The sequence below is a fragment of the Centruroides vittatus genome, unplaced genomic scaffold (genome assembly GCF_030686945.1).
Source record: "Centruroides vittatus isolate TY-2023 unplaced genomic scaffold, ASM3068694v2 contig_3020, whole genome shotgun sequence".
Taxonomy (NCBI): domain Eukaryota; kingdom Metazoa; phylum Arthropoda; class Arachnida; order Scorpiones; family Buthidae; genus Centruroides; species Centruroides vittatus.
In genome coordinates, this window is record NW_027121935.1 from 137,002 (window position 1) to 425,359 (window position 288,358).

Consider the following 288,358-nt stretch of genomic DNA (forward strand, 5'->3'; position numbering starts at 1 on the left):
CAGATCATCCGCCGAAGACCCAGAAAGAAAATCATCCGGCAACTAAACCGAATCGAGAAAATTACACAGGATCCCAACACTTTGCCAAAAACCAGATACTGTCATGGCCGCACACAAAGAAAACGACGCCATCTTGGATTCCACCACGGGGTCAACCCCAGTACAGAAATTTGGTACATCACATGAGCAGACCGCCATCCCCTTGCCGTTTTTGCTATCAGCAGGGATTACCAGCACAGCACTGGAGAAGAGACTGTCCCCAAAGATATTCAGCTCCTATTCACAGAGACGTCCACAAGGTATCTGAAGCAAATGAGGCAGAACCAACTTCACCATCTTGACTACTACTAACTGTTTCAATGGAGAACAAGACGATGCCTGCGCTCATCGATACAGGAAGTTCCATCAGCCTTATATCCCAAAAACTATTAGATACTTTATCCAAATACTTTCAATACCAATCGGATGTGAAGATTATCACTACAGCTGCAGGATCTACCACAAGCATGGCTAATGTATCAATCCCTCTTAAGATTGGAAACCTGACAAAAAACATTACTTTACATGTAGTATCCAGGTATTTCCCTTATTTAATTTTATCTTATCCAGACATTAGAAAATTTAGTCTTGTCATAGATTCTAGTCTTAATCAGATCTCCCAAAATCAGACTATCCTAGCATTAGATCCTAATACTTTTGAAGTACGTTCAAATCACTCTAGTTCCACAAATAGTTACTATAGTAGAGACATTAATCATTTTTGTAATAGAATAAGTAAAAATAGTAATAGCTTATATAAGATAGATCAGAAGGAGACCCCTCAGGCTCCTAACCTTGTCTTCCCACCTCCTTTGGCTCAAAATGCAGCAGGAACTTGTAGGGGTAGGAATAGTTCTACTTCCTTAAAGGAATCTCTGTTAAATATTTTTAACATTAGGGATGTTGTTAACCCTAATCTGAAGGATGATCAGAAGCAGAAGCTAAAGAGCATTGTTTTAGGATTTCGGGAAGTTTTTTCTGCTGAGAAGTTTTCAGTGCCAGCCCTAAAAATAGCTTCCCCTAGAATATTACTTAAAGACGAAAGACCCATAACTTTAAAACCTTACAGAGCATCTTACCGTGATAGGGAAGAGATTGATAGACAGGTGGAACTATTGCTAAAGTCGGGATTGATTGAACCATCGTCGTCCCCTTACGCTGCCCCAGTCACATTAGCCAAGAAAAGAGATGAGGGAAAAACTAGATTATGTATGGACTATAGGAAATTAAACGAGAGGATTAAAGTTAACAATGAACCTATTCCCAGAATAGATGAGCTACTGGATAGACTTATAGGTGCGAAAATATTTTCTACGGTAGATATTCTGTCAGCCTATTGGCAGGTTCCTCTCCATTCTGAAGACAAAGAACTAACTGCCTTTGTAACGAATTCTGGTCATTTCCAGTGGAATCGTTTACCATTTGGCCTAAAGACTTCACCCCAGATTTTTCAGCTAGTTCTAAAAAATATCCTAAATAAATATAGATTTCCTTTTCTCATCAATTATTTTGATGACTTGTTAATTTTTAGTCAGAACGTGGACGAACACCTAAAACATTTAACACAAGTATTTGAATTATGTTCAAGGGAGGGTCTCTACTTAAATCTTAAAAAATGTCAGTTTGTTAGATCTGAAATTAATTATCTTGGGTTCAACATCAAACCAGAAAGTTACTCCCCCTCATTACCAAATATAGAAACAATACAAAAGTTAAAATGTCCAACCAATATCAAACAATTACAGGGCTTTTTAGGGTCCATAAACCATTACCATCGATTTATTCCAAATTATGCAAATTTAAGAGCTCCTCTAAATAAGCTCCTAAAGAAAAATCAAAACTGGGTTTGGACGACTAAATGTCAAGAATCTTTTGAGAAATTAAAACGAGCACTTATCACCAGACCCATCTTAAACATGTATAACCCTTTGCTTCCTACACATCTTTATACAGATGCTAGCGGAGATGGTATAGGGAGTATCTTGAAACAGGAACACCCTGTTAAAGGATTACTTCCTATTGCCTATTTCTCCAGGTCCTTACGTGAATATGAAAAAAGCTACACCATTAGTGAGAGAGAATGCCTTGCAATTGTAGCATCTATTGAAAAGTTTCACTTTTATCTTCATGATATCTATTTCACCATACACACTGATCATCAGGCTTTACAGTGGCTGAAAGGTATAAAAAACCCATCTGGAAGGTTATTTAGATGGTCTTTGAAACTAAGCATGTATCAGTATGATATTAAACATCAGAAGGGAAGCCAGAATGTAGAAGCTGATTATTTATCCAGAGCCCCCGTGAGCCATTTTGTTACCACTGAGGAAGTCCTTTCCAACCAGGATACCTCATTACTCACCTCACCCAAATTCTTCCGAGATCGTGAAGATGTAATCTGTATCAGAAAGAAGGGATTTACAAAGAAAGTCATACCTCCATCGCTTCAATACAAGGTGCTATCCAGGGCACATGCACACTATGGTCACCCAGGTATAACACAGATGCTGAAACTAATTAGTCCACGTTACTATTGGCCGAATGTCATCAACGATGTTGTAGAGTTTGTTAAACATTGTGATGCTTGTCAGAAAGCAAAGACATACAACCATAAAAGGTTTGGCTTGTTAGGTGATTTACCTTCATCAAAAGCTCCATTTGACATGTTATCTATGGACACTGTCTCTGGAATGCAAAGATACGGATCTACTAAAGGCTACCTTCATGTTGCCATCGATCACTTTTCTAGGTTTGCTTGGTGTTTTCCATCCAAATCTACTTCTATAAACGCCTACATAGATTGTCTAGGCAAAATATTACAGACAGGCAGCCCGAAACGTCTACTAACAGATAGAGCACCTTCATTTACCTCCTCTAGATTCAGAAGATATTTAGAAAAGAATGGAATCAAACAACATCTAACAAGTACTCAGCGACCTCAGCACAACGGGATAGTTGAGAGACTAAACGCCACACTTGTCTCTAGACTAAGAATAAAATATTCAGAGAATCCAAAACGATCCTGGACTCAAATGTTACGTGACGTTGTGAAAGAATACAATCAAACGCCTCATACTATAACAGGATTCCCTCCAATGTTTTTAATGTACGGAGAAATCCCCGATTCACCTGACAACTTGAATTATCCCTCTCTCAGCGAAGCACGTAAGATTGCCACCGAAAGAACTGAAATAGCTCATGAAAGAAACAGAGATAAATATAATAGTCAACACCAAACTCCAAACTTCAAAGTAGGAGACCAAATACTACTACAAACCTTTTTCCATCCCGACCAAGGAAAACTTGCTCCAAAGTATCATGGACCTTTCACCATATTAAAGATAGTATCTCCTTGTAACGTAGAAATAGACAGACCTGTCCAATCATTAAATAAATTAACTGATATTGTAAATGTAGATAAAATTATACCGTATTATAATCCAACCAACTTTAGAGTTCAAGCCGATAAATTGTATAACACCCAGCCCAACCTCCCTGAGGCTCCATGATGTCGCCTTTTCAGGAGGGGGGCATTTAACATATTTTAAATTTTGTATATATTTTTGTATATTTTTCTGTAATTTACTTTGTTAATCTCGCCCCTTTTGGAATGAGGTTAACAACACCAATAAAGAATAAAGGAGAGTTCGAGTGAGGACCTGAAAGTGAACGGACGTGTTTTTATGGTCTCCAATTTTCTTTTGTCTTGCTAACCCTACACTCGACCCCACGACTACGACTGCAAAATAATACGACATATATATATATATATAAACAACGTTTTCTTTTTCCCATTATTATTTTATCTTCTTTATTTGTACTTTACTGGCTCTGTTATATATAAAAGAGAAAAAGTATGGCAATCGGTCAAAAATGACCCCCAAGATTTTTTATATTTTTGGACTCAGGAGACCTTGAAATGTCGAGAAATGCAAAATATTCGGGGTTGTTTTTTGTATGTATGGATGTTAGTGTGTGGGGAGATAGTATCTTGTTCATCATTTGAAGCTTAATAACTCCTGTAATTTTGTCGAAAATTTCTGAAATTTTGCAGGAAGATTTGAGTGTTAGGAAGGTTGATACCGTTAAATTTTGGTGGTTAAAGGTCGACGGGGTAGGGAGATAGAGGAGGTGGCGTGTCGTATCTCAAGTAGGGTCGGATTTAATGATGATTTTACTCGTTATTAGCATTTATAATTTTTATTATAAAATCCATTTCTAATGTCAAACTTATGCTTTTTGACATTTTATAATAATTAGAAATATAAAAGTTTTTAAAATAAAATATTATAACAGATGGCGCTGCTAAATTTTAAATGTTACGGGGAAAGTTAAGCAACTCGTTGCTTGATTTATTTTTCTTATTTTATAAATGGGGTAAGCGCTGTTTTAATGAAGAATAAATTTAAAATGTTCGTTTATTAATTAGTTTATTTTAATTTATAAAAATATAATTATTACTGTATTTTTTACAGAGAAATATAATTTTAGGTGCATATATTTGTCAAAATAACCGATTTTAAAGTCTTTGATTTCATTTTACACTTAGTCACGAGGTATAATTTTAAATTACACATAAAATGTTACTATTCTGAGAAAATGCTGATAAATTTTAAAAGTATTACGCAACCAGGAAGCAATAAATACATTCAAGTGTAATTTTTTTTAAAAATTTATACGAGCTTTTATTTTCAAATACTTTTGGTCTTTTAATTTATTTTTACGTATTATTTTACTGTTATTAAATAGTTTCATGTTGTAGGTAATTGTGCAACGTTAGTATTGAATAGTTAGAAGTAAACTGTTTATGTTTAATGCATAAACAGTTTACTTATAACCATTTACAATGTGCAAAGATGAAGAGATATTCGATAAAACTCGACAGGCATGCTTTATCACATGAGAAGATATTGGTGGAATATTCTTTTACATCTGAAAATCATCATTAGAGAAGTAAGGTGGCACGAATGACAAGAAAAATATTAATTATGCGGTTTAAACTGATTTTTTACATTCAAAGAAATGAGCTACTAAACTTTGATTAAAAGCAATGTTCGTGAATTTATTTGTGAAAACGAGCAATTATTTAATGTAACATAGTCACAATGCTGTGCTGCAAATTTTTAATCATATTTTTAATATATTTAATTTAAAATATATGCTCTCCACTTCAAATTAATATTAGCTTGCCCCTGTACATCATACTTTTCCTCACAATAACAAAGTCGTGCCGGTAAGCCATGTAACTCTGTTTGGGGGAAAATATTTGAATTGAAATCACGTAACTTGTGGTCCAAATGTAAAAAATTCGTATATAGTTAATCGAGGTCTTTTTTACCTAAGCTTTTCATATCTGATCTTGACATTCTTGTATCTAACATCGTTCTCGGAATTAAGGAAGGATAATCAGACAAACTGACAACAGTGGAATTTATAGGTATACATTTGTTCAAATTGCGGTCCGATCACCCGATAAAAATACATACATTAATTAACACATTAGAAATATATAAGTCAAAGATCTTTCGAAATATGGATAAATTGGAAATAATGAACATTAAGTATTTATAAAGCTAAAGAAGTATGTTAAAAATATAAAAAAAATAAACTTCAATTTTAGAACGAGAAAATAACGCGAGAAAGACAAGTAAAAAGACATTAAATATAATTTTTCTAACTAAAAATTTCGGTATTTAGATAAGACGTGGGCAAATTTCCTACAGGCGGAGAAAGATGAGCAATTGATTGAGGAATAATTTTTCAAAATCACAAATGATTTTTTAATATCTAAAACGCCATGACTTTAAAAAAATTACACGAATTTTTGTACTAACAGGAATTATATTATGTGTAAAAGTATATCTCGTGTTAGTTTATAAGATAATTATAAATATATATTATCTTTATTATTATTATTTATGTTTGTAATTTGTATGTAAATTAATAAAATTTATTAGAATTTTCAAATAAGACAACATATGAGAAGCTGTAGTGTTAGATAGTATGATGTTCTTATAACGATTTATTTATCATTTATTATTAGAATGAAATTCTTCAAAAATAACATAGGGTATCTTCAAATAGTAATGTTGAATTTATCTTGAGAACGATTAATTTTAATAATGTCATACGAAACAGACTTTAAGATTTATGGCTCGAACTGGTATGTAGTATATATATTAAGGTGTAATTACTTGTTGGATGTTAAATGTTTATCAACAAATTAATTAATCAGTCTTTTTATCTATAAATACAAGGTGACTGTAAAGTCAGGATTGATGGAAATGCTGCTTAATGCAGCTTTCTATAGCCAGTGCGATTTTGTACATCATTGTATTGAACACATCATGTATTGCTAATAAGAAACCACAAATTGAACATCTCATGTAATGCAAATGAGGGACAGCCGTTGAACATAATACGTAGTGTAATATAATATTAATAAAAGCATTTATTATGTATATTCGCCCACGTTTCAAGACTACCCTTGTGTATACATTTTAATATCTCTAAAATTTATTTTTATTTAAAAATATCTAAAAATAAAAACATGTAAAGCTACAGATTATATTCTTTAATACCAAAATGTATAGAAAAATTTAACTTGATGTTTGTATAATATTTGCATATAATATTAACGGGGCCAAAGAAAATTTTTCCAGCTTGAAATATATTTTATTTCATTGTACGTTTTAAAAATATATCAAAAATAAAAAAATATATATAATATAATTTTTTCACCATAATATTTTTATTTCGAAAAAAAAATTAAATAAAAAAACTAAAAATGAAATTTTAAAAAATATTTTTCGTTATAAAGTTAGAAAATATTTTTTTTTTTATTTTAAGAATATGAAAATAAAAAAATTCATATTTTATTCTATTTCTCACAATCAAAATATATTTTGTTTTTATGTATATTAGAATAAATGATGTCATATTTTCTTTCATTATTTCTAATATAAATATTTTTCTGGAATAGCAAAATGAATATAGGTACCAGATTTTCCCATTTTTCTTTCTAGTATTTTAACATAAAATTTTATATATATTTTTTTATTTTTTATTTTCACTGGAATAAAAACATTTGTATTATATCAGCTAAATGCATGTTGTTATATCAAAATTATATAATAATTACTTAGGAATATTTACGTATATACTTTTTAGAAAAATTGCTTATTAACTTTGCGATGAATTAAAATTATTTTTATTTATCGAAACTAAATTTTAATATATAAAGAGCAATATTAATAATTAAAATTTTATAATTTTTTTAGATTATCTGGTTTCTTTCAAGTCCAAGTTAATTATAATCGCTGCCCTTTCTCAGTGGTTTCTCTAAGGTAAATAAATACTGTTCTTTGTTATTAAAGTTAAAGTAAATTTTCTTTATTACTGATCATATCGGATTTAAACTTTTGTATGTATTTTTATTTATAGTATGACAGTTATGAGGAATAACAATTATCTTCTTTAATAAATTAGACGGCTACCAGTGGCACTCTAGTGGCATTACCTAGAGAAACAATGCCATTAGAGTGCCTTAAATCTGATAACCATGTATCCTCCAAAAAAGTCACGCTAAGGCTTACTGTAATTATTTTTTGTAAACTGTACGGAGATATTAGAGAGTGTGGATACATGGACAGAGTACATGTTCACTAAACACATACATGATGGGCACATACATGATGGGTAGGCTCTGAACTAAACAGACTACTAAACACACAAGAGAGATGATTGTCTGATCCTGAAACAAGCACGAACGTCTTTGTCCATCATTCAGAGACATGTAGAATCTTTACCATAGGACTATCTCTTCTCGTTTCATTGGCATGCACTAGCAAGGCGAATTTACATGCATGGCAACTCTGTGCGTCCTTACCGTTAGCTCTCCACCATTGTGGGTTTCGGTTGCAGTGATGTTGTGACAAAAGCATGCACTGCTATGAACTGGCAGTAGATCGTCTATCGCTATGAATCCAGTTTCTGTTTCAGAACGGACGACCACTTTGTTATAGTGTGGAGGACCGCAAGTGAGAGATTCAATCCCACCTTTAGTGTTGAGTGACACACTGGTCTGGGGAGCCATCTCATACGACAGTCGGTTACCCCTGATAGTGGTAATTTACGAGGTACATGCCATCGTGTGGTGCTTTTTTATGGCAGGTCTGCAAACTTGCAACCAGCCGTTTTCCAGAAATATAATAGTCTGCCGCATACACTAGGGTTTCCCAGGAATGTCTCCATCACGTTGTCAGACATCCTTGGTCTGTTCGATTCCAGATTTGTCGCCTATCGAGCATTTAAGAGACCAGATGGGATGCAGTTTCGGCGATCCACGAGTGTGAGGGATCCGGAAGGCAGTTAACAATATCCGTGAGCAAATCTCTCACAGGATAGCTTATGATACCTCTATGCTTTCATGCCGTGTCGTCACATGTATTTCGAGTAGATAAGAGGACATTCTAAAAGATTCTGAAGGTTCCTTTAAATTATACTGTTGTTGTAGAGGGAATTGACCCTTTTCTACAATATTGTAAATGTATGTTTTCATCGTCATTTAGTTCTCAATAATAAAGTTTCATTTGATTTCAACTATTTTTTCTTAGTAAGTATCCTTTGTGAATGAGCGTATTTTACATGAAAACAATTAAAAAATTAAATATTTTAATGCACTTCCAATAAGATTTTTAAAAGTAATTTAAACTCTTTTTCTTTAAATTATAAAATTATTCTGTAAGTATTAAAATTTCTTAACTGAATGAACAGAAAAGTCAATAAAGTGAAGAATATTAAACTGAAAACGTTAACTTGCCATAGTTTAAATTTGAATTTCATTCAAAACTCCTTAAATTACATCAAACCAACATAAGAAGTGCAAACGACTGTCATTTTATTTCGCTATATTAAAATGGAATATTTTATAAAGTGTACTATACAACTTGATACTCCGTATTCCTACCTTTAATATGAAATGTCGTATTAATTAAATTCTATCTTTAAAATATCTTATAAAACCACTCTATTTTGTGCATATAATTTGAACTATAAATTTATTATATCATTGACATGAAATTCATATTCAAATTTTAAGAACATTCCAAATTTATGAAGTGTTCATTATAAATAATTACAGCATAATTAATAAATTAAAAGTAAATTTTGAACAGACGAATATTTTAATTTAAGAAACAGGCTATACTCAGCTTGTTCTGCGTAGGCTATTCTTTTGCGTAGAGTAATAATAATAATAATAATAATAAGTTTTTAAAATTTTGAGAATAAAATGAGAGTAATTGTTGAAATTATAGCGTGGATAATAAAAATAAACCTCTTCGCACGCACCTACCTACAATAATAAATCAATATAATAATAATAACACATCAATCTTCACTTTACAATATTTTATCAACACAGCAATCGACGTTGCTACTCTCACAAGTAGCAAGTTTTGCAAACTTCACCACTAACTTATTCATTTAGTTTCGAATCCACTTTACTGATCCTACCAGACCACAATGTTATTACACTCCTCGACTACATAGCAATACCATTCGACTTCCGCTGCTGTATCATTTATTATCCAATACATTTAAATATAAAAGAACTAATTCAATAAAATTTGTTCAATGTTTAATATATTCCTACCAATTCCATATACAAGTAGTTAACTTAAACTTTGATTTTATTTCCTCTCCTCCTCTTTTTTCTCCAAATATTAACGAGAACAAGATATTTTTATTACTCTTTCTACGTATATATATTATCTTTTTTCTTTTTATTTTAATATAAAGAAACTTTGTTTTTGATAAATGTATCAACACAAAGTATTTGTGTGAACATCCGAATCTATACGTATTTTATTTTAATATTTTTACATTTTGATGTAGTAAATGTAGCATTTTTTAAGCATCTGAAGGAGTAAATATATAAAACAATGGTAAAAATTTTATATTATTCGGGCAAATTTTATTTTCTGGGCATAACAAAACATGTTGATTCGTGTCATATTTTGATATTGTCACCAAGCAATACAAGATATAGTTTAGGGAAGTAAAGATATGGTATCTGAGGAATGTGTCAATAATACTTGCAACATACTTCTTCCTTGCAAGTTACACACCTCTAGCTTGCCATTATGGTATCCTAGCAACGCTTTTCTAAATCCACTCTTTCTCTCCTTCACGGTCCACCACCAAACAATTTCTGTTGCTTAAATGTTGAAAATATTGCTTTCACTCTTTTTATATTTCTTGCAGGATATGAGTTGTCGCATCCACTCGAAAATAACCTGGATGAAAGACCAGATGTAAATATAGCAAAGTGTTTCTGGAGTAAGAAGAAAAAGAAGAAGACGGGGAAAAATCTTTTAAATATATTAAGATACAACAATACAAAAAAATATATACAGAATCTTCTTTAACGTAAGAAAAAATTATTTTATAATTATATTACGCTTTTTAAAAAGTCCACTTAAAGTAATTGCAACTTACAATTCAACAAAAAATGTTTGTTAATTGTAGCTTCTAATTTGGAATTAATTTTTTTTGAAGATCTTTTCTTTGAAATTTCCGAATATTAAATGTTTTATAAGAAGAATTATTAATTTATTTTTTAAAAATTAAGTTTTTATGTTTTCTACGTCTACAGCTGCGTTTAATAACAACGAGGTAATACAAGAGATTAATAATTTATATATTTTTTTCTATATTATTGGGCTACAATTTGAAACGTGCAAATCAATAATTCTCATTAATTCCCTATAAATTTCCACTGTCTTATGTCTGTCCTTCTATAATGTTGAGAACGGAGTTAGATAGACAAAACTGAGACTATGTATGGAAAGAGAGGAGGAGGCCCCGATTTAATATATAAAAATTTCCAGTATAGACCAGAAGGCACGTGATTTTAATTCTAAAATTTTTTCCAGAACAAAGATACACAGATGACCGGCATGAATGTTGTTATGTGGAAAAGTATGATGTACAGGGGCGAGACACTATTAAAATCGAGAGCATATATTTTAAATTGAATAAATTAAAAATATTATTAAAAATTATAGCCCAGCATTGTGACGATGTCATAGTAATTTTTGCTCGTAAAAATAAAACAAATTTATATATTTAAATATATCTTTTATTATAAACTATAAATTAATAAATTAAATAATTAAATGGATTTTATCACGTGGTATTTCAGCAATTGGAAAGATGCTACTTACAAAGTAAATGATGCTGTATAGATGATGATAACATTTAATAGTTTTACTTAAAAAATAAATAAATAAATGCAATTACTGAAAGTAAAGATTTTAATATATTTTTTAAAAAGAGATATTCTTTTAATTTTTAAATTTACAAACTGAACACACGTATTACAAAATAAGCTATTAAAGTTGATTAAACTTTCAACTTTGCATCCCATTGTTTCAATATAATTTAATCAAATTCTATTTGCAATTTTAGAAAATTGTGATGTGAGAAGAAAGAAATGTTATTTTCGAGATTTCCAGATAAATATTTTAAGTTAAAAAATTTAAAAATTCAATTTTATTTATTTAAAATTTCAATATCGATCAAGAATTCAAAGTTAAAAGTCTATTGTCACTCTTGAAAATAAACTAAATTATACATTAAAAAGAAAAAAAAATAGAATTTGGAAAGTGATTGCTGTAAAAACCAATTTTGAGCTTAAAATTGAGAAAAATTTCTTGTAAAAAATTTATAAAGTTCTAATAATATCTAATACTTATGTACAGTGTATCACGTAAAATTCACTAATCGAACTTTCTTCTTAGAAGGAACTTGTAGTAAGTTAAGATACCATTATATTAATCATTCCAATTGCTTAAATGTCAAATCCAAAGAAAAATTTTTACGAGTAATAAAAGATATTATTAAGTCAGAGATATATTTTTTTATATACTTTTCTTTAATTTTTTTATATTTTGTCATAACTTGTTAACTTTGCTTCACAGAACAAGAACAACTTTGATGATGGATGGAGGGAGGGTTTTGTTGAATGCTTGGATCGAGTTATATCATGTATGGTCACACAAACCAACCAGTCAGAAAACATCTGTTTCTTTTTCTATATTTGTCTCTCACACTGCGATTACGGCTAAAGTAATCGATATAGATCAATGTAAGTGACATTATGATAAAGATAGGAAAAATTAGAAAGGAAAAATAAATATATCAGGTTTTTAAGACGGTAATTAATCGTAGTGATTATTATAGAAAGGAGTAAATAGAGATATAGTAAATATTTTATTATAGATTTTTCTTTCCTTGATAATATTAGCACAAGTTAAGGTTATGGACAGCCTTTAATCAGAAAGAAGAGCAGCTGCTTAATTAAACCAATGCTACTGCATCTAACTTGGTAATTGGAGAACTTGCTGAACAGGTTCTAAGTTTATTAATTTAGTTATAACTAAATAATTGACTGTTTTAATCGCTTTAATAATTACCATTAACTTTGAAGTTCGAAATTTTCATTAAACTTAAAACATTTATGCTGGTTTTATTTTTAAAAAAGGATTAAGTGTTTAATTGATTTTATATTTTAAATATTTTACAAACTGAATTAATGATTTAGTTTTTTTGAAAAGCTTATTAAATTTTAATTTTTTTAAACTTCTTTGACAATTAAGTTAAGGTTTTTGCATAAATTGAAACAAAATTTTAAAATAAACGAGAAAAAATTATGACATCGTCACGCTGCAATCATATTATTATTTTATAAAATTTAAAATATATGCTCTCGATCTCAAATTAGTTGTTTTGTCCCTGTAAATCATACTTTTCCTGTTAACAAGTGAATATGCCGGTCATCTATCTAACACCATTCTCGAGATTAAAAAACAACACACAGACATACAGACAGACGATAGTGGGAATTTATAGATCTACAATTTTTTTTAAATTGCAACCCAATAAAATTAGAATTTTTTTAATTAAATAAAATTATAACTGATTTTTGTATAATTATTTCTTAAATGTAAATTTAATATAAGTTAATTTATATGTTTTGCAACTGAAAATTAAGAGGGAAAAATAATAAAATTTAATATTTTAAATTATTATTCTTACGTTTTCTTCAGTGATGTATATTTTCAAATTTTACATTTTCTTTTATTTTTACGAAAGGAAAAAAAGTAAAATATTTAAATTACCAAGAGCTAACACCCAGTACAAATGTGCTGCTATAATAACAATCCTCATATCTGTCAATTACAGAGAAAAAAGGGAGGAAGAAGATAAGTTTCATTAAAGCAATTCATAAGAACGAAAGAGAGTTGTTTAGTGATTCCAAAGCATTAAGCTAATTACTTTGATACCCAAGCTTTAGTTTCCAGTTTTATATCCCGTTGATTGTGACAAAGAAAGACTGTTCTTAACAGAACAAAGAAGACAACTTTCAACAATTCGCACGTGACGAAGTGTGAAGAGTACAACGGCAGATGGTGAAAGTGGTCAAAGAAGGTCACTCCGATAAGTGCTCTGCCATCTGGAGTGTCGAAGTAGTTTGTTCAAATGACAAACGTTAAGTTTACTGCTACTACAGAGACAAAACGGTTATCTTAATAAAGCTCGTAGACGAAATTTGTAGAGCCGTGTAGTGTAGTACAATTTATACTTACTCCTGTTAATGGCCAGGCTTCTTCTTAATTAACAAATTTTCTTTTCTCTGCCGCCGTAACAGCAAAAGTAAGATTAAGTACTTAGTGTTATTTTTTTAGGATTTTTCTTAATATTCGAGTCGTTTACATAATGAGTCTCTCCATCATTAAAATGTTATAGTATTCGTAGGAGGGTGTACTTGAATGTAGTTTAAAATAATACATAACGCTCTCCAAAATTAATTTTTCGTCTTCTTCTTTATCTTCGCCCGTAACCCAGTGGATTCTGAGTTGGGTTGTGGATTAAAAACCTCCATTTCTTTTTATCTGTCCATCACTCTCTGCAAATACCACTCTTACACCATCAGTCCTTTTTATTAGGTCTTCTGCAAACTTTTTTATTCACCTCTTTTTGGGTTTTTCCCTAGGTCTTCTCCCCTCCATCCTATTTTTCAAAACCAATTTTGGTACTCTACTTCTTCCATTCTCTTGGTATGCCCAAACCATCTCATCCAAATTTCTACTGTCATTCGACTGTTGTCTGTCCTTCCCTAATTCCGAGAAAGGTATTAGATAGATGAAAATCGAAAATATATGTGGAAAGCTTAAGGGAAGGAGGTCCTGATTAAATATACAAGAACGTCCGCTATAGAAAGTTATGTGATATCACCCAAAACAAAGGTACATAGATGACAGGCTTGACTATTGTTATCGGGATAAGCATGATGTACAGGGACAAAATTACTAAATCTTAAAATTAAATAAATTAAAAAAATATGATTAAAAATTGCAACAGGCTTGCGCATGAATTGCAAATTAATATCAGTACGAAGAATTAGCATTAGTACCGAAGAATTCGCATCGGTATTAATTTGTAATCCACGATATTTGTCCAGCAATCTTTACAAATTTAAAAAGTTTAAGCAAGCAAACTGATTATATCTCTGTTCGTGTCGTCTCTACAAGAGCATAAAATTAACCTCTTTGCTCTTAGTATCTTATGCATAACTTATTAATCGATGTTTGATAATAAAAGAGTTTAAAACTTATTTAGTAATTTTTCCTAAGTTTTATGAATAACAGGATCACTTAAACCTCTTAATCTTGAGGTAGCATCTAGAAATATATTACTTATGTTTCGTGAAGAGTGGTACTTTGTCTTTTGTCATGGATAAGAGATCATTGAATACTCTCTCGAAGCGAATGAATGAATTATTTACTCTTAAATCATATTGCTCAACTATCTTTCCAAAATGATTATTTTGTAGTGCTAGAATAAATTAAAATGAAAAGTAAGAATTTATTACTTTTCTACATTTTTCCAGATTTAAACTTTCAAAATATTTAAAATTTTAACGAATATTATAATATATTTTTTAAAAAAGTAAGAAAACACTTTTGAAATTAATTTTAAAGTGTTTTTTTAAAGAATTTTTTAATAAAAAATGTGTTATTTTGATTATAATTTTAATTAAATTTTTGTAATATTTTTGTTTATTAATACAGTTTTTTAAAGATCGTTCTTGGAGATTATGTAACTGTGTTCGGTTCGGTATGCAAATTTCATGTAATATAACCATTCCTTCTTACCTAGATTTTTAAATAACTAAAAAAAATATCGTTAATATACTTTTTCCCTGAATGATTTTTTAAAAAACTTATGTTATTTGAGTATAAAAACAGAAAAGAAAACAAACTTTCCTAAATTAAATGGATTAGGAACGGCTTTAGTGTACTGTTAAAGGTAAAAATTAATTAACGGCTCAATGCTGATGCTTTGATTAAGTTCGTCAACTGAGATCGTAACTTCAGTTAACAACCTTTTTATGATTTAATGTGATTCATGTGTAACATAACAAGCCATTATCCTTCGTATCGAGCATCACGCCAGCATAAAAACAATATACATATTGTGGTATGCATGACGTCATAATGCAAAAAGTGTTCTGTGTTGGATGGTGTTGATGATAATTATAGGCCCAAATTATTTATTACCTGTTAGTATGATTGTTCTGTACTAAAAAAACACAAGATCTGGTACTGTAATAGTAACGGTGGTAAATTAAGTACCTAGTAACTACAGCTGTGTTAATTGAAATATGGCAACAATACTATGCTGTTTAGTTACATTAAAAGCTATTAATATGATAATAGCATCGTCGCTTTTGCAATTGTTAAATGTTGCATATACAGTATACTTATATATTAAAAGCCAAGGATTGTTACTATTAAATTGTTGTTAACTTTATTAAGTTAATTTGCTTTTTTTAATATTTTAATACTGTAGCAATTTTATTTCGTAACAATAGTGTACAATTTTACATCACTTTGACGTTATTTATATATGTTTTTGTAACGGTAGGTGTAAAATAACGTGAAATTGACGTAACAGTACGTACTATTCTCAGTTTTGATGTAGTTATTGAACGTTATTATAATAATAAAATCGATTTTATTAGAATAATATTAAATTTAATTTATATATGTATAATTTTCTGAATGTATTTATAAATTATGCGATTTTAATAATTTTAAAATCATAAAAATAGACAGACTTAACGGTTTAAAATTTTCTTGATCGTGCTAATTTATACGAAAACGGCAATTTTCTTTATTAGTTTTGAGTAACTTAATTTATTTCTCTCATTAAACTTTTATATATTTTAAATATTAAACCGTGTTTTTTTCGTAATTTAAACAAAATTATGACGAAAAAATACAGTAAAAATAATAAAGTTCAATACTTTTATAACTCAGTTTCCTAAGATCGAAATGAAATGATAAATTTAATGCCTGAAAGCAACAAGATAGAAAGTATATCACGTTTAAATTTTATCCTAAAATTACAGTTAAAGTTATAATTATTCCCATTAGTCCATCTTAAGATCATGTAATATTAATAAATCATTATTAATTTTATTAAAAAAAAGTCAAGAATATTAAATGAAGGTACTAATTAAGGTAAATATTTTTTCGTTACTTTCATTCATTGATTATTTATTTATTTTTTATCAAGTAAACTAAGAATTATAGTTATTTTCTTTGTTTATAGACTATAAGAACAGCAGCTGTTATGTGTATTTTAAATAAAGCCTGGCAGAATTTGTATGGTTTTCAAGGATTACACTCGTTTCATGGTCAGTTTTTTTTCCTTTATGTTTTCTCGTTCTCCTTTGTATTATATATTAATCTTAAATTATTAATTTATACACGTCACAAGTGCGATTTTTTTTCTAGTAGAATTAACCCTGTTACATGCAATATTTGTCAGTGCTCGTGACTCACGCACTGATGATAACTGACAAAACTGTGTAAATTAATCATTATATATTTTTTATTTATAAAAGAAAAAATAAGTAAAAGATGCTAAAATTAATCTATAAATTGTCCAACGAAATCTTAAGAGAGTTTTTTTTAAAAAAATTTATATTTAAAAATAATTCAGCAACCAATCGCTTAGCTTTCCTGCAAAATTTAAAATTTTTGTGGCTCAATCCGTTCTGATATTTTATTAAATTTTTAAAAAATATTTTTTAATTGTTATAATCAAAACGCTTAATTTTAAGGGTAGGGATGGGTTTTATAAAAAATTGTAAATGCTAATAACGAATAAAATCGTCATTAAGTCAGACCCTACTCCAGATACGACAGACGACCCCTTTTCTTTCTCCATCCAGTCGACCTTTAACCACCAAAATTTAACACCATCGACCTCCCTAATACACAAATCTCCTTGAAAAATTTCAAAAATTTTCGACAAGAAACGCAAAGGTTACTAAGCTTCAAAGGGGGTGAACAAAATCGTTTCCTCTCACACACACACTAACAACCATACGTACAGAAAAAAACCACCATTTTTAAAAATTTCTGGACGTTTTCCGAGTCGAAAAATGTAAAAAATCTTAAGGGAGGGTAATTTTTTGACCGATCGCCACACTTTCCGTATGTAAAAATATGGCCGAGATTGCCACGCTTTACAACGGCGAGAAAAGAAACAATATGTAGTAAACAGAGCTTTTTAGATTACAGCATTCATTTTTAATAGGGAAGAAGTTGTGGCATTTCTTAGAAAAACAAAAAAAAATAATAGCACTATTCCTTAGGATTGTATGGCATAAATCACAATCCCGTTGGGAAATTGGTCACAGTCGATAAGAGAGACACCAACTGATCCGCCAGCATCGGAACATTTTTTATTCAGATAAGGAATACTCATTAGTTGGGTGCTTGTGGCGATGGTGGTGAAGAAATTACCACGAACTGCTCAATATTCTCATCGGTGCAGGACAATGAGATAAGAGTTCATCTAAGATAGCATAGGTATTAAGAAAATGTTGTATAGTTTTTCTTCTATGAGGATTTACGACAAATCCTTATGCAAGGAGGGATGTCAAAGGTGAATGATCTGTTATCTCCTTCGTGCTTCAGGAAATAAGATGAAGTATTAATTCGTCTTAATAACACGATGATCGGAATAGGAAAAAAAATCGTTTAATTAACTTTAAACCACGTTTACATTGATGATAAATTAATTATTAATTTTTAATTGATGATTATTGTAAAATTAAATTTCTCGATTATTTAAGTATCGATTTAACTGTATCGTAACTAACTGGATAATTGTTATTAAATTCGCCGTGTTAAATTCGATTAATAAATGTTGTCTTTTGCCACCGAATGATTGATATTATTAATAAACAAACGGCATTTTAGTGTATAAATTTATGACTATTAATGTCAGAAATTTGCACTCGAATAGGGGGGAAGATTCTGGTGGGGACTGAACCCAGTCTTTAGTTAACACGTTAAGTAATTTCATCATTTAAGACATCCAGACGTTCTGCCTTACCTTGCTTTTGTTTCAGTGTGTGTATTTATATAGTGACGTTTTCTCTTCTGTTAATTAACAATATTAGTCACTCAGTACGTGAATGTACTAAGTGACTAATATTTTCAATTGTGTTATAAGTGTAGTTAAGATTCTCCTTCAACAACCGGAACAAGGCAATTTAAGTGTCAGAGTATTCCGTGTGTTATTAAAAATGATGTTTGATCAGATCTCATAAGAATCTAAATGCAGTTTCTTTTCTTTCGGGAACTTTATTGTTTTAATGAATGGAGGTGCTTTATACGTGGAGCGTGTGACGTTTCTTTGTAAATTTAGCTCAAATTTTACTCAAAAATAATGTTATTCTAAACTAGTTAAGGTCTAAATCTATATCTTATGATGCAAAACGTATTTACTATTTAAAAGAATAATAAAAAAAAAAAAGAATATTTTCAATTTTACCGTAATATTTGTCTAATAACCGAGTTAAATCAGTTTTACATCATTAAACGCGGTCGTAATAGTGATTCGAATCGATCAATCTGAATTAAACTAAACAAGTTTTATCTGAAAAGTCCACAAAATTTCCTACTTCCACAGCAGGATTGATCTCCAGCATGGAATTAATTTGTAAATGTACTTCCTTCATTTACTGTATTTATTCATTAATGAAGTTAAGTTTCGCATTTCAAACTTTTCTTTTCATTCTATTTAATATATGTTAAAGAGTTTCCAGATAATGTTCGCCTCTTATATACACACACATATATATATATATACCCAATTCATCAAGGAAAATGAGGATTTTTAATAATAAATTAATTGGAGAGGCAGAGAGAGGTGTATTTTTAAATAAAACGAAGAATTAAATTCTCTTTATTAAATCCATTATCAATGTAATTAGTAATTATTATTTAAAAAACTTATTTTTTTGAAATCGTGTTTTCTGTCGAGTATATTAAAAATGATTTAGTTAGAGTATAATTGGAAATATGATAATTACCCTCATTATCTTGTTAATCACAGGATATTGAAATAAAGTTTTCATATTTTACTTGATAGCTTTATCGAATATTTAAATTTTTAATCAAATTTACTCGTTGATACTATTGTAAAATTCGTTAGATAAGGCAATAATTACTTCAGATAAGTTGAAAAATTCTTCTCGACAAAAGGGAAATTTTGGAAATAAATTTAATAGATAAATATATATAATTTTTATCAGTTTTACTGAATAAAATAAAGAGATTTACTTAACAAACGTGATTAAATTTATTGCTTTCCACTACTTGTTTAATGCTACGATTAACATTATTTATTCAGATTTGTTTGCTTAATATTACTTTCTGTGAAGATTAGTCGCGCTGTTTTAATTAATTGAAACTTGTATCATAAAACAATAATATTATTTAACTAATTACTAAAATCTATTATTATTATTAATACAGTAGCAACTTAAAATATTTAATATAGTATCATTTATAGCAGTATTTAGAGTCTATCACGTGTTGTATTTAACACTGTTTATTCACAATTACTGCATTTGCCGGTGTGTAAGACAAATTCCATTTTAAGACGTCTTTTTCCCGAAAAACACCTAAACAGCACTTGTATCATACGGAAAAATAATATATTAATAATATGAATGAGTCGTTGAAATGAACTAATTTATCTTACTGGAATTTCTATAAGAACATCTTTAAAACAAAAGAATAATAAATAAATTCTCGAAGGGCATTATTTTGTAATCCAAAATAATAATTCTTTCGACGAAAGCCATTTTTGTTTAATGTCCACGTCAGAGGTAAACTGACTTATAACCTACATTAACTTACGAATTCAAGCCGTATCATAAATAGAAAATAGCAAAGTTAATAAAATCACCATCTAAACATTAATACTGAGTTCTAGTGCATTATTTATGAAATAATATATTAAAAAATAAATGCGCGAAAGGGAAAATAGACAGAAAAGAGAAAGAATCTTTTAAATAAATTGAAGAAAGTAAAGACAATTTATTCTTTGTTTTCTCTCCTTTCTGTTTCTCTAAGTACACACTAATGAAATCAGAATGCGGTAGGTCTTGTGTGGCACCGACTGTGTCATTAGCTCACCCTTAGTATAACGAGTTCTACGGCTTACACAACTAATAGGACGGTTTTCTTTTCTTTGCTTCTCTCTTTCTCTTGCTTTAAACTTTCCCTTTGAAGAAAATCGATACATGGAATAAACACATCTTTATTGTATGGTCGTTCTCCATAAAAATAATTTACAAAATTGATCATCGTTATATGGTAAAGACATCGTTCCTTTCCTTCTCCCTCCCTATTAAAAAAAGTCTATAAATATGCTTTGTCGAGGAAATAAGTTTGAAAAGTTCAATGATACTCATTTTTGTATATTTTTCTCTTTAAATTTATAATTGTTTCCTTAGTTTCCTCATTAATTTTCGATAATATTTATCTGAATGGATCTAACTCATTGTCTTGCTTCATCGATAATATTAATGAAGTGCCAATTCAAACATTTTTTCCAGTGTTTTTACGTTAAGTTCTCAAGTGATATTTCTTTTTAAATCGAATTTAATAACGCAGCTTCGTAGCTTTTGATGTAAATATAAAGTAAAATAATACGTTTATTTATCGCTCATAGTTCTATCTAGAATTTCAAAATAGTAAAAATGATATAGAAATAATTTAACCTATTTGAATTGACAATGCAAATGCGGAGTGGCCAAAAGTTGTTTAACTATTGTGAAAGCTAAATTGCTATTTTATTAAACTCATTTATTATTTAGAAATTTAAAGAAAAAATTGTCCGAAACGATTCACTTCTCGGTCCATGTTTTGGCACAATTTAGCAATTGCTGACTATCTTGCAAGGGGTAGGAATTTCCGATTTTTGGGCCACTTTCTCTGTCACAATTCACATGAAATTTCAAATTAAGACTTGCTTTTGTTTAATGTCCATGTTTATATCTCAATTAATATTAAAGTTATTTTAAGATAAAGTGAGAGGTTTTAAGTATCTACACGTTATTTTTATTATCTTTTATATAAAAATATGTACAACACAAACGTAAACTTGATTAAATTATGCTGTTGAATGCTTCATCCCTTTACTCTCATCTCTCTATATAATAATATAAGATAGTAGATATTTCTTATTGAAAAAGATGAGATTAATAAAATAAAAAAATTAATCTTAAAAAGTATGAAAAAAACCTGAAAATTGTTAAGCTGAATTTAAATTTTTGCAGAGTAACCCCCAAGAGATAATCTAATATTTGAGTTAAAAGTAAGATATTTATTTAGATGGAGCTGTTAGCATCCTTATTGCATTTAGGAAGAGGAAGAGGAGACATTATCTGTACGACAGGCTTCCATCCTATTAAAGATAATTGCAATTTTCTTTAATAGGCTTATACAAAGATAAAAAGATATTTTTCTTCACGTTATTCATTCATTTAATTAATAGAGTTTCTTTTAATTAATAGTAAATTATCCACATAAGTTGATTTATAGTTTAAATGTTAATTAATTGCAAATGGTTTCTTTATATGAAAATGCATTTACAGTAAAAAAAAATTATCTGGAAATTATAACATATCGTTATTTTACGCTCTTTACTGAGGACATTTTTTTATATTATTTATATAATATTCCATATAAGAATTGATTCGTGTATCTGTTACAGCGTGCATCAATGCTAGTGCGTTAACGAGAATTTCGTTACATAGCATTTGCTACAGAATAATCTTGGAAAACATCTGATGAAATGTATGAGGGTAGAAGGACGTGTAGCAGTCCAAATCGTAAATTGTGCACAGTCACAAAATCCAGACAAGAAAGAATCCGGATTGTAATCACGAGAGAAAGGATACCCTAAGGGAACATGTTACTATCAACGTTTCATCATTGGAAATTGCAGTGTTTGAGTATAAAGTTAAATTCGTTCCTCTTTTTTTCCATCCCTCCTTTTTACCTAAAAGGGTATCATCCCCTAAGAGCTTAAAAGGGAAAAGACAGAGAAAGAGGATTTTCGCTTTTTTATGAAAGGCGCAATATTGAGAATTGAATAAAAATGTCTGATTACAAAGGGTTTAATCTCCATTAGTTTTTCAGTATTTGAGGATTTTAAAACAAAAGTAAAATAGTGTAAGAGGGGAGACCAGGGTCTTCTATTGCTTTTACTGAAATTGTACCGTTCGTCAATGTCATCCTTGTTGCTTTTTGTCCTTCTTGGGGTGGAGCTTCAGTCACAGGCGACAGATGTAAACATTTATTTTGTCATTAAACAGAATTGGAGCAGAAGTGAAAGAGTCTAGAAGAAGAAGAAGAAGAAACAAAAAGAAGAGGCACGATCAGTTTCTTTTTGAATATCTTTCGATTTTATATGGTTTGTTCTGTTCTGCTTCATTAAATACACTCGAGAAAACAATAGTCAAGTGAATTTATGGTTGTAAACTATTTAAACTTTACCTTTTAATGGCATTAACTTTACTAAAAATAGACTGTCAATAATTACTCGATTGATTTTAACTTATTAAAGATAAATAGGCCCTTGTCATGTAGTAAAATATGTAATATATTTTTAAGAATTATTGAAAAATTCAGAAATAGGTCAAAGTATATAAATAAGCGAGACTGTGATTAATTTCAACATAAATTCAATATTTCAATAAGTAAGAATTTTTCCATTATTCAATAAGATTGTAATCAACGTTTTACAGGAAAAAACATTATGAATCCGGTCGAATAAAATTTATTTATTAAAACTGAATTTAATATCTGTTTAACAATAAATATATTGCAATTCAAAATACATATTGCATTGTCTTTCATGATATTAAAATATATGTAAATAATTACATTTAAAGTTTGTATATATAATGATAAATATAATAAATCAGTTTGTATGTAATTTAAATTGAATATTTTTAAAAACTTCTTTGATAAATTAATTCTGATTCAAGATTAGAAACAATACTTTCTTCCCACGTCTTATATTTTAAAAAATAATATAAATAGTTATTATTTTCCAAGTGTTTTAAGTGAATTGTAACAACATAAACAATTTCAGAGAAATCTTTGCAGATTATTACCAGTGGCACGTCATCCTACGGGCAAAAAAGGGAAATTGCCTGGGCCCCGAACTTTGAGGCTCCCAAACCAATCTTTTAAATGAAAATATTCCCCAAAAAATTTCCCTCGAAGAAAAAGTCAACACTGTACTGTACGTGGGGCCCCCTAATTTAAATTTTCCTGGGCCCCACGAAGATATAACACCCTGCTGATTATTACTCTAGACCTGGGTAGGCGAATCTATGACACGCTTGCCCAAAGTGGCACGTCAGGAGAGATCATCTGACACGTAACTTATCACGAGATTCCGGTTGGCATCTGTTTTTTCAATTATCCTTTTGGTCTATCATCCGATTATCCTGTTTTTCTAACATCTTCTTTATATTTATTCTGAGTAAGGTATATTAATTTCATTTATCTAAATATAATTATTAAAAGTTTAAAGTTTTTCGACATGCATAAACATATTTAATACTATGTTCACTAAGTGGCACGCGGACTCAAAAACATTCACCATCCCCACTATAAATCATCAATTTTAAAGTAATAATTAATATTTAATGAAATTATTATAATGAAATGATATATTTACAAAAGTTAATTATGATTTATCAATTTACTGTATTTTGACAGTCCTCTCTTCTTGTATAAATCTCAAATTTAAATTAATTGGTCTAAAATTTAAAGAAATTGTAGACCTATGAATTCCTATATAGACCTATAAGTTTTAGGGAAAATTTTTGGATTGAAAATTTCAAATTTCCCCCAGAACTAAGTTACATAGATGACCGGCGTGACTCTGTTATTATCAGGAAAAGTATGATGTACAAGGGCAAGACTCTACTAATTTGAGGTGGAGAGCATATATTATAAATTAAAAATATGATTAAAAATTGCAGCCCAGCATTGCGACGATGTTACAACAATTTTTGCTCGTTATTATTATTTTTAATCTGTAAAATCAGTTTCAATCGAAGCAAGAATTGCTATAAAGTGTTACTTTATATAATAGTTCTTTGATTGAGCGAAAAAAATCAAACTTATAAATCACGGTTAAAAGGAGGTAATTGATATTTGCAGCAGTCCATCGTTCTTATTTGCAGCTTGATATATAATTAGTTTCAATACTAGAAACCAAACAAGAAGAAAAATAGAAGTAAAAACATCCACGATGTTTTGTCATTTATTCGATTTGCTAATTGTCCATTTGCCTGGAATCGCCGTGGGAAAAACAATAACAAATCCCCTAATGGAAGTGCAAGACCAAGAACTTGCAGAAGGAGATCACTTAGAACCTCCGTAATAACATTATATGTTGTCACTCTTGTTTTGGAACAAAAATAAACACACTTTGTTATCACATTTATCAACTTATGTTATTTATCTTTCTTCATTTTTCGTTAATGATTAAAAATCTGGAAGGTTTCAAACTAAGATTTCAGCAACATTATATAGCTTCTGGATAGAATCAGTTGCTGGATCATATAACACTGTGTCTTAGTGGAAGGTATCATAAGTCTGAAAATGATATATAGCCCCTGTCTAGTATTGTAAGACAAAAGAAAGAGAGAAAAAGACACACACGGAGTCAAAAATATAAAGCTTTTTCAAGCCAACACATCTGTCTTCTTTGTTCACAGGTGCGTGACCAAGTCAAGAGCCTTGTCAGTGGAGAGATAGTGGACAACATGAACATGATTTATGCACGTTGACTATAGTAGTGTGTATGATAAGGACTGGACAACTGGTGTTATATCCGGAAGGTATCAAGATAGGAGAGGTGCCAGAGCTAATATATCCATCTTCTTAAGTGAAGAAAGTGCAGACACTGAAAACAAGATTATTGTTAGTAGGGTATAAACTCAATATAAATAAATATAAAATCTAAATAATATAAGAGAATTTAATTAAGCTTGTGTTTGTGATTTGTTTAAGTATAGAATCCAATAAATAATAAGCTTAAGAATTTATAGTTTTCTATACTTTAATATGGTTATTGCTAAATTAAATTGCTTTACATGGGAGAAATCAATTGACAATTTAATAATTTATTAGAAAAAATGTTCTAAAATAGATTTAAAATAAAACAGTTGAGCGTTATAGCTTCATAAAGCCCAGGGCAAATTTGAATTAAGTGACCAAGTACAGTGTTGAATTCAGACATTTTTCTTTCGAGGAATTTTTGGGGGAGATATTTTTTATTAAAAGATTGAGACCCCTGTTAGTGGGTTCCCAGGCAATTTTCCTTTTTTTCTCATAAGATAACGCGCTACTGATATAAAATGATAATTTAAACACTATGAAACGAATCAAGACTTTAATTTTTTAAAGATTTATCGATTAATAATCAATTTGAATGGATTTTTATGATATTTTATCTGCATCCAATTACATTTAATATGATATTTTAAAAAATAAACTATTCATTTAAAAAAAATAGTTTACCACTCTCTCTCTCTCACTTCCTCATCTCCATATTTCTTTCCCTTAAACAAAGTACATAAGATAAATAAGAATTTCTAAAAATATTTTTCTTCGATATTAATAACTATGGATGAGATTCAGCTGTCAACAATTTTTAAAATAGAAAATTTTCAAAACACAATAAAAATGTATAGAAAATAAAAGAAGAAAAGAAAAGAAAAATAATAATATGGTATTAAGTTGAGGATGATATAGGAGAAAAGCAATATTGGTTAACATGATTTGGTGCTGAAAATAAGTAGATTATACGAAACTGAATCCAATATTAATTTTTTTTTCACTTTTCAACTATTTTCACTTTCACTTTTATCTATACATATAAAGGAATTGGTAATTCGCACGGCGTAGCTGTAGATTGATATGAATTCTAGTGAGAGTTATCATCGCAGCATTTCAACTATATTATTTCCCTTAAGAAGACAATAAGTTTCGGAAAGAAACGAGGAATTTATTAAGACAAATGGCACTAGCTGATGAAAGCAGTTGTTGTGCAGTTGACAAGAGTTTTCTAGAGAAAATTGCCTTGTTGTAATGCCGAAGACGCAACTTTTTCTTTCCTCCTTCTTTCTCTTCTTTTTATTATTATTTTTTTTATCTTAAAAATTTCATCTGTCAGATATTAAGCCAGAAGAATACAATCATTTTATAAGGAGAAGTTGGAAAGTCGTTAAAATAAATACTTTATATGTATATAAAATTAATATGTACTAGCAATTATTTATTGTGACATCGTCAAAATGCTAGACTGGAATTTTTAATTATGTTTTTTAAATTTATATAATTTAAAATATATGCTTTCCACCTCAAATTAGTAGTGGCTTGCCCCTGTAAATCATACTTTTCCTTTAGCAATCGTATCGTGCCGGACTGACGATAGTGGAAATTTATAGGTCTTCAATTTTTTTCAAATTGCAACCCAATAAGAATATCTTTATTAATATGTAAGTGAAAAAGTATGGCGATCGGTCAAACAATGACCCCTTAAATTTTTTATAGTTTTGGACTCCGGGGACCTTCAAACGTCGAGAAATGCAAATAATTTGGAGATTTTTCTGTACGTATAGATGTTAGTGTGTGTGTGTAGGGAGACGAATTGTTAATCCAATTTGAAGCTTAATAACTCCTTTGTTTTTTGTCAACAATTTAGGAAGTTTTGCAGAGATTTTTGTGTATTAAGGGCATTGATGCTGTTAAAATTTGGTAGTTAAAGGTCAATCGGGTGAGAGATAGAGGAAGTCACGTGTCGGACTTAATGACTATTTTACTCGTTATCAGCAATTAGAATTTAAATAAACTCATTTCTACCCTGGAAATTAAGCTTCTTGTTAGTTTATAATAATTAATAATATAAAAAGTTTTTAAAATAAAATCTCGTAACAGATGGCGCCACACGAAATTTTAATTATTTTGCCAGGAAAGTTACTCAATTAGTCGCTGTATATTTTAAAAAATTTTTTTGGTGTATTTATATAGGAAAATGAAGGTGAAATTACGTTTTAGCGAATTAAGATGTGAAAAAGAAGAGACGAACATAAGTTTTGTACGATCCAAATAACTTAAAAACTAATTAAATTCTATTTCAATATTTTAAAATATTCGTGTATTAACTCTTTAAGTTGTGAAATTATGCAAACATCATTCATTTATCTATTTAAAAATGAATTTTAAATTATTCTGATAGTTTGACAGCTTAAATGAATTTCATGATAGGTTAGATAGATGTTTTTTTCTCGTATAGAAGAAAAAAATTTATATATCAGAGACAAAATTGCATCCTCTGAGTAAAAATAAAATGAGAGAAAATGTAATTAAAATTGGTACTAAACACGATTTTAATGTAGTTTTTGATATCGCTTTGTTTTTAATAATAATATATAAAAAGTATGATTAATAATAGGAAAACTGATTAATGCTAGAAGATTGATTGAAGTATTTTTAACAAAAATGATTCTTATTACTTTCTTAATTTTATATTTTAAAAAGTTTACATGAATCATGTTGGTTGATTATTATACGAGATAATTAATAAATCAGAAAACACTGTTGATGATACTGAAGTTAATGAATCACAGTGTAACATACGAGAAATGAAATCAAAGTAGCAGTAGATAAAGAGATATTTGGATTACGAAGTGAAGTACTAATAAAAACCAATAATAAAATAATAGCTTGAAACATTTTACAGTAGCTATACACTGTATATAGGCCCTATGTTTACACGAAACTATACCACATATGCAGTGTATATGCTACATTATTTTCTGGTGTTATTATATAATAATGTGATAATGAAAATTTAAATAGTAAAATATAAAATAACCGCTAAATAAAGTATTCTACAAACGAAATTAATCTGATATTTGATGCGTGACGAAACAGAACGTATCACACCGCACATCTGTGACGAAATAAATATTAGAAAATGCGTATTATAAAAGAAAAAATCAAGCAAAATTTCACTTTAAGATCAGTTACATACAGTTTTTAAATAATCCTATAAGAATTAATAGGTATGATTATAGTTTATTTGATTATAGAATTTTTCTACGACACACAACGCATATCGCAATTAATAAATTAATTACCCGAAAGTAACGAAACTAATACTAGAAAAAAAATTAATTAACACACGTGAGGCGAAATAAACGAAGAAAAAAAAAGGGTTACAACGGCAACAAATCGAACAACTAAAGAACACGTAAGCGACTCAATTAACAAACAGAACAGAACAGAATAGTGAAACGAACAACTAAAGAACACGTAAGCTACTCAATTAACAAACAGAACAGAAGAATAGTGAAACGAACAAATAGAGCAACACATGCTTTCGATGAAACAAGATATAAATAGTACAGACGGGAAATAAACACAAGACAACACAACACATGAACGATGGAATAAAGCACATGGGAGCCGAGTGAAGAAAGATGAAGTAAATAATAAATAAAAGATGGTAAGCGAAAGAAATGACTGGAAGACAAGCGAATGAAAGGGCAATATCCAGGGATCAAACATACCGAAAATTTTCTAAAAGAGTGTATTAAATTATAAAATTGAGAGCGGATTAAACACCGTATTAATTAAAATGTGTAAAACTATAATTAAAATTTAATCGCTAACCTCGGTATGTATTATCAATTAATCCTCTCTTGTCGTAAAAATATTAAAAATAACAATAATCGCATGCTAATTTAAATCCAGTTTAATCATTTCGTAAATTATTTTAATCCAACTAGCAAAAAATTGTTTCATTAACCGAAAATTAATCAAAAATTAAAAGAAATTTTTTTTTCGTAGCTAACTGCTATTAATCCATTTTTTAGAATTTTTTATTATTAACTTCTTATTTTCAATATCCTTGGAGAGAATCTTAAATTCATCTTCCTCTTTCTCTTTCTTTACTTTTTATCTTTTTAATTTTGTTTAATTTTGTTTTTATAATATAAATTTTCCAAAGTTCTCTTTTAATTAATATAACTTAATTTTGAACTTTCTTAATTCTGTTCGTCCTCCGAAGATATTTTCTCTTCCCCTTCGCGATACAAGAAATGGTTATATATATATATATATACATACACGTTACCAGTTGTATCTCTCAACTCGTTGGACGTTTGACCGCCAAAAATTAACTGCATCAACTCCCTTAATACACGAATCTTCTCGAAAAATTTCAGAAATTTTGGACAAAAAGCACGGGAGTTATTAAGCTTCAAATTGGGTGAATAAAATCGTTCCCCCGTATATACATGGAAAAAAATATCCCGGAACATTTCGCATTTCTGGACATTTCAACGACCCCCACGTGAAAAAGTTAAAAATTTCGCGGACGATTGCTGTACTTTGCCTCTGTTATATATGTATATAACAGATCCTGGAATGTAAAAAGTGGTTAATACAATTCTTTGAATGTATTAACCATTGAAAGATGCATTAGTCTAAGTGTAATCGAGTTACGCTCTTTCGAGGTTAAATCGAAATGATTTCGATGCAACCAGGCATGATTTAACACATCAAAAACAACGACTAAATCATTTGCATGTTTTCTTTAACGAAAACTGGTCTGAAAGCTAATCTTCTTGATGTTAATTAGAGTTGTTCTGTTGTTTATCTCGTTGAGGACGTATCGTTCAGTCGTTTTGGTTAAGCATTCCCAAGACTGTGACTTTTAATGTTTACATTTTTCAGACAAATCGATGACAAATTTACTTTTGAGATTCACTATACTCAAATTAGTCGAATGAGGAGTAAAATATTCATGCTTACTAAATAATACAAATTATTATTATTATTATTTTTTTAATAAAACGAAGTCTAGAAAATAATTTAAATTTATGTGTTAGAGAAGAGGCAATCATGCTTTTCGTTTAGTTTTAGCCAAATTAATTTTGCTTTATAACCTTTATAAAATTTATTTTATTTTTCTTTATTCTATGATACGGATATTTTTTAATCGTTCCATTTATTATTATTTTTCTCTACCAAAAAATAATTATATCTACGAGAAACACTGCATTTTCTGTGTAATTAAGGCCATTTACAGTTATATTAGAAAATTCCAAGAAAAAAAATTAATTAAAACGCTTTATTAATGGCCAAACCTCTAAACAAAGGCCACTGACAAACCTAAAAAATAGCCGTTGTTCGCAGATTGTTTCGTATGCAAAATTGAATACAAAATATCCATCGAACTATATTTCGGTAGAAAACTTAAGTAATAAAGTATATAAGATATTGATTGGCGTGTTAGAAGCAGACATAGCTCTACCCATTTCAATTTTTTTCAACCAATCAACGTTAAGATAAACATATTTATGTGCAAATACGTAAATTATCTGGAAATTTTATACAGAATGTTATTTAATAAAACGTTTAAATTATTTTATTTCAGCCATTATTCACATTCTTCATTTAAGACGAAAAAATTCATGAATTTAAGTAACGTTCTTCTTTTTCTCTGAAAAAAAAAACATTTTTCTTCTTTTATTACTCTTTTGAGAATTTTTCTAATTAATCATCCTTCGCGCCTATTCTTTTACAAAACACCATTTTTATAGTATACCAGTATCAATATAAATGAAACAAACTACATTTTCACGCTGCAAACTATAAAATCACGATTTAGACATCCGATCATCTTTAATGCATTGACATATATAAAATTTTCAAGAATTCTTCCCACCTTGCCTTTTTCTCTTTTATTTCTGGCAACTCTTTTAAAATTTAAGAGAAAGGGAAGAAAATAACAAGGGGAAAAAACCACCCCAGAAAATGCAGTTAAAATTTTAAAATAGAAGAGTTCAGTATAACATTGTTGAAAGCTTTAATCGAAACAATTTAAATTATTATTATTTTTTATCGTTTTTAATTTTGCCAATATAAAATCAAATAACGAAGTTAAATCTCCTACAAATTAATAAATTTATTATTTAAAATTTAATTAATTTTTTATACAGTTTTATCCTTAAGATATAACTTTTCATTGTCAAATATTTAAGGAAAAATTGAATTTAAAATTATAAAAAATTTATTTCTCGCGTTATAAATATTTTAATAAAATTTATAAAATTACGAACTATTTTTAATGAATTTTTCAAGTAATTTATTGATTTTAAACACTTAAAAACGATAAAGAACGTTTTCTTTTATATCTTTTCAACCTTAAAAAATTTTTCAAAATTATATTTTTAATATTTATTAATTTAATTTATAAATGCAGAATATTGCAAAAGGTAATATATTAAATTAAGTATGGTATCTGTAATTAAAATCGTGTCTATGATGGAAGCAAATCCTTACAAATCCTGGCACTGATTACCACATATTGGAATTTCTCTTGATTCATGTCGTGATAACCGAGATAATGCTTTCCTGAATCCATAACATGTAAGATTAGAAGGAAAGTTACTGTTTTAATTATAAGTTGATACCGAGGGTACTTTATAAAAATAAAAACTTTAAGATTTGCATTAGAAAAAGCGTATCCATTGTTTGCTTGTCTGAATCTTTATCGTGACGGCTAAAATATGAAATGTCTGTTTAAATAGTGTAGTCGCTTATTATGTGCATTAACATATTTTTGGATCTTGCAGTTGTTCTTTGCTGATTTTTCTTGTGAATTTGCTTGTAAACTAAAGTTAGAATATGGAAGTGTAAGAACGTTTTTAGGGATATAGAGAGCCTGGGGCAAAGAAGTCCCTGTTTTTTTTGCAGGACTCTTTATCTATCTACAGCCACAGATAAAATATATAACATGTTTCTTAATTAATAAAAAGCAATCATAAGATTTTATCTTCTGTTAGTATAAATAACGTTAATTTTACAGGGGTGTCGAGAAATAATCCCTAGCATTCCTCCCACTCTACAGAGTGGGAGGAATGCTAGGGATTTATTATTATGCCTTTGTGTCCTTTTTAACTCTATTTAAAATTTATTTTGTATACTAGTACTTTCTATATATTTCCAATATAATAAGTCTTGTTAATATATAAAAAGTACTAGTATACAAAATAAATTATAAATAGAATGCTACGGATTTTTGTCACCATCTCTCATCATTTTAGAAAGAACTTATTTTGAAAATATAACGTTAGAAGCTCAAATTTATAAAATTTCAATCACTTAGTATGATTTTTAGTTATTGAGCTGCAATTTTAAAAAATTGTGATCTATAAATTCTCATCTGTCCTTACTTAATCTCGAGAACGGAGTTAGATAGATGAAAGCGAAGACCAGATATAGAAAGAGTATGGGGCAAGAGGCCCTTATTAACTATATACAGTACAAACTTCCAATTAAAACTGGAAGTTACACAATTTCAATTCAGAATTTTTATACTGAAAGGAGTTAGATTGATGATCTCACGACTCTGTTGTAACAGGAAAAGTATGATATACAGGGGCAAAACACTACTAATTTGAGGTGGAGAGCATATATTTTAAATTTAATCAATTTAAAAAATATGATAAAAAATTGCAGCCCGGAATTGTGATGATGTCACAATAAATAATTGCTCAGTTTTGTATTTGAAAGACTAGAAAATATATTTATAGATAATTTTAACTTCCTCCTCTTCAAGAAAAATATGGATTTTGGATGCTAATAACATTTGTATTCCGTAAAATTTGAATGTTATTTAACTATAAGAATTCAGAATATATTTAAGAAGAAGTAAAAATAATAATAATTTTATATGGTGTGTTCGGGATTTTATGGGAAAAATTCCTAGTACTCCTCCTCCCTCTTCATAGTCCTGTTCTAGAAAAAAATTGTTTTGAAAATATATAATTACAAGTTCAAATTATATAATATTCCAATGAATTAGAACAAATTTTAATTAGTTTTAAATTTAAAAAAAAACCAGAAAAAAATTTATTGATAATTTTATCTTTTGCCTCTTCGAGAAAAATATGGATTTTGGATGCCAGCAACACTCGTACTCCTTAAAATTTGAATTTCATTTAACTGTAAGATTTTAGAATGGATTTTTGTTTCTTCATTTAAGAAGAAACGTGTCTTCTATTAGTAAAAATTTTATGAATCGAACATGAGTTGAAAATCACGGATATTATTGCATGCTTTCTATACACATACAAGAGGAAAAACTAAGCTGTAACATTCTAAATAAAATTGATACTATGTTAAATTTATCAACGTCCTAAATATTGAAGAATTTTGTATAGTATAAATATTAAGATTTAAGCTTATATATCTGGATAAAATTTAATTATTACGCAAGTTCTGTAATTACTTGAAAAGTGATGACCTTTCAGAATTGGAATATTCAAAATTTGTAATGCCGTTACTTGTTTCCGGTTCTCATATTCTTCATCCGGTTAACCGAGTTCTCAGATAATTGTCATAACCAAAATAAAAATAATTTATTACTATTTCTCCATCACTTTCCAATCATTTTTTAAAATAATAATTAATAACAACAGAATATTAATAGAAATGGATGAAGGTTTTGCAGTTTTCAAATTACATATCTATAGATTTCCACCGTTGTCTGTCAGTGTGTCTGTTCGTTCTTCTTTAACATTAAGAACGGAGTTAGATAGGTGAAAATCGAGACCAGATATGGAAAGCTTATACTAATATATGTGAACTTCCGGTGTGAACCGGAAGTCATGTGTTTTTTAATTAAAACGTGACAAAAAATTTTATCTCGGCATTGTGATGACGTTATAACAATATACATTCAATTTCTTTTATTTATTTATTTTTTTCATTAGGTTATCTTCTTTTAGAAAAGAAGAAATTTTAATTATAATTCTATATTTTTCAATGAACAAATATAAAATTATAATTATAGAATATTCTATAATTATAATTAATATAATCTTATATTAGAAAGTATAAAACTGGCATATTTTACGGAATACGCCATACTTTTACCGAAAGCGTGGAAAATATTTCCAATAAAACACATTACAGTTCCAGTAATAATTAAAGATTTGATGCGATTACAAGAATCCTTCATACCAGAAAAAGAATAGGAAAAACTTAAATGGCTAAATTTGAAAAAATTATAGACCTGTAAATTCCTACCATCGTTTCGAGAACGAATCAGATAGATGACCGGCACGACTCTACTGTTAAAGGAAAAGTATGATGTACAGGGGCAAGAAATTACTAATTTGAGATGGAGACCATATAATTTAAATTAATTTATTTAATTTAAATATTACATTCCGGCATTGTGACGATTTCACAATAAATAATTGCTCGTTAAGCACTAAGAATTTAATGAAATCACCCAATTAACATATATTAAGATTGTAGAATAAGTATTAGAAAAATAGATAAGCAAATAAACAAAGTTAGAAAAGAAAGTTGTAAAAAACATACGGAATTGATTTTCAGAGATAATATATTAAATTTTGTTCGGTATATAAATTAATTACAGTTTTTCATCTGAAGAAGAAAAAAAGAAATATATATATATATAAGAAGTAGAAAAAGTTGTCAAAGTCTACAAGAAGGGTTCATCTTAATATATATTGTGTTTATTTCTTTTGTCCAGAAAATACGTCTGAATGATTTCTCGAGGGATTCCATGTCTTTTCACGTTTGCAACATCGAATGTTTACTTTTGAGAATTCCAATCTCTTTTATCGTATTGGCACTTTTCTTTTTTCTTCCTCATCTGAAAGTTCTTTTAGATAATTTTATGACTCTTATGCAGATTATATATAATTCATAGACCTTTTATAATATTTGTCAATATTGTGAAAAGGATTTTTTTCTCTCCCCTTGTTAAAAATATTTTCACTAAGAGCAAAATTAATTATAAAATAAGAAAGGGAGAAAAAGAAGCTCGTGGTTTTATAGAGTGGGAAAAAATAGAAGAGTATAAAATTCTGTTTTATTCTAGATTGCTTAAGGGAGTTGCTTTTGTGGTCGAAGAGATGAGAACATGGATCTGTGCTGTTTTCTTCTTCATTACTCGTGGGAATTACCATAATATCCTATGATCTCGTGATATAACGATTGCCAATTTTCCACTTGTAAAGTCGTAGAATTTATGGTGAATATTTATGAATTTTTCTTTATGTAATACGCATTAAGGTCTTGCTTTTGATATATGTTTTTTTTTTATTATTTTTCTTTTCTTCCTCCCTTTTCAAGAGATGTATATTATGAAAATTACGAATTATTTTCCCCTCCTTCCATGTTCAATATTTGATAAATGCGTTTTATATATATTTTTAATGCTGCTGAAAGCGTGAAATTCTTATTAAAAAAACCAAGAAATTTTTTTAAAATTTACAAACGAAGTTTATGCGAAATTAATAATTTAAAAAATATTAAAAAATACAAGAGCGTGACTTCTCCTATCATATTTTTCTATTGAAAATATTATTATTATTATATATATATTTTTTTAATGTTCAAGGAATGAAATTTATATTATTTTAAAAAGAGTTTTTAAAAAAATAGATATAAATTTTTAAATGTTTTCAATAACTTAGGAAATTAATGCATTGTTAAGGGTGACTTTGATACTTGTATATTTAAATTTAAACTTTATAAGATTTTTATAAATAGAATTATAATTTTATATATTAAAGTAGTTATTAATTAAGCAATTTGATATTAAGAATTAATAATTAGGGAGTTGTAAAATCTTTTGTAAATTGTAAAAAAATTGTACAAAATTATTATAAAATTTATTACAAGAAATAAAAACTAAAAAAGTAAACATAAAAATAAAAAATATTACAAGTTTAAATGATTTTTAATTAAAAAATTTATAAACTTGTAATATTTTTTCTTCTATTTTTTAAATAATTTTTTTCTTGTAAAATAAATTAATATTATTTTAATTTGTATTTAAAAATTAAAAAAAATTATATTCTACACAAAAATATTTTTTTCTACACTTCATAATAAGGTTTTGTTTATAGAAAATTATATTTTTGATTTTTGTGCTAATGAAGATTCCTTGGAGGATTTTCAGATATTTTCTATAGAAGAAAAGAGGATTATATATAAATAACAATGGTATTATATATAAAAATTCATTTAAAAATAATAATATAGTTTACTATTTTTTTCAACTCAAATGAGATTGTTTTGAAGTCAAGAAACAAGGGTTTTATAAAGTATTATATGACATTATTTTTATTTATTATACTAATACAAATATAATTTTGTATTGGTATAATAAATTTTTAATTTAAGATATATGCTCTCCACCCCAATTAGTAGTGTCTTGCCCCTGTACATCATACTTTTCCCGATAATAACAGTCATTCTGGGAAAATATTTTGAATGGAAGTCACGTGACTTCTGTCCAGACTGAAAGTCACGTTAATGGGGTCTCCTGCTTATCATCTATCTATCTCTGTTTTCGAGATTAAGGAAGGACAGACAGACGGACAAACACCAGTAGGAGGTTTATAGGTCTGCAATTTGAAAATTACGCCAAAATTGTTCTAATAGACTAAAGAGTATGCAATGGCCACTAACGGGAACATAAAATATGGCCATGGTTTGGAGGTGACCGTTATTGGCGACTTCCTGTATATAGTTGAAGAAATGTGTTAAATAATACTTTAATTGTAACTTTAGAAGGCTTTAATAGAGTTACTGTTACCCAACACTGTAATATTGAGATATAATAATTGTTATTGTAAATTACAAAACTAATTCTAGTATAGCAGTGTTATACTATACTATATAGGTATTAGAACAGAAACACCACATGAAAATAGTATAATATAGTATCTATATAGAAATGTATAGTATAATTTAATTTCATGTAAATATATATGAATACTGTAGCAGAAACACTACACTTCACGGCCCATATTTAGGTAGTGTTTCTGTGTAGTATCTGTATTATATAGTATAGCCGACTGCGCTTCACAGATACTATAAAACACAGTCCATTTCTAGATAGTGTCGTATAGACCAGTGGACTATACTACACAATACAGATACTACACAGAAACACTACCTGAAATAGCCGTAGGTAGATACAAGTAAGGTAATATTATACGATTTGTTAAATACATTTTAACACGCACGAAAAGATTTAAATCTTATTTAATAAATCATTTAACATGATAACGAATGATTTTGTATTCTTATAAACAATATTTACTATAAATAAATTTCAATTTAAATAACATTATTTATACAAAAAATAATAGAAAATAGAATAATCTTTCTGGAATGGTTTTCGTGTATATATATATATATATATATAGATGTGACTTGTATAGTTGAACTTGCAATCTCCCAATCGAAACTGAACAATACTGTTTATCGATCAGTTCCTTTGGACAATACAAAAATTCAGTTTCCATTCTTTTCTCTGTTAGTGTTACAATTGCTTGAGTTAAGAAAGTTTGAAAGAAAACAACAACGTTTTAGTAAATATTCTCTTATATCGTGGAATTCGATGTGGAATGTAACCCTTAAAAAAGAAAAAAAAATTTATGATGGAACTGTTGCGGTAACAAAATTTTCAGAAACCAAAGGAAATGGAAGCTCGTAATGTTTATAATATGAAACGAAAGAAATCTTTCCTCTTTGTTTTATCTACTTTTTATTGTTTTTCGTATTCTTCTATAATGATTAACATATCTTCGATTCTATTTTATTTAAATTTTTTAGTGTTGTAGGGTATCTACTATAGAATTTTGACAAATAAATTGATTTTTCATACAGGATGATACTCATTCTACATAGCTTCTGTGTTAAATTAGTTTAATAGAATAAAATTTTGAAAAAAGCAACCGAAATCGTGGCGTATAATAGTTTTAAGATTAAATGAAAGAAAGGTTTCCTGTTTGTTGAATTTTTATTTTTGCATCTTTACTGCCCTGTGAACACTAAGAGGTCCTTTTAATTATGCTCATCGTATGCTCGGCCAAGACCAGAATGGGGGTGGCCGAGTGACAAAGCAAGATCCACAACATATCTGTGACAGACAAGTTTTTTTTCATTAATTGTGATTCAGACTATTATTCTTCGATGAAAAATTCTTAACTGAAGCTTAACATTTTATAATTTTCTGCATAATTTTTATGACAGTTTTTCAATTTTATTGTTACAAATTAAATTAAATAAGAGAAAAGTTTATTGTCTAGTAATTCTAAAAGTTTCATCACTACAAAAACACTATAAATATGTCACTTTTCAGACTTATTATTTCTCAATTTCCACTTCATCCTTCCCAGTTTTTTTTTCCTTTCTAACCTTTACTTTGCTCCTATTTTTCAACTTCAACCTTAAACTTTTTACTAAACCACACTCCTCCATTTCACATTTCTTCAACTTCAATGTACAATTTTTCTAATCTTCATCCCACTCCAATATCGACCTACAGACTTTTACCAACATCCTCGCCCTACTCTTACATTTATCTCAGTTTAATTTAATAGTATATAAATTCAATTTTAATTAAAATTATACAGAATTATACTTCGTTTTTCTGGTATTTAATATTGAAAAAAAATTCTTAAAATGTTAAGAATGAAGGTAAAGCTTTGGAAATAATAGAACTTTACATATTATCGATCGATAAATTAATAACATCTTTGAAATTTTCTACATTAATTTTTGTTCTCGTCTTATTCTTGACAATAGAGGAAGGGAAGGAAAGGGAAAAAAATCATTAAAGATATAAAAACGAATACATGATACTTTCATTAATATACATACCATAATTAGCATACCCATTATACTTTTTAAAAGTTTTGGCCCAAAAAAAAATTTATAAGGAGTTAATTTGAACAAAAATGTTGGTTGATATAGAAGAGAGATGAACACCTACAATTGTCAAAAATAATAAAAATAATTTCCTGACAACTGAAATATTATTATTGCTGTCAGAAACACCATTACTATCTCTGTCCTCTGTCAACCAAATTATCTCTTTATGCTAGATTAGGCTATAAAAGGAATTCTCTTGTATCTCGTTACTTACAGCGATAGAATGGGAATGATTCTAAGAGACATCGATTTATATATATGTTTCCCCCCTGCCTAACATAACAATTATTAATTTCCAATTAGATAAAATATTAATGCATATTTAAAATTAAACAATAAAAATAATTAAAATTCAGAAATTTTACATTAGCAAGCTCCATTTTACTGTATATACTCAATGGAATTTCTCAAATCTCTTAGATAGTTAGCTAATAACTTAATGGAGAAACAAAGTATTTACTCTTTAATCGCATATATATATATATATGGACTTGTTACATATTTTCTTAATTAAATAAAATGCCAAGCTAAAGTTATTATTTCCAAAACGTTACCAGCGCATATAACTCATTAAATTATGCATATTCTCTCATTTAAGTTTAATTAATAATTTTACAATTGACAGTTTTCTATACATAATAGATGCTTGTAAGGTTAAGTTGTATTTCCTTAGAGGTAATATAGAGCTATACGTATAGGAAATAGAATTTTACATTTTAAAATTCATTGGGGAGAGAGAAAGAGAGAAACGAAACTCTTCTTCATCTTCCATTTGATATATTTGACAGACAAACAAGGGTAAAAGAATTGTTTTTCCTTCATCTAGACTAAAGGGAATTCTTAAACAATGATCAAACATTTCTGATTACTATTATTCTTAAACTATGATAATTCTATTATAAATGAATCCAAAGAAAACTAAAGAGAAATTTCTCTTTCAGTCTGACTTTTAAACTTAATTTGCAATTTTTCTATACCAGCTTTCGAAACTGTGTATTAAGCTATTTAAAGTTTAACAGTCGCTCAGCAATTATTAAATAAAACTCGATCTTTTTAATATTAATTTTAATGATTTTATATAAAATTAATAGAAAAAAATCAGTTTTTATCTAATTTCTCCTGTCTGTATTGGTTTTAATGTTGGTATTAACTGTCAGTTCCTTTCAGGTGTTAAGATATGGATTATGTGCCATGAAGACGTGCCTTTCGGGTGGATTTTCTGACCCCTGCTTAGGTGTTAGACACGTGAAGAAAACACGGAATACTCCACGTAACATGCCTGTTGGTAGGGTGCGAACCCGTGACTAACTCAGTATTTGGTGGTTTTTACATACTCGGTCAGTGGCGAGTTCCCCTAAATGCGAAGCCTGGAATAAATTTAAAATTAGTATTAAAATTAAATTTTTCAGACGAATATTATTGTAAAAACAAACATTAATTAATTCTAAATTCAGTTTATAATTTTATTTGCTAGACACTTAAAAATAGTTCAATAGGAAAAAAACAATAAAATGAAGCAACTTATATTGATCTTTTAATCATTTAAAAATCTTAAATTAATGTTCGAAATTTTAATAGACGTGAAGAAAATAATTAACGTAAAAAGTATTTAATTAATTAAAAAATCAAATTAGATGATTTATATCTACAATAATAAAGTGCATAATCACAATTAAAGGCATTATCTACCTATTTGACATTTATGTATATAGTTTAACTGAGGAAATAATAATAAATCGTTTAGTATAATGGTAAAAATGCATTTTTGGTGTTTGAAAATGCATAGATTTGTTATTTTATCTAACTATAGAAGCACATAAAGCAAGTACTGTGCACCAGTACAGTAGCAGCATTAAGCTTCCCCCTTCTTCTTCCTCCGTATCTTATTACTATAAAAGCATGTTGAGGCTATCTGCTTCAATAATTTTCCTCGATCTTTTGATAAATTTATAAAGAGAGTTGTTAAAATGACACTTTTAAATCCAAGTAAAAGCAAATTTTGTAAAAGTCTTTGTGAGTTATGGAATCTCCTTCGATTCTCTTATATCTATTTTTTTGTGGATTGGATCGAAGATTTATGGAAGAATGGTGGGTTAATGTTTTATACATGTTGAAGATGTTCATCGACATCATTCATCTTTGTTGGTGATGTTCGATGCTTGACTAAAGATTAATTAAGTTTATATCTCGAAAAAGGGATTTTCTTTTTCCTAAGATTTACTTAAAATTGGCACGGCTAAATTAATGTGGAGATTTCTTTAAAACTTAAGAGAAAATATTTTTATAATATTCAAGGAAGAAAGTTTGATTTAAAGAAAATGTTAATTAATCAAATTTTATTTTGATTATTTTATAATAGAAATTATTAAGTGTGGTGGAAAAATTTCCATTTAAATGTTTTAAATTTTTATGAAAGGTTTCTACATGTTTTAAGAAGTCGGGAGCTGTTCGATCTAACGACCTTTCTTTCTCTTCGATAGAATTTTAATTAAATTAAGAACTAAGCTTGCTGTGGTCTTCTAAGCTTCGGATCAGACTTCAGGAGCCAATTTCTCTTCAAGTTTTTCTCTTAACAGAGAAGAAACTTTGAAGGTAAAATTTTAATTATATAAATAACTTAATTCAATCTGTATACATATTTTTTCCCTCTTTAATTATTGCAAATTGTGTGTTTTTCTAACGTTTTATAAACTTTAATTGTTAATAAATCGTTAATTTAACTCGTAAAGAACCAGATTATTATCCGCTACCTCCTTTTGAGGAGGTAACAAGGGGAGACTCAAGGGGATGCAGAAAGATAAGGGATGCTGGAAGAGAAGGAGGAAAAATTCATTTTGAAACAGAAAATATAGCTTCATGGGATCCAGGAAAATTTCAATTAGGGGCCACAGTGTTGAATTCAGACAAAAATGTCTGAATTCAACACTGCACATGGGGGAAATATTGGTTTGGGGCTGCAGTTAGAGGCTTCCAGGCAATTGTTTTTTTTTGGCCATAGGATAACGTGCCAGTTTAGGCTTATGTATATAAGGAATATATGCACTAAAACGGGGTAGTAATTCGAAACGTTTGGTAAACAATTGCTATAACATGTTCCTATATCAGATCTACGTACATGACTTTTAAAAGAGAGGATTTAAAAATGGAAACATCGTTTTATATTTCATTTTTAATTCCTTCTTAAAGAAGAGTTAAAATTCCAAACCCCCGTATGTACGACCTTCCTTTTATACAATTTACAAATATTTAAATTGGTAAACGATGTGCTCCACATCTTTACACAATGAATTTTTTATAACTACATTACATAGAATTATATATATATATACATATAAAAACAATTTCATTTTAAAATTATATTCGCATCTATTGATTTTATTTGCACAATTCTTAAAATTGTCAGTAAAACTGAATAAAACTTTGATTTTACTGTAATTTATTGAGATATTTGCATATATTACGCGCTACGAGATAAGACATTCGGTTAGAGTGATATAAAATAGAAAATCGTTTCAATATTTAAACTGTTATAAATCTAAAAGTTTTGCATATATCTGTACTAAATTTCGACCCTATGAATAGATTTTTTCAGCTAAACAATATGTTATAAAGTGTTTCTTCTCGCCAATATTATACAAAATGCTATGGGCTTGTGTTAACATTTTAACATTGCAATTTTTGGGTTTATCACACGTTATACCTTTGATTTAATTAGTAATTTAAGATTATTTTCATAACAAATTTTGTAAATAAAGAAAATTGTTATGCAAATGATGCTAAAGTCGTAATTAAATGAAAGGTACAACCACGTATGATAAGCCCATAAATTATGTTAAAATGGAAACAAAATTTAAACATACAAAACGTTTATTGTCGCAATTCGAAAGAATTATAAGTATAGAAATATAGATAAATATTTTTGTTTTAATAAAGAAAAAAATACAGAAAATTTTCTGTTAACAATTGGTGTACAGAACAATTTAATAATATCTATATATAATATAGATATATGTTTCCAGCTTACGTAACTAAACCAAAGAATAAAAACTTTACTTCTGTAGTTACAATTCTCTGCGGTAGTTATTTGAGAAGCAATATAATCCAAAACAGTAAGCAGTTTTGTTTTCTTTGTATACCAGAAAATCTACCTTAATCCTGTGTTCTTGGATGTCCTTAGAGAAAACGCAACAATAACCACCGAAAACAATAGAAAAATGTCGGATTTCTTTTGAAAAAAAAATTATAAAATATTTTAATAATATTAACTTTATATTATAAACTTTAAGAATAAAAAAAAATACACGGAAACTGGTTTAATTTGTATAGCGGTATTAAATGTACATATATTATAACGCCTCTCTGCATAATTTACAAATTTTTGTGGCCCATTTGTCACGGCGTATATATGTTAGACAGCTAATAATCATTTTCGAATAGGGAGTATGTTCGAATGCCATGTTTAAATCCCTCATGGATCATTTCACTCGTCTGCTTTCACGATTAAAGACTGTCTACAGCTAGAACAGACGGACAGGCTAAAAGTTTTCCAACCAAACTTGGCTTTTCGATTCTGACAGTCCTCAAGAGGCAGTCAACACGTGGCTAGGGACTACAATAGCTCTGGTGTGGCAACATAGCAAACATTAGACTGACAACTTTATCAGTGACTAGCAGTCAACACTCTAGTGGTAAAGGTAGTCTCCCAACCGAGTCTCCCCCTTGTGAAGTACCTTTATTGTCCACTAGGGGGATTTGCTTCTAGATGCCATATTGATTTTGTCCGATAACAATAGAATTACAAGGGGAAAAAAAGAGACAGAGAGAGACTATATCCTGTTTAAAGATATACAAAAATAGAATTGTTTATACATTAAAAAATTACATTTAATAGAATTTAGCTAATTTTATTAAATTAATTATTGAATTATTAATTTTTTATAAATCTAATATAAAAAGAAAATGATACGTTGAAGTTACTTAATGGGGGTTCAGCATGGTTCTACGAGTTTTAAGAGGGGAAAAAGTTAAAAAATTGTTCGTTTTCCGATTATTTTTTATTTTATAATAATGAAATAACTTTTGCCATAGGCTAATATATAAACTAGATTATTTTTCTATTTCAATATTATTATATTTTCTATTTGTTTAAGCAGGGTCTTAGGAATGTCTTTGCACTCACATCTCTCCATATTTCTGGGGCCCTATTCATTATTATTATTATTATTTTAATTTTTTATTATACTGTATTTATTCTCTGTGATTTATATACAAGAATATATATTTTTTTCCTGTACATTTTCTTCAAAATAAAAGCTCTATACCTACTTCTGTATGCCATGTATTAAAGCTCGTTCGAGTATACGAGCGAATGATTTAATTTCTTTTAATGTTTTAAATTAATTCTCCAAACTCTAAAGTTAAATTAAAAGAAAATTCTATAAAAATCTGTAAAAAATAATTCATAAAAAAATTACTATTTAACAGAGATTAACTCACTCTAAAGTAATTATAAAATGCTCTTGTTAAATTCAGTCATAATTTAAATTTCAATTTGACGAACTGGGAATAATTATATTGAATAAAAGATTGGGATAAAATATTTTATATATATTGAAATCTATAATTAAAAAAAACTGTAAAATTAGTTGAAGTTTAATTAATATTTAAATTTAAAAGAAAAACTGAGTAAATTGAATATTATTTGTTATTTTTAATTAGAACGAAACAATAAAAGAATTTATAGAAGAAAAATAAACTTAAATTATATTGTTGAAGTAATAAAAATAACAAGAGATTAATTTAAACAGGAGCAAACACTGTCTTTATATTTAAATTTTCTATTATAAAATTAAATAAAAATTTAAAAAGTATATTAATTTCAACGTAACTAGTGAAGATTTTTGAAAATTTTAAAAAAGAAAAATCAAGCGAAAGAGAGGATTAAATTAATCAAAAATAAACAAGAAATTAAAGTGAAAAAAAAATCATTTAATTTTAATTAGAAAGAGAAATTTAACATAGAATATATTTATTGTAGTTTGTAATTGGATTAAATTTATAATAAAACCAAGTTTTACATCTTTAAAATTCACTCTCCTAGTCATTTAAACAATAATATAAGAAAAAAGGTTCTCATCATTGTTAGTTTAGTTTACTTTATAATTTCAATAGAAATTAAACTTTGAATGTTGAAAAAATTGTTTTTTTTTTTCTTTTTAATCCAACATTCAAAATGTTGAACTGTTTTTAAGCATTTAATTGATAATGATGATAGGCAAGGAGGGAAAAATAAGGAAAAATTAATCATTATTCTAACGAAGAAAACAATCGAAAGCGAGTTTTGGAGCCGAAAAAATTAAAATAAAAAAATATTGAAAAAAAACGATATTTTCTCGAACAGTTTTATAAATTGTTGTCATTTCTATAAAGAAAATTTTCTAGAAAATATCGTTTATTTATATTACCAAATTCGGTTACGTTCAATTTCAATAGAAAGGAAATTTTATTCAAGAAGGAAATAATAAAAAAGTCGAAAATTGTTTCCATTTTCTTAATAGTTTTTCAACATTTCGATAAGAATTGATGATTTTCATTTATTTATTTATTTATTATTTATCTTAGAATTTAGTTTTCGATCATCATTTTATTCAATTTTGTTAAGAGGATGCTCCCTCATCCTTCTCCTCCTTCTCCTCCTCCTCCTCCTCCTCCTCCTCTTGCTCTTCCCCTGTCTCAATTCGCTTAAATCAGCATTTTGTGTAGTTTGTTTGCTAGATAAACAGATTAAGTCAAAATTCGATTAGAAAGTCGTTTCATCTATATTATATTTTATTAAATTTTAAGATTAGAAAATGATAATTATTTTAAATTTAAATATATTCTCTTCGTCTTAACTATTGTAAAAATCATTTTCTAATCATTATCATTAAAGGCGAAGACAATTAAACTTTTAATATCGTTTTCGGTCTGATTAATTGTCTTATTATTAAATTTTCTAAATGTTAAATTAGAGAGCGATAATTAGAAAAATGTTACATTAGAAATTTACTATGAGAAGAGAGCAAATTGAACTTAATTCTGACATATTAAATCTGGTTTATTTAATAATTTTTAAGCTCGTAGATTTAAATTAGAAAAGATCTTTTCAGTAATTAGAGGAATAAACACGTTAGAATCAATATCCAACTGTAGAATCAATAAATTAATTGTCGATTTTGTAAAATTCTAAAGTCACATCAGTAAAGATCTTCGCGGTAATTTGATAAATAATTACGTCTAGGAATGAATATTAACTTTATATGTAATCAATAATTGTGAATAACTCAATAATTTTGAATTTGTTTAGATAAATTAATAGCTGGCATGCTAAGATTCTAAAGTTTGATTAGAGGAGAGCTTCGTAATAATTAGAGATTATATAATCCTTTAGAATTAGTTGATAATATAATGAATTAATGTTATTCGTTTCAAGAGCGAGTAATGTTAACTTATTATATTATCAGTAAATCTGAGTAATTTAATCAATTTTAATTTGTTTTGATAAATCAATTGTTAATTTTCTAAGATTCTAATGTTAGATTAAAATAGATCTTTAGAATTATTAGAGAAATAAATTTTAAAATTTTTATATGGCTACCTTCAGTGGTCGAGTGAATAAAAAGCTACTGAATCGTGGGTTCGCACCTCGTAACGGGCTGCCACATGATGTTTTCTGGGTTTTCTTCACGTTTGTAACACTTAAATAGAGCCAATTTTCTTAAAGATAACAACTAAATTGTGACCCATAGAAAATCCCCAGGAGACACCCCCTTTGTAGATCGCCCGTGTCTGTACTGTACAAATAAACCCGAACCACTACACTACTACAGGAACGAATTCTACGAAACAGTACAACAGTAAATCTGAATAAATTAATAAAGTTTTACTAAACTTTAACTTTAGAAACTCAGCAAATAATTAAAAAAAATCTTTAAAATAATTAGAGAAATAATTCATTAGAATCACTACAAACGAGCAGTAGTAACACGCTGTAATATCAATAAATCTGAATAATTTAATAAATTTAACTCGTCTCGTTTAAATAAATTAATTATTGATTTACTAAGATATCATATTTAGAAATAGGAGAAACAACTTTACAATAATTAGAGAAAAATAATTCATTAGAATCCCTCCTAGTGCTAGGAACGAGTTATATTACCTCAATGTAACATCAATATATCTTGAAAGGAAAAAAATATATTAAATAATTCAATTACTAAAATTTCGTTTATGATAAACAGCAATAGGACATTATGTAAAATGAAAACAGGAATAGCTTCAATATAGAGAAAGAAAATATTTTTAATATACAAAAATAAACTTTACTGATTCGAAAATAAAGTTATACCAGACGAATTGGAAGAGACATAAGTTATAAATAAGTAAAAAATCAACGTGGGTAAAACATATATTAATATCCTCATTCAATAACTCACAGATGTGGCTTGCAACAACCCACTTACTACGTTTATGCCTTCCATAAATTCTTTTATGGAGGAAATATCCAATGCGAGCAAATACTATAAATATGTCAATAGAGCACTTGAGTTTTTAATCTTACTAAAAGAAAGTATTTTATATTCTACACCCGACTGTACTTATTTACAAAATTATATTCGTTTATATATTTATTTATTTACCTTCACGAAAATTTATGTACAGTACAGTACATTCAAGAGAAAATTTTGTATCTAGTGATAATCGCATCTCCGTTCTGTTCCCTTTCTTCCCCCTTAATCTTTTGATAGTCAAGTAGGTGGGGAAGTTGGGCATCTGGTGTTTATACTCACAGATCAGTATAAATACTGTTGATTTGATGAGCTAAAATGGTTTCCTTCAAGACCGACTTAAAGCATTGGGACTTGTAAGCGATTTCTTCTTTGCTGTTATCGACTAAAATAAAACGTTACTTCTTCTTTTCTTTGGGCATTTCCGAGAAAACATTTCACTGCTTTTTAAAATAACTATTTTTTTCCATTATCTGTTATGCATTTATTTTTATTTTTATTTTTTTTTATTTTTCCATTGTCACACATGACCATTATTTGGCAAACTTCTTGGTCGTCGCCATCAATACACAATGGGAAATTATGCAGATTTATATATTTTTTCAAGTATTCGTTTTATTTTATTACAGAAGACTTTTTGACGTTTGGCTTACTGTAAAAAATATATTTAAAAAATTAATCGATAAATTTCCTCTTTGATATTTTATTATTTTTTTTAATTCTTGAAAGGTTTCGGAAATCGCAGTTAAAATTTGTAGAAGTTCTCTTAATTTTTATTAATTAAAATGGAAATTTTAATAATGAATAAACGCTTCAAAGTCATCATTTAATTTTCTACTAGAGTTAAAAGGAAATGAATAATTTTACTTTCGACGAAGCGATAGAAACTAACTTAGTTGTAACGACACGATGTTAATTGTTTGAAATTAAAAAATAATAATAATAATAATTCGAATTAAAGTTGAGAATAAGCTTATACAGAGTACCCCAAACGTCAGTCAACTGCAAATTTATGTCAAGCTTTACAATTTGTAGTATTTAACTAAGAGAAATCTCGCTCTAAACGAGGACCAAAAACAATAGTCGCGGGTTCGCACCTCACTGGCGGCTGGCACGTGAAGTTATCCGGTTTTTCTTCGCGTGCCTAACACCTAAATAGTGGCAGAAGTAGCAATGTATATCGCCCATGTGTTTCTTTTCCTTATTCCATCAATCCAATTCGTTCCAAATAATATAATATAAAGTATTCGAATATGACAACAATTTAGTCTTTACAACGGCCATCCTATAGATTTTAAAACTCTGCCAAATTAAATCGTAAGTAGAACATCGAAATAGAGGTAGGGTGGTCCAAAACCGTGTTAGGTTTCTGTGTTTCAAATACATTTGCAAACATAAATCATACGCTGAGTTAAGAACAATATGTTTTTCTCATTCAGTTCCGAAATACAGAAAATCAAAAATAATTAATAATGAGTTAATTTAAATTCTTGAAGAATTTCAGGAAGTTAGTTTAGTTTTAAATATTTTAAAAATAAATAATTAATTAATAAAGAAACAATCTATCTATTTTATTTGTACAAAAACGGGCCCTCAAACAGACAATACATGCCCACTCGACTAGGGCCCCATACAAGCTTCCGTGTGGTTATAAATAATTTAATTTCAGTAATTAACACTGTAGAAAAATACAAAAAACTAATTTTTAAAATGAATAAAAATAAATCTTTTCATACAAAAAATAAAACAAATGGAAAAAATATTAGAAATTTTTAAAAGTATATAATGGTGCTTTTATCAGAAGAAGTTGCCTTCATCAATAAAACAAAACTGTTGATAACCTTTCAACAACTATGCGATAGCCGATAGTTTATAGACGGGTCCTACTACTAAGAGAAGAAGATGACTCTTTCAATAGTACAATCTTTGTCTTCTTGTAGTTTTGCTTTTAATTTCCCAAGAGAAAGTACACAGTTGAATGTTAGAATTGGACCCTAGCATGTTCTGTACAGGGAGTATATCTTGTATCTTAAATTATCCCAACTAGCACTAGATGTCGTGTAGTATACTGTTTGACTTCGATAAATCCCCTTTCGACCTCGTAATACTGTTTGTTTTTTCTTTCTTTTATTTCTAGTTTTGTATGTGCGTGTGTGGCTTTGTATCGACTGTGTATTCTGTCCACGAAGGACGAGTAAAGAATTGTCAATTGTTAGGTATAGGGAAAACACGCGAGAAAAATCATTTCAACTTTAGTAATGACCATACTATTGATTTTTTTCGGACGTCCCTCGAGAATCACACTAACGTGGGTAAAGTCCGATGAAATTGGTTTTACAATCTTCTTTCTCGACTTCGATAAGGTGCGTTTATCCATTCATTTTGTTTACATGATTTGAAAATAAAATAATTATTTCTCGTTTTTATTTTCATGTAATAATGTTTTTGTTGGAAAGAGAATTAAATTTTTTTATTTTCTCTCTCTTTCTCATGTGTTGTGAACATTTTAAGTTCGTTCTTTTCTACATCCCCCTTTCGCCTATCACTAACCAATTGGATAAAACAGTTAAACATTGATAGTTTGTTAAGTGTTCGCACCTCACTAACGGCATTCTCCACCCATCGAGTGCGAACCCTCGAGATTTCCGGATTTTTTCACGTGTCTAACACCTAAATAGGGGGCAGTTTACTACAAAAATTACCTATCCATATTCCACCAAATCAGACTCTCCCCCTTTTTAATCGTTAAGAGAATTTTCATTTTCTTCTTTTCTACTTCTCTTTCACGTATTAAGAAACACGTAACGTAATTTTTATAAAATTTTATCTATACTTTTACTGTTTGTAACGACGATATTTGTAGATTTCTATCTCTTAAATGGGTAGAGAAAAATAAGAGATTAAAAAAGTCTGCTACTATAATAACAATGATTACGTTTATAAATTTCCAAAGTTTTTAAAATGCAGAATAATAAAACGAAAATGTCTTAAATAATCGCAAACTTTAGTGTATATATATAAGGATATTAAGATTAAAATTTTAATTTTCTTTTTAGTGCTATTATAGTAGTCGTGTTTTATAAGTTTAAATTCTTATCATTATAAAATGGATATTTTTATATAAATATTTCTACTTTAATTATTTATTGTGACATCACCACAATGCTCTCAATTTTAATAGTGCCTTGCCCCTGTAAATCACACTTTTCCTGTTAACAATAAACTCATGCCAGTAATCTATATAATGCCAAATAATTTAAATATTTCGTATATAAATTAAAATTGGTGTAAATTAAAACTTGTTAAAAACGGAACCTTAACGTGCGAGTCCGGTTTACACAGGTTTTACTAAATATTTTAATGGGTTTTGTTGATTTGTTGTATTGAATGGTAAATATTACATTGCTCGTTACATTGCTTGTATTTCGAATAAATAAATAAATAATTAATTAAAATTGATATCTTTATAGGTTTTCCTTATTTTATTCTACAATTTTATCCATTTTAAATATATTATAATCATTTTTTTAGATTCACAGCTGTTAAGCTCTTGTCACAATTTCACGTTGACACTTCATTCTACAAATTATTTTTCTAGTAATAAAATTAAATGACAGAAAAGTAATTTTACTGTTTTTTCGTAATTTTAAGTTTTAAATTAATTAAAATTAACAGATATACATGTAAGATTTCATTATTGATGTTTATATTAACTTACTGTGATTAAATATATTTGTTTCTTCTACAAAAACTGTTGCGTGTTAATTAAAGGAACAGCAAATATTTACTTACAAAATTTTAAATTAATTTTATTAATTTCTTTTTCTTTTAACTAATAAACTCCAATGTTAATTTTTAAGCATTTTATTTCAATTTTATTCCTTATTATAATGGAATTATATAATTTAACTTTCTACTCTAACAAGAGTATAATAATATCCTATTTATTTGTTAATTTAATTATAAATTCAGATTTTAGTGAATAAAAATATTAGTTATATTAAGTTTCATTAAGTTTTTTATTTGTTTTATTTTATTTTTTTTATTTTAAAAGCATAAATTTAATAATAATCAGTCAAGTAATTGACCTAAATGCTAAACATCAGCACTTACTGGGCTGCAATTTGAAAATTGCAGACAATATGAATTCTCACTCTCATTTGTCTCTTTGTCGGTCTGTCTGTTTGTTGTCTGTCCTTCTTGTTAATCTCGAGAAAGAAGTTAGATAAATGACTGGCATAACTAGATTATGAGAAGTACAGGGGCAAGACACCACTAAAATCCAGACCAGATATGGAATTACCTGGTCTGGATTTTAGTTGTGTCTGTACATTATACTTCTTATAGTGGTGTTTTGCCCCTGTACATCATACTTCTCCTAGTAGTTTTTGCCCCTGTACATCATACTTCTAGTAGTGTTTTGCCCCTGTACATCATACTTCTCCTAGTGGAGTTTTGCCCCTGTACATCATACTTTTCCTAGTAGTGTTTTGCCCCTGTACATCATACTTTTCCTAGTAGTGTTTTGCCCCTGTACATCATACTTCTCCTAGTAGTGTTTTGCCCCTGTACATCATACTTTTCCTAGTAGTGTTTTGCCTCTGTACATCATACTTCTCCTAGTAGTGTTTTGCCCCTGTACATCATACTTCTCCTTGTGGTAGAAACCCCAATTAAGTATATACAAACGTGATTTTTCTAAATTTAAAAAATTATTAAAAATGCAGCTAGGCATTGTGACGATGTCACAATAAATAATTGCTGGTTTAAATTAAAAAGTATAACAAAAGTCGGTTTAATAAATATAAAAATACATTAAAAAGAGAGAAAATATCTTTTAAAAATCAAGCCATATCGAAATTTAAACTTTTGATGATGATAAAGAAAGAAATTTCTAACTTAATTTTCCTTCATAAACTTAATTATCTTAATTATTCCAAAGTGTATTTTTAAAGAAAAGTACAGAATTACGTTTAAGTAATAAAGCAAATTATAAGAAAATTACATATAAATGAAGTTTTCAAGTAATATTTATCAAAGGAAACAAGCAAGAGAAGAGGAAAGGATAATAAAAAAGAAATAAATAAATAAATACAACGATGATAAGACGTTTAAAATAAATTAACGATATCGAAAATTACAGAAATACATGTAATAAACTAAAAATGATATAATTTCTTGTAAGTATTTTTTTTTATTATCAAAATAATTACATTTGTAAGATTTTACAAATGGGGCAAAAGGGGAAGGGGGAGAGGAAAATGCAACATCAATGATCACAAAATTACTGATATTAATGGAAATTCATCCAACTTAATTACTCTTAAATAAAACTACATTTTAAATTAAGATAATTAAAGAATTTAAAAGCAGAAAACATAAGTAAAATTAACAAATTGACTTAATAATTTTTTTCTCCTTTTTTCTAAATAAAACCCTTAAACTTTTACAGCTTCTTAACATGTATACAAAGTAGAGAAGGTAGAGAAACCGTAAGTACTCTTTCTCTTCTTTTTTTTACTGTTACTTTTTTCTTAAATAGTTAATAAAATAAAATGGTAAGACGTTATCATCATTAAAAATTCTTAAATTAATTTTATGGAAAATAATTCTGTTATCTTTAATGATATCTTAATAGGATAAAGGGTAATAATGGTTATTAGTTGGTCGAAATGAGTTTATACATTTATTATAACACCACTCTACATTTTCATCCAAGTTTCATCCAGTTTAGCAAGGAAAAAAAACGAGTAAAAGATTATTGAAAATGCCATTAAACAGATGGTTCCACTTTAAATACGTATATAATTTTTTCTCTCTTCCTCTTCTTCCTCCTCCTCCTCTTCCTCCTTCTTCTTCTATTTTATAATCCGGTTACAACTCATAATTTAAAAATTATTCGAAACTTTGATACTTTTGCCGTATTAAAGAAGGCACGTTTCGATATTATGGTCATACCAATGGCTGCACATTTTAGTTTTTTTATTTTATTTTATTTTATTTCTCCTTCTTTTTAAAGCTCTTTACTGATAGATAAATATAGGATAGCGTGTTGATAAATGCCATTCTTTCATAATTAATTCAGCAGATGAATAAAACGTGATGTTAGAAAGATACTTGTACCTTTTGCCTCGCAGATTATTTTTGCATGTGTAAGTCTCTAGGGGATATTTTCCGATATTCAAATCTTCAACTCGATTACTCGACTGAGGTAAATGGTTTAATTTTCTACAGAATATTGGCAGGTTTAAGTAAGTAGGAATTTATTTTTAAAGAATTATGTTAATGGATAAAGTTTTATTACAATTATTAGTTAAATGAAATGTTTTAAGTTATTTTATATTTACTTTTAGGGGAGGTTGTTTTTATTGTATTGGGCTTCATACGAAGCTTTTTTGCGTGTTATTTTACTTATTTTAAGATGTTTTCTAGGTTTTTAGGATGTTTTACAGGAGGCCTTTAAATAGAATTTTTTCTAGAAGGCTTATTTGTAAGGTATTCTATAGGCTCTTTTAGGGTGTATCCGTATTTGCTTCTTAAATAAAACTTTTAACCGTAAATAAATTATTTAATTAATAAATACATAAATAAAAGAAATGCGTTTAAATACAGTGTTTAAATTTTGATTGAATTATTCATTAATTAATTAAGTTTAAGTTGGTAAATATGCATCATATGTTAATAACTTAACAGCAAAAAGTGAGGGGGGTTAAATTACCACGGAAGCATAAAAGATAGTACAAATTTGCATAGAAGCAAAAGGAATTGACTTATTACATTATATTCTCTTCAATTATTCACTTGATTTATTTCGAATAGCTGCTATCTTCTTTCAAAATGACTATTACTACAAATCTTATAGAAGATTTTGTAATGATCTTTATGCCTGTTCATGTATATTAAACTTCATTTACATCTATATCAAACTAAAATTATAAATTAAATAATTTATACATATATAAAGAATAAAAAGTGGATCTTCCTGCCATTATTTGTTTTTATCCTTAATAATTGCTACCGTTATCTTTAAGTCTTCGGATTGTTCCGAAGATATTAATTAAGAGTGTAGGATCATATCTCCCGAACCAATAGTCCAAAATTCCTGAAATTTTGTAGAATTATTTCGGCTGAATATCCACACCTCTTTGCTAAATTTCAGAAATTTTTGACAAACGGCACAGGAGTTATTAAGCATGAAATTGAGTGAGCAAAATTATACCCCGACATACATCCTTACATACAGGAAAAATCCCCAACTTTCTTTGATTTCTCTACTTTACAAGGTCCTCCGAGTCAAAAAATGTAAGTCTTGGGGGGTGGGTCATTTTTGTCTCTCTCTCTGTTATATAACAGCCGTGAATATAATTGTAGAAAAAAATGAAATAATAATGATTGAATGTAAACATGTAAGGCTCGAAGTATAAGGAAGTCAGTTTTACTTTTATTTATATATTTAAAAATGAATTATGCATATAGAAGATATTTTTATAAGACATTAAATAATAATAACAAGAAATATTAAAATAAGATTTCTTCATATTTACTTTAACTAGCAAATTTATTTATTACAGTAAAAGAAAAAAATAAGGCTAAAGTTTCTCTCAATAGGCTGAAAAATAATAACATAAATCCTAAGGCAATTTAAAAATGTATAGATTATAAATAAAAGTAAATAAATGAAACATGATTATTATTTAAATCCATAAAATTCAATAAAATATTAATAAAAATTATACTTATGTAAATAAAATGTAAATAACATTTTAAAGCAATTTAAAACAGAAAATTTGTATTAAAAAATTCTTCGAAATGTGGCAAAACCCAAATTAAACATTTTTAAATTTGGATTTTGCCACAAATTAATTATTTTTGTAGGTCACAAAGTTCAATATTTTCTGTTTTACCATTTTTCTGCATAAAAATTCAATATCCAAAGCCCAAAAATTACAATTTCTGTCACATATAACCTTTAGTGTATTCATAATATGAAGTACAGACAGAAAAATATTCTTTTAGTAAAAAAAATTCGATGACAAAATCTCCTCGACAAAATTTGACTAGCTTTGAAATGACATCAATGTGTCTGTCTGTAGATAGGTATGTCATATGCCATTGTAATGCTATCATTACTGCTTAACATAGGAAAAATAGTTTTGATATATATATATATGTATATATATATATATATATATATATATATATATATACAAAATCTTATTTTACACGACATCTTTTGATTTTCAGAATAATTTAATATCGGGAATGACAGCTATCGACTATCGATCATTTTTTTACCATCAAGAGTATTGCATTCACATTAACAGTGAGTTGTGTCGAGTCTCAATGGTATTGCTTTGTCTCTCGTCACATTCGAATATATCAGAGAAACTTTGTGGATATTTTATATAGAAATAAATAACTTATGACGCTATTTTATCTATATATATATATCTGGAAAAACAATGGATAAAGTATGAAACAACACGGCTTTGACTTATATATATATAATCTATACAAACGTTAAGATGGCAAATATTTAATACACGAAACTTGTAGAAAATAGAATTAAATAATATAAGTCATCGTAATATATCGAAATTAATATATTTGAAATGCAATTTATAGATTTCCACTTACGTATGTCTGTCTGTTTGTCCTTTCTTAATATAGAGAACTTAGATAAGTGAAAATTGAGACCAGATATAGAAAGTTTATGGGTCAGAAGTCATTAATATACACGAATTTTCAATCTGGGCCGGAAGTGACGTGATTTTTTAAATTAAATTATAATATAAAAGTTTTCCATAACAGAAATTATGGTTTTGAGTTTTACGAATTATACAAATTCGGGGGTTTTTCTGTATGTATGGATGTTAGTGTGGATACGTGGGGGCAGGATTTTTTTTTCATTTACTTTGAAACTTAATAACTCCTGTGCTTTTTGTCGAAAATTTCTGAGATTTTGCAGTCAGATTTGTACATTAGTGGGTAATGTTTCTGTAAATTTTCAGGAAAATCGAATTATTAATTCGGGAGATATGGCTCTATCTTCTTAATATCTCCCAAAACAATCTGATGTATAAAGGTAATGGTAGCACTTATTAGGGATGAAAACAAATAAATAACGCCAAGAAAGTGCAGCACCAACGTTGTCAGCTTTTTTATTTCTTGATCTGTTTTACTAAAATACTAACCTTGAACATATAGTTGGCGTGTTAAAAATATTATTCTTGATTTTCTATAACCCGAATATGCAAAGATAAAGCAATCCTAAAATGTGAATTAGAAATACATTTGAGTAGAATTAAACGCATTTTTCTTGATTTAAAACCTAGATGTACACAAACAAGTAATAAAAATATAAAAATCAACCTTTCAGTATTAATCTACTGGCATTTAAATTGTTAAATTATACGTTTTATATCATTCTATTCAGAATTTCGCATCTTCCACTTCACGCTTTTCATTTAAACTTTGCGCCATTTCACTTCACAGCTTATATCATCCAAAATTATTATTAACATTACTCTACTAGAACAATTTACATGGGTAGTAACAGTAAAGAATTATAATGCGCTAACACTTCTGTACAAATCGATGTGTACATTCATCCTTGTAACACTAATTGCAGCGGATTTTAAAGTAACAATTTCGATGTAGAAATTTTCAATTTAAAAAAATATTCAATTTAAAGATAACATCATCACATAGCCGGGCTGAAATTTTTAATTACCTTTAAATTTAAGAAAAAATCACGCAACTTCCGGTCCAGACCGGAAGTTACCTTATTTCGAATATATATAGTTCGAATATAGGTAAGCTAAAGATCCCTGAACTATCAGTAAAAGTACGAGGTACAGGGGTAATGCACTATTAGGAGAAGTGTGATGTACAGGGGCAAGACACCACTAAAATCCAAACCAGATATAGAAAAATCTGGTCTGGATTTCAGTGGTATCGTGCTCCTTTACATCACACTTTTCCTTATAACAACCAAGTCATGCCGGTCATTTATCTAACTACGTTCTCGAGATTAACGAAGGGCAAATATACAGACAGACAGACAGATTACAGTGGAAATTTATAGCTATGCAATTTGAAGAGTGCAGTCAAAAATCTAAAAAAAATTCTTACACAATTCCAAGAAAACATCTCAATTATTCAAAAGCTATTCACGGGAGAAAAATATCAAAAATATCCTCCAACAAATTAAATAATTCAATTTTTATAAAAATCAATTTATTAAAGAAAAAAAAGCGAATGAATAGACGTTCTAAATATTTATAAATCTGGAAAAATAAGCTAAGAAAGAACTTACATATCTATAAAGCTTATAGAAGGGCCATAAAATTTACATAGCTTTTAATAAGTGCGTGTTTTGGTAAAGATAAAAATATAAGTACGATCTCAAGGGTAATTTGCATAATATCACCATATGCATTCTATCCATTAAAGAAATGATATTTTCGATGAAAATACCATCCTCCTGAATGGGTAATATGTCTACATCTTAAGCATTATCCTATTGATAACATCTTCCTCCATACATAATTTACATATTTAACATGTGAAAAGTAAAGCAACAAGTCTTATATCAACTTCAAAAATTATATCTAAATTTTATTTATGTTATTCAATACTCGAATAATATAATACTTTTTGTATAAGATATTATTAAAAATAAAAAAAAAAATTTCTATTTTTCTGATGTATGAAAGCGTAAACGAATAATAAATATTATCTTAAGCTTGTTTTCTTAGAAGAAGAGGAAGAAGAAAGGTAATCTGATATATTAAAATGAATTTTTTTAATATAAAATTTGCATAATTTAATTGATTTTATTAAAATTTTTCGGGTTCATAAACGTAAATTTAAAATTTCTTCCCCCTGATTTATTTATCTGGAATAATTTGTTTTTCACAATTTTTCCTGTTTACGTGTTGAATGCGTATATAATTTTAATTTTAAAAGAAATATGCCCGAAGTTTTGTTTTATTTAAAATCATTTTTAATATTTGTTAAGGAAATTCGAAATGTTTCAAGTTTTAGAAGTTGTTCCTGTTAAGAAGTTTCGTAGTTATAGCGAAGAGTGACTTAAGTAAACATCTCTATGAATAGGATGTTTATGTCTGCTGTAAACAAGACTTGTAATAAGTTATTATATATATGCGAATATGTTAATATATATATAAGGCTAAAACAATTTTTATGAAGTAAACAAGAATATGAATCGTCTAACTTAACATGAAAAGTACGTAAAAGTGAGTGAAAAGATGAATAATTTCGTAATTACTTACAGTAAAAATCATTATTTATTATATGATATATTAAATATCATTAAATAAATCACCTCAAATGTTAACTTTTTTATGTTTTATACACAAAACAAGAACCAAATTCTCAAAAATTTCACAAATTATATATGTAAGTATTAAAAGTATTGCGCCAGCATAATTTTACGTCGACAAGAAAACGAGACGAAATATAAAGACTTAATTAAAAATAAAGCTTCGGTCAACAGAGTAACGTTGGTCAACATTAAAAATTGAAACAGAAGAGGGGGGAAAAACGAAACTAATTGCAATCTCTATCCGGTGTAAAATGGTAAGCACTTCATTTTGTGGGAAGCAAACAAGAACATTAAAAGAGACTATCAGACGATGAGCTTTATTGTGCGAAGTACGACAGCTTGGGCCATATCTTGTCCCACCTCTTCAATTACTATACCCCAAAGGCGTTGGAGAGATGCTAGACAGACATTGAAGTCGATAGCCAATCCATTAATCTCTACCTTATTTCGTAGACTTGTCTTTCCAGGTGTGGCCAAATTTACAGGGGTTTAAGTGGCATCCCGCAATCCCCCGAGTACATCGGAGTAATAAGTGTAACCCCCATTTAATGGAGGGGAGAAAAAACTTTTTCTTGCTTTATTCTCAAAACTATTCTTTTGGATTGTTGTTTTTTTCCTTTCTTTAACGTAAAGTTTTAGTTATTTTGGTCCATAAATTTACTATATTTTATACAGTAAAACCTGTGTAAACCGGACTCGCATAGTTAGCAGATTTTCATATTGAACTTGGATTTTTTTAACACAGAAAATCGTTGTGTTTCGAAAAATTTTCCGTTTTATTCAGGTTTCGGTTTGAACAGGTTTTATTTTATATATATTGAAAGGCGCAGGGGCTTATTATTCTACTAGGTCCCTATATATATATATATACAGGTCAAACCTATGCATAAGAACAGCAGTTACTGACGAAAACATTAAAAAATGTCCGTCATTTAGAGGTTATTTTGAATGCATGTTTGTTTAAAAAAATTAATAATAAAGAATTTGTGAAAAACTAGCCGCTGTTTAGAGGTAGCCGTTGTTATAAGAAGTTCGACCTTATAACGATATAAATACTAAATTAACAATAATAATTTAATTAAACTCTTTATACATAAAACTAATTTAATAAAAATAAATTAATTTTATTAGTAATAAAATAAAATTATTTATAATTAAATTAAGAATTTATACATATTATCAGATTATTTTACAGAATTATTTATAATTGTAATAGTGTTGTTGAATTATAATTTATCATCTTAAAAGAAATGGAGGAAGAAAAGAGATTTTTAAAAATATTTTTTAATAAATAAACTCGTAAATTTTATATACGTTTATTTATGATGTAAGCATCTTTATATACCTTATAAATAACAGCTAAATCCATTAATTTCTGAATGTTTCTTCATCATTTAACCATTATCCATTTACAAATTTCATAACCCATTTCTTTAAAATGATGTAAACAATTTTATTAAATCAATAAATTAAAAATAAAAAATTTGAATTTTTTAAAATATTTTTTTATTGCTTAAAACTGCATTTTTTTTTCTTCTTCTTCTCAATTAAAAAACTTTTAAATTAAATTTTCTGTTTACCTTTTAATATGTCGCTTGATAAAGAGTAATAACAATAAAGTAATTTAATTTAAAAAATAATTAATTTTTAATTAAATAATTATTTATTGTGAAAATTTAATAAATTAAGATTTTTTTTCTTTTCTCTTTTTAAGAATTTTTATTGATTTTTACTTTACAAAAGAAAGAAGAAGGCGAAGAAGGAAAAAAATAGATAAATAAATTGTTGCCAGTTTTAATGATCTTATTTTAAGCTTTAAATCGGATATTAATATTAAATCTCCCAAAACTTGTGATATAAACTTAAACTTGTTGGAATATTAATTATATATTTTAGATTAATTTAGTTATAATTAGTGTCCTTCGCTTCGGGTAGGGATGCAAACCAGATCAAACAATGGTTACATTAAGCTTAGCTTTCATAGTTTAACCAAATTTAGAGGTTTAAATGACATTCCACAATACATAATTAAAGGCATGTGCTTAATAGCTAAATATTATAGGTTTATATAGTCAAATTTTGACATTTAGTGGTTTTTGGGGGGTTTATATAATGTATATAAGCATAACTATAGACGTGATTAAAGTGGTATGATTGCTTAAATCGCTTTATTTTTATATCTTTTGGTTAGATTTAACATGGTTCCTATCCTTAAAATGTTTAATTTCTTAGTAAGAATTTTATATTTAGTTGACATGACGTTATACAAATGTTGAGCAAATCATGGGCAAACGAGACACTTCTGGGACCGAATAGAAAATTACAGAAATCATAATCGTAAAAGTGATTGAGTTATGTAACCTTTGACCCATGACCATTGGACTCTCTGCCGGTTCTTTTTGTGTTGACGTATTCTATAATCTAAATTGTAAAAAGAAGCCCAAATAATTTATTGATGTAATTATTTGTCTTTAAGCTCTACTTTCCTGGAAAATTCCTGCGAATGCCCATGAACATACGGCTTAAACGATGAGACAATTTTCTAGCATGCTAGTTTTATACTGATTTCCAAGTTTATCCTAAATCGAAGTTTTATTTCTTTCTATAAATTACTTCTTCTCATACACATTTAATGTACTGTACTTTTGTACCATGGTTTCTTACTATGCATATAGTTCTCCAATCAATGCTGTATATACTAAATTAAAATCTTGTATCCACTAGTTATAGAAAAGTAAAACATATTTTGAAAGAATAAAGAATAAATATCCTTAAGCACGTGTACGAAAAGCACATTAAACAAATCAAAAACAATACTTTCATTTAATAAACAAGTAGCAAGTGCTAGAACGACCCCCTCCCCACATTTAATAAATTTTAATAATAAAAAAAATATATAATAATAACAACAAAATGCAAAACCGCAAAACACGAACGTGTTAGATTCTTTATCTTCTTCTTTTTTGGGGGGTTTAGCCCTGTTTGCTGTCTTGTAACTTTGTCAAAAATGTTTTCCTTATATTTCTTGTTAGACGTTTTCAAGCTCATTAGCGTTCTCAAGATCAATGTCTCGAAATGTCTTTGCCAGACATCCACAGACACCGATTTTTCCTTTCTTCCTGACTGGTTAATTAGAGAGAAAAGGAAAATGGTTTGAAAAAAAATCTTGACATGGAGACACGTGTAAAAGTTCAGGTTATAAACTGAAAAGCAGTCAGAGACATTATTGAAAAGCCTATATTAAAAAAAAATGTATTCTTTCTACAGATAAAAGAAACTCTCCTTTGATAACGAATGCTAAAGTATAATTTAAAAACTTACCTAATGAGGCTATTTTAAATTTTATATTCGTTTCTTCTGAATAAATACCCAACATAACATTTATTTTGAATACGTTTCGTTTGATTGTTGGATTTTTTAAAGTATTTGTAATCTTTTACAATGTTTTTTTCTTCCCTTCTTCTTCTTTCTTCTTACAATAACTTATTCAATAAAAGAGTCGCTGTATATTTTATATATTTAAAAAATAATTTTACATGCTCGTCAGCGTAATGCTCAGATAATACGGGACGTTTAACTCGGGCCCTACATACAATAGAAGGATCAAAATGTAATCGTTAACGTAGAAGAAAGGAAATAATACAAAGTTTTTATTAATGAGTGGCAAAAGGTTTGTTTTTATTGAGCTACAATTTTCAAACACATTCGTCTCGATGTCTGTCTTTCCTTAATGTCGAGAACGGAGTTAGAAAGTTAAATGTTGAGACTAGCTGCCGAAAGAATAAGAACCAATGGCTCTGATTAACTATATTTAAACTTTTGAACTGGCCCGGACGTCACGTTGTTTTAATTCAAAATTAGGTTGACCAGCATGAGTTTCTTGTTCACAGGAAGAGTATGCTATACAGGGGCAAGACACTATTAAAATTGCGAGCATTGTGACGAAAAATTGCAGCCCGATATCGTGAAGTTGTCACAATAAATAATTGCTTAAATTATTTATTGATATAAATTTTTATGGCTTACGAAGACGAGTGAGACCCAATTTTACCCGTTACAATAGAAAAAAGTCAATAATGTCTTCGTTCGTTTATATAATAAAATAACTTTAAAAATACTATAAAATCATTCATTCGATAGAGAAATACAGTTTTAAGTAATAAAAATGACACCTAATACCTTATTTTCTAATAAAAAAACTTTTAAAAATTTTTCTTTAATTCGTTAAATATGAATAATAATTTTGCATTTTTTTAGCTCAGAGCAATTTTCATATTTTACTAATGAGTGGTGTAAAGTTTCTTTAATTAAAAATTTTATACAAACTAAGCTTATAAATTTTTCCCCAATTAAAAATGACTTAAAACTTTTATAATTTTAACTTTTTCAACATCTACAAAATTTATTCTTAATTGAATTCCTTTCTTCTTACAATTTACATATTCAAACATTGCTTTGTACAGTAAAACCTGTGTAAACCGAACTCGCATGTTTCCAAATATTTTTCCGGTTTCCGTTTTAAACAGGTTTACTGTAATTGTCTGAACATAATTTTAAAAAACCCTTCTATTTTAATATTTATTAAAAATTTAAATATAATTAATTGAAATAATATAAAATTCCAAGCGAAATTCGAGCAAGGTATAGAAGCGGCTTTTATATTATTCATTATAATGGAAAGAATAAACGATTTATAGTGATATATAATAAATGAATTGTGATACAAGTTTCATTCAGATATCGAGGAAATTAAAAGAAATAAAAGATGAAAAGAAGAAATCCCTCGCTTGCTAGTTCATTTAATTAGGATGCCCGCTTCAAATCTCTTAGGAATTTCATCCTTACAATTGCTTTCTCTCAAGGATTTGAATACAGATCTAAATTTTCAGATGGAAAATCCAAAGGGAAATTGAAACAGAAGCAATATTGCTTTACTTTATCCTTTTAGGAAATAGCTCTCTTCAATATTCGTATATACAGAAATAGGATCTATGCCATTCTCCCCCTTCTCCTTCGTCAGTTTCGGATATAAAAAGCAATAAAAAATAATTAACGATCTCTTTTCCGAAAAATTACTGAGAAAAGTTATCTTATTATTATTATTTTTTGATTTATTTATTTGCAAATCAAATATTTTATTTTATTCATTTAACTTACGAATGAAAAAAGATATAGTATAAGAGACATGTTTAGAAAATTCTGCTGTTTTTATTTATTTATTTTTCTATCTTTTCTACCATAAAATATCTATAAATATAACTTGAATATATATATTTCATTTTTTATTTATTAAAAGTTATCAATTATTCCCCAAAAGTTTCTCCAAAAATGATTTTTTAAATCATGTTTTATATAAAAAATTAATATAATAATAACGTTCTATTTTAAAATGCTTCAAGTTAAATATTTTTTAACTAACTTTATATCTGAACAATGAGAATATTTTTAATTAATTTAACTTATTGGGCACAAATTGAAGACCTATAAATTCTCACTGGCATCTGTCAATCTGTCTGTCCTTTCTCACTCGCGAGAATTAGATAGATAGATGTAACTTGAGACAACATATGGACAGATCAGAGGCAAGAGGCCTAGACAAACTATACAGGAACTTCAGGTTCGTATCGGAAGTCGCACGATTTAAATTTAAAATATTATGAATATATAATATATTAATGAGCAATTATTTATTCCGACATCGTCACAATGCTCTCGATTTTAGTAGTGTCTTGCCCCTGTACATCATACTTTTCCTGCTAACAACAGTTAGCAGGAAAAGTATGATGTACAGGGGCAAGACACTACTAAAATCGAGAGCATTGTGACGATGTCGGAATAAATAATTGCTCATTAATATATTATATATTCATAATATTTTAAATAAAACCCTCACTTTATATTGAAGAACAAAATTCTTAAAAAGTAGCATTAATTCATCCATTAAAATAAATTTAATAATATATTTATAAATTAAGTTAATTTCTCTTATTAGATTATTATGAACGTAACAAAATTTAAATATAATTAATACTTTATAGCAGTCACTAGATAAAGATGAATCTTTTAATAAACAAATTTTTGCTTAAGCATGGAATAAGAATTCTTTTTTAAATATTTAATAAATTTTAAGCATTTAAATTAATTGAATTAAAGAAATTAAAACAATTTATTCATTTAATTTTTAATTATTATTTTATGTTTCTTCTTTTTGAAATCTAACAATGAACAATATATTATTGTAAATATAAAAATAATTATATTCTAATTTAATATTGTCATATTTTATAAATAAAGCAGTAACTCTTGAAACTCTCCTTAGAGAATAGATGCTTAGCATGCAGTTTCTATTTTATTTTTATAAAATGTTGCTGCAAAGTTTTCCCTTATGCTTAAGAATAAAAATTATTTCTAAAAAATCTTTTGCTTATTTTGCACTAAAAACGACGTTAAAACTGCGAATTAGTTGTTTAAAATATTCATTTTTATAATAAACTTAAACATCATTTCTCTTGAGTAAATGAGAGTGATTCTGACATTAACCAGAAGAAATTTTAAAAGATAAACATAAATACAATTAAAAATGTTTTTGAATTAATTTAATTAAGTTTGAAAGAAATTTCAGATTTAAAAGAATTTATTTATACTTTACGCTTATTATTATTATTTTTTTCTACTAAAATAAATGATATTATACAATGTTTACAAATGTTTAAAAGCACAATGACATTTTTATTACAATTAATTTAATACTATACATACAATTATTTTTATAATTAATATTTTATAATTTCCATGCCAAATTAATATAACACTAAAACATTTTTAATTAAATTAATAAATAAAATATTAAAAATAATCTTGTTTTTTTTATTATCTTTATCTAAATATAATTAAGTATCCAGTCGAGAATTATAAAAAAATTGTTATGAAATATTTATTAAATTTATGTTTTAGATAAAAATTTAATAATATAAAATAAATTTAGTTTTATATAAAATAAAAGACAAAAAAAAAATGTATTTCTCTGTGGAAATAATTGCATATATTTTTATCATTTATTATATTTTTTAATATATAAAAATGATAATTATATAATTTACATATAAATATATTTATGTGCTATTTTAATATTAATAAGTGAAATAAATATTATAAAATATATTTTATTTGAGTGTTTATTAATCTATAAAAGAGCGGTATTATTACGTACTGTACACGTACAGTTATTTAAATTTAAATCATTAAAATACAATTAATAATAAATACATTTTATGACATGAATATATAATTTTAATTATATAAATCATTTAAACAAGTAATTTAAATATGATTACAATTAATTGTCTATGTGACATATGAAATACACACTTAACTAATGTTTATTAGATTAATGAAGCAACAATTAATGAAAAAAATATAATGTAAAAAATCTATTTAAAATTTTATAACTTTAAGTAAATTTTGTATTAAAAAAGTTTTTAATTATTAATTAAATAAATTTTTTAAAAGGTTTTTTAAACATTAAAAATTTTTATTAATGAATTAAAATATGATTGATGATTAGCGTTTATCTCTTAATTTAATTCTTTAACTTTTATAAAATTAACTTTTTTCTTATAAAAAAAATTAAATATAATTTTATTATTTTTTTAAAATACAAATAACTTTTCCAACAATCTTAACCTAAAAAAAAATACATTAAAACAAATTTTAAAAAAGCAAAAATAAAATTAATATAATAAATTTTCAAATATGGCCAATAATTATTAATAAAATGAATATTTAAATGCATTTTTAGGTAATTTATAAAAATAAATGTATATTATTTACATTCGGATTTATGATTTAAATTACTTTTGCTATATTTTTGCTAGTTGATGCTGAAGAGGAGGAAGAGAAAGAAGAGGAAAAAAAAACTGTTAAAGCAAACGATATATCTTATTAACGCAAGGAATGAACTTAATCTCATTCAGATGGATACAGGATCTACACATCTATCTCACTTACATGAATTCTACAGGGAAAAAATATCATGAACTTTCAATAATTCAGCATTTCTAATGTTAGAGATGGGTAAAGGAATGGAAAAAAAATAAACAACTAATGAAAAATTAAGTGGTCAGTATCTTATAAAAGTTTTAAGCTTTAATTTTTAAGTTTTTATGCATAAATCAAGCCGAAAAATTCAATATTTTCAATTCAATTTTGTTACTTAAGTGCGTGTCTGTCGTTGAAAGTATTATCCGGAAAAGTTTGTTTTGAATGTAGGATTATTAATAATTCAGCCATAGAATTAAAACCTGAATAAAACGGAAACCTGTCAAACCGGAAAAATATATTCGATATCCGGTTTACACAGGTTTTATCGTATTATTCAGGCTGAATAATAATAATAATAATAATAGCTAAATGTATATATTATTAGATAAAATTTGTATTATTATATTATTGTAATTTTTTAATTGAGTTTTATAAAGTAAAAATTGAATTATTAAAATAAATTTACTTTATAATAATTACAATTAGTTTTTTGCTGTATTAATTTTAATTTTTAAGCTGTATCAAAAGTAAAACATATCAAATTTTACAAAATTTGTATATTTTTTTATTATTTGTTGTTGCATAAAATATTAATAATTTGATGATTCAATTTTTTTGTATTAGAGATTTATTGTTGAAAGTCTTAAAGTAGCTTGCAACATTTAATTATTATTAATATCTTAAAAAATGTGATTAATTACGATTTAAATAATTAAACTATATTGCATGTTAGTTAAATATTTATTTAAATCAGTTTATTTCGTAGTTAAAATACAAACTTATAAGGAGAATTTGTCACAAAAGCCATATAAAAATATAAGAAATAAAACAAATGAAAATAAATTGATTTTTTTCGAAAGGAACTTTAATTTATATAAAGTTCCTATCATGCTTTACGAATAAAATTTAAATTTGGATTAGGCCCGGTTCCATTTGGATTAGTTAAATTAAAAATTAAATATTTTAATATGTTATTACAACGCTTACAAAAGAAAGTAAAAACATTCAAGGGCCTTTTATCTGCATCATATAAATATTTCTACAGAAGAAAAATCACAATCAGTTTCCATTTTCTTTCTTAATTTAATGTTTAATTATTTAAAATCTAGTCCAGTAAAACTAGAGCTTCGGATCCTAGTTCTGTTGCACTAACAGGAGCCGAATTCCTAGTTCTGTTGGGTTGACAGGAGCCGAAGTCCTAGTTCTGTTGGGTTAACAGGAGCCGAAGTCCTAGTTCTGTTGGGTTGACAGGAGCCGAAGTCCTAGTTCTGTTGGGTTAACAGGAGCCGAAGTCCGAGTTCTGTTGGGTTAACAGGGTGCGAAGCCCTAATTCTGCTGGACGAGTAGCGAACTAAGGCCTAGGGCCCACTAGAGCTTCAGGCCTGTACGAAACGGAATATCTCGCACCCCCCAATTTTCACCATTGCTTATAAACTAAATTATAATTAATTAATTTCTGTTTTTTGATATTGTATATGAAATTATACAATGAAAAATATTCTTTTATAATAATTTCAAACTACAAATTTAATAATTAATTCTCTCTCGCTCACTTTTATAATTAATTTAAGAAAAATTAATTACGCGTACTTAGAAAGGAGAAGAAGGGAAAAATAAATAGAAAAAAAATAAAATAAAATACATATTTTTGTGTGGTAAGTATTCTTTTATCAATTGAAGATAATGAAATAAATGATTATGAAGGAAGAAATTACGTTTAATAAATGAATAAAATGCAAGTTGAAGTACGGTACATGAATATTCATTTGCAAAAAGTTTTTATTTTTATACATTAAAATAAATTAGCGTATAATCATTTAAAATAATTCCCGGTTTTAAGTATTGTATTTTATGAATTTCTATATTTTTAAGTTAATTATGAATCATTTTAAAAAGGCAGAAAAATTGAATGAGATTGCTGTTTTAATTGAATCACTTCTACTTATCTGGCAACTTAATTCAATTAATCGAAACGGTATTAAATCAAGAAACCGCTTTATTTACTACATGACAAAAGTTTCATTGATTATTCTTTCGGATGGTGCATTATCTTTGATTTATGCCATTCATTCTTACTTATACTTTATCATATTACATTGCTTTAATTTTTCATTAAGATTTTTGACTCATTATTCAAATCCTAAACTATTTCTAGAATTCTCTTTCTTTTGATTAATTAACTATATCCGCTTATAATGGAATTCTTAGATATGTGGATATTAACTAAAACTAAACGAATTAAAGGTTTCGTGTCCGCTTTCTGATTTCGGTAATTTATATATTGGCCCATCGTTTAAGAATTGATTAGGCATGAAGTTATATAAAGTGAAGCTTTATCGAGCTTTGTATGAAGCTTCAAGCTCGTATAAAGTGAAATTCATATAAAATTCTTGCATAAAATTAAGGTTTACTAAGCTTTAGTTGAGTTTTCATGATGCTTAAAGTAATACGAATGAAGCTTTACACGAGTTCTACTTAATTAAATTATATAAAATATTCAGAGAAATAAAATTAAAATTTAGTTAATTTATTAAGTTAGATTATATAGAACTTGTTAAGCTTCTAAACTTAAAATTAGGAAGAGAAATTAAACTAAACTTTCATAAAACTATTTTATAGAGTATTATTATACAAAAAGTGGTTAATAATGATAATGATAATATTAAAATATACTACTGAAACGTATTTAAATTGAATTTTCTCAATTAGAAGATTGACTACGTTCTGCCAAACTTACGTAAACAGTAATTATACCAATACAAAATTATGAAAGAATATACATAAGAATGCGCGTGTTTCCCATAAAAAATAATAATACATATATATAATATATATATATACTGTATACGTGGTCCTATACAAAAAAATCTTGATGTTGAAATTGGCAGAATTTCGAAAAAAGGCATTGGATTCGGAAGGTCAGCGACTAGTTGGGAATGATGACTCAGTGTTGACAAATCGTCAGAGAAAAACTTCTAGGAATGGTTGAAGAACGAGTCGGTTAGTGCAAAAGTGTCAACTTTACTTAGTTAAGATAAATGACTTTTCCTTGACAATTCCCTGTAATACGTCCGCATTGGTGCTGATAGTTGTCAAGACAATTGCCATTCGTAGGTTATTTGGTTGTGTAAGAAGTTTTCTTGGTGTGCAATAACTCGACTCTCGATGCAGCAGTCGAGACTACACCCGCTTCTGTATCGGCTGTAACATGGGAAAATCTGTTACTGTTCTGTTGTTAGAGGTTTCCGGTTACATTCGAGGTTGTGTGATATATTGATGACAAATCATCTTCAACTTCTGTTATTTGGTCTGAAAAAATGGCTGCTTCTTCCACCCCCTTTTAAATTTTTGATTGAGTCAGTATTTTGGTTCTAAATTGTAAAACTGTTTCCTTTAATTCTTAAATATTGTTTTAGATTTTATTTCATTGGGGTGCAATTTGAAAAAATTGTAAACCTATAAATTCCCACTGTCTGCCTGTCCTTCCTTAATCTCGAGAACGGTGTTAGATAGATGAAATTCGGGACGGAATGTAGAAAGCTTAGGGGCAGGAGACCCAGATTAACTATAATGCTGTATTGTTACCAGGAAAAGTATGATGTACAGGGACAAGACACTACGAATTTGAAATGGAGAGCATATATTTTAAAGGGAAAAAAAGGAAGTAAATCAAAAAAATTTTATTTTATGATAGTAAAGACCTGTCTAATATGGAACCTGTTAAAAACAAAAACTTCACTGGTACCGCGCGATTCCGGTTTACGCAGGTTTTACTACATAATACCCAAGAAAGCAAATAATATACATTTAATCAAGCAAAACAAAAATGTTTTAAAGTTTAATATAAAACAATTTGAGCGAAATTGAAATACAAAATTTACTCAAAAAATTAATTTTCGTAAACTTTTAAAACGTAAGAATTCGTTTATATTTATTTTATCCAATTAAAATTTCCTTTATAAAAATCCATAAACTCTTAAAATAAGACGTAAGATAAGAGTGGACGGTATAAAAGTAAATAAATAAAATAAAATAAAAACACTACACTTCTAAATTGTAAAAGCAGTTGGCAGTCAGAGCAAAAACTTCATCAGGAAAACTAATCCGATTTTTTTTTTTACTTAAAAAAAGCGAAAGAGAAGGGAGAAAAGGGGAAAGAATGAGGGGAAAAACGGATAAAGAAAGAAAACAACAATTGCTTCTTTCAATATCAAACCACTTCTAAAATATAAATCAGTTAAAGTAGCGCAAAGAACCATCTTTTGGCAATAAAATATCCAAAGTAAAGAAAACAGTTTGGGTCTCATTCCTCATAAAATTCAATCGATGAAGCAAAGTTGCAAAAAGATTCTTCCTAGTCGATACTAGATTGTGGCTTTTCTTAAGAATATATTGGTCGTATGGCAGGATATAATTTCCTTTTAGCGGTAACAAGGAAACCGTCGAAAACAATCGAAATTCGTCTTTTCCGAGTTTTGACTGCATGCTGCAGTTTTCTCTTGTTGTCTCCCCCTTTTTTTCCTTTCTTTTCCTTCCTAGTGGTCAATGCTATCGACTTATTTTGACTGTTTCCTCTGATCAATAAGATACTTTACTTGAGCCATTCTATATAATCCTAACTATCCAACTGCTGTGGGTATTCTCATGGTGTATAACCGTTAAGAACTGAAAAGTTGACAGACAATTGCTGTTCTGAAGAATTTTCCTTTCGATCCTTGTTTTCTATTTAATGGCTATGGATTGAGTTTTGAATTGTTTTCTCTATAACTCCGCTTGATTACCGGATTCGAGCGGTTAAGTTAAACGATTTCGGTGAAGGATTTTCATCATTTTTTTCCTTTAATTCTTTTTTTACGGGAGATTCGAGGGAATTTTTTATCCCCACAAATTAATTTTACAGTCAAGTTTACTCTCTCGTATTTTTTTAAAAATTAAACTAGGATCTTTGTTAATTTTTAATGGCGTAAAAAGTCGTTGCAGTTGCGAGTAAACACTCAATTTGCAAGGGTGTGCGGGTCAAAATCCTTATAAAAATCACTAATTTCAAATCTGGAATCATTTTTTTTTAAATTATTATTATAATATTCTACAAATTCGATTTTTCATCTAAATATTTGTAAAATTAAGCGAATTTTACAGTGTTTTATTCGTTAAATTTGCGCGTAAGCCTTCACTGTAAATTGATAATTTGATACGGTTATTCATCGATTATTTAATAATAGGAGTATTCAATTTATTCACCGAATAACTGATAAATCGCTTTTATACTTATTTAATGAATAATAAAGTTTTTAATTAACTTTTAAGTTTAAGGAAACCAATTTATAATTGATTTTATTTTTATTTATTTAACTTTTACGTTTCATAAAATGAATTTATTAAATCGAAATCAACTAATTAAGATGATTTAACAATAAGAATTTTATATATTCAGCGAATAAACTAAATATTTTATTAATAAATAATTAAAAAATAATGATGTCGATTAATCAGTTATTATTAATAACATAAAAATCGATGAAAGTTTACATAATTATGATCGAATAAATATTTATAAAATACCTAAAAAATCATAACTTATCAATAATTAAAGTTTAATGTGAATACAGTATAAATATTAACTAATTAATTAACATTAATGTTAATAAAAATAAGAATAAACCTACGAGAATGAAGATAATAGAAGAAGATGAAGATTTATCCTCATCCTTAGAAGAGGATGAGGATAAATCATTTCTTAGTTAGAGTTTAAAAGGTACGATTAAAATTAATTTTAGTTTATTTAAAGTAAAACAAAATAAAATTATTTATTACACACAAATAAATAAATTTTTAAGTAAATTATATTCAAAAATAAAATATAACCTTTTAAACTTTTAAAGCATTTAAAATGTTAGGATTATTTTTTTTATTTTAATTTTATCTCTGTACGTTTTAAAAATCTCGTACTGTACGAAAGTTTTAAGATAAAGTAGGGTTTATATAAGTTAAATTATTAAATTTTAGATCTAATTTAAGTTTTTTAAATTATAAAAGTCTTATATTGAATTTTTTTGAACATTTATTTTAGAAGAGGAGGAAGGAAAAAGAGGAAAAAAAACATCAAAATTTCAATTTTGTATGAGTAGAAAAACTTTAAAAAAGTTTTCCTACGCGAGTTTCATAATAAAAAAAATTTATTATAATTTTAAATTTTAAGATTTAAATAAATAAATAAGCGTAATTATGAGATTCATCAAACAATAGATTTCGATCTCCTCGTTTGTGAACTTAATTAATCAGCGTAATTGTATGATATTTGAGAGATTTTCAAGTAGTAGATTGCGATAAACTTGTGTGTAAATGTATAAATATTCTTTATAAGGGGGTGGCGATCTACTACTTGGTAAACCATATATTGTTTAATTAATATACAGAAGACCCAACAGAGAAAAAGTTTGTTAAAAAATCAATTTTTAATTTTGAGATAGAGAACAATTTAAAATTCAATATATACACAAGAATAGATCACTTAGAAAGATTATTTTTAAAGGATATTTAAGGAAAATTAGTTTCATTTAGCGTTAATATGAAAACTTAAATATCTTTTACGATTTTTCAACTGATATAATACATCATTTACAAGATATTTCCTTTACACTTTTACAACTAAATTTGTAATTAACCTTGGTATATATATATATTTTTATCTCTGCATTAATATTAATAAATTTTTATACGAAACTAAGTACAGAAAAAAAAAGTTTATATATTCGACCGGTTGAAATCATTTAACGACGTCATTCCATACGTACCAACATCCAACATCCATTCTCACAGTCATTTCTTTTTATCATCACAACTCGCGTGACTTATGACCATTCAATGACGTCATAGACGGTAGATCAGTATAATCTACGAGGACGGTGCAGTTTGACAAATTCTACTAGCGGGGCTAATGGGCCATGCCTAGAGATCCAGTACCACGCTTGACGTCCCTACATAATTAGATTCTAGTTTCTTTCGTACCGTCTTCGGTCTCATTAGAAGGACAGACAACCAGGACTTTACCTCCAAATCTTATCTTTTATACACCAGAAACTAGTACAGAAAATCGCCTGAAATGTTCTGATTACGGGTAGAATATGAAGGTTTTTTTGGTCTGTGTGTGTCTGTCTTTCTTCATAGGAGCAGACAGACTTTTGTTGAGTTGCAATTTGAAAAAATTGTACACCTATAAGTACCTTAATCTCAACGAATTCAAGACCAGGTATAGAACGGTTGGGGAAAGCAGGCCTCGATTAACTATATGCGAACTTCCGGTCTAGACCGGAAGTCACGTGATTTCAATTCAAAATTTTACCCAGAATGGAATTAGATGACCAATACGACTCTATTGTTATCAGGAAAAGTATGATTTACTGGGGCAAGACACTACTAAATCGAAATCGAGAGCATATACAGTATTTTAAATTAAATAAATTGAAAAATATGATTCCAATTTGAAATCGAGAGCATATATTTTAAATTTAATAAGTTTAAAATACGATAAAAATTGAAGCCTGGAATTACGCAGATGACTGGCACGACTCTGTCGTTATCAGGAAAAGTATGATTTACAGGGGAAGACACTACTAATTTGAGATCGAGAGCATATATTTTAACTTATTTAAGTTAAAAAATTCGATCAAAAATCGAAGAGTGGAATTGTGACGGTGTCACAATCATTTATGCTCGTCATATTATATATTCTAATGGTATTGTTGGATATAGTAATGTATATTTATACGATACGGAACGGTCCCCGCATACGAGGTCATCCTTGTTTTTTATTACTGAAATTTATAGTATAAGAGTTTCTTTAAAGATGTATAGAAATATATCTTTTGATGTGTGTGTGTGTGTTTTCCTGCACGAAATAGAACAATAGAAAGTAGGAAGAAAGTTTGAAAAAAAATTGTCTCCTTCACTTTTAAATTGTCTGGAATAAATTTCTTGTTATAATAGACAATTCACGTTAAAATGATTTATATCATCCTCTTCTTTATCATGATTCGAGTCTTGAACGATGATTTGGAGTTTCCCTCCTCATTTTTTTTCTTTTCGTTTACAAATCTTTGTATTTTTTACGCTTAAGATATTGAATCTTAACGCAAAAATACCTTACTAAAATAATGAATTTTTTAAAATAAACCATTATAAACTTCATCTTTATATCAAAAATTCCATTAAAAGTTAAATTATAGAAGAACAGTTAACTTTATTTTTAAAAGTCTGCTCGTCAGTTTACTGATAGCCACTCTATCATTTGACAAACCCAACATCTCTATCGCACATATCACTTGACAGCACGAAACGTTTTGTTCTACAAAGTTTTACAAACTAGGAATTCCCCTGGTCTTTTTTTTTTGCTTTAGAAATTCAATACCTTCCGAAAAAAAGGGTATTTTCATGCCTCGACTATTCTAGAAAATAGCAGAGGTCGAGTGAAGATATCTCTATTTGTAAAATGATAGAGTGCAAAGGTAAGAACCTTTATACTTTTATAAACAAGAATTTCATTTATCCCTTTTACAGACAGACACCCACGTGACAATAAGTTCTAGAAAGAAAGATATCAGCAGATTTTTGCTATCTTTTTTTCCTTCTTGTAAAATGGCTCTAGTATCTGCGGATTTTTTCCCCCTTTAAAGCGATTGAAGTACTCAAGTTGAGTGGTCTTTTATCAAAAGAGTTCGAAGTATATTCATACTTACTTTATAAATATCCACATCTGTTATGTCGTAACAATGATATTATTTACTGACAATAACATAAGAATACTTCTCCTTGATCTATAACCCATAGGTTATATATCAAGTGTTATTTTATTATGTTTTATGGAGGGGTTCTGACTCATACAGCTCTATCTCCATTTCCCTGCTTTCACATAACTATATTTATAGAAAGAATTTATAAGCATCTACATCCGTAATATTTTAAAAATGTTTCATATATATATATATATATATATAATATAATATAATTTATATTAATTTGTTTATACCACTGTATCACATACTGTTCTTTCTATTAACACTCGAGTTCTTGGCCACCCTCTAGATTTCGACTTATTAAAGAAATATTCGCATAAACATGGCAATAAATCTGGAAAAGCAGGTAGAGACGATTTTAAAAACCTAAATTATTTAACAAGTAAGAATATAAATAATTCTAGAGTTAGAGATAGTGCTATAATTTCGCCATTAGCTTTTAAAATTTATACAGATATGGCCATTAGAAAATCTGTAGCAGCATTGCTTATTATAAATTTTATATCCATTAACAACATTTATAGTGAATTGAGCCTTACCATTGTAGATAATTTGAGTGGGAAGTTGTTCGGATGTTAATTCAAATCCTTATAATCCTTTATCCCCAGTTAATGGATCACGTACATAGAGATAAATGGATCGACCATATTATTACATCAGTTCAAACGTAAATATAGAGTAACGTCATTAACTGATGTTAGTATTATTTACGGATCAATAAATATTCAAGTATATATATTTTTAATTTATATATTTGATACAATGATGGAATCATTTAGAAACACGCTATTAAATTTTCACTAGCATCAGTTTAGCTTGCTTCAATTTAACGTTACTGTCGTTTGAACATTACAGATTTATTGGCTTTATGTTGTTATCAGCAAAGTATATTCTAGAGTAAATTAAATTGCAAGAATTTTCATAAATTTCCGATTTTATTTTTATCCTGTTATGTGTACAACACAGGGAAAGTATGGAGATCGGTTCAAAAGTAACCTCTTTCCCCAAAATTTTTACATTTTTGGACTCTTAAATGCCAATTAAATGTAAAAAATTAGGTATTTTTATGTATGTTTAGATGTTAGTCTGTGTGTGGGGGGAATACACACTAACACACACACACACACTTTGGAGCTTGTGTTCTTGAAGCTTAATAACTCCTATGTCTTTAATCGAAAATTTCTGAAATTTTGCTGAGAAGTTTGTGCATTAGGGGATTTAATGCTATTAAATTTTAGGGGTTAAAGGTCAATCTTTTGCAATAAACCAAACATACAGTATTTTATATGTTTCATTAGTTATAAAACTACGTTAATAAAACAAATATATAAATATATAATTTTTTAAACGGTAAGTAAAATAGAGGAAGGGGAAAAAATCAATAATTGTCAACTCGAAAAATTTCTCGCCTGCTGATTTTTTCTTTAAGTTTAAACGTTATAGACCATTTCAATATATTGGAGAATCCTTATCATTGCTCGTTTATCCGTATCTCACTCTGGCAGACCGTTGTCAAATGAAAACTTTAAAAAAGAACGAGAAGAAGAAGTGGAAGCGGAAAAATAAGGAAAAGAAAAAAAAAGAGGTTCTTTCTGTGCAAACGTAAACAGTGAAATCGTAGTTGATAGGGGAGTATGAAGTGTTATTCATTAATGTCCAGAGTACATTCCTAAAGGATGCGTGTATCGACCGTTTCCTTAATCTTTGATGGAATATTTCCGCATCTGAGAATTAACATATAAATTAAGACATCTCATCAAAATTCCTTTATGGCTACCTACATACAGTTGAAAACTAGGTGGAAGTAGAAATCATCTTACAAAATCAATTTCCTCTATCTAACATTTTGCACTCAAAGCTACGATTTTCAAATTTTTACCTAATTACTCTAGGGACAATGCAGATAAAAAGTTTCACTACTTTATTTTATTTTATTTTTTCTTTTTTTACTTTAAATTATAATCTATATTTAATGGGAATTTTTCTTTTTCCTTTTATAATTTCTTTTTTTTTCGGTTTTCTTTATTAAATTACTTAATTATTATTAACATAAACTTTCATAATTATTTATTGCATTGTATTTTGTTTGTTTTATTTGGAAATAATTTAAATTTATACGTTCTTATTGTTTAGAGTAAGATTTTATTAAAGACGTTAATCAAGAAGATAGCCGGAGGAACCTGTTTAAACAAAAGTAATTGTTTAATTTACTACGTTATATACTGCCAAACCTATAATAAAGTCCACCTGTAAACGGCGGCCATTTTATCAGAATAGTTTCTTTTGAAGTGCATATAAAATAACCTTCGAACAACGGCCACTCTTTATGTTTCCTTAGTGGTCGTTGTTTACAGGTTATCCCATATCTGTGTAATTGTGTATTCCACTTATAACATAAAAAATCGTGGAAATAACACAATGGCTCCTATTTTAGCTAAAATTCAGTTGAATCTATGAATCATATAAATCAATAAAATAATTATGAAACAACTAAAAGTCACTATTTTACGCTAAATATTAATAAGGAATACGATCCAAGATAATTCCTTAATTACTTAAATTATTATATTAACACTAGAAAACACAATAAAGATTCAATTATAATAGAAAGCATACCACAATTAAAAGTACACTTACACATAGAATGCTTTCTCGTGTTTCAATTGTTGAGAAAATAACACTAAAGGTAAACAGACAAACAGACAACACAAATGTCCCTATAGACACTTAATTCCACCAGGAAAAGCATTGTATAGATAGGGGGAAAAATAATTAAAAGTATCTCACCATTATCATCATCGAGGGAGAGGAAATAATCGTAATAATAATTGGAATAAATAACAATACGAACCACACAAAAAAATTCTGATGAGTGTTTATTCTCAAGAATAGCACCAGTTGTAAGAAGAGCAACGTGAGCAACTCTTAGAAATGTGTTTGTACGTTGCCTAGTTAGGCATACAAATGAGAAAACGTATCTCGAGTCTTGTAAACATTAGGAAGTTGCAACGTTTGCGAGAAAGAGAAGATTACACCGCATCCACGTCCTTCTCCTAAAAGAGCAAATTTTCCTGATTATCTACGATAAACCCAAAAAAAGGAAGGCAAAGTTTCCATAGTATTTTGCTTGCAAATTACAGAATTGTGCAATTTTTTCTCTCCTCCCCCTTCCATGTCAATAATGTTGCGATTAAATTACTCCTGCAGGATTAACTGACCCAGTTAGGAGAAGAATAAAGAAGAATGGTATCGATCGACTTTACAGTTCATTATCTAAACTTAATGAATTATCAACAGTCTGAAGCTCTTTCACACATACACAACACACAGACACACACACACACACACCTCTTTGTACATGACCCAATTCCTAACAGAATCGAAATCCTCAAAGTAATCGATGAAAACGATAACATTCAATTATTACTCCTGCTTTTACAGGAATAACTTCATTTCTAGAAGATTTTTTTCTACAATCTTTTTGAATAGAAAAAAATCTATAACTGTCGAGCATCTTGTTTCTTAATTTATCTTATTTAATAAAGTAATTAGTATTTCTTTGATACTTTATTTATTTATTCGGAGAGGAGCAGAGAATCTTCTTTCTAGACATTCTTTCATTTGTTTCGCTAATGAAGTATCCGCTCCACTGAGAAATGCTTAATTTAGAAAAATCCAAGAGAAATGAAGAATGGAAGATTTAGTACATTGAATGAGACCAGTCTTCACAGTAAACTGAAAAGTTATAACTGGATATTGAACAATTTATATCTTGCTATATAAATTGAACAATTTATACAGCTGAACTGTTTACTTCTAAATATAGCAGGAGTCAAGATTTAAGTTCTATTAATATTTCTACTTGTCTGGTAACTGATTTAGACTTGTAGGACTTAAGGCCTCAATATCGTGAGGCCTCTTTACGGCCTCAGATAAGCATAAAGTCGATACTCGTTCAAGCCTAGAAGACAGTGTCAATAAGCTTATCTTATGATGTCTTGGATCTTAAGCTAAGATATAAGGCCTTGTTCTGTTTAAATCTTGCATTTGCTAGGGCCTCCCACCATCTAAAATTTTATATGAGGCAGTTAAAAACACGAGGCCTTACACCTCAAGCTACCAGCATGGTTTCTAGACTTATCAGTATCACTTATCAAGTGATATGGTTTTACGTAAACTTTAAAAGGGCCTCGCACCATCTTTTAAGATATGAAATCGCAATAAAATATCGATAAAATGAACAGAATAAAACCCCGAAATATTTAGAAAATTTAGAAAAAATTTACTTAATAACTTTTATGTATTTCAACTCCTTGAAAACAATCAAATTATTTTAAATTTAGCTTAGATTAATTTTTAATTATTACAATATAAATTCGATTATATTTTATCGAATGAATTACGTTCTATTTCTAGAGAAAATCAATTATCTATTTAAGAAACGAATGACAAAAATCACATCGTGATTAACCTCATCATTGATTTTCTCAGAAATAAATTTTTCTTTTATAACTCAATAATAAATAATTCTGCATATATTAATAAATCAATTAACCAGAAAAACCGGAAAAAATTAAGTAAAATGTCGTATCATCTTCACTATAAATCGTCAATTCTTCATTTCAGGATAATTTAAAATTAAGCTTATAATTTTTTAAAATTATCTTCGAAAAATAAATTATTAATTTAAAATAAATATACAGCGAAACCTGTGTAGAACGGACCTATTCGGTACCGAATATCTTCCGGTTTCCGTATAAAACAGGGATTTAAACACAAAAAAATCGCTGCGCTCTTAAGAACTTTTCCGGTTTAGGCAGGTTTCTTTATTATTCAGGTTCCGTTTTAGACAGGTTTTACTGTATATAATAAATTCCCTCGCTTAGCAATTAACACCGAAAGTAAATATCACAAATATTTCCTTACAAAAGAATAAACATACATAAATTAAGAGCCATGATGTATGTTGTTTTAACATTATAAATGTGTAATGTGCAGCATCAGCACATGTTTAATTCAAAGAAACCGTGGTTTTATATTGTTTTAGCAGCACTTCTAGTTATTAGTTTTTTTAAAGAAAATAACTGCGAGATTATGTGCAAATCAATAACAACACACGATAGTTTAAGTATAAAGCATAAAGTACTTTTTCCATTAAATTTAGAAAATAAAAATGTATCCATAGAAAGTTAATTGAAATGATGAAAGTGATATTCCTTCTTATAGTAGAGTATTTATTACGATTTATTTATTTATTTTCTTTTTTATTTCTAGCTGCATCAGTATGAGAGCCTGATGCTGTTTACCATCTGTGTCTCTTTACTGATCTCTCTTTCATTATCCTTTTGCTTCTTTTCTTTACAGATAACTTATTTTCTTTACTAGATACATACAATAATGTAGGTATTTATTAAAATAATATTTGTTTTTCTTATATTTTGTTTATATTAATCAAGTTTTTTTACTGATGTATATGTATGTATATATATATATATATATATATATTAAAAAATTGATTTAGAAAAATAATAAAATAAAAATACTCTTAATCTTAGTTGAAATATAGCTCTAGAGATTAAATTTTGATTCGAATCGGGTTTTCTATTCTATATTGCTGGCATTTTACAAACAGGAAATTTGATTTTACAACTTTTTACTGTTAGAAAAATTTATATCAAAAGTTTTTTTGCTTCATTGAATTTAAGAAATTACATTTCTTGATTTTTTTCACGTGTATTCTTTTATTAATAGCGGTTTTTCAACCTTTTCCCTGTGTTTTACACGCTTTTTAAGTTATGGTTTCGTGTAATTTTTGCTGTTTCTTTTTTTTAAAAAAAATATTCTGTTATTAAATTTACTCGAGTGATTCACTCCTTTTTTTACAGTTATTAATGCAAACAAAAGCAGATAATTTGGAATAATTTAAGGATTAATTTTAACCGACTAAATGACAATTTTTTCTTTATTAGTTAGCCAAACGACAATAGAGTAAATTAAGAAATAATAGGATTAATTTTTGGCTGACTAAATGATAATTTCTTTTGGTTAATTAGCCATAAGGCAATAGAGTAAATGAAAAATTCCTAGTTTAATTTGTGACTGGTTAATTGGATTACTACTTTTGGTTAGTTAGTCAAAAGATTTTTGAAAAAAAAAAGAAAGAAAAAAAAATGTCTTCTGATTAACTAAACTACAAGACGATGAAAGTCGTTGAACTCATTGAAATATTTAAATCTTTGCTTGATTGAAATATTTTTATAATTTTAAATTATGAAAATCTTGTTTAATAACTTAATAGTCACGCGTTAAATTAATTTATTTGATGCATTATCTTGTATAATGCTGACTGTAAGTAAATAGAATAACGTTGAGACGTTACAGAGAAGAGAAACTTTAGCAGAAGATAGGCGGTTCTTTGTAATCTTTATAAGATATAATGCATAAAAACTTCTTATAATAATTGGCAGTAATTTTAAAGATGATTGGTTGGAAAATTATTACCTCGAAGGTAATTGGTTATTGTCTTGATGACGTTATTTGTTAAAGGAGAAGAAAAAGATAAACCACGCCTATTTTAATTTATCTATCCAATCGTTGTTAAAATGATCATATCATCATCCAATTGAAGTTAAAGTTTATATGCATAATATTTTACATAATTTCAGAGAAGATTTATTTAAATTCAGAGATAAATTTCTTTTTTCATTTCGTCTTCGCGATTTCTTGAGATTTGTTTTTACATAATTATAGTTAATATTATAAAAATGGGTATTTACTCTTAAACAGGAATATTAATTTGTTAATGTTTATTTAATCATAGTTTACATAAACAGTCTCAGCAAAGATTGACACAGTCAGTGGTAACTTTCCCATTAAACATGCTTCTATCTTTACAAATTCCCTACTTTATCACCAAACTCGTGTAGAGATGAAACAGTCGAGCGATACAATAAGCAGTTCATCTTCTTAATATTTTTGTTAACTGATGGCATTTAATTAAAGTTACTTCCATAGGGTATAATCGAGGGTGCCAAATATGTAAGTGTTTGATTTGTCGGAAAATTCGCCTGCAGAAATTTAGTTGTTAACTTTATCAGGTGGACGAAACGAAAATGAGTTGATGATTTGTAATTTTAAGATAATAGTTATAGAAACTGTATTTCCAACTAATTAAATGTGAATATGGTCCAATAGTTACTGGAATGATACCAATTTAATTTTCGAGAGGGCATACCCTTAAATAAATAAGTTGTAAATTAGGTATTTAAAAGTTTATATAAAGATTTCGAATGGCTAACTGTTTTCTGATGCACTTGATTTCCTTTTGTGTTAAGCATTATGCTTTATTATGCATAAATACTTAACGTTAATTAATTAAATCTCTGCAACCTGCAACAAATGCTCGCAGCACAAAGGTTGAAGTGGATGGCTTACCATTGTAAGGAAGAAGGGAATGTTGTTGTAACGACAAGCACTACTGAATGATGTCCTATCTATTGCTTCGGGTTATATCGAGGTTTATTATTGCAATAACTAAAATTGGATGATATATTACTGTTTAAATAATCGAGATTGAATATATTAGCCTATAACAATAGTTAAAAATGAAGTTGAATAGGATAATTAACTATAATTAATAAATAGAGATGAATAACTCACGATTATACTTTGTATGATATGTTGTTGTTATGTCAACTAATTTAAGGAAATTATAGAAAGCCGAATGTACTGGTAGTCGTCTTGTCAATAATTTATAATAAAAGCATTTTGGCTTATTAACTAGAAGGATTAACATTAATATAACTTGCTAAATGTATTTATTATAAAGATGGAATGAATACAGTCAAAACATTTTAAAATTAATATCTCGATACAACACAAAAAGCATCGAGTAATTTGCTGCTATGGAAATATAGAAGCTGAATAATGTAAGAATGTAGTAATAAACACAATGACTTCATGTTATTGTAGCAATAATCTAGAAATCAATAATGTTTTAGGAGTTGAATAGAGTTGAATTATAATAATTCCTAAGGTTTTGTAGAATAAGAAATTTAACAATGTAGCATATTGCAGATGTGGGTAAGTGTTCGTTAAATATTTTAACAATAAAAGATAGTATAATAATATTTTTCATATTTAATAACGATCCTTTAAATCTTACACGCGTTTTTCTACGAAAAAGGACTATTTTGTGTGCTAAAATTAGCATCATTCGTTTATTTTAAGTATACTTTTCTAGCAGTTACATACATCATATTAATATATTTTCATAAAAATAAAAGAAAGGTTATGTTTTGACACTATTAAAATCTTCAGAATTTTCTTACATATAAAACATGTCTGAAGTTTTTCAATGTTTTTCAAGCATGCAAAGCGAATATATGTATATATAGTTTACAATTCATGCAATTCAACTATAGTCCTACTGTTGCTTTTTTTTAAAGTTTGTAGTCAAGGAGCACCGAAAGGATTATAAGGTCAGTGAAGATTTTAAGATCCTGAAACAGTAACATGATTTAAAATTGTGCTGCTATAGCAATAAAACCCAAAACCGAATTTCTAAAATTGCAGATCTAAGGAAAAACGGAATAAAGATTTAAAAAAATAAGAAATAAAAAAGTTAAAATAATAGATTTGTTTATGTCAGTTAGAAAATAGTGACGTTAGCTTCTAGAGAAGAAAAAAAAATCTATAAAAAGGAATAAAATTTTTAATTACGTAATCAAAATTACAAGCAGAAATTAGATTATATGGACAAGTTATCTTTATTGGTCTGTTTTAAAATTTAATTATCCAATACAAAAATAAAGGCGTGGCCAGATTCGCACGTTAATGATTAATTAAAGTTTTGGGAAAGTTTAATACGTTTTCTAGAAGAAAAATAATCTCTAGATTATCTCATTTGAATCTTCTATATGGTAACATCGAATCTTGCTACTTAACTTAAATATAGCGAATAGTTTTACGATGAATATTTAGTAAAATTATTAAAATTAATCTTAAGGGATTTAAAGTTTACTTCGAAAGAAAGTCAAATTATCCTTTTTTAATGGATTTTACTCTATAAGATGAAATTATGCATTTTAACATCATAACCCGAGGTATCTTAGCATCTTGTCTGATGATATAATTGACGGTTCGCCTTAACGTCATGTCCACTTCCACCATCTGTTTAATTAAATTTCCTAAAGGATTTTAGATGTTATCTATCCAAGCTTATTCTCATTCCGTGCTCCTGGCTAATTTTGACACATCAGATGTCAGCTTTTAAATGGATAATTAGCCGCGGTATTGTTTTTACAAGATTTTGCATCGATTAAAGAACTGAACATGTTTCAATATTCATTTCTCCAATGTTCATTAGTATCATCCAATTTTATTGAAGCTTCCCTTTAATTACAATTTTAATGAAGATGTAACAGAAAACGAAAAGATCGCTGAAAATGCCAAGATTAAAAATTTTGTTTTTTAATTTATAAATTTCTCTACTAGGCCTACTTGTTTAGAAATACGTAGAAAAGTCGATAAATAAAATTATAAAATAGGATACTAAATAAAAAACAGATAAAGTAAGGCCTATGTCGCTAATTAAAGTATTAAAAGTCTGATTCGATTATTCGAATTTAAACTGGCCAATTAGGATTAAAGAACGGTTATTTTCGCCTCTGTGTTTGCTTATTGGTTTATTTAAACTTTATTCATTCAATTGGGAGAAATATTCTATTTTTAAATTAATTAAACAATAATAATTCACCGTTTTTTTCTCTATTTATGTTATTGCATATTACTGGTTTGTAATTTTAATATTTTAATAAATCTTAATTGTTTTAAAAAAAATAAAACTTTCATATAAATTTTAAAAAATTGTCACATAATCTATAGAATTTTTAAAATATTTCTAATTAAAACTTAAATTTATCCGAACATTTCTGGACTTATTCAGATTAATTAAAATGATTTATTATAACATGAATCAGAGTAAGTTACATCACATTAATCATAATTAATTAATGAAAAAGTAAATTTAATAAAATTATGCGAATTTAAATGTCTTCTTCACGCTACTAAATAACCTCTAATGTTATTTATATTTAATATTTTATAAAGTTTACCAACACATTAATTAGTAAAATTGATAAATTTAAGATGCTATTATCTTCGTGTTTGGAGTGGACAAGTCGAAGAATAATATCCGTAGGTCACAATATGGATATTACGTTACAAAACTGATGAGAAAATCACAGCTGATACAGATTAGTAGAGAATTTCTGTATTATAAACATCAGTATGGTCAGTAACTAGAGATATAAGTCTTTAAAGTAATTATACAGTCAAGCGATTTCCATCTTGGCATCTTCTTTCTTTTCACTCCTTTTAAGTGTTTGATGGATTGCCAATCCTCGCCATCTAGAATGTTCTATTAATTAATACAACGTCGAGATAAAATCAGATGAGCCTGGCTTTGAAGCCAAAATGATTTATCAATCTTATTAATTCAGCCCTTGACCCACAAGTTTTAAAAAAATCATTGAAAGATAGAAAAATTCCTCAGGCATATTTGAACCTTTTCCATTAATCGATAGCGTAAAAATTATTAATGACGACAATGCCAAACTGGATCGGTTGACTTTCAACCAGTTCGGAAACATTTACTTAATAAATGATTAATATTCTCATGGGAGGGAGTATTATTAATGTGCATAATATAGAAGAGTGACACTCGAGTATCTAAGAAAAAAAAATTGTTTTTTTTTCTTTCATTTCTTTGTTAGAATCTTTCTTCTTCTGCTTCAAAAAAAAAGGTGAGAAGATATCAAACTTAACTTTCTCTTTCTCTTTTCCATTTCTCTTTTTAAAAGGGAAGCTAAAAAATTGATGAAGGGGCAAACTTTCTTTTCTGATTCAATGCAATATTTAATCAAAACCAATAAAATTTCTTAAAAAATATCCTTACTAAAACGACAGCCATTAAGCATAAAAGAGAATAGCTTTGGTTATCCGAACAGATTTAGCTGGAAGTAGAAAGGAAAAAAATTACATTGTTGGTAAAGTTTCCTTATTTTGTAAAGTTCGACGAAACGAGCTTAGAGAGAAAATTGGAACAAACTACATCAATATTTTTATATAAGATTTGTACTACTTTTGGAATAAAGCTTGTAAAAATCTACTTTCTTCTGTATAATGCAATTGCTCTTAATCTAATCCACACTTCGAGTTTACTCGAAATACATTTTATACTCTACATTACCTGTCAAAAATTTACTAAACTATGATCTTTAATAAAGAAATCATGTCCACCGAAATTTTAAAATAATAAATACCAAGATTAGATCATCTGTGCTTGAATACCTTTCATAATTTTGATCAATTTTATTATTATTTTTTAAACAATTTGACGGGTTTAAAATACTGTAGAGTAATATTAAACTTATTCTGTGGGCGAATAGTGTTTCTTTTTTTTAAGTTAGTAGATTTATTTACTGAAGTTTTCAGTCTATATTTTTATAAAGGGATATTTTCTGGTAGGTAACTGCTTTCAGAAAGAAAAATGTAGAAGTTATTGAGCAGGAGTAGAAAGTGTTCTTAGTGAGCATGAAAGAATAGATGCTACAGAAACGTTTAACTGAAGAGAAAATTGTTTGGTAAGAAAGCGTATAAAAAGTTTTTAGCGAACAAGAACCAGAAACGTCTTTAGTAGACTGAAGAAAAATGTTTATGGCGAGTAACAGTAAAGTCTTTACTTGGATAAGAAGAAAATGATAGTTCAGTGATGAAGATGACGAAAATAGTCAACACAATATTTTAGAAACCAAATAGAAAAGCTTTGTATCGAGTAAATAGTTATTTTAGTTAATACAATTAAAATTTATAGTTTTTTACTTAATATATACAAAAATTGTTGCTAATGTAAATAAACTTAAGAGGAAATATACATAGGCCTATATATTAATAAGAAAGAGCGATTATTTTATTTTGAGATCGTCACAATGCCAGGCTGCAATTTTTAATCATATTTTTAATTTATTTAATTTAAAATATTAATATTAAATATTAAAATATACAGGAACAAGACATTACTAATTTGGGATGAAGAGCATCCCAAATTAATAATGTCTTTCTTCTGTATATAATACTTTTTCCGTTAGAAACTGAGTCGTGCCGGTCATCTAACTCTCTTTATGGAAAATTTTTAAAATTAAAATCGCATGCTTTCCGGTCTATACTGGATGTTCGTATATAGTTAATCGGGCCTCCAGTTACTAAGCTTTTCATACCGGGTCTCGACGTTCATCTAACACCGTTCTTGAGGTTAAGGAAGGATGGACTGACAGACGGATGACTAAAATATCAGAATAAAAAATTTAACGATGATTGGCTAGTGGTACAGTGAATCTGAATGACTAATGGTTAAAAATATGAAAATGAGCGGAGTTTTATTCAAATTATCATCCGAATGTAATTACTATACAAATTTAATTTAATTAAAAAATATTCTTTATGCATTTCAGTACAAATTAAGGTGATATATTAGATAATAAATATGAGTTATTATTTATTGCATAGGGAGGACCTAATATAAGTAAAATGAGTACGCTACAGTTATCGTGATAGTTGAAAATATAAAAATAGGCGGAGATATCAATTTCAAATTCATTCAACCAATAATGAAGAAGAGAGTTATCGTACAAACCAATCATTTTCTACGTGTTTTTTCTATCTTACGCATGTAGCAGAGGACGACATACGTTCAGTATAAAACATTTTTTACTTAACTTTATCTCTTTAAAATATTTCTGACATTATTTTACTTTACAACTCGATAATATAGCAAATAATAACTGGGACTTAATTGTTTTAATGTACAAAAGTTAATTTTCACTGAAAAAAATGCGATAATAAGTAAGAAACATGTTATTAAATCAGTATAAAATAGAAAATGAGTCATAATTATACAAAAGAAAGTTAGAGAATAGCATAAGTAGGATAAGGAAATATACTTTAATGCGAAAAAGAGCGATAAGTTTTATAAGAGTCTTTTAATGAGCATAGAAAAAGTTTAAGAAAGATTAAGTTAATGTAAAAGGTTGTTTTCTAAATTAACTCAAATAATTAAAAAAACATTTTTATATTAATTAAACGAGAAATGATTTAAAGGGAAAAAATTCTTGATAAGTTTTATCTGGATTAATTATAGTTTATGAAAAAATTCTATGCGAATAATGAGGTACAAATTATTTATAAGTAAGGTATAATTAGCATCCGGATTAATTATAACTTGTAATTGAACAGATAACAAGAAATTATAATTGTTAAAAATTTTTGATGCTTTGGATAAAGGAATAAGTCTAGAAGAAGAAAAAAAAGAAATAAATTTTGTTGTTTTTTTTATTAGAAATTATTTTATAATTATCTAAATTCGTGCAGAAAGGGGGATATTTTTACTTTAAAATCTAATTATCGTAGATAACTTAGTACTTAAAATTATTATAATAGATTTTAAAATAAATTTATGGAATTGTAACTTATTTTAGTAAATTAAAAACAGGCGAAGGAATGCTTTTTTTGTCGTTAAATATTTTATATTAATAAAAAATAATATGGAACCCATCCTTATCATAATTTAAGCATCTCGTGTCGTTATAGGTAATAATAATAAAATCTAATTTATTCGAAATTATAGATATATTAATAAATATGTTCGTGTGGATAATTGATAACTCGATGAGAGATTAGGATATAATAATTCTTTTGCATGAAATTCTTTTATAACGAGTGTAGTTATAAAAAAAAAGTTAAGTGTGAAGATTCGATTTAGATAACTGAAAAGCCTACATTTAGGAAATATTGTTTAACTGGAGCCAGTTCAATTAGCGAGTAAAAGGAAAAGATTGCTTAACAACGCTTCTAAGACATTAAAGAGTACGAAGCAGTCTTTCGATTTTGTGCTTGTCGATATACCTTGACCGTAAAAATCGATTTGTGTGCCCATCATATCATGGTTACACTATTAAGCAGTTAATGAATTGAATACTTGAAGAAGAATCATGGAAGTTTGACCCATTCTCTACCATTATTGTATCCTTCAACCTAAATAGCTTGCAATTGAAACGTTAGGTTATTTCTACAAAACAAATTTCCAGATTGTTTGTAAAATTACCTTCAACTTTAGATAAAGATAGTAAAGGAAACAATTCGTTTTTTAATTTAATCACTGGAATTTTATTTGTTTAACAGAGTTTTAAATCTTGTTTTAAAAAAGGATTTAATCTATACAAATGGTTAAAAATAAGTATAGTCTAAGTATACTACATTTTTAAAAGTTTTTATTTTAGTTTAAATTTAAACTTCTATATGTTTACATATACAAACAATTATCTATTGTGACATAGTTACAATTCCGGGCTGAAATTTTTAATCATATTTTTAATTTATTCAATTTAAAATGTATGTACTCCATCTAGTAGTGTCTTGCCCCTGTACATCACACTTTTTCCTTATTACAACAAAGTCATGTCGGTCATCTATCTAACTCCGTTTTAAGGAACAGATTTGAATTTAAATCACATGACTTCCGTTGTAGACCGGAAGTTTGTTTATAGTTAATCGAAGCCTTCTTGCTCCTAAGTTTTTCGTATTTGAACTTGATTTTCAACTGCTTAACACCGTTCTCGAGATTAAGGAAGGAAAAACAGACAACAGACAGTCGGAATTTATAGGTCTATAATTTCTTTTTCAAATTGTAGCTCAATTAACATTCGAACGAACTAAATAACAATACTATTAATTAGCATAGTTCATGTTCATATCGGCGAGATTTTTATAATAAAATTTAATATTTTTATTAGAAAATAATATTTTAACAGGTTTAAATCATTTTTTTCCTCTAATATTTTAAGTTTCCTTTACATGATTTATAAATATTTTGTGAAGAATTCACATGACGTGACATACATTTTCATTAATCACGCTTACACCAGGCACTCGCCTACTCATTTGTCATGCGATTTGTCAAAAGTATTTAATTAAAAACTGATATTTCATTATCAGTTTTATCTAATAACATGATCTATAAGACTACCTGTCAAATTATATTTGACAGGTAGACTTATATAGATCATGAACGACCATCATATATTTTTTATTTTTTCTTTAATGAAAAATTCAATCGACGTTGCAAGGTAGGAGGGATTCAAAATGTTGATTATTTTACGAGTTATATTCACAAGTTTGTTTACTTTTTATGGCATTTTTATTCGTCTACGACGATAGTTTAAGGAGTGAAATAGGGTTTTTTTTCCTGTTATTCAATCAATCGTGATCAAAAATAGCTCACGCCACGATGTAGAGAAGAAGTTCGTGTTGGAAACGAAGACCGATCACACGACAGATTGACATTAATAAACATATCAATGTCTCACGATATAGTGAAAGTTCGATCTACAAAACTGTCACGTCAAGCTTAAGCCCGACAACATGAACGTAGTATACGTTAAAAACAAAAACGATTATCGTGCAATTTATCTGGGTTGACTTATAAACGAAATTATCTGTAATAATGTCATTTTAGATACAAACCTTCTGTTACGTGGTGGATACGTCACGATATTTTAATTTCGCATCACCTGCTCAGAATTTCAAATAGGCCACTTCATACAAAACTGATTTCATTTTCTTAAATTCATTTTAATTCCAAATCTCCTATAAAATTTTGAGTGAAGATGTAGACATTAAAGGCGTGAGACGTGATAGAATCTCCTATAAAATTCTATCATGTCTCGTGTTTTTAGTGTCTATATCCTGGGATTTTATAGGAAAAATTTTTGTTATTTTATGGATTTTTTAAAATACTTTTTGGGGAATAAATTTGCTCTTTCGATTATTCGGAATTAAATCTTAAAGTTATTAAATTAAATTTTGATCTGTCTAATAGTTTAATAACGTAAAATTAATATATTTTGGATACGGAATAGTTTAAAATTAGATTCTGACTTATAATGGTAACGAAATTTCGAAATATTTAATATATTTGGATACAACTAAGTTAAAGTTTAAATTTCGTTTTATCCTCCCAACCTTCTTAAATTAAGATTAATTTAGCTTATTTTTAAAAAGTAATTGTGCCATAAACATAAAGTAGGGTTACATTTTATGTATTCAGGAATAAAGTTTGAGTAGCATAAAATTTACCCGTTGTCTATCTGTCTGTCCTTCCTTAATCTCTAGAAAGATGTTAGATGGATGAAATTGAAGAACGGAAATGAAAAGATTTGGGGCAGGAGGTCCCGATTAACTATAATAAATATGATTTTAATTCAAAAGTTTCTCCTTGAACGTAGTTGCAACGGCATGACTCCGTTGTTATTGGGAAAAGTATGATATACAGGGGCAAATAGTACTAATTTGAGATGGAAAGCGTATATTGTTAATTTTAATATAATTAATTTAAAAATAAAATTGTTTGAGCAGATTTGCCTATATTCTTTAGCTTTCTTGGCTTCTCCAGTGTAGTAGATGATGTGCAAAGTGTACAAAAATACAATATTTTTTTACATTACCGTTTATTAAACATTTATAATCCTTTTAAAAAGATTTAAAAACAATAAATAGCTATAAAACCAATATCTTTATCCGAAAATGCATTCGATTCTATAATTTATAAGCAGCTTTCGTAAACCGTTGCTTTTTTAGTAAATTTAATGCATTTAATTTTTTATTTTTCCAAAATACTTACTGCTGATTTCTAAAAATCAGCAAAAAATATTGCTGATTTCTAAAATTTCCTAATAAAATACTCCAGTTTTTATTAATTCTTTCACTCTTTTAAAAAGTTAACAGACAAATTACACTTGTAGATTTTGTACAAGGGGGAAAAAACAATTTAAAAACAGATTGCATTCAACATAATAGCCATAGAAAATAAATATGCCACTAAACAAATTACTGTAACATCAAAACTTTGCATCTTACGACATTCGATTATTTTACTTTGGAAAAGGAAACATTCGAAAATTGTTGGGATACATTTAGCAATTGAATTCGGCCATTGAACTTTCTAGTTTGACTCGATAAACCCAACTGTTTAAATAGATTCATTTGAACTTTGCTCTATGGCACATCAGAGACACAAGGAATTTTATACAAACTTAATTTTTAAAGTATAAATTTTTTATATTTTTATGGTCGGACGGTTTTAAAAAATAAATAAAAATCTATTCAATTTTAACTTTATTATTTATTTATTTACTTTTAAAGTACCTACTATTTTATCCCATTTTGTTATTGTTAACCGCATTTATATGATTTCTTCTTAATTATTAAAAACCTTATTTTTATTTCTTTTTTCAAAGAATTAAATTGTATGTATCCTGCATTTCAAATTTTATAAGATTAAAAAGTTAATTTAAGGAATTAAATAAGTAAAAGCTAATTCACTTCAAGCCGACAAACGTGATATTTTTTCTTTACTTTTTTAAGTCAATATTTATTTTATTAAGCGAGTCTACTGTCTATAAAATGAACTTGTTTATTAAAGGAATAACTGAAAAGTTTGGAATAAATATAATATTAAATATAAAAGTTACATTGTTTGAGTTTAAATATAGTAGGAACTTTGGCAAGTACATTACTGTATATGTTATATAATATAAACCTAGATCGATTGGTCTGTAAGGCAGTGTTTCTTTGTAAACACTCCTAAAGAATTTATATTAATTGGGCTGCAATTTAAAAAAAAATTGTAAGCTTATAAATTCCCACTGCCGTTTGTCTGTTCTTTTTTAATCACGCAAAGAGTGTTAGATAGATAAAAGTCGAGACATGATATGGAAAGCATAGGAGGCTCGGATTAACAATATAGGAACTTGGGGTCTAGACCGGAAGTCACGTGATTTAAATTCGAAAATTTTCCCCAAAACGGAATAAGATAACTCTATTATTTAGTAACACGACTCTATTGTTGTTAGAAAAAGTATGATGTACGAGGGAAAGACAATAATTTAAGATCGAGAGCATATATTTTAAAGTATGATTAAAAATTAATTTCAGTGAAGATGTCACGATAATTTTATTAAAGTTAAAAGACTTTTTGAAATGTCTGTCTAAAAAAATGTATATAATAGCATACTTTACATTATATATACTGTACTGTGTAGTATTATTATTTATATCTGATAATTAAAATTAAGTGTTTATTATTTACTTATTTGTTATATATGTCTATTATATTTTATCTGGCAGTGTCTGTTGTATTCCTGGCCGGTGTTATTTCCAATATTTTTTTGCACTTAAAACTAATTTTTTATTCTGGTCGAGAAGTATTGGTCTAAACGATGACTTGTTAGGAAAAAAATAAGTAGGCGGAGAATCTGTCGTTGTTATCTATACATTCGACCAATCGTCATTAAGATAACTTCACCCAATTTTTATTGAAGTCTGTTAGACTTTTTGCATTTATATTTGGCAAGGATCCTTTTATATGTTACTAAATTTTCTTTTTAATACTATTTTATTTAAAAATAATTTATTTTTATACGATTTAAAAGAATTTGACTTTTTTTTACGAAAATATCATGCTCTATTCTTTTCAATAATATGGGTATTTGTGGCCAAGTTTTGGAGGATATTTTAACTAAAATGTCCTCCAAAATTTAATTTAATTATAAAATTAAATTTTAGTAACGAAAATTGTTTAGAATTTTTTGAATTACTTAAATTAAAACAAAAATTTGATTTCGTTTCAATTAGTTTAAAAAACGAGCAAAAATTGGTAAATAATACAAATAATTTTAAATGAAATCAGATTAAAATTATTAAAAATATTGATTAAAAGTATTATTATTTTCTTCTTAAAAGTATTATAAATATTGTTTTATTATATATAAATCATAGTAAACGTAAATCCGATTTAAAATGTAACGTGTATTATTTATAATACAAAGTAAGAATGTAGATGCACTGTATATTATGCAGACTGGCCAAAAAGTCATTTAACAATTGAGTAATGTTCAAAATAACCACTCAGTCGGTTTGACGAAAAATACAAATTTTATATTTACAGTAAATGTACAAAATAATCCAAATTAGAGTTACAATTAATTATGCACAAACAATAATCCAACGACAACCGACTATTCCCGTACAAATTCGTCGAAAGAACTCCTTACGAACAAACAGACTTGTAATTAACAAAACCTCCGAGTCAGGAACAAGTTCATACACAAACACGTAACTTCCAACGAGAGAGTTAGTTAGCACCTCGATAACGACGATCTCCCTTGATCCGATACGATCCGATCACCTCCGATACGATGCCAGCCGATCGCGATACGAACTTAAATAGTCGACGGCGTTCGAACCCTGCTCCAATCAAATTTGAATGTTCCCGCAACGGCCGCCAACGGTCACTTCCCGCCGGCCAATCGTCCGATGGTCGACGATTTGAAACTTAACGGTTCTTCCCACGGAAGTTCCTAACGGTCGTTTCTACCGGCCGATCCTAACGACTTTTCCGTTATGAAAGTTCGTTATAACAAACAGGTGGGAATCGCGCGTCTTGGCGATTCCATACCTTACACCTCCGCGGCCAAGGATCAAACTGAGCTTAGCCCAAGCCTGTTTGATCCAACAACACTCAGCAATTTTACAAATGTCCGTTGGTGCGGACTGACCCTTACCTCCGGTACAACCGGGCAAACTCGCTATAACCCGCGCACAGAGATGCATTATCCGACCGATGTCTGACGGTCTACTTCGTCCTCCGTTTCCAACCGGGATAGAGCGTCTGCATTTCCGTGCAGCTTCCCCTTACGATATTCTATCTGGACGTCATAGCCTTGTAGGGCCAGAGCCCAACGCGTGAGTTTAGCGCTTTGGGGTGTTGATAAGGTTAAGTATTTCAAGGGGTTGTGGTCAGTAACTACTTTGACCGGCCTTCCGTAAACCCAATAATTGAATTTCCTGAGGCCCCAAATAATGGCGTATGCTTCCTTTTCTATGGTGGCCCAGTGGACCTCGGCCCCCTTTAGTTTCCTACTCGCGAACGCGATTGGCTTTTCTTGGCCCTCCGGTGAGATCTGGGCCAAACATACCCCGATGGCTTGGTTTGATGCATCGGTAAATAAAACGAAGGGTTCCCTCGGGTCCGGAGCGAACAATAGCGGGGCTCGTTCCAGCCGGCCCTTGGTTGCTTCGAAGGCTTGCTCGAGCTTCCGATCCCACTCGATTACTCTAGGCGCTCGCCTTGCGAGTAGGCTGGTGAGGGGATTCGTTAGCTCCGCGTAATCGGCAATATAGTCTCTGTAGTATCCGCATATGCCCAGGAAGCTTCTAAGTTGATCCTTGGTCTTAGGTAGCGCCAGCGTGGCTATCGCCTTCACTCTTTCCGGGTCCGGCGCATGCCGCCCCGAGCCCACGACGTGTCCAAGGTATAGTATGTGCGGTTTAGCGAACTGACATTTGTCGACGTTTACCGTTAGCCCGGCCTTCTTTAATGCTCCTAAGACCGCCCGCAGGTGCGACACGTGTTCTCCCCACCCCCGCGAGTAGATCGCGACGTCATCAATGTACGCGACTGCAAAATCCTTGAATGGGGCCAGCACCGTATCCATAAGCCGTTGGAAGGTTGCCGCAGCGTTCCTCAGGCCGAAGGGCATGACCTCCCATTCGTATTGACCGCGGTGAGTGACAAACGCAGTGAGGCGCCTACTCTTCTCTCCTAAAGGCACTTGCCAATAACCCTTGCAAAGATCTAGCGAAGTAATGTATTTGGCCTCGGCCAATTGGTATATTAACTCCGCTGGGGGAACCATCGGGTAACGATCCGGTATCGTGGCAGCATTTAAGTGGCGATAGTCGACGCACAGCCGCATCCCGCCCCCCTTCTTGGCCACGCACACTATGGGATGTGCACATTCTGACACGCTGGGCCGTACTAGCCCTGCTTTTAGCAGTTCGTCTATGGTCTCGTCGACTTTGTTCCGGAGCGCTAATGGGATGCGATATGGCGCGAACCTCTTCGGGACCCATCCCTCCGTGACTGTTATTGTGTGACTCAAGACGTCTGTCCTTCCCGGCTCCTTCCCGAAGACCGACCTATACTCCCTCAGCAGTTCTTGTAGCTCGGCCCGTGCCAGTCCCGGGAGATGCGAGAAAATCTCCTCGTTTTGTCCGTCCCGTCGCCCGCGGTCGTGTGGCTGACGTGTCGGCGGCGTCTCTACTAACTCCCCAAAACTCGCGTCGGAATCGAACACCACTCCGACTGCGCGAACGAGCTTGCGATATTTTCGGAGACGGTCCACGTGAACCCATTTCGTCCTCCCGTCCTCCATTCTAACCCGGTAACTTCCCGCTCTTTCTCGTTTTTCCACCACCGCCGGACCCTCCCACCGGTCATCGGACTTGTTATCCGGGTACACCTTTCTGACAAGTACGGGGTCCCCGATGTCAAACTCTTTGGGGCGTGCCCGTAAATTGTAGTGCGCCACGTATTGCTTTTGTTTCGCCGCCGCGTGCCGGGACGCTATATCGTTAACCGCGTTGATTCGTTCGACTACCGTCTGTAGGTACTCCGCGGCTTTGCCGTTTAAGCTGTCGGGTGGGGTTATCGATCCCGTCCATAGTTTCTTTAAGATGGCCAGCGGACCCACCGGAGCCCTCCCATACAGTAATTCGAAGGGGGACATGCCAGTCGTCTCGTGTGGGACTTCTCTATACGCCCATAGCAGAAAGGGAACGACCTTATCCCACTTTCTCCCGTTCTCTGCTATTGCGTGACTCAACATGTTTTTAAATGTTCGGTTCCACCTTTCTACACTCCCGTTGCTCTGAGGGTGTTCTGGGGTTGAAAATCGGATTCGCACTCCTAACATCCGGGTCATTTCTCGTGTCAGCCCCGCCGTGAAGTTGGTCCCTTGATCGCAACAGATCAACTCAGGAAAACCCGTTCGAGTAAATATTTGTAACAGTGCCGTGCAGGTAGCCGTCGCGGACAGCGATCTTAGACATTCCACCTCGGCCCATCGAGTACATAGATCGATCAAACACAGAGCGTATCGATGGCCGCTAGATGACGGGGGGTCGATCGGTCCGATCATGTCAACGTTCACTACCTGAAACGGGATAGAGGGCCTCGTGAGGGGCGTGATCGGGGTCCTATCGAGAACCCGAACCGGCGCTCTAATTTGGCATCTATGACACGCCTGACAGTATTTCCGAATGTCGGTCGCCATTCCCGGCCAATAGAAAGCCTCGCGAATCCGACCGGCCGTCTTCCGGCTGCCCAAGTGCCCCCCCCACGGAGTTTCGTGCGCTAGGGCTAATACCTCAGCCCTCCGTTCCTGCGGGAGTATTACCTGCTTGATGGGTCTGCCGAACCAATTATCCCGGTGGTACAAGATCCCGTCCTCTACGACTAGCCCGTCCTTCTGGTGTCTAGCAGCCTCCCATAGTCGGGAGAGCGACTTGTCTCGGACTTGCGCGTCCCGTAACTCTGTCCCTTTCTCCTACTCATCATTACCACAGTCGCCTACCGCTCCCGGGCGATTATCCGGTTCCTCCTCCCGGAGGGTTTCATTCTTATCTACTCCTATGTTTCTCACATGTTTTTCCTCCTCTCTCTGCGGCCTCCCCTTTCGGTCTACTAGTGTACGGTAGTCCTCCTCTGACAGCAGGGCGTCCGCGGACTGTTGTAGCTCGTCCGTCACGGCACACGTCACCAGTTCCCTCGCCCGTGGTCCCTTGAGGTCTTCCTCCCACAACCCAAGTGGCACTGTAGCTAATACCGCTTCGACCCGGTGACCGAAGGCTCCCACTAACTGTATCTTCCCCTTCGTTTCTATCACCGCTGCCGGTACCTTTGACTCCCTTATGACCGAAATCTCGGTCCCCGTGTCAACAATAGCCGACAGGCAACGCCCGCCGCAAGCCAACTTAACTCTGTGTAGCGAACCGCCGACCTCCGGTTGGTCGTATGTTGTCACTCTCGCCACTAACCGATCGTCTGATCGGGGTGTCTCGTTCGTTACCGCGAACCTCGCCCGTTTCGGCTCGCCGGACGTCTTCCGTTTGGGGCAGTCTCTCCTCCAGTGTCCCGTTTTACCACAAGTGTAACAGCCGATCCTCGCGGGTTGCTCGGGCGCCCTCCGTGTCACGGGCTTCGATTCCCTTGGCAGTTCCCTCTGCTGTTCCCGCTGTCGTCCCGTTTTCCCGTCCATCGTTAGTTCACCCCCCGCCGCTTCCGAAAATTTCTCTATGTGTTTCACTAACTCCGCGGGTTTGCTCCACCCGCTCCCTTCCTGTAGTATGACGTATTTCCTCGCCTCGGGGGGCAATAACGTCTTTAGATGGTCCGCCACGGTCAATTCTACAAGGTCCTCTACCGTCCGCACCTCCCTACTGTCTACGTAGTAACCGTATAAATCCCTCAGGCGCGACGCAAACTGCGGCCACGTTTCTTCTGGGAAGCGCACTGCCCGCCTAAACCCCTTTAAGTATTCCGCGGGGGAGAGCCTCAGCTCCTCAAGGACAAATTCCTTCAGGGAAGGGTAATGTTTAATTTTCTCCGCTGACAATTTAGCCAGCGACGCTCTACACTTTTCGGACAATGCGCCCATCACTATCTGCCCCTGTGCTTCTGCCGGAACCTCGTAAGTCTCTAAGATTACCTCTACCAAGCGGAACCACGAAGGTACCGCCTCTTCTTCCTCCGGCATCTTTGGTAGAGCCCCCCTTACTCTACGGGCGTAATCGTCAAAACTCGCTTTGCCGAGACCGTCCTCACTATTCCGGGACCCCTGTGCTAACCTTTCCCGTTCTAATTCTATTTCTGCTCTCCTCACCTCGGACTTGATTCTCTCGATCTCGAGCTGTATCTTAAGCGCTTCGAGGTCGTCTCGCGACCCGCTTGTCCTACGCGACGTTTCCTGCTCGTCATCCTCCCAGTCCCTAGCCTCTAGCTGCCGCGATTTCGCGCGTCTGGGCATCTCTGTGTGCTAGCGAGAAACAAAAAATTTACCTGGGTCTAATTGCTGGTGATGCTCTGTACGTACGTCTGCTTCTCTGTCGTAGCTCAGTTCTTCCGATTCTTTGAAGTGTAATCCAGGATAATCCAACGTAATCCAAAGTATCCAAAATATCCTGTCGAGACTGCGCCAGTAATGTTCAAAATAACCACTCAGTCGGTTTGACGAAAAACACAAATTTTATATTTACAGTAAATGTACAAAATAATCCAAATTAGAGTTACAATTAATTATGCACAAACAATAATCCAACGACAACCGACTATTCCCGTACAAATTCGTCGAAAGAACTCCTTACGAACAAACAGACTTGTAATTAACAAAACCTCCGAGTCAGGAACAAGTTCATACACAAACACGTAACTTCCAACGAGAGAGTTAGTTAGCACCTCGATAACGACGATCTCCCTTGATCCGATACGATCCGATCACCTCCGATACGATGCCAGCCGATCGCGATACGAACTTAAATAGTCGACGGCGTTCGAACCCTGCTCCAATCAAATTTGAATGTTCCCGCAACGGCCGCCAACGGTCACTTCCCGCCGGCCAATCGTCCGATGGTCGACGATTTGAAACTTAACGGTTCTTCCCACGGAAGTTCCTAACGGTCGTTTCTACCGGCCGATCCTAACGACTTTTCCGTTATGAAAGTTCGTTATAACAAACAGGTGGGAATCGCGCGTCTTGGCGATTCCATACCTTACAAATTGTAAAGACACATTGAAAATCTTTTTTAGTTAATAATAGTTGTTTAAATGAAAAACACATTGTTCTCAACGCAATTTACCATATACACTTACAATTACAGCCTGTCAAAAAGAAACAAAAAACAAAACATGGTTAGCTGACTGTTGAGTCACTGTAATATATATTAAATTTAATCCTATTTAATTCAAAAGTATCATATATATACCTATATTGTAGACCTATAAATTCCCACTGTCTTCCTTTCCTTCTTTAATCCAGAGGACTGTGACAGATATATAAAATTCGAGACCAGATATAGAAAGAGTAGGGGCAGGAGGCTTTAATCATATACTCACTTCCAGTATAGACCGAAAGTCACGTGGTTTCAAGCGAAACTTTTTACCTAAACGGCATTACATAGATGACCAGCATGACTTTGTTGTTATCAGGAAAAGTATGATGTACAGGGGCACGGCAGAAATTTGAGATCGAGAACATATCTTTTAAATTGAATAAATTAAGAAATATGATTAAATATTGCAGCCCGTCATTGTGACAATGTCACAATAAATAATTGCTCGTTCAAATTAATTTTTTCCGTGATAAAAGGCATCTTAACTACAAGATCTATTACGATAATTATAAAAAATTACACAAGTTTATACTTTAAAAAAAATATTCGGAAATATCTACTTAGTGTAAGAAAACAAAAGTTTTCAGTTTAAGTAATTTCCAATTGAAAATGACAAATTTTATTTTGACAGATTTAAAAACAATTTACACGACAATAATGATAATTGATGTCGAAGTTAAGTCAAACGATATTAAGTAAGAACAAATTGAAGTCGGAAAAAAAGTTTTGACATGTTCAATCCCTTTAAGCTAGCATAAAGATCGGGTGAGCCGAGATTCCAAAATAAATCACTTTTTTCTTGTTTTTATTTTCTTTTTTTATTTATTTTTTAAGTCTACATCTCCCCTCCTGTAAAGAGACACAGACATACACGTATATATTATTTACATTGTTATCTTCTTGTCAAATTAAAACATCTTTGCTTCAATTAGAGTCAGTTAAAGATTACCACAATCGTGATCAATAAGATGCAACGACGTCACATAACAGCGAAAACGAAGAGAAAGAGGAAATTAAAGTCGTACAAGTGGAAAAAAGTAAGAGCTGTAGGCAAATATGGTACTAATTAAGGCTATTCAGTACTGGTTGTCTCCGTGGGATTTTCTGTCTTCTGTTTAAGTTGATTCAATGGTTTGCCAAGTCATGTAAATAGTCACACTCATTATCGAGTGTATGCTTCTCTTTCTCGACTCGTTCGCGAGATTTTTTTCTTTCATTATATAGATTATTTTTTTTAACTTTAGTATAACTCCTCCTCCTCTTTTTTTATTAATTTTTTTAGGTGCGACATTATGATTAAACCACGCTTAATTATCCTACGATCCATTTCAAAAGACGTCTATCTTTATTTAAATATTTTTACTTATTCGATTCGCCAATATAAAAAGAAAATATTTATTATTTTATGCTGGGATGAACTCCTAATTGCTGTTTTATGCCAGGATTTTAAGTAAAGAACCAACAAAAATTATTGTGACATTTTACGCCATGTGGTCTGCAATTTTTAATCACATTTTTAATTTAATTATCAATTTAAAATATATGATCCCGATCTCAAAATTAGTTGTGTCTTGCACCTGTAAATCATACTTTTCCTGATAACAACAGAGCCATGCAGGTCATCCGTTGGGGAGAATTTTTGAATTGAAATCACATGTCTTCCGGCCCAGACCGAAGTTCGTATATAGTTTCCAAATCTGCTCTCGATGTTCATCTATCCAACATTGTTCTCGAGACTAAGTAAGGACAGACAGACAGATAAGGGTGGGAATTTATAGGTCTACAATTTTTCAAATTGCGGTTCAATAACAAGATGCAAGGAATTTCTTTTCTTTCTGAGATTTGATTAGGATTTTAAAATTTGATTTTTTTTCTCTGAATTAAATTAAATAATTTTTTGTTATTTAATTAGAAGTTTGTTTTTTACATTTATTATATAAATTATTATGATTTTGAAAAATTTATTTTTAAAATGTTAATGCTTGAATAAAGCTCTTCAACATTAATTTGAATATGAAAGTACTGATTTTTTTTTCTTTTATTATGAAGTTTTATAGATAAATTTAAGTTGTAAAATTATTATTGAACATTCAAGTTTAATAATTATAGCTGAATTGATTATTTTATCGAGTCGACTTCAGTGAATAAACTCATTACGTGAATCAGATACATTATTATAGTTATTTAATGTACAGTACGTATAAACTGGCTAGAAATTCAATGTGAATGTGATTTAAAAAATAATAATAATAAGTATTAAAATATGTCATCAGATGAAAACATGTAATTACATTATCCAAAATGCATTTATAAAACCGAATTAGAACATTATAAAAGATATTTTAAAGAATTTTTTATATAATTCTGTCGATGTAAACTGCTACAAAACTATTGATTTAACATGTACAGTATTCTAATTATCATGTAAAAATAATTTAAAATATCTTTTTATTTACATTATTCACATTCGTCGAGAATAATATATGCATTTTTTTTTACCTCTTCATATTAATAAGGTATTGTATAATTATAGTTATTAATAAAAAAATAAGGGGGGGAGAAATATTATTTTTTGATGAATTCTTTCTTATCTAATCTTTGTTTTCAATCAATCTTTCCATATCACAATTTGATAAAGAAAGAAAAATAGTTCTTTACTTCGATACTACACAAGTGAAGTGATTGAGTGCAACAAAGAATCATTGCTCCTTTCACAAAAGTCTCAGACTGTAAGGTCTGGATAATTATCAAAGACAATATCTTTCCTCGTTGATTGGATGAAGGATAAGTTTTGTAGCAATATCTTACTTCTATTGACAGCTTGTACATGATCCCCCTTCATGAGGTGCATGATTAAGTGATTGAATATAAGTTACACCTCAGTGGACACTACCTCGTTATACTGCAATTAATCGAATAAAATTTTATTTTTACGCTATTCTTTATGTAAAAAATCATCTAAAACGAATAAAATTTTGAATTTTTTGTATAAAATTACAAAAATTACGAATCTCTAAGAAAAAAATAAACTGGTATTTTCCTCCAATATCAAGCACAAAATCAAGGGAATGGAATAAATAATCTTGTGTGATACTAACTTTTAACTGTAATTTATTAAACGTAAACGAATTTATCTATGTAATAAAATTTGGAAAATTTTATAATTCGATTTAATAATTAAACTATAAAGTCGTTTTAATTAATAAAATTAATTTAAAAATTCCTGAATTGATTATCTGATACGATATTTATATGTTGTGTATGCCTTATTATCTAAGAATTAGTTAAGGTAATTAATGAAAGGATAAATTTAAGTTGTATTATGTAGGAGCCGAGTTGGAAAGAATTGCTTCGATCGTTAACATGTCGACACGAGCTGTGATAATAAAATAAATGTATTCATAATTGGTGTAAGGAGAATTTATGATCATTGTTCAGATATCAAAAGACATATTAATATATATATAATTTAAATATTTATTAATATATCTCCTGATATTCATGGATTCTAAACACGAGCAACGTCGGAGGGAGGATTAATTTATGAGATATCAAAACGTAAAATTTTCATTAAGAAGAATTTCAAATTAATTTTTAATCCGTGACATAGCCAAAAAAAGAGAAAATAATATTGTAGACCTATAAATTCTAACCGTCTCTCTGTCTGTCCTTTCTTAATATCGAGAACGGTGTTCGATAGATGAAAAACAAGACCAAATATGGAAAGATTAGGATCAGCATGTCCCGATTAACCTTTGCTAACAGGAAAAGTATGGTGTGCAAGGAAAAGTTTTATAGATTTTATGTGAGATTTAAAATAAGCCTATACATTTAATTAGAAGAGAAGGTGAACCTGTTAAAATTGAAGCCACATTACATAATTATGGAGTACACATTAGCCTATGTGAATTATGAGAAATGATGAATTTAATCTAAGATAGATCGATTTTCAGAATTGAAAGTTATGAGCGAATCCATGAGAAACTTAAAGAGAATTTAACTATGAGATATTCTAAGATATGTGCCCAAAAAAGGGGGGAATTTTAATCCACAAGATAGCAAAAGAGATTTTAATGTATGAGATGTCAGAAACAAGATTTTAATCAGTTAGATAAGGAAGAAAAATAGGTTTTACTCTTGATATCAATAAAAAAGAGGCATTTTAATCCACGAAAATCAAAATTATCCTTGTACTTCTATATATACACATCCGAATTTTACATTTTTTTATCGTAGAAAATAGAAGAAAGTAAATTTTATAAAGGAAAAACGATCTTGATAATAGTTTGGATAGGGTAATTTAATTTAATCCCACACAAAAAAACAATTAAAAAATCGAACCGAAAATACACTTACGTAAACAATATCCGCATAATTAATACTAAACACTATTATATAATTAAAAAATATATTTATTTAAATAGGATCAAAATATTTTTCGCGTTATCTAATTACAGACAATTATCAAAAAAAAAATTCCTAAATGCTGGGAGACTTCCAACTGCAGATGGATAAAATCAATTATGGGTATAAGAAGATATACGACATTGCCCAACTAGTTAAGAAAGACAACTAAAACTAGACTGGTAGATGTATTAATCCAGTTATAAGCGATCTTGTTCCAAAGAAGTCTTTACTTTCACTTTTTTTTCCCTTACCTTTAATAACTTACCCCCTAATCGATTTTATATAAAGAAATTTTCTCATCCAGTTAGTGTCTCACAGCATTATGGAAACTGTTTCTGAGATTTGGAAAGCCAGAGGAGGAGGAGGAGGAGGAGGAGGAGGAGGAGGAGGATGAAAAAAAGGGGGAGTGAATATATTCTTTGATAAAGCTTCCGGGTCGTTCACGCATAAAAAGTCAAAATGGCAAATCAGTTTTATTGAGATTATTAAATTATCTTATTCAATATAACATCAAACTCTTTATTGTTTGAGTGAAATAATATTGCTTTTTTTAAAAGTTTTATTTCTTTTAAAAATATACTAGAAATTACTTTTGGCAGGATACGTCTTCATTATACAAATTTAAAAGTATCTTGAGTGATTGTAAACATTGAAAAGTAAGAAGAGAAATTTTTAAAAATTAGGTAGAGAATTCTAAGAAAATACAGTAAAATGTTTCGGAAGCAGAACCTGTATAAAGCGGAAACCTGTGTAAACAGAAAAAAATTCGTCGGGAACGAAGCGATGTTAAAAAGAAACCTTCCAGACCGCGCGATTCCGATTTATACAGGTTTAAAAACTGGTTCAAAACGAAACCCGAATAGAACAAAAACCTGTTTAAAACGGACATGTTCGAAACGGAGCAGTTTGCTGTTTTAAAAAACCTGTTCAAAACGGAAAGCTGCCAAATCGTAAAAATATTCGGTTCTGATTTACATACGTTTTACTGTGCAGCAAAACCTGTCTAAAACGTAACACAATTAAAACAAAAACCTGTCTAAACTAAGGAAATTCACTAGAAATGAGCGAATTTTCAGTTTAAAAACAAACCTGTTAAGAACGGAAAGCTGCCAAACCGTAAAAATATTCGGTTCTGGTTTACATACGTTTTACTATACAACAAAACCTGTCTAAAACGGAACACAGTTGAAACAAAATCCTGTCTAAACGGAGGAAATTCTTCATAAATGAACGATTTTTCTATGTTTAATTTTTTTTTAAACCTGTTAAGAACGGAAACTTGTCAAACCGTAAACATATTCGGTACATCGCGATTCCGTTTTACACAGGTTTTAATGTATTTAAAACTTGTACTTTTTGTATGAAGTGAATTTTACAAACTCAATTTATTATAAAATATTTGATGAATTTGCGGGTTAATTAAGATTAAAACGTTTTCTAATTAATGATTTTAATACGTTAGTGAAATTTAATTATTATAGTGAGGATTAATTTAAATTTTATTTTTGTTTTATTTTTAATTTCGAAAATATATTTGTACTCTTTCTTTATATTTTTTTCCCTTTCCTTCGTCGCTTTACTTTTCTACTTAATTAATCAAAGTTTATGTTACAATATATTTTAAGTTTTAGATTAATTGAATTTGTCCTCAACAACTTTCTCTTAATTAAATATTTTATCATAAAATTATTTTATATAATAATTTGTAAGATAATGTTATTTAAAAATTTTTATTATTATATTTTAAAGGTAAATTATATAATTAACGAAATTTCAAAGATTTGTGCTTCAGTTTATACGTTTTCTATATAATTTAATTATAAATATGATGGAATACAAGAGATAATCAGTTTAATGTTGAATTTATAATTTATTTATTTAAAAATATATAAAATTCTAAAGGAATATTGATAAATTAATTGATATTTCACGACAATAAATTTGCTTTCGTTTGATACGTAAAGTTGTATTTTATTTGTAGTAAACTCTATGTAAATTTCAAAAAATTAATCAATTTTCTATTTTAAAACATAATTTTTAGCGTATTTTTTAATAAATTTGAAAAATTTACAATAAATATTTTTGAAAATTCCCAGCTTTATTTGTCTTTACAGAATACTCTGCAATTTTACGTCACTTTGACGTCATTTCTGAGTTTTCTTGTAACGTAAAGGGGTAAAATGACGTCAAACTGACGTAATTATGTAGACTCTTCTGAATAAAAGAATACATCTTACATTTTCATTCTTAAATTGCATGTATAAATAAAAGTATATATAAATAAATTTACTTGTATATGTTTTGTATACATATATGTATAGACGTGCAACTGAACCTATACATATATAAACACGTGCTTAAATATAAAGTAATAATAGCAATTATACTATTATTACTTTAAGAAATGGCTGTTTAGTATGAAAAATTAATTAAAAAGAATAACTTTCCTAATTTCGATTAGCATATTAACAAAAGTATATGAGGCCACCATTGGCCGATTGAATAGAACCCGTGACCAGTCGCGGGTACTCACATCACCCACCAGTTTTTATATAGCCTACAGGCTAATAATGATAACAAACAATTATACTTATTGTTATTGTTAAATTAATTAATATATATATATTAATATTCCGTGCAATAATTATATATAATCAGTATGAACTATGCTGTCAACGACCAATTTAATATGAAAACTTTAAAAAAAAATGGTTATTCTACACAACTTATCTGAATTTGCTATTTTAAATCATAAACATAAATTCATGCTCACACATTATCATACACATGCAAGCGAAAACACAGCGCATTATCAACAACATTCAACCTCAACTACGTGCATTTCATGAAATTCCAACTCAATATGGCCGAGCCTCACAGATAAAAACACAGAAATGAAACCATTATTATGAAAAACCAATACAAAAATCGTTATCGAATACGAACCCGAAACCTTTCTAACTTACTATTAGAATTTCACAGTGGAAGAAGAAACGAAACAACAGAAATCAATAAACACAGTAGACATAGTGTCATATGATAAGAGCACCTCCTAGATAATACATTAGACTAAGTAATAATGCTTTTTCATAAATAATTTACAGAAAATATTAGTAAACACTTACGGAACGAATAAATTGTTAAGTATGTTTTCAAAATGAATGTTTTTCTTCTTTTTTGTCGTCTTCTTTTTCTTCTTCTTTGTCGTCTTCTTCTTCTTTTCCTTCTTTGTCTTCTTCTTTTTCTTCTTCTTTGTCTTCTTCTTCTTCTTTTTCTTCTTTGTCTTCTTCTTCTTCTTCTTCTTTGTCTTCTTCTTCTTCTTCTTCTTTGTCTTCTTCTTCTTCTTCTTCTTTGTCTTCTTCTTCTTCGTCTTTGTCTTCTTCTTCTTCTTGGGCATGTGTCAGATTAGATATTCTTTGATGAAATTATTACCAACGCCCATTACAATTTTTGCCTTTTATTCTTGTTACGTGTTGCTGCAGGCTGAAGAAAGAATATAAAGATCGATGATGAAGTGTAAAAGTAAAGAGGTAAGAAGTGTGATCCGTTTCTACTTAATGCATTGCATTAGAAGAGGAATTAAACAATTACGAAGAAAAACAAATTAAGAGTACACGTCTGATTTTCCTCATTTTATAAGCTTAAGAGTCAGAGGAAATTTTGTCAAATTTCTTTTATCATCATCGTCTAGACTAAAATTATAATGCACAATTCCTATATTAATAAGATGACGGATTTATCACGTATAACTTCCAACACCGTGGAGTAAAAGATGAATCAAATATTTATGCGTCAATGTTTCTTGAATTTATAAAACTTCAAGAAATATCTTCGACATGAGAAATTTCAACGATTTTTTAAGGTTAAAATGTTAAAATTTCTATTAAATTTTTAAAAAAACTTTCCCATTTCTTTGTAAATGTTTAAAGATCTTTAAAATTTACAGAGTTATGATATTTGTAGTAATAAATTTTCTGGTATCACGTTCAAGAGGTATCGAAATGAACTTATTAAATTCCAAATTATTAAAATTTAACTCCAAAAATTCTATTTTTTCCTCACTTCTTCCTCTGAAAATCCTTAAAACTTTATCATTTTACTCCACATAAATTCAGTTGTGTTTCTTGGCCATCTTCCATGATTTTTATACCTTTACAATAGAGTAAATTAGTAAATAAAAAAAAATGCAAATAATTTATGAATTTTTGTATTTTTAAACCGCAAAAATCGCAGTATTAACCACTTACTAATCGTACACCAACAAACAATACTGTGCGAGTGTTTAATTTACACGGATATAACACTATTATGATTTATTACACGGTATATATATTGTGACGTGGGGCACCACGTAATAAAGAAGAAAGGAAGGATAGGAATTTGGTTTTAACTGTATGGAACTAAATCCTATTCTTTCTGTCTTTTGGTGCAATAAATTTAAAATTGCTTCATACAGGGAGCCTTATATAAAGAAAAAAAACACCGTATCAACGAGATTACTCGGGAGTTTGTAGTCTGTACTTCCAGGCGTCACCCAGAGACACAACTGTCTCTGTCAATAAGACAGGGCATTTTACAGATGGTTCCCAACATTTTGATCTAGAGATTCCTAACTATATCTTCTGTATACGGGTGATATAGATAGAAAAGTAGATGTCTGTCGACTCAACCGTAATATAGCAGTAAAACTACCCGTATCATTCTTAGTTGGTCGAACGTGGCTTGGAAATCAGACACATTCCTCAATTCTTTCCCTCCATATTGCCGAGAGTGGAAAGGATTAAACCAAAACTATCTAACCCACTTCTTCTGTTATATTTTTTCCCCTCTTGTGCAAGTTTACTGCTGACTGAATTACATTTTTATTGCTTGTTTTCTCTTTGGAACAAGGATAGATAGCAAAACACGTTAAGTTATTGTGCTTTGGAGTAAAAACATGGCTCCATTAAAAGGATATTGAGGAGTTTTGCTTATTTTTCAGACGTTTGTGTGAAGCATATCGAGTAGTCGTAATTCGTTTCGTGCTGGTTTGTGGATTTGCTTACTACTTCCTTTTATATGATTCCGGGTTTTACGAGTGTTTTTTTACACCAGAACGAGCGGACGACGACTTACTGAATTAAAAAACAAATGCTTTTTTTAGAATTCCTCTTGCGTAAACTAAGAACAAAAGTTCATTGTTTTAATGAAAACTTATTATTGTTTTATGTGACACGCGAGCGATCTGCACCCTCAACAGATCGTCCACGTGGACAGATCCCCTTTTTTTATGGAAAACTGGAACCTATTTAGGTGTTACCTATTGGAAACTGGCATCTATTTAGGTGTTACCTATGGGAAACTAGGCCTCGTTTACATGTTAATTATGGAAAACTGGCTGTTATTCAGGTGTTATATATGGAAAACTGGCCCTTAGTTAGGTGTTACAAACGTCAAGATATACCCGAAAATTCCACATCTTGAAACTGTAAATTGTATTTCTGACATGAAAGCGGTATAAAATTCATTTCCACATTATTAGTTTATCGAATTTAAATTGAATTATCCGCAATTAATTTCGTTACTTTATACTAATAATAATTGTTCGATTATAGTGTTAATAAAATTAAAAGTGTGAGGCCCAGTGACGTAAGTAAAAACAATATTAGAGGGCATATTGTAAATACACACGTATAAATATGTTTTTCACATTTAAACCATTAACTCATTTACAAAAATAAGGGACCCGGACTTGTAGGCCCCTTTAGGAGGCCCTAATTTGCAGTTTGTTTAGCTTACACAAACTCAAAAATCTCGATTTTATTAGTGAAAAATCGCTGGTATTAACGCTTCTATCCTTCGATTAATTCATTAGTTTCAATCGAGGAATTGAAGGGAAAGTAAGAAAGGCAGACAAACAGACAGACAAGGAATTTATCAAACGAAAGTTAAAAGCGTAAATGGGAGAAATATCAAAGTTATTTCGATTGGTGGACACGTAGAAAATGCCATTCGGCTCACGTATAAGCAAATAGAACGCATCAGTAGATACTGAATGTTAGAAACTCCATCCAACGTCGAACTACTCCATCTGGATAGAACATGCAGACGGAATGTGAGACGTGATAACTGCAACTGGTAGGAGATTATAAGGCAAGTGCAACATCTATAATCACTATTTCACTTCGGCAACTCATAAGTATTAAAATTTAGAAAAGTGTCGAAGAAGATTTCTCATCCCCGCATCACCAGAAAAGAAGAGGAGTAAAAAAAAAGAAGGAGACGAGGGGGTTAAAAAAAAGTGTATTATCGATTAAAAAATTGTACAAGAAGTACAGCAGGGCGCCGTACAAAGAAGAAAGTTGTGACAGATTGAAGATAATCTGGCTGAAAGCAAACAAGAATTACTACTTAGGGGTTGTTTCATCTGCTGACCCTTCATCACCTTCAACCATTAAGATGATGTTTGTTGCTCACTCGCAAACACAAACACACATAGAAAGTGGGGAAGGAAGGAGATTTTATGTGTGTTTTGCAAACACGAAATGTGGCACAGATATTTATTCGAGTAATTAAAGATAATTATGGACGTAAATTGTATAATTTTAGTGATAAATTAGTAGGAATTTTACTATTACGAAAAATTTTAATGAGTTCAAACAAAAGAAGGATAATTAGATTTTTGGAGAAATTGAATAATTTATGAAAATTGGAGACGAGAGAGAAATATAACAATTGTTGATAATTGCCACCAAATTATACGATTCGAATAGAAAAATTGAAGCGAACACACAGAGAAAAATGATGATTTCAGGCAGTTAAAAATGGGGCCATAATGACACTAAAAGGGTGAAGTTTGATACTGACTCCCAATAAATAATAATAACGCCGTAAAATATGTAATAAATGTTAAGTAAATTGGTTAGAATTTAATGAGGTTGCAAAGCGGATTAAATTAGATTATGTTAATCCAGTGTGATAATATAAAAGTCTAGTGTAAGAAGAAGATAAAAATAATCGAATATGTAAAGTGAAGCAGTCAGGAAACTTCAAAAAATAAGACAAATCAATCAAAGAACATCAAGAAGTGAAGCGAACTATTCAAAAAAACAAACATCAAATAAATAAGTTGAAATATTCAAAAAATACCGAAAATTTAAAAGGAATTTCCGAAAAAAATGTCAAATGAATAAAGTAAAGAATTCAAAAAACTATATTAAATAACTAAAAAACATTGAATAAATAAGGAAAATCGCACAGACAAAAAAAATAAATATATATATATATATATATATATATATCAAATAACTAAAGTAAAGCGCTTAAAAAATATCAAATAACTTAAGTAAAACACTCCGAGAAACATCAAAAAAATAAGTAAACATATAAAATTATTAAATAACTTTTAAAAAAACTGTATAAAGTAAGATTAAACAATGTAAAAAAACAGTGCGGAGTAAAGTAACACGGAAAAGAAATCGAAGAACAACTGAAGAAACATTACTTGATTGTAATAAATAAGCAATTAATCGACATTAAGAAACTATATTTATAAATTTTAATTATTATTTAAGGATGTAAGAATGTAAATAAACCAACAACGAAGTAAGAACAAGGGGAAACAAAATGTTTTAAGTGCGTATATATGTTGGAAGAGTATCAATTGTAAATTATTAATTAAACTAAGTCTATGGATTTATTATTAAGGTATTATTAATTTAAGAATTGCGAGTAAGTTGTTAAAATTTTAAACGGGTGAAGTTATTTATTTTCCTGTAAACTGGAAAGAGTAATATCTGTGGCTTCTGTCAATGGATATATTTGTGGCCTCCTTCGATTTTCTTTCCCTATTACAAGAGTTGTTGTGTACACAAAGAAGCCGAGTATTGGATTGAAGTAAGTTCTTTTCGCACAACTTTAACTGATCACTATTGGAGAAGAAGGAGGAAGAGGAGGAGGAGGAGCAGGAGGAGGATAAGAATTAAGAGTAGGAATAGAGGAGGAGGAAGAGGAGGAAGAATAATCCTCTCCATACGACGTTACTAGACGTATCTGTATATACTAACTTTTATTTGTATATTGGAGAAGACAAAGAAATGAAGGAAGGAGGAAAATCTTTTCGCTTTAACACTATTAATCGTATCATATTATATGCTAATTTATTCGCATTAATGTTGTTAACATTTATAAAAGAAATACTATTACAGTAATAATAATATAAGTGGTTGCAATAGAGTTTGGTGTGTAACTGATCATTATCAGAAAAGAGGAAGAAAAGAAGAAGCAAGAAATACTAATTGGCGCATCGAATTATATAGCAAATCTTAGTTTTATTTTCAAAATGATATTGTTAACATCTATTAAACGATAACAAAAATGATTCGATTTGAAAGTTTGATGGATAAGTGATCATTAGTGGAGGAGAAGAAGAAGAGGAGGAGGAGCAGGAGGAGCAGGAAGCACAAGAATCTTTTTACTGATATACACAGTACTAATTCTTGTATTTATTTTCGAAATAATATTGTTAACAATTTGAAAAGAATGCTATTACATTAACAATAATAAAAGTGGTTAGAATTACAAACTTAATATATAACAGATCACTAGTGGTGAAGAGGAGGAAGAGGAGGAGCAGAAAGCAGAAGGATCTTTTCACTATGACTCCAAGCCTATCATATATGAATGAATTCTTATTTTTATTTTTGAGATAATATTTTTAACATCTATTAATCAATTTAAAAAATGATTCAATTTAAAAATTTGATAGACAAGTGATCATTAGTAGAGAAGAGAAGGAAGAAGAGAAGCAGGAAGCTGAAGAATCTTTTTATCACTACACTAATAGTAGCAGATTTATACACAACTAATTATTGCCTTTATTTCGAAATGATAATGTCAACATCTATAGAAACAATACTATTACATTAACAATAACGATAATAATTAAAAGAGAAGCTTAAAAGATAACTGATATCATCATTGGAGTGGAGGAAGAAGAAGAGCAGGAAGCAGAATGATATAAACTTATTTTTATTTTCAAAATTATATTGTTAACATCAATAGTAACAGTACCATTACAATGAGAATAGAAGCTTAAGAGATAATAGATCATTAATAGAGAAGAGAGAAAGAGGAGGAGGAGGAAGAAGAAGAATCTTCTCACTATGATTTGCTATTAATCATACTACATTATATACAAATTTATATTTTTCATTCTTGTTTGGAAGTGGCTAACATCTATTTTAAAAAATGCTATAATGGTAACAACAACAATAACAACAATAATAATAGTAATAATAATAATGGTTAGAGCTGAAGTTTTGTTAGATAATTTAATTTAACAAAACATTCTAATCTAATAAAGATAATGGATGTATTCTTGTGTGCCAAAAGAAAGTAGAATCACTGTCAATCTTTACAACAAAAATAACAAAAAAAAAACTTTTATATTTCTTTCCTAACTGTAAAAGTTGTACATTTTCTTATATATATAATCTCTTTTCAAAGTTTTACATTCAAAATTCATTGTGTTATACGATAAATTTTTAACCAAAAACACCAGAAAAATTCACTTTCTTGAATTAAAAATACACCAGTTTTAATTTAAACCTCGTTATTACGTTAGTAGATTCGATTTTACGTTTCGTTTCCTTGATTTTTGTAAAATTCCGTAAAGATAATTAAAACAATTTATGTCTACTTTTTCGATTTGTATTGAAAAATTTAAAATATATATATTTTTTCTTCATTAAAATCAGAATATTTCCGGATAAACAGCATCTTTCTTCACACGCGAAGAACCAATGCATTATATTTCCTCACGTACTGTACAATAACTTCGTTATAGCGCTTAAATTCTTCTACACCTCGATATTACGTTGTGTACAGACTCGTAACTACATCAATATAATCTTATTTACGTATCACATGTTTTACGATTCTCGTTATAACGATTAAATGTATTTAAAAATAGCTTGTATATTCTACACGAATCATTAAGATTAAAGAGTTTAAAGTAAAAAAAAATTAAATTATAATTAAAATTCGCTCAATTTAACAGTTTTTCCCTCCCCTCCTCCCAGAGCTTATCGCTATAACAAAGTAGTACTACACTTTGACGTTATAACGAGGGGCATTATAATAATTAACAAAAAAGTCGCAATTTAAAATAAACAAAAAATCAATTTATAAAATTACAATTTTAAAAAAAGAATTATGAATTAATAATAATAAAAATAATAATTTTTTTTAATTAACTGCATAAATTTTCTCTTAAAAGAGGGGAAAAAATAATAATTTTAAAATTAAATTCATTTTGATGTATTTCCTTTTTTTAATCAATAATATTATCATTAATTCTAAATTATTTTCATTAATCTAATGATCTTATTTTAAAAGGGGAAAAAAGGAAGAGGAAGGAAAAAACAGAAACCTGAAAGGGAAAGTGGATAACATCTTTACTTTCCCATCTTCCAATCAAACAAAAATTATTTTTAATTATCTAATTCTTTAATAAATTCAAATATATATATATATATATTTGTTTAAATTGCAGAAAAAATGGAAAAGGAGGAGAAGTAGAAAAGAAAAAAAAGATGATTTGATATTTAAAAAAATACAAGGAAAAAAACAATGGAAGATTTGTCTGCGATTTTCATCTGTTCTCTCCTTCCTCTCCTTTCTTCTGACGTGACTTTCTACACTTAACTTTCTATAATTCACAAAAATAAACTATTTTTTCTTGTTTTTAGTAAGGTAATATTAGTAGGGAGAGGCCCAATTAGAACGTGCAAATCTGCATTCATCCCTATACCGTACCATTGAGGCCTTAGCTCTGTGGATGTTAGATAAATTAAAGTCGAGATTATATACGGAAATCTTAGAGACGGAAGTCCTAGGTTAACTATATACGAACTTCCGGTCTAGTCCGGAAAACACGTGATTTCAATTCAAAAATTTTACTTCAGAATGAAGTTACATAGATGACCGGCACGACTCTGCTGTTATTGGGAAAAGTATGATTTACAGGGGCAAACCAGTACTAATTTGAGATGGAGAGCATATATTATTTCGAATTATTCTAGAATGTTTATTTATTTTATTCTAAATTATTCTAGAATTTATATTTGCTACTACAGATGTTTTTATATTTAAAAATAGGACTAAAAGTATTAATTTTGATGTATTTTTACTCAATTTCTTCTCTTTAGGTATTTAAATAATGCAAACATTTTAACTTTTATACTCGGTTTGTAGATTATAAAGTAAAGAATTCAAATATCTTACAGAATTGCCTTTTATTTTTATTTTTGATATGAAAATCAGGAAAAAAAAAGATTCTCTATCAAAAATCACAGAAAAAAAGGTGAAAGAAAAAGGCATTTGTAAGCGACTCTCCAACGAAAAAAAAGCATCAATTCCTTGGAAATACAATCTTCATTGATACCAAATCCGACCTTTTAGTGTGTAAAATGACCATTAAAGTGAATCCTAACTCCGGAAGGATCTCTATTGTAATCCAGTATGAAAAAACCATGAAAACATTCTATAAATAGGTTTCTAATGCTGGAGAAAAAAAATCCTTCTACTTATAAACCTTTCTAATAGCTCAACCGTGGAAGCTATAATTGTAAGAACTTACGTGTTATAAGTAAGAAAAGATTCCACCTATTCTACGTCACAATATGATATTTGTATTTTCTTTGTGTTACGTCGATCGCTTTCACAAACAACAAGTCTCGACGAATGGGTATGACACGTTCTTAAAATAGCACCTTTCTTATAGTATATATATACAGAGAGAGACATTTGGTGAGGTGGTGTATAAGGATGTTCGCCTTTGAAAATATCCTCCGACCGCTTCTATGTTACACAGATGGTTTTGTTTTGATAGAAAACGTGACTATCTGAATTTCCTCTAGGTTTCTGTAATTGTCATCTCAGGGCTTAAGTCTCCAATCGGATACGGTCACACATTATGCGTCTCTCTACTAACAAGGACAACGTTGCTATGGTTACGAGACACCATTTAAAATGAGAGGATAAAAGAGAAAGAGAGTCGAGGATAATGGCAAGGGGATACGGAAAATAAGAGAATAGTTGGGAACAAAGTTTGCTGAACAATCAACTGGAATGACTAAAGTATTACCGACTCAATGGACTTAGTCATAGCCATACTTGTTCCTTCCTGCATTTTAATGTCGACTATAACTTCTAGAAAAGTAAAATTTTTGATTAGAAAAGACTTAAATTTAACCTAATTTATAAAATAATACTCCCCTCTTTTGTAAATTTTCTTACTTTTCTAACTTTATCCTTGTTTATCTCGTCTCATCTTTGTTTTCATCTCCTTGATCATTCTCTTACTTAACATAATAAACAGAAGAATTTATCATAAAAAATTATTTTAATTATTTAAAATAATAATGCATATTAATTAATTTTAACAGTAAATTAATATTTCATCGATACAGTGAAACCTGTGTAAGACGGACTCGTACTGTACTCGTTTCCGTTTTGAACAGGTTTTACTGTATAATCTTCTGTATAATTATTATTATTTTTTTACGTTTTATAGCCGTATTTTATGGTATTTTTCTTATATTATCTTGCTTATTTTTACTATTTTTAGAATAAATCCTCTCTCTAGATCAGTACTTGAAGTTATTAGCTGGAAATTTCTTATATATTATTTAGTATATATGATGGTTTTCAGCACGAAAGATTATATAATAAAGATGCTAAATTACATTAAAATACTTCTATCCATCATTGATTTATGCTCCAGCATTTTGTTCTAATGCTTGAGTTAACGAGACAACAAGCAAAAATATATGAAATTAGGCCTCAAGATAAAGGAAAACATTTAATTTATTTTACTTTTTTAACAAGGATATTCACTTAATTATATCCAAAATTATCGAGGAATTAAGTGTTAATTGTAGAAAATAAGATTTGGCATACTTTTTATGGCTAATTAAATGTATTTTCTGCCCAAAAAATACAGGAAATGATCATTTCTCTGATATTTTAATACACAATAAACATGTTTATCTTTAAAATCTATATCTTTTTTTATATATATATCTAAAATTGAAAATAATGAAGGCATTTAACATAAGAGGAAATCATTAGAGGACATAATAATATATTAATAAATTTAAAAATAAAAGAAAAAAATCGACTTTAATTAATTTAAAAAAAAAGAAATAAATAAACGTAATTAAATTTGTAAATTTTAATTAATCTAATTAAATGCAAATTTTAAAGATTTCCGCATCACTTGCATGTTTATTAATGTTTTTAATGTAAAATATACAAATTATTTTTGTACATTTGTATTTTTTTTTTTACATTATATTTTTTTTTTTACATTGTATTAATTTTAAAGTGCTTTGAAATAAAGTAAATAAAATCAGGAAAGGAAAAAGTATATTTTTCTTTTTTTTCAGAAACAATATAAATGCGATGTTGGGATAAATAGTGATGAAATGGTTGGGGTAGCAGCCGGCAATGACAGGGGAATATCTTTATCCAAGACACTTCTTTTTCTTATTTTTTTTTATTTATTTTTTCAGGGGGTAGGACGAAGATAAAAATCTGTAGAAGGTTCTCTCTTAGCTTAAGAATTCCTTCCACCCCTACACTAGTGAATCAAACACCAGATGGAAATTGTGTCGAAGGGTCTGTGGCCCTTGGCTAGTTGCAACCTACTTTATGATATTTTACCAAAATACTATTTGGACAATATCGAAATGGAAAGTTAAGATAGAAAAGGGAAAAACTTACGAACTTTTTCCACAATTGAATGCCATTTCGCTTTTATAGAAGATCAAACACATTCTGCTTATGACGAATTCAAACATGTTTTATTTATTTGGCAGGAATCTTTCAAGGGTATCAATTGTTTATTTTAACATATTTTTATATATATATTGTAAAGGTTTTTTTATCGAGTTATTAACATATATATTTATATATAAAATCAATTTTATAATCCAATTTCAATTCTATTTTATAGTAAAACCTGTTTAAAACGGTACCGAATGTCATTTTTACCAAGTTTTACTGTATTAAAAATGGTTTGTTTTGATTAAAAATGTAAAAATTTTATACTTGATTCATGATTACATCTTATTTTACAGTCTTAAGACATTTAAGATGTAATAATTTTGAGGAAATTTTAGTGTTTTTATATATAATAAACTGTGTGATTGGTGTTGCGTGGGAATTTGAGGTGGTAAAGAACCATTTATGTAACATACATCGATCTATAACATACATAAATAAGTTACTCACGTGTAAATACAGTAAATTATACGTAAAATAATAATAATAAATACGATTTTCTTGCGTAAACTTAAAGATAAATCGTTAAGGAAGCGATTTCTTTATAAAATTTAACTGTTCAGTTTATTTATTAATATTAATTATGCACAAGAGACAAAATTTAATGATAGGAAAATGTGGATTTTATGTTTAAAAGAGCGAAAAAAATGGATATTTTTATGTAAAAGAAACGTCAGCAACACGATAAGAGAAGAAAAGGAGGAAGAAGAAATATATATATATATATATTGCATATAAACATTGAAGTCAACTATAAAAATAATGATAGAAAAAGTTACATAAAGTCTTCCATCTCATTAACAACAACAACAGAAAAAAAAACTTTTGACATATCAACCATTTTTACGTTGAAAAGCAATCATCAACTCTAAAAAATTACCCTCTTTGTCAAGCCTGGGGTAAGATTGTTGACAATGACAGATACAGTAAGTTGTTGGCTAGTTTACTCACTGTGTTGTCAATGAGATATTGTGCTATTCCTCTGGGCTGTGCACAAAAATCGTTGTGATAAGAACAACACGTCATACACACCACTGCAGTCGCATTGTGGTTCCATTAAGTTGTATGATTGCACCTCCATCCAAATTCCTCTCATTAGAGGCGAGTCTATTGAATGTGATGTAGCTGTAATGAAAGCTACAGACTGCTCTTTTCTCAATAATATAAATAAAATAATGTATATATATCTTTTATTAATATCATTTCATTATTATTATTGAAATTGTTAGCTTTTCTTCTATCTCCTTCTTAGGTTTGGAGGAAAAATTCTTTTATATATTATAAAAATATTGACTGGTGGTATACAGTGATTTGAATGTGATGTTGAAGGTAAAATACTTTGCCTTTGGCGAATATGTATATAAAATAGAGGGGTTGCGATGTTTGGCGTTAAGAGAAAACCCGAGGAGGAAGATGTGTTGATGCATCTTAAGATGAGGATGCTGTCCGCATCCAAGAAAAATATAGAAGTTAAATGATGAGGTTTGGGAAATATAATACGTGATTTATGTAAAAAAATAAATATCGCCTATGTTTAAACAAATAATCTTTTGTTCTAAGGTAAAATAATATCGGTTTTTATTTATATATATAAAAAAAGAGAAAAATATGAGGGCAAAGTAAATAAGTCTATCTCTAATACTATAAAAGAAAATCCCCATTTTACAGGAAATTCTTTGTTTTCATAGGGTATCTGGACACACTAATATGAGGATCCTTATTCTTTGTTACCAAAATTAATTACAGCTTTACTATAGTCTACACTCGATATAACGATTTCCTGATATACCAGTTAAAAATCAAAATATTCGCAAATCGTTCTAAATACAGTAAAAGAACGAAACGAGTTTAAGAAACATTAGAAAATTCTGCATAAAAATACACGAAAGAAGAACAAAACACGCCTATTTTAAAGAAGAAAAATGCAGTAAGAGGTTAAGAGAAATCTTGGAATTTATAAATTTAACAAGGAACTAAGGTGTGTAATTATACACAATTGTAGCCAAGTATGTGTATATATATATATATATATATATATATATATATATATACCTTTAAATTTTAAACTAGAAATTATATCATTAAAATAATAAGGAAAAAAAGGGGGGGTTGAATATCCGCAGTAAGCGGTAAGACTGCAATAAAAACTTAATAGCGAGCTTATCACCTCCTCTAGAACGAAAAATTGATTACATTCTTAAAGAAGTCTTTTAGATAAGTTTACGAACTTGACTTTTAAAAATAAATCCCGTGTAAATTATACCCGTCCTTTCGAAATTTAAATACACTACTTTATATTATATATTATTACTGGAAGGGAAATTTAAATTATTTAATGGATTAAACGGTAAGGAAATAAATAAAATAAAAAAAAACATTTATAATCATTTGTCTTTCCGACGACAGACTTTAGTTTCAGATAAAAGATTCTTTTAAACATCCTTCAAACATCTGAAATACAACATCAATCAAGTATGTTGTCTGTCCTAAGCTTGTGGGTAAACATAGCACATCTGCGATAAAGCGATATTGGTTACAACCCTGTTTGCTATGGATAAGATTTCAAACCCACACACTCTTTCTTGATTGATGCGAATCTTCAAAACACAAACACATTCCACAAAAAACTATACATAAAAAAAATTCTCATTGGATGACATTCGTTGTAGATCCCCCTATACGATAACACACTATCAATTACTACATGTTACTGTAGTAGCATTGCCTACATTTGAAATGGATGGATTGGATAGTTTATTATCCATTTAGATCTAATGGAAGTGTTTCCAGTCTTTGAAACTATTCTTCTCTTCCTCCTCATCCTTCTTTTTATTCCTCTGTAATCCTATAAATACACTGACAAGCTTAATAACCTGTTACTGTTATATATATATATTATAATATATATATATTTTATACTTGAAAAAGTGTTTATAAAAATTTGAATTTTTGTTAAAATGAATTGAATGTTTGTATATAATATAATGCATGTCCGTTTGTCTGTTTGTCAGCGCTTCTAAAACTCTTTTCAGTTACTTTCTGTGAAGCAGTGAAGCACTGTGAAGCAGTAATCTACTGTAAAACTTCACCCCTCTGTTAACTCCTAAATCCTCTGACCGACCTGGACCAAGTTAGGTCATCTTAAACTTTTTGGCTACTTCACGCTGATTATGAATTCCCTCTAAAAGGAACAAACAGAGACCAACGTAATTCCTATGCTTTCTGACTTGTGTGGCACCCTATATAACGATTTAACGGGTTTATAAGTCCTGTTACTATGGGATGGGTTTTATGTTTTGTTAGGAAAATAGTGTAGACACTATTTGGTTTCTGTAATAGGCTGTAGTGGCAACACTGACGCAATTGAGGGAGAGTGTACAGGTGGAGGAACTAAATATATCTTTTATTATACAATATAACACTTCCCCTATTCTTTACTAGTAAAAATTAATATAAACAGAGGATACTTTGTAGTCTATATACAGTACAGTCTGCATGTATAGGCCCCTGCTAGAAGAAATAGTAGGACATACTGTACAGTACAATCCCCAGACTACACGTGAAGAATACCTCAGAGAGGCTATTATATATAATACTTATCCTATTCCTCATTAGTAGAATTTACATACGCGACGTAATTTAAGGACTCGGAACGATGCTAAATACGGAAAAGGTTCATTACAAGAATACTATACCGGGATCGTACTGTATATTTATATTTTTACAAGAAAGTATCGTTCAGTACCATTGAAATGACATTAAACGATAATGTTACTTAATCATATAAATATTGCATACAGTAAAACCTGCGTAAACCGGAATCATACTGTACCGAATATTTTTCCTTCTTAGCAGGTTTCCGTTTTATTCACATCCCGTTTAGGCAGGTTTTACGGTATATTTATTAAGTAACAAATTCTACAATTACAAGAATATAAGTATCGTTTAATGGCACTTAACGATACTTATTTCCCGTAATATATATATATAGGGCCTATATTTATAAGTACATAGTCGGACCTCGATATAGCGCATTTTTCTTTTTTGAATTATTAAATATATATTATTTTTTAGAGCGGATATATGTCCAACTAGCGTTTGATTTATATTCTATTTTACTTCCTTCTGTTATCAAATAATACAAAAAAAATGACATTTTCTTGAGAAAACACGAGATATTTCGAGAAAGGAATGCGTAGGAACATTGACTTCAATGCATGTTGAAAGACAATTCTGAAAGCGGAAAGAGGGAAAAACAAAGTAAAAAATAAAAAAAAATAAAAAGGAAAATGCTAAAATGTCTGCAAAATACTTTTTTTCTAAACTCAAAGTAACAAGTTTTCTTTTCGTAAACAAATTCAAAACAGTTAAAAAACAATTTTATAAATAAATTAATGCGCCTATGATCCACTTGTTTTCCTGTTGTGTGTGTGTGGTGTGTGTGTGTGTGTGTGTGTGTGTGGTGTGTGGGTTACAGTGAAACCTGCCAAAAACGGCCACCCTTAAACAGCGGCCTTATTTTTTTAAAACAAGAATGCGTACATATAACCTCTAAATGAATTTGTGTGTACTGTATACTTCGATTTAGCGCTATAATTTGTTCGCCTACGGAATTGGCACTAAATCGAGTATGGCGCCGAACTGAAAAACCATTAATTTAAGACTTTTATGTAGTAGTGAGGTCTTCAGTTCTTGAAATTCTCAGTATTGTAGTACTTGCTTAATATCTATGAAGAAAAATGGCGCCTTTACGAGGGTGACGTTATACGGGAGTGCACCCAAGTATGCTTTTTAGTCGACAACGAAACAACTAAAATCAATTATAATTAACTAATTATTACTTCTATAAGCATATTTAAAAATCGTGCCTCGAAATAGCGCCAACGCTTGCTTTTTCCTCGAAAATTGGCGCTAAATCGAAGGACAAAATAACGAGGTGATAAGAACGTTAGGTCGCACGGTGTAGTTCACACGGGCTGAAACGTTCTCTATTTAATACGTAACGGGAAGAATGGCGCTCTACGGGGGTGGCGTTATATTGAAGGGCGCTATATCGAGGTTTAATTGTATTATTATTCTTTAGCTGTAGACTCGTGCTAATAAACAAAAATTAAATTAAATATTTCGTTATTATTTTTAAAAAATAGCTTTCTTATTCAGGATATTGTTAGCGAATACCGAATCCTTTTTTTTTTTTTGTATAAATATTTATATAAAATTGAAACTAAAATAAACAAACAAAGAATTTATTTTATTTTATTTATTTTTTACTTTAAAACTTCTACCCCGAAAAAAAAAAAATATTTCATTTTAAAACTATTCTATTAGAAGAGAACAAAATATTTTCTTTTCTTCTCTTCTTGTTTTGTTATAATATAACAAAGTAATATTGCTGTGACACTGTTAAAACTAGTAAATCTATATTAAAAAATGTTTACTGGTGGGATTTTTTAAATTATTTTTTTAATAAAAAACATAACAACAAAACTTTTATTTCCCTTTAAAACTGTTAAAATCAAACTTTAGATAATGCGCACCCCTGTTAAACCGTAAAAACACCCTTTGAATAATTAAACAATATAATATATATATATACATATATACACATTACTTATTGGCTATCGAACGAATTAAATGATATAAAATAAACTTCTGTGACGTAATAAAGTGTGTATAAATGATAGGGTGGGCAATCAGTTTGGAAAGTTGATTCCATAAGGGTTTCATGGTATTAATAGATGTTATATTCGTAGATAAGAGAATACATAATGTATAGATAGGTTGGTCGGGGAATGGAGTGTGATGGATAATGCGAAATTTATCATTGTTATCTGTTAGTTATTTAGCAGCTGCACATTTAGCTTCGGTGTCCTGGATTGTGAAAACGATGAAAATGTAATTAAGATGGTGTACGAATTAACACGTATTTTATACGTTATTTATTTTTGATTACACTGGTTTAAAAAAGTAGAAGCTTTGTGGAGTGTTAGATACGTTGTTTTTTTAATTGAATATCCTCGTTTGTACTCGGTAAAAATTCCTGTGTAATTCGGTAAATGTAACACGTGTATAAAGGGTGTCAAAAGTAATACATTGTCCACTTTTGCGTTATAATTTAATGCTATGGTATTATTTGGTGTGTAAAATGTGTAGGGAGTGTTAGAGGATGTATATTCTATGTGTAGAAACAAAGAAAAAATGTGTCCTTCTTGTGAGAGTCCTTTAAAGTTGTGTTTAAAAAACACAACGACGTTTACGAATTTAAACACCCTTTTTAAACGGAACTTTAAGGGACATTTATGACCTTAAACGAGGGATTTCAGGGTCCACGTGGACTAGATATTTTTCCTTTGTTTTTATGCGCAGGATACGTCTACCAACTTCGACTAAACTTTTTATATACATCCTGTAAAGATGCCTAAGAAAGACTGATGCCAGAGGGAATTTATAGGTATACAATTATTAAAAATTGCAGCTTAAAACATGTACAAACTTGATTAAATTTTCAATTGTTACCGTAATATATTTTTCTTTTCACAAAGGAACAATTATGCATTCGATTTATTTAAAAAACTTCAATTCAATCCATAGAGTAAATATCTATATATCTCCGCTTTATAGCTATATACATAAAATCGAATTCACGTAAATCACGTAAAAACGGCTGAACTGATTTCTATGAAATTTTGTACATACATTCAGGATTATATTGGGAAGGATATAGACTACTTTCGAATTGATGTCTGTCCGCTTGTCTGTCCGAGTAAAACTTAAATCTTTCTCAGTCTATAGAATGTATTTAGAAAAAGTTTCCATGTAAAATTGATTTTAGTCGGATCTATTCTTATTACTATACATATTCTTTTACCGGATATACATTTTATATGTATGTATTTTTATAGGAGTATATTATCTTCATTTACTAAACTATTACGTGTATATAACATCTGGCAAGTCAATTATTTGTTTAATTAATGATTGTACAAATGTACAAATTTAAATTTGAACCATTGTTTCAGTTTTTTTATACAAAAGTTTAAAACATTCTGTGATGGTTTTGATAGTCCGCCATCTTGAATATAAGACATTACCCGTTTATTTTTATTTAGGCGACTCAGCTCTCAAATTTGGATATATTTTATTATATTTTCTTGGAATCCACCCTGCTAAATATTGTAATTCATCATTTTTTAATTCCTATAATGGATTTTCTTCTACATTCCCCTCAGATAACTCACATAAATATTCATTATTTACATTTATACTTACACTGAATGGATTTTCAGATGTCTTATGCTATAAATCTGCTTCATAAAACGTCATTTATTAAGTTTTAACATTGTATATATCACCTCGAGTAAATTGAGATGATCATATAAACACCAATAGTTCGAATTTGGATTGGATGATGGGATAAGTCAATGCAACACGTAGGTGATCTGTATCCCCTATGGGCTAGTTTCCTGTAAAAAGTCCTCTAGGTAGGTACCTATCCCCTCTAGAGGACTTTCTACAAGAAACTGGCATCCTAGTTAGATGCTAGAAACGTGAAGAAAGAGAGGAAAACAGAACTTTTGTCTTTCTCTTTTAATAAACAATTCTTTCTTTGATTTGACTAACTAATAGTGACCTCTTTTGATCTTTCCTAAATTTATCTTTCCCATTAGGCAATTGAGGCACATGCCAAAGGGCACATACAGAATAAGAAATAGAGCCTATAACATAATGAAAGAACAGTCTCATTATTTCCATATAATTTTTAATTTATGCTTAATAATAGTAATAACAAAAGATAGGATAGACCTACAAACGTAAAAACTCGGAAAACACTTTTAAAAAAATGACAAAAGTTGTTAAATTTGAAAGTTTCTCTTCCCTTGTTTATCTATTGTAAAGCGGATGCTTGACATACGGATGACGTATATCCGCAATCCGGCAGGAAGTTCTTAAAACAACCTTACATTCTACGACCTTGGGGCTGCCCTCGTGGATCTTCAACCAAAAAATTTCGGTCCCCCTCTCAGCTTTTTCGGCCATCCCCTCCTTTTACACGCGCAATTTACAACGTTAAATACTTAGAAACGTGTAGGAAATTTAGAAAATTAAACTCGTAATTCGCGATCCGAGCAATTATTCGATAGTTTCCACGATTACTGAATGGCTTTTCTATCCTGTATCGTATCTTTATTCATCTCGAGATGAAAGAAAAATTTAAATATTTCATACTAAAAAAAAAAGCATACACACACAACAGAATTGGTTCCCCCTTTCTTCTTTTACTAAAGATAAATATTTAAAACTGCTTTATGCTTTTAAATCTTTATATTATTCAACAGGAAATTTAATCTGTATGTTTACTAGGAAAAGATTTCCTGTAGATGCCAAAGAAAAGATTAGATTGATTTTTTTTTCGAAATTGTAAGAAATATATCCCGAGAAAAAAAAATAATAATCGATAAAAAATACTTTCAAACAATCATTATTTTAAATCAAAATAATAGTAATAATAATATAATTTTTAAAAAAATTCGATTTTAATACACACATAATTTCAATCGCAATTTTTCTTTTAAATATATCGATTTATCGGTTCGTTCATTCATTTATTTAAAGAAACCATTTCTTTAGCGAGCAATCTATGAAAGTATATGAAATACTTCTTAAGAAAATCTGTTGTTTTCCGCAGCAGATATTAAAATCGATCTCCAAACTCAACCCCCCCCCTTCACACCATTGTAAATCAGTAAATCAACAATTCTAACTTTTAGAAATTATCTTATGTTTAAATGCGAATTTAAGCAAAAGGCAGGGTATAAAAATGATGTTTTTATCATAATGGATACACGCACGGACAAACACACTAACTCACTACACTACTACTAAGAGCTTTATTAACATCTTATTGATTTATCGATTAAGGTAAAGTTTTTTCCCTTATTTTTCTCCCTTTTCTCTTTATTATTATTCTTAAAATTGATCATTTTTATAATTATCAGCTAATTACCTACGAAATTATCAGTTCCTTTTTTTAAAACCGTGCATTAAAGTAGGGAGTAATAAAAACAAAAAAAAAATAATAATAATAAAAATAAAAAGGAGGTAACATACATTGATCATTATTTTCATTTTCATTGGAAATCTTCCAAGGAATAAACTTGTTTATTAATTGTCCAGAACGGATTTTTTTTTTCCCTATTATTTCTCTACTTTTTAATACTTTTTCCTCCCTTAATTTCGTCTTTTACTCCTTCCATTTTTGGTAATTTTGTAAATGATTGCTTAATAACTCTTAAACTTTTATGTGTAATTGTCTATCAAGATGATGTGATCGACAATAAGTGCAGATGTTACCTAATTAGTTTCATTCTACTGATTGACATTATAAAAAAAAAACGAAATTTATATATTAAAACATTAATTGATTTTAAATATCATTCTTCGTTAAAGTAAGAGAGACGATGGGGGAAAAATTGGCGCTGTTTTAGTTTCGAAAGGTAACGTTTAGTTAATTTACATAATTACATTATCGTGTGCTTGGTTTACAAATTTTGCTCGAGCTGACATTTACAAGAATGTTATCTAATAGTGTTGAATGGTGCGAAACTTGCTGATTGATCGAAAATTATAGGAAACTAAAATTATAGATTTAATACAGAATTAAATAGTTTCGTCAGAGTTATTTCTTTATTTTTTATATAGAAAAAGTTTGGCAATTTCCTTTTCCATTAAACTGTATAAAATTTGATGAATTTGAAACTAATTTTAACGAATATTCGTTAAATTCGTTCACTAGGACGATACGAAAATCGTATTAAAATTTTAAATTTACATAGTTAGAATATTAATTAATATACTGTACAGTAAAACCTGTGTAAGCCGGAATCGCATGGTACCGCCGGAATCGCATATTTTTTCCCCCCGTTTAGGCAGGTTTCCTTTCTGGACATGTTCATACAAGTTTTCTGTATATCTTTACCGTACAGATATACAGAAATTTAGAAATTTTATATTTAAAAAAATTCATATACTGAATAATTTGTGTCCTAAAAAGTTATAAAAAAAATTGCATGAAAAATTTTAATTAAAAAAATGGCGAAGAAATTCTGCAGTAATTATAATCAGCATTAATTATGTTTAATGATAACTGTAATTACTATAGAATTTTTTCGCCATTGTAATTATATTTACAATAAATTACAAGTTATTTAATAAGTAAACAGTTCAAACAGAGAAAAATGACAAAAGTATTTAAAAACATGATAAAATTTAATTAAAAAACCCAAAATATCTACAAAAAAGACAAAAAAAATCACACCAGAAGAACCCTCAAATATGCAAATTAGTAATTTTGGCACATAAAATCCACAAAACAGACCAAAGATTGAACCAAAAAACACCCCAAGTATGCAAATTACTAATTTTGTTTTTTAATAATTAATTAAGTTTTAAAAAATAATAATAATTAATAGCCATTTATAAGATGTCTACTATAAAAATTAATTAAATAATATAAATTATTATAGAAAAATTACTTATTTTTATAAAAATTTTACTACATTTTTAAAGATAACTTTTCATAAATTTTAAATGATATTTAGAAAAAAAAAATAATAATAATAAATTTAAATAGTAATTAATAAAATTCATTTGAAATTTTCAATTTTAATTAACATATTTTGTTTACAGTAATTCTAATTAAAGTTTTAATATAAATTAAAATTTTAAAATTAATTAATTTAGAATTTTTACATAATATTTAATTATTTCGTTTTTAGCGATAATATTTAATAATTTATGTTTTATTTTATTAGAAAAAATACTATCAAGTGTCTTCTAGGTTATAACTATTGAAAATTTAAAAGACATTAATTAATTGTTTATTTATTAAATTAATATTTTTTAAAATTTAATTAAAAATTAATATAAAAATTACAAAATTTATAAGAATTTAATATAAAAATTCTATCATTCGTTACTCTGTACAATGCAATTTTATATATTTGATAAATTTCAAATTAAAATCTTGTATAACTATCTTAAATTATTTAAAAGTTTATAATTAATTCTTTATTTAAATTAATAATAATAATAATAAAACGTTTAATTCTAAAAAATGTTATAGGAATTAGCAAATTTATAGCATTTTAATTTAAAAATATACAATTTTTTTTCTCTTGTATACAATTAAATCATGTAGAAACGAATGATGACAGTTTATAAGTAAATAATAGTTTGATTGCTTATTTAAATTAATAGAGAACTTAGTTAAGTAATTAATATAATAATTAATAAATTTAAATTATTTTTAATTACAATTCTTTCATCGTTTCTAACGTAGAATGAAGTTTAATGTCACGTTTGTTTTCACATGATTTAACTTTACAAAGTTACTACAATGTTGCTTTTATAACTAAATTATATTATATATATATATATTTATTATTTAATATTTTTATGTAAGTATAAAATAAAGTATATCATTTACCATAAAGTCGTCAAATGAATTGATCCAAATTTATCGATTATCTGTCAAGGAAGAATTTATCATTGGTAAAATTTGAAATTTTTTGAAGGATACTAAGTGAAAATCAATCTTATTTCCAATTTTGTTGAATAATATTTAATAATTTTTGTTTATAAATTTGTTAAATATTGTTTCATGATATTATAACAAGAATTTTTGAAAGGGTAAAAAGGAAAGAGAGGGAGGGGGACGTTACGATTAATGAAACATGAAATCATTTTAGTTTCTTGGCAGATTTTAGTACAAAAACAATTTCTTGTTTCATTAATCAAAAAACAAAAAATTCTATTTTTTCCCCCTTCATCTATTATGTCGGATAACAGATTTAGTGCCTTGTTTTTTGCTTGTTATTAAATATTTCTTGTTTAATACGGTGTAATAACATAAATTGCTTAGTAATAGCGATTTTTATAACTGATATATATATAAGTTATAGTGTCGAAAACAAGAGAAATTGTATATGTGATGTGATATAATATTATTTCAACACTGAAATTACACTTATGATTCTTCTCTTTCTATAAAAATATTAAAAATTTGGAGCCTTATCATATTGTGGAGCCATGATTTGTTTATATATCAACCCAATTCTTAATATGGAAAAAATTGACAATTTAAAGTTGAATTTACGTTCATTTTTCTATAAAATTTTAATAAATTTACTAGCTTCGAGCCTTAAACTGTAGCTCATATCGTGAGGCCTTGATTAACTTCTATATAAACCCACTCTTATATCAAAAATTAACAGTTACAAACAGTTATTGATGGCATATTAAGTTTAAATAACAATATCATGACAATACTACATCACTAATAACTGTATAAAGTTTTATTTTCTCCTGTATTAAATAATATAATTTAAATTTATGTAGAAGTGAAGTGAATCTGTAAGTCTTCTGCATTAATAACTATAAGTGAAATGCGTTTTTATTTAATTTTAGAATTGATATTTATATTAAAATAACATTAATATCAGTATCAAATTACATTACTACTATAGCAACCATTAGAAACATCAGCAATTGTGAACTATTCGAAGTATCAGTACTAAGAATAAACGTTTATAGTGACACATCATCAATATCAAAAGTTATTATGATGATATATAATAATAATAATAATAATAATAATAATAAGCTAAAATGGTTAGGAGACAATATCAATATTAGAGAATAGCTTTGCTGATAGCTTAGGCCTACACCTGAAAAGTCACTGTTACATTGATAAGTGAAAACATTAATATATTGCTATCAGCTAAAACATGGTATGAATAATTTACTGCAATGCTCGTCTTCTTATATCTAAATTAGTAATAACATCAAATAGAAGAATTTTTACCATTAGTAGAAGCATCATAATAAGAGAAAATGGAGTTACAATGGCTGCAAAAATAATAAATTTAACAAAAAAATATACGTATTAATTGTAGTATATTCTACAAATTATTGATATTAAAGCAGGAAAAAATGCGAAAAAATATTAAAATATAATAATAAATTAATGTTTACCCTCTAATTTTGTCATTTAAATCGTAAAAAAAAACTACGCAGAAAATCATCATTAAGACAATAAAAACAGTAAATTACAAGTGGAATAATTTTAAAATTTAAACGAAGATTAACGAAAATAGAATATTAAATATTTAAAAAAGAAAAAAAAGAAACATAATCAAATAAAATATTTGAATATAAAACTATTTCAAAACCGATAAATAGCATTAAAAAGCCACTTACATATCTCAATAAACACTAGCTAATTTAGCCAATCTTTTTTTCTATTTTCTTTTTTTAATATCAGAGGAGCGAATGGTGTATAAGTGGAACGTTGCTAAGCGACCAATCTTAAAGAGTGTTTACTTTGCTTCTAGAACTCTCACCTTGCTACAAAGAAACCCGATTAATCTGGAAAGAACTCTTTTGATTCTATTCAATACAAATCAGCAAAAACCATTCGGCAAACTTAAATGCTTCTCCATTCTATAAATACTATATAAAATTAATTTCAAAAGAATTTTTTTTCTTATTTTTCTAAGTAAAAAAGTAATAAGAATTCCAAGTATTTTACTTTGTTTCGTTACTTTTTTCGCTACACAATTTTAAAATTTACTCAATAGATGGCACGATGTATTGCATATTGTTAACGTTTTAATTAATTATGTTTTTTAATTTGAAAATCTTATTTACGCGAGCAAATTAAATAATTATTAAAATAATTCGAAAATCTTATACAAAATATCCCGATATTTTCGATATTAATATTATAAAATCCACAAAAAAATATCGTATTTAATAAAAATTGTAAGAATAATCTTATAAAAATTCATTAAATTCAAAGTAAAATATTAAAATATCCCTATTGGATAATTTAAATTTAGCATCCAATTAATCTCCTTTCATATTATCGTTAAATGAGCTTATTGCTTTGTTTAAATTTAAATTGAACCAATAAAACTGGATCAAATTATCAATTAATCTTCTTATTTGCTATTCATTAACGTATATTATGACCAATCAATGACGTATAAAGATATAATAAATCTCTATTGGCTAATTTGAATTTACATCTACCAATTAACTACATATATATGAAATTGATGAATTATTTAAATTCGTATTAACCAATTAACTTCAATTACGTTGTAATTATGAATTATTTAGATATAACCGAATAAATTCGATTTTGTTTAAATAAAAACATGGAATAACTTTATTTTAATCGATGAATAATGATAAAGAAATGCGAATTATTTAATTATTTTTGTTTTTTTGTTGCATGGTAGTAAAAGTAGAGTAGGTAGGGCATCGAACGGATTTTATTTAGTTATAATACAAGGAATAATCTCAGAGACAAACTTTTAAAGATTAGGAAAATCCAAAGCAAACTGAACAAGTGGAAAGTATAATAATAAAGGATACCTTCAGCGATTTAACAAAATAGACGATCCATAAACTTAAATGTTTACTATCTTCCGCAATATCTATAACATTTACACCATTCGAAACTAAAATAGTTTAAATATTTAAATGCTTCATACGTGTGCATACCACAAATAATTAAACTTTGTAGTAGCAATACGTCGTTTGTATTAAAGTTTGCTTTGATTAATAATTGCAACCATCGAGTTTTAATTATTTTGTATCCTATCATTAGAAACGAATCATGTTGTGAAGTAATTATTGTCTACTCCTATAAATTAAATAATTAAATAATTGAAAATTTATTATTAATTGCGTTAACCAAAAGTATAATTTTCGTAAAGTTCTCTATGGTTCAGTACACGAAAATTAAAGGGGGAAAAAAATACAGGTAAAAGGAATGTTAATGTTAATAGACGTTACGTTAAAACGTAGATACATTAAATTCGACTTTAAATTCGATCTTTTAAAGTAGGTAGCGAGTATCTACGTTGAGTTAAAGACAAATACTGATGCTGAATATAGTCTACATGCATTTCAAACTTTCACGACATCATTAACGTTTCTAATTTAGTAGATGGTTAAAAGGCTTTTCTGAAGTGTTTCAGTAACTCATACATAAACAAGTATTACAGGAAATGATGATTCTCCTAAACAAATAACGGAAATAATTCCCATTGACCCATTTAAGTATAACCATCGATAATAATAACAAGTATAATGTATAAAATTCCTACAGAAATCCCTTTTCGATGACCTCTGTTATTAAATTGACCAATTTTGGTCGACGTGAGCCGAAGAATAAACGGTTATAAAAACAATTGGAGAAAATGTTACCGATTTTTACATTTTGATATTATAATAGTTCTTCGGTAGCTTAAAAGTCGTATAATAGTAATGATGATGAATGGGAAGATTACTTTGAAAATTAAAGCAATATCATATCATTAAACTCTCATATTCTTCAATTAAAATATTCCCAATTGGATTTTCATCATTTCCAGATGGGTGATCAGTGAAGTATCACTGTACAAAACGAACACGTGATCTTATATCTGTGATGATTGATGTAGACTTCGATTTTGACGTCTTGATGTATATATCACGGTATGGGAGTTAAGACCAAATATATTTTTTTATTATTATATCTTGATTTTACTCTTGTTTTTTTTTTATAAATTTAAAATGTTTCTTTATTTTTTCTTTCCAGGTAATAGAGCTGAAGGATGGTGTGTTTTGTGAATGATGAACACCATCTAAATACATTGTTATAGTTGTTGAAGAAGTAAACAATTACATTATAATTTTTTCTGCCTCTACGTTTTTAAATATTTCAATATTTCTTTATATAGAACTTGTTTATAAATAAGACTTATTATACTGGTGCACTTAATTAGCAAATGGGAGGAACACTTAGTCAATAATAAAGATATTTTGCCTTTCTTTTTGATTGTTTCCTTCGTTTTTCTAATTGAAACTACACCAGTATTATAACTCCTATTTATAAACAGGATCTACATGGATAATATATAAACAATTACACTATTCCTTAGGAGAACATCATTTTTGATTACGATAAAATTTCAGTAGGAAAGAAAAATGTACAGTACCTTCAGAAGAATGGGAATTCTATTTAAAGGTGATATATTCGAAAAGGTGAAAGTTCATACCACTGAACAAAGGCATCATACCGAACAATTTATCTTCAAATTGTACAATAGTCTCCTATAGAAGGAAGAAAAAAAAATCAATATTTATTCAATAGAATAATCGCAAGATCAATATATGCTTAACATAAAACACGTGTTAGTGAAAATAGGCCCAAAAGTTTCCAGTAATCTTTCTGATAGCCTAGAAGATTAAGTAGTTACATCATGGTGGGAGATGTGCAATTTATCGAACGAAGAAGATATATCAGTGTTTTATTGAATGAAGATATCAGTAAGTCGGGCAGCTTTATCAAGTAAATGTAAATTTGTCAGGAAAAAAATCACGCGAAGGAGAAGTAAAGTCGTCAACTCACGTTTTAATTTACGTGTTGAAGCGGAAGATTTGCTTGAAAAATCTCGTAGAAGGTACAATTACACGTTCTTTACATCCTTTATTACTGTAAATGATTTACGAAAAGATCGTATATATATGAAAAGTCACGTATGGAGATCTGATGTCGCATCACATCGATCTTATGGATAAGTTTCCGTAGAGATGATGCATGTTAGCATCATAAACACTAGATTAATTAATAATAGATCCCGTATCTGATGTTATTTTGTCGATTATTTGACGGAAAATGAAAAAATAATTGAATAAATCCGACCCTTTAACTTATTTGACGTCACGAAACCAAGTTAATTTACCCTTTTTTTTGGGTTAAGAAAATGGTTCAATTGATTCCATCCTTCTCCGCCAGAGGTCGTTCGGAGGAGAAATGAGAGCAGATACAACGACGGAGCGAAACTGCGTATTCGTCAGTCGACTCGGAGATTTCTCTTGGACTAGCTGCTCGAAACTATCTACACACGCACCCCCCCATTCTTAACCTGTGGCTACGGACTTTTATAAGCAGACGTTCAACCATCCTGCTCTGTTTGTGAAAGGTAAGCTAATATCTAGCAGATTGACACGCCGGGTTAACTGCTGAGGTTATCTTGTAAGACTGCAGTCATCCAGTCGCCTACAAGTTGGATCTGTCATTCTTCCGTGATGTATTAGCAGTTATGTCAGGTGGCAGCGGTGCACGGGGGACTTAAGGAATTAATAATGGAATAGAAACTCGCGGGACAACTTACCAACCAATTTTGGCAATTTTTTTTACGCGTTAGATTCACGCGTAGTCACTCAAGTAAATTAATGTTTAAGGTTCGGAGTTATCAATACGTTTGCGGTGATTTGCAAAGAAAACACGTTCTCTGCGTTCGAAAGCAAGGAAATTAAATTCGACTTGGATTGTTCGGTGTTAAACCCATTTAGTTTGTCCACATTATGTAAACATCAGGCAGTCACCGATAACTGTAGCTTGCCTCTCTACTAATGTAATGCTCCTTTTATATTATAAAATGTAATCCTGTTTACACTTTCCTCATATTGCGTACGGAATATTTGAAATTCTTCGTAACGAAATTGTAAAATTTTATATCTCGAATTCAAATTACGTTAAGAATTTCAACTATTTTGTTTTTCTATCATTAAATTTTTTTGTAGAAAATGCAATTTAAACAAATAATAATAATACAAATTCGACTTTCTTAAACACAATAGTTGGAAATATATTAGAATAGAAATCGCATTAGATTGATGGACTTTTTTTTTATTTTTAATTTTAGTTTTTTTTTTTAATTCTGCTAGTGTACTTCATTAAAAATCTATTATGGGGTCGTTCATTAAGAGTACATTGTTTAAACAATCATTAATTAAGCAATAATTTATTGTGAATTACTCAAACTATCGTTAATTATGTTGTAGTTAACTAATTCCTGACTAGTTTTAGTAATCCTGACGAAGAATGAAACCGACTCGATATAACGCTTAAGCAATTCTTTATTGCGAGCTAGTTAAAGCTAACTGTAGAGTAATTGAACCGCTTCTATTATGTACTGGTCGAGTTAATCCTTTATTACGAATTGGTTTAAGTATTACTCCGAGGACAAATTAAGAAATCTGATTATACGCCACATCAAAGGGGCCCATTCAAAAATATTCCATTCATCCCTTTACTATTCTATTTAAGGCGCTTTGAAAATTGATTGATACCGGTCCCCCCCCGAAATGGATATCTATCAAATGATTTTTTTTTAGAATTGATATTCATATTTTCAATGTAGACACGGACGAATATCGCTTCAATTATAATCAATTTATCATATTCCGTTTGCAGGAAAAATTTTCCCAAATTGTTAAATTAATCATCATGTTGAAAATTGATGCACGGGAAGATTTGGACCATCATTTTTTAACCGACCAATTGGCCATTATTTAGATAAAACAAAAAAAAATTCGTAAGCTGATAAGTATCTTCTACCATTCAACTTTATTTTAAAGATATATAAGAACATTAGGAACACGGAAACGGATCAACCTGACTATGTATATAACAATTTCCATTTTTTTAAAGAAGCACGTAGAAAAGAAAATAATTTGTTTAGTAAAGTTCAGATGAAAAATCAAAACATTAGGATGACGTTTTTTTCCACCGCTTTCAACTTAAATCTAATAAAATATTCCTTTTTAGAATGTTCAGGCTTTCAACTTCTCCTCCCCCTTTTATTCCACTTCCAATCACGATGTCTGGTTGTATTCTATGCGGTCTCTGTATACGGCCATCTATTCTTCACACGTCACATCTTCTGGACATGCGTTAAACCGTTCATTCCCCCCCTGTGGACGTCGGCAATAGGGTTAGTACTTCAAGCAAACGCTTGGATGGATAGAGAATGCCTAAATGAGACGAGGTATTCACGTCACGATCTCACTACCACTCCAACCTCCAAATTTCTCCAGTTGGGGAAACGAATGCATCAAATACAATCTTTGCTTTGATTTTTCATTCTCATTCTTCTTTTATTTTTATTTCTTCATTACGTTTTCTCACTTAAGATATATTTTAAAGTGAATTCTTTTGTTGTTAGTTTTTCTAACTCGAGAACGGGATCAATCGCTTTAATTAATTTATTTATTGTCGCTTTAGACATAATTTAAATAAGTGTTTAACGTATTCGAATTTTTTTTCTCGACCCCTTCACGAATGAAATAAACAATTCGAGATTTATATTAATTATTTTCTTGTTTATCCTTCATAAAATGCCTTTATTGTCAAGCCAAATCCATTATGTCATCAATTCTGTAAATTACATTGATGCTTAGTATCGTAAACAACGAAGTGATACTGATAATTGTTAAAAGTAGCTAATGAAATTGTATTAATAAATATTTTTCGCTTAAATCTGCACGATACTGAGAGTTATCAATGTCAGAATTTATTATAATTGAAAACAGTGTCAGTACTGATTACCACTGTTATCAGTGGCAATATTGATGGCAATTGACGTTGATACTGACGAAAAAAATTGATTGATATGCCATTTAATTGGAAGAAATGATATTGATGAGGACAGGAGTTTGAGATGAATTGAGAACATAGGAGATAGAATCCTTCGTTAATGCTTTTTAAGCTTACTGTTTAATGCCCGTTAATATTTTGAAAGGTATTACACTCTAATTCCTTTATGCTGAAGCTAAATTAATACAATACGTATACATTTTTAATGATTAATTTATGAAAATAAACAAATTAATTATTAATTTACGAAGTTCTTGAAGATCCATTCTCTCTTTATTCATCTATATTTTAACTTCCGCATCCTGTTTACAGAGGTATCAATATTAAATATTTACTGCTTCGCTGTTGTCAAGGCTAACGAAATTGCTTAATTAACGAAGATTTGGATATTCTTTTGATGAATATTTTAATTCAGATATTAAAATGCAAGAGAAAAATTGGCAGGCGAATCGGAAGAAAACCGATTATTTTGATTATTAATTATTTATAAGTTCATAAACTGTAAATAAGCTAAATTAAAAATGAATAAATTAGTTTATCTTCTAGAAAATGTAATGGGAATTTCGATAATAAATGAATATCAATAGTTTAAATTTGATACTGTAGCAGTATACGGTACAGGTTCTCAGTAACAATTAGAATCTCCAACATTTTGGTAACAATGAATTAATTAAGGATGAATTTGTTGCTGCGGAAGCTCTCATTAGTCAATGCAATTTCATGATCAAATTCTATCGTACTAAATATTGAATGTAGGTGTAAGAATTTTAAAATTTTGATAAGATTTTATACATACAAAAGGCTTGTTACACACTAAATTAGGCGATGTTAGATTAATATATGATAATTCTGTACAGGAATAATATAATAATTCATATAAAATTAAGGTAATTAGCATTATTTTTAATTTTCGGCTGTAGAAAACACATATGACACGATTAAATTTTTACAGATTATATATATAATGTAAGCTAAATAATTAAAGAAGAGTATAATAACTTTAATTAGATTAAATGTATAATCGTATTAATAAAATTTTAGCTTCGAAAACGTATCAAAATTATTAAATCAAAGAGAATTTATAAAGTATAATAGCGTATTTTTCACATAAAGCTCGTGTACAGAAGGGAAATTTGATTATAAAAAATCGAAATTTTATATTATAAAAAAAATCCATTAATGTTAAATTACCATAATATGTAAATTTAATTTATAAAAAATGGAAAAATATTCATTTAAAAGCATCATCGAAAATGTCTCGATAGCTATCGAGTATGGTCGGATCATTTACTGCATAGTAAATGTCACGCAATCTATCAACAAGCACAATAGAAAGCTAATTTACAGATAATCAAAGTCTTTTAAATTAAACATGAACATCTTAAACATCTGACATGTTTATTTGTTCCTAACTTTGGAAGGGATTCTTTTTAACACTTATAAAAATATTTTTAAAAATATTTTTCTATTGATTGCTTCCTTATGTTGGCCATTTTACCGTATTGATTATACTGCACTATCATAATTCTCTTGGTGTCATTTGCAGATTCTGTTTATTAAACTTGCAACGTCATATTGTTAAACGGTATAAGAGCTTCGATACCCAACGAATTTATTCGTCTATTAATTCGGTTTAATAGAAGAATCCAAGATGAATGCGTTGTAGATATTTGTTGAACGTGACCTATATAAATTAGGATGGAAATTAATTTCTGAATTAAGAAAATTTTTCCTTCGTCGTGTTAACATACAATTTTTTTTTTTTACCTTCCATCCCTCCCCCTTTCTGTCTGATTACTACTTAAACAATGTTTAAAGTAGATTAATTGTTTGTTCGTCTAAAAGTAAAATTGTTTAATTTTATAATTACTTTTGTTTTGTAAATTTGTTCAGATCCCATTCTGTCTTTAACACCAATTAATTTATATCGTAAACGAATTTTAATTGAAATAATTAAACCATAAAACCGGGCTAAGAATTAATTTAGTTCTCATATAAATTTATATTTTTAAACACTGTTTTATTATTAATATTTTTTACTTAAAAGTAAAGGAAATTTAAAAATTTATTAACCGGCTTTTATCCAAGTTAAGTATTGTTTATTTTTATTAAAATTATGCCAGATTCGTAGATCAATATTTACTGAATTTTTTAAACGTAAGTTGTACAAAATGTATTTTCTTTTTTTATTTTTAATTTATCGATCTTGTATAGTTCTAATAATAACTTCTTGTAAATCTAAACGAATTTGGAAGCGTGTGTATAGCTCAGCAAATTTTATGTAAAAGGAAAAAAAAAGGAATTTTATTTAGAGTTTTCGATATTTAAGTTTAAAAAACCTCACCTAGTTACGCCTGATTGCGTTATATCTTTAAGTAATTCGATGAAAAATGCAAGCAAGTCAATAAATTTCGTCACAGTATGTGTGTAACCTTCTTAAAATTCGATAAAAGTGTCCTTCCAAGTATAAAATTTCTCACCCATTAAACGAGACAAGAACAACAGAAGAATTTCCGGCTTGTAATTTAAGAGTTAATTCCGTAAAATGTAAAATTTGGGGAGTAAATACAACAGTGTTTGAACCGTAAACATAATCAATCACTTAGCTGGCGCCATCTTTGTCTGAAGCTCATTGAATTTCTTTGCCTGGTTAAAGCGTTACTCACAATGACGAGCAAGATGGACGGTAATAACTGGAAATCGTCACGAATTATCCAAAGTAAAATTACTTTCCTCCCCGTCTCCATCCCCCTTTTTTCTTTATTTTCCTACAAACCGGAAAGTTTTTAATTAAAAATGTTAACTTGCAAATGGATAAAAGCGAAAGAAACAGATTGTAAACATTTACTAGTAATTTAGTAATAAAGCAGTAGTTTTGTTTCATTGAATTAAGTTGTTTATGAAGTTGAATTGAAATTTAAAGCTAATTTTTGCTTAAGGCTGATTTGTTTTGTTTCTGTTAGTCGAGTAGAATAATTTTTCTGATATAAATTTGAACTTTTGTCAAGTTTCAATTGTTCTTTATATTTAAAAAGTAACTCTAATTTATCTTTAAAAGATGTACACTAGAAAATTAAGCATACTTGTTTCTTTAATAGTTCTCCATACAAATTGAATCTTACATTAAAGATAACGTTTTCTGTTGTTTGCCTTCTCTAAAAAAAAGGCTATTAAAACGTTCTAATTTTTTAATCAAATAAGCCCACTTGTATATAAATATATCTCAGTAAAATTTAATTTGGCATTATTACAAAATAAATTTTTTCAATATTTTTTCTCTTATAAATAGCAATTTATGTACCCATTGATGATTTAATAGGCATTCAAAATTATTTATATATTTTAATACGAAAAGTAAAGAAAAAAATTTATAAAATAATTAAAATATTCACAAAAATTTCAAAAATGTAACGTCCCATGAACTATATGTAAGATATCGAGCGTAATAGATTTTAAATAACAATACGTGAAATACGTTTATATCAATGATTTCATTTGATGACAAAATAAACGGATACGCCTACTTCCTCATATTTCAATTTCATGAACCAATCAGCGTGAATAAATATTATTGCTGTCCAATCTTCGTTGAAATCTTTTTATATTTACATCTAACGTTTGTAATGGTGGACGATTTATCTACATAAAACTTTTAAAACTTATTTTAGTCTCAAAAGGCTAATGTATTTACTTAAAATTCACATTTTAATTTACATTAAAATTACGTATTTAAAACTTTTCTTACTAAATCATCTCATTTATTTCTGTAAAATATAAATTTTCATAAAGATATATTATTCTTGTTGCTACGTAAATAAATTTTTAAACTGGCGAAAAATTAATATTAAACATTTCTAGCCTTCATTGTTGTATTTAAATAATTTATTCATTTAATTTTTTATAGCAATTTTAATTGTTAAAAAGGCTTTTCAAAAACGATTATTAAAGTAACTTTGAAACATAGAGTTATGAATTAACAATGATTTAATATAGAAAATTTATTTTAATCACGTTAAAGACCTCATTTTAATTTTTAAGCATTAATTCTTAAAAATAATTCGATAAAATTATATTTTGAAGTTAATCAATTTTTTATGAAACAAATGATTCAATAATGAGAACAAATTAAATGGATGAAAGTTTAGTCGATTTTACATAGACTAGAAGTGATTTCCTCAATATATATATATATATAAGAGAATAGGGATTTCAAAGATCTAATTCTTTTATTATTCGCCTATTATTCATCAAAAGAATTAAGGAAAATCGAAGGAAGTAATCCCTAAAGAGGGTTAAAAACATATGCAGTTCTAAACTGTAGCTAATATTTAATTATTTTAGTTAAATTATTTAGCTAATTAAAACTACCCGTTTCGATTTTGAAGTAATTCAAAGTTTTATTCGATTTTGTTTCAAAGTAGAAGAGAAAGAGGTGGAGAACCCATCAAAATCTGTTCGATTCCCATTGAAGTTTCTTTCCTTCTTTTATTTTTTATTTTTAACTGAAACAGAAACCAATCGTTTTAAACAATTTACTATTAAATAGATTTCTAGACTTAATGGAATTTACTCAAGTGAGATAATTACCTCATTACGAAGTAATTAACGTATTTGTTCTTTCGAGATGTAAATACTGATTGCAAAAGCCCCTTAGTATTAGTAACAATTCTTTTTTTTTTCCCGCTTTCTATTTCCTCTGAAAGTATCTGCTATGTCTCATATTCAGGGTTTAATTCAATAAAATTCTTATGGTGATTAATAATAACGGCTGAGTGCATGTTTTAACGACATCGTTTTATTAATTTGTTTTAATGGAGACGACGATTACTTATCCATGTACAGTAATTCGCCTAATTAGTACCCAACCAGTTCTCAATATAGCGTAACGTGGATATAAGTCAATGAGAAAATTACAAAAACAATAAAAAATAAAAAAAACGAAAATTTTCTCGATTAATTTATTTAATAGAGTATAAAATTTGTTTCTGTATACAAAATACAACATTTTGCTTTCACTTCATCTCTATTGGTTAAACAAAATTAAAATTGACCAATTAGACAAACGCTCAATTTAATCCGATAGCTTTTCTATCCTTATTGGATTTCTAAATACTAAATTCTTCTTGATTGGTTAATTAATAACTATTCTACATCGATTTAAACGTTAATTGGACAATCTTAATTTAAATGAACCAATTAAAGTAAACTGAAATACAATTACTGAAATTCTTCAAAAAGGAAACGACCTTCATTTCCTGATTGGTTTATTAATCAAGAGAGGGATGTCCTTATTTAAATTTTGTTTTTATTTTCAAATTTAAATTAACCAATCAGACATTAATATTAGATTGGTAGCGATAAATTAAATGAGATATACTTAAAAATTACTCTCAAACTTAATCATTAATAAATTTAAACTGAATATTAAGATATAATTAAAATATCAATTAACAACTAAGAAAATTTACGATTATTTTATTAAAATAATAACGCTCTTAAAAGCCGATTGGTTCGTTTAAATTCAAATCGACCAATAATGTTTTACGCTAACGGAAGTAAATTTAGAGTAATTTTTAATCGATAAAACAGCAGTTCAACAGGTATCTGCGGCATTATGTCGAAGAATATTTTAAATAAACGAATAACATTCGCTTAGAAAGAACGAAATTCCCTTACATTGTTTTATAATTTAATTTTAAAAATAATAAAGAATTCCGGGAGAGGGTGGGATAAAAACAGAAAGATGATAATTAAATTGTACTGACGGGATTTTATTTTCTAAATGAAATTTATAAAGAAAAGCGTTATAAATTTCATACAATTATATAAGAAAATGTTTCGTTTTGTTTAAAAACAAATTTAATTTTAAAATAATAATTCGGTTTCTGAATATAATTTCGTTGATTATTTATTTATTTATTTATTTATTTAAAAATAAATTATAATAAATGATTAAAAAAATAAAACGAAATAATAATAATAATAAGAGAGAAATTTGCATAAGTAAGATTGATTTCATTAAATCTTTTATAATTCAAAAATTTTATTTTTCTTATTGGATTTCGTTCATTATTTTAAGTGCTCATAAATTTGCATTTCCTCAAGGAGAAAAAAGATCTTTATTATTTGAATTATAAACTCGAATGCATCAGATTTTTGTATTCCCTCAAGAGCACAATTAAACATGATCAAACGTTATTGACGAGATTTGATGTAATAATTTTATTTTGATGTATCATTAAAAAAATCATAGAAAGAGTAAAAAAAATAATTATGCAAATTTTTATTATACGTTAATATATGCTTTATATTTATATATACATATATGTTTGGTTGTTTTTATAATTGAAAATTATTATTTGTTTAAAGCAAAAATAACGAATTTTTTACCGTTGGAAGTAGAAAAAATAAATAAAATTCCCATTTTGTAAACAAATATTCGTTTTAAATTATTCATCTTTTTACGAAAATAAAAGCGAAATAATGTCTTATAATTCTGTAAAATTCATTAGGAATTATCGAAATATTTATCGAATTTAAAAAAAAATATTCTTATCTTTATTGTTTTATTGAATATTTTTATTAATTTTGGAATTTTCTCGGCTTAGATTACATTTAAAAAATATTCTCTTTATTAAGTGAATTGAATTCAATAATACTGAATTTTTATTTAAAAATTGATTCTTATTTTTTTTACCATGGAATAGATTAGATTACTCTTAAAAGCGAATCGAAATTCTTACATTGCATTATTAAATTTTAAATTATATAATATTAAATATTTATAATTTATTTAATTCTTGTTTATTCATAAGGGAAATCAATAGATTTTTCTTTATTCTAATTTGTTTTTCCTTATTGTAATATTGATAGATGCTAGTTTATTAAAATCATTAACGCGAAAACTAAGCATTTATAATGAAAATAACTGAAATAAATTAATTTTAATAAGGTATTTTGTTGACTAATTAATGCAATTTTCTAACCTGAATAATTACTTTAAGTTAAAGCGGTTGTACGGAAAATTATAAAAGAAAAATAAAACTGAATTAAAGTGCTTCTGTATATAAATTATTCCACTTTTACATGTAGAAGTTTTCTATATTTATTTATTCAAATTAATTCGGGATAGAATTATTTCTTAAAATTGTTAAAAAATAACAAAAATTTCGTTTAATCTTCAATCGTAAAAATTATCAAGAGGAAGAGGAGGAGGGATTTTTCTATCATAAACTATTCATTGTTAAAATCTATTTTGACTAATAACTTGCTTCATTTGAGGTGTAATATGTTTATACGAAACTTTTTGACATAATTGTCTAAACAATCACCAGAATGATTTGACGATTTAATATATAAATTGTATCTACATCAATGTTTATCAATACTTGTTTGTACTGTGCCTTCAGCCTGTATGAGCGAATCACTTAAAGGATTGTCAGATTCTTGCAGTATCTAGCAAAAATTTTCATAAAAACTGTTAAATATTCAATAAATTTTTCGAAATTTAGCTATAAATTCTCAATGTCTGTCCGTCTTTAGTTAATACCGAGAACGGAATTCGATAGAAGAAAATAAAATAGAGACAGATACGAAATTCTTAGAGACCGGAAGTTCATCTAACCATATAGGAACTTCCGGTTTGGATTGGAAGTCACGTGATTTTAATTCAAAAATTTCCTCCGAAACGAAATTAGAGAAATGACCGGCATGACTCGCTTGTTATCATGAAAAGTATGACGTAAAAGGGCAAGACACTATTAAAATGGAGAGCATATATTTTAAATTAAAATAAGCTAAAGGTATGATTAAAAATTGCAGCACGGCATTGCGAAATAAGTAAATTCCGACATTTTAAAATATAATTTTTTAAAATATCGTTTAAAAAACACGAGAAGTTCATCCACGTCGTTAAATAATTCTGTTAGTGAAATATTTAATTTCAATTAAAATGATAAGAAATATATTTAATCACGTTCTAAAAATAATTGAAAAAAATTAACTTTTATGTAGAAAACTTTGGTAAAATAATTTTCTGTGAGGCAATATCATCTGGTCAACGTTTCGCCTTTAGGACTTTTTTAAAGTTTGTCCAATTCAAAGAAACTTTGCCTCGAGTACTTTAGACTTTTATTTTTTAGATTAGTTTTATATATATATAAAGAGACAGAGATAGAACATGATTAAAAGAATTCGATCTCATTTGGAGGACAAACATGGCTACTAATGAAAACTTTTTAGTTATAAATTGGTTTAAAGGAATATATCAGACTTTAGAGTTCTTTCTTTCATGTCAACTTTTTACTGATGGAATTTCTTTTCAGTCTGTAAGAAGTTTTCTTGAAAAATGAATAGAAAAAAGATAAAATATTCCTTAAAATAGTACGCTCTTTCCCATCAAATTATATTTATAAATAAATAAACTTGATTCTTTCCCTCTCTTGTACTGTAAGTAACCAAGTTAAATTTTTTAATTTTAATTCGGCTTGTTCCTTCGATTTTTCGGTTATTTGATGGTATTTTCGATAATTATATTAAAAAATCTCTATAAAATATTTTAAAATTACCTGAAATAATGATAATTAATTAGTATAAGCAATGGAAAAAGTGTTTACAGCGGCTATATATTCGGACAATTTTATCGCTTAAAAATCGTTAAATACTTTATTATTTTAGAAATATATCTTCAAAATAGGGAAAATTCCCTAATGAGCATTTAAATTATCAGATTTTAAAGTTATTTTAAAAGCTAACTCTGTTACAAAACAGCTTTATACATCGATTTTTTTAAATAGTTTCAACCCGAGATAATCAATAAAAATTGCAATTGTGGGAAAACAAATGTTTAGGGATTTTTTTCGAATCTGCAGGGAAATTTCATGTAAAGTTCTTAAACTTTCATCCCTACTTTTCCCCCCTCGGTGTATTGTGAAGTGTTCGTTAGGAAGTGAAAGGAATCGATTGCATCACACTATGGCAATGCGTGACCAATTTGGGTGGGGTTCAGTTACTTTCGGTAGTTTAACAGCATTTAGGGAAATTGGGCGGAGCTTATCGACGAGAACCTATTATAGATGTTTAATAGAGTAGAGAGTAATTATTACTTGAAGCATCGTAGTTAGTGTAATTTGTAATTTGATATTTTTTCCACGATTAAAATGATTAAAAAGTCTGCCCTTATATAGGTCAGGTGATCGTTATTTAATTTTATACAATTTTTATAAATTCTTGGCAGCAATTTTATCTATGAAAACATTTATTACTTAAAAAAAAAAAATGGAAAGAATTTTTGTTTTCTTTCCTCTTCCTCCTTTTTTAAAAGAGTATTGAAACATTTACATCAACGATAGCTTTTTCTTTCTTTATAACTTTCAGGTTACGTGACTTACAAAGTTTACATGGTCACGTGGTTTCGCCTGATCCTTTTTACCCCCCTTATAAGTTAAAATTTAATTATGAATCGGGAGATTTTTAAACTTAATTATAGACTAATAGCAATTAACTAAGTATCGCCTGACTAATGGTTTCGTAATTTATATTATTACTGAATTTAATAGCGATGTATCAATTTATATGGAAGAATATGTTCTATTGATCGAAATTATCGCTGGAAAATTGTATAGATTTTAGATTCGAGAGTAGTTTTAATGTCAGAAATATAATTTAAATGTCCCTTTCACTTTCGGTTTAATCTAATTAGTGAGTTTCTTCTTTATTATAATTAAATGTGGGGATAAATTCACGTGTTTTCATGTGAAGTGTGATGCTGAAAGATTTATTTTCGAGATAGCAAATTCGTAGAATCTTCAGGTTAAAACTTTGATCAATATTCAGATTAAATTATACGACTACTGCTACTACTACCCATTACTGTTCTTTCTGCTACTATCATGGACCTGTCTAAGCGAATAATCAATGATAACGAAGTATTTTATTTTAAACTAGCTTAAAACATTAATAATTTTGTAAATTTTGTACTAAATTCGATAAGTAGTACCTTAAGAATTGACTTTTCGAATTAAACCTCTACGACGTTATTACTGATATAGCTATTATTGTATTTTTACTACTATAATCATTATCCCTCTACTATTCTATCGTCGATATTGTTATCAGCACCATTGCTATCATTACTGGTGTATTTCCACTGTATTTTGCTGCTATCATCATCACCACAACCAATAATGCAATCATTACTTTTCTACTACTACTGTCTTCTACGACTATTGTAATCACTATCACTCGATAATATCATCAGCACTAGTACTGTTACATCACTAATACAAAATTTGAACAATTTTACTGGAACTAAAGTACTTTTACTTATTATTTCTGGTATAGCCCTATTGATATCATTAATATTAAGTGCTAATATAAGTACTGAAATCGTTATTCTGCTGCTATACAGTATCACCGTCGATATTATTATTAATATCACTATTGTTCTATTTTTACTGTTCTGTCCTGCCATCATCACTATCACCTCTAACACTACAATAATTGTCAACCATACTATGCAAATTTTGCATTACTATCACTCAATAATACTTCAGCAGTAAACACCATTACTATTACACTACTACTAACATTTTTTATGGCCAATACTTCACTATCAAGGCACTAAAGATGCTCTACAGATATCACTGTAGTACAGGGTGCTTCAAAAACTGTTAACGCTAATAAGGAAGTAATTTGTTACGTCAGATTTGTAGTGTGCAAGTTGCTCCACCACGTGCAAGAAGTCACGACCCGATTGTAAAATTCTCAAAAAAGTACAGTACATCCCTGCGATCGTATAAGTGAACAAGTTACTTGCGCCAGGTACTAATTTCAGCTATTATTCGTGCATTTACTAAACTACAACTATTACTAGTAGTTACTAATTCGATTTAGGGATTATTATGAATATTAAAGTAAGCATTTTACAGTTATTCGATAGAGTTATTGTTCGATATTTTCACATTCGATAAGGTTCATCCCTCCCTAGTAACTGTGTTCTGTCGACTAAACATATAATTTGCACATGCAAAATAGTTTGTATTTTATAATTTCAACGAGTACGCGTAGGAGAGAATGGCTCTCGTTCTGTTTTGCGTGTTTATCAAATTCACGCAATTGTACCTGTTTACGTGTCTGTAGGCAATTCAAACTGCACGTCGTAAGTTCAAATTGTTTCTAGTTTCTTGCGGATTTCCTTGTATTATCCTTTCAATTTTCGATAGCAAACATGCTGATGTTTTTTCTATCCTTAGTCACGTGATATCCGGATACAAATATGATTTATAGTTATTATATTTTTCCCTTAGAAAATTGAAGCTGACGTCTAGGAAACAAGATCATAAAATAAATAGATTTGAGAAGATGAAGCTTTGGACAGGTATTCTTAATGTCATGGCGCTTCACTTTGCGAAAGGGCATCAGTCACGTATCGATTTAAGTTAAAGGAGAAGTTAAATGGGAAAATTTAGAAAAGTTAATAAACTAGAAAGGCACCTAACAAATTTTCTATAACCTCTCCCGAGTGTTGATGAAGCTAAACAATTTAATTGAGTTGGTATAACGCGTGGGCATTTATTAAACACCAGGATCTCCCTGGAGGCAATGCACACAGAGTGGCAGTTTGGCATCAAATATGCAATAAAACCCGGTAAGTGGCCACAATAGCATCAGTGCGAACGTCTCCCTTTCAATGGAGCATACAAATTGTGACCATATGTCATAACTAAGCTTTAAGCCATCGTCGCTTCAGGTGTCACAATCCATCTATCCTTCCATCGTGGACAAAATAGGGAAGATCCAGACTGGCGCCGATAAAAATAATATTCAGAAGAGTAATATCGGGATATATAATATAAACTTTTCCTTGTGTTTTTTATGTGTGTGTACTGCGCTATTGATCTAGTGTTACAGTGCATCTGGCAATGCACTATTCCAATTTTGTGGTAATTAACTGGGTCACGAATCTTTGTTACAGTTAGCTTACTTCCATCAATCGTTCGATTCTTTATTGTATCCTTTCTAAGACTAGTCATTAGTGTTTCCTACTGTGGTTCCTTTTTGTCAATGTCCAGATCTAACTTTCTATATGGAACTTAAAGACAGGAAGAGATTGGGGGAGGAAACTATTCTTATCGTTTGCTCCTCCCCCCACGAAAAGTAAGTATCTGATTGTTTCGAAACTTCGATTAGACGTGTTTGCCTTAAAATCTGAGGCAATGTTTCGTGGAATGATTGATCCTTTAGGGTATAACTCCGGTTCTAAAATTGCAATTTCACCTTTTGACATCCTATAAAGTTTTCTGCAGGGAAAACATAACTTGAGAAAGACAATAAATGTCAAACGAGGTGACGAGGGAGTTTGGTAAGGTAAGATGTATTAAGTGATTATCCAGGCTCGCCTCTTAACGTTTGCTTTAATATCTATAATTTGCGCTTAACTTTTCATGAAAAACTAACTTTGGAGTATCGCAAGATATATTTTATTCTCAAAGGGACTTTAATACCTCCAAGTTAAATTCTTCATCTCGTTCGTATGTCTGTCTTAAGGTCTGTTTTTAAGTGAAATCCATAAAGCAAACAGATAAAAATGGAAACAATTTCTGTGAGCCTTTTATGGTTATTAATCCGCTATGAAGTTTATCAAAGTTTATTCTATAAGAAGTACATAGAGGAATTTTTATTAAACTCGAACGGAAACATCCATGATTTTTCTATCAAGATGGTAAAGATAACCGTGTTAATGTTGTGAAATATTCAAAATACTTTATAAATTTTGTTATAAAATACGCGCAGACTGACGAACGAGCAAAGAAACCGTTAACAATTTGTGAAAAATCACTTACAAAGTTGAATATATTGCACATCATCTACACATTCTTAATGGAAGTTCTTCGAATTTAAACATTATTTACCATAACAAATATAGTAAAAATCAAAGACTATCTATCTTAAAACTTCAAAAATATTTATATAAATATTACTTTTTCAATTTTAAAATATATATAAAAAGGAGGAATTGACTGAGTATAAGGGAAAAAAAATCTTTAAAAACTACTTTCCAAAGGAAAAAAATATCTATTTTACCATATCTTGCTGGAAATGTGTTTTTTTGTCTCCTCCTCATCTCGAAACATCGAGAAACACTTTACTTCAAGGAGAATTTTTCGTGTCTTCTTTAACTTTAAGGAATTTTAAATAAAAAAACAAAAAATAAATTTATATATCATTATTCTATATACAAAAACCATTATATATATATATATAAACTTATCAGAGTGTAAGTGTAATTTTAAGGTTTTTATAAGTGTATAATGCCTTTAAAGTGTGTATCAGATACATTTATAAGTGGCAAAACTTCAGCATATTGTACTGATAGAGGAAACGTAACCTAACATGAGAGTGAGGAAGGGAAAAGTATGTATATGTGTGTGTGCGTGTGTGTGCCTGTCAGGCATCCTGCTTCCTCCATTAAATCAATAGATTGAAAGTGCTCCTGTTTATATATACACTTCTCTCCCTCTCTCTCCTCTCTACTTGAATAAATGAATTAATTTTTAAGAATGTATTTCTGTTCGGATTTTATTGTCTTAATCCATTTTACAAGTGTTTCATTCAAGTTTTTCTTTAGTTTTCATATGTATATGTGTATATTTAACTTTTGTTTTTGTATACTGTGTTGTTTTGTTTATTATGTTAACAGATTCATTTAAAATTTAAATATATTTTACTTAAAAATAACGTTTGAATAACATTCTTCCACGCTAAAATATACAGCGAGAGTGGTTTTAAGTAGAGTAAAATTAAGGAATTTTTAAAGAAATTTAAATAGAAAATGTTATAAAGTTAATTATAATTTAAAGTTAAGAGTTGTTTTTAACTAAATAATGCTTAAACAATAGGATATTTTGTCATTAAAATGAGTTAAAATAACGAGTTTACGCCATAAGAATAATCAGCAATAACAAAACTCGATAATTGTGATTAATAAAAATAAAGTTAAAATCATGAAAAATAAATTAAAAAATCGAGTAAATTGTGAAATTAGTTAGCTAAAATATACATAAATATCAAAAATTAATTATAATTAAGAAATTTTCCAGATAAACGACTCCTAAATGCGATGTAATCAAAAAGAAAATTGAGTAAATATTTCGAAAAAAATCAGTAAAAATTGTGATCTTGATTAGGATATTCTGTTAATCTTAATTAGAAAATTTGTTAATGATGTAGCTTAAATATAATTATATAATTCTGAAATGATAATTGATTCTAATCAGGAAAATCGAGTGTAATCAGTGATTTCAGTCATAAAATTCTAGCATAATAAGTGTGTATTACAAGTGAAATCTAGGAGAAACAACCTTAAGCTGTAGTCAGTAATAGTAATGATAATCAGGATAATATAAGTGATTCGTAGCAGAAAACCATGGAATAATTAGAATTTATTCCACTTAGAAAGGTCGTACGTAATTCTAACATATAATGGTTAGCTTCAAAATAAGAAAATTAGTAGTAAGCAGACTCTAATCGGAAAGTTTAGAATTCTAATAAGCATTAACTATAACTAAGAAAATTAAAGGTAATAAGGATTGACACAAATCAGGAAAAATCAGTGGTAATAACAGGTGATTCGAATTGGGAAACCCAGGAGTAATACAGGTTAATTTCAAGTAGGAAGCCCAAGAGTAATAAAGGTTCAGCTCCAAACAGACTCTTGGGAAAAGTAAGGATTAACTCTATAGAGGAGTAGATTATACCAAAAATTACACTGAGTCATAGCAAAGAACGCCCTGAGGTCACTGCAGAGGAGTCCGGGTTCGTTCTCAGACAGGTTAAATTTTCTGTTACTCACGAAGGGCATTGCTTTAAAGACTAATAAGGGTTTACCTACAAATATACTCAGAAGAGGAGCAAAAGATTAACTCTATAGAGGAGTAGATTACACAAAAACTTACTTGAGGAATAGCAAAGAATGTCCTCAGGTTACTGCAGAGGAGTCCGGGTTCGTTTCTCATAAATGACTTATTAAAAGGTTCTGTTTTTCTCTGTAAAGTAATAAAGGTTTAGCTCCAGACTCACAGAAGGAAAGGATCAACTCGAAAACATTGTTTTTATCACGTCACAATGTCGGGCTGAAAGTTTCAATAATATCTTATCTTTAAAAAATCTCGTGACTTCCGGCCTAGACGGGACATTTGTTTATAGTTATAGAAGGCTTCAGAGCCGGAGAATTTATCTGGTCTCGATTTTCATCTATTTAACTCCATTCTCGAGTTTAAGGAAAGACGGACGGACAGATAAACACAATGAGAGTATAAAGGCCTGCATTTATTCAAATTTAGTCTGATAAATCACGAGACAGAAGAAACTGTCTAGATTATATCAAAAATTAAGAAGCGACAGCTTCAGGATATCTCGATTTCTGCGAACAAATTCCAGATTCGATTTTCAGTAATGCCAAACCTTCTGTTTCTCAAGAATGACAGACTTTTCAAGTAAAAAAACAGGAACGAGAACCCCAAGAGTGATAACTAATGTAGCATCGAGTGTAACAAGCTCGAGTTCAGAAACAACAAGGTAACTCGAACAAGACAATCAAGAGCATCAGCAGTAGCAGCAGCAGGAGTCGATCGTACCAAAGTAACTCTATAATTCTTCTGTATTTAACTGGAATCGTATGGTTTTAGGATTGAATATCAACTGTTTGATCTCTCCGACCAAACCAAGAAAAGTGTCAACCATCCATAAAATTATTGGTGCTACTCTAAAACAGTTGATGATCTTTACCAAGATAATCAATAGATATAGCCAGGAGCTATGTTAAGAAAGGGTCGATAATGCAAAGCAGGAACAGGAAGGGGGTTTCCAATATTTCTTAAGATAGCCTAAAATAATCTTCAATAGATAAAACCCTCCCCAACACACAAACAACCCCCAAAAAGAAGTAATTTTACTAAAATTATTATTCAGTCGGTTTATAAATTCTCATTTTTCATAATTATATTTCTAGAATCTTGTTTCTTTCTTCCTTTGTTTTTTTATAATAATACTTTTTTTTCTTTGTGTGAATTTAAAATTCATACGAATTCATTTTCTAAACCGGTAATTAAACGGTACGTGAAGATTAATGAGGTGGCCATCCATGTTGGATCGACCTGTAATTATAAGTAAGATAAGTAAAGACTATATCATGCTTCGGGCTGGAAGAACTTTATTCTTTGTAGATAAGACAAAGTATAGTTAAGTCTGCCCGGTTTTATGACATTGCTGTAGTTATTGCCTTGGATAATGTACTGTGAATACAGTGGGGTTATCTTTAGTCTGTTTGCTTCAGGCTATTGCTAACTTTATTCTTAAAACAATGAACTTTATTATGACTTGTTGAAATTCTTACACTTTTAAATGAATAAATTAAAGGGTTTTTAAAACGTTATTCTTTTTAAATAATTTAACTTTTGATGTATTCTTCTTTATAACACAATTTATTTACTAATTGGGCTGAAATTTAAAGATTGTAGCCCAATTAGCACGACGTTCAGATACACTGGTCACGTGATTTTAATTTAAAGTTTTCTCCAAAACGGAGTAAGATAGATAACCGGCATGACTCTATTGCTATCAGGAAAAGTATGATTTACAGGGGCAAAATACTACTAAAATCGAGAGCATATATTTTAAATCAAATAAATAAAAAATTTGATAAAAATTGAAGCCGAGCGCAATAATGTACAGTAAATTTGATTTTTTCTTATCCCTTTTCGGTTGTAGACAGTAAAACATAACTGCTTAATTAATATAAAAATAATAATCTAATTATTATGCAGCATGTGGCCACATAAAAAACACCTGGAAAATTAATTACAATAAAAGTATGTTATGTATATTATACAGTACTTATAGCAAAAATTAAAGATATGAGTGCATAATAATGAATTCATTGTAATTAAGATAGTAGGAAATTAGGAACTCCATTAATATACTGCGGAGTAGGAAGGTATTGTAAAAAGGAACTTAAGTAATGTAAAATAATAGTATTTATATTATTCTTTACCTTATTTATACACAAGTATATCTGCAGTATGTAAATAATATGCTAATATGTGCAGATGTAATTTGTCCTTCTCTTAAGTCAATAAAGTTGATGATGATGAATATGTGGTGTATACGATGTTTGTATTGTATCTGTTATATAAATATGTGCAAATATATAATATACAAATACATCTTTTTATTATCACATAGACTATATATATTATAAATACATGACAATTGGATATCACAGCTAATATGTCTTCCAAGTAAACTATACACTACTTGACTTGTGGGTAGGGTTTAAATTTAAAAATGTGAGTGTGATTAGTAAATCATATGTATTTGTTTAGTTTTCGTATAAAGGTTTGCACAAAAGTTGCTTAACTGGTGATATATTTTAAATGTAATCAAAGCTTGGTCAAGTAATTTTTGGACCACCCTTTATAACGTTTGTCAGTTCAATATATTAGGGAATAAAATGCAAATTTAATAGTTTAACAGAATATAAACTTGATATAAATCATTTGAAACCGTTCCAAAAGGCAAGTCTCTGAGCATTTTAAGTAAACATTATTTAAAAAAAATTCTTTAAATATTAGTAAAGAAACAATCAATCATTATATAACAGATAAATTATTTTTTAATTTTAAAAATTACTCGGATTTCTAGCAATTCTCTTAAGTATTGAACCGAATTCTCAAATCTAATCAAAGAATTATTAAAAATTTACGAGTGATTTTTCTCGATATATAACGCACACAGGCACATACACAATACTTTAAAACTTATTTTTTATATTTTTTAAAAAACTATTGATTTTATAAATTTATATCTTGATGGACTCGAAATATATAAAGTATTGATTGAAATTTCAGTGAGATATTCAATTTTTGTTAAGTAGTTCTACAAGAAAAGCTTTATCTTACAAAAGGATAAGTCACAATATAGCATGATAACTGTAAGAGATCTTTAATATATAATGAGACAAATGGAAAATATCAAAGTCAAAAGTATTTTTTTTTTAAATTAAAGTAAAGATTTTTATAGTAAAAATGATTCAGGATATAGATTCTAGAGGTGTACAATGCAAGAATGATACAGTTTACCGAATTGTGATGGGCAATTTAAGAGTGTTTCGTATTAAAATTTTGTGTAAAAGTGTTTTAATTTCCCTAAAAATTTATTTATAAACGTTTCAAATTTATGTAAGTATATATATAATTAAAATAGTCCAGGCTCTAGATTCTAGAAGGGCTTACTCCAGATTATACTTGAGATATTTTGAGAGTAAATTAAGTTAAAATTTCATACAGAAACTTTTTAAATTTCTAAAGATAAAATATAAATTTTTTTGAATAATATAAAATTTTTAATAGCTGCAAAATTAAGGATATAAATTTTAGACGTGTGAGATTCCTTTGTGGGATGAGTGAGATGAGTGAGATGCGGGCAAGAGCGGGATGTGTGTTGAGCCATTTTGAAGATTTAAGTTTATAATTTATATATAAATTCTTCGAACTTTTAAAGAAAATAATTGAAAAATATCTTCTGAACTAAATTAGAGAATTTAAAAACAAGAGATTCATAACATAGATTCTATAGGAGTAAGATAAAATTTGACTACAAGAGACAGTGTTGAGTCAATTCATGAATGCCTTAAGCAAAAATTAATAGAAATTTTTAAAAAGTTTAAAATAAAAAACAAAATATTGTTTTATCTAAAAACTTTTACAGTTAAAATAATTCAGAGTGTATATTCTGAAGAAGCAAAAAGTTAGAATTGTAATTATAATTAGTGAATTTGAGTGTCTTAACTTTAAATTTGATGTAAAAATTTCTTAATATTTTCCAAAAAATACATAATAAATTTTATTATAAAAAGTCAATATTTAAAATATTTTTCGAAAAATGTAGATATTGATAACACGTCTTTAATGGATAAAATTAGTTAGTTAAGTCTAGAAATTCGATTTCCTTTACAAGGCAACCACTATGCGTGATATAGTATTTTGCTGGTTTGCCTATATTTTTCCTTAAATTTAATGGATAAAACCGTATAATTTTAACAAAGAAATTAAATTTATTTATGAATTATATAGCTAATAATTTGGGTATAATATTCAATTAGAATTAGTCGAGTAAAATAATTGATTGGGCTGCAATTTAAAAAAAAAAAATTGTAGACGAATAATTCCCACTGTCTGTATGTCTTTCCTTAATCTCGAGAACAGTGTTAGATATATGAGAAACTAGAGGCGTGAGGCCTGTATTAACTAAATACGAAGTTTCGGTCTATAACAGAAGTCAAGTGATTTCGATTCAAAGTTTTCCCCAGAACGGAGTTACATAGATGACCTGCATGTCTCTGTTGTGTTATCGGTAAAACTATGATGTACAGGGGCAAGACACTACTGATATGAGGTGGAGAGCATATATTTTCAATTAAATAAATTAAGAATATGATTAAAAATTGCAGTGTTTGTTTGTTTATTTTAATAATTCGAGTGTAGTATTTAATCATAATTACTTGTGTAAAATAAATGATTTACTCAGTAAAAATGTTAAAAGTATTGTAAAAAAAGTGTTTATTTTAAACGAGAATATTGAAAAGATATATTTTTTACAGTAAGAAACATGTAAATATTAGAATAAAACGAGGAATAAACAATTATTCAAGCCGTGTTTACTAGAGTGAGAGACTTTTCATTTTTTTTTTTTTTTTGTCTTATTTTAACAACTGACAATAAGCAGAAATTAAATATGCATATAAATAAAAGCAAAACCGGATCCATTTATAATTGAAAAAGGAAAAAAACCTAAGAAAAATGAAAAAAAATTCGGAACAAAGTACACCAATCAACATGATTGAAGTAGCAAGCTGAATGAATAGTCAAAGAGAAAACAATAGTTCTTTCACGATATCATCCCCCATATTTGCCAAGTCTTTCAGGATTATATTTTACTATGCAAAAGCAATATCTCATTTTAAAATCGAGTGTATTGTGGTTAGGAGAAAGTGCTCTTGATGGTTGGTTTGATGCCAATAATAAATTTTACTAACTTAAGCAAAAATGGACGTAATGTAGTGTTGATGAGGCAATTACCAAAAATGTTTTCTGTAGATAAGCTTCTCGTTTCTTTATTTTTTTTTAAGTTTCTACGTTATTAATTCGGGAAAATATATATAAAAATTTTTTCCCTCTTCTTGGTTTTTTGAGAGAGAGTAAACTGTAAACATACAAAATTCATCTGGGATTTTTAAAAAGATTTTATGAGTAACATCTGCATACTCTTGATAAGTTTATGGTCCTATATATTTGCGTAAATTTGTAAAATATTGGAATAATTTTTTTTTCTTTTTGAAGAATTACCGATATAATTTGTCATTTTTGAAGATCATTTGACATTGGCTCTATGCCACTGTATTTTGTTGTTAGCAGCCAAAACAATTACCGAAATAGTATTTTCGTAAAGTAGAAAAGGAAGAAAGAAGAGAAACTTTCCTTCTTCTCTTGTAAATGCACTTTCATTTGAGAATATTCTTATTAGAGTGATTCTAAAAATGGTTTTAACGTTTCTTAAATGTCCGAAAACGTTAATTTATAAGTAAAGAAAGGATTTATTACTGAATATTCAATTAATTTTATGTATTATTTAATAAAACTTTATCTGGTTAAAATATAAATTTACTGTTAGGAATTACTAAACAGGAACACCATATACATAAAATGTGAAAAATCTTTAAATTTAATCCACCTTTTGAATGACATAAGCTGTTTTGAACTTTAAAATCGGCTTAATCAGTTGAAAAACGTTAAATTCGATCATTTAATTATGTTATAGAAATCTTTTTAAACTCATATTCTTTACTTAAAAACCAATAATTACATGTATTTTAAAAATAAATAATGACAAAACTTACGTATTTTTAGCTAAAAAATAATATTAGTTATAAAATTCTTTTATGATCCAAGCTTAAAATATATATAGAAATTGATGGATCCTCTATAACAACGTTTCTCAACCTGTGGTAGCGATCCTCGAGGAGGTTGCGGTGATATTAAAGGGGTGGTGAAACAGTGATGAAATAATTTATTATAAACTTATAAACATTTTACATACAATAAGTACACATGTAAAGAAAAGTAATTAATTTGATGGTTGCATTTGTTTACATTCATAATTACAGTCAAAATCCAATTAGTAATAGCAAGGCGTACTGTTATTATTCCTTTGAGTGGGTAACGCAAATTATCAATTTTATTTATATTTACGATTTGGGGGTTGCGGAGCTAAGAAGGTTGAGAATCGTTGCTCTATAATTTATAATTTACCAAAAATATTAAGAGCCATTCCATTGACCACACCATATAAATGATATATCAATATATTGTGGCTTGTTATACTTACAATAAAATCATAGGAAAGTCTATGCTAAACAACGTAATCGCAATTTAATTTTAAGATACTTTTGGCATCCTTTGAAAATGTATTCATCTCATCAATCATTATTCGAAGCAGGTACGATGAAGATACGATAATCAATAAAAATGGTAGAATGCCAACGATTCCTTTTAGTGTAAAGTACTTTCTACCAAAAATGTGTATTTATGTACTTTTTGTATCATCCGAGAATTTTAATGGTTCGGATCTCATTTCCGAAATTGCTCAATTTAGTTACTTAAAGTAATCAATCATTCCAAGCTAAATTAGATTGGATGCAAACCAAAACAGTTTAAAATTAGTTTTCTGCAGTTGATATAAAACTGATAAGTTAGTTTTCTATTGAAAAAAATCTGGCATTAAATCATTTTCGTCATCGTATCGTCGAAACCATTCGTCTCTTTTGCCGAAAGTGACTATAATTCAAAATTAAAAATTAGACATTTAATTAAGATTAAATCATTACTTTTTTCTGCGATTATTTCGAGTAAGGTTTCTACTATCAAATTCCAAAAAGAGAATTTAGTTTATATAATTAATAAATTAGCCAGCGAGTTTGAAAGTTGAGCCGAATTCGTCACTTCCTGAATATGTGTCATGCGTCGGTTGACGACTTTTTAAATGCATTTAAACATTAAATTAATTAACTAATTAATAAAAATTTGATTATAATTATAAACAGCGACGTTTTAACTTGATAAATTCAGCATTTAATCCTTAATAAATTAATTTTTTTACATTGAAGACGTTCTGAAAAAAAACAAAACGGAATTAAATGATCTCTATTCACGTAATGATTTTTTTGCCTTTTTTTAAAATTTAATATCTTTCTAACTTAATTAATTAACGCAGGAAAAGTAAATTGTTACTCGATTTAAGATTATTAATCCGAAAATATTCAACAACAAAAAAGGGAGGGAAATATTAGAAAAAAGCGAAAAAAAAAAATCTAATTTTAAAATTGAAAAATTTCGTGTGTGGATCGTATTACTTATTTAAGTTCTCGAAAATCTTTTTAACGAAGTAGAAATTAATTCTTAAAGAGGAATTAGGAAAATGGAAGAAAAATTAATTAGAAGTAAATCCATAATGTTACTTGCTTTCTAAAATCCATTAGCATTGTTTACTATTTATATAAATAAAAAAATAAATAAATAATACAAAGAAAAAGATAATATTTAAAACTAAATAAAAATAGTTCGAAACAATAAAAATTCTTTATTATTTATGGAGTAAAAGTATTTACTTCTTTTTATCTACCACACACAATAAATAAAATTGAAATTTTAATTCTTTGATTTATCGTTTTATTTCCTATAAAACGCTTCAATTGGTTTAATGAATATGTTGAATTTGTAAATTAAAAAAAAAATATTTTTATTAAATTGTGCGAGTTTTTATGAACTTTTTGATATTTGGTTAAAAAATCTATTTGAAAAAATAATTTAAATATTAATTATTAAATCTTTTCGCCTTGTGAGCACTATGAGGGTCTTTGCGTAATCATCTAAATTCAGGCCCACAATGGAGGCCACAGTATTGTGTGGGATGAGGCACGATATATCCGAAACAGGTTTGACAGGTAGCACAGCACATGAGCGATCTGTTCCAGGAGGACTTTCTATGGGAAACTGTCTCCTATTTAGGTGTTAGACAGGTGAATGACATCAGTAAACTCCACATTATCAAGCCATAGATGAGGCATGAACCCATGACCAGTTTAGTGGTTTTATGTACAGTACTTGTGGGTCCATATCTAGGGAGACCACGTATAAAAGTTAAATAAGTTTAAATTAATTTATATTTTTATATGCAGTTTTAATTTTGATTTATAAGAAATAATAATAATAAAAATAATAAAAATAAACAACAAATTCTCTAAAAGTAAAAAAAAACAAAATTCTTCTATAAAAGACAAATAAAAATTACATTTTAAATTAATTAATTCATTCATTTTTAATTTAAAATAATTCTGAATAATAAATTTCAAAGTTGATTATGTAACAAATTTTATTTATTTCATTTGGTTGTAGTTTTGATATCGATTTTTTTCAAAAATATATATATGTCAATAAAATTCAATCCTAAAAATTAAAAAATAAAAGAATTTACAAAAAATATATCTACATTTATAAAATGTAAATAATTTATTATAAACTATTTTTATATTTTTGAAAGGATAAAGTGTTTCTAAAAAATTAATTAGTTTAAAAAATTTTTTTGTATGTTAAAACTTCTACATTTACGTTTCAATAAAATTAATTATTAAAAATTAAATTTATAAAATAGAAAAATTATTAATTAATTTATAATATAATTTATTTATTTCATTCTTTTAATTAATTTTATAACATTTTAATTTTGGAATAAAATTTTTGTTTCGGTTTTCTAATTTTTTCAATGAAATTCGTTTCCAGAAATCTTATTTTAAAAATTCAAATATTTTTGAATTTTAGATTTATTTACAAATCTCTCTAGAAAATGATAAAATTGAATAAATAAATAAAAAATTTAACAACTTTTTTTATATTTAAAAAAATTTTAAACATTTTTAATATTAGAATAATTTAAAATATATGCTTGCCACCTCAAATTAGTAGTGTCCTTCCCCTGTACATCATACTTTTCCTGTTAGCAATAGTGTCATGCTGGTCATCTATTTAACTCCCTTCTCGAGTTTAAGGAAGGATAGACGACAGTGAATTTTTTGAAATTGTAGCTCAATAAATAATTTTTTGAAATTAATCGAAGGTAAAATGGACGCAGAAAAGTGAAGTTTTAATTGAAAAATGTAGAAAAAAAATTTTAAAATATAGAATTTTTTTCTGTATTTTAAAAAATTTTTGAATTAAAACTTCACTTTTTGCTTCCATTTCACCTTCGATTTTTCCAAAAATTATTTATCTTAATATTAGAAATGTTTTCAAAATTTAAAAGATAATACAATTTTATAAAATATAAAAGTAACATTCAGATATTTTATTCACATCTTCTTGAAAGACTTTTAATTAAAATTTACACCTAAAACTTTACAGTAAATACGCTTTATTTATTACAATTTATATTTAAAACTGATCTAGACTTTTTAATAATTTTTTTTTAAAAATTCAAAAATAAAAAAATAAAAATACAAAGAATTGATGGAAAATAAACTCACAATTTACATTCAACTCCTCTGGAGTGAAACATCGATTTATGTTCTTATTTATCTTATTGTTATCCTTTATTTGGACGTTTCTCTGTATATTGTTTTGGTGAATCTCGATGATTCTCTAGATCTCTCTTATACATCTTCATGTTGTTCTAGATCCTATTTTTATACATTTTGCTTCCAGAAATGAGCTTTTACAAACGTCGACATTTCTCTAGATTCTCCTCCTATTTCTCTACAAAAAAAAGTACAAAATGTATATATTTTGTTGTGTTTTTAGATGTTCTTTGCTGTGTATTTTTTGTTTTTCTAGATTTAGACTTTCGTATATCTCTTTCGTATAAATCTTGATATATGTGAAGATCACCTTTTAGATTTTGTGATGTTCTTCGAGATCAACTTTTATTAATATCGACATTTTGTTTTAGATTTATATATATATATATAAATTTCTAGATCCTTGCTTTTATAGAGTTTTAATTCTTTTTTCTTTCATAAATTTCGATTTTTTTCCAACTCTTCTTGCGGATTTATGCCTATTTTATGATCTGTAGATTTAACTTTCGTATATTTTTTAGATATAATCTTTATTGGGCTGCAATTTTCGAGTTGCAGACCTTTACATTAATTCCAAGTATCGTCCGTTCGTCTGTCCTTCGTCAATCTCGTAAAAGGAATTAGATAGATAAAAATCGAGACGAGATATGAAAAGTTTAGGAACTATTAAATGATAAATTTTGAAGTTTAGTTTATTTTAAAAAATTTAAGTTTTGTTTAAAACATTTTATAGATTTTGAAAATTATTATTTATAAATTTTTAAACATTTCTTCATCTTTATAACGTATTTCTAGCGTTATATATAAGTTTTCTATACTAATATTTGTTATTTTAAAGCTCTTTTATGAGATAAATAAACGAAATATTTGTTAGTTGAGAAACTCTTTAAAATAAAAATATTTGCGTTTTTTAGTGCTAAAACTCGTCTACCAATTCATTTTGTTTATCGTCGATCATGTAATTTTTCTCGTATTTCTAACATTATAATCGAATTTTCTTAATTAATTTTCATTTTAAAAAATTATAATAAAAAATAGAATAAAATTTTCTAGAAAAAGTGAATAAACTGTCAAATTAAAAAGTTCTAACTTTTTAACGAAAAAAAGTACACGAATCCCTTAAAATTCTTTTATTCCGTGTTGATAAAATACCTTCTAGCACTTTTCTAACGTTACTTTCGAACTTTTTAAAATTAATTTCCTTAATTTTTTTAAAGCTTTTACAAGAAAAATCTAAGATTTGCTAACAAGAATTGATTTAAAATTAAAAAATCAATAGTAAAACACTCCAAAATTATTTAACGGCTGGTTAAAAACATAAATCCACATACAGACCCATTGTAATTGATACTATTTATTTTAAATGTAGCATATATAAAAATTCGATAGTATACATTATAATTTATATAATTAATAAAAAATATTCTTTAAAAATTTTACATTAATTAAGTCATTTTAAGGTTATAATAAATAAAACTTTTATTTAGATGTTAACTGGATACAATTAACTTTACAGTATCATGCAATACTAGATTGAAGATTTTAAAATGTAGATTAGATGAAGTATGGTTGAAGTATTTCGTTGAATACCCCTTAATCACCGAGCTTGACAGGAATTTGCTGTAAATCTTGTAAACATCTCTACTTGATTGGAAATTTGCATCACTAGACGAAATAAAATTCTCTAGACTTTCATCAAGACAATTATTTTTTTTAATTGATAATTTATTTATTAATAACTTTTACTATCAAAATTTTGCTAAATTTCTCTTTTAAAATTGTATGTAAATGTTCGTATATATTTATTTATAAACGTATATTTAAATATGTATATTGCACATAGTATTGTATAATACATGTTTAATTATACATTTATAAATCAATGTATACAGCCGTAATACATATATAAATGTATGCAGTTATACAAGTAGTGTAATTATATATTATACGTGTCTAATATAAACGTTTATTATGTATATATTTATATATGTATGACGTCTGTATACATCTTTTCCTGTATAAATGAACATGTATATTCGATATTGTATTATATTATTATTAAACTGCAATTTTAAAAGTACAGACGTAAACATTTCTACTATCGTCTTTTGTCTGTCCTTTGGTAATCAGGAGAACGGAGTTAGAGAAATAAAAATCGTGACCAGATATGGAAACCTTAGGGGTAGGAATTTCTATTAACTAAATACAAACTTCCAGCCTAGAACGAAAGTCATGAGATTTCAATTCAAACTTTTTACCTAAACGAAGTTACGTAGATGATTGGCAAGAGTCTGTTGTCATTAGGAGAAGTATAATATACAGGGGGAAAACACTACTAAAATCGAGACCATATATTTTAAATTAAATAAATTAAAAATATGATTAAAAATTGCAGTCAGGTTAAATTGCTGGTTAAATTAAAAAATTATTATTATTATTATTATTATTATTATTATTATTATTATACATTTAATGCTTAAATATACTTTTACATAAAATTTTCATAATTTTTATACATATTTTGTACATTTAAATTTATAAAAGCTTTCTAATTATTCAAAAAACTTCTTATAAAATTATTCATAAAAATATAAATTTTTATATAAAAAAATTGTTTATTTTATTTATTTATAAATGAATAATTTAAGTCGAAATTTTTTATGAATAAAAAAAAATACTTACATAAAAAATTCATTTAAGAAAATGATATTTTATAAAAATTTTAACTTAAAAATTAATAGAAATTATTTTGAAAAGTTTAAAAATAATTATTTAACTTTTTTTACAATTTAATTTTTTTTTTAAATTTATAAAATAAATAAAATAAAAATAAAAACATTCTATTGAATATTTTATCACCTAAAAATCTAAGATATTACTATAAATAATCAAAACATAAAAAATAAATATAAAATATAATAATTTTAAAAATGTTTAAAATAATATAAACATTCAATATATACTAACAATCATGTGTTAGAAATTTTATATAAAAAGTATATTTAAAAATAACACAAAGAAGTAAAGAAATACAACCTTATATAATAAATATAATTAATAAAATTCAATCGTACTCAAACCTCTGAACAATGGCTACTAACAAGAACATAAAAAATGACTGCTGTTTAGAGATGTCCTTTATCAGTGGTTTGATCGTACACGTTATAGTATCATACTTTTTAATAAAATAAAAACTGTAATATTTTAACTGTAATTAAGTTCTTTTAATATAAATTTTACCGTTAATTTAAATAATTTTAAAGAACTTAATAAAAAAAAATTAATGTTAAAAAAAAAATTTTATTACCAATTTAATATATTTTTCTGTATAAAATTTTATAATATCGTAATAAAATTTAGATATAAGAATGGAAACAGGAATGAATTTATATGTAGGCATATATAAAGGAAAGGAAAGAATAAAACCATAAATAAATAAATAAATAAAAATATGTCCGTCGACCGAAACATATTTTTGTAATTCAACATTGAATAATAGATTTTATATCAGAATAAATTTGCTATAAAGATGTTTACGTTTATTTTTCAGTAAAATAACATAAAAAAACTTGTATCTGTGTATAGAAAGATGATGTGCATCATCATTACTTGATGCTACCGAATGGAAAATTCTCTTCGCATAATAGTCTTTTCTGACAATACAATCGAACTCATAAGTGATGATCATAAAAAAATTCACAAATTATCTTTCAGTAATCTTAATAGAAAGAAAAAAAAAACAAATTGAAGTGAATTTTTTAATTTTTATATTTTTTAATAATGTAATTTATGATGATGAAAAATTCTCTTATCATCATAATTATCATTTTTATTATTTTTATTCGTTCATTATTTAGTAATTTTAAGATTTAAATATTGTGTTTGCTTTCTTTTATATTTTGGTAACATTAAAAGATTTAAAACATTATATTTTTGGAATTTTGCTGATTTTTCAATTCAAATAATTTCCGTTTTTGGATTTTTTTGGCATTTAAAATTCAAATAAAATTCAGTTTTATATTTTTTATGATTCAAAACTTCAAATACTATTTATTTATTTTGGAATTTTTATAATGTTATAAACGAAATTTATACTTTTGGAATTCTAATAAAACTGCTTTTTAAATTTTTCATAATTGAAAAATTTAATTTAATTTTCTTTACAATTTTTTTATTTTTTAAAATTCAGAATAATTTGTGTTTTTTCGAAACCTGTATAAAATTTTAGAAATTTTTTAAAACCTGAATTAATTTTTAATTTTAAAATTTCTGTAATTTAAAAGCTCAAAAAATTGTGTATTTTTTGGAATTTTCGTAATAATAGAGTTTTTAGAATTTAAAAAAAAAATTTAATTTATAGATCTAAAAACTTGTATTTTTTACAGCTGTATAACATTAAAATTATTAATAAAACTACCAGCTTTCTTTTTATCTTAGTAAATTTAAAATTACAAAAGAAATTTGCAGTTTTGGAATTTATAAAGTTTAAAACTTTAAAATATATTTTTAAAAAATTTTTTACAATTTCCTAAACTAAATTTGTTTTTAAAATTTAATAAGTTTAAAAATTTTGTTTTTTTATACTTTTAAAACTTACAAAGTAAAAAAAAATTGTAATAAAAAAGTTTCAATTTTCATTAACTTTTTTAAGTGATTAAAATAAATTTTTAAGTTCAATTTTGTTGATTTAAGTGTCATTAAGTTTATTTTTTTTAATTTTTGTTTTAAAAAATTTTGCTATCATCATTATAAAATCGTTAATAAAGCAGTAATGATCATCATCATTTAAATTTTCTACATTAAATTCAATGATGTTTAAAGTTTCTTTCGTAATTTTTTATTATCATTATCCTTTATATATTTTTATGATATTAAAGTGTAAAAAAAACTTAACTTTTTTAATACTAATTTAACCAATTTTTTAATAAAATTTATGCATTATTAAGTAGATAGGAATTCGCACATAGAAAAAAATTAATATTAATAATGTTAATTTATAAATAATGAACTTTTTCCTTGATTAAAATTCTTCCTTAAGAAGTATTTTTGGCTGCAAATTGTAGACCTCTAAATTACTACTGTCGTCTATCTGTCTGCCTGTCCTTCCTTAATCTCAGGAATAGTGTTAAGTAGGTGAAATTTAGAACCAGATGTGGAAATATTAGAGGCGGAAGGCCCCGATTAATTGTATACAAACATCCAGTGTAGACAGGAAGTCACGTGATTTCAGTTCAACCATTTCTCCCGGAGCAGAATTACATAGGTGATCAGCATGATTCTGCTGTCAACAGGAAAAGTATTACGTATTGTACAGGGACAAGACACTACTAATTTGAGGTTGAGAGCATATACTTTAAATTAAATAAATTAAAAATGTGATTAAATTCAAATAAAATATAATTTATTTATTAAAATTTAAGTATTATATTCAATATTTTTGTTATATTTTAACGTTTTTCTGGTCTTTGTAATGGTTTTTTAAGAATTTTTTAAGGTCTATCAGCATTTAAATTCATTTAAAAAAACATTAATTTATGATAATTATATAATTTTAATGATAAAATTAAAGTAGAAACAACTTTTAAATGACAGTTATTTAATTTTAGAGTGTAGGACATGTCATTAATTTTCGTTTGCCAGTTTAAGAATCGTTCATATCTTATAAGCTTAATTAACTTTTTTTTATGGGTTACAAATTAATATTTTTAAATGAGATTAGTCAAGAATATAATTTAATATTTATTTCTTCGTTAAAAATATAATTATAATAATAATAATAATTTCATAAAAATTCACACTGATGTCATAAAGTAGTAGAAATAATAAACTGAGGATGATTTTTAATTAGAATTAATGTAAAATTAATGGCATCTATAATATATAATTTTAATAAATATTAAATCCGAATTTTATTATTATTTTTAAGTAATTTATTCTTATTAAAAGTATTTTTTGTATATCCACCCTCTCTGTTTAGTACCATAATGAAGGGCCATATTTGCAGATAAGCTACAGAAGCTGTTGCTTCGGGCCTCCTTTTATTAATATATAACTCAGTGCCTCACATTATTCCATACAGGAAAAAAGCTTGTTACGTTATAGAATAAGGCCAGAACAAGACTGACATAAGCCATGCCCTACTTGGGCCTACTCTCCTTTATTTCTTCTTTCCTTCAGCCTGCACCTTTCAGTAGGCTTTACTCCAGCTAATAATATAAAATTAATAAAAATTCTTCTAAATTTAATAATTAAAATGTAATAATAATAATAATAATAATAATTAAATATTAATTTAAAAATTATTATTAAAAAATGATAAGAAAAATTTTATTAAATGAATTCATTTTTTTAAATAATTAAATTATGTAAAAAAATAAATAAAAATTCTCTTAAAATAAATATTAAAAATTACTTTTTAATTTTATTTTAGATTTTTAACATTTTAATGATAGAAAATAATTAATTAATTATTTTTATTTGTTCAATTTTAATTTTTAACGTTTTTAAAATTAATATCATGAAATTTTGTAATTGTTTTATATAAATTTAATTTAAAAAAGTAAAAAAAACAATTCGTAAAAGATTATAATTTTAATCAGTTTAATATTTATTAAAATTAATTGTAATATTAAATATCATTAATCTGTTTGCTTAAACACGATCTACAATTGAATAATTGTTTTAATAGAAGAAAAAATAATTTAAACATTTTTATTTGTGAATAAAATTATATATAATTTAGTTAAAATTAAATATATTTAGAATCTATTGATTATTGAATTTTATTTATTTAATTATCATTGAGTTTATTAAACATTTTTAAAAATCAAACTAATTTTGAAGCTAAAAAATTACGTTTTATTGAATATTAATTACTCATTATAACTTTTTTATTAAATAATGACAAAAATAAAGTAATTAAATTTAATTACAGTTAAAATTTTAAGTTTAATTACACATGTATTATAGTAAATATTAGTTTAGCATTTGTATATATTTTAAAATATTTATAAAATAATTAAAAGTTATTAATTATCTTATGAATATTAAACTAATTTAATAACCTCCCAACGACGGCCACCTCCGAACAACGGCGTGCCATCAGTGGTTGTTGTTCAGCGGTTTGATTCAATTCAATACACATGATATTGACGAGGATAGTGGAATTTTAATCCTTTTACTATTATATTTTTATACGTAAAAATACGAAATAACCCATTAAAATTTATTTATTTTTATACATAAATTAAAATATCACGTAAAGTATGCTCCATCTACCTAATCTTTCCATATATGGTCTCGATTTTAATCTATCCAAATCGGTTTTCGAGATCAAGGAAGAACGGACAGACAGACGAAATTTAGGAATCTATAGATGTAAAATTTGAAAATTTTAGCCTAATAAATGAATTTACAGAAGGTTAACTGTTAGGATAGTAATTAATTAATAAAAAAATAATAATAAATTAGAGTATTTTCTTGTTATAAATACTAAAAATGTATATTTTTAAAATTATTTTAGAAGAAATTTTTAATATTTTTATAAATTTAAATTCGGTTCATTCGATATTAGTAATTTAAAAGAAGTAGAACCACTTGGTGAGAATTTTTATGAAAATTTTGTATAAAAATAAAAAAATAATAATAATAAGTAAATCTATGCTTAGTTCAGCGTGTGGATGAGGGGGAATATGCCATTAAAGTGAGACAAGTAAAATGACAAAGTGAAATCTTTAAAAAGAATTCGTATACAATTCATAGACACGCAACTTTCCATCTTATAAACCGTGAAAGATTGATGACATTTTGCATCGTTGTTGATGTTAGCATTATATAGTTATTAGTGAAGCCTTCTACACTTCACCAATTGAAAAGTAAGTAGACCAAAAGCTTGCTTCTTCTTCTTCTTCTTCTTCTTCTTCTTCATCTTCTTCCTTTTTTTATATTCAAAGAATCTCTCTTTAATAATTGTCTTCGATTTAGTAGAGTTTCGAAAACTTTCTTACATATTTTTTTTAATTTTTTATGTTAGAAAATTACTTTTCGACTTTCTGAACATACAGTTTTTTCCGTTTTATATGTCTTATATGATAAAAAAATAAATCTAAATTATATTATATCTTTCAAATATTTAAAGTATCTTATTAAACCTTTGTAATGGGATTTTTGAGCGTAGTAAAAGAATTTTTAGTACTTTAGCTTATGGGGAATGATTATAATAGGTGCTTCTTCGATTTTTTTTTTGTCTTAAGGAGCAGTGGGATGTGACTTTTGGTATTTAGTTACTTTTTTTTTAAAGATAATTCTATTGCTTTATAATAAAATTAGGGGGATTGAAAGCACTAATCTAAAATTTTGCTTAACTACAGTTAAATTTAATGATTATTTTTAATATTCTTATTGGAAAAATAAATGAAATTTTATTTATTGAGCTGCAATTTGAAAAAAAAATTATTCATCTTTCTGTTCTTCCTTAATCTCTAGAAAGGTGTTAGATAGATAAAAGTCGAGACAGCATAGGGAAAGCATGCCCCGAATAACTTGTACAACTTCCGGTCTGAAAAGGCAGTCACGTGATTTCAATTCAAAAATTTTTCCCAAAAGAAAGTTACATAGATGACCGGCATTACTCTGTTGTTAACAGGAAAAGTATGATGTACAGGGGCAAGGCACTACTAATTTGAGGTGGAGAGCATATATTTTAACATTAAAAAATTGCATACCAGCATACTGAGCATACTTGATTGTTTAAATATAAAGTTTCCATAGCTCTATGATTAGTTTCAAAACCTTAGACTATGGTTTAATCCAGAATGAATTACGCTATTTTATTCTTTACTTAAAGATTGGAGTCGTGAATTTAATCATTGTTTGAATCATGCATTTAATTATTTATACACTAGAATAAATTTTTATGCATTATTTTTAATCTATATATTGCAGGAAAGTTTCCCTAACACACTCTAATGATTGGTTTTGTGGTAAGTTTAACAGCTCCCTTAGTTTATAGTTTAATCCTAAATGGAGTGAAGTATTTATAAATTGGAAACATAGATTTAATTTTTGTTTGAACATGCATCTGACGATTTTGTCGTTAGAATAGACCTTTTTTTACGTAAATGTGGGGAAATGTCACTAGTCTTATATTAAATTTGACAATTCAGCATCTGATACATAAATCGAATTTATTCTTTCTTATAATATACAATGTTTTATATTGAATCCAACAATTTCAGGCTTGTTTTAACTAATGAAATTATTTAATTATATGCAGTAAAACCCCCTACTTTGCGACCTCCTAATGGTTCAGAGCAGAAGTGATCTTTATGAGGGGTGGTCTTTCAAAGGGGTTTCGCTGTAGAGGGGATCTTAGAGGGATTTTACTATGGAGGTTTTTTAGAAGGATTTCACTGCAGAGTTCACAAGAGCAATCTTTTAGAGGGTTTATAGCGGAAAACGCTTCATAATTAGACATTAATTAATTTTTCTTCTTTTTATAATGTATAAATCTGTAAGATAAAGTATTTGTTCATTACTTTGAACTTCTTTAGATCATGTAACCTATTTGGCGATCGTTACAATGGGTCATGGATTGGACAAATTAGTCATTAGATTGATTACGTGTGTGTCATGGATTGAATCAGTTTTGATCGCGAATTGAACGATTTAGTCATTACACTGAATCTATTAACTGCTAAAATCAATTAAATGCGATTATTTAATCAAGTGGATTCAATACCGAAATGAATTCAAAATTTAAATTTTGCACTACTTCAACATGGCTTCAGCATAATCAGTATAAAAACTTTCATCTAAATATTGATTTATTTCATAGAAATATCAATAATAAACTTACAGAAAAGTTTATTTATATTTAATTTACTACTCACCCAATCAATAATAGGCTTACGAAGTAGAAAATAAATATAAATTTTTGTTGAAAGTAAGCCAAAGTGGTTATTTATATCTGTAACAATTATAAATTCGACAATTTATATCGTTTTAATCCTATTATCTTCTACTTATTATGAATATTTAACCCTTATAATGAATACTTTTAATATAAAGCCTTAAAATAAAGAATTTAGTATACATAAACGAGCCTTTAAAATAGATAGAAGGCCGTAAACTATGACATTGTCTAAACTCAAAAACACGAGAACCTTAAGTTGTAGCGTTGAAAAGAGCCTCATTCTACGAGGCTATAAAAGCCTCTAGCTTTTGAACTTAAGCACGAGTATATTATAAACAGGGCCTCATTTTACGAAGCTACGAAGACCACGAGCCTTTAAATTTAAGCACAAAATAAATTATAAGAAAGTGCCTTTTAAATCCTTTAAATTATTAAATAAAGTAATTTAATAGCTGTAAAAACGTTATATAAAAAGCCACTCGAAAGATGTTTACAGAAAGACGTGTAACATATTAGATCTTTGCTTTCACTAGATAAGAATAACAACTTTTGGTAGATCAAAGAAAGGAACTTATTAGTTTACAAACTAACAAAGTTATTTTTAATAAGAAAAACTTTAAAAAACTTTCCTTTATAAAAATTACATTAAAGAAACTTTCGTATACTCGATTCATTAGTTTATATATTTATATATTTATTTATTATTTTTAATAAAGTATACTGGAAATATCACTTCCCTTTAGTTTTTTAAATATTACCTTGCAAGACTCATATAACGTGTTATTGCTTAGTTTTGTAAACTATGTTTACAACTCTATAATCTTGTATAAGCGACATTATTGCTTTCAACGTCTTAAAGCAATCTTTTATACTTAAGACAAGTTTTCAACTATTATATTGTTGTAAAAAATTGTGTGTTTGGTAGACTTTGATTGATGACATAATCTTTGTTCCTAAATTGCTTTAGTGATATAACTATCAAATCCATAACCTTTGACTTTTAATCTATAATTGAATGCTCTGATTTATAATTTTTTCTTCTTTTTTTAAATTTCTATTTTCTTACTGGGTTTTTTTCTCTAATAAATCTTCATTCGATTAGTATTATTTCTTCGAAATAAAATGCTTTTTTTTCTAGTAAAATGATCTTTTCTACTGAATTTTTATGTAAAAATATTTGTAATTTTTACTTTTTTTCGGCTGTCGTATATAACAGAGGGAGAATATGATACAGAATTTTACATTTTTGGACTCGTGGGGTCCTGAAATGCAAAAAAAAAAAAAAAAAACTCGGGGGTTTTTCTGTAAGTACGTTTGAGGGTATGATTTTGTTCACGCAGTTTAAAGGTTAATGACTTTTTCACCTTTTGTTCAAAATCTCTGAAATTTGGCAGGATGATTTGTGTATTTGAGTAGAATATTTGTAAAAATTTTCAGGAAAATCGGACTATTGTTTCGGGAGATATTGCCCTACACCCTTAATATCTCATGAAGTAATCTGATGATTTAAAAGTAATGGTAAGCAATTATTAGAAATGAAAACAAATAATGATGAGAAAGTTCAGCTTTTTAACATTATAAATTATATTAAGTTACATTATCTAAAATAAATTAATAAATTATTAATTTTCGTATAGGTTCTATACAAAAATTAGTGATTTATTACTCTAAATTCGTGTTTTTAATGTAGTTTTTACATGGATATATTACTAATTTACACGACTAAATTTTTTAAACTAAAGTTTTATTTTCTTTAAATAGAAAAATTCCCATTTCTGATCGATTTTTGTTTATAAAAAAGTACTAATTTTTTATTCCTTTCCTGTACAAAAGTTAGCAATTTACTTCTATAAATTGTCCTTATATTATTTCTACCAATTTATAGGCGTATTATTAACATTTATTATTTGTTCTAAAATTAGTACAGTCGAACCTCTAATAAAGGCCACCTCTCAGCAGCGGCCATTTTTATTTTTGGAGAAAACGAATAAAAAATAACCTCTAAAACCATCCATTTTTACCCCCCACCAGTGTCCGTTTTTTACAGGTTTGACTGTATTTGAATACTCTAAAATAATTACTACTTTAACCTAAAATGGAATTAATTAATTAGTACTTAAATTGTTTATTTTATATATTTAAATGTATTAAATATATATTAATACGGTCCTACGTTAGTTAATGCAAACGTTAGTTTTCTTTTGGTGTTTTCTTTTTCCTGTATTTTTTAAAATCATTAAACCTTATAAATTTATTTCCCTTATAACATAAAGCAGCAGTAAATTCAATTATAGGGAATTATAAAAAGAAATTAATGAAACATAAACGTCAGTATAACTTTACTCCAACCATCTATTTTCATCAACGTCATTCCGCACGCTAACTCGTGGGATATAAAATATTCTACTGTTAAACTAACGTGTGGAAATTATTATAACTTAATGATTTTTATTTGTGTTTTTTAATCTATATATATGTGTGTGTGTGTGTGTGAAAAAATTTTTTAATAAAAACTTTTAACCTTTTCTACTTTAGTAAAGTGTAGTAAACATTGTGATGTGTCCTGGTCGTATGATAATAAATTTCTGTTGCTAATGAGACCGGGCTTGGATGTGATTACACTCGAGAAAAGTGTTTTCCTCTGAGCTTTTTTCGTCCTCTCTCTCCTCCTCCTCCTCAACCGCCTGCACGTTCTAACCATCTCTCCGTCACGTGACTGGGAGGCTTCCTGTACAATTTTCCTTTCGCCTACGTATAAAATAGCGAGAGAACATTAGCTGAAGTGTAAATAACCTATTGACTATTTATCTCTACGTGTTTAGCAGCTCCAAAAACTGTTAAAATTCGTGCTGCTGCTAACAAATCGCCTTTTTTTCCTTTCCATTTTAGAAGGATAATTTACTAAAGTTACTATAACAATCGATACATCTTATATAATTTAATTACTCTTCGTTCAACAGGGCTAGATTTCTCTAAAGAAGGATTCTCTGTGTTTTCCTTCTGCTGTTATAGTAATAACATTTAATACCAAGATAGTAAAATATTTATTTAGTTGAATCGTATGAAGCTTGGTTACTTGATTAAAAGTTTCGATTTTATAGCACATATATTTACAATACTATAACAGTGCTACTGAGGTGACAATAGTCGTAAACTGCTACTATAATAATCATTTCCTTATAATAAATACATATATAAACAGTACTACAATGTACTACCATTGTAGTTCTACTAATTGGGCTGCAATTTTCAAATTTCAAATCCAATTAATACATTCCCACTACCCTTCGTTAATCTCGAGAAAGGAGTTAGATAAATAACCGAAATAACTCGGTGGTTATCAGGAGAAGTGTGATGTACAGGAGCAAGACATTAGTAAAATCTAGACCAGATTTGGATATAAAATCGATTAATTTAAATTAAAATATGGTTAAAACCTGCTACATTGTTGCTTTGTAGCAATATGCTACAGTGCTACGAAGCTACAGTAGACACATGACTATAGTAGTAGTATTGTGGCCACCAGTGGCCGAGTGGATAACACTACCAAACACGAACTGGTCGTGGGTTTGGCCCTTCCAACGGTCTAGCCACGTGGAGTTTACTGGGTTTTTTCACGCTTGTAACACCTATATAGGGACCAGTTTCCCATAAAATTCTCTAAGAGACGTCCACCTACATGCTACGTTACTGTGTACAAAAAAAAAAGATACATACACACAGTATTGTAGCACAGCATAATATACAAATATATTAATAAAAAATGGTTTTATTCATATAAATTTAATGTTAATCTTATTATTGATCGATATGTCTAGCAGTGCTATTGAGATAACAATATCGACGATGCTTTTTAGAGTGTTTTCTGATATACAGACTATACTATTATATATTTATACTGTTTGTAAGGGTAGTAAACGAGTTGGAATTCGAAAATATTTAATAAATGATACTGTAGCAGAATCTACTGAAATCACTAAAAAGATTCTGCTTCTGTGTTTCGTGTATTAGAATGTTTGAAATGCTGCAGTAATTAATACATTCCATGATTTAATATAACCAGCTTCATGATTTTATTACGCTAACAGTAGCAAACTGTAAATTTGTATTATTACTTTCGTGGTGACTCCCGTGTCACGCAATACCTGAATCTGTGTTACCGCGAATATCAATAAAATAGCAATTATACTTTCACAAAATTGTGAATTTTATGATGATAAAAACTTTATTTTATATATAATTTATTACGTATATAAATATTTTATTTTTAATTTATATATATAATCCTCTAGAATAAAACTTGCTACGATATTATTTATTTAAATTGAAGAATTTATAGTAATAATATATAAATAAATTTATATCATTTTAATATTATTTCATAATTAATTTATTTATCACTCTAAAAAGCATATTTGTGTATTTAGCGATGCATTGCTTTCATTCAGATTCTAGTTCTAAACAGTACACCAGCTTCTACTTCTAAACAGCACAGCAGCTTCTACTTCTAAACAGCACACCAGCTTCTACTTCTAAACAGCATACCAGCTTCTACTTCTAAACAGCATACCAGCTTCTACTTCTAAACAGCACACCAGCTTCTACTTCTAAACAGCACACCAGCTTCTACTTCTAAACAGCATACCAGCTTCTACTTCTAAACAGCACACCAGCTTCTACTTCTAAACAGCACACCAGCTTCTACTTCTAAACAGCATACCAGCTTCTACTTCTAAACAGCACACCAGCTTCTACTTCTAAACAGCACACCAGCTTCTACCTCTAAATAGTACACACAGCTTCAGTTTTTAAACAACAAGCTTCTACACATATTTAGGTTGTGTTGTACAGACTGTGTATACACTATTCATGCCAATTGCGCTACTATGTACAGTGTATACAGTTCAGTACACTAATTCTGCTTCCATATATCGTCCAATACATCAATTAAAGGCCTATTTCTACAGTAAAAATATAGATAATTAGTTATAAAGATACTATTATATATCGAGCCTTCTGCAAACCGTTTAATATATTAATTATATCTCTAAAGAAATTAATTACGAAGATATTTTTATATACTTTTATAGCGATTTTAAAATATAAATACACAAAATATGCTTGATTCTAGTTTAATATACACTTTTACAGTGTTTTTAAAGTACTTTCAAATGCAATTAATGCTGAAAATTATTATTTATTTTTTAATTATTTTAACATAAAAACAAACATTTTTAAGGTTACATTATTAAAATTACAAGAATGATCCAACCTTTAAAGCAATTATAGTAATTAAAACCCGTTTAAAATTGTATAACAGATAACTTAGTGAGCGAAAAAATATAATTTTAATATATATTTAAACTTTCTTACGATCTTTACATAACTTTTTAAGAGTTTTTTTCCTTCCCTTCCACACTTTAATATTACAAGATTTCACACACCCTAATCACAAGTAAGAAGGAGGAAACGACAAACGACTCTTGCATCATTAATGTTAATAACATGGCATCAGATATGGAACATGGTAATAGATAGGTCCACTTTCGATATCCTTGCATGATGATGATATCTTTTGTAGAACATCGATGATAGCCTTACAGGCAAAGATCACTGTCTTCTGGAGCACATCGTCGACTCGTAGCAACGATATTTCTTTTACAAATTGCTCCATCCGAGAGTTCGTGTGTAATAAGTTTGAATGTATTGGATCAAAATTCAACATATGATAAGTGTGAGGAAGGGAGTAGATTCCTTCGGGGAGATGTTATTATAGGGTGTTATTGGCGCCAGTGTCGACGTTTATCTAGGGTGTGCCTTTTCGAATTTGCATTTTCATTCCTTCCTTCTTATACTTCTTTCTGTTTTTTCCTTCTTTGTTAATGGTGTTCTCTATATTTAGAATTGTAAAATTGGTCCATTAGAAGATACAATAGATGATAACGGGCGGTTGAGAATGAATTAAAGTGGTTGGATTCTTTAGAGGAAACCTAAAGTTGAAAGAAAATTCGATCCGAATACTTTTAAAGGGCATAAAGTCAGTTAATATGGTGTGAAGTATCAATAAATGGTAAAAGCTTAGTATTTAAAATAGATGCGGCAATGTAATCATCATATACATCAATTTCTTTTAGAGGGAGGTGAAGAAAGGAAACAATATGCCTCACAAAATTTATTACTACCGACCTTACTCAAGAAAAAACTCCAGTTGCCCCCTTGCTTCGAGTAATTCAACCCATATTTAAGTGTATAGAATAAAATTACTTATCAATATACCTTCTAATCTAAAGGTATTCACAATCTTCAGAGATGGGTGCCAACAATAAATATATAAAACTTTCTGTGAATACAGATTCATCATTGCAAAACACGTAATATACAAATCAAAAATATTTTAAAGGGGATTGGATGGCGATGCAGTTATCTCGATGTTGATAGGTTGAAAATTACAATCGATTTCATAAGAAATAAGATATTGATAACTTACGTATATCGCTGAGAACCGCTCATGTTCGCAATCTTATAGAATAGTCGTTTCTTCACTAGTTACGCGGATTTATTTATGTTTACTACTATATAATAAATGCAAATAAATGGATTTCAGAAAAGGCACCAAGATAATGGCATTAGTATCAGTTTTATAGAGGCAAATCAATACAATGTTTCTTAACAGCTAGGTGAATTGTCTACAAATCAACAAGAACGTCACGTATTTATATACCTTAGAGTAAAGTTAACGTTAACAAAGACTTTGCTAGAGTATTTTGAGGGGTTGAAGTGTTAAAAAATAAGATCTGTTTTGAGGTAGAAGAGTCAAAAGAGGACAAAAGGAAACAGAAGAAGAGACGGAGGAAATACAAACTTTTTTTCAGCTAAAGTGTACAACAATTGTAGCCGGAAGTAAGTTGCAATTTTAGAGAAGTTTGATCGCTGCTAGACACTTCTTAAAGGACAGACAACATTTTCCAAAAGACGTTAGTTGATAACGGCATTGGGCGATGTGTCCCCTCGGACAAGTTGTCTACTAGTGTCATTTATAGATGTGCCTTCTTCAGGTAAAATTATTACGCTGCTTACCCTCTCATGTCTGGCAATAAATGGAACGTTGCTCGAATTGTTCCCATTAAGCCAACTTCTTTCTCCGTAGAGAATTGAAGGAGCGAAATTACAACTCTTGTTCCTGCGAATAATCGAATAAAAATGAGAAACCATTCCTCTTCCAGTTATTAGGAAACAATTGTTGTTATTGTTTCGAATAAATAAATAAATGAGGATAATCTCATCTATGGTATGTTTAATTCTCTTTCGCTTTCAATGGATAATGGGGGGAATAACAAACAAAACCGATTGTTTCTTCCATTAACTATAACTAAGTTTTATAAATTATTAATTAATGTAACATTACCCTCTATTATCTGTAACTGTAATTGCATTTCTTTGTTAACATGCCTCTCTCCTCTCTCTGTGTAATTACCATCTTCTCCACATCTTTGAAGATTCTTAAGAGCATTAATTTTAAAATTTTCATAATTTACATTGCTTGTTTAACAAATAATAACAGTAGAAGACAAACAACTCTTTTGGGTGTAGCTAGACAGACAAAGTACTGTATAAGGATTAATGCATTGTTGTACAATTACATATCATTGCAAATTTTCCCGATTGGGGTGTTTACTTCAAGCAAATAGAAGGGTTTTACTTAGTACATCTCTTCCCAACATCCCATTCTACAATTCCATTCACAACTGAATCTCCTCCACCCGTAAGTGTAAGAAAAACAAGTAAACACATCCTTTCATCTGTTATTAATTACACTTTATCACATCATCATCACCTCTAACTCCAATTCATCCTTTTATTAACATATTTAGAGTGTTTATCCTCTTTTCTTCAGCTATAGAAGGTTATAAATGATTAAATATTAACTATTTATTTAAAGTTATTATCATAGATTAATTAATAAACTAAACTTATTTTATCTACCTCTATATTACTTCGTCCCTCCTACGCTGCAGTAGTAGATTAAAGCAAACAAATTCTCTCACTCTTCATTAACTGTAAGCTTCATAAATTATTAATTAATGTAATATTACACCCTATTATCGTCTATAAGTGTAATTTCACCTCTTTATTAACATTTATATCGAGTTCCCTTAACAGGTAATTACCAACTTTCAAATATAGCTGTAAGCTTTAAAGTGAGTAAGTGCGTGCGTGTGTATGTCTGAGCGAATTTTAAAATATAGATAATTTTACATAATTATGCTATTAGATGATTGACGTCAATGCAATTTACGCTTTAACTTCTCGATATTTTTGGTAATTTTTCCCTAATTTTACATGGAGAGAGAGGGAGATAATGTAGTACACGCGGCTCAAATTATCGACTAGATTTTTAATTAACAACGTTTTCGGATGAAGTCTAAAATATCTGAAAATATAGTTCTAGACATCTGCAGATATATATATATATATTATTGAGGTCGTATGACAGATTAATAATTATCTCCATATATAATTTTGCTAGTGGAATTTGATCTCTTATCTGTTTAAATGCTACTTATCAATGGTAGATAATAGAGGAATGTCGAGATGATAATCTAAATGACTGGAAATCAATTTATCTGCAAAACTATGGCTATGAATTAAAGAGATGAGTGAATGATAATTTTATAAATTTATAAATTTCGATTCAATGTTGTTAAGAATAGAAGGAAGGAGAGAGAGAGAGAGAGAGAGAGAGAGAGATAAGAAAAGTTGCTTGTATTATCTCGCGTATGTTCGGAATTGCTGACAAAGTAATGCATAAACATGAAATGAATGAAAGTTATCAAATTAATTATCAATTGGAGAAAGTAATATCATTATGAGCAAGTCATTGGTATGGTACTTATATTGATGTGTCTTGTGTTTATAATGAAAAGTGATGTTGTGTTTCTATAAGATATTGTGGCGATTGAGGAGTTTAAACTGGCCCGACTTCAGAAAAATATGCGCACCTACCTTTCATTGAAGGCTATAAAAATACAGGGTGGACCAAAAGTCGCGCATTTTTGCAGAAATTTTAGCAATTTGTGAAAGTATAAGCGTCAACTATAAGAGGCCAGAATATGTTTGTTCCTAGTGATATTTTCACTGAATGTCGGCCCCTAAAGCTGTGAAGGATGACGATCACTTTTAACCGTCAACTTTTGAGGCCTGGTACCATCAAAATATTATCAGGCCCCTTAGAGTTGGCGCCCAAGTGTGTAATTCGTATACTGAACGTATACCCAGATAGACAGAGGTTACACTATAATAGATTAATGTCCCTTCTAACTTGGCCCGCATGTTACTAATAAATTTCCGTATTATGCATGGGATTTTGCTTTGTTGTAGGACATTTAATGTATTGTAAAGTGTAATAAACGATAGGCTTATGTTTACAGGTTTATACCACGTGTTTTCAAACTGGGCTTCCTAAAATAGGAGCAAATGCATAATAAACGTCATCATTTCAAGTATACTGTTAAATGTTCGTAAGAGTTTTATGTTTGAATTGTTCATAAGAACTTCCGTATTCATTATATGCTAACATTTTACACCAAAAATACATTCTAAAAATTATTTTTATACAAATTTTAACACTATTCAATTGTATTAATGAACTAAAATTTAATTAATTAACAAAGTAATGCTTCATTTAATCAAAATAAAATATTTTTCTTTGTTCTGTTGCATCCATTTAAATGTAATCGAATCCAGGTGATTTATTTCTGTAGCAAACAGTTAAAGATAATTTTAAATAATGCTCGCCCATCACAAATAATTTTAGGATAATCCTACGTAAATCTAGCAAAAATTTGATTAAAGTAGAAAAAATAATATGTAGATTAGAATACCTTTATCAAAACGAATGCTAGATAAAGCGAATGTCCATTCAGACAGAGGATGTACACTAAAATAAGCATTTAAGCACTTAAATAACCATGAAAAGCCTTAAAGGAATGGCGAAAATTTATTCAAAGAAGCACATTGACAGGAAAAAAAAAAAGAAATAAGGAGGGAAAAAAAAAGATTTTTTCTTCAGGCTTTCATCATTTCCCGCATAAGAAAATATCAAGAGTTAATGCTTCATAGCTCTAAAGGACATTCAACTTTGATATTCTTTGCTGTCAAGAAGAATTGTGGAATAGAAAGGGAGAAAAGATAGTTTCGCACGGTTCTATCCCTTCTACTTGTAGTCAAAAGTGTTCATTGCTGTTCCTCGACTATCTTCCATATTTGGACGATAATCGATCTCGAATTGTAAACTGTTATACATCCACGTGACAAGCTAAGAATCATTCATCATTGGATCTCTAAACTTCAACGTTTGTCTGCTCTTTATCTTAGTTTCTTCTCATACAGGAAGAAGTTTAGCCAGAGGCTCCCAAGGGTTTCCGTTTCTCTCTTGACGCGAATGGACATGAATATACCATTCCTTTCATTTCTATTTCTTTCTGTTTTTTCCTCTTTACCCGACTAAACTGTACATTTAATAGCCTATACTTGCAATTAATTGTATACAAGAGCTAAAACTTTCCTAATTTGATCATGAGAACACGTACAGTACCTGTACGTGTCTAGGTTTATCATACTTCAATACTATTCTGTGCTCTTTAAAATATTATTAATAAATTGTAAGGTATAAATTCAAAAAATATATTTAAGTTCTGTTATATTTCATAAAAATCACAATAGAAAGAACAAGAAGGAGAGATTTATTTTTAAAAAAGTAGGTAAAAAAATTTAGTTTTCTCTTAGGTAAACATAAAAATATAGAAGCTGAATTCATTCCAGCATTTATCACATAAAATAAGAAAGAAGGAAACTTTCACATATTCATGCTTAGACAATCCAAAAATCATTTTTCGTCAAGAATGTCTCCAATAAACAAGAGAGAAAAAGTAAAGTAACCCTCTAGACCCATTAAAAACAAGACAGAGATTTACATTGTAAATAAAGCGTAGTTGTAGGGAGGGAAAAAAGAAGAAGAAGAGAGACTTAAGCAACAGCTTTGGCATACAGCCGCAATTCAGTGGAACTGCTAAAGTCCTGTACTTTTGGCCTCACCATATGCGATCCATATTTATTTCATGAAAACCTGCTCTGTGATGTCCAAGCTGCTGGAAGGCAAATTGCTTCCAAGAACAAATGGAAAAATCGATTTGGACACGAAAAGAGAGGCAGCTGTATATCTGGGAAAGTCTCTAGCGTAATACGCTGTTTCATCTGTGTGTACTGTGCGGCACAGTACGTCCTGTGTGTATGTACGCGGGACAATAGACAACTCACAAAAATGTATAACACACAATATTCAAAAACTTTAAATAACAACTTCACTAAATATCGATAAATAATTACTTTTTAGATAACATTTCGAGTTTTCTACAAAATCGATTTATTGTCATCAACAAAACGGAAAAGAATGAAAAATAAAAAAAATAATAATAAAAAAATGAAAAAAATATATAAATTTTTTTTAAAAAAATCGTCCCGATCGAACTCATTCTTAATTTGCTATTTAATTTTCTATAAGGTTGTGAATGGCTATTTTGAAATGCCGATGGAAAGAATTTTCGATTTGAGAGTGATAAATTTATCAAAAGTGATAAATCATTGTTCTTTTTCCCTCTCTGTCTCTTCCTCTACTCGAGTTTGGAAGTTATAGAGGACACACAATTATTTTTTTATGCAGTTCGTTCCGTAAAGTGACGAAACAAAACGCAAAACTATCGATAAATTTGTTTTTTTCCTCCTCCTCCTTCCATATTTGTAATATGGCCATTTTTTAAAAATTTTATTACTCCTTTTACAATAAATTTATAACAAAATAATTGAAGCAGGAGAAGTAATTTGACTTGTTTTTACCCTTTTATATTTGTATAATATAATTTCTTAGCTTTAACTAATGTTAAAACGTGTAAAATTATATCCATTTTTATACATTTAGAAATGAAAGATATTTTTCTGGAGCATCGTACAAGCTTAACGTATGTAAATATTCTTCTACTACTACCCACAATCATGTTAAAAACACGATATGTGCTCTAGAATCGCTTAATTCTATGTAAAACTTGCATATCGAACGTGTAAGAGTTATTTTGAACTCGTTTTTATATTCCCTAGATACGTATCTCTCTTGATATAACTTTTAAATATTTATATAAATAGTCTTTTAATAAAATATCTTTCTTTTGCATTTTATTTATTAACAATTCTTCATCCGTTGGTTCCATTCGTTTTAACTTTACTAACTTTTGAATAATTCGATTTAGTAATGTTGAAAATGTTTGCTAGAGAAAAGCAAATTAAACGCCAAACAAATTGATAGAAATATTGTATAAATGCATTAACTACTAAACTCTATTACTAATTTTATAAATCGATCATTTTCTTTATACTTTATTCATTAATAAAATGAAAACTGTGTAAATATTGGATGTAAAATTGTTTCCACTTTGATTGATGGAAGTGCTATTTTATGTTAAGACTATTACGTGATATTCTTTTTTAAAAATATATATTAATCTATACAGTTAATTACTTAATTTATAAATTATATATATAATAAATTGTCTTAGAGATTTATCTAACAGATCTAGGCATTTATCAAATTTTTATTTAATTTTTTTCATGTTTTTATTTTACGTAACAAGGGAATAATTATATGCAAATGAATTCACTCTGTTATTCGATTTTGAAAGACAATGCTGTTCTTTGTAGAAACGATGTAAATTTCTACCAGATGGCGACGCTGTTGTAGAAAGCGATGCATGCGCCACACGTGGCCGAATACTGTAGAAATTGATGCATTTACTTGCACGCGATTCAAGGTTCTAGATAAGTGATCTATTTCTTTCTCAAGGACACAACGCCGCGTGAAAGTGAAGAATTTTCACGCACGTGGTTTTTATGTTCTAGAAAAGTGATCAATTTCTTCCAGAATCATCAGATTCTAGTGAAATTGATGAAATTTCTACTTTCGGTAGTTCGATGTGGCGTAAAGAGATGAATTTATCACAATGGACTAGCTAGCCTAGAAAGCCATATTTCTATTGAGTTTTATTCTAGAAATTGACAGTGTTTCTTTATCTGATGTTTGAATATTCTAGATATATTGGTTTGACAGAATATAATGGGAAAATAAGGAAAAGAAAGTTACTATTCCCCTCTTCTGTTAAATCTTCAACCTTATTGTTTTCCTATTGAATTTTGATCTCTTTATTTTAAATCGGCTTCCCTAGAGGAGAAAAAAGAGCTTAGCACATCTCTCAAGGGCCGGACTTAGATAATATAGTTCTAGAAGCAAGATATTTTCTTGACTACGCATGCGTTTAATGGAGGTTTCCTGTTTCGGATTTGATATTTTCTTCCTTCTCCTAAGCTTGGATAAAGTTTAAGAAGGAATTTTTGATTAAAAAAAGGGGGAAAAGTGTTCATCCCCGTGGAGGAGGAAATTGTTTACAATACAACAAAACGATCCTAATTAATCTCGACAGATTTGAACGTTTTAAATGTTTGAAAGAATTTGTTTGCAAGCTATGCGATGATTAAACTCCTTTCATCTGTGCTTCTTTAATTAATTGAAACAGAGTTAGTTTCTTCACAGAGATAATGAAATTAGTGTGATTTTTCTCTTTTCTTTTCACCGAAAGGAATGTTTGAACATTATTATGTTCAGTTAACAGACATAATAAACTGATTTGCTCGTAAACTGATCACGTGAACCAAGTGATTTAAATTTTAAATACGAAAAACTCCCTTAAAATGGTTTACGTGACAAAGTTACACGACTCGATCAAACCAAAAGTAGCATATTTCTGGCTTTGGTCAAGTAACAGATGAGAAAATAGAAATTCTCATCACGAGATTGATGTTGGTTGGAATTTGGAACGTGTTAAAATTAAATAAAATAAATAAATAAAAATTAAATTAAATTAAAAATCGATCAGTAGACACTGTTTAAAATATTCTATTTAATTGTAAAGAGCGAGAAAGAAATTTAAACTAGTTTACTCTTATCTGACGACACTCCTTTACTGTGACGTAGTAACGAGGAAAAAAAAGAGAGATGCGAATCACGTGACTGACAAATTCTTCCCTGGTCAGTCTGACAGATATTCAAATTTATACGAGGAAAATAAAAAGGAAAGAAAAATAAAAAATAAAATAAAATGAAAAATAAATAAAAAAATCAAATTGGGTTAACTTGGGTCAACGGCGAAGTTGATTTTAAACTTTAAAATCAATCAGGCAGAAAACTCGTTTAAATGTAAAATTCGGTCGTGTGACAAAACGGATTTCGAAATCGATCACGTGATAAGCCCAAGAGGTAAAGGCTGATCATGTGAAGGGGAAGAAATAATAATAAAAAAAAGATTTAAATTTTCGAAAATCGATTTCTTTTTTTATAAATATATTTTAGGCAGAAAAAGTATAATAAAAATTGTTTATCAAATTCTCCAGTTTTACGAGATATTAAACAGAAGATAATTGAAAATCCCAAGCAAAGATAATTGAGATTTATTTTACTCGTTATAAATTGTTTTATGATCACATGAAAAGATTCATCTAATCAAGTTGTGAGGATCTGTTCAACATTTAAACATGTCGACAGCCCCTCGAAATGTATACTTTAACTGCGATCACACGATTTGAATAACATTATCTCAGACAGTTATCATCTAGTAATAGATTATAAGCATCTGGTAAAGTGACGGAGAAGCAGTGATTATTTTTCTTGCATTGTGATCAAGAGAAAAATGCTACGCGTGATTTGAACTCGCAATGTTAAATAATTCGAGATAATTAAAACATAAGAGCAGAAAAGTACAGAAAGATTTAACACTCCACAAGCCCAGACCATACCAGAGACATTTAACACTCCCTAAATTAAATTAAGAACCATCTGTTTCTGAAATACAGTTAATTTATATTAAAATTCAGTAAACATATAAACGAGAGAAAGTGGTTTACGTTATATAAAATATTACCTTTCTCTTTCATTTAATGAAGTAAAATAATTATCGTAGGGAAGGTTATAATGAAAATTAATCAAAAAATAGTTACGCTTTTACGTGGGTTTACTATTTATAGAAGGAAGAAACAAAATAAAATGTCACGTCATTACTTTTCGATTTTCTATAATCCGACTTTTTGATTCGGAAACGTCACCTTTACCTGTTGTTATAATGAGAAAAACATAATTACAAGATTCCAGAGATAAAGAATTATTCTGATTTTCTTAAGAGTACAATTACTTGTCAGAAACAAGACATTAAAAAGCATGAAAATAAGCGAGATGCACAGATGAAGAAATTTTCTTTTCAAAAGTTTTGTTGATTGGATTTTTTTTTCTTTTTATCTTTCTTCCTTTTTTTCTAATCTCTTTCCCTTCGTTGGTTTAGATTGAATTTTATTTTATTATTTTATTTCATTTTAATGTAAAAATATTCATATATTTAAGAAAACTGTAAAGTGTTTTGTAATTCTTCTTCTTCTTTTTTCGTCTATACTTTGCACTGTACATTCGTAATTGGAGCTATTCATTTCCTCTGAAAAAAATGATTTAAAACGATTTAAAAAATAAAAAAAAACTTTTAAAAGAAAGACGTTTACTCGATCCTAGGTGGCGTGATAGCTAATCACGTGAGTGAAATGGATTAAAATGCGAACACGTGGAGAAATGGATTAAATTTTAATCATATTGAAAAAGATTATTTTTCTTTTTTTAAAAATCTGAACAGCTGATGAAATGGATTAAAATCTTAGCACGTGAAAAGATGTGTTAAAAATAGAAACGAAATAGATTATTAACGTGACAGACGGAATTAAATCAAAACTTGAAAGCATGCAAAGGTTAAAAAAAAAAAACTCAAAAGACTAAATATAGAAGAAATTTATAAAATACAGTAACAAATAATGAATTAAAAAATACAAATTAAATGACAAATGACGTTTTTTAATTCGTTAGACTTGCTTTTTACTTTAATAGAAAATAAATTAAAAATTAAATTTCAAAACTTAGTTTAAATTCTAAAAACGCGTTTTTGAATACAACAAAAATCGACTTTATAAAAAAAAACAAAGATTTCTTTTATTAGACTTTCGAACTGGAAATAAATTATAAGGAAGGTTGTGTAATTAAAAAATTTATCATCCCGAATCACGTGACAAAAAACGAAAAGTGAAACACGTGACACTAGGAAATTTGAGAAAATATCACGTAAGAAAAATAATAATAATAATAAAAAATTAGAAGTTTAGTTTTTGTAAATAAATAACCTGAAAAAGTGTTTTAAAATTTATTAGAAAATTGTTCTAAATTTAGATTTTCGTTTATTTCCTATTAAATGAATAAATAAATAATAAGAATTTTAAAATATAAATTTGTCTTTTCTTGTGTAACTTTTTGCACTTGTTCATGATTGCCTTTTAATGTTAAATTTAAAAAAGAAATAAATAAAAATGAAATAAGAGAAAGAAAGATTGATATTTTTTACGATAAGATGTCTTTAATTTTAATATGCAATTATAAGAAGAAAAAATTCGTTTTATATACATATATATATATATATATTTTTTTTATTTTCTTATTTTAAATACTTCATAAAAATAACAACCATATGTTAGTTCTCATCATCCTAATTAAAAATATATCTAGAAAGCACACTTGCTAATTACCAAAAAAGAAAAATAAAGATAAATATATATATATATAAAACTTGATTAAGGTCTTAAAATTTTCGAAAATATATTTTTTTTATTCATTAAAAATTTATTCTTTCTTTTCAAATCAATAATTAAATTGGTAGTTTATTTATTTATTTATTTCTCTTAAATTAACAGATTTTTATTGTAACGAAAAATGTAATTTAAAAAATATAAATAAATAAATAAAATTGTAAAGTATTAAAAAGAATATTTAACGATACGCTCATATGTCTGATTAATTTTGACTTGATTAACTTTAATGAGTAGAATAATTTATTTGGAAATGTTTACAGGACTGTGTAATGTTTACCAATTAAAAATATGTAGTTTACGATTTTTATGTTTATTTTAATTTTTTTCTTTTTTATTACTGTAGAAGTAAATATCTTGGGATATGGGAGTTGGGTGAATGTAGAAAAGATGGTGATGGAGACTACGTTATCTTTCAAAGATGCAGGAATTAATTTGATTAAAGTTTAATAAATGAATATTCTGTGCCATTAATTAAATTAATTATTGTCGTGTTTTGTATCAAGAAATGATTGAATTTTACATCAAAATTATTTTTAAAAATGTATTGTCGTTTGCATGTTTCTAATTGGGCTGAAATTTGAAAAATTATAGACCTATAAATTCTTACTGTCATCTGTCTGTCTGTCTGTTCCCGATTAACTATATATCAAACTTCCACTTTGGGCCTATAGTCACGTGGTTTCAATTCAAAATTTTTCCTTGAAAAAAGTTACATGGCCGGCATGACTCCATTGCTAACGGAAAAGTATGATGTACAGGGGCAAGACACTACTAATTTAAGGTGGAGGGCATATATTTTAAATTAATTAATTTAAAAAATGTGAATAAATATTGCAGTCCAGCGTTATGACAACGTCACAATAAATAATTATTCGTTTATGTTTATGGTATTTTATCTCAAATTTTTAATTTATAATCATGCAAATCGATATAATTTTTATATTTTTACGTTGTATTTGTTAAATTATTTTTATTATTAATTTATATAAACGCTACAACAGTAAATTATATTTTAATTCCATGTTTATAAGAGTTAAACTATAGTTATCATTATCAGAGCTACGTTTTTATGGTTAATCATTAAGATAGACCTAAATATTCTGCATTTATATTCATAAATTTGTTACATTTTCGTAAAAATTAAATTATAATTTATATTCAAAATTATTATAATCAATGGATTTTATACTATATGCCTATTGATTAAATTCTGTATTATTGGATGTGATGCAAAGAAGCCTGGCAGTGTTTCACCACTCATTTTGTTTAGCAATATGCAACTATTTTGAATATTTTATCAAAACAAAAATCGTTTTGTATTGTTCTTCAGGTACTCTGTGATTTTGAAATTTAAATTATGTCGTTATCTTTTATAGAATATCAGTTAACATTTGCCCCAAGCATAGGGGAATTTGGGAGTGCATGACGCCCAAACTAATGAGTAGCCCCTATCAATTACCTATATTTCAATGCAGTTGCATTTAATTAGTACGCAGCAGAAGTGATGTATAGCTCTATGCAATGTTTGTGTCACCCTGTATATAATATATATTATATATACAGTGTTAATACATAGTGTATATAATATATATTGTATATAGCTATAAACAGTATTAATTACAATAGTTAATTATACTTTCTATGTATAATATTTATTTTATTGTATTTTCTGTATTGAAATCATGAACTTCTTTAAATTATAGAAATAATTTATATAAAACAAACAATTTTTTATTGTGACATCGTCACAATGCCGGGCTGAAGTTTTTAATTATATTCTTATTTATTTAATTTAACACATATGCTCTCCATCCGAAATTAGTAGTATCTTGCCCCTGTACATCATTCTTTTCCTGATAACAGCAGAGTCATGCCGGTCATCTATGTAATCCGTTAAGATGAAAACGTTTTGAATTCTAATCGCGTGACTTCCGTTGTAGACCGGAAGTTCGTATATAGTTATTCGAGGCCTCCTGACCGTAAGCTTTCCATATCTGGTCTTGATTTTCACCTACTTAACACCGTTTCTCAAGATTAAGGGAGGAAAGACAGGGAATTTATAAGTCCACAATTTTTTCAAATTGGAGGCCAATGAATTCTAGAATTGGGTATAATTCCATAAATACAGATATATTAAAAATAAATATTACAAAACGTCAAAATACAGAAATAATTTTAATATATTATAAAATATAGAACTGAATATAACATAGAAACTCGTAAAAAGTTTATGGAAATAAGGAAAGTATATACATAAATTGCTATTTAAAGCAAAAGCTTTTAATATATATTAAAATAAAATTTTCACTCTGATATTTTTAAAGTCTTTATGAACTATTAAATTCATATTTTCCATTACATTTTTGAAACGAGGTGTATGCATTTACTAATATACTTTATGTTTTATTTATTCGATTACTGTTACGACTGTTCTATATTGGATTCTTTAAAAGAGGAGAAAATGGACTAAAAATTGTTCAACTAATGGAAACAATATTTCACTAAATACATTTTGTGTCGTAGAAAAATAAAAGGAAAATTCGATACGATACTGAGTAAAACGCACAGAGATATTTAATTTATATTATTTAATTAATTATAATTCATACAGTATATCAGGCGCGTGTTTCATTAATTAAACAGTTAATTAAGCGCGTGTTAATCATATTTTGAGTCAGTAAATATAAAATTTTGAAAAAGTATAATTTACTGTCTTAATCAATATAAGTTAAGTCAAAATATGTATGTTTGTATGTATGTTAAGTAAAGAGTTTAACGTATCTACACAGCCTTTGGCATGGATATTCTTTGACACCCTAGAAAAATACCGTGTGAATTCCCCAAACACCCCTGAAAACAGTATAAAACAGTATATTTTTGTGATATCCTACATAACTATAGTACATAATTATTTTACTTTATTTATCTTTATGTACTGTACAGTACATTTGTATATGTTCTACTATACAGCAAAACCTGTATAAACCGGAATCGCACGTGTCCGGATACTTCTTCCGACTTGGCAAGTTTTCGTTTTAAACAGGGTCTTTTCTTCTAATACAGAAAATCTCTGAATTCTGAAGAATTTGTTCGTTTTATTCAGGTTTACTGTACATAATTCACGGTAGATGTATATATAAAGGCTGGTTAAGATTAATATATGTGTATATGCAACAATATAAGACATTATAGTAAAGTTATATACGATTTTTTATGTATAAAAGTAACTCGACGGTGCAAAATTCTGTATACAGTAAACCTATGCTTAACGGAACCACACTCTACCGAATATTTCTCCGGTTAGGCAGGTTTCTGTGTGAAACAAGTTTTTTAAAGCATAGAAAAATCTCTCCCTTTCGGTTCTAGACAGGTTTCTGTTGCATTCAGGTTCCGTTTTGGACAGGTTTTACTGTATTATTATAAACTATAATGCAGGTTAGATAAACAATAAGTTACAAGTATATTAATGTAGAGGTATATTGATGTAGCAGTTATATTTACTTTCATACAACCGTAACGTTAGAACAATAACCATTTTTCCACAAACTCCAGGCGAATCTACCACGTAAAAAAACATAAAGGAAAGTCGTAATGGTTTGTTTTTATATCACGAAATTAATGGGGGAAAAAAGTAGATATTTAATCTTCAAACATTTACATTCATTCATTGCTTTATTTAAAAGAAAGAAAGGAAGAGAAAAAATTACAATTTACAAATAGAAGGATGCTATTAAATATTTTCAGCATGAGTGACAATTATGTCCTTTCTTCGATTATGATACAATGCAACTCTTTTTTTACTATTAAAAGTACAATTTTCTTTGTAAATTCCCTGTTTAACAAGTGGGTATTCGGTTTCTAGAAGCGAAATTACCGTATCACACTTATGCTATTTTCATCGTTTCTGCAAGTCAGACATTTAACACGACGAACGTCTTTACTTTCTTTACATCACCTGTTCTTTCTTACATGAAATAAAGCCATTTTCCACCTTTTTTACATTGAGTTGTGTTAATTATGAATGTAAACAGAACTGTACACGGCACACATCTCGTAAATTTTATGTACTTATTATTCGAGACCAGATATGAAACGATTAGGGGCAGAAAGCCCCGATTAACTGTATAAGAACTTGCGGTATAGACCGGAAGTCACGTAATTTCAATTCAAATTTGTTTCCCTGAATGAAGTTACATAGATGACCGGCATGATTCCGTTGTTATCAGGAAAAGTATGATTTACAGGGGGATGGAATTAATTTGAGATCGAAAGCATATATTTTAAATTTAAAATATGATTAAAATTTGCTGCCCCGTATTGTAATGAAGTCACAATAATTTTTCTGGTATAAAATAATTTTAAAAAAGTTTCATCGATATTTAAAATAGCAAAATATATATATATATATAAAAACTCTAGAATTTTTTTCCTCGATATATTCCAATTTATTCGTGGGTCGATGCATTCTCTAAGACAAAAGTGACTTTAGCCAAACCATTCTGTTATCTGTCTTCATGTACTTTGATTGCCTAAAGGGTCATTGACGTTCGATGGAGCTCTTCCTACTGCAAAAGTCTCCCTTACTGCTTCTACGGTATAGGAAAAAAAAATAAAAAGATTTTTCTATTCCCTTCTCACTTTTATTCGTTAGTAACATGCTAATTCTATTATTAGAACAAAAGGCATTACTTAAGATACTTAACAAATCTGTAACAAACATGTTCAAGAAAAGTCTCGCTTTTCTGATATTGAATTATACCTTAATGTCTTTAATTAGAAAATGCTATTTTGCTTTTACAAAACACGAATTTACACGTCCTTTCCACCATATTTAATTAATAAACTTTCGCTTTTATTACTGCATTTACAAAACGGGAATTTTCTCTTGTATAAATTTATTATTCGAAATTCTCTGCTTTATTTTTGTTGGTTTTGTCTGTAATTCTTCTATTTCTAACTTATTAAATACGTTTATAATACAGCAAAATCTCTGAACGACTTAGGTCACTGACAGGAACGCTAAAAATTGATCATTATTTGGAGGTCATTATGTACGCAGTTTTGTCCGTGAAAAAGTGTCCGCCGTTTACAGGTGGCCGTTATTGGAGGTTCGACTGTATATATAACAAGCAATTATTAATTGTCACATCGTTACAATGCCGGGCTGCAATTTTTAATCATTTATTTAATTTAAAATATATGCTCTCCATCTCAAAATAGTAGTGTTTTGTCCCTGTACGTCATACTTTTCCTGATTACAAGAGTCATGCCGGTCATCTATGGGGCCTTCTGCCAGTAGTCTTTCCATATCTGGTCTTCACTTTAATCTATCTAACTCTATTTTCGAGATCGAGGAAGGACAGACAGTAGAATTTATAGGTCTACATTTTTTTAAATTGCAGTCCGATTACATGGACTTACTGTTTTACTAAGGAGCTAAGCTTAAAATCAAGCTCAAATAGAGATGCCAGGAGGCCAAGAGGTGCCAGTAGAACTATCAAGAAAAGCCTCAAACATATAAGGGCCCCAATATTTATTATTTCACATAAAAAATATAATACAAATTAAATTCTTTATTAATTTCTATTTGTTTTACAGATTTTATTCTTATAATTTTTATAGCTTTCACACAGGAATGAAGGCCCTAGTGAATGGAAAAGATCTCAAACTTACCTTTTTTAACCCCTAATTATAAACAAATCAGGCTACTTTATAAGCATTATTATGCTACATCTATACATTATATGCATTAATTACGTTATTTTAAACCAGAATATGTAATAATACACGTAATTTTACTTGCCTACAGGGCCTATTTTGATATACATTTGACACATTTACTTTATGTTATCCTTTGGCATCACTATCAAATCTCTTTTATTTTTTATTATATATATTTTTTTATATGTTTACTTTTTCTCGTGTATACTCGTTGTTGCTGCAATTCCTTGTGTTTTTCTTGTGTTTTTTGTGTGTGTGATCTCGATGCCATAGTAGTTTTCGGTGTTCAAATTTTCTTTTTATGTGTTCCTCGTGTAATTTTTTTCATTGTCTCTCGCTGTAATTTATTATTACTTTTTTTTCTAGCAATTTTATTCTCATAAATGTTTCACTTATATAACCCAGTTACTTTATAATATATATATTTTTTCCTCTACTACTTATAAAGTATATAATTTAACACTATAGCATCTGTAGTAATATTTTTTCTCCTTTAATTTTAAGTAATCTTTTTAGCTTTATTAATTTCATAATTTATCTTAAATTTTTTTATATATTTATAAATTTAATATGAGAAAGAATAAAAAGAGTTATAAGGAATATAAATTAGTATAAATTCTTATTTATAAAGTGTAATTTAATATTATAAAAGCATTTTTCTTTTAACATTTGTCTTCTTGTGGATTCGTGTTCAACGTTTTCTTTGTAATTTAGAAGCATTTTTTAAAAAATTTTAATGTCTTGTTTTAATAAAATTTAACTTATTTTATACATTTTAAAGTCAATTTTCTTGTATTTAATGTATAAATTTAGTAAAATAAATAAATAAAAGTAAAGGTTCGTTCTTATAAAATGTTTGATATTTAACACAATAATAGGCATTTTTAATCGCATTTTTTAAATTATAATTATTAAATTACTAATTAATTATAGTATTTTAGTACTTTTATTGACAGAATTTTGCATATAAATTAGAAAATTGAGTTTATTTCATGCCCTTAACTTAATTTACCTTTAAATTAGCATACTCCTAAGCATTACTCTTTGTTACATCCTTTCACAACTCTACAAAAACACAATATTCGAACGTTATTTTTCTTCAGGATCATTAATTAATTTACAAATAATTAATTAGAATAAAATAAATATGTCATTACGCGTACAGTACGTAACAAACGGTAAGAAAGCTAGAAAAAATTCGTTTCGATAATTGAAACTATTCTTTTAAAAGTGGGAAAACGTTTTAAAATGGGATTAAAATTAGCTTCAATTAATTAATAAGTTGAAAGAGAAAAATAATGAATGAAGAAAAGGGATGAATAATGAATAACCTGGTTGTCGGTAGGACAAGTACAATGAGTAATAATGTCAGGGAGAGGGGGAGAGAATAGCTAAGTAGAATATATCTGAATAAATGAGGATATAGAAATCGAATGTATTATGGAGGAGATTTTGACGATACAAATGTTAGATAAAGAAAATGGAGGATGAAAGAGCATTTCTTATAACAGATTTGGATTGATTTTCATGATTACTCTTCATTTTTTTTGGCGAATTCATTCCAACAATAGAATTGTTTTGTTTGTTTGACTGTGTATACATGCAGACAAACACATGGGCGATCTGAATAGGGGGAGGGCTCTCTGTACGAAACCAGCCCCTATTTAGGTGTCACTAACATTAGAAACCCGGTAAATTCCACATGGACAACCCACGAGTGTTCTAGTTTTTCAGTGATGATAATTTACAATTATAACCTTATCCATGTATTGATTATAAATAAATAATCGATGCTTACTTCTATCTATGTGTATTTTTAAACGCTTACTGCTCTGTAGGCACTAAAAAGACCCTTTTTTTTATTATACACATTCGTTCAGGTCCATAAAAGGGTAGTCAGGGCCCAACATAAACGAGCATGAAAATTCTTGGGGTTTTTCACAGTCCAGATTCGAATTCGGATCAAAGTTTGACGTGTTGTTATAATTAGTGTAATATGCGCACAATTAAAAATTTTGGCTTTGATATTAAAAATAACAAATAAATCATATGTTTAAAACAATTTATTTAACCATTTTCAACTAAAAATTTCTATATTTTTTTAATGATTTTGCCCCCTCGAGATCGAATTTCACTAGTTGACAAATGATAATTTTACATCCTAATAATTCAACGATGTAAATTGCCTTATTATAATTAACATAAACCCATTTAATTCTAAATTATTAATCTAAATTATACAATCAAACTAAAACCGAATGATATGATCTATATTAGTAAGACCATAAATCGACTTATAATATCTTCGTATGTAGATTATTTCTACTTACTCTAAATAGTAAAATTCACACTTTAATATAACCTAGCAGTAAGATTAAGATTATATAAACACACGAGCAATGTACATGTTCCTAGTACATGTGCACCGGTGGATTTAGCAAGCGTATTTATGAACCATTAGGTCTACACTAATTTAACTAACAACCTTAAAGTTTGGACTCCATTAGTAAGCCATAGATTAGTAGGACACTTATGTGAATACGTAACCACATATATTACGTTGACCCTTAATAATTGTTCATTATTTTAAGCATTAGAAAGAACTTCATTAATTTATCTGAGTACAATTATGGTTTTAGCTGTACTCAATTTAAAATATATTCAATTTTAATAGAGGTAGTGTTTGTTACGATATATTAATTACTTTTTATATTTACTTACATACAACACATTGTACTGTATGATGTGTACTGTTATTATAGGTGTAACTACATTCAAAATATGAACAATTAGCTACACTTGCTTACATTATTTGTAGAGTATAGTATATATACTCTATACAGTACTATGTATACGTAATGTATACATATTGTATATAGTATACACTATATACACTAGCGTATACTATATAGTTACACTGGATTACACATTATCTACTGTATAATTACGTATTTAACTGTACGTACTTTTTAAATTGAGTATAGCTTAATGGATAACAATATATAATTACGTTAGGGATCGTTCATAAATTACGTAACGCTACTTTTATACTTTTCAAATGCCATCCCATCCCGTCGTAACGCATATATCTACCCCCAAAACGCATACCTTTCAATTTTACTAAGGAATAATACTCAGCACGTTACATTATTTAATTAATTACGTATAACGTACCGTACATGCAACACTTCAGAAATATAGCTGCTGTTACCCAAGGATCGAGATCCTAAGGGGTGTACATAAATTACGTAACGTTTATGTGTTACGTAATTTATGTACACCCCTTATAATTGGCGTATCGCATAGTTACTGGCATAACCGTAGACCAAAAACACGAGTAATGCAGATAACAAGATATATTTATTCATATAAAACTCGATATTGTTGTGACATTAATTTACTCGCGACAGATCGAGGTACACTGGAATGACGTTGCTTGTGTTCTTATTCAAAGAATCCTCGAGAGAGCACGAGACACTCATTCACGTAAATCTCCAAAGTGCAATGTATTGATTCTATTCACTTTTTTTATGATCTCAATCAATACACAACTACAATAAACAAATTGCTAACGTCTAAACAATATAAACAATAGAAAGGGGAGAGAACGAATTTAAATTTTCGAATAAATAAATAAATATTTTAATGAAATTTTTTTAAAGAAAAAAAAAAGAAAGAAGAATATTTTTAAGAAACTCGAAAGAAAAATGAAAGTAAAAATAATATTTTCGGTTGGTCGAATGAAATTGCTTTCAGAGTTATAAATAGTTATTCATAAATAAATTAAATTTAGTTGATTCTTTCAAGATAAAGTAAACTTCAATAATATATGAAGCCAGTTAGATTTTTATATGTAAAGTATATACGTACAGACAAACAGACGTATACATTCTTTACTAACTTAAACTTATTCGTTTAATTTATAGTCGAAAATATTTACTTAAATAAAGTTTTAGACGATTTTTCCTTTCAATATAAATGAATAAGTTTTGAGAAAGTGAATACAATAATTTATTTACTTTTTTTCTTGTGTGTTTAACTATTATCTTCGGTGTCTTTCTATGAAAAAGAGTAACTTATATTTTAATCCTTTGTAAATATTAAAAATGTCGACTTTACAAACTTTATATTGAATGTTGTACGTTTCCAAGCTCAATTCGGGAATGAAAACAGTGATTATTCTTACTTAATTTAATAAATTAACTTCTGTATGTAATGTAAATGATATAAATTTGTGTAGATATATTCAAGTTAAGGATACAAGTTGTTATTTTAAGAAAATTATTAAATATACTTTTACTTTATTCCACTGTTTTAGATATAAGTAAGGAGGAACGTGAACCTAGAGGAAATATATTGAAGCCCTATAGTGAATTAAATTACTCTATATAACAGAATGATGCGTTGTATAAATATTGCTTTATTAAAGATCAATTGAGGCAGAAGAGGTGTATCCTAATTATTTGATAAAAAAAACCTAATATAAAACTGTATAATTATATTTTTCATTATGTTTAAGACCATTCGAACTTGAGAGGAATATACAATCACTTCATTTCCTGTTTCCTCTTGTTATTTTTTCATACTCACTCAATTGTTTCATGTAGAATAACATTAAATTTTAAAAAATAAGGCTAGTAAATTATTTTTATAACAGAGTAATGTTTTACATGTTTGCATGAACGTTGCATTTATCAAAATGTAATTGAGAAATGAAAAATGGATTGCATCTTGTTTTCATTCCTCTTCATCCTTTTCAACAAGGATAAAAAAGCTAATTTAAATCTTTTTCATTGCTTTTACGACATAAAAATATGTCTACTGATCAGAAATTGTTTACGTAAAGGCTATTTCTATAAAATAATTACGTTTACAGCAGCTATTTTCGTATAAGAATACCATTACAGAGTGAAAGAACGTCTCCATTATCTAAACTCAGTTCAATTTATTATGTTTTTATACGAATTTTAACATTACAATATTAAAGAGATTTATGCTAAAATAGGTTTTAAATATTCTCGTAGGTTTTTCTGGATTAATTTTGAAATCAAAACTCGTATTCTTGACAGAGACTAATTCAACTTGGCATTCGCATCTGTGTAGAAAGAGAATATATATTATTTATTCTCACGAAATATTTTGAATAAATGTTCTATTTACTTGAATTAAAATTGCAAAAACATATCCGCATGTAATTCTAGCACACATATATTTTTTTTTCTATTTATTGAATATACACTTACAAGAAACCTGAGCATCGTGAAAATTTATTCAAGCGAGCATTGCAAGAATTCGAGGAAATTTCTTATGTTTCCTTAAATAAGAAATAAATATAAATTGAAATAATAAAAATATATACATTTTTACAGCTGAAATTATTGCAAAAATTAAGTTTTTATGGCTACAATTTTCAGTAGAGTTTCTCAGTTATGCGTTATCCTACGGGCAACAAATGTAATTGCCTGGGACCTTCACCAACATCAGCCCCAAATCGATCTATTATAAAGTCATTTTCTGTAGTAAGAGTATAGAAATTTAAATTTTGACCATATCTAGGGAGCAAAAATTGCCGGTATGGCACAGGTGCAGGGTGCACTGGCACAGAGCAATGGTCGCGTTAAAGGTAACAAGGATAACAGGAGATATCCGTGAAGAAAAATGCTTGAAGTCAAGGCTATATATGGGGCCTCATAAATTAAAATTTTCCTGAGCCCCATGAAGCTATAACTGCCTCCACACGCAGACGCTTCACATCTATACCATAAACAGAGGTGCACTTTCCTACATATTTACACGAGCCCACATTACCGTAGAATATAAAATTAACGAGCAATTATAGCTACATCGTCACAATGCCGGGCTGCAATTTTTAATCGTATTTTTAATTTATTTAATTTAAAATATATGCTCTCCATCTCAAATTTGTAGTGTCTTGCCCCTGTACATCATACTTTTCCTGATAATAACAGAGTCATGCTGGCATCTATGTAATTCTGTCCTGAGAAAACATTTGAATTGAAATCACATGATTTCCGGTGTATACTGGAATTTCGTATATAATTAATCCGGGCCTCCTACCTCTATAATCTGGTCTCGATTTTCACCTATCTAAGATAAATGAGAATCGAGATTAAAGGAAGGAAAGGCAGACAGTGGAAATTTATATGTCTACAATTCTTTTTTAAATTTCAGCCTAAATACAGAAAAATACAGTATGAAATACTTAATATTTCTCGTATTATAAATGTAGTCAGCGCAAGGAAACGAAGAATCACTTTAAGCAGTTAAAATTAAGAAAATGCATGGTGGAAACGAAGAGAATTTAGTGTATAACGTTAGTAAAATGACATTTCTAGCAAAAGTAACACCAATACTTTAGAGAGAAAAATAGAAATGTTTGTACTTCTTAATCTTGTAAGTGCTAATGCCATTAGGAATTCTCAACAGCAGCCTTTTTACATCATGCAAGTGTTATGAATGTGGCACTACCAATTTCCCTTTCCGATCATGCTTCATGTAAGCACGAACGAATTTTCTAAAGTAAAAATCTAATTTAAAAAAAAGTTTTTGTTGCTACTAATTTCGCCAGAATGTATGGAAATAAGTAAACATGTTGTTGTTGTTGTTGCTTCTTCTGTTGCTGCTGCTGCACTATGTATGCAAATTAGTTTAATATATATATTACTCTCATAAATTTTATTAAAAGTCCCTTTTATTAATGTCTGTAAAGTGTAATTAATTTTATAAAATATATATATATATACATGAAAATAATAAATTTATGTGTAAAATATAGAGGAAGGAAGATTTTTTTAGGGGAAAAAAGGAAGAAAATAAATTATTACATTGGCAGATAGATCGATATTGATTGTTGTTGGTGAATTTATGTTTTGAAAGAATTGAAAAAAAAGAAATTCAATCATGTTTTAATAATCTTTGATTTATTTTTTTTATTGTATTTTTTACGATTTATTTCAGTCGAAGTCATTTTATAATTGTGTGCAAACCGCAGAATAATACAGCGTTATATCGAGTTTTAAAGTGTATTTTAATCTTGCGGTATTTCAGGGTATTCGTTGTCATTTTTCATAAAACTGTATATAATGAAAATTTCGGATTGGATTGTTGGAATAAGGCAACATTATACATGAGCAATTGCTTCCGGGAAGAATTTCTATGGTAAAATCGGGTGTTAGACAGGTGAAAACCTGTAAAACTCCACGTGTTCAGCCCATTGGTCATGTACGAACCCGTTCACCAATTACTAGTGTTCAGTAGTCTTATCTTGTCCTTAAATTTAGGGATTGTTTTCGTCAATTTTCAGCATAAAATGGGAATTTTATTTTATATAAATTCCTATAAACTTTAATTAAATTTAAAAAAAAAAACCTTTTCTAAAAATTTCAGTATATCTTAAATTTTAAATACTCTTAGCTGAGAAAAGTGCATAAAAATATTAAAAAAAATTATTCTTATTACTTGATCTATCCGTAGATCTGTCCGTATAATTAGCATTTATAATTTAAAATTACATTTAATAGAAGTTTTATCTCTCAATTTAACAAAATTAATTTAAAAGGTAGATTTAACAAATATATAATGTTATACTTTTATAAATATCTTAATGTTAATCGGAATTCATTTATATTTTTTTAAATTTTTGTACAAATTTACAGTTTAATATATTTCTAATTATCTATTAAGCAGTTAGAATTAAAAATATAACTGTTAGGACTCTTCATTTTTACTTTATAATTTAAAATAGAAGAGATAAAAAGGAAACGTCTCTCATAAATGAAGTTTTAATAAACTCTGGATTAGAAATTGAAAACAATTTCTAACAAATTGTATCAATGAAAGGAAATTTTCCTTTCTCCCAATATTTACATGTCGTTATTAATGAAGACTCATTAAGCATTCTCTTACACTCCAGCAAAGCTTTGATTTATTTCGTCCAACTAATCTAACTATCCAGCTTTAACGTTGGTCGATTTCAATTTAGATAATTCATCTTTGCTAAACTGAACATGTTGAAAACTCAACCGGAGAAGCGACAACTTTTTCTAATTAAGTAACATCCGCTTTTACTTTTCACTTTTGCTTCGGCGGTTTCAGGAAATTCCTCTTTTCGTTTTATATTGATAAAGTACTCCAATATGTATTTTTACGCTAATAACTTTCTAATGAAAGTGGTTTTTTAATTTTTCCACACATTAAATCTCTTTTTTTTTTAATATAAATTTATAAATATTTCTTTTAAAAATATATATAAGTCTACACGTTTACGTGTTTGTTTGTAAGCTCTCTACTATTACAAGTGAAATTACACGTAATGGTTTAAAATATGCCAATGGTTTAAAATATTACAATGGTTTAAAATACTTTAGCAAATTTTAAACCATTGTAATGGTTTAAAATATGCTACAGTAGACGTTACTTTTAATCAAACACGTGGATTTTGAAATTGATTAATTTAAGCGTTTTTTTCATACATTTCTACGGTAAAAAAATGTAAAATTGTCGATTTCAAAGTCCACGTGTTTGACTAAAGGTAACAGTTGCTAAATTTAAATTTCGCGGATTTAAACTAATTAATTTTAAACTGTGAATTTGGAAATTGTTGATTATAAATTTTAACCGTTGAGGATAATATTTGTTAAATACTTTTAAAATTATGTTAAATATATATATATATTTAATATTTAATATTTTAAAAAGTCTGACAAGAGCAAAAATTGCACGTTTTTCTTACTTTGAATACGTATTTTATATTTCGATTTATGAAATGTGTAGGTGAAAAGAGGCAGACACAAGATATATATATAGTATATAAATATATATATATATATATATATATATACACACACACCGTTTTTCAATCCGATAGAAAGAAACTTATCAAATCTATAAAAGATAAGAAAGTGGTTAGAAATCTTGCATGCGTATCAGAAGAAGATAGGAGCGGAGCAAAAGATAAGTAGAACACCTGTCTGTGCAAAGTTAGTATAGTATAGATATTACAAGCCTTTAGGCGAATCAGTTTGAGTTGACACGTGTGACTGACAAGTTCGCATCACTTATCTGTGTTGACTCTTTTCGTGGCTAAGATTTCCAACTATCACTGTCTCCTATTGAAACTGCGAAGATGGAGTCTTCACTTCTTTCACAGCATCAACACCCCAAAGATATCTAATGCTATTGGACGAAGCTGGAAGTATATATATATATATATATATTATTTTTTTCTTCTTTGAGCTTTTTCGTAATTGATTTTTCTCTTGACACTTTTGTTGTGTTTGCAAGCAGTCGGTAAGATGTTTGATAACATCTCCAACATCACCCTTGACAGAATGTACTTGCTGAAACTGTATGAGGTCGTTCAATAACTGTGCTGTCTGACTGTTTAATTGATTGCAATGCTAATACCTAACTTGATGAAACGATGGAATTTTTCTTGCTCTGGAGGATCTTCTTTTAGCTTTAAGTATTGCTTTAATAATAAACATTGACTGAGTCTTGTTGTTAAAGTAGTATACTACGACTCCCTTCCTTTTTTTTAAATTGTTACTTTATGAGGATAAACATCAACATTATTTATTCTTTTATCTGATATTTTACAATTTACTAAATTTAAAATTATATATTTTTAAACGTCTTCGAAATAGTTAGTTATTATTAACAATGCAGGCTGTATTTTAACAATAGTTTATAATTTAATTTAGTTTAATCAGATTAATATTAAATTTAAATGCAACCGTGATGTTATAAAACAATATTTATAATTAATTTTATTATATTTAATAGTTATGACTGGAGAATTTATAAATTAGATTTAGAAACGTGATTCGAACTTTAAGCTTTTGTAAGTAATTCTGTTATAGTAATAGAGCATTACAAATCATTGAAAATAATTGCTATTTTCTGGTTAATGTACGTAATTCTATAATAATTTATATGCTATATAATACAAGTTTTTAACATTTATTACGTTATAAATTATTTTATTTATAACAATTATTTAATAGCTCATCAATTATTTATTTATGCGAGTAATTATGTAAAACTATAACGTACAGCTTTAGCAATAAGAAAAATACATTTTTTTCTACTTAAAAAATGAATATTTAGTAATAGTAATATTAATGCACACTATAGTAATAAAATGGATTTCTTTGCCTAATTACGTGAGATGTAGTAACTAAGATTATGCTCTGGGGTGATCTGGGAGGATGATGTAAAAATACAATCATAATGAAGAAAAATTAAGCGTACGACGAAGTCTCTGGGGATCCAACACTTACATCAACCCCCATAAGTAACTTACGTCACTGATTACGTGTACAGGTTAATGGGAGGAGGTGGCCGAGGCATTGTCTACGTTGGCTTTTTTTAGTGGTATAGTGCTTGGTGACATGCGAATTTGTTTTTATATGCCTATTTTCTAGTCTTGTGAATAAAATATCACTCAGGAATTATTTGCAGAACTTTTTAAAGTTATTTCTTTAATGAAGAGCGGTCTGTGTATCTGTTATACACGTAATTAAAGGGCGGGTTTCTAAAAGTAAATCATTGTATACAACAGAGGAGGGGATGAAAGTGGCTAAAAACTGTACGCATAATTAATGGACAAACCTTACAATATTTTAAAAATGCAAATATATTTTAATAGTATAAATATTTTAAAGCACATTTTACTAAATTAGTGAGCCATTTTAAAGTGAATATAAACGTAAAAATTAATCTAACAATTCCATTATTACTCTTGTCTTAAGATAAATTTATATAAATTGAGTGAAAATGTGATTTAAAATATTAAAAAAAAATGCATATATTAAAAAGTTATTCAAGCAAGTAACATTCTTTTATGGTAGGAATCTAATAAAAAAAATTTTAAAATATTTCATTATTAATCAAGGGGAATTTTCAAAAAATAAACATAAGAAAGAAGTATAAGGGAAGAGAATTGTAACATATCATAATTCAGTAGGGGGATGAAGGGAAAAAATAAAAGTGCAAACATGCATGAAAGAACATTTAAGTATAGAGGCAAGTGCACATTTTAACGAGTGTCCCATTTGAAAGTTTGTGTTTTGCCTTTAGCAAATTTTAAAAGAGAAAGGAAGCATCCAAAAAACGTTTAGGTTTTATGTTTTTTTTTCCTCTGGAATTTTTCTTTAACCATGTTTCAACGTATCATCTAAAGACATTGCTTTCTATTGTTTCTAAAGACTACATGGCAAATCAGCCCGGGGTAATCGGAAATGTCATCCTTTTTTCTCTAAAAAAAGTGAGGGAGTATATACAGAAAACAAGGTAAAAGAAGAAAAACTTCATTCTCTAAAATCCAGCAAAGTATTTACAGAAATGATTTTTAAATAATAGCCCTTTCAGTCAAATTTCAAACACTATAATTTAAAAAAATACTACCCCCTTCTTAGTTATTCAGAAGCTAGTGAAAAATTGGGTTAAATTCTTTGGAATAAAGTTGATTTTTCTCCGAATGAATGTCTTTAGATTAAAATTAATAACATTATTTTCTATAAATGTATATTATTTTTGTTTTTAATACACTTAAAATAGGAAAAAATTGTAATTTAAAATGATAGATTTTTACTTAAGTTGTCGATAGTCTGCTATATAAATCTATATATGTGACTATTGACAGCTGATATTTCTCCTTTTTTGACAATTTTGGACAAACTTCATAGATAAAAGGAAGTTGTTTCGATCCTAAAAATTCATCCTCGATTTTCTATTTAAAAAAATCTATTTTTATACTTTTTTAAAATTCGTTTTTGATGGTTTATGAAATATCACTCCAGATCTTTATGATTTTGTATCATTCAATTGATTAATTAATGAGATTTACGGTAAGATTTTCTATTAAATTAGCATATGAAAATAAAAAAAATTATAAAAATTCGACTTCGAATAGGTTTTAACAAAAATTCAAATTTAAACTGTATTTTGTACTGATTGGTCAGATAAATAAATCACTGACCAATAAAACACGATTAAATTTATGCCTTAACCAATTAGCGAAACGGAAATATTTAAATTCCGAAATCTACTAATTAATTGACGAATCGAGATTGTTTATATGTATTAACAAGGTTTTTATCTCTTAAAAATAAAATATAATAATTTTTCGTGTTAAAAATCAAAATTTATCATTTGAATTATCGAAATTCTGATCAGATTATTGTAAAAACAAGAAAAACATTTCGATTCCTTAACAAATGAAAACTTCTAAAGAAAATATCCAATAATCGATATTATATAATTAATTCAGGAAAAATTCTTAAAAATTTCAATTATATTATTTGTTTACTTAGTTAAAAAAAACCGTGAAATCAATGACAGTTTCCATACAAAAAAATTCACCCTTTTTAATGTTCTTAGTTTATAATTTGCAAATTTGAATAATATAATTTAAGAAGTAATTAGAAAATTAAAATTTTAATTAGGTCATAACCACTTTCCATTGAAGCCACCTTCCTTTTTTTTTAAGGGTCTCTCCCTAGTTGATACCTAGTTATCTCTATTCATTTTGAGACCTGTAGAAGTAAAGGAGTACTTCTAGAAGGATAAGATTATAAATTGAAGGATCTTTCAATATATTTGACAAGATAATTATTATCTCTAACCAACACAGATGTTTTCACGAGATAATTGTCACTTTTTATTTCATTTTTCTTACGTTTTTTCGCGGTAATTAATGAATGAAGATAATTCCGTCTTGAGCTTCGTTTTTATGATGTCATTTTTATTTATATCGCTTCCCCGTAAAGTACCAAAGGGTACTTATTCGGGATCTTTCTTGAATTTTACTAGCTTTGTTGTGGCTATTTTTGTTACTACAGAAGTAACGCTGAAACTAACCAACCCCTTTATAACGCTGCTTTGAAAATTGTATTGATTACACGACAGTTTTTTCTCTCATATTTAACGAAGAATAATTAATTTTATACACTTATTAATTAATTTATTAAGTATATTTTATAATTTAATTTCGTAGAAGTAACATAAGCGTAATTTTGTTTATTTGAGGGATGCTAAAATTTTTTTTTTGGAGCTCTGAAAAATTATTTTCGAATATGTTAACACTTACTAATATGTCTTATTATCTAAATAATTAAATATAGGAAGAAAATTATAAATTTAATGGATTTTCAGAGAAACTAGTTGTTGATTATAAAAATTCGGATAAGATAACAAGCGAAATATGACGAAATTATATGATATTTGAACCGAATCTTAAATAAAGCAACATTAAAACTGTAAGTACTGTAAAAACAGTGTAATTCATACCTAAAGTGTGATATACAAGCTAAAGACTATAATAGAACAGTGTACAGTACTGTACATTCCTATAGAGGCTGTCTATTATAGATTTTATGGTGATTAATTTCTCCCTTGTATTAAAATATAGCACATAAATAACCTCTATTTCTGCTTTCTGAGTTAACCAAATTGGTGATTACGCACAAAAATTTTGGACAAAATTACAAATTTTGAGGGAAACGAGCTTGGATTTTCTAAACTTTGGCAGTCACAAAGCGAAATAAAATTCGAAAAATATTCAAGCAAATCCATTCATATCCAAGACCATTGATACTTTCTCATTTATTACAGACAATAGATTATTATTTTAATCATCTTCCATCTAACATCCCGAAGCAATTAATTGAGAGCGAGCACTCTTTAATTTATTAGGGATATTTCAAGAAATTTTATTATTCACGAGACCGTAACATTTATCATTTAATTTATTAAAAAAAAGAAGAAGAAGAAGAGAAGAATTTTATTAATAAATTTTAAAGGTATACACGGTACAAGCTTAGGAACAGAAAAAAAACTACAGAAATATTTTATTATTTTTTCTTTTTTGTTATTAGTTACTGTAATTTAATACTGTTGTTTATTTTTCTTCCAGATATAGCACTCATTTTATCTTATCTACATTTTTCTAAGTTTAAATTAAGATGACAGAGATCGATGTTGGTTGAAAGCAAATGTTTTGAAAGGAGATACTTTTATAAAACACCAAGAAATTTTATTAGAGAAATAGAAAAACGATATTTAAAAAAGTACATATTTTATCTCCTGAAAAAAAATTCTCCTTCAGATAATTTAATTTAGATAATTATCGGAATTTCTGTACTTACAGCAGGGTTATTCCCTAGATAAATACCACTTTACACTTTCTTTTCGTTTTGTTTTATAATGATTCATCTATAGGGAAATTTCCCTATATGTTCTTACACTTTTTCGTTTTATTTCTTTTAATGATTTATTTGTAGAGAATTTTCCCTAATGTTCTGATTTTACAAATATTATTCAATTATTTGTATATTGTTTTATGTATTTAATAATGCTTTTTAAGTCGAATAAATGAAATTTTATATGCGCGTATAATAGTAGAAATATATATAAAAGTATATTTAATAAGCGAGTTCCTTCTTTCTTTATGAAAAAAAATAATATACTAATTTTTTAAATATTTAAAACGTAGAATATTATTCAAATATTTATACATATATATAAATTTTTCCTTAAAATATCTCAACATAAAATGTAAATATTTCTTCCGTAATTTTCATGAAATTATTTCGATAAAAATCCCTATAAATGTAAATATTCCTGAATATTTAAGGAATGTTTTCAATTTATTTCACGACATAAAATATTTATTTCAAAGCAGAATAAAAAGTTAAAAATGTAGCATAAATATTGTGTTAATAAAGCAAAATAAAGCATAAATCAGAATTTACAGAAAAAAAATTAGATTAATAAAACATAAAAGCATAAAAATGAAGAATAAAATATGAATAAGTAGAGCAAAATTATGTTAATTAAGCAAACAAAGAAAAATTAAGCATAAAATTATAGAATTGTAGCAAAAAAATTCATTAATATAACATAAAAGCATAAAAATTAAGCATAAAATCACATTAATAAAACATAAAAACATAAATTAATAAGCATAAAAGCATAAAAAATAAGCATAAAATCACGAAAAACAAGTTCATAAAAGATAAAATTATGAAATTGCGGCAAAAAAATTACATTAATAAAGTATAAAGAGCATGGAAAATAAAGCATTAAACATAAAAAAGAGCAAAAATTATGTCAATTACGCAAAAAAAACAAAGAACAAAGAAGCATAAAATTACAAAAATTACAGCAAAACATCAAATTAATAAAGCATAAAATCATGAACTAGATTTCTTTAAAAAATTTCTCATCCTTTCTAAAAATAAACAATATATAGTATATATAAAATGTATTATATCATCCAAAATTTCATTCTCTTCGAAATATCTATAGTATAAAAGAATATTTTTAATATAATATTTTCCTTAAAAAAAATAAATAAAATAAGGAAAAAAAATTAATTTTTTTTTATTAAAAACTTTTTTGATCAAAACACTTTAAAATTGAAGTAGAATTCCTTTTTTTATTTTATTATAAAAAGAGTAAATTTGAAAAATATTGATTCGAAGATATTTTCAATTCTAAAATTCTCAAAACTGTTATTTTTTTAAAAATATATTTTTATATATAGTTGAGGCACTGTATATATATGAAAATGCTCGAAAAGTGTGTGTAGGTATATTTATATAAGATGTTTTCTATGTTTTCCTGTAGCTTGAGAGAAATTCGTGGCATGGAAATCAACATAAGGGTACACACTCTAACCAGGGAAATCTGAGAAAATAGAGGATATATTCCCCATCCAATGATGTAAGAAATCATTTATTATCCAGGGAAATAGGGATATATATATATATATATATATATATATAGAAAGAGAGGGCGAAAACCTTATCCTTCAAAGAAAATGTCTTCTCTTTGCTTCACATCCAAACAAGCATAGGTTTTTCGTGAAAAAAAGCACTTTTTCACCCCTTACAAAAGCTCTTTTTTGTTTAATTCATGTAATAAAATATTGCAGAGTTGCAAATAAATGCCCTTTTTATAAGGGCACAGCATTTATTTTATGTAGGAGGGCTTTAAAATATGATTAGATGCGAGCGTGGATTCGACATTTAAATGATTTGTTTTTATAATATAAACATTAAAATTAAAAATTTTAAGAAAATAACCTAAAAATTTAGACGTGAAAAATTGGCTTTTAATGCTTAAAAAGCCACTCCTTTTAGTAATTTTCCATTAAAAGCCATCAGAAAGACCTTTTAAGGAAAACAAAGACCCTTTTGTGAGTGACGTAACTCCGGGATAGTTACCCTACACGCTAATGGCATAAGGTTGTACTGATTAGATTTAATGTTTAGTCAGTAAGGTGAATCGAAGTGACGTTAACATGGCGTCAACTAGCAATTGGGGTAGATGGTTGACGGAACGTCACGTGATGCGAGTGACAAAGTGACACGCCGCTGATAATTCGAGACAGAAGCAAATTGGTAGTGAGATGCGGTTGCATTTGAGTAAGTGCGATTTATAAATCGCATTTATTTCGAAGGTTTATGCCCTTTCGATAAGAAATTTTGTCGTAAACGTGAAAGAATTTATTATTCTACACTTTTTCAAGTGTTAAAACACGAGTTTTGTATTAAACTTTTCTGAAAAGTGAAGTAAAATGTCACTCTATTAACTTGAAGCATTGCTCTCTACGTTCTCAATCTGTTAAAAGGGGAAAGACCTATAAAAGATGGCATAGATTTTATTCTTTCCTAGCAACTTCAACAAGGGGGAAAAGTAAGTTGTCAGTCCACAGAAGAGCTGTAGTATGTAGAATGGCGTGAACATGTTCTAAAGAAGCGCAAGAAACCAATCCCTAAAGAAAACAAGAAGAACAAGAAATCTGTCCCGAAGGAGGTCAGGATAAAAACACCAGAAATCCATAGACATAAACAATATGTCTCTTAGAAACGATAGAGAAAAATAACATTAACGAGCAATTATTTATTGTGACATTCAATTTGTAATCATATTTTAAATTTATTTAATTTAAAATATATGCTCTCGATTTCAAATTAGTAGCGTCTTCCCCTTTACATCATACTTTTCCTGACAACAACAGAGTCGTGCCGGTCATCTATCTACCACCGTTCTTGAGAATAAGAACAGACAGTCAGACAGCCAGACAGTGGGAATTTATAGGTGTAAAAATTTTTCAAATTGCAGCGCAATCACCCCTCTAATAACTTATGCAATCTGTTGGCTTATGGACCTAAAGTATTGTTTATTTCGACACGCTTCTACTCACTTCAGTACACTCGTATCCGTGGCCATGTCTTAGTAAACAGATTAGCAGAGCAGAAGTACAGATCTTATACGGGATTTTGTTACACCACAGGAAAAGTAGTGTTTCATTATTATCTACACACTGTGTATCGAAATGTTACAAGACGTGAGAGTATCTATAGATAAGGAAGAGAGACATCATTACTCTGTGTGTGACTATCTACCGTACTGGACAGAAACAGGATATCCTGGTGGTTCTTCAATAAAACTTACTAGCATGCACGCCGATCGATACTTGTTGTCTTCTATGTTTTATTTTATTTTTTCTTTCTTCTTCTCCTTCTTATCCCCTTTGTTAACAAACATTGCAAGCTGATGTTACAGTAACGTTTCCATTCTTATTAATTTATGTGTGATGAATTACTAAATACAAAATAGATAAAGTCGAGGGTTGATCTGGTGTATCTTAATAGATTCTCCTTAGAATTATTCACGTTCTTATGCTGCTATAACGTCATTAACCGTTGTAGCAAAAGTGTAGTAATTCTATTAATGCGTATAATATGATATCGGTATAAAGAGTTATCGACAGGAAGTGTTACGGTACACACACGTATAGATATCTTTTATGTATCCTAAAAGCATTGTATCTTATATTAACAACATTATGTTACTGTAGAAGTAAATCAAATAGGACCATCATACAAATTTTATGAATGAATTTAGTATGAACATGGATAAAATCTTGCAGAATTACTACCTTAGTGTGTTTTAAAACCACTTTCTCTTATTAAATGTTTTTAATTAATCAGTAATATTTATATTTTTATCAGTATTTTTGTGTAATTTTTTTAAAATTACGTTTAATTTAATCATTTATTTGGCCCACAACGATGTGACAATGCTACAATAGAAACAAATCGAGAAAATTTGTTCCTAAAATAAACATTTATAAAGGGTTGCTGAAAAATCATAATGTTTATTGTATTCACAAATGTACTGTACTGTGTACTTTTACATGTATTGTACTGTATACACATACTAAACACATGCGCTGCGTACTAGATACAATACGTGTTTAGTATTCATCTAGAACATACAGCCTTGTACTGTATACGCATAATAAACACAAGTACAGTACTGTATACTAGATTCAGTACGTGTTTAGTATGTGCATACACATACTAAACACATGTAGTACATACTAGATACAGTACGCGTTTAGTATGCATCTAAAACACACAAATATAATTTAACAACCATACAGAATGACTTTTACTGACTTCTACTTCATCCTGTGTATGTTAATTACACAGTATAATGTATAATTTACTTTTAACTAATTTATTTCTACATAAAGGAATATAACCAATATTCATAATAAATTTAAATTTAATGTGTACCTAATTTAATATAGAAGTAAGTTATATATAAAAAGAATTTTTGGTTGCTTCAATTTTTATATTTCCTAAAAAAATAAATAAATAAAATTATTTTGAATGAGGAGGACGTAGAAATTGTTTTAATCTTCGACAAATGCTATTACAGTTAACAATGGCTATCAGCAGTAGGTTTTAACGTTAGGTAAGCAAATCGATAGAAAAATAACTCTTGAAAGTAAATGTATTTTGTCAAGATTCCATTGTTATGACAACTTAAGAGAATATTTCTGTTTACAACTGTTTCGAAAATTCTCTAATGACATTCTATAATTCACAACGATTTCGATCTCCCTCCCTCCACCTCAGAGATTGTCATTTCTTACATAAAATTAAACAATAAAATACAAGGAAATTTATTATAATTTTTACCTCCTACTATTTTTTCTTTCAAGAATTTTACCATTAATAAGTATGCAAAAAATAAAATAAAATTTAAGAAAAATATATATTTAAAATTGTAATTTTATGCAGCAACAGCATACATAACGATAACTGTTGAATATATATATATATATTTTACTATTCAAGTGGAATTTTTTTTTTTTTTTTGTAAAATTTGTAGCAACAAGACGGGTTTGTAGACCGAAAGAAAGTAAAGCAAAGCATTTTCTGCCTCATTGCTATTCAAGAGAGAAAGAGAGAAGGGGGTAAAGATAGTTTTGAATCGCATCGTGCAATCTTAAGTTTAGTTTTTGTCATAAACCGAAGAGTGGAAGAATTTTCCGACTCTACATGGATAAATGTTCACTATTCAAGGCTTATATTTTGGAAATTGCTTTGCTTTTCAGTCATATCCCGTTACCTTCAAGTAATAAAAGAAGTCAACAAGGTTTTGCTTCAAGTAACGTTCGACATAGAACAGTATGGAATTTATATAAAAAAAAAAAATTTTAAAAAGCCAAATAAGTACATATTTCGAGAAATTTCTGAAGAAATTGTTTATTTTTTTATATCTTACTTATGTTTCTAAAGGTATGGAGGGAATGTTTTTAAGAATTTTTACTTCTCTTAAGTCTAAATTACTGAATAACGTTTAAGAATTTATGTAAATATTCGGAGGAAAATTTAGCGAAATGTTTTCTATAGCTCTAACTGACATTTTTTCTTTTCATTTATTCTCAAAATTGCATAATTTTCAGTTTTTTATCCAGTTAAATACGAAAAATAAACATTTTATAACATTTAAATTGCTAGTTTTTTATTACACTTAACAAAACTGAGAATATTAATGATATATTTTTAATTGAGGAAAAAAAGGGAAAAATCAGGGAAAATAAAGTTCTGTTTGAGGATAATACAGGATATTGACGGAAAGAAATGAAAATTCTAGGGAAATATGTCAGTTTCTTGAGTTTTCTTACGCCTTAAATTGTCAATTTCTATTTTTAATTCGTTAGAAAATAAATCAATTTCTATTCATTTTAACGAAATTGACAATTCGTTAAAATACTGTTGTGAAAGTTAGGGAAATTAGGTAAATTTAGGGAAATTTTAAAGAAATTTAGGGTAGAAAATTTTAAAATTAATTTCTATTGCGTTTAATACAATTGACAACTTATTTAAAAATATTACTAGCTTAAATAAGGGAAATTTAGGGAAATTTTAAAGAAATTTAGGGTAGAAAATTTTAAAATTAATTTCTAATGCGTTTAATACAATTGACAACTTATTTAAAAATATTACTAGCTTAAATAAGGGAAATTTAGGGAAATTTTAAAGAAATTTAGGGTAGAAAATTTTAAAATTAATTTCTAATGCGTTTAATACAATTGACAACTTATTTGAAAATATTATTAGCTTAAATGAGGGAAATTAAGAAAATTTAAGGTTGAAAATTCGACCCAAAATTTCGATTTTTCTATAACTAACTTTTTCAAATTATTTTTTTTTTTTCTAAATAAATTTCTTCTTGAATCGAATTTAATTAATTTTAAATAATTTTTTGGGAAAATTTTACAAAGTTTCTTTTTTTAAAAAATAAAATAAATGAAACTTCGTTTTCAGTTAAAGAAAAGTTGTATTTCGGTAGATACTAAAAGTTAATGTAAAAGAAAGGAAAATAAATTGATCTATGCATAGATAATGATTATTTTAAAATTGGAAATTGATAAAATAGAATAAAATTTTCTGAAAATACAATAAAAAAAATCAATATTAAATATTTTTGAATTCAAATTTTCGATAAGATAAAAGGATTTTATAAAATCAAAAATTTAATCAGTTGGTATTTCAGAATTTTATTTTAGTTTTAAATATACAAGGAGGCCTTGAAGTCAGTTAAACGTGCTTATTTGTGTTATAAGTAATGTACACATATACTGTTTATGATTTACATTCATAAATTTGTACAATGATGCACTGTAGCTGAGTGGATAGAATCACTAAACACTGGAAGCGGGTTTGTGCCTGATCAACAGTGTTGCCATGCGGGTTTTCTTCACGTGTGTAACGCCTCCCGGGTTGATTTTCTATAGGAAACAGGCCCCTATTTATGTGTTAAACACGTGAAAAAACGTGGAAAACTCTTTACGTGGGGAGGCATGAACCCGCGACTAGTTTTCAGTGGTTTATCCATTCAAGAGCCCATTAAAAAGGGAATATTTGTTAAAAATTAGATGAACATTTTTTCTATCTTTGTGTATATCTACACCTTTTTATTCGTAGAGGGCATAAAAAGGGATTCTTATTCGCACTCACTGCGGGTTCTACCAGGCCCAGGAGACCCATCCAATTCGAGATTAAATGGTCATGAAAAATTTCCGCGAAGTTGCTCGTCAGGGATTCGAACCTGGATCCCCCCTTCAGAGCGGTCGGATGACTCATTTAAAGCTTGATGCTTCTTAACATCGATATAATGCGATATTTCAAATTCATTAAATATACGAAAAGTAATTTTGCCATTATTTTGAATTCTTGGAAATTTATGAAATATCTTAAAGCATAGATTTTTGAAGGTTTCTGGAATATGATTAGATCATAAATTTTCTTGAAATATTTTAAGTATTTGTGGGAATTTGGTGAAATATTCTAATATTAAATTGTCGAAGATATTTTGAATTTGCAAATATTTCAAAATATCGAAATATCATTTAATTTTATCGTCAAAATTCCCAAAATTCAGTAACATAAAGTAAATTTATGTTTGGAAACTTTATAAAATATTCTATATTAAATTTTCGAACATTTTCTAATATTTTTAAGTCTTAAAATTTCTCTAATTTATGCAATAAATTCTTAAAAATATTTATTTAAACGATGTTTTGAAGTCTTTTTCATCGATTCGTCCATGGTTAACGCGCAGAAAAAAAAGACATTTTTTTTTGATAAAAATAATTAAATTTTCGAATATTTTGTTATATTTAAAGTTTTAAAATCCTTATATTTGTTTAATAAAGCTTTAAAAATATTTCTTTAACAAGCTTTTAGCATACAAATTCGTTTACAAAGCTGATTTATTTGCTGCATATGAGCAAGCCTTGTGGATGGAAAAATGGCATTTTTAGAAGAAATTAATTAAATTTTCTAATATTTTGTAATACTTAATACTCTTGAAACATTAAAATTTGTGTAATAAATCCTCCAAGATATTGTTTAAATATATATTTTTAAGTCTTCTTATAGAAATTCCTCTATGAAACTCATCCATAACTAACTGCAGATGAATTTGTTATGTTGACATTTTATGAAGAAATTAATTAAATTTTCTAATGTTTTTAATATTTAAAAGCTAGAAAATGTTCTGATTTTTATAACAACAAATTCAAACTATTTTTCTGACAATATTTTGTAGCCATTTTCATGTATATTCAATGATTAGCAAAGCGAATTTACTTTGTGAAGAAGACATTTCTCGAAGAAATTAATTAGAATTTTCCATGAATTTTTTAATATTCAAGGGTCTCAATAAATCCTAGTTTATATAATAAAGATTTTAAAATAATTCTTTGACACGTTTCGTAAGAAATCCCATTTACAAGATGGATTCATCTATAGCAACTCACACACAAGATGACATTCATTCGAAGAATTGAATTAGAATTTTCTAATATTTTATGAAATTTAAAGCCTGGAATTAATTTTATTTATTTAATAAAACCATAAAATGTTCATTTATGCAATATTTTATAACATTCCCATAAAAATTCATCAGGAATTCTCATAGAATTTCCATCAGGAATTCTATAAGAATTTCCATACTTGTCGAAGAAATTCTTTATAATCGTAATTTTAATTAACTTTAGTAAATTTTATTTTATTTTATTATTATTTTTTAAATTTATAAATTTATTATCTTTATAAAATCAAAGAATAATGATAATCAATTATATATTTAAGCGAGTTGTTTGCATTGGAAAACTTCTTTACATCATCATAAAAATGATTAATAACCCTCCATTTGCTATGCATTTTCTCTTATTTTTATGTAATTAAAAATATTTTAATCATAGAAAATGATTAATTGATTATAATTAAAACGCCGTTATAACGACATTTAAATAAATTAAAGAGATTTTAAAATTATCGAATGATTTCTGTTTGTCGGGAATTATCAAACAGTTTATTAAATTTGTTTAACATTTTACCATTACTATTCATTATTTACTATTAAGTTTGGTTGGTCTTTCCACTTAAATTCCCTGGTTGGAAATATTTGAATCGATTAAACTATCGACGTTATAAATTATTCTCTTTCTAAAATTTCGATGCACACTTCATTATAACCATTGATGAACCTTCCGGTAATGCTACTATAGAAGAATTTATTGTGAATCGTGTGTTGCGTGCGAACGTCTTTAACTCTTGCCAAATTAGTTGAATAATTACGTTTAACCTTAGGCAAGTTTTGGGGCTTCCCAGACCAAGTTTACGCTGCCATAATGCTTCGATGCTCGGTTCGTTGGAACCGTTCTTGTATTGTTAATGTGTGTCGCGTGCAATTGTCTTTACGTCCAACTGCTATAGTTGATCGTGGGTTCACGCCTTGCCAATGGGATGGTAACGTGAAGTTTTCCGGGTTTTATCCACCTTTGTAACTCTTAAATAGGGGTATTTCCTTTAGAAAGTTTTCCTGGAAGGAATTCCACGTGTGGCGTTACAGAATACAAACCACCGACCAATCACTCCAAATAAACGTTATATCCGGGAATTCTCCGCATTTCAAACACCTAGAGGTTAAGGTACTATAGACACTCTTCTCCTGGTTGATCGCTCATGTATTGCGTTGTGTATCCCATCGAAACCACCATGTTATTGTCTTTCATTCTTAATTAAATAACTAATACAAACTTTAAACAATTTTTGAGGGTTCCTAAACGAAGGTTAAACTGAAATAATGTTACAGTGTTACTGTGTTATTAGTTTGGTGCACAGACGTTTACCAGTGAATAAAACCACTAAACACTGGTGGTTAATCGCGGGTTCGCGTCTCAGCAACGGAGTGGCCAAGTGAAATTGCCATGTTTTCAGGGAAACTGGTCCCTATTTACGTATTAAATCCTCCCAATAGGCCCTCCATCTGAAAGATTGCCTATGCGTTACATTATTAATTATTCCATGAATGTAAACCCGGTTATAACAATTCAAGATGTTACTACAGAAGCATTTATTGCTAATATGCCCACACCCAATTCTGTTTACTTCTCGTACAATTAATTAACTAAACACCACAAGCACTAGGCAGAAAACTTAAATTTTTTAGGCTTTTTAAACAAAGGTTACGCTGCGAGGTTAACACTGAATAAAAGTAGTTTAAAAAGTGTTTGTTTAAGCTCCAATATTGAGGTAACTATTATTAATATGTTACTCATAAAATTATCGTCACCTTTTCCCCAGTTAATTAAATAACGGCGACAAACGTTGCGCAGCAAACGACGTTTTTTGGGGGCTTCTTAAATGAAGGTTACGCTGGAATAATTAAAATGATTTAAAAATTGTTTGAGTGACGATAATCAAATAGATTTTTCATTATCTTCTAACGCAATCAACGTCGGAGTAAGTAATTATCTTGTTTAACAAACGGCATGTAAAGTCATAATGCTGTATGGTGTGAATTTAAAAAGACTTGGCGTGTTAATTTATTGTCTGTTACATGGCATAAAGCTAGCTTTATTAAAAATTGCATTTTGTGAGCTTCGAATTTATTGCATAAATCAGAAAATAATAAATTTAAACGCATTATCTGATCGATGATAAAAATCAAGAACTGTCATTGGTTAATTAACCATCCATACTTACTGAAAAATTAATATAGTGGTTGATAATAGTGTAGCCAAACCTCAATATTGCGTCACAAAAGTCGGCACAAAACTTAAGTCTACCAGTGGCTTAGTGAATAAAACCATTAAACACTGTTAGTTGGTCGTGGGTTCGCGCCTCCAAACAAGCTGGACACGTGGAGTTTTCCGGGTTTTCACGTTCTAATGGAAAGTGACCCCTATTTCCTTTAGAAGGTCTTTCCGGGGAGCAGATCGCTCAATTGTCGCGTTACCGTATAAACAAAGCGCTAAACCGAAGGAACTGAAAGTTTGAAAATCACGTGCTTCGATAATAATGTCCATTTACAATGCAAAATTGTACGCTTAGTCATTCACGAAGGCGTGTTTAACGCTTAAAAGGGAGATCAGTTTGTTAGTATTGGCGTTATAGAAGGGAAGCACTATTACAAGGTTTGACTGTACTCTTATCTGCAACGGTTTCTCGCCTGGTAAATAGAATTGTTGATGACCGGTAGCTGTCAAAATCGACAAAGATATGTCCTATAATCTATTTAATGCTTTTATGGTACTAATTGTGTTATCTTCTTTTCTATCCACAGAATGACAAACTGAACTCAATGTCTTGACATCTAGAAAACGATGGGATGGAAGCCAACTCCATGGGTTTTACTATTTGTATGTCTCGCAACGGTTCCCGGGATGCTGGACGAGGTCCCCAGCTGTCGTGTGTCAGAGTTCACTTGTGCTAACGGCAGATGCATCAGTCTCAGCAAGTATTGTGACGGCACAGACGACTGTGGAGAAGGCTCTGACGAAGTCGAAGGATGTACGAGTAAGTATCACAGAATAATCAATTCGAATTACTTTCCAGGTTGACTCCATTGTTACCATTGCCTCGTAACCGTTACGCTGGCTACAGGAAAATAATTAAGGTAACCACAATTGCCGCGTAAATATCCCATTTTTTGCATTGTTTATTATACTTCTCCTGATTTTGTTACCGCTTTTAAGGTGTGTGTAATGTTTTACAGAACTGCTCTTATCTTTTCTCGTATATTATTATTATTATTAGTGTAGAAGATGGGTTCATTATTTATACAAAAATCTCTCGTATTCTCGTTTTCTATAATGATATCTTTCGTACTGTACAGTACATCTCATTCGTTACTCATCATATTCGTGGATGATATTTACTCGCTTCAATGATTCTTGCGTGTTGCCATGGTCATTTACCATATTTTTCCTCTAGATTGTTTTCATTATCATTCAGTTTCTTACATTTTTCGCTCTCCTACTTATCACTTTTCTTGTAGATGATGAGAAATCCCATCCTCTCCATCCTCATTCTTACGAATACCTCCACGTTAAAACGAAACATAATACGCTTAAAATAGCGAAAGAATTTGATAAGCAATTACTAAAACTACGTATATAAACAATAAACATTCTCATCTGGACGTTATTAATGTAGAAATCTGGATAATTTCAGTAAAATGCTCATAAATATCATTTCTAAATGCATCATATCAACTGTAACGGCATCAGTTTTCGAATCATTATTAAAATAAATGAATAAGAACGTATGAAAAATCAGATATCGAGCAAAAATTCTAACAAACGAGATTTATTAATAAAGCAGAAGAGAGAGAAAGAGGAGGAGGAGGAGGAGGAGGAGGAGGAAGAGCAGGGGGAAAAGAAAAAGAATAAAAGGAAAGCAGAGGATTTCTCCTCCATCTGGATATTTTCCTTGGCAAGAAGAAGATAGCAGAGCTAAAATTTCTTCAGCATTATCGATCTAAGTGGGTATAAGGAAAAATGATTTATTTGGTAATGCACAAAATTTGTGTTTAGAAACACTTTTACATAACTTGTATTTACATTTTAAGGCCCTACGTGCAATAGTAACTAGATATAAGATGACATTACTTTGATGTTTTTTCAAGAAATATTACTAACCCAAGTAACCTAAGTCGCTAATGGTTGTTTGAAGAAGATAAAATAAAAATGTCCATAGAAATCTTTTATCCATCATTCTTTTTAATGGAATACCCGTACGGTGGCACGCTTTTGATGAATTATCATCTTCCACCAGCATCCTCCTCCTCCTCTTCCTCCTCTCACTCTGACTCCACTCCCGATCTTCCCTTTTAAAACATGAAGGATAATTACTTTAATTTTTCTTGGTCTTCCCATTTATGATATGGAGGATAATTTGTTTGATTTTAAACAAAACGCCCCCCTCTCTTGCCTTTATCTACAAGACAGATAATTATCTTTAGGATTTATCCACTAGAAATAATTGCTAGATAATGGGATGTTATCATCTATCCATGCTGAAAGTGATTTATAGTTTGCTTACTTGATAATTCAGGTAAAGTGCTTCGTGTGGGTCTTATCTATAATTGAATTTTAAGATAATTAATTAATTAATTATACGGGAGATATTTTTACCTATTATCTAAGTAGTTAATTTAACAAGGTAAAGTTGTTTCATCTTATCTAATTGAAAAGTTTCTTTAATTAATTAAGCAATTTAAAAAAAAAGTAATTACCTGATTATCTAATCGAGTAGATAAAAAATAAATTAGATAATTTTATAGATAATAATCTTAATACTTTATAAATAACTTATCTTATCTGGTTTTCAAATTCTATGCATCTGATTATAATAAAATTAGGATATTATTAGTTTAATTATCTACTTTAACTCTTAATTATCTTATTAATAGTCATTAAATGTTTCAGATAATCATATTAATAAAATATTTTATTTAAAAATCCTCATAGAAAGTTATTTAATTGGCTCACATTCTTAAGATTACCGTGAAAAATACTTAAGATTGTCTCAGATTATCTGTAAATGCAAAGTAGATAAGATAATCTGCTCAGTTAATTTATAATATAAACTAGATAAAAGTTAATTAAATAGATAATTAGATATTTTATTATCTAATTAAATCGTAATGAAATTGGTTTCTACAACATAAACTAAATGAATACCTCAACTATCTTAGCTTAGATAATTAGCTAATTATCTGCTGTAAAAATTAAATCGTTGCAGATAATTGTATACATTGAAATTAAGTAATGGAAACACAATTAAAATCACATTATCTCCTTATTTAATTATCAAAATTAAGCAATTAAGAAATTTGTGAAGATAACCAAACCCGACAATATTCTCTTTTATACAAATCAAAGTATTATCTATGCAACTTTAATCGCCGTCATCTCGATGTTTCCTTATCTTAGGACCCTTAATTAATAAAGATAATTAAAAATTAATTAATTAAGATTACGTTTAAATTTATCTGTGCGGTTAATTATAAGATATCTGGAGCTAGGAGAACAGTGATGACGAAGATGCTTATCTCAAAGATAAGGCACTTTAAATAGGGATGTAATGACGACACGTGCTTACTTTACGGATAAACTCGACCCTGGATGTGTTTTTTGTGGATTTTTTTGGAAAGAAAAATGTCTCGAAGCCAAGAGGGACAGCTAAACTCTATCTTTTGTCCAGTCAGCACATCGAAGAACATTGTCTTGAAAGCCTAAAAAGGGAGTTATGTGAGAACAGAGGAGAGAATTATCTCATTTTTACTACGCTTTACAAGTGAAAAGTTAGAAGCACTAGTCGTAAAATCCAATCTGGTTGCTTCTACTCTTTCATTTAATAAGTTTTTATAAAGGAGATAGGTATATATCTACCTTCTTGATAAGTTTAAATCGAGTTAACGTTAAATTATCTTAAATTAAATCAAAAGTTTTGGGGTGTAGCAAAATAAAGAACGAGTGAAAAGTTCTATTGTACCATTTATACGAAGATCTCGACTGAAAATACGGTGCAAAATTGTTAAAATTCCTGCAAATTAACGTTAAGTATATAGAAGTGTCATTGCCAGTTTGTTTGCAAGATTTTAAAATTGGAAAATTTGGAAAAATTGTGCAATTTTGACTGAAAAATTTAATGCAAGAGTATTAAGAATAGTATCAGTGCATGTTTCTGCATATAATTTGTAAGATTGTTCTTATATTTTTGCAGAAAATATAGGGAATTATTAGTTTAAGTACACTGACTTGCAAAGTATTTCAATCAATGCTTTCATGTAGTTTTAGAGAATGGAATGGTCTTTGCATATTTTTACAGAATATTTTATAAAAGAAAAGTTCATATTTGTATGGAATTTGAAACTTCGGTATTTCTGCGAAAAGATTTAAGTGAAAGTGCCGCAAATAATTTGAAAAAAAACAGTACAAATTTCAACAAAACATTTGCATAAAATATCGCAAATTTTCATAAATAATTGTAGCGAATTAGGTGAAAATTTCGTCAAATAATTTGCAGAAAACTGGTGCAAAACTTCTTTTGCAAAATAGCAGAAATTTTGGTAAATAATTTGGAACAAAACAGTGTAAATATTTCAACAGAGAATGTAATAAAATACCGCAAAATTTTACTGATAATTTACAGCAAAATGGCTCTAAATTACTTACCAAAAAATTGCACTAAATAGTGCAAATTTTCCCGAAGAATTCGAAATAAGACAATGCAAACTTATTCACAAATTCACACTGATATCTACAGCGAAAAATTCATGTCACAGAACTCGATACGACATAAATACGGCATTCTGTGCAAAGAATTCGAAAGATACAAATAAATTTTCGAATCCAAACATGTTGAACCCCATGAAAAGCAAGCAACAGCTAAAAATTTAGCATTTCTATTCATTTCTCATCTGTCAGGGAGATAAAAAAAGGGGGGAAATATATACATATCGGTTTTTACTCTTTGATAGGATCATTATTTATGAAACACACTTCGAAAAAAATAATGGAAAGAATACAATTCAGAGATGTTCAGTTTCAAAATTTGCATAATTTATAAAAGAAAAAAAGGAAGAGAAGATGATGAAGAAGATAAAAAAAAACATAATATAAATCCTGGAATTTAGAATATCAAATGATTTATAGAATAGAAAGTCGAACATGCAAACGTATCTTAAGCAATAAAAATAACATCGACTGACTGATTGACTGACTTATTAATATTCTGCATTTGTAAAAATGCAAAGAATTGATACTAAACGATAAGAAAATGTAAAATAGAATGTGTCAAATTCGCTTTTAAAATGTATTCTTTGAAAGTTTACTTCACTAAGAACTGTTCCTAATGCTTCCTTTCTATATATATATTTTTTTTAAAGTACGCTTTAATGTATTAATGTTTATCTTTTATTGATTTTTTCGCCTTTTTGTCCTTGCGATAAATATGTAAATTTAATTCGAATCTCGAATTAATTATGTTAATGTGTTTATGAACGTGTTGCTGGAAAAGTATCGATTAAGTCTGCTTTTTGTTCTTCGTGTTTTAGTTAGTTCATGTTGAAGTATGTTCGTGTATATTATAAATTTGTTAATGGGAAGTCTGCATTTGTTGAGAAGTCTGCATTTGTTGGGAAGTCTGCATTGGTGGAAAGTCTGCATTGCTGAAAAGTATGCATTTGTTAGGAAGTCTGCTTTGTTGGAAAGTCTGCATTTGTTGGGAAGTCTGCATTGTTGGAAAGTCTGCATTTGTTGGGAAGTCTGCATTGTTGGAAAGTCTGCATCGCTGAAAAGTATGCATTTGTTAGGAAGTCTGCTTTGTTGGAAAGTCTGCATTTGTTGGGAAGTCTGCATTGTTGGAAAGTCTGCATTTGTTGGGAAGTCTGCATTGTTGGAAAGTCTGCATCGCTGAAAAGTATGCATTTGTTAGGAAGTCTGCTTTGTTGGAAAGTCTGCATTTGTTGGGAAGTCTGCATTGTTGGAAAGTCTGCATTTGTTGGGAAGTCTGCATTGTTGGAAAGTCTGCATCGCTGAAAAGTATGCATTTGTTAGGAAGTCTGCTTTGTTGGAAAGTCTGCATTTGTTGGGAAGTCTGCATTGTTGGAAAGTCTGCATTTGTTGGGATGTCTGCATTGTTGGAAAGTCTGCATTTTTTCGGATGTCTGCATTGTTGGAAAGTCTGCATTTTTTCGGATGCCTGCATTGTTGGAAAGTCTGCATTTGTTGGGATGTCTGCATTGTTAGAAAGTCTATATTTGTTGGGAAGTTTAAGGAATTCTAGAAATTTCTAATTTTTGTTGAAATATTGTTAAAATAAACAGATTTTTCTTTAAACGTCGTAGATGCTTTGTATCTTGCTTTGCTAGAAAGCTTTAGTTTGATAACGTGTTTTGCTAAAAATTTTGAGAATATTTCGATGTTTTCTTACAAAATCAAAGAAAAATTCAAATCCCGTTTCTGTTATAAGCGTTCGAATTTTCTTGTCATACATTTCATTAGGATAAATATTCGTGTGTTGCTCACGAAATATCAATGCCGCTAGAACTAGTTACTACTTAAGAAAAACCTTAATTTAAAGCAAGAAATGATAGGATTGTATGCATAAGAACATTACAATGAATTGTCTTAAAAAGTTAATTTTAATCTAAAAAATACCTGAAGCTTAGCTTAGTTTTTAGTAACACCATTCTAAGAATCCGAAAACTTATCTACTGCTTGGCCATCTTAAAAAACCCGCGCATAGTACCCTACGAAAGCGATTTAACGTCCCACCCCGATTTAACACTCGTCAAAAAATTCAAATATCGCACCTCTCTATAACGTTACACGGGAATAATCCCGTTTATAACGTTACACCAGAAGCTCCAACTCCGAAAAAGAATGGCAATGCAACGCCATTGAAATCAAGAAAAATTGGCACTCCGCGATAAAATAGAGTTTTGTATCCATTCTGTGCCTTATTTTTCCTTAAACTAGATTCGTTTCTTTCAAAAAAAGGGGGGAAAGCGATACAGCTCAACACAGCAACCGTCTATACACATGGGTGATGCGAGACTCGGTGCTACTTTCTGGATCATTACTTTTCCTTAAGGGCAAAAGGAAACACACAGATGATATCTGCGAGCCAGAAAGCGGTATAGATGTCAACATGGAAGTAAAATGATGGTACAGGAAGTAGTTATGATTTATTTCCTTTTCTCTCCGACTTATATTCCCTTACTGCACTTCCTCTTAACGCGGTTTCTAAGCGTTATTGTTTGCCCTTTCTTCTAATCAACTTTTCTTATATTTTTTCCTTATTTTTTTAGGTTGTAACCGCACTTATTACGGTGAGATCGATATCAAATATCCTTTGAGAATTACTGAAAAGTTTCCAAGATCGCAACCTTACGTTTGCAAAATCACCTTCTTGGCCGATGGAGATGAATTTGGTGACATTATCCAGTTGACATTCCTTAATTTTCAACTCGGCACGCTGGAGGTTGATAAGTAAGCTTATTTATTAATAATTTAAATGATTTTTAAGCTTATATTAAAGTAAACATAATTAAAAATCGATATTTTAGCAGCGTATAAAGGCCTCTACAGGCTGATAAAAAGTCTTCGTAATAAACCTGTACAATGTTAAATCTCTATATATTATTATGTAAAATTATAATATAACCTGTATAAAGTATTTATAATGCAAAATTAGATGATAATTTTATATAAAATTCGTTTTATTATGTACGTATATAAGTATTTTCTTTGGTTTTTTTACGGCTTAACACGTTCAAATTGACTTCGTTTTTAAGTAAATTTGCGGAAAATTTTTCAAATTTACGTCACATAAAAATTTTTGACAGTTTGCTGATTCAATATTATTGAATAATTTTGCAATATTTTCAATTTAAATCTCTTTACTAAGCGTTTAAATTATATAAAAATGCTCCTTCTCCACCACTCTTACCATGCGACTAACCTCCATTTTAAGCAATTTTAAGCAATTTTATGCATTCTTTTTTATTAATTTTTAACTAAATTTTTAAATTAAAACATTATATTAAGCGGTCAAATATAAAAATTTAACGTTTCTGATAGGATATAACTGTAGAAACTAGGCAGAAACTAAACAAAAAAAGAAAAACTAAAGTGTCAGCAGTTGGGGTTCGTACAATTGTAATGGTAACAGAAAACGCTTAATGAACATCTCGTTTACAGAACCCCCTTTTATCTATAGTAAGGTTAGTAAATACACTTGCTTACTTCACACAAGAATTTAAAGGAAAAAATAATAAAAGAAAAGAAATTCGATAATGCTAAAAGTTGGTACCATAGTGTAACATCATCCGCAATTGACGACGACCTTTTTCAATACTTTACTGCTTCTTCTTTTATTAAATTACATCACGTAAATCCACTAATCCAAATTTAATTAAAATTTTTCAAAAAGGACTAAACACACGAATGAATCAACCGCGATACACGTGACAGTAATCAGTGTCTTTTCTTCTTCTTCCTCTTCTTCTTATGGAGTAAATTAAAGAATTATAGAAGATGGACTGGTGTCGTTTGCACTTCAGTAAATACCTTCATAACTTGGATAATTGAACTGCAATTTGAAAAAAAAAATTGTAGATCTAGAAATTCCCATTGTCATCTGTCCGTATGTCTGTCCTTCCTTAATCTCAAGAACAGTGTTTGATACATAAAATTCGAGACCAGAATTGGAAAGATTAGGGGTAGTTGGTCCCCACTAACTAAATATGCGATTTCAATTCAAACATTTTCCCTTGAATGGAATTACATAAATGACCGGCATTACTCTATTGTTATCAAAAAAAGTACGATGTACAGGGGCGAGACAGTACTAATTTGAGGTGGAGAGCATATATTTTAAATTTCGACGTTGTTACGTTGTCATAATAACTTTTGCTGGTTTTTAATTTATTTATTGAATGAGCGCTTGAATATATTCTTCTTGTTTGTTACAGGGACCAAAGTTCGGTGTGCCAGAAAGGGTACCTTCAGATCATCGAGCCATCTGAGATGTCCAACGATCGGCTGAGAAGCCAACAGCAAAGGGGATTTTACCGTTTAATGTCTGCATTAAAGCAGCCACCGGAACAACTTTCGAAATTATACGACGTTGGACAAGGTGAACCTCATTTCGGTCATGTTTGTGGTGACATCGTGGGCAGGAGCGCAACTTACTTTTCAGAAGGGAACAACGTTAGTTTGGTGATTGTCGTCCCGAGGAAGACTGTCGTACAACCGTTTTCGTTCAGCTTATATTTGACTTACAAATATCTTCCCAGCCGGCCTTCTTCTACACGCTATGGTACAGGCGGTTCACCATACTACTTGGGTACTAAAGTGGTCAATACTTACTGTGATCGGATTCTTGTCAACTGTCACCAGAAACGTTGCTTAGTCAGGTCCCCCAACTTCCCGGGATTCTATCTAAGAAATATAACTTGCCATTATTGGATAAGGCAAGATTCGATACCACGTGGGCAACACGCCCACATCACTCTTGCTCAGAATAACGAATACAAGATCTCCATTTACACGGGACGTTCGACTTCCAAGTCGTTCCCAGACAGCAGTACTCTGACTGTCGATTGTTACAGTGATGTCGTCAGGATCTATGACGGCTCTAACGTTAGTTCGCCTTTGCTAACTGAATTCTGTGGTGCTGGGGTATTACCCGAAATTACTTCGAGCAGCACGGAGCTGCTGGTAGAGTTGTACAGTGCCCCGAGTCAACTCTTACACAATTCATGGTTAGAATTGGAAATTAGTGTGAGATTCGTGGATTCTTCGGAATTTAGAGTCAGGAAGGGGTGTGATTTTGTAATAGACGGTTCCAAACGTGAACACGGTCTGATATACACACCGCGTCACACCGTGCCACGTAACACCACTTGTACTTATCACCTCATTGGTGCAACGCCGTTCCATCGGGTTTGGTTGTACTTCCTGTCCTATTTTATAGAGAACAAACATCAGTGGACTCACAGTGAGACGTGTGACGTCAATAGACTAGATGTATACGATTTAGACAAAAATAGAACACTGGACGAACCCACGTATCGTTTTTGTGGTAAGTCAACACCTAGGGTGTGTGCACGGGCCGCTGATCACCCGGATAACATACCCGTCCGTCCTTGCACCTATCCTTCTGACAGTTACATCTCTACTGGTTCCGAGATGATTGTTAAACAGAATTTCTTTGCCACTACAGAACTCACCAGTAAAACCAGTGCTTTTGTGGCCAGATACGAGTTTGTAGATACGAGCCAGGACGGTAGCCAAGTCAATAACACTCTATGTGATCGGAAATTCGAGAGGTGGTCCGGACAGCGTGGCACGTTCTCCTCACCACGCAACGTCTTCTTCTACGGACGTGGGGGGAGGGAAAACATCTCGTGCTCTTATTACTTTATGGGTTTGGGTAGTGAGAGGATCAGAATCACCTTCGTCAAGGTGAAGCTACGATCCTCGCTGTGTGACAATTACTACGATGACGTAGTGCAGAGGTACAAGTGCAGGATGTGGAGCGAAGATACGAGTTCGCGCCTATTGGTGAGCGAACAATGGGGTTACGTATTTTCACTGTTGGGTTGCTTGTGCAGCACGCTTTATGACAGGCAGCTGCCAGTTGTTATGGAGTCGGTGAGTAACAACGTAAAGATAACATTTTCCATCAACCAAATGACGCCTTACGAAGATTTCAAGGACTTTAATTTCGAGGCCCAGTACGAATTCCTCCCTTCGTCCTACTGTGACGAGGGATTGCATCGCAAATCTTGGTCTAGCGAAGGAGAGATGGTTTTTCAAACTCCAACAAACTTGGACGTCAAACAACCTCTGAGATGTCGTTGGCTGGTGGAAGCTTCACCCCACAAGTACCTATACCTGAAATTTAATGGACACGATGGCACTACCAAGTGCCCTAGTGGAAATCGCGTCATCGTGTATGCAGGTAACGACGTGCAACCTTTAGTTGTAGTCTGTATCCATAACGAAGCAAGGATGAAAGAAATCGACGTGTTTTCTAGCTCGTGGTATAATGAAAGTAACAGTTACACCACGGCTCATCTAAGGGATCACGTTTTTGTGGAAGTGATCGCGACTACGCCCACCATATTCACCATCAGGTGGATAGAAGTGACCAAACCTTTCTTAAAGACCCAATCAGGTCAGACGTTGAGGAACGTCAATTGCCTCTTCGAGTGTCCCGAATTAAATGCATGCATAAGTCCCGATTTGTGGTGCGATGGCACCGCGCACTGTCCGTCTGGTTACGACGAGGCACCCAATCATTGCCAGCACTTCCCCACATTATACGTGGCGGGAGGTGCGGCTGGTGCTGTTATTTTGTTATTGGTGGTGCTGGCTCTAGTCACACATCGCTGCAGGCAGAGGGGGAAATTCAAACAATCGCGTCCTGTGCCCACTGACGATTTGCCTATGGAGAGTCATCACGTATGAGGGTAAACAGGGGTGCCAAGGACTCTAAAAGTGCCTCAAGGAGCTGTGGTTATGCTGTGGTATGTGACCTATGTGCTCCGTAGCCGATTCCTGTATGTGAGTGAGTGTGTATGTCTGCTTGCATTTGCGTGCGTGCGTGAGTGAAGGAACCATCTGTTGCATGCTGTTTATTGTTACATAAACGGTATAATGCTCAACAATATGTAATGTGTGTCCATCTCATAAAAAATAATAATGATGATATGATGAAAATGAAGAAAAAAAAACACAAGTGTATGTTGATGTTCCCAAGTTGTCATACACTTAAGTTGCCATATTTATTGAGGAAAAAAAAACAAAATAATTGTGTAATTTATAAAAGTTTATATATGTGGATGAGCATGTTTGTAAATATTGATGATTCCTGCTACTTTTCATGGTGAGTTCTTGTCTTTACTTTCATACTTTGTGGTTGTTGTAACACTGCACGATCACGTGTAAAATTCAAAAATTCCTACACCAAGAAAGAAAATTTAATGGGCCAATCACTCTTTCCAACACAAAAAAGCTCTTAAATATTCACGTGTCAGAAGGCGCAAACAACGTGAAAAATTCGATTTAAGTGATATAATCACGCGAATTTCACATCGAAACGAAATGGTTATTTTTAAAATATTATTCTTCACATCATATTGAGTAAATCACACGTTATTGCTTCATGATTTATTTAAGCAGATTTTGGGAGTCAGATTTATACGTAGGATTCGAATTCGGATGAAAATTTCTGAAAATTTCTTGAATTTTCAAAAATTTATTTACTAAAAACCTAAATTACAACTTAGAGAAAGTGATACGAAAGCTAATTCTTAACGTAGGATGCGTATAATGTTAATAACTTCATTATTTTTCACGTCACACTCCTTCATTTGAAGTTCCTCAAGTACATAAAACCCATCGAGGATATCGCAGTTTATAGTAATAAATACAAAGATAGATTTCCGGTTAGATGCAACGTTACACTTTAAATTCGTAAGAACAGGGCCATTAACCATTGTACAAGCTAACTTGCCTTCCTATTTGATTGATACACACAACTTGTTTAAAATCAGCAAGCAATTTGGCTTATCTCTCGCTAAGATGAGATAAATTGCTTACAAAAAGCACTGTTAACTAATTTTTTGGGCCACCTGTATATTTTTTACCTTAATAAAACGGATGTTTGTTACATAGAATACGTATAAAATTTAAATCTTTGTATAATATACGATTCAAATTTGAAATTTGTTGTGGATTATCATCAATTCAGCACCATCCAGCAATATTCCATACAGTTATAATCTATCTTGTAATATCTTCTGCACCCATTATCACGTGACTCACCAAAATCGCTTGACCCCAAAGACATCACGTCCTTTACCAAGATTGGAATCTTTGCCATCATCAAGAATGGGTCAACAGAAACCACCATAGATCGATTCAGTTGACCCATCGTTGATAATGGCGAAGATCTTCGATGTGGGTACCTAAGTTAATAATGAGTACATACATTTCAGCAAATCAGAATTCTTTTTACATAAAAATCACTCGATTTACCAATCGATTGGTAGAGAGCATCAAGTTCTTACTATAATTGAAATCTTCCCACTATCAACGATGCGTCGGCAGAAGATAAATAAGAGGGATTCTATTGAGCCATTCTCGATAGTGTCAAAGATCTTCGTTTTAGGAAGACCAAACCATAATCAGCACGTAAATTTCAGCTAATTGCGCATTGTTCCATGTATAAAAATCACGTGACTGTTTGGGATCGTTGCCATTGTCAAGGATGAATCAAATAATCTACGATGGATTCTGTTGATCCACCTTTTTTATAAAGGCAAAGATCTTCAATTTAGGAATCTCAAACGATAATCAGCATATAAATTATGCATTTTTTCATTAAAAAAATCACGTGATCCACCGAATGTAATCACGAAACTCGCGCTTTCCTATTTTTCTAATCTCTCAAATCACATTTTACAAACCAAAAAAGAACCAAGAAATTAAAATGAAATTTCCCTATGTTTCATCACAGTTCCAACTCCCAATTCACAATATATTTAAATTTAGAATAGGAATAAATGATATATATATATATATATATGTAAAAAATAGTGGGATAACAGTTCACATACCTCATATTTCTCGATCATTCAGTATTAAATTGCCAGAGGTTTTGAAAGATGGTTCTTCTATAATCGTGCTAAATCGAATATATAGGTTTCCCTTTTTTTGTAGTGTGCAGCTCCTAACTTTACTATAATCTCTCTTAAAAAAAGAAGAAGAAGAGAGAATGGTAGTTGTGGAGGAAGAGGAGATATTAAGTGACACACTGTTGAATAAATCTTTCACAACGAGTGGTAATTTGAAGGTATTGAAGCTTTTTGTGATATGGCCCTATAGATTTCTTTATCCTCTTTCAGTCAATGTGACTATAGACAGACTTGCAAGGATTTGGTATTAAGTGTCCAAACTTTCACTTGATCTGTTCTAACTCTAACTACATCTTGCCCTTCATAATCTTCTTAGCGTGTTTAGCAACAAATGACCCCCATTTTCCTCCCTCTTCCTCCTACTCCTCCTCCTCATCCTTCTTCTTCTTCTTGACTTGCGAGATCTTCTATAACTAAACCATTGTTTGGCATCGATTTGTTTTCCACACTTTATTTTTCTATTTTTGTTTTTTTTTTTTTTTTTGGTAAAAATAAGTTTTAAAAATGTTTAAACGGAAAGAAAAAGCCTTTTACTTTTAAAATATAATGAGGCGCGAGAGTGACGATCGTGTGATTTAATTGCAAATTTTATAGGATTTATTTTCTGTTTGTATCCATTATAAGTTATTTGCCTGATGAAATGTGTTATACAAATCGAGTGATTGATCAATCGCATGATTATGCTTTGTCTGGTGTTTTGATTGAGTTATTACGCTGCTTTTATTAACTTGTTAATCAGTCACGCGATTGTTTGCGTACTTCATTAACCAATCGGGTGATTGTTTAGCGTTCGATTAACCAATTACGTGATTCTTTTACGTGCTTGATCAATCGCGTGATCGTTTAGTGATTGATCAAACAATTACGTGATTACTTATCTGACTTTTTACACATCTTCGGGCCGAATAAGAAACCATGCAATTTAAAAATAGCAAGCACTTAATCACGCGATTTAAACACAAATTTTGTTTATAATCACCCTACTAGAATCACTAATTTTGCTCGACTTTTTTTTAAGTTGAATGTGTTTATATCGGCTATAGTATTTATCTAGTTGAATACAGAATTTAAATCGGGTGATTTAGGGAATTAATTACGTGATTACCTGCTTAACTCACCGGAATTTTCAATATCTTCCTTCCTGCAAGTGAAGTGTTTAGATAAAATCCGAAAATCACATGATTCAACAGAAAAATTACTTAAACAAATCGGCAATTTAGTAGTATATCACGTGATTAAAACCCACATTTTTAAATAATTACCCAGCTTTTTTAGGGTAAATAATTATAGTCACGTGAACTTAACATCATATTTTCTTTTATAACTTTATTACAATATTGTGACGTTTGAAAATCGAATATTACATCAAACAATCGAGCAGGCTAATCGATCAGGTGACTACAATGTCAAATTACATAACGGAAAGCACGCAATTTAAGACATATTCGTATCAACCAACCGAACGATCACGCGATCGATTTAATGCTCTAATCGATCACCTACTTCGCGAACAAATCGCGTGATTTTAGAGCTACGGCAGAGTAAAATTATCCAAATTTTATCATCATCTTGACATGTGATTCCGATACAAATCATCCGAAAAGATCACGCGACATTACTAAATAATGACACGTAAATGGCAAATTATCTGAAGAAGTTGATGGATGATTCATGCATCTTTCTGGAATACAATCACGCTTCTAGAACTAAATCACGAACTAAAAAAATCACTGTTGTTAATTATAAATGATTTATCTGATTTTAAGCGCTGATTTAGTGCAATTATTACCCATAATTTATTAACCAACAGCATAAAATTTAATATCATAATATTTATTAAAACTACAAAAATTTAACAGCATAAAATTTATTAAAACTACAAAAGTGTGATTATGTAACAATGAATCACACAAAAATTTATATTGTTTTCTTGTAAGAATTACAGTCCACACTTAACTGTAATTCGTAAGATGAATTACATCCCCACCCAGCTCTGTTGTAATGCAATTAAACACTCACAATTCATCAATGAACACATTAAAATCACAAAAATTTGATTATGCTTGATAGACTCACGCGATAAACGAGTGATTTTACAAGAACTACTATTCAAAGTATTTATAACATAAATTTCATTCTTATTTGGCTCTGTATAACGTCATTAACACTGAGAATTTATCAAATTAAACAGAAAAACTGATTAAAATCACAGAAATGCGATCACATAAAACTGAACCACGCAAAAATCACACTTTATATAACAATAATCATTAAGATTTTTAGTAATTCTAATTTATTAGTTGAATTATATTTTAATTAGTCTCTTATATAACACAATTAGTGCTTAATAAACCCATTAAAATCACAAAAATGTGATCACGTTACGTGAATCACGCAAAAAATGATTTTTTTCTATAAGAATATTAACTCAAAAAAGGAACATTTTACACTTTATTTAAGGTAAATCGTATTGTAATTGAGCACTGATATAACACAATTAACACTAAATTAACCTATTTAAATCACAAAAAGTAAATCACTCAAAAAGTGATACTTTTTTATAAAACTAAAGGCTTAAATTTGGTACGTTTTCTGATTTATTATACCGTAATTAGGCACTTATATAACACAGTTAACACTTAAATAAGCCACTTAAATCACGAAAATCCACTCACATACGAGTAATTCACGCGAGAAACCATACCACTTACAAGAAATGGGACTTTTTTTTTACAGTGTTGTAAGGCAAATCAGGTTCGAGGTAACCTGTATACGACATAAACTTGTATACAAGAGACAAAAGCATTCAGATGTCGTCAACCGTGATGTAAAGGAATGCATAAAGTGTCCAAGAGTTATTTTACTCGAGAGGACGTGATATATTATTATACTTGAAGCAGTAACTTATCTCAACTAAGATAATTTACTGCCAAGTTTCGTTTCCTGTCGTTTCACTTTGATTTTTGAAATTCTCGCTTAACTTACAAAAGCCATGAATAACACACAACACACAAAGTAACAACAACAAGAAGAAGAACAAGGGGAAATGATATGGCTTCACTTGATTGAGTTTAGTTATATATCATGAAAATAATGCTTTCTTATAAATGGTTTCCCTTTTCTCTCGCACCGAATCGTGTGTGTTGAAATTTCTAGAATTTATCATCTGAAAAAATAAACTTTATTACGTCTTGCATAATTCTACAATACTCGGGGGTAGCCCATAAGTCGGTTTAACACTCCAATCTTTAACTAGTGATCAGGAAAATGTGAGAGAATTAAGAGGAATATATAAGAGAATTATTTAAAATTTTAATTTAAAAATGACTTTCTTCTATCATCATCATCCTTGATTTAATTAACAAAGATGATCAATTTTGGATTAAAGATTACAAAAGTACAAATTTTACATATTAAATCATAAATATTTCATTAAAACACTTCTTATCATCATCTGCATCCTCCTGATGACAGACTGATGATGTAAGTTGTGTTTAAAATTTAAAAAACCGTCACGAATTTAAATTCAAATGGGATTTAATTACAATAATATCATTAAACAATGTGTAATTGTTATTAAATAATTATAAAATAAGAATATCTTCAAATTTACAAGAAAATATGTTTAAGCATCATCAGATGATGATTCCATATACAAAACATATATTCAAATTATACAAAATAAATGAAGATCATCAAGCATCTTCAAATTTCAAATTATCATCAAGATCTTCATCAATTTTTCTACATGTTTTTGATATTTTGAAGAATAAAACATAATATACTTGAGGATGATAGTTCCTAATTATGTTTTCAGTCCTTAAAATATCACAAAATGTAGAAGAATATGATAATTTTATATGTCTTCGTTATTCTCCATTGTAATTAAATTAGAAATTAGATACAATAGTCTATAAAGATGATGATGATGTTCGAAAACCATCACTTCATCCTGAAGTATACTTATTTTTAGGGTGAAGTGATAATCTACGAGCATCTTCATCATCATAGAGCATCATATCTAATTTCCAAATAAATTATAATTAAAAATAACTGATATTTCAATTGTTATCATTAAGATCTTCATTAATTCTTCTACTTTTTTGAAGAACACAGCGTGTTTATAATCGTTATGACGATTAAAAACTGATAAATAAATCAAAATTTACATGGAAATAACCATAATTTTTACTGAATTTTTCATGTTCACGTTAAAGATAGATGCGTTTTAAGTGAATATCCTTAATGAATTTCTATCTTGTTTATAATTTTAATGACGATTTTAATTATTTATTATATATATTATGCTAGTTTACAACTTTAACTCGAGTTTCTACATAAATATTGAATTATCAAAGTTCTAAACAAGAAACTTCTTTGACATTTCTCAAGTCAATATTCAAAGATTTCAAGTAATTTTATATGGAAATATTTAAAATAAATTCGAAATTTTATGCAAAGACTTTAAATTTATGAAAAATAAAGGCAATTTTGAAGTTTTTATCAAAGAATTTCTTATATTAAAATGCATTTTTCGTGATTAAACATAAAAGACTTCTTTGATTCCGGGTTCGTAATCCAACATTCATATTGATGAATGAAACATTTAATAATTTGTAGACAAAAATTGAACATAATTCTTAATATTTTACACAGTTTATGACGATCTGGATAAAGAATATCATCAAAATTTTAATTTAAAAATAAATTATTGCATTATCCGCAACATCCGGAGGATATCCATGACGTAAGATATGAGTTGAGAATTCGAAAAACGTCACGAATTCGTAACGCTTCCAGCATATTTTATGCTTCATTAACGAATAAGTAGTATTAAAAATGCATTTAAATTTATTTTTACCTGTTTAAAGACGATTTTGCTAGAGTTGAAAAAGTAATTTGATTCCGGGTTCGTAATCAAAAATTCATATTGATAAATGCAATATTTAACAATTTTATAGGCAGAAAAAGAATATAATTATTAATAATTTTTACATTTTAAGATTATATAGATAAAGAGGATCACCAAAACCTTAATTTAAAGATGAATTGTGGCATCATCCGGGTGAAACATGCACGTGATGTAGCGTGGTGACGTCAGATATGAGTTTAAAATTTAAAAATAACTCGCAAATTCGCGGCGTTTTTCGGATATTATGCCTCAAACAAATAAAAATATGATAAAAGTAACAATTTTTACGTATTTAAGAGCGATTTTAGCTCGATTTTCGTCCATTTATTTGTCATTTTTAGCAACAAATTTCAATAAACAAAAATTAATTAATTAATTAATTTAGGCAGCATCAGTCGTTAATTTGATCAAGTTTTGCACGTACTCGATCAAAAATTTGATTAAATATTAAAGAAAAGTTTGCGGTTAGCGGATAAATAAATTATTAAAAATATTAAAAAGCCATTTCTCCTCGAAAATATGATAAATCGCTTCCATTTTGCAGCTTGATTATCAGCGAATTTAATTGTCTAGATGTGTTTTTTTTCCACTCAAGTTTGCGAATGTGAATTCACTTGTTGAATGTCGTAACGATTTAATCGTCACGCGTGTTACACCCACGTAACGTCACTTGACAAGCGTGTTACTTCCTCCTCCCCCCTTTACGCGCACAGACAAATGGAGTCGACGCTCTTTCCAGTTTGTATGCGTTTTGGATGATAGAATCTTCTCCGCTTTCTCGCCTCTCGCTGATTTAATTGGCAATTAATGTAAGTTGCTCTTTCGTGATTTATTTATGATCAAATCTCTTCGTCTGTTTGTCAAGCGTGAGAGCGAGAATGCGACTTTCTCGCTTCTCGCCAGTTGCGATCGATTGCTTTGTCTCATTCTCTCTAACTGACTTCTCGTTGCGTTATAAGTAATATTAAAGTAAAAAGCGAATACTTAATAGGTAAAAATCGCTTATAATCTTGCGATTTTTTGCTTTAGATGTACAGAAAACCGCTCCTCGATTCTTTGCGTTTAGCGTATAAATCTCGATTTTTGGAAGATGGAAGTGATTTATCTCTGTTCAAGAATTTTGTAGGCAAAAGTATGAAAATCCTCCATGTTTAGTAGTAAATTTATAAACTTTAGTGCATGCAATAATGCACTTTTAATGTGTTCTCTGTGTTTATTCTTCTTATAGTGCATTATTATTCATAACATTATCCCTCTAATCCTTGTTTCAGTATCTACTTTACCATCTTCTCTTATTTAATTTTATATGATTTAAGGCATTAATCAATCGAACAACTTACTATAGAAGAAGTTAACCTTCTAGAACAGTAAATAGACTTTTACTGTTCACGAAATGTTCCCAAATTCAAGTTCCTTTCCTTTGTATTTCATTGACGAATGGAGCGTAAACTCGAACCATTTCTCCTCGCCACGCAACTACAGGCTAACTCTTCATATAACACTTAAATTTTCTTAAGAAAATCATAAAATATTAACTTCTGTGGGTGAAGAATTTAAGACTTTTACAGTAAGGCTTACATTTGAAGACTTTAAGAAGAGTTAACAGACTTTACTCTTCACGAAATTCACCAAATTCAAGTTGGTTTCCTCTTGACGAATGGAGCGTTAATTCTGATCTCTTCCTCCCCACGCAACTATACCCTCTTTCTCTAACAATAGTAGAAAGTATTACAAATTAAAGACTAAATACAAATAAAAATTTTATGTCTTCTTAAACCCTTCAAATCTTCTACTTCAAATGAATACAATTAACATTAATAGAGTCAACACTTCTCTTCTTACCAATATGTAAATTGATTACAAGATTCTCAAAAAGCGGATTATTGTAAAAAATTTCTTGTAAATTTTTTAAAATATTAGAAATTATACACTTAATATAGATAAAAACTTGATATCTTCTTACACCTTTCACATAGAGAAGCCTTCACTCTGTTAATGTTAATTGTGGCTTTGAAAGATTCAAGAAGATATCAAATTTTTATTTATATTTAGTGTTTAATTTGTAAAATTTTTGAATTAATTTTAGTCTGGATTTTCAAATTTTTTTAATAGTAGAAAAAAAATATTTAAATATTTGCTGTACAATCAAGGAAACTAATATTTGAATAGGTACAATTGAAGAACGTAAGCTTTTTATACTAGCATTTGTAACAGAAGAATTTATTGGTTCTTATCAGTAAACAGAAAATAATCATTCTATCTATATTCAGAATAGTAGAGATTAACCAGTACATTTACAGAATACTAGAGATTAACCAGTACATTTACAGAATAGTAGAGATTAACCAGTACATTTACAGAATAGTAGAGATTAACCAGTACATTTACAGAATAGTAGAGATTAACCAGTACATTTACAGAATAGTAGAGATTAACCAGTACATTTACAGAATAGTAGAGATTAACCAGTACATTTACAGAATAGTAGAGATTAACCAGTACATTTACAGAATAGTAGAGATTAACCAGTACATTTACAGAATAGTAGAGATTAACCAGTACATTTACAGAATAGTAGAGATTAACCAGTACATTTACAGAATAGTAGAGATTAACCAGTACATTTACAGAATAGTAGAGATTAACCAGTACATTTACAGAATAGTAGAGATTAACCAGTACATTTACAGAATAGTAGAGATTAACCAGTACATTTACAGAATAGTAGAGATTAACCAGTACATTTACAGAATAGTAGAGATTAACCAGTACATTTACAGAATAGTAGAGATTAACCAGTACATTTACAGAATAGTAGAGATTAACCAGTACATTTACAGAATAGTAGAGATTAACCAGTACATTTACAGAATAGTAGAGATTAACCAGTACATTTACAGAATACTAGAGATTAACCAGTACATTTACAGAATAGTAGAGATTAACCAGTACATTTACAGAATAGTAGAGATTAACCAGTACATTTACAGAATAGTAGAGATTAACCAGTACATTTACAGAATAGTAGAGATTAACCAGTACATTTACAGAATAGTAGAGATTAACCAGTACATTTACAGAATAGTAGAGATTAACCAGTACATTTACAGAATAGTAGAGATTAACCAGTACATTTACAGAATAGTAGAGATTAACCAGTACATTTACAGAATAGTAGAGATTAACCAGTACATTTACAGAATAGTAGAGATTAACCAGTACATTTACAGAATAGTAGAGATTAACCAGTACATTTACAGAATAGTAGAGATTAACCAGTACATTTACAGAATAGTAGAGATTAACCAGTACATTTACAGAATAGTAGAGATTAACCAGTACATTTACAGAATAGTAGAGATTAACCAGTACATTTACAGAATAGTAGAGATTAACCAGTACATTTACAGAATAGTAGAGATTAACCAGTACATTTACAGAATAGTAGAGATTAACCAGTACATTTACAGAATAGTAGAGATTAACCAGTACATTTACAGAATAGTAGAGATTAACCAGTACATTTACAGAATAGTAGAGATTAACCAGTACATTTACAGAATAGTAGAGATTAACCAGTACATTTACAGAATAGTAGAGATTAACCAGTACATTTACAGAATAGTAGAGATTAACCAGTACATTTACAGAATAGTAGAGATTAACCAGTACATTTACAGAATAGTAGAGATTAACCAGTACATTTACAGAATAGTAGAGATTAACCAGTACATTTACAGAATAGTAGAGATTAACCAGTACATTTATAGAATAGCAGAGATTTGACAGTACTTTTTTACAACAGTAAACAAAGATTAATCAGCACATTTCGTAAACATATAAACGAAGATTAATCAGCACAAAAGACATAATAAACCTTAAAACTTTTTTAAACTTTTAATTTTAAAAATCTACTTTTAGTAAATATTCTAAAGGCTAAACATATTCCATATATAAAAAGAAAATGTCTGTATGTTCTCTATACACTTCTAAATCGACCCAACTGCTCCAAATGTTTCATAGTTACTTTCTATTTTTATTTCTAGAACAGTAAACAGAGATTAATTAGTACATTTCTAGAACAGTAAACAGACTTTACTGTTCAAGAAATCAAATTTAAGTTCGTTTCTTCTGCACTTAATTGACGAATCGAGCTTAAACAATTTCATAGATTCTGTAAATTCTGTTCAAAATACTACAGAAATATGCTTAAGTTTTCATATTAAATAATTAAAAAATTATATAAATATAGAATTTTTTCGATAATTAAAAAATAATAATAACAGTTATTCAGTTTTTAAGTTCAAAATTCCAGTCGAATGACAAAATTCTTTGACCTAAGGGGAGAAAAAATAGAAAAGAAAGGAGGGGGAGGAAAAAATGAAACAAAAGCACAATTTTCTATTTCTAATTGCTGGATTAGTCAAGCTAGAAACTGAATCTTTCTACTGATTAAAAAATCACGACAGAAGAAGGGGAGAAAAGGGAAAAAACGAAGGGAAAAATCGATAATTTTTGGATTTCGCTGATAAAGTTATGAAAGAGATTCAAAAATTGCAAGAGGTAAGCAATTTTTATTATTATATTCGACCATAAATCATAAAAGGAAAGTATCGAAATAGGAAAATTAATTACTTTCCTATCACTTAATATATTTGGAGATTTTATTAAAATATAAAACTTCAACAACTTGGCCTCTTAAAACTGCTCTTTTACAGCATCATTTACGATCGAGAACGATACAAAAATCAATGAATCAATATTAAGAAATAATAGAGGGAGGTTTTACCTCTCTTGCACACTTCAAATTTTCTACTTGGATCGATTTTTAAGTGTTTATTTTTCTTACAATTTTTATTTTGTATTTTTTTAATTTTTATTTTGGTCTTTACAAAAATTATTTCTTTTCTTCTTCCTCTTTTTTTTCTTTAAATTTTTATTGGATTGAATGGACATACTTCAAATTCCTCTCACGCTTTAAATATTATTGAGAATGTTAATTGATTTGCTTTGACTTTTCTTTTACGTTTTCTGAAATCGTATTGGATATTCTTGATTATTTTAAAAGCAGTTTTGGAAAATTAAAGCCTTCAGCTGTATTGTGACATCGTTACAATGCTGGGCTGCAATTTTTTAATCAAATTTTTAATATATTTAATTTAAAATATATGCTCTCGATTTTAGTAGTGTCTTGCCCCTGTAGATCATACATCTCCTAATAGCGACAGAGTCATGCCGGTCATCTGGGTAACTGCATTCTGGGGAAAAAATTTGAATCAAAATCACGTGATTTCTGTTACAGACCGGAAGTTAGTATATAGTTAATCGAGGCCTTCTATACCTACGATCTATCTAACACCGTTCACAAGATTATAGACAGTTAGAATTTATATGTCTATAATTTTTTCAACATTCAGTCCAGAAAGGTTAAAATATTTTTTTTAAATTTTTTAAAACTTAAACCTTTTTCTTCTAAGTTTTTAAGGTTAAACTCTTTTTAATATATCTCTAAAATAACTTTAAAAAAGGGTAAACCTTAAAAATTTGCTTTAAAGATTTTAAGGCTAAATGTAATCTATATAAATTTATAAAATAGATTGCTTGTCTGTTTGTCAGTTTGTCTGTTCTCTATACACTTCTAAATCGATCGATTTACAGCAAATTTTTCATAGTTACTATCTATAGCCTTGTAGAAAATATAGGCTAACATTAAGCCTGGACAGTCCCTGATTTTATCCCCCTGTTAACTCAACCCTTTGATAGACCTAGACCAAATGTTTCATAGTTACTCTGTAAAACCCTGGGGAAAATATAGGCTACTATGAAACCTGGACAAGCCACCCCTCTTCTTGATTTCATTCCCTTGACTGGTAAGCCAAAATAGCCGAAATTTTTATGTGGTTTCCTTTTAATGCTCGTTTGTCTTATCAAGTAAACCTTCCATTATAAGATTTTAAGGTTTTTTAAGGTTAAAACCTTAATTAATTGTTAAAACTTGTTTGCATAAAAAGTTCAGAAATGAAAAATGTAGAACGAATTTTGAATTAAAATAATTCTTAAAATATTCGATTTTTTAAAAAAATGTAATACATAAAAATCATTCAAAATTAAACTTTAAATTTACTTAAATTTTACAAACAAATATTCTTTATTTAAAAGGTATGAAGTTGTTAAAAATGGCTCCGAGTCAATGACAAAATTTAATTAAATTTATTTCATCCTTCTACATTATTAAATTTTGAACTTTTGTACGGTTAGACAAACAAACAGACGTAACATTTAGCAATTTTTACTCAACGATTATTACGTTTCCAGAGACGTCACGTACTCATTTTTGTGTGAAGTGCACACTTTGACGTCAACTTTACGTCACTTTTTATACTTGCTCATTATAAAAAGTAGAAGTATGACGTAAACTTGACGTAAGAGAATACACCCCCCGAGAATACGAAAGAATCTATTATTCTTTTCATAAATGAAACTGTAAATCGAACTTTTCAAACAAAAGTTAGCTGTCAAAGGACGGATCGAAGATTTCCATAACGCTTTATATGTAAACCCATTAAATTATTTATTTCATACACTTCTATTATTTAAACTTATACATTTGAAATGAAAAACTAATAATTTTAAATTAGTTTATTATAATATAAATATTTAAAATTTTATTTTAAAACTATAATATATTAATGATATATAGCGTTATTTGTTGAGAAAAAAAGAATAAGAAAAACCATATTTTCTTCAGGTTCTAAATTGAGAACGTCTTTCCTAATTGGCACAGTGATACTTCTTGATGAACGACAATACTTTAGGAAGATAATGTTACTTTTATTGATCCAGTAATGCCGGGATATTACAGAAATGGCAGCAGTTATTCTCAAGTGAAAAGATCTATATGAATTCTTTTTTTCTTCCCTTCCTTTTCTTCCCCTTCTTCATTCTCCTTCTTCACCCTTCTTCTCTTTTACTCTTTTCTGTCCTTTTTCTCTTCACCTTTTTCTTCATCCCTTTTCTACTTTACCCTTCTTCTCTTCACCTTTTTCTTCATCCTTCGTCTACTTTACCCTTTTTATCTTCACCTTTCTCTTCACTATATTATTTTGCTTTTCTTCACTTTACCGTCCTTCTACTCAACTCTTCTACTTCACCTTCCTTCTTCTTATTCACCTTTCAACCACTTTCACTCATCTTTTCTTCATCCTTCTACTCCACCCTTCTACGTCATCTTCCTTTTCATTCACCCTTCTTCTACTTCACCCTTCTCTTCACTCTCCTTTAAAATTTTAAATTATACATATTCTCACTCGTTAAACATTTTCTGAACAGTTTTTCCTTCTTCTTGTACTAAAAATAAACTAGGCAATTTCTATCTTTCTGTTCTATTATTATATTACTTATAAAATAAGAATAGATGGGGGTTAGTTGACGTTTCCTATAAAAAAATTCTCTGAGTGACGTATGAATGTTCATTTATAGATTATGAACAAGAAAACACTTTCAGAAATGCTATTTATATCAAAATAAAAAAAATGTATTTATACATAAACCTAATTAACGAAGATGTATTATTCATAGAAAACGAGTTAAAGAAGAACATGTATTATGCAATTTTTGCTAAATTCAATGCTTACTGTAAGAAAATTTTATATATTTTTAACAAATATCCTCTATATACAACCATTACAGATCAATAACAGTCCTTATAAAAGAGATTTTTATCATCTTTTGCAACCGAAAACATGATGTGAATACTCAAGCACATAGGAAAATAAAGAGAATAAGTTAAATATAGATCAATTTAAAAGGGAGAAAATGCAAGGAAAAATTTGATTTATGCAAACATTTTTATACAAATAATAAGATTTTAATGCAAATATGTAGATTAAACAATAAAATACTTACAACTAAAGACGAAAAAATAATAATAAGTAGATTAGCTATCATCGTTTCCATTGATAACGATAAAAAAAAATTTGAATAAATTTTAATTTTTAATACATTCATGCACAATTTGCGATTGATAATATGATAATAAGTACTTTATTATATTACCAATTGTTAGAATACGATATAAGAAAAAATACACAGTAAAACCTGTCGAAAACAGAACCTAAATAAAAGAAAAACCTGTCTAAACGGAAAGATTCTTTGGAACGAAGCGATTTTCTATGCTCCTGCCATAGATGAAGAGAAGAAGTATGAAGTAGAAGACTGAAGGTAAAAAAAGCTGAAGAGAAGAAGTATGAAGTAGAAGACTGAAGGTAAAAAAAAGCTGAAGAGAAGAATTGTAGAAGAGTGAAGGTCAAGCTGAATAGAATAATTGTAGAAGGGTGAAAGTCAAGCTGAAGAGAAGAATTGTAAAAGGGTGAAAGTAAAGAAAGCTGAAGAAAAGAATTGTAGAAGAGTGTAGGTCAAGCTGAAGAGAAGAACTGTAGAAGGGTGAAGGTAAAGAAAGCTGAAGAGAAGAATTGTAGAAGAGTGAAGAAGGATAAAGAGGAGAAAGATAAAGTAGAAGAGTAAACGGAAAGAAAGGCGAAGAAAAAGGGTGAAGAAGAACAATGAAAAAGGATAAAAAAAACGAAAAAATAATTCATATAGATTTTTTCACTAGAGAATAATAAACGGAAACCTGTTAAACCGACAAAAAAATATTCAGCGATTCCGTTTCACACAGGTTTTACTGTATATATTTTTAAAAATTATCTTAAAAAAATTATCAGCAGCATTTACTTGTAGAATAACGTTATAAAATACCAAAAATTAATAACATTTGAGCTTATGTCTATAAAAATATTCATAAAATACATAAATCTTTATTCAATTTTTAATAAATTTATCAAATTTTTCTTCTTATAAAAGAAGCTCTGTTTCAATACAAGAGGCATTTACATTATCGATATAAATCATCTCTTGCAGATTATCTTGTTCAATATTTCTAGTAAAATATAAGAAAAAAATACAACCTCCTTATATTTTTATTATAAAAGAAGGTATTTTAAAACTTTTAAGACTGTAATTTTATACACGACACTAATAAATGGATATGTTACAGAAAAAGCTTTTAGGACATGCACTAATACGAAAAATTCAAAAATAATCCCTTTATAATAAGATGAAATGAAACAATAAATATTTTAAATTTGGAAAGGTAAATATAAAAAAAAATAATTATATAAAAGTAAAGGTGTGTGGAAGATCTAACAAAAAAAAGTAAGCAAATGAATTATCGAGTTGCATAATAATAAAAATTATTATTATTATTCTATTTTTCTTATTTTCACGACGAAATTATCAATTCGATTCAAATTCTAATTCGAATTTTATTTACTTTTCATTTCCTGAAATGTTTTAATTTTCAGTTTTCTGTAGATTAACAATTTCATTCAGTTGCGTGAAAAATATTTTAATTTATTTTTTTTAAAATTTTATTTACATTTTTCTGTTTCGATTTCTATTTCAATTAAAACTTTCTCTTCTCGAGATCTTTGGGTTACAATTTTTAAATTCAAACCCATACAATCCCACTGTCTCTCTATCCTTCCTTAATCCCAAGAAAAGATTTTTAAAGGTGAAATTCGAGTGCAGTTATAAAAATATTAGAGGAAGAGGACCAGATTAACTATATATAAAATTCCTGTATAAACCGGAAGCCACGTGATTTTAATTAAAACATTTTGCGTTAGATAGATTACTGGCATGACTCTATTGCTAACAGGGAAAGTATGATGTACAGGGGTAAGATACTACTAAAATCGAGAGCATATTTAAATTAAAAGTATCATAAAGAATTGCAACTCTAAAATTTTTGTACACTCTTTTTAAATTTATTTACATTTTTTTTCTGTTTCAATTTCTATTTTAATTAGAACTTTCTCCCTTCTCGATTTTTAAATTTCACTTTTCACAACGACTTTCACTTTTATTGCGCGTGTCTCGTGCAACTTTCTCTCCTCTCTTTTTTCTGTACGTTTCTTATTTCACTTTCTCACGTGACTCGTGGATTTTACTTTCTCTTTCGTGCTATTTACTTTCTCTTTCTAACAATTATTTTATCATTTTCGACAGACATCGATCGTTTCATTTACTCTATAAATATTCTTATAATAAAAAAGAAAAAAAATAGAGACAAGGACATAAATTTAAATTTCATGCTGAGATATTTTTACGATATATTTAAACATTTTTTTTTTTAATTTTATTTAATGTCTTAAACGTTTAAATATATTTATTTCTAAAAGTATCTTTAACGCAGTTATAAAAATAAAAATTAAACTAGCGCAAAATCGAGGTTATAAGCATTAAAAAAAGTAAGTAAAAATATATTAAATTGCATATAAACCTTTCACATAAAGTAAACAATATTCCTGTGTAGAAACGATCGTTGCCTACAGATGTATTTTCATCATCTAATCGCGTACTATCGATAGCTGAAGGGGGGTTAAGAGGAGAAACCTTTACTTTACGACACTATTTGAATAGTAAACTGTTCTTTAGAGACGTTCAAGTGATAAAGTCTTGTCTTTCCAACATTTTAAAATTACTACTCAACTGAGACTATTAAAACTTTGGCATTCCACGAATTTACCGATTTCTCTCTCATGCAAAACTCCAAAACTCATCTTTAAAGTAGAATCTCTATCGAAAACTTAACGGTAAATAAAGTTCCACTGCAAAAGATCCTATTTGGACGTTCTTTAAAGAGTTTTCTAGTAATCCGTTTTACTCGAAATCCCATCTTCCAAACATTTCTGCAAAGACTAAAAGAAGAAGGAAAAAATAAATAAAAAAATAAAATAGGAAAAAAAATAAGAAAGATTTTTCAGATTCTAACGATGTAGAATGGATCAACTGCAGATGATTTTTCCATTATTTTCTTACAGTAAACTTTCCCCAAAAGGCTACTTCAATAAATAGATTTATATACTTTTATATATGTAAATATTTTATTATTATAATTTTTTTTTTAATTTGAAACTTTTGTCATTGTATGTTGGATGGATTTCAAAGCAATTTTAATGATTTAAAAATATTTTTAAATTTTCTAAGAGTTGCTACAAGAGGTTGAAGCGATTCTACTTTACTTCAGAATTGATCAAAGACTTTATTTTGACTAATGAGAAGTCGAGTAAGTAATTAACTAAAGAGATAGGAATTTATCGTTCCAAGTAATCTGTTCTGATGAGTTTAAAGTTTTCGAAGTTTCCTGCGATTTTTGCCTTTTCTAAAGTAATCAAACTACTTCTGAGACTATTAAAATTAATAGCAGACTAGCTTATACCATTTGAAAGAATTTTATTATAAAATATCTTGGCAGAACAATGTGTATAATTATTGCCTGTGGGTTATGATTTTAACGTGATTATCTATGCTTTCGATAATTATTCGTGGTAATTCATCTTTGTACGCTGTAAGAACAAAGATATCAGGATACAGAGTTAAGGGAATTCTATCCAAGCTTTTAAGCGTTTACTATATATAAACCCATATTAGAAAGAATAAATTAAATTATTTAGGTGCAGACAATTGATTATAAACATCTCCAGACAGTATCTATTCTACACAATTGAAATTTTTACTTTAAATCAGCGAGTTTTGAAGATGTCGTACGTATCATCCTCCGTTATCCATATGCAAATTTTCAAGCCGCAGCATATTATCTTAATATATATTTAAGTTATCGTAATGTAGATAATACTTTATAATGATTACACAGCATTATCACGATATAAGCTCACTCTCAGCTTATCTTTTACCTAAAAATATGCATTTACTAATCTATATTTCAGATATGACTCTATCTAAAAGGTCTAAAACTTGAAAGATCTTCCAAAATTCTTTACGAGAAAAGTTTGAAGTATTTGAAAGAAGATCTTAACATTTCGAATGTTAAAATCTTTCAGGTAATTTTCAGGTATTAAGAGCTTTCAGATAATTTTTCTGGTATTAAGATCTTCTAGATAGATTTAAGTTTACGTGATAAGTGTTAAGATCTTAACATTGTGTTTGACTTCTTTAATATTAAAAACGTAATACCTTTCTGAAAGATTCGACATCCTTTAAGTATAAGTTCTAACATGCCAGGAATCTTAATAATTTTATCAGTATTATCCGATCTTTAAGGTAAAATTAAGACCTTATTTAAAGGTTCGTCAGCATGAATGGTATTGGTACTATACATTAGGTTTTATAATTCTACATTTTAATATATTTTATCGATTTATTTCTAATCTTTACCTATTATAAGGACATAATAGGGTTTAAATAACAGTAAAACCTTATAATTATATAATTTTTTTAAAGACTTAAAGGTTTAATCCTATAGTTTTTTTAGTCGAGGGTTGACTGTCATATAGAATATATTCGCTGTTAAACACGATTTATTTTCCAGCAGATTAATAAAATATATGAATAATATATTTTAATATTTAAAAATAAAAGTTATAGATAAATATATTAAAAATTATATATATATATTTAGTACAACGAATGAACTAGCCTATAAATTTAGCAATGGAATCGTCGTTGGGAATATTTCCCATTATAAGACTAGGGTGATTTGAATGGGTCAATACTTCAAGGGAAGTTAAGAAAAAAGAAGAAGAATCATCGATCTCTGTCAAATTGATTGATCCTAAGGTTAAGTTGACGTTAAAATAAATATCAGTTCATTCCTAGAAAGTCCAAATGCTAGCTTTACATTTTATGTCTACCTGAGTGGTTGGGAATTTAGGATTGATTTCCTTTGTATTTTCTTTCCCCCACCAAATCTCTTTACTGTTGTCAGAAATAACGTTTGATTGTTTCTATTATCTTTTCTTTTCCCTCTTCTGTCAGAAATAATAAAGTGCATCTGACTTTTAAACTGATAGGACTGTTTATATCTTAAAGAAAATTTAATTTTCTTTCATTTTTATCGATTTTACGACATCCGAGAATTAAGGGAAAGGGAAAAAACCAAGAAAAATTTTCCCTTTCTTTATTAATATATATGTTTATGAAAGAAATTTTTTCAACAAAGTTTAGTCGACAAGAACAGGTCGGTTTTCACACGTATTAAGTGTGCCAACCTCCATTGAAATCGATAGTATTACTAAGAGAAATCGTATGATCTTATTGAATTTTGAAAACATTTATTTTTAATAAATCAAAATTTAATTGATGAAAATGCATTGTTTAACGAGCAATTATTTATTAATTATTAAAAATTGGCGTTTACTTTAAAAGAAATCACGTGATCGCCGATCCAAACCGGAAGTTCGTATATAACTATACACAAGCTTTCGGTCTGGATTTTAGTAGTGTCTTGCCCCTATACATCATACTTCTCCTGATAATATTCGAGCCTTGCCGGTCATCTGTCTAACTAACTTTTCAATTGAAACCACGTGATTTACGGTCCAGACCGAATCCTGTATAGTTAGTCGGGACGTATGACCCATTCGCATCCCACATATGTTCTGTATTTTAATCTCTCTAACTCAATTGTAACGATTAATAAAGGACAGCCATCAGACAGACAACAATGGTAATGTAAACGTGTGCAATTTGAAAATTGCAGCCTAATTAATAAATTTAACTAATTATATAAGATTTAAATTCGTTAAAATTCTGCGTGTTTACTCTAAATAGAATCAAAATTTACAGTGTGTGAGACCTCTTGATAAGGGTGTGTTTGCAAGTTGAGAGGTCTCTTATCTGGAATAACGTCTGTATTTCACGAACTTAGCTAGTATTGGATTCTGAGTATTGGAATAAGATCGAATATCGACAAGGTTACATATATATATATAAGTATCTGGGGCCCTAAAAGCTTGGTCTTAGGCTCTCTATACCTAAACCAATCACTGATCAAGTGTTATATTTATGAGGAGTGCTGAGGGTTTGGATCCCTCCAGAAGCTTTATTGTAAGCTTAATTCTTTTGCATCTTGATTGTACTTCGTAGACCATCCTTCCATATGAAAATTTTCGTTATGCTAATGAGTGTTATAATAAAATTTTTAAGATATATAAGATACAAGAATTATGTAAATAATTCAAACTCTTACATACTTATATTTTATTTAAGATACAATTCCTTTATTTCTGAACATGTTCAAGTAATTATTACTAGAATATTATATATATTGTTTTGTGGAGGATCGATTTATACGTGAAGTAAACAAAGCACACTCTATAAGAATTCAGTTCCAGGCATTGTCAACCACAGAAAATTTTCCAGTGGGCCAAATATGGAAATAAATAATTACATCAATTCATTTTGGGGGGGGGGTTATTTCACAAGTAGATTATAAAGTATTGTATCAATATCAAAGAGTCTCATATCCCTTTTACGATTATAATCTGTGAAATTTTTAATCGATTCCAAGGGGAAAGCGCCTTATTTTACCCCTCTGAGCCTATGGATCCAGGCCTCACACTTTTAAATTTATTATTTGGTAGGAAGAAGTGCTTAGGGACTATTATAAATTCGTCCCTAATTATAATAGAAATTATTGGTTGCCCAAGATCATTAAAACATTTAAAATAAGAGATAATTATTTAATTTATATCAAATAATTTTAAAGAAAATATACATATTATTTTACATAAAACGATTCAATTGTATAAAATATATGAAATAAAATATTTTGCCTACGTTCTAAAGAACGTAGGCAAATATATCTTATAGAATTGATAGGCTTGCAATTTAACGAATAAAAAAACAGAAAAAATACTTTTTCAATCCATCATTTCTCGAGTAAAACTTTTACAACAGTCATCATCAAACGTTAAGAACAAGTTTAGGAAAACGAACGACGAAACTTAAATAAGTAGTTTGAAGGTGTAAAAAAATATAGTTTAAGAAAACACAAGAAAAGTGACGATACGTTTATTAAAGATTTGTTCAAAAATCTTAAAATTGATCTTACTTTAACTCTATGTTAATAGAGGAAAAGAACAGCTGCAAATAAATAAAAAAATAAAATAAATTATATATAAAGTTAGACATGCATGAAGGCTGCGTAATTCGTAAAGGAAGGGAAGAAAAAGCATAAAAAAATTTTAAAAAAAACAATCTGCTTGTGACACCGTCTTAAAAGGTCGAAAGCAAAAATACTGTTTACAAATCAAGATTAATTTTTATAAAGTTTAAAATCGATAATATCGACTTTCCACTTTTATATAATTTATATATTAAAAAAAACATATATTATTTTAGGATAATTTAAAAGTTTTTAATATGAAATAACATTTTTTAATACCTTTAATTAAATTGATATTTAAAATACTTTGAAAAATAAAACAAACACAAGATCTTCATTTTGTCGTTAAAAATTTGATTTTATACTTTATTAAGAGAATTTCATTACTTTTTTATATTTATAATAGTATAAAGTAACTTTATTTTGCTTTTTACAGAATTTTTACTTTGTATTTTTTATAAGTTTTGATGTTCTATTATATGTTTAATATTTATTTTTTTTTAAATATGCTTAAATATATTATGGATCGTTATGCCTTTATATAACTTATAAAAAATTGTGTAAAATATATTTTTTTAATTCATTTCGTAAATAATAAAATGCGGCTACAATTTTGCTGACAAAAAAGTGAAAGATATGTGGCGCCATCTCTTATGAGATTTATTTAAAAACTTTTTATATTATTAGTTATCATAAAATGGCGAAAGCTTAATTTTTAGAATAGAGATGAGTTTTATATAAAAAAAAATTGTAAATGCTAATAACGAGTAAAATGGTCATTAAGTCTGATCCTACTGGAGATAAGGTCTGTATTTCCCTATCCCCTATGCCTTTAACTATAAAAACTTAATAGCATCACTGTCCCTGATACACATACCTTCATGCAACATTTCAGAAATTTTTGACGAAAAGTACAAGAGTTATTAAGCTTCAAACAGAAAAAATGTGCCCCACACCCCATACAAAAACATCCAAATTCTTTTGATTTGTTGATGTTTAAGGTTCTCACAGTCCAAAAATGTAGAGTTTGGAAGGTCATTTATAGATATGATAATTCGACTTCTGTAAATGTAAACATTTATAAATATTTTATTTACTTAACAATTAGAAATTAACATAAAATTATTAATTAAAACATGCAAATATTTAGGTAAATTTCATAATAACTTGTGCAAGAATTACCTTATGTATATATAAAGATGTAATTGTAAATTTATTGTGTTCTAAAATCAAAAATTTAACACAATTTTTTTTAAAAAAAATAAGTATTTGATGACATTTTGGCGAGTAAATTTCTCAAAGTAAACAAAATTTTGCTTATATCATAAGAAGGAGCGTGTACATATGTATTATAGTATAATTTATATGCAGTAAAATTTACATAATAGGTTCTTATACCGTATGGTAATCGACAGAAACATTCGGACAAAAGAAAATAGCTTAACTCTTCTGGAGATTTTTTGACTGTTATATTTGCAATTTCCAACTATTAGAGAGTTATAAAATGGGGATATTTATGTCAGATCGTATCTACACAAAAGAAAACAAGTATAGTAACTGTAAAAGCAAGCAAATTATATCCCGGAAAACAAATATTTACATCCCAAACTGGGGAAAAAAACTGCTCTACGTCTACTCGGAATCCATTTTTTATATAATAGTGTCTATTAAAATATAAGTCTGTACATATACATTTCAAACCGTAGTTTGTCTGCCAAAAAGTAGGTATATTTTCTTTTTAAAAATAATATTTTTATGCCACTCGAGCATTTTCTTTTTTATTCTTCAAAAGCGTGCAGACTTCCTTGAAGCCTCCTTCACTGAAAGCTTTTCAAAGGAGACATTTTGAAAACGAACGAAAACTTTTATACGAAACAAAATTTGAAGGTCTTTATTATATATTTTTTATTATAAAATCATAAATATATTATTATTATAAATTATTTCGTTATTTTTTATGTCTGTAGTAAGAAATTTTAAAAAATTACGTACAAAAATATAAGCCTCATAATCTATATACAGCCTACACATGTTTATAACTTATATATATATATATATATATAATATATATATATATATATATATATAACCACTTTAAACCATAGTCTTTCTATGAAAAAATAAATATATTTTCTTTATAAAAATTTCATTTTTATGCCACTCGAACAGATTTTTTGGAGGAAGCATGCACATTTCTTTCTAGTCTACTCTAGAGAAAGCTTTTGAAAACAAACGAAAATTCAAAAAACGTTATTAGTATTATTATATATATATTTATTATAAAATTGAAAATATTAATACTATATAATTTATAGTGTTTTACTTTTTTAATGTTTATAATTAAAATTTTTTGTATTGATACTCTTCAAAGATTATTATAAATAAAATAGGGAGAAAAGTTGTTTTTTCCCTATTTTATATATATCAATAGGAGAAAATCTTTTTATCTATGGTTGTGCTGTTATTTGTTTCTATTCCCCCGATAGTTTACTTTTTGTTTTGTTTTTTTCTATGTTCCTATTTTTCCTTTTCTATTCTTTCTTATATTATTTACCTCTTGTTGAGATTTCTTATTTTCTTAACTATTATTGTAACTTGTTTCCTTTTCTATATATATTTTTTTCCTTATTTTTCCTCATCCTTGTTGTATTTCTTTCACCTTTAAAGTTTACATACCTTTTATTTATTTATTTGCACATGAAAGAGAGTAAAGGAATCATGTATGCGATTCTTTATTGCTGCATCAATTCACATTCATTCTATTGTCATTGCTCCTTTCTCATTTACATATATTACTGAACACTACTTGACATGTTTTCTTTCTTTGACACTAACCCGTCTTAAAAATAAACAAACAAAATAAATAATTCCCAAACGTATTGATCAAATATCTTTGGAGTTTAAGAACTAATATAAAGAGTATCCGTTATAAATAAAATATGACCAAAACTAATCAACTTGTAAAGAGAAATCTAAAGTTCAACAGCCTAAATTTCCAATAAGCCATTGAAGAAACTTTTTGAAAAACGGCAACTTATTAAAACAATACATTAGAAAGCTCTTTGAATAGTTAAAAATAACTTAAAGGAATACGTTTTTAAATAATTTAATAAGAATTTTTAGTGAAAAATTTACTAATTTAAAATTCTACATGAAATAACAGATTAAATTAAAAACTCGAATAAAAAAATTACAGGGTGCTTCCAAGTAACAGAGTCTTGAGAAAGCAAACGAATTGCATAGTTCGTTCTGTATAAAACGGATTATGCTATTGGTTGCTTATTTAACTTCTTGCTACAATTAATCCAGTAGAAATCGTTCATAGGAAATATTTATTTTAAAAAACACAGAAACAGCTCATACATCTGTAGATGATCTTCAGTAGAGGAGGACAAAGGGGAAACTCCCCTGGAATTGAGTAAAAACTTCTACAAATTATAATCGTAAAAGTGCACCATATGTATTCTTACACTCTTGACAACGAAACAATGGGATATAAGATTTTATCTGTCTTAAAAAACCTCATAAAATTAAGTAATTAAATAAATATTTATTGATGTAATTATTTGTCTTCATGCTATGCCCCCTGGAAAATTTTCTGTGTAATCTGTCCACCTATACACACACTTATACGCACACATATCTTCACCACACATACACATGCACACGCATTAATTGTTCAATAAGAAAAATAGATATAAAAGGGTAATAGATTTTCAAATAGCCCAATAAGAACCAGCCCATTTAAATAATTTTATGAGAAACAGTCGAGTGAAATATTGTATGATAAACGTGTTATTTATAAGGAGAAATGGTCCATTAAAGTAAGGCAATAATCATTAAAATATTTTATAAAATAATATTTAAATAACCATGGAAACACAAAGAAGAAGTATTTGGATAAGAATAATACAATAAAAGATTAATTACACACAAAAATCTTGTGTAAATAGTAAATAATAAAGAACAAATACTCTAAGTGGAAATATTGTGATGAAAACGATACGTAGAGCTTTAAGTAGAAAAATTTTTAAACAGTACTTTGAAAATACATAGTAAAACCTGTATAAACCGGATATTTTCCGGTTTAGCAGGTTTAAGGTTCTGTTTTAGACAGGTTTTACTGTAAGAGACATGTATCAGAAAGTAATTTAAGATATTCTTTTTATTACTCTTTCTATTATTTATAAATAAATTTAATAAATATTATGTATTTTTAAAACTATATTCGGTATGTCACAAGAGAATTACCATACGAAAAACAGTGAATTCGATCTGCTACAAGTATCCAATTTCTGCATATACACGACAAATTTCTGCATCTTTTTATGTTGAATAAAATATAAATACATAACGTTTATAAATAAAAACCTCGTGTGATTGGTTTAATATTTTCAAAACCGACCAATAAAATTATTAATGAAATAAAAATTGCAATATTTATTTATTTTTCTAACTTTTTTACTCATTTTATTTAAAAAAAAAAGTAAATGCTATTGATAAATTTTTAATTTAACAAAATTTCTATAATTATTTTTTAATATTTAATATATTTATTTAATTTTTATTTTAAAAAATTTGAATAATGAACATTTCGAAATCTGTCCAATCAAATGCGTGATGCATATTTAATGAGGCTGATGTCAGTAATGACGTAAAATGGTCAACCAAACATCAATTGACACGTTTTTAATCGCTTTAAAACAGCCAATCATAACGAGAGTTATAAATATTCACCAATGAAACTTATATGGCTCATTTTAAATATTTGAATTTGTCCAATTGCGTTTTAAATAGGAGAAAAATAGGAATTTTAATTGAAAAATGGTTACAATTTTAAAATATTAATATAAACTGAACTGAAATTTAAGAATTAACTACAAAATTATAAAATTGATATTAATTTAATTATAAAATATTGGACAAAATGAATAGAAATGGAATCGATTGAACCACAGACAATCAATTAACTTAGATTTTATATTCTTATCGAAGAGCATTTACCCTGGAGATCTCTAAACATTGTTTACTGACTCCAATTGGTAATTAAACATCATCAGAGGACTTGTTGGAGACTAATTACATACAACCAATGAGAGTATGATGCGCTTTGAAGTGGTCGTGTATGCATATCAGGTGTGCAATTACAAGTTGTTTAATTGGTGGAAATGTGATATGAATGTCAACATCTCTTCACCACCAACTTTGCAGTTTTCTGATTGTTCTCGATAATAACTCGTTCGAGTAATATAATTATCTAAAAAGGAATAGCGTATGTGTTGCTTTGCTAATTAAGTAGTTTCCGAATTGTTATAAATTAATTTGATATACTGTATGTTGTTTGTGAAAATCTGCAGATTGTATACATCTATAAAGTTCAGAGCCTACTTATTTAAATATTTTAATACAAGCTTGAGTATATATCGTGAATTGATGAAGTGTTTATGTTTTTATACGTTATGAATGTGTAGTGCTGTTTTGTATCCTGTATAAATTCCTTCATAAAGAATATAGAAGTAGAAAGTACATTTTAGTAGAATAATAATAAAGTCATACAAGTTAAATTGATTGCAACTTATACTTTAAAGATTATTTGTGTGTCTGACCATAAACTAGAAAGTTATATTCGTGTTTAATGGTTATAGTAGACACAAAGGACTAATAACTGTTTCTTTTGTTTTACCTTTAGTTCTTATTTGTAAGATGTACAATAACTAAATATACGAAAATAAATGTGTACATTTATTTTCGTATATTTAGTATATTTCGTTATATAATATTCGTTAATTTAGTAATATATTTACTATATTTCGTATAAATGTACTGTACTGTACACATTTCACATTTATCATTGGTGTGCATAAGTAATCACAAAATATAAGTATTTTACGTAATCTGTTTTTATGTTTTTCATTTATTCTCAACAATTTTGTGCAATTTATGCAAAATTTAGGCATATGCACACGAACACAAATTATATAGTAACTAACATAGGAATAAATATGTATAATGAAGCATATAAATTGTTTGAGCATTGAAATAATTCAATGTAATGAGATAAAAAATATATTAATAACCTTAATTTTAATCAATTTATTTTAATATTTATAGGTATATACCAATAAGTTATATAAAATATAAATTAATCTAATGTAAGAACACATAGGCTTCGAACTTTTATTAACTTAATTTATTAACTTCCTAGAGAAGTTAATAAATTAGCCAATTTCTTATCGATGTATTCTGACAAAAGTGGAAATTTTTGATATTTTACATAACTATATTTAATGTTTCATATTTTATCATATACTCTCAATTATAGGAAATATACATGAAGTATTTCTATGCATAAAGTTCTATAGTTGGTATTATTTGTTAAATATATATATATATATATAGCCCGTACATCTGTTTAATAAAAAAAGGCACCTCAAGATCATGGTATATCTTCTTTATCTCTCGTGAAAATAAATATATAGTTTCTACAACTCCTAAAAATTCTTATTATAAAAAATTATATTTGGCAAAATACTTTCTAATTAGATTTAATTTTATCTTTTCTATCATCTTTCTAGCTTAGGTTAAATATATATTATAATCATACTATACATACATTTCTACCTAAAAATTTAATACAAGTTCCTTTTGTAATTATTAATATCATATATATATATTAAATACCGTATATTTAAAAATTTTTCTGCGTGTATATAGTTAAGTTTGTAGCTTTCATAAAGAAAGAAGGAGAAAGAAGGAAAGAGAATTAATTTAGTACACAGTCTACTTAACGAAGAAAAATAGTCTTAATCACAAAATATTAAATTACACATTGTTTTTCTTAAATTTTTGTTTCAAGAATAAAAATCCACATATTAATGAGAAATGATTTTTCCTTCTTGTGAGGGAAACTTTTTTTCCTTCTTCTATTCTTTCAGTAATTTGTCTGAGAAAATATTTTTCTTTGTCATATCTAGACAATAATAAAGAAAATCTTGTTAGAAACTATTAAACAATAATATTGAACTTCAAAAAGATATTTCTCGTTATAAAGTAAATTTAATTTTCTTCCTAAAACTGAATTGGTATCTTTTCATGACAGAAGAATTTTTTCTCCTTTCTTCTTTTTTTTTTCTAGAGAAAAATTTCAAGAATCAATGATTAATTTTATTTATTTTATTTTTTTCTTTAACAGAATACTAAATTATAATAATACTTATATTTAAGTAAGATTTATTAATATCGTATGTTAGATGCAAATAAACAATTTATTATTGTTAATTTAAGCCATGTTTTTTAAAAGCTTGGGATGAATCTGGATGAGTTCCAAAACCGAAGGAAATAATATTATTTAAAATGTTTTTATTTTATAATAATATTTATTTACTTTACTTTTTAAATAGCTATATATGACAAACATTTATATACGATTTCTATATAAATAAATAATTAAAAGTTGTGATTTTAAATGTAATTCATCTCGAGTCTAATGTTGACATTTTTCATTAAATATAACGCTCCTAAAATCAGAATTAAATTAAAAATTTATAAAATATCTTAATAATTAATTACACTGTTAATTACTTTTTATAATTTCCTATAAATTTTTATAGATAAAATTATTTTTAGAATACTTTTTTACGGTTTAATTTCCTACGATACAAACGTAGTTGATAATTTTTACCTGTAACTTTTGGATTTTTACGTATAACGTGATACTTTTATTTTAATTATTTAGCTGAAGATCTGATAACTTAGATTATAAAAGTTTGTAATTACTGTTTAAATAGTTTTTCAGATTTGAAAGTAAATATACCGCCTTAAAATTATCCAAAATGGCATATATTAGTTCTGTTGTAGATCCTGTTGTTTAGTAAATTAGGTCAAATGAAATTTATGTACGAGTTAAGCAATGTAGCTTACAGTTTTTGCAAGTTTTAACACTATTTACTCGCAGACAAACCAACAATAAACTACCATTACGTTATCGATTGAAACGTTACACAAACCTCGAGCAATAATTCAAATATGAGCTAACGGTATTAAATTTTCGAAATATAAAATTCCGAATTACATTTGTACAGTATACAGTATCGAAAATAAGTAAATTTAGTAAAGTAATTTCAAGATCTGCGGCATATTATTAATGTTATTATATGCCATAGCTTATAGGTTTAAGAAGTTAGAATTTAATATAAAAAAAATGGAAGGTAGTATATAATTTTATATATTTCTAACTCTTAAATAAAGTTGAATATAAATTCTTTAAAGAGTTGAGATGTACTGGAAGGTAGTTTCATAAAGAGAAAGATTTGAAGTGTGAAAGAAAAGGGGGCATACAAACACACACATACACACACACAGACTCACACACACATTCTAAACAGCAGTGGTAAAAAATAAATAAAAATAAAACTCGTCCACACAAATCTTTCCAGTTGGGATGTTGATAAATTTACCTTACTTCACCGACTTATTTTCTTTTAGATGGTTTTTCTCATTTTATGTAAATATTTCTACTGCAACTATTCAATACCATACGTTGCTTCCATCTGGACTAAACTTTATGCTTTCCTCTCGCAGTTTGTTAAACAAACTACACCCAGGCGTATCGAAGGGAATTCTATCTTAGAGAATATCTTTTACTCCTGCAGTTAGAATCTCAACAACAGCAGAAAAAAAAGAAGGTTAAGCTAACTATGCAGATAGTTTCCCCCAACAGTAGTAAATCCCCTAACAGTAACGTCTTTTGTTTTACGATTCTAAAAGTTTCTGAATGTCCTCAGCTGTCGTCTCTCTCTGTCTCTCTTCTTCCAAAGATTTTTCAGGTCCAGAAGGTGCAGAATTACTGTTTAAGATATATGAGTACTCTATATAATCTCATACATTACGTAAACAAATTTATAAATAAGATAAATAGTAAGACAAATTGCTGGCTCAGAGTAAAACGTTAGATAGAAATAAATTGAAAAAACAGGATTAAATTTGAAAAAAAGGAATCGGTTCTTTAGTTCAAATGCATGAGTTAAGAAGTAAAAGATTTAAATTTTAAATTTCCATCAATCTTATTGGCTAACGGTTATAAAACAGCCAATCAGATAAGAGAAAATCGTTAGAATTTGTAACTGCCATCATTTTCAATAATGCTCGAACCGAAAATATTCTTAATGCAATCTTCAGTACACTTTCGCTACTTTTATCGTCTATTATATGATTTTACAATTAATATTATAAAAATAAAGTAAAAATATTTAATATAAATAAAATTTTGAAAGCAAAATAATATGATTTAACTTTGTTTTAGAGTTAAAAGCGAAAAGGTTAAGTAGAAGAGTAGAACCAGAAGAATGGAATTCCTATCCCCAGAAATGATTTCAATGTTGTAATGTGCATTCTATCAGTGGTGTCTTATGACAGACAACAAACTGTCGATACTTCTGCAGACATGTTTACTTTCATCTGTCATAAGACGATTTATCTCCTTCCAACAGAAGGTTATAATGGAAGAAATTGTTTCCGTCTACATGACAGGTGTTACTAAGTTAGAGAAGCTGAGCTGTCACGTTAACGATTGATGGGAAATTAATTTTTTCTTTAGTAGTTTTGCAAAAATTGTCGACTGGAAACAAATTTTACCTTATCTGTGTTCGATAGAAACAGAAATATATATATATTTACTAAAAGGGAATTGTAGAATAGGATTTAGATTCAACGGTGCGAGGTAAAGCTAGATACAAGTTACACTTTCTGCTCGGTTAAGATTATGTAGTACAGTACTTCCTGCTGAGAAGACGTAAATCTATACGGAGCAAGGATTTTATGGTCACTTTAAATATTTGAAAAAAGTATTGAATTTTAGTGATTTCTACTCTTCTTTTTTTATATATATATAGAATTTGTATTTTGTGTATACTTAAATATATATTTTTATTGCAAATCTGGGGAATGTATCGTGCCACTTAAGTACTTATCTAGTTTCTCTGTTACGTGTTTCCCAGCGTGGTATGTAATTATTTTAGTACATAAAACTGAAAAGAAGTCTTAAAATTTCATTTTTAACACCATTAAAAAATTGTTAAAACTTTTTATTTTATTTTTTTTTGGACACACATAAAAACTTTCCGCGTTATAATTAATAAAAATTTACCAACGAGTTGCTTAACTTTCTCGGTTATATTTGGTGCGCCATCTGTTACGATATTTTAATAAGAAAATTTTTGTTTTTAATTATTATAAATTGGCAAAATGCTTAATTTTGAGGGTAGGTATGGGATTTATAAAAAAAATTGTAAATGCTAATAATGAGTAAAATCGTCATTCAGTCAGACCCTACTCGAGATACGAAACACAACACTCTATCTCCTCACTCCTTCGACCTTTAACTACCAAAATTTAAGAGTATTGAACCCCCTAAAGCAGAAACCACCCGGCAAAATTTCAAAAAATTTCGATATAAAGCACAGGAGTTATTGAGTTTGAAAGAGGGTAAACAAAATCGTGCCCCAAAAACACTAAACCCACCCACACATACATACAGACACGTAATAATATTCATATTATACAGAAAAACTACCGAATTTTTTGCATTTTTCGACATTTCAAGGTGTTCCGAGTCCAAAAATGTAAAAATATTGGGGGTCATTTTTGATCGATCGCCATACTTTCCTTCTGTTACATATTTTATAACAGAGCCGGGAAAGTAAAAGTTGACAATGTAATTCGATATTAACAGTCGAAAAATACAGATTTCTTCCCTTAAAAATTGGAAAAATATTGTATAAAGCATCAATCATTAATAAATATTTCTGATGAGGAAAAGCCTTCAGGAACTAAAAAGAAATGGATAGAGCGAGAAGGTTAGAAAGATAACAAATCAGATTAGTGTCTTGTCAAAAGCAGTCAACACAAGTAGAGAGAAAAAATAAGCGAAAAGAAGCGAGCAAAGGAAATTCCTCCAAGCCATTTCCAATATGAGATAGCATTGACGTCTTCCAAACACAACTTAAACAGACAACGAACTCGACCGCAATTAGACATAACCAGCGTTATTTGTGAAAGGTGCTACATCTGGTCTGCGTTGACGTCAGACATACGAAAATATGTTTTTCTTCTATAAAAATAATTCGTCAATTTGTTAGGTGTGCCAGTAAATACGCTTAATTATACTAAAGAAATGAAAATGTTATTGTTTATTAGCATAATAAAGATTGTAAGGATGATTTCACGTGTTACGTTTCGCATTTCGTAAACCCATAAAAAACAAAAAAAAATTGTTTAAATTATATTATATATACAGTGAAACCTGTCCAAAATGGAAACCTGTCAAGCCAAAAATCATATAAAAGTTTGGTGTACACAGGTTTCACTGTATTTATTTATTATCATTTATTAAAATTTCGGTTAATGTTACTTATGGTTCCAAAATGGCGGCTCATCTCTGATTCCAGCAAATAGAAGAAAGGAAACAGTGGGGATGCACGTTCTAACCTAACCTATTCTAATAAATTACCATAATTATTACCTACAGAATTATTAGAATAGGTTAGGTTAGATTAGAACGTGCATCCCCACTGTTTCCTTTCTTCTGTTTGCTGGAATCAGAGACGAGCCGCCATTTTGGAACCATAGGTAACATTAACCAAATTTCTTTCTAAAAGACGGAATTTTATAGATAGATGGCTCGCATCTTATTAAGTAAAATATCTAAAATTGAAAATTTATTAATAAATTTTATCGAAAATTCTAAAAAGTAAATTTCTATTTTAAATTATTTTATTTAGTATAAGATGTGAGTATTACGAAATATCTTTTTTATAGTTATAAAAAGACTATAGATTGTAAGTTAAAATAAAGGCTAAACCTAGTTTCTAGCCTTAATTATAAGTGTAATAATATAAAATTATGCAGCTTAAGACACAATAGTGGATCTATTTTTAATGTAATTATTGAAAAATTTTTAAAATATATTTAAATTTTTCTGATTTTAAAGATAATCATTATCTATTTTATTTATGATGATGCATATAATTAAAGTAATTATGAAGAAAATTAAGTAAATCTTAGCTATATCCTCATTTAATGGTAAGTAACATTCTTATTACAAAATAACGATGCACCGAGGCTTCTAAACAATATTTCCAAACTTTAATAAAAGATAATCTTACAACACTATCATACATATTCTTTACATTAAAGAATGAAATAAACCCAACTTTGCACGTGAAGAGCAGAGAAGAGAACAGAGAGAGGAGAACAGAGAGAGGAGAAGAGCAGAGAGAGACAGCATCTCTCTCTCTTTCTCTCTGCTCTATATTCATTCTCCTTTATATAAAATTTATATTTATATAATCAACTTGTGACAGTCTACTCGTTGTAAATTAGTTGAGTGATAAAAGGTTAATTAGTTTTACGCATCTTGTTTGCGTTACAAATCCAACCGAAGTGTTAATCCTATCTAGTCATTTGCATATAGTGAGTGACTTGTCACATATTGGCCAGATGCCAATCAGGGTTTCGAATTTATCATGTAACTAGAGTAACACTGGTCTATACTCTACCCAGTCGAAACTAGTCTGGTACATGATACCAGATATGTTACCGGAAATCGGTATATAAATATTCCCTTTAACATGCTACTTTATGGCATTGATAAATCATCGAAAGCAATGACGTTTTAAAATGTTAGATATGCAAAATTTTATCTATAAATAAGAAAAGTTGGAGGGTTGAATTGAGTATTTTGGTCGAAATTAAAGTATTGATTTTAAATAAGTTTCTGAAAGTCCATTTTAAGAATTTAAGTACTGTAGTTCCCCCCCCCTCTGTTATTATCTGGTTACATTTAACTGCTCTTTTGCCTTTTAAGTATATATATTTTTTAGCTGCTTTTTAGTAAAAATTTATTTTTTACCCATCTATTATTTATCTTTCGATAGTTATTTCTTCAATAGAGATTTTCTCAATAGCTAAATATTTAAAACCTTACATTAATTAATACTATTCTTCTAATGTCAAGTATCTCAGGAGCCAATTTTGAGGTTATTTTTCTCATCATTCCATAAGAGAATATCAGCAATTTGTTTTTTTAAATAATTACTTCTTACCTCATATTATTTGCATCCTTCTAATGCAATAAATTTAATTATTATTTCCTCAATTTTCTTAATAGGTATAATTCCTGTTTCCTCAAAAATGTTCTTAATAAGCAATTCAGGTTCGCTATTTTCTCAAAAATATTGCTAATAAAAAAGCAATATTTTTGAGAAAATAGCGAATTTTTTATTAAATGGCCTTTCAAAATTTATAATGGTCCGTTAATTATTTTTACCACATAAAAATTGTTTCAAGATTGTTTCTTTAATAACAGTTTCTCAACGCCGACGTTTTTAGAAAATTTTCCGGGGGGAAAAACTTGCTGAAAAATAATTAAATTCAATAAATTTTTATTTAATTTTTAGTGTTTTTCCCCACAAATAGATTATAGAATACAATATTGCATTAATACAAAAAGACAGACAAAACGTCCCACTATCGAGGGTAAAAGGTTACACATTTCAATCACTTTTACGATTATAATTTATGGAATTTTTATATGCTCCTAAATTATATTTTAAATTTATCGATGACCTGTTCTTTTCACCAATGTTTCCTTAATAATTTTGGTTAATGTAACCTATGGTTCCAAAATGGCGGCTCTTCTCTGATTCCAGCAAATAGAAGAAAATAAACAGTGAAGACGCACGTTCTAACCTAACCTATTCTAATAAATTACCATAATTATTACCAACAAAATTATTAGAATAGGTTAGGTTAGGTTAGAACGTGGGTCCACATTGTTTCCTTTCTTCTATTTGCTGGAATCAGAGACGAGCCGCCATTTTGGAACCATAGTTAACATTAATCATAATTTTATTAGCAGTTTCTTTGCTATCGATGTTTAGTGTTCATTTGATAATTTGCATTTTCAGTAGACTATTATTGATATCTGATATCTCTATAACTATAATAGCTTATATTATAACCTGGATAATAATCTAATGATAATTCCCCCATTATTACTTCAGTTGTTTCTCAGTAATATATAGAATTGTTTCTTCTTAATTATTAAATTATTTATTTTAAAAATATTTACAAGTAATAAAATTTTATCTCAATTTTATGTTTTTTTTTACTGTGTAACTCATTATTGGTATGGATTTTTTAATAATACTTTAAGCAAATATTTATGATAATGTGTAGACATTTCAAAGTAAATCTAATCGAATTATATTTTACAATCTTAGAAATAATTTATAAGTTTCTTTAGGCTATGATACTTATATTTCATAGTCTCTGAAATGCTTTATAACATTAACTACTTTATAATGGTAAGAAAAAACTAATTGAAAACCTTGGAGCAAGAATATGCTAACTCAGTCATTGTATTGAACATGGTTGAATTTCTACACACATCAAGCAGGTCAGAAAATACATAACTCATGACCCATAACTTCTCATAGACTAGCCTAACAATCCCTAACATAATTAATCACCTGTGACCTGTCAAAAATACAGAGCAAATTCTAAACTTTAGGGGTAACCTGCATTATGAATACACGAGGTAATCTGGAATGATCTTACTATAGGAAGGACAATTTTCAAGATTGCTTCATTGGTTTATCGTATAAAGAGATGGAATCACCTGTATATCTAATACATTTTAACTTAGTAAATTTCAAAACATTTCCTAAATAAATTCTATCAAAATTAATATAAAAAGTAGTAAAAACATCTTAAATTTTGTATAACTTCTAGTTGCAGTTGAGTGCATTGAAAACAATGCAGTAAAATTTAGTATTTTTTCTCCTTCCTTTTAAAAATGATAGTAATAAATTGTGATGGAAAGATGACAAACATGTCTACATTTTTTTATGAGGAGGGAAAAAAACAAAATAAGAAAGCAGCGAAACAATATTAGATTTAAAAAAGCGCTGCTATATTTTTAGCAAAAGAATTCCATTTTATATTTTCGACTTAAAAAATAAATAAAGAAACAAGAATTCTACTTCAAAATTCGGACTCGAATCTTTCTTTCTCTTGTTTTAAAATCGAATTAAATAAAGAAACGAAAAATTCCACAAGTGAATTGAAGAGTAGAAACAACAGAAAAAAAAAGAGAAATTCTCACGGGAGTATAAAAATTAAGGATATTCGTGACAAATTCTCTTTAGAAAAGGCAATAGTGTCATTTTGCTACATAAATAACATCTCATTTCCTGTATTGGGAGTACTTAGAATGGATGGAGCTGTGCAATATAATACTGAATGAGCTATTATGTGCGTAAGAGGAAAATCGCTTTGTCTTTGTCTTCGCACATTATCAAACATCAAAGTTGGTCATTAATCTAACGTCAAGACCTTCTCTTTATGCTATACTCGAAAATAATCTGAATAAATGATCATTTACTCTCAAAAATCGATGGTAAATATTTTTATCTTGTCATCGAAAAGTGTGATGAGATATACTGTTTTTTTTTTAATGTAAATTAATAGAACTTTTGGTTTAAATATTCAAGTATAAATATAAAAAGGTCTTGAGAAAATTACGTGTTAAATTATTACAATTAATGCTTTAAATTGTATCGTGATACTTCTTCTTTGTGACTGTATGTCCTTAAATATTTAATTATTTTTCTTTTGTTTATACAAGCCATTATTCACGTGTAAATAAGACTTATTATACTGGGTAGTTTCGAATTAGTAAAAAGAAGAAAATTTAGTCGAAAATAAGACGAAATATCTTAATTTTTACCTGAAAATAGATGAAAATTAAGATATTTTGTCTTGTTTTTGATTAAATTTACCTCCTTTTTGCTAATTCAAAACTACACTATTATAATAAATCCTATTTATAAATAAAATTGTATTGTAATATATATTTTTTAAATCTGCTTTTTACGTTAGACGAAATTATTAATTACAGTTTAATTATGTTAATTAATTTCATTATCGCGTTGTTAAGAATTTCAAACGTCATCTGATACATAATAATATAATTAGAACGAAATGTACTGTACGTAATTAGTCTACGTAATAATATTTTAAATATATCAACCAATTATTTTTATTAATGCTTCGTTTAAAACTGTCAACCAATCAGGATTGAGAACGTCACATATTTTTCAGTTAAATAGCCAATACGGACGGAATAAGACATGATTTTATAAAAATTCAAAAATTTAAAGACCAATTAGAGTATAGAGGTATGTAAAATATTAAAAAATAATAATAATTGCAAAAATTTAAAAACCAATCAGAATCTTTTTAGTTTTCGTGTGCTGTTTTAAGTTAAATAAGCGATCATATACGTAATATCTTTTTATTTATAATACTCAATTTATAAGAATGATACTGGCGTAGACGATGGGCTTATCAAATTTAATTTCATGCACTATACCAGATCACTTTTTAAAAAATAATTATATATAAGCCTTTTTATATTTTGAAAATTATACACACGAAAGAGAACGATTTATAAAAGATTTCTTTTGGAATGGTTGAACCATGTGAGTGTATTTCTATTTTATAAAAGCTAAAAATGTTAAATTTTCCGTTTGTGTCCGCGTTACAACTTTCGCCATCGGTCTTAAAATATAAAAATGACGTTTATGTCGTGTCCAAACATATGCCTTCGTTGGCAGTGTGACAACTTCCTGGTCTATTGTCGAAAATATGTTGTACATCTGTGACTTTTCCTTAGTTGACATTTTCCGATATCCTGACACAGCACTTTGAACCGGGAACAGATTTTTAACCTTATTTTTTATTTTTATTTTTATTATTTTCTTTATATTTATACAATTTAAAAAGCTATAAAACTTTTTCATTTTGAAATTCACTTATACTACCTGTTTTATTTTTAGTGATATTAAGTTAATTATTCGTGAATAATTCATTTTATTACATATTTTTCCCCTTCACAAATTGAAAATTTTATCTTAAAAGAACTCATTTAAAATTCAAGTGAATAAACGAAAGTTTATAAATTAATTTATAAGAAATATAATTATATATTTTGTATTACTATAAATATTTACAATGAAAATTTAATTAGCACAACATAATTTATTAAAGCGGAATTAATAGCAAATATAAGTAAAATTATAAATATTATATTTGCTATTAATTATATAAATTATAAATATTATATAAATTACTTTTTATTACTTATACAGTATTAAAAATAAAATATTAACATTCTAACATTATAATTTAATTTTTTTTAAATATGTGCTTTAGTTTTTAATAATTTACTAAATATTATGGAGTATTTAAACATTTTTAACTCAGTAATCCTTCAAAATATAAATTAAATAAAATTATATATATAAATTATGGTAAAATTATCAGAAATATATTTTTGGTCGCGTCATTATAAAGCTGATACAGTCCTTTAAAAATTATATAAATCTGTTTCATTGATTGGCTACAAACGAGCAACACGTGATAGTAGGCGTTATTAGCAAAATAAAATTACTATACGATTATTTGAAGAAAAATGAAAGTGTTGATTACAATTAACTAATCATAATACGTTAACACTCTCAATGTCACGCCTATCAATATACGCTATCCAATCAGCGATAGTTATGTAAACTACTTTTAAAGTATCCTAATTATTGTAAAATATTTAAACTGAAAATTGTTTTAAGAAAGATTGGTTTTTAAATTAATTTAAACATGATCATCATCGGCATTAATAATTTATTAATTTAAATTTATTCATTTAGAATAACAGAAAGTATTCTACTATAATGGTAAATAAGATACAAACAAGTTTTAGGGATTTTTTTCTTCTAGGGTATAGGGAAATATTTACTTCCAGCAAATGATTGACAGGTCGAGAGCCAATAAATATAAGCGGTTTTGTGAAAACTGTTGTATAAAGTTTGCTACAGCGATCGTTACATAAAGTAATATTATTCAGACCGAGATAGAAGAGGCCAATAAGGTCATTTGTTTCAAGTCTCAGACATAGAAGGCCCCCAAAATTTAGGCTTTATATAAAAAATACAGTAAAATTTGAAATTTTTGTCTAATAAGTGGAGAAATCTATTTTGTTCATATATTTTTATGGCTTTTTGAAAAGATTAAGTGCTGGAAAACATTTTCTATTAGGCCCACTAAGCTCATGCTTAGGAAAGAAATAGTTTGGGGGCCCAAACTAAGGGAGAAACAAAATTCAAAATAATAATAATAATAAAATAATGAAAAAATGTTATGTATAAGCAATATCTAAAAGAATTAGTGAAAATTAAAAGTTTAAACGGAGACAAATTAAGTAATACAGTATTAATATATGAATACATTTGACATGAATAGAGAGATAGCCTACTAATGAGGGGTATTCAGTAGCATTGCCCTTTGCCCTTTCGATATTTAAAAATCCGTTTAAAAAATACAATTATTGCAAGATTAAAATTATAAAATAGAATCACTTAGTCCAAATTTAACACTATTAGTTCATGAGGACCTGCATATGTGGTCGTAGAGGCGCCATATATTTAAATGCACTATTGATTAAAGCTCTATGGTTGTGATGCTCAGCTCTCACCTCTCTGAGGACCTCTCACTTTAAAATTATATTTCAAGCATCTGAAGTTAATAATTACTACCAAAAAATACGTAAACAGAAAGGCTTAAACGCAAAAACTAACTTAGTTTTTATTTGATTTATAACTTATAATTATATTATATGAAAAGCATCTTTTCATATATCGTTTATAGAAAGACTTTCGTGTAATAATTTAGCCTATTTACAAAACAAACAATACGTTTATATAAGAGACAGATCTGAGGAATAAGAAGAGAAAATGAAAATATTTGGATAGAGAAAATCAAAAAGATTGCAGCAATGCTCATGGAAAGCTGCAAGGGTCTTTCTGACAAGCAAAAAGAGGTCAAGATGGAGATTCTTTGTCTACAGAAGCACCATAAGTCGAACTCATATCAAGAATGAAACACATAAAAGACCAAAAAGAACCAATCAGATACGTGTTTGCTTCGTATGCATTTCTAGTCTTCACCTATCAATATTACATTGTTTTAGTAACAGTTCCTGGTTGTATAAATTACCATTTTAATAAATGCTTTAATTATTATACGTTGAAATAAAGCACTAAAGTTTTTTTTGGTCTTTGTTCTACAACAAAATTTAAAGACATTTTTGTTTTTAAATTTTGTTGTATTTATCAATTAAAATTTAAAAAAATAATAAAGAATAAAAAATTGAGAAATAATTTCAACAGATAATAACATATTTGTGTAAATATTTCATTTAATTAAAAAGAAATATTTAATTACTCCAAAAAAATAACTTACCAGACAATAAAATTGTATTGTTTTCGATCTAAAAAGACACTTTTTCTTTAATGGTAATGTATTCAATGTTTCTTTTTTTATTATTAGATTCCTTTTCTATTTAATCAAATAATAAATACACTTTTTGCCTTAAGGACAAGAAGAAAGAGTTAAAAAAACAACAAATAAAGAAGAGTAAAACTTTATTCTCTAGAGACGGATGTAGGAATGAATAGATACTGTATATGAATCTTTAACGTGTTTTTCTTCTTTTTGACTGTTTCAATTTGTAGAAAAATAAATTCAAATAACTTTCTACAAGTTTTGATTAAATTATAACGTGTATGTTTACAGATAGATTATTATTAAATTAATAAACTTAAGATTAACAAAGCTGTTGAAAAGTACAGTACAGTTTGAAACAAGAATCTTATTAGGATAACACAACTAAATAAGTGAGTTAAAGAGAATGTTTGATTAATAATAATAAAAAAAAATAATAATAATTTTAAACATAATTATAAACTAGAAAAGATAAATATATGTATTAGAAGTTAAATAAGTTGATTTTAATACACGTTATATAAGAATTTATATAATGAAAATATGGAAGAAAACTTCAAACTTGTAATGAAATTATGTTTGAAAAAAACTTTTTAAAGTTGTTTTTATGAATTTCAAATAAAAAATTAAGTGTTTATATCGTAAATTTAGTGAATATTTTACTTGTTTTTCACTTTTATTTAGTTATATTAAAGGAAAGTTTCACTAAATATTCATTTTTTCCGTAAAATTCTTTTAAAAACTTATTATAAACGTTACTTTATTTGTTTAAAGTTAAAAATAAATATTTATTTCTTATATTTAATAAAAATTTCGTTAATTTTTCTCACTTGTATTTAACTGTATGAATTTTATATGATAAAGATCATAAAAACATTAGAAATAAATACAAAAATGTTAATAAAATAAATATATTTTTCATAAAAATATAAATAATAATGTACATTTAACTTTTATGTATTTAAAATTTTAAGATATAAGAATTTATTTTGTAGATTTAATAAATATTTTATTACTTTGTCGAATAGTCTATCACATATTAAATTTTCGATATGATTCATATATTGAACGAAATTTCAAAAAATAAGAAACTTTTTAGTAAAATAACAATAAAAATTTCTTTAAAAAATAGCAATTTATTTCGTAGATGTAAAGAAATTTCCATTAATTTTTCATAAAGGTATTGAAGGAAACGTCTAACAAAATAACAAAATTACAGTAAAATACATTTATTTTTTTAAATTTATATTCAATTTATTCTGTTTAATATTTAAAAAAAAAGAATTAATTTTGTAGATTTAATGAAAATTTTATTGTTTATCAGTTGTTATGTATTTGATTTAAAAGTATAAAGAGAAAAGTCTAACAAAAAAAATCGAAATTCTCATAAAATTATAATAAATTCTTATACAAAAATTAAAATGTAATTCTTAAATACATTTTTAAATGATTAAAATTAAGAAATGTAAAAATTTATTTCGTAGATTTAATGAAAATTCTATTATTTTATCAAATGTACTGTACTGTACAGTACATTACTTCTTTATTCATACGAGTTTCGTGTGATAAAAACAATGAAGGAGTCTTACTAAATAACAAAATAATAGTAAAATAACATTAAAATTTTCTAAAAATTTTTAAAAAGTAACAATTTATTTTGTAGATATAAAGAAATTTCTATTAATTTTTCAGTTGAATTTCATTCTTAATATTGAAGTATTGGAGAGAAGTTCTAACGAATATCGACGTTACAGTAAAATAACATTAATATTTTCTCTAAAATTAGAAAAAAAAACACTTTAAAAGTTTATATTTTATCCATTTAAAACGAAAAAAACGCAATTTATTTATGAAATTCAATGAAAATTCTGTTGTATTTAATCGTTAATTAACTAAGTAACATGAATATTGAAATGAAATAACTTAAACTAAATTAAAGATATAATAATGAATTTATTAACAATTACACACGTTAAAATTATAATTAACAATTGTAAATTAAATGTAACAAAAAATTTAATTAATTTATTACCTATTAAACATTTATTTATTTTATTTCATAATTTTATATAAGGTAAATAACAGATTACAAACGTCATTTACTAATTATTAAATAAAGTTTTTAAAGAAAATAATATTTATAAATAATAAATTATTAGAAAATTTAATAAAAATATTAAGTTAATTCTTGTTTAAAGTTGCATATAATAGCAAAAATTTTCCATTAAAACTATGAGAGAATTAACAAGCTTTTTAAGTAATTTCTACATTAATAACATTATAAAGTAATTATAATTAATACCACATTTTAATTTAATGATGTTTTACTAGTCAACACATTTATATTAATTTAATTAATTTAATAAATGTCTTCATCACGCTGTTAATATTTTTAGTTATTTTAATATTAAAATCATGTTTTAATATTTAAATAAATAAATTACGTACTTAAACAATGAAAGAGTTGCCTAATTTTATGTTAATTCAATATAAACCAAGTACAAAATTATGATTTTTATAGTTTAAAAACTGTAAATATTATTAAATATGATGATGAGGAGGAGGAAGAGGAGATAATTAAAGAAAAATTTATTATCTGGATGGCCTACTGTCAAAAGCAATGATGAACTCATCTAGATGCTCTGTATTATCATAATTTGTTTAATAGAAATGATGATAGCCTAAATGTTATTAAAATTGTCATCATCATCATCATCATCATTTCATTAATGGAATTCATTATAAATGACAGTAGAGTCGCTAAATAATTGCTTATCATGTGTCGTCTAATATCATAATAGATGAATTTATCTGCACGTTTTGTATCATTATCATCATTCCTTTAATATAAAGGATGATAAACGACGTTAGAATTATCGATGACGATGCAATTATCATAATTTCGTCAATAGAATTTATTATAAATGATTAGAATCGTTAATAAGTCACTAAATCAATGTTTATTATGTGTTGATCTTCTATCATCATAGATGAATTTATCAGGATGATCCTCATCATTGTCATTACACACCTTTAATAGAACTGATCACAGAATCACTGGCGACAAAGCAAAACTTTTTATTCTCACAATATTTACGTTAAAATATAGCTTAAGTTTTGAGTTATTATCCATGAAATTTATTAATTCGTCTTTCAATTTTACAAATTTAGTTTTAAATTTACTTTGAAATTTACTCATAAATAGGTTAAATAATTACATTTGACACGTGTTTTTTCAGTGTAATATGATTTAGGAACAAGATTTTCCACCCTTTTGAATATTTTACCAAAAAATATACACAGGAAGAATAGTGAGATTGACAGACGTCAATCCAAGTTGTCAGCCTTGGGCACTATTTATATGCCACTATGTCACAATTTTACTTAAAGCAGATGTCCAGATAACTTGAATAAAATTGAACTATCACATATTTTTAGTAAAGACTTTAAAGTTTTATACATAAAATAATAAGAAATGTATAATTATTATAATTCATAAAAGTATAGAGATAGAAAATTCAACCTGAAAAAAATTTTAGGTTGAATTTACAGCTCAAATTAAACAATATTTTAAGATAAATATGTAAATAAAACACACACACACACACACACACACACACACACACACAGAGAGAGAGAGAGAGAGAGGAGAGAGAGAGAGAGAGAGAAAGAGAGAAATTTTTCTTTTGTATAATGCATTCTTATACGAAATTTAATCAAGATTATTATTATATATTTGATTTTCTGGATACAAAAAAATTGGTAAATCCAAAAAACAAATGAAATTTAGGGGGAAAAATATATATAAAAACTATAGAAATAACTTTTAAATAAAACAGAACTACAGCTCAATTTGTTTAACACATTTTTTATATTGACGAGCAATTATAACATTTTTGAAGGCCAATTAAACACTAAATTTATGTATAAATTACATTAAGTATGAAGAGTTTTCTTGTAGAGTTTGCATTCATAACAAGAAATTCAACCAAATCTACGCTTATATGTTTGATTTTTATTGATATAAAAGCTTGATAAAACCAAATATAAGTTGTTTTTATAATAAAAATATGAAAACAAGCATCAAAAATATCCTTAGAAGTAAAGTACAAACATGTCTCCATTTGTTTTAGAAAGTTAACAACTGGTCAGTATCAGAATTCTTGAAAGAAGCCATAGAAAACTTCACAACTCCATAAAACTGTTGATCTTTGTAGTTATTGAAAACATCACTCTTTTATAAAAAAAAGAAACCTTTGGAAACATCGATCTACTAAAACAACAATTTTCCATCTTTGATATTTTGTAAAAACTTTCACAATTTTATCTTAAACCAAAACACCAATTATTTAAATCTTTGAAAAACAGTTTAAAATTCTCTTTATTTTTTTCCAAATTTCTCAGAAATGTAAAACATATACCGGCCCTACATACAGTTTACCAGTATTTTTGGGCTGCAATTTAAAATATTGTAGATCTATAAATTTTCACTGTCGTTCGTTTGATGTCTGTCCTTCCTTAATGTCGAGAACGATGTTAGATAGATAAAAGTATAAAAGCAGATGTGGAAAGATTAGGAGCAGGAGGCCCGGTTAAGTATACAGAAACATCCGTTCTAGACCGTAAGTCACGTGATTTGAATTCAAAAATTTCCTCCTGAACGGAGTTGAATAGATGACCGGCATGACTCTGTTGTTATAAGGAAAAGTATGATGTACAGGGGCAAGCTACTACTAATTTGAAATGGAGAGCATATATTTTAAATCAAATAAATTGAAAATATAATTAAAATTTGAAGCCCGGCATTGTGACAATGTCACAATAATTTTTGCTAGTTTTTAATTTTAATAATTGCAATCGTAATGTCCGCCAAGAAAAGTTAAAAATTCAATTAATTTTCACACAATTTCTCAAAAAAAGCAAAAATATAACGTCTTTACACATGTAATTTTTAAATTTTAATCATTTCAATCATTAAAATATGCGCTAAGAAAAAGGAGGAGGAGAAGGAAGAAGAAGAAGAACATGATGATGATGATGATAAATGTGTTCATCAAGCCAACAGAATAGATTGTAGTTTTGGGAATTCATTAATTTTCACCACTAATGACCAGCAATTCAGATAATGTTTGACAAACAGATTATTAAAATTAAACGCCCGATAGATTTCGGCCATTATATCCATTTTGGGATGGAAACGTTAGAGATTTTCTTCGCCATTTTTTTTCTATTTTTTATTTTTCTGTTGACTGATTAATGTGCCAATCCACTTTTACAAGTATAACACACTTAGCTTTAAGAAAGTGAAAGTATGTATATTGTAGTAAAGAGTGAAAGTGTCTTGTGTTTATAAGTCAGATAGGAGAGAGTGTGTTCTTTTATTTTTAACATTTGAAGAAGACAATGAAAAGAGAAAGATCGTTTAAGGTACAAACATGCATTATACATGTGCGGCACTTGTCACCTACATGAATAAATATGAGCCTGGTATATTTCTTTAACAGATACTAACAGAACTTTTAAATAAGGTCTTTAAATAAGGAGAGAAGATTAATTAAAGATTCTCGTAGGTGATATAACATTTTTCACTCGAGTGTTAAGAGATAAGTGTTTTAAGATTTATCTCCAAAATTTTTTTTTTTTTTATTTCCTGGAGCTCCACTCCATTATGCAGCACTGATTAAAGAATTTGAACAAAACAAGGTCGTTGTTGATTATTCTGTTATAATTAAATAATTTTACTATACCAAAACTCAAAAAATAAATAAAATAAAGTTAAAAGATTAGGCTGTGAAATTCATGAAGTCGCATACGTGAGTAAGTGATGCTCTGATAGAATTATGTTTTTGAAAGCATTTTTCTATACTTGAAATTCACCAAGTGGCCTACAACAGTTTTCTATACTTGAAATTCATTAAATTGCATACAAGAGTAAGTAATGCTCGACAGAATTAAGTTTTTGAAAATAATTTTCCGTAATTTAATGTCAAAAATAAGGAAAAATTTATTAGAAGAGAACTTCGCTTTTAAAATGATTTTATTTAAATTACAATTAATCCCTTTAAGTTTCTACTATTATAATTTTGAATTAATTCATTAAAGATTCCTCTTCAGTGTAGGTTAATCCCTGTAACAACGAACAACACTTACAACTCGATAATTCTACAATATTTTACTCTTATATAATTATCAAAAGTTATTTTACTCGTCACTTACTTCAATTTATTTATTATTTAAATGATTCAAAGAATAAGTAATAATGTAATTTTCCATCCGAAAAAAACGGGCCAAATCCTCAGGAAACCAAGTGGAAAATTAAAGAAAATAATAAACGAGCAAAAATTATTGTGGCATGGACACAATTCCTGCAATTTTTAAAAATATTTTTAATTTAAAATATATGATCGCGATCTCAAATTAGTGGTGTCTTGCTCCTGTAAATCATACTTTTCCTGATAACAACAGAGTCATGCAGATCATCTAACTAACTCATATCTGGAGAAAACTTTTGAATTGTAATCACGTGACTTCCGGTCTATACCGGTAGATCGTGTATACTTAACCGAGACCTCCTGCACCTAATCTTTTCATATCTGTCTCGAATTTCATCTGTCTAACACCGTTCTCGAAATTAAGGAAGAGAAATGACAGGCAGTGGAAATTTATAGATTTACAATTTTTTTTTTCAAATTGCAGCCCAATAATTAGGTTACCAAATTGGATATTAAAGCAGACGTGAAAGTATTGTTTATTTAGTTTCATGTTTTCTAAATAGTTTTATCGCTGTTCTTGGTATGTCGACTAGTATTAGGGGAATGCCCAGACAGAATGTCAATAGATGTATGAGAGAGAATGTTCGACATTGTTCTGACATAGGTACTACTCTTTAATCCTTCTTCTCAGATCTCAATAACCATTGATTGAGATCATTTGTTATCCTCTTCTTCACTCAATAATCAATAGAGAGAGAAGGAAGAAGACGACATTCCTATTTACAGAACAGATAGTAAAATAAAAATAAAAATAAAATTTCAACACGTCGAGCATTTTAAGAGGAAAATGCAGAAAAAAAAACAAGCGGAACCTAAATAAAACGGAAATCTGCCTAAACGGAAAAAATAATCGGTACAGTTCGATTCCGGTTTACGCAGGTTTTACAGTACACGAATAATTCTTGTTTTAACATACGTTTTAATGTTTAAATACAGCAAAACCTGTTTAAAACGGAATCGTATTAAAGCAGAAACCTGCCTAAATGGAAAAAAATTCTTCGAAACGCGGAGATTTTCTCTGTGTTAACAGAAACCTCCCAGAACCGAACAAGTGTTCGAATACCGCGCGAGTCCGGTTTACACAGGTTTTGCCGGACAATTATTTAAGTTTAATTAACATTAAAAAATGTATTTTGTACGTTTCACGCGCAATATACATAAATTATTTTTGGACACGTGTTCATGTAATGATTATTAATCACGTGTCTAGAAATGGATTAATTTATGAGAATTTAAATGTTTCATGCGCTTGAAATTGATTTATTTTTATAAATTTGTTTCATGAAAGTTAGAAAAAGAAATATTTAATGAATTAATTTTTCGTAATTTACATAATATGTGGCACGCAAGGGGTTAAGTACATTAATGAGTATTATACATTACAAATGTAATATATGTTGGAGTGAAGATTGATTTATGAAGCATGTTTGACTGAAAATATTTTTAACAATTAATTTACACGTTTAATTCACTTTAAATTAAGTACATTTACAAACATTTCCGCTGCTTTATAGCAAGAGACGTAATTAATTCATTAAAAAAATATATTATTTAGTTTTTCATGTACAGTACATAGGAAATATCATACATAAAGCATTATTAAAAATCTAACTCTCCATTACATCGTCTTAAATTTCCAATTAAAAATATTAAACTTTAAATGTATAAATTTTTAAAATATATAAAAGTAAATAAATAAATTTTAATAATTTACATCGTTAAATATTAAAATAAAAGCGGGTACTTAATAACGCATATTTATTTATTTATTAATGTTTAATATGAAAAATTTATAAGTTTGGTGGAATTCAATCATTTTTCTAAAGCTCATTTTATTAATGAGAAGATTAGTATTAAAAAATGATGCTGTTAAAAGTAAGGTAAACATCTTATAATAAAAAAATGCAATAAAAAAATATATATTCTTAAAATTAGATATGTTAGGGAAGATAGATCGTGTTAGATGCGTCACTGATGTTAAATCGCATTAGATATGTTAGAGGAGAAAGGGAAAATAATGGCATTCTTTACCTCGAAAAAACGAAAAAAAAATGTAGAACGGGAAACATTAGCACACTCGGCAGCTACGGCTGTTAAATATTTGCAAAATGAACAATAAAAAATACATTCAAACTTCAATATAGCGCATTTCTTAGACGTTTCTTGCCACTAAGTTGGGTGTAGCGCTAAATTGAAGTTCAGGATGTGCTAATTTACTATGCTACAGTTCTTTTTACAGCAAATTTACAGCTTTTCTTCTCTTTTGTAATTGGCACTAAGTCGAGTGTAGCGCTGAACTGAATTACAGGGTGTCCGAAAGTTACTGTACAATACAGTTCTTTCTATAGCAAATGTCAGTAGCCAAGTCTTTTATTATATTGTTGAAAAAGCATTTCTAGTGTAAGATTTTACAAGACAGTTACTGTGTATATGAAAAAATTAACATCTGCTGTAGAAAACTATATAGTGTCAAACTTCGATATAACGCCTTCCTAAATATTACCATCCTTGTCAAGCGCCAATGAACTCTCCTCCCATAAATCTGTACCTTTTAGTATCTACGAATTTTTGATTTTTCATTGCAAAAGTGACTTTCCTACGAAAACTTGTATGTAGAAATCATTCATTTATGTAAATTTTATCCTTTGAACTACTTTAGTTTAACGCCACTCGATTTAATGCTAATTTCAAACTGAAAACAAATGGCGACTTTAAATCGAAGTTTAACAGCATTATGCAAAATATTTATGAGGATGCTACACAATGCTTGATTACATACAGCAGTTCTAATTGTTTCAAGTACCTCGATTTAGCGCTAAAGTTCCAACCGTAGAGACAAATAAATTGCGACGCTAAATCGAAGTTTGACTGTACTATTGAAAACTTAGAAAATTCCTATACGCCAAACTCACGTATATACATAAATCTTATAACACAACTTAAAAAGTGTTTTATCGGGGTTGGAAACACCGAAAAACTTTATATTTTCTTTCCATATTGGACTTAAATATTCCATAAGCAGTCGCAAAAATCCAATAAAAATTCAAATTCGGAATTCACCTGCCCGAAGCGAATTTCTGCATCTCTTTTCTCTATATCTGTTTTTTCTATTTTTTTTTTCTTTCTTGTGTGTGCGTGAGGCTGTCTGTGTGTGTGCTGGAATGTCACCTCTATACAAAACACAACTATTTTTTTTTACTCGCACACTACATTATTTGTGTGACGTTTCATGTATTAATCTGCAAACAAGAATAATTCCAACCATGCAGTTTTTAATTAAAAAAAACTATTTTTCTTTTCCCTTTTTTAGAAATAAATTTAAAAAAAGATAAATTCTAAACATTTACTACTTTTGTCGTACTCGTGGTGGTGTCGCTAGCGTCTCACGAGGAGTGTCGCTAGCGTCGCACACGTGCGACGCTAGCGACACTCCTCGTGCAGCGCGATCTTGTGTTAAGAAAAAAAAATTTTTAAGCGTTTGAGTAATTTTAGTAAATTGTAATTACATTTTAGCGCTTATTTGATTAAAAAAACCGTTTTAACGAAAAAAGCGCGCGACGAGTCGCGAATGTCGCGTGCGCTGAACGTGTCGTTTAACAAGATGGTAGGTAACAACAATAGCGACTCTGCATATTTAACATTATTGATTTTTAAATGTTTTATTTTCTTTTCAGATTTATTATATAAATTTTTACTTTAATTAATAAACTAATTGTATACATAATTTATTTACAAATTGTTATTAATTTTTTAAAAAAAAAACACCATATGAGACAAAGAAACAGTCGTTTCAAACTAAAAAAATTAACTTATAGTTCATATATTAACATGGATATAAATTTAATTAATGATTTAAAATTGTTTGCAATTAATTTATTATAGAAAAAATATTTTATAATATATTTTGAAACAATATAAAAAATAATAAACACTTCAACAATTAATTTAATGTGAAGAAATTATATAAAAACAATGTTTTAATACGCTTTACTGTTCAAAAAATAAGAGAACATCAAGTAAATTACAGCAAAACCCGTGTAAAACGGAATCGCACAGCATCAAATATATTACAGGTATGACAGGTTTCCGTTTTAAACAGGTTTATAAAAAAAAATTTAAAAAATCGATCCACTTCGAAGAATTACGTTATTTCCTTTTCGACAGGTTTTTGTTTATTCCGGTTCCGTTTTAGACAAGTTCTAAAAAGTTAAATTAAAGATAAACAAATTAAATAACGCATTTACAGTAAAACTTGTTCATAACGGACCTTAATAAAACGAAAAAATCCTTCGGAATGCAGCGATTTTCTGTGTTTAAAAAGAACCTGTTTAAAACGGAAACATGACAAACCGGAACCGTGCGAGCCGGTTTACACAGGTTTTACTGTACATAAACAGAAATTAAATGTATATGATATATAAAAGAACGAAAAATTCTATTAGTAACTTGTTGAAACAAAACAATTTCAAGACAAAATAAGAAGAAGAAAAGACAAAGAAAATCGTAAAACTGAAAGCAAAGTTTTGCAGAAGAATATATTAAATTTTTCCTAAACATTAGATCACTATCCTGAAAATAACATAAATAAATTACAGAGGGAAAAGAAAAAAAAATAGGAGAAGGCATCAACAAAGGAAAATGTACTGTACAAAGATCGAAATTAATTTTATCTCTTAGACCATCCTATTATAAATTCTACTTAATTTTAAAAAATAAAATAAAATAAGTTGCTATGAAATTTTATTTTCTCGTCTTAAAGTATATATATATATATATATATATATATATATATATATATATATATAAATAAATTCAATATATATATTAATATATATATATATATATATATAATTTATTTATATATATATATATAAATAAATTATATATATATATATATATATATAAAATAAATTCAAATGTCTTAATTTTTCTCCCCGAAAAATATATTTATTTCGGTCTCTTTTTCTACAACTGAAAAATTATCTCGTTATAAATGTCATTTCTTTATTCTATTCCATTAAAAAACACCTCTTTAATACAGTAAAACCTGTGTAAAACGTCGTAATCTCACTGTACAGGTTACGCAGGTTTTTATTAAACGTAGAAAATCTCTATTTCCGAAAAATTTTCTACGTTTTACACGGGTTTTTGTGCCATTTGGGTTCCGTTTTGGACAGGTTTTACTGTATACGTATTTTTGTTTTAATTTTTTGAATAATAATAATAATAAAGTTAAGGAGAAAAATAAACGAAAAACTTATTAGCTGACATTAGATACAACTTAAAACTTTTCTTAAAAAAAAAATAATAATTTTTATTAGAGAATTTATTGGAATTGTCTGGGGGTGGAGAAGAACGTCTTCTTTTCCTTCAGAAGTAATTTTTAGATGCGTTTTTTTAAATAATAATGAACAAAGAAGTTGCCTTAGATGTATATATATAGTTAGATCAATAAAAACTACATTTCATTATCTAACTGAAGCAAAATTAAGAAATTTAAGATAAAAATGTGCATTTATACAGTAAAACCTGTGTAAAAAGAAATCGCACCGTATCGAATATTTTGTCCGGTTTGGCAGGTTTCTGTTTTAAATAGGTTTTTGAAACAATCACTCCGTTCCGAAGAATTTTTTTTTGTTTTTTTGTTTGGTTAGATTTATATTCATAGTCCGTTTTAGACAGGTTTTACTTTACAGTACATTCTTCATTTAAATATATCTTTAAAGTAAAAAGATAAAAGGAAAGAGAGATTTTCACTGTTTGAAAATCATTTTAAACAGATATTCTGGGCATACTTTTTATTCGGGTTCCTTTTTAGACAGGTTGTACAGTATATTCTTTCGTTTAAAGTTTGTTTTCTAGAGAGAATTACAGTAAATAGGAGGAGGAAGAGATTTTCAGTCTGAAGGTCATTTTAAACAGATATTTTACTGTTTTGAACACTTTTTTGTTTTATTCAGGTTCCGTTTCGAACAGGTTTTACAGTATATTCTTCCATTTAAATGCATCTTTAAAGTTTGTTTCCCAGAGGGACGAAAGGGAAGAGGAAGAGAAGGAGGAGAAGAGGAAAAAAAGATTTTCACTGTCTGAAGGTCATTCTAAAGAGATATCCATAAATCCGTCGTCAGAAATGACAGAGGAGGTTATTCTTATGAGTAACTTTGCATAAACGATCGTTTCAAGCGGATACATGAATGAAAGAATACTACTTACATTCTTATTCGCGATGAGTCATTAGTCCAGACATGACAATCAAAGCACTCAATCAGAACACTACGATGAGTCTGCAAGACATCAATTTATCAGAATTTTTAAAAATATTCCTCTTTCATATTTCATATCAACCGCTGAATAACTTGATGTATATCAGTTTCTCATTCCGACACTTTTTATTTTACTTTTTTTAAATTTAACTTGCAACCAATATAACTTATCGATCTTATTGATAAAGTAATGATGATTCGAACCTCTACCTCAAGCAGTTGTCTCTTTAATTTTACTTTATTTTAATTTATAATTATATATAAATACTATATAACCTGTGTAAGACGGAATCGCACGGTATCCGGTATGAACAGGTTTTGCTGCAGAGGTTTGAATGTATACTTACTATTTAACAATACATTAAATTGCATTAATAATAATAACAATACCTTAAAAAATTAAAATATTTTTATACGGTCGAACCTCCAATAACGATCACCTCCCAATAACGTCCATCTCTAAATGGTGGCATTTTAAAATTAAATAAAATTTAATTTGTATTGTTAAAGATTATATACGCAAACCTGTAAACAACGGCCATTGACAAAAATATATTTTTAAAAAATGACCGTTGATTAAAGGTTATTATGTATAAATTTCTAAAAGAAACTTTCCTGAAAAAATTGCCATCATTTACAGGTGGCCGTCGTTAAGAGGTTCAACAGTATATATTGATATTTAAAAACTTATAAAGGTATTATTATTAAATCATTTTCATCTATGTATTATTAAAGAATATGTATACAGTAAAACCTGTGAACAACGACCAGTGACAGGAACAAAAATATACAGGTTACTTTCTATAGAAACGTTCCTGTTAGAGATTCGACTGTATAAAAATATTTTTAGCTTATATTTTGTGTTTTTTTTATATACAGAAAAACAATAAAACCCATGTAAAAAAGGAATCGAGTATTTTTCCGGTTTGGCAGATTCCGTTTTAAACAGGTTTCTTTTAAAACAGAAAAATCTCTCAGTTCAGAAGAATTTTTCTCGTTTAGACATGATTTTCTCTTATTCAGGTTCCGTCTTAGACAGGTTTTACAGCATTAACTAATATATTCAATAAATAATATGACTTATTTAACTAAGGTTATTTTTTAATGTATAATCTGAATGATTTAATTTAAAATTGTAAAAGAATTTTTATTTATTTATTTTAAGCATAAAAGTTTTAAGTATAAAATTTTATAAATTTATTATAAAAATTTTTATAAATCTTTTAAAAATATTTATAAAAGAAGAGAATGTATTAGCGAATTCAAGTTAACGTTAAAGACTTTAAATTTATTTAAATTAAATTAACAATTAAAATTTTTTTAATTATTAAAATTAAACATTTATATGAACAAAAGCGAGTTATTTTTTTAAATAAGAAAATAAATTGAATTACGCTAATTTTTTGCATAAATTTAAATTAATTATCTCGTTTCTTGAACATTTATACAAATTTAACTCGAAAAAAATAATAATAATATTTTAGAATTTTAAATTAAGAAAATATAAATATATTTATGCAAATTTTATTAATAGAATAAAAAATTAAGTTGTCAACTTAAATACAGGTAAACCTACCCAAAGAGAAACCTGTCTAAACGGAAAAATCAAACATTCTTCAGAATGGAGGAATATTTTCAATGTTTTAAATCAAAAACCTGTTTAAAACGGAAACTTTCCAAGCCGGACAAAATGTTTAGTACCGTGCGATTTTGTTTTAAACAGGTTTTATTGTATTTAAGTTCGATTAAACAAGCATCTTTCTATTTAATATCTAGAAAATAAACATATATATATATTTTAATATAAAAAATTAAAATTATATATATAAATTAAATAATACTGAAAAACCTGTCTAGAACGGAAATCGAGAAAAAACCCTTGAAAACAAAAAATATTCAATTCTCGATGTTTTTTTTATAAAACCTGTTCAAAACGGCCACCTGCAAAACCGTATAAAATATTTGATAACATGCGATTCCGTTTTACGCAGGTTTTACAGACAGGTTTTTATTTTATACGTGAAAAATCGCTTCGTTTCGTAGAACTTTTTAAAAAATTTTTTGACGTGTTTTTCGTTCATTCAGAATCCGTTTTAAACAAGTTGTTTTAAGTATAAAAAAATCTTTCCTTCCGGAGAAGTTTTTGTACGTTTGTACAAGTTTTATAAACGTAGAAATCGCTTCATTTCAAAGAACTATTTTCCGTTTTGGACAGGTTTCATTCAGATTCCGTTTTAGACAGGTTTTACAGACAAGTTTTTATTTTACACGTGAAAAATCGCTTCGTTTCGTAGAACTTTTTTAAAAATTTTTTGACGTGTTTTTCGTTTATTCAGAGTCCGTTTTAGACAAGTTGTTTTAAGTATGGAAAAATCTTTTCTTCCGGAGAAGTTTTTGTACGTTTGTACAAGTTTTATAAACGTAGAAATCGCTTCATTTCAAAGAACTATTTTCGGTTTTGGA

General features: G+C 28.4%; 1 protein-coding gene and 1 long non-coding RNA gene across 3 annotated transcripts; both read left to right on the forward strand.

Moving 5' to 3' along the window:
• The first annotated feature begins 11,588 nt into the window (after positions 1–11,588).
• On the forward strand, positions 11,589–12,437 carry LOC136972827 (uncharacterized). Of its 2 annotated transcripts, none has more exons than XR_010880400.1 (3): positions 11,589–11,708; positions 12,030–12,190; positions 12,350–12,437. It is a non-coding gene; the product is annotated as an uncharacterized lncRNA (long non-coding RNA). The 2 variants fall into 2 exon arrangements; XR_010880399.1 differs by having other exon boundaries at positions 11,689–11,708; positions 12,024–12,190.
• Positions 12,438–135,993: 123,556 nt separating this feature from the next.
• Positions 135,994–232,265, forward strand: LOC136972828 (uncharacterized). The gene is made up of 4 exons (XM_067267464.1): positions 135,994–136,134; positions 221,147–221,379; positions 227,684–227,864; positions 229,349–232,265. The coding sequence occupies exons 2-4, from the start codon at positions 221,187–221,189 to the stop codon at positions 231,849–231,851; spliced, it is 2,877 nt and encodes a 958-aa protein (XP_067123565.1). The 5' UTR covers positions 135,994–136,134; positions 221,147–221,186; the 3' UTR covers positions 231,852–232,265.
• Positions 232,266–288,358: the final 56,093 nt, after the last annotated feature.

Bases quoted from the DNA above. Each gene is read 5' to 3' on its own strand.
- LOC136972828 (XM_067267464.1), top strand. From the start codon at position 221,187: ATGGGATGGAAGCCAACTCCATGGGTTTTACTATTTGTATGTCTCGCA. The intron at 221,380-227,683 runs GTAAGTATCACA...TTATTTTTTTAG, and splicing joins CGAAGTCGAAGGATGTACGA to GTTGTAACCGCACTTATTAC. The intron at 227,865-229,348 runs GTAAGCTTATTT...TGTTTGTTACAG, and splicing joins GGCACGCTGGAGGTTGATAA to GGACCAAAGTTCGGTGTGCC.